We start from the raw sequence: 288,358 nt of genomic DNA, 5'->3' as shown, positions 1-288,358 counted from the left end.
ATTTGATAAGAGGAAGTCCTCGTACATGATCTTCGATTAACAACTTGTTGATGTCCTTAAAGTTGAGATGTGATAGCCTTTGATGCCATAGCCAACTTTCGTCAGAGTTCGCTTTTGTCAAAAGACATATGGTTGGCTTCCCTCGAATAGGGTTCAGATTTAAAGGATACAACTCTCCTTTTTCATTTGGATTTCAATAGTACAATCTTCATCTTCTTTTTGACAATCTTAGACCCTTCATCATTGAATGAAACTTTTAACCAAGTTCCCACGACTAGTTGAGAAACACCGATGAGATTTTGTTGTTGCCCTTCAACATATGCAACCTTCCTGATTGAGAATTATCTGTTTGTTATCATCCCATAGCCTTTGATCGTGGCATATGAATTATTCCCGTATTTGACACATCCACCATCCATAAGGGACTGAAACTCCCTTAGCTCTTCCTTCCTTCCTGTCATGTGACGTGAGCAGCCACTGTCAATATACCATTCGTCGTCAAACTGCTCGTCACTTATAACTTGCAAAAATTAAGCAGATTTAGGAACCCAAAGTTTCTTAGGTCCTCGTGAGCCTTTTACAGGACATGGAATAGCAACAGAAAGATCAACCATATATGTTCTCTTTATTAACGTGGTTTCATCTTTTCGTTTAATCGTAAAAAGTTTGATTTTGTTGTTTTCTTGATTTGGTTTGCCTAAAACTGACTTTTTGTTTTTGCTTAGATTTTCAATTGAGCCTGTTTTTAGATTCTGAGGGTTAGCTAATTTCTTCTTGACTTGAACTTCAGGATGCAAGACTAGATTTCCCTTTCCTTTGATATCCCTGAATGGATTTGGCTTCAGTTGTTGATTGACTTTAGGACCGAAGTTGGGTTTTCGGTTCATTTTCCTGTCTGATTCAGCACCGAAACTATCTCTTCGATTTGTTGGTTTGCAAGACTGACAGTGAGTGCATGGAGTGTTGTTCGTTTGAGGACTAGCTTTTGCCGATGGGTTTGATATTTTGTGAACATAGTTGGCATTTTGGGAATTCTAGAACTGCTTTCTCTCTTTGAGATTTTTCTGATACCTTATGTTCCTTTGACGTGCTTTCTCGGCAAGTTGCTTTTGAGATTTGTGAATATATGCTTTTGGTTTCGGGTTTTCTTCACAAGCTTCGCTTGGCGATGATTCTCCAGATGCTTTTTCCGTTTCTCCTGGAATATCTTTAGTGCCACTCGTACTTGGCTTATCAAAGCTTGACGACTTGTTGAGTGGTTCAGCCACATATATACTCTTGACTCTCCACGAGGTTTGCTCCGACAGACCTACTGTTTCATCTGCATTGTCAATGGGGGTTGACCAAAAGAATTTATAACAACCATTAGAATTATCTTCATCAACCAAGGAAGTCAATTCAGCTGTTTGCTTTCTGGTAACTCCTGTGGTGGTATAAACTTGATTAGGTACCGTTTGCACCTTTTTGAATACTACTACTTTTTCTTTAAGGACTTTGGACTTGTCCTTTGACATACGAGCGAAAGCAACTGAGTTTTCATATATGAGAGGTTTTGCTTGTTTGGGTTCGCTTTTGAGGAATTCAGAGCAGTCAGCCTCATCCTCTACATAGACTTCACTCATATCTATAACATCCCAAATTTCGAGTCCAAAAATTTCATTATTAATTAATTGATTATAAAACATTCATAAGAAAACTTCATGAAAATATATCATTTCGCAAATCAACATATCATGTCTGAAAACCCAAGTCATAAAGTAATAACATGTCAGAGTACAATCCCAGAATATCTCAAGTGCGAAAAACCAATGTGTGTATGATGTGCTGCTACCTCACTAGCTCCTTCCCTTCGCTGAAGAGGTACCTGAAACCAAAACTGTAAACTATAAGCACGAAGCTTAGTGAGTTCCTCCATCGTACCACATACCATACAATCACATAGCATACATATCCTGGCAGGCATATCTGGGTGCCCGACCTAACCCTTCGGTCCGGTTGATCGGGTACTACCTAGCATATCTGGGTGTTGGCCTCCCCTTCAGTCCTGCCGACCAGATAATGCCTAGCATATCTGGGTGCTGGCGTCCCCTTTGGTCCTGTCGACCGGATACTGCCTAGCATATCTGGGTGCTGGCCTCCTCTTCGGTCCTGTCGACCGGATACTGGGGACTTTATAAAGGACTCAATTTTGGACTTTATAAAGCACTCAATTTTGTCTAGACCTATCCTGTAACCATCTGAAACCTCATCTGATTATACGATTGACTCACAATTATAGCAATCTACTTCCACTTCATCCACCTTAAATTTAAGAAATGGCAAGATCATTTTGTGAACCTTTTTGCCAATATCACAATTTAAGTGCAACTGAGTAATATTAGAATAAAGACATTTAGCTATTAAAAAAATATTCCTTTGTTTTAAAAACTTTAAATTGTCTCGATTTAAATATATCAGCTCATCTCTCTCCCTAACTAACTCTAACTCCATCTTCTTGATCCACATTCTTCGCTCCTCACTTTTGGACATGGCCCTGTAAGTTGATCGGTTAAGTTAGCATTTGTGAGGCGAGTTTACATTAGGCTACCACTCAAACTAGAAAACTTAAATTTCAAATCGTTTAATTCCTTTTCATAGTTTGTTACAGGTATATTAAGTGATTCGAGAAAAGATTGTACCTTCTTGATCAACTGATCACAGTCATTGATCCTTTCGCTCATAGGCTTGGACGCGAAACACTTATCCTCCTTCTGATTCGCCTCGTCATGCTCACCTTCGGTTGTATATCCCCTCATCTGTGACACTCCAGCTGTCACCATCAAGCATCTTCCTGTGAACTTAATGCTATCCTCTTTTGCCACAAATGCCTTACCATGCGAGGGTTTACGTACCTCCTCGTCTTCTGAGTCTATAGACTAGACTTCCACGCCACCGAACTCATCATCCATGACATTATCCTTCACAATCAAAGCATTCATTGAATTGCTCGTAGCTTTCTTCTTCTTAATCTCTTCCAACTTTCGCATATAATATGCTTCATCATCTTCACCCTCCTTCTTCTCTGACAACTTTCTTAGCATGCAGTCTTTGGCAAAGTGCTTTTTTCCATGATAGAGGTTGCAGTCATATCCGGAGTCTCCTACCAGCTTGTTCTCCTTCTTCTCTTCTTCTTTTGGAGGACTACTTTTGTTATCCTCTTTCGCTTTCTCTGAGTTGTCGCTTCCTTGCCAGTTTCGGTTCTTGGCTATGGGGAACTTTTTGCGAGCAAATCTTTTTGGGTTAGAAACCCTCATGGCATATTCTTCATAACAATATTTACAAGCATATAAGTCAGTCCTGATTCGGGTGCTACCCGATTATACGTGTCTATTATAAACTGTATCCTAACAATATTTACACATGATATTGTATTTAAATCAAATAACTAATAATTTAAATATTCTGTTAAAGTGTTAAAAGACACTTAATTATTGTAAGAATACTTACAATAAACCTAAGAATAGTTTGTAGGTGTTCTTGGTGTTCTTTGAGTTCTTCGTGTTCTTGGTGAAACTAAGGAGATTTGGTGTGTTTTTGGAGTGAAACTAAGAAGATTGTATGGTGTTTTCGGTTGCTATTTGATAGAAGATGGGTTGATTTCGAATGATATTTAAGAATACTTGATGATTCTTGCAAGATCCTAAGAAGATTCAAGCGATTTTTGGTTGATACTTAAGAGAAAAGTGGTGATTTCGAATAAGATTCTTGGGAGCAAAAGGAATGACTTTCCATTGAAGGATGTAAGAATGAGGGGTATTATTCCGTTATATATATATATATATATATATATATATATATATATATATATATATATATATATATATATATATATATATATATATAAATATATATATATATATATATATATATATATATATATATATATATATATATATATGAAGCAAAAAGTGAGGCTGTGTAGTTGTTCTCAGTCAAGAACACAATCCGAGGAAAGGGGTTCTCGGTTAAGAACTCCACCCGAGAATAATAGTCTGCGGCCGAAAAGGGAAACCCACCGAGGAGGTTTTCTGCTAGAAATGGATTCAGTCTTGCACGTTTGTGGTCTGAAGTTCTCTATCATAAACCTGTTTGCGGTTCGGAAGGATAAGATCACGAGATTTTTTGGCCGAAAACGGTTTTCGGTGAGAGGCAAGGGGCCTATCCGAGGGTTTTCGGTGGGGAGGCTACTATGCGAGACTTCTAGTTTTGATTGTTTTTAAATTCTAATTTTTACAACACTTTTAATAAAAGGTTTATACATAGTAAAATTATTAATTTAACTTTAATAAATTAACAATTCAAAAAATTTTGACTTTTATTTGTCATTTTTGACATTTGTTGACCTTGGGTTGACTTATATTGACTTAAAAATAACGGGTTATTACATTATCCCCCCGTTAGAGGGAATTTCGTCCCGAAATTGTTTCTAAAGCGGTACTCATAAACTAGGGAAAAGATGTGGATACTTTTGTTTCATTTGATCTTACCGTTCCCAAGGGAATTCGGGTCCCCGCTTCGCATTCCAGCGAACCTTCACTATTGGTATACGACTTTGTTTTATTCTTTTGACTTCCCTATGCATGATTTCCACTGGTTCTTCTACGAAGTACAGACTCTAATTTCACTCAATTTTGTCAAAGTGGATTACAAGAGTCTCTTCAGACATACACTTCTTGAGATTAGAGACATGAAAAGTGGGATGCATGTTACTGAGTTCAAGCTGTAGTTTTAGTTTGTAAGCTACTTGATCAATTCTAGCAAGAATCTCAAATTGTCCGATGTACCTTGGATTTAGCTTTCCATGTTTTCCGAAACGTATTATTCCTTTCCAGGGTGAAACCTTTAACAAGACGCGGTCACCAACCTGGAATTCCAAGGGTTTTCGTCGTTTGTCCGCATAACTGTTCTGCCAATGTCTAGAAGCTTTCAATCATTCCCAGATTTGGACTATCTTTTCTGTGGTTTCTCGAATGATCTCAGGACCGGTTAGAGTACTATCAGGTATTTGGTTCTTCGCTAGTTGCGTATCACCTCTGTAATTGTACTATTTCTTTAATGTACGTCCTTTTTTAACTTCTCCATTTTATCCGTTTCTTTTATTGGTAGGAACTGTGAGGATATGGTTAATCTATTGACGATCACCCAAATGGTTTCATGACCACTCGTTGTCCTGGGTAACTTGGTTATAAAATCCATTGTACTTCGCTCACACTTCCACTCACGTATTTCAGGCCGTTGAAGTAAACCCAGGGCTTTTGATATTCTACCTTAACTTTGGCACAAGTTAGGCACTTGCTCACATACGTAGCAATTTCATATTTCATGTTGGCCACTAATAGAACTTCTCAAGGTCCCGATACATATTGTCTGAACCCGGATGAACGAAGTATCGAGTTTTATGGGCTTTGTTCATGACAACATCTATGTAACCACCAAACTTCAGTGTCCAGACCCGATTCATGAGATAACGAACTCCGTCACCCTTTATTTCCATGTTCTTTACATTCATCATAATGCTTCACTCATCACATTCTCAGGTTTCAAGGCTTCCAGTTGAGCCTCCTTGATCAGTATAGATAGGTGGGAATGAGTCATGGTCAGAGACTTTACTCGGTGGCCCGAGTATTCTTTCCGACTAAGGGCATCTGCTACCACATTGGCTTTGCCGGGTTGATAGTGAATCTCACATTCGTAATCATTGAGTAGCTCTACCCATCGTCGTTGTCTCATGCTAAGTTCCTTCTGATCAAATATATGTTGGAGGCTTTTATGATCATTAAAGATTGTGCATTTTGTACCGTACAGGTAATGCCTCCAGATCTTTAGAGCAAAAACCATTGCTCCCAGTTTGAGGTCGTGTGTGGTATAGTTGACTTCATGGTTTTTAAGCTGTCTCGGGGCATAGGATATGAAATTTCCTCGATTCATAAGAACGTAGCCTAGCCCTTGCTTAGACGGATCACAGTAAACTACAAAATCTTCCGTCCCATCTAGGAGGGACAAGATTGGTTCGCTGCAGAGGGCTTTCTTTAGTGTCTGGAAAGAAGTTTGTTATTTCTCCTCCCAGTTGAAGGTTACACCTTTTTGAGTCAAGGTGGTGAGTGGCTTTTCGATCTTTGAAATTTTTTGAATGAATCTCCTGTAGTAGCCAGCTAGACCTAGAAATTGATGAATCTTTGTTTGGGTTCGTAGGGTCGCCTAGTGTTCGGTTTTTTTGATCTTGGAGGGATCAACATATATCCCTTCCTTGCTGACTACATGACCTAGGAATTCCACCTTTCCAATCCAAAATTCACATTTTCAGAACTTCACATATAATTTCTCAGCCCTTAAGGTTTCCAAGACATGTCGTAAGTATTGGCTGTGTTCTGCCTTATTTTGGGAATAGACTAGTATATCGTCAATCAAAAACTATAACAAACTTGTCTAAGTAAGGTCGACACACACGATTCATCAGGTCCATGAATATCTATCTCCTACAGGTGCATTCGTTAGACCAAAGGGCGTCACTATGAATTCGCAGTGACCGTAGCGAGTTCTAAAAGCAGTATTTAGACTATCTATCTCTTGGACTCTTAGTTGACGGTATCCTGATCTTAGGTCTATCCTGGAGAAGAAACTTGCCCCTTGAAGTTGATTGAAGAGGTCATCTATCCGTGGTAGAGGGTATCGGTTCTTAACGTTAAGTTTGTTTAGTTTGCGATACTCTACGCACATTCGGAACGATCCATCCTTCTTTTTCACGAACAAGACCGGTGCTCCGCAGGGTGAGAAGCTTGGTCTAATGAATCCTTTACTGAGAACTTCATTCAATTGCCTGGATAGTTCCTACATCTCTGATGGTGCAAGACGATACGGGGATTTAGCTATGGGGTAGCTCCATTAATCAAGTCGATTCACAATTCGACTTGGTGTTTAGGAGGAACTCGTGAGAGATCTTTAGGGAATACATTAGGGAAATCATAGAATTCATGGATATCCTTGATGCTTTTTACTTCTTGTGTCTTATCTACCACATGGGCTTAGAAGGCAAGTAATCTTTGCGAAGATACTTCTAGGCCTTGAAGCAAAAAATGATTTTGAGATTTGCACCAGATTTGTTACCATAGATAACGAGAGATTTGTTACTTGGCAGATTAAAACAAATGGCTCTATCAAAACATAGGATATCAGCACAATGAAGACTTAACCAATCCAGCCGATTATAATGTCAAAGCTTTAATTGATATTGGCATAAGGTCAATTTCAAATGAATTGTTGTTTAGAGTAAGTGTGCATCCTATGTTTATGTCATTTGTGCTCTCGGTCTTTCCGTTTCCCATCTCTACTGTGAATGTATCTTTTAATGATTGAGGATTTTGTTTTAGTAGATGTTTGAATTTATGGCTCACAAAGCTTTTATCCGCACCACTATTGAAAAAAATGCATGCGTAAGAATTGTTAAGAAGGAATGTACCGTTAACCACGTTAGGGTCTGCCATCGCTTCTTCATGGCCAATTGCCAAAATTATCCCTACACCACCAACATTCTTTATCTTTGAGCAGTTTCTCTTAAAATGCCCAATCTCACCACACTAATGGCAAGCTTGACTTACCCCTGCAGTAAGGACTTGAGAGATACGTTGTGTTGGTGCTTTACAGAAGTGGCCAGTATGCCCCTTCTTGGTGTAGTTTCAGCAGTGCATTTCCTTGCAAACTCCCTTGTGATGGAAGTTACACTTATTTCACTTTGGCAAATTTCCAGCATAACGATTTGGGGTTGTTGGAGTAGCAGAAACAATAATAGGTGTAGGAGTAGGAACACGAACAGGAACAATAGCAGTGTGTACTGCCACAATTTGTTGTTTCTTGGAGGGATCCTGTGACGATTGCCCCTTTCTCTTATTCCATAACTTTTTTTGCTACCTCCTTTGAGATTTTCAGGAACAATTGGCATGGAGCTTTGACAAACTCCATGATCTACTAGTGTCTGAGCCAGATGCTTAGCACTGTCGAATGTAAGTGGATTGCCGGTAATAACGTTTCCTTGAGTCGGGGGAGTTAACCCCCAGATGTATCTTTCTACCTTCTTACTATCAGAGGTGACCATCCCAAGACACAATAGATTTAGGTCTCTGAATCTGGCAGTATATGCAGCAATATCGGAGTCCTTCATCGTCAGACTCCAGATTTCCTGCTCTAACTTTTGTATTTCACCCCTGGGATAGTATTATGCCAGCATCAGAACCTTTAGGTCTTCCTAGCTCATGGCGTTTGCGATCGGGAGAGATAACGATTTGACATAGTCGTTCCACCAGGAAAGGGCTTTGTCTAAGAAGGTGCATGCTGCAAACTTTACTTTGCTTGCTTGAGGGCAAGCATAGATTTCAAACACTGAGTCGGTTTTCTCGAACCAGAGTGTTAGAGCAATGACACCTCCAGTGCCATTGAAATATTTTGGTTTAGCATTTGATAAATCTTTATACGAACACTCCCTTGGGTGTCCAAGACTTTCCCCATTATTTGAATTATGAGCACCACTGCCAGCTCCACTAGTACCACTAGCATTTATTTGCGTCATGGCAGCAGCCACAGTGGCGGTTACTGCTGCTTGGAAGATAGCAGGATCATACTATGAAGGTGGGGGTAGTGGTGGAATAGGTGGATTATTGTTGAAATGCCTATTTGATTTACGTGGTGGCAACTTTTTCTAAAAAGTTTTCAAAGATGAACACGGTGGTAAGAATTTAATAGTGATTATAAATCATGAGACTTTGAACCAATACAAACTGGTTCAATACGTATTATGTAAAGAGTTTGAAATAGGGTCTACCATAAGTAATAACTTGTAAAATATCATCAAGAATTTTGACAGATATTTTCCCAAGAAAAGAGAATGCATGTCAATTTATCGGTATATTAGATGTATAGAGTTCGGAAAATTTGACCCTGAAGTAGGTCTACAACATACCAACTTAACGATAAAATATTGATAGCATACCGACCTATCGAAAGATGAATATTCGAGGTCTAACTATAAACATGAAAAATAACACTAGACTCTATAAGTAGACTTAATCTATATCCAAAAGCGTGAGTAGGGTATGCCCTACTCGCGAGGAGTGTTGTTCTGCTTTGTACTAGTTTCAGCCCTAGATGTGGCCAACTGGTATTCTATTTTCAACAAACACCTTTCTAATGCTGCTTGGCGCTGCTGAAGTTCTCTAATCTCGGCTCGGTTGGCAGTTAGTTCTCTCTCCAGAGCCTCAATGTGATTTATGGTTAACACTTGGTCTTCGCTCAAGTGGAGGAGGTGAACCGTGTTGACTACCGTGATGGCACCAACCTCCACAACTTGATGGATGACTTCTCTTACTTGCTCGTCGTTACGAGCAACTCAACGTACTAACACAGGGAAGGATCTGTCTTCTGAGCCTCCTTCATCAAGGTTGTAGAAGCTTTGGTCCCCATTATAGGGAAGGTGCTGACCCTGTTCATGACTCCACCCCTCTAAGTTTTTTTGCCCACCATGGTGTCAGACTTTGGAAGTTTTGTCGTGGATTAGGATATTAGGAAACTTGAGGTGGATCATAGACTTCTGGTTCCAAGTCAAAGTCGTCCTGAATATCCACTTCCTCGAAGTCTTCTTCTATTAGAGCCATAGGTTCGTCTTCTAGTTCCTCTTCGAGCCATCCTCTGTTCCCTGGATTTGGAAAGTACGGGTCCCCAGCAAATGAAATCCAACCATGTTATCTATGTGAGAATAGGGATGTAAGAGTTATTAATAAATTTAAAGAGAGTGTTATCATGTTATAAATACTCCTATAGTATTTTAATTTATGTTTAGTTCTAGATTTCTTTTCGTATATAGGTTTGGTAAGTTTTAGACTTTTTGCAACACCAAGATTACTCCCAAACACATGTTGGTCATATCTCAAATAGATATAGTTGATCAGACTATATTTATCCTAGATATGATTACATAAATGTCCAGTTTTAACTGTAGTATCCAACATCAAAATACTTTTATGTAGTTCTCACTTTGATATTGTTTCTTGTATGTATGCATGTTAGTATACTTCTTATAAAATACTTAGATTTTAAAAGTATACTTTTATTTAGAGCGCTTCAGCGCCATTGTATTTATAGTTGTATATCTGTTATGGTTTGAAATACTTAGTTCATTATAAACAATTCTTTGATACCAATCTATCACACCCCCAAACCGGAACGATGAAAACGTTTAGGGGCGGATGACGTCATTTACAGTATCACAACAATTGCATAATAGTAACCAAAGTAAGACAACCATTACATTGATAAAGTATAGTTTTACATTCGTGTTCAAATTAATGTATACTTAACACCAAAATGTATAGCAAAAGTTAAAAGACATGATTCTATGAAGCTCCGTCTTCTCAAAACATGTGGTTACCTGTTTATTGATTTCCTGAGAATACAAGTAGTTTTGAAAAGAGTGTCAAGAATTAAGTTGGTGAGTTCATAAGCACGTTTGTAATTGAAATCTGTCATTTGTTCCTTGAAAATGTAAGTATGTTTTCCAGAAAATGCTATATTTTCTATTATAAATGTGCTGTAGTCTTAATACCCTAAATCTGTCATTTTTTCCTTGAAAATGTAAGTATGTTTTCCAGAAAATCCTATATTTTTTGTTGTAAATGTGTTGTAGTCTTAATACCCTAAGACCAAAACGAGTAAATGTTATTGTACTCTGAGATAGTATAATGTAGTTTTAATTCACATAAAACCATGAAAAGTATGTTTTCTCTGTATTGGAATCATATTCTGTATTTGTACTTGTATAAAAACCGTGTAATTATAAGTGCCTGGATTCACCAGCTGTACTGTAAGATGCTGTATTATATTTCATTATTTAATAAAACTATGTGAAGTTGTTTACTTATTCATACACTACTTTCAATGTTCAATACCAAATTGTGATTTATCATAACCATGCTTGATGACCTAAGATGGCATGAACACGACATTCTTCAAGCGTCGCAATCGGTGCAACATTTGTCACCCCAGGCCTGTCAGCCTAACTATAGCAGACTGTTAAGGTGCAGGATTGTCAGTCCCGTATAGATCTATACACAAGTGTCACGCTCTCCCTCCAGGAGACTCCGATTATAATTTCAGGACTTGGTTGCTGCTTAGATAAGTACGTGAAGTGTGTCACACAAATGCTATATTGATGGTTACATGTAGAATAATGAAAAGTTTCTTTGTAATGGATAAACTACAAGTATATCTCATAAACTATATTTATTATAGTTTCTATGTTTGTTTTCCGTATTGTATTTTGAACTTTGAAAATTAATATGTAAGTTGCGTAAAATATACTTATTATAGTTTATATGTATGTGTTCTTCTAAAATGAAAACCTTTGTATTGTTAATAATTCAGCAAGTCTACATCGTAAAATTCGTGATAAAGTTATTCTGTGAAACTTAATATTTATGTCCAAATGGTATTAAAATAGATTGCAAAAATTATAATATTTTTGTTTTAACAAGTTCTAAAGGATTTTGTACTTATATAAATAAACTATTTGTATAATTATGATTAAAAAAGCAGTCGAATAAATAATTCTATCCTAAGACCACAACCAAACAAGGAACATGAATAGAGTAAAATCATCAATTGTAAGCCTATTGAAGACTAATTATATAATTTATATGCATATAAATACATGTTTTTTAAACGGCATCTATTGACAATATTTGAAATCATTTAGATATTAACACAAAATTTCTTGTGTTACATTTGTATTCCCCCTCCCCCCCCCCCCCCCCCCCAAAACAGTGAAAATTTATGAAAACGTAGGGGTATGAACTCACCTCGAGTGCCTGTTTTTGGTTGGGTATAAATTTGTCGTGATGATTCCCGAGATAGAATACATATAATTAACCGTATCCTAATTGTTTTAAACACAAAATAATGTGTATGTACCTGATTGTAATAATACTAGTTTATAAAGACTTACAATGATTTCTTAAGTAGAAGTGGTTGGAAGAATGAAACTCTTGGAAATGTTAGTCTTTAATTTAGGAAAGAAAAGAGGTTCGAAATTGAGAGAGAAATGAGGTGAAAATGTCTATGGGAAGTGTTTAAATGATCCATTTTGTTGCTTAAGTATAAAGGAAAAAGGTAGGCGGTTTGAAGCTAAATATCTAGATCTTTAAAGGAGTTTTCGGCCATAAAGTAGTCCAAAAAAATGATTTTGGTGCATATATGGGACCCCTCACAGACAGATTTTGGTGCTGACCAAAATCAGTTTTCGGTACTAAGTATAAGTGGCCCCGCACGTTTGTGGTCTTAACCGAAACTCGATTTCGGTCCGAGGAGAGTGGGGATCTGCGAAGCTTTTCGGTTCCAAAGAGAATTGTTTTTGGGTTTTCGGTCCTCTTACATGGATTTAGGCCCCACAAATCGAAAACTTCATACTTAAGAATTCTTCAAATCTAAGAAAACTTTACAATTTAATAAATTTTTACTTATTTAAGTTATTTTTGATCGTTGACTTTTCTTGATTCATAACATCTTATATAACATATATTAGCATGATTTTCAACATATAAGCATTTATAACTTATATAAGTATGGTTATCAAAGTATGCAAATAAAATAACTTATATAAACATGCCTTTAAGACATTTAAGTTCTTATTATATTAATGCTATGATATGGATTTACTTGTATATGATTGTAGTTTAGACTTTTATTCATATAAGTTTGACTTACATTGACTTGAAGTAACGGGTTGTTATAGAACGGATTATGAAGAGACTTTTGCTCCGGTTGCCAAAATGACAATTGTCCGCATTCTAATTATTGTTTCTTTATTTCAACAGTGTAAGATTTATCAAATGACTATTAAAAATGCGTTCTTTAATGGTGATCTTCATGAGGAGGTTTACATGTATCCTCCTCCAAGTATTACTCACCGGCCATGTAAACTTTTTTGTCTCTAGAAAGCATTGTATGGTCTGAAACAGTCCACCCATGTTTGGTTTAAGAAATTTTATATAGTAATTACTTCCCTTGGTTTTCAATCAAGTTTTCATGATTCTACTTTGCTTGTCACATGTATAAGTGCAGGTTGGATCCTTCTTTCCTTATATGTTGATGATATAATTATTATTGGTGATGATCATGATTGTATAGAATTGTTGAAACATGATATTTCAACTCATTTTTCAATGAAAGAATTTTGTTTCTGTGTTAGTTCTTAGGTTTTGATGTTGGTAAATCTACATAAACCAAACTATATCTCAAATTTTCTTCAACATGCTCGACTTCCGGATAACAGAACAATTGATACCCCTCTAGAGAGTAATTCCAACTACTCTCCAATTGATAGTGTTCCCTTGGCGGATCCAAGCCTTTATTGTACCATTATGGGGAAATTAGTCTATCTTACTGTCAATATACAAAATATTGCTCATGTAGTTCATGTGGTTAGCCAGTTTTTCACTGCTCCTTCCACGGTTCATTAGGGAGTTGTTCTTCGTATGTTGAGATATCTTTGTGGTACTCAGTTTGGCAGTCTGGTGTTTCCTTCTACTTCCTATATTGATTTGCGTACTTGTAGTGACACTGACTGGTAGTAACAATATTTTTTATCACAAGTCTACCATTGGGTATTGTATCTTTCTTAGAGATTCGCTGATTTCATGGAAGAGTAAGAAACAAAATGTTGTCTTTCGTAAATCTATAAAATCTGAGTGTCTATATTTCTCAGCCATGGGTGTTTATATTTTTGGCTTCTTGCAAACATGGGTGTTTATATTTCTCAACCTACCCGTTTGCATTTTGACAATGGGAGTACGATACTGATTGCCAAGAATTTGTTGTTTCATGAGCGGAAAAAAATATTGAGATTGATTGTCATTTCACTTGTCGCCACTTTCAACAGGGAACTATTTCTCTTCTTCATGTTTCATCAACAATGCAGATTGCTGATATACTTACAAAAATCTTAACTACTCCTCAGCTTCACTTTCTGTCTGACAAACTCTGAATGCTTATTCTTATGGTATTATGAGTTTGAGGGGAAATGTTAGCATAACAAAGTTATTAGACATTTTGTGGTTTGGCCCTAATTGGCCCTTTAGCGCTATAGCTAGTTTTAATCTTCCTATTTATATTGTCTTTTGTCTTTCTTTTGTAATTGTAATATATTTTATGACTCAATAATGAAACCCTAGCAGTACTTTATTCATTATTTTTCAACAAACAATTAGTTAAGTTCATAGATCTATTGTAAAAATCCATACTAGTCCCGATTTATCCTTAGTCGATACAGGTTCGACTAGGTGGCACCTAGTTATTAATCCACAAAAAGAAAGTTACTTAAGTTCTTAGATTTGTTGTATTTTTAATATCTTGAATATGTTCTATCCCAATATAAAATAGTATTTTACTAGTTATATTAACTTGATATGTTTAGATAATAGCCGTATTTTTGTTATTTTGCGAGTGTTTCATTGTTGATAAACATACACACAAATATATATATATATATATATATATATATATATATATATATATATATATATATATATATATATATATAACAATCAATGATTTTGTTTTTTGTAGGTTTGATGAATTAAAAGGAAAACATACTTTCGTGTTCATGGTTGGCTAACAATGTTTTTTTGTACAAGAATTGACCATTAAAACTTGTTTCAAATATTCAAAAAATGGTAATATTGTCAAATTTCTTAGATGATATTACATTTTTTTGAAATCAATGGTTTTGGTTTTTGTAGGGTAGATGAATTAAAAGGAAAACAAACTTTGTTTCTTGTTCATGGTTAGTTAAAAATGTTTTTTTTTTTTGTTTTTGTACAAGAATTGACCATTAAACTAGTTTCAAATGTTAAAAAATGGTAATATTGTCAATTTCTTAAGCGATATTACATTTTAATGGTCAAATATGTAAAAAAAAAAGTTATTGTATAAATATAAATCGGAAACAAAATATGTTACATTTCAAATTTATTAGCTCTTTAGAATATCATCATTCTTTATATTAATCATTGATTCTGATATAAAATTTTGCTTTAAATTTGAAATCTTTTGATGAAAAGTATAGTTCTGATAAGAATGAGACTCATGTACTATATGAGTTTATTTAAGAAAAAAAAACTAAATATAAAACTTTAAACATTTGATAAGTTTGAATTTATAAAAAAATATGAAAAATATTGAATTATAAAAATTAGAGTGTTTTTTTCTGTTAAATTTAAACAAATAATAAATAAATGTAGAAAATTAATGAAGCTTTAATTTAATAATTTTAAAATTAAAAGAAAAGTTTATTAAGAAAATTAATATGCATTTATTATTGCATTTAAATAGCATGTGACATTAATAAAATAGAAAAACCATAAAATGACATATAAAATAAAAATTTATTCAAAATAACTAAAAAATAATATTTGGCAAATTGAATGAGAGTGAAAATTGGTAAAAAAAAAAAAAACACTTTAATTTATTGGAGTACATTATTAAAAATAGAGTTGGATATGATTGGATTTGGATAGGTTTCAGGTAAACTCAAGCTCAATTCGGTTTTTGAAACCAATTTGATTTTGGGTTGTCTTTTTAGCCAATCTCTTTTTAATGGGTTTGGTTTTTGGTTTCGGTTTCTCAATTTCTTGTATCGGGTTTTCTTCTTTTTTTGTTTCAACCCATGCGTTTGATGTGTATTGATTTTTTAATTTCAACTCAGTAGGTTAACTTACTATACTATAATTATTAATAATACATTAGATTTTCTAACACATTCTTAATTAACAAAGGTTTTATATCATAACGGTAACGTGAATTGACAGAAATGTACCCTTAGCAAATGATTGAATGTTTAAGTCCCTTTGAAGATAAAAGGTATAGATTTAGGTGTAGGATACTGGGTTCATGTGCCGCCGTTCTAAAAAAACACATTCATCAACACTAACTTATGTTTTTAGTTATAACTGATACATTAACTGTTAATAATATATAAAATGTATTAAATAATAATATATAACATATATGGTCGGTTTATGGCTCGATTTATATTGGGTCAGTTTAAATTTTTTGGTTGGTTTCAAAGTTAGAATTGAACCCAAAACAAAATTTTCGGTTTTAAAAGCTTCAAACGTAAAATTGACGATCTGTTTAAATTTTTACAGTTTCAATTTATTAATTTTCTATTTCGGTTCCTATTAAAAAGATACAAATAAACAAAATATGTTTTAGTTTGTATGGTAAATTTGTATCGAAACACTTTGTCCAACAAGTTTGCAAATCTGAAATAGTACATGCATGTGCTCCAAAAACTTTGGAAAAAGCACATGCTCAACGCTTGTTTTTAAAAGTAAAACCACCAACAAGGAGATAAGATATTATTGTGGTTCAGAAAGGGAATACCCACTACATATAGATTCTCCAACACAAATGCTCTTATATGGTGAAAAGATTTTTCACTGAGACAACTCATCTTACATGGTAAAAGAACATGTCACTAAGGTTAATGTGACAACTAGATGTCGGATACGTACGATATAGTCATATTTTTAATCATCTACCATACAATATATATATATATATATATATATATATATATATATATATATATATATATATATATGTGTGTGACAACTAGATGTCGGATACGTACGATATAGTCATATTTTTAATCATCTACCATACAATATATATATATATATATATATATATATATATATATATATATATATATATATATATATATATATATATATATATATAACAATTCAAACATTATGGTACCAAATATAATGGGTATCAAATTGTCTGGCCACCAATAATTTCCATAGGTAAAAGTTGGTAATTTTATATAACAAAAATGTATGGTGTTTTGTGAATAAGGAGTTACATGTACTTTAAACATTTTGAAAAGTTAATGGGCGTTTGTGGAGTTTTGTAAGGGTTGTGATTGAAAATTCGATCCAACTAGGATTTACTAAGTTCTACCAAAAATTTTAAAATCAAATAAGTGAAGAAAATGGGACACAACATGAGTTTAAACTTTAAACTTTTTGAATATAGTAAATGCTAATAAATCTTTAAAAATCTTAAACACCAAACATAATATATATATATATATATATATATATATATATATATATATATATATATATATATATATATATATATATATATATATATATATAGATTATTTTGTTTTTACTAACTATTTTGAACCGGAATGCATAGATCTGGACCAACGGATATAATTAATCAATGGACATGATTTGAGGGTGTATGCTATTACAATGGGATAACATGCACCATATAATCATACAAATTTTAGCAAAAAATGTATTTTGGACAATTAACTATATTTATAAAATGAAATTTTCGGATTTTTACGGATGATTAATTCTCCTAGTTTTAAAAATCTGAATTTTTTTTAATTAATTCAATCTTAATTCTAACGTAATTTGTATACATAACCAATTTTATTCTGTCAAATATTTTTTTGTTAGAATGATGTTCTTTCAGAATTTTATTCTATTAGAATATTTTTGAAGAATAACAATATTCTTGAATCCGATGTTGAAAAATAACAATATTCTAATATATATTCTTATACATCCGAAATTAAAAACAAATTCATACATATTCTTACAGATTAAAAGTCTTATACATTTTAATATAATTATACATATTCTAAAATAATATCAACAAAAATGAATAAAATTCTTTAAAAATAACAACATTCTAAAATTGTAAGTATGATCAAACTTTATTCATTCATCAAGTTATTTCCTATTAGGTCTTCAACGTATTCTTCCAACATTCCTATAAAAAATACAACAAAAACTAATAATAGTTAAAAACATGTTACTTGCAATTAACTAGCACTTAATATATTCTGGTAGAATACATAGAATATGACAGAATACATAGAATACATTCTGACAAAATACATAGATTGTATTCTGTAAGAATACATGCTGACGGAATACATATGTGACAACCCAAAGTTTATTCCGTTATTATGTCCCGTTTCCGTTAATGGAATATTCTGTTTTATAAAAGTTCCGTCAATTTGGAGTCGGCAAATAAATAAATGTTTTATTTATTTATATTTCATACTATTATTGTCGTGATAAAATAAATAAAAACACGTAAAAATATCATTTCCATTTAATTGGAAAAAAGTTATTTTTATTACGACTATTTAACCGGGTAAAAAGTTTAAACCTTGTTAAACATAAGTATCGGGTAGTCGTATGCCGGGTACAACACCCAAGCCTTATATAAAGGAGGGTGGGCACTCCATAGGAACCTTTTACCACTCTAGACCTACTTTCTCTCTCTACTCTCTCTCCTCAAGCCCGATTTCATCCAAAAACCGCAAGTTTTCGCCTCCAAAACATAAGTTCTCTTACCCTAACTTGTTCTAGGCACCTTTGATTTGTGTTTTAGCTTGAAAATCATGTAAGAAGGCTGTAAAGGAGGAGTTTACGGCCTAAGAACCTTCTTAGGCCGTAAACACCTAAAATGTGGCCAAAAGTGTCAAATTTCTTCCCCTTAAGCCTAGAAACTAGCCTTATACTTAACGTAGAAGTGTTTGGACCTTGAATCATCAAATTTTGGGGCTTGAAAGAGGGTTTATGGTCCAAGCACATGCTTAGACCGTAAACACCCTCTAGTCTTGCAAACCAAGCCCAAAACACTTCCAAATCACATTTAGGCTGAAGATATGGCTTAGGGACTTGCTATTTCGGACTTGGAACACCCAAACATCAACATTTGAGGGGTAAACTAGAGTTTACGGCCTAAGCATATGCTTAGACCGTAAACTCCCCTAAAGAGCCTTATACCCTTACTAGAACTTGTTAAGAATGAGCCAAGGGCCTTGTAATCAAAGATTGAGGGTGTCCAAGAGTTTACTACCGTAAACCATGGGGTTTACGGCCGTAAACTCCCAAGGAGAGGTCCTTGGACTGTAAACTCCAAGGGAGTATACTTTTGGAACCTTAAACACCCCTATAGCCTTGTATGTTACCTTAGAATCACCCCTAGAACCACTTGAGGCTTGAAAACACTCAAAAACACTCCTCCCATGAGTTTACGGCCGTAAACTCATGGGGGATATGGTCTCCCAACCGTAAACTCACTCAAGGTGAGTTTTAGAAGAGTAAACTCCATGGTGAGGTCTTATACTCTTTCCTTGCAACCCATTAGCCTTCTAACACTCAACCATAAGACCTTTAATCACATTCGGATGCCTATATGTGTTTAATTAGAGTTTAAATCACTAATTACTTGTAAACATATGTATTCATATGTTACTAGGGTCATAAAGGGTGTACAAGTCTTTACTTGACAGCAAACGCTCATCCGACACTTCCACCCGATCTACTCATCTCAGGTGAGTTCATACCCCGTAATGAACCTTTTTAAATGTTTTTATACATTTTAGGGGGGATACAAGTATAAATTCTACAAGTTTTTATTATTAAATCATATGTGATTCACAAATTATCATTTAAAAAGGGATTTTTCCAACACTTTTAGCTGTTTTCCAATAAAACTGTTTTAGTTGATTATCAAATGCATTTTTAAGATTAAATTGTTATTAAACTGTGTTTAAATTACTTTTCTTTTAAAATATATCTACCCTAATATATTTATATAAGTAAGGCTTGAAGGACTTAGGACCGATAGTTCGCCTTATTTCCTGTTCTTGTTTGATGTGGTCTTAGGGTATCGGTTATCCGTCCGACTGTCGTTGATTTCTTAGTTATATATCATATATATTCGTGTTACATATGAAAGTCTTCATCTCACTCAATACCTTTGTTATTCAAAGGCAGGATATCATACACTCTAGATAGCTATAATAGGTATAGCTAAGACTACTACCCGTTATCTCTACTACTGCTATACTCAATATAACGGCTATTACTACAAGATAATACTTGTATAAGAGAACACTCTAAGAACTATACAAAATACTATGATACTAAAATACCGAAGAATACACGAATCCAGAGATAACACACTATCCCTCTATAAGACACTCTACTACGCTTACACCATGTGACCAGGGCTTTCCGGATGGAAGGCAACACTACACGTATAGATCTATATGGGGCAGACACTATTACATCCCGACTGGTAGCTACAGTCCGAGCCGACTAGGCTCAGGGGTGGCACTACATCACTAAATTACGCATGATCGGGAAGGTCATCGGGTTCTCTATTACAACTTCAGTCTGGTCACCTGAGGGGTTACACCTTTATCCAACATAATACACTAAGACTTAAGTCTAAACTAACATCCCGAAGTAAGTAAATATCTATTACTAATGGAAGTTTGCACCACTTCTACTGTTAACAAGCATAACTTTTCTTCACCTATGTTACTCACATGAGATTTATTACTATACTTTTACAACTGAAGGTTTTCAATGATAATGCTTACACACAACTCAAAGGATTTAACTTACAAAGTACTTTTCTGGAAAATATAGGATTTTCTAGGGATTTCTACTACTTATAAACATAAATTTCAGTTTTTATTCTATAAGTTAAAAACACTTTTATACAACAAAGACACTAAATTCTTATGAACTCACCAACTTTATGCTGATACTCGTTTTCAAAATAACTTGTATCCTCAGGTCAAAGATAGACAGGTACAGGTGCAACTTTTGGAGAAGATGGAGCACATACAAGACCCATCTTTTATTTTGTTAAACTTTTGGTGTCTATGAAACTATACAGAACACGTTTGTAATTAAATTTACCATATTTAGGTAATGGTTGTTGTCGCTTGCTTTTACTATTATGCAATTGTTATGATACTTTACATGACGTCCTCTACCCCAGAACGTATTCCGTTGTTATTGGTTTTGGGGTGTGACAACATAGAATTTACCTAAGGAATTGGCACGAAGTCCATTGCTGCCAAAATTTATCTATCGGGTACTATATCCATAGCTATCAGGTGCTAACTCCATAGTCACCAAGGTTCAATTAACAAGCGCTAACTCCATAGTCTCCAAGGCTTACTCAACAAGCGCTAACTCCATATTTGCCAAGGTTTACTCAACGTGCGCTAACTCCATAGTCACCAATGTTCATCAAATAGGCACGAAGTCACATCGTCACCAAGGTTTATACAATAGGCGCTAACTCCATAGTCACCAACTATCCCATCTACCCATATTCTACCCAATATTTTCGTAGATATAATACTTTCACAGTTTAAATCATTTAACACCTATATAAAACTTCAATTCCATGCCCATCTCAAATAGACAAATAATATATATACACATAGCACGTATTTCGTAGCAAATACTTTGTATTTATGTGTTAGAAGAAAGTAACTACACACTCACTTGACCAGAAGATGATCGGTCAGCACTACGGCTTGTAGAAGTAGTATTCTTCGGTAGATCTGGAAGATCTTCACAAAAATCGGCTTCCCGCGGGCAGATCTTCGACTCGGGAATCTCACTTCTCGGGATCCTCGGGGCTTTGGAACTTGTTTCGGGGCTCGGGAATGATATCGGGGCTTCGGGATATTTCTTGCACAAAAATCGAGGCTAAACAGGAGAGAGAGAGAGAGAGAGAGAGAGAAGAGAAAATGAGCAAAAAAATAAGGCAACCTCGCATTCTATTTATAGGGTGCTGAATCTGGGATTACGCTGGGCGTAAATCTAGGTATGTTGGGCGTACTAAGCCTTACGCTGGGCGTACGCGACGTCATTGCATGTTTATGTACTCGAGTGACATCATTGCATGCATAGCTGAGGCGGTTCTGAGTACGTTGGGCGTACTCCAAAATTACGCTGGGCGTATTCCAACATTACGCTGGGCGTACTCGATTAAGCAGACTTCAAACTTGCGTAACTTTCGCATACGAGCTCCATTTTTTACGTTCCTTATATCCACGCATAGGTGAGACTATACTTTACAACTTTCATTTAGGCTCCGTCGGCTTATTTTGACTTTATTTTTATTATATTATTTCAATAGGCCGGAACATGAAAACTCCGTTATAAATTTATAACTTCTTCATCCGACATCCTTTTTCGTCTGTGTTTTTACTGTTGCACTATTAATAACGAGATCTTCAATTCTTGTTTAGATTGTTTCTGCTAAAAACCGCTCGATCTCAAATCGAGTATTCGGGCTGCATACTGCTAAGTCGAAACTTCGGAAAATCATAACTTCCTCATACAAAGTTAGATTTGGGCGTTCTTTTTACGCACACTCTTGGTTTAATGTATTCTACGACTTTCATTTAGATCGCTAAGGCTATATATCGCTCTAACATAAATTCACAATTTACATCGCGCTGTGTCGTGCCGGTTCTGTCACGAAACTTCGACAGGTCATAACATCTTCGTTACAACTCGGATTTCAGCGTTCTTTATATGTACGGAATCCTTGTAACATATACTACAACTTAGTTAAGATTAATCCTTCTAGATAATCTTCCATCAAAAGTCATTTTTGATGTTTATCGTCTCTAAATTGACTAGCCCTGATCTACGGACGTTACATCAAACAAGCCAAAAATCATGTTTGATTTACTTGCAACAGTTTACCTACAAACATAATTTCCAGCAACATATTTGATTTAGAATGCATGCCACAAGGTTCAAAAGTATTGTATTTACTTGCAATAGTTTATCTATAATTATAATTTCCAGTAACATATTTGATTTAGAAGCAGAATTCCAACAAAAAGTAGGCGCATCAGGAAGACGTAGGCGTATCAGGAAGCAGTAGGTGCATCATGATAGATGAATATTAGTGCCAAAAACCATTCTCAATAACTAACATAATAGAAATAGAAGAGTAGAAGAGAAGCAGAAGTAAAAATTTGAAATTGTTTACTGTAAGTGTAAATCGATAGAAATAGGTAGAAATTGGAAAATTGATTACTGCAAGAATCGCACCTAGTATACAAGAATCGGAGCACCAAAAACATGAATCGAGAGAATCCAATTTGATGGAATTGAAGCACCACTGCTCTCGTCGGATGCCCACATGCCGCCATGCTTCACCACCAACAGAACAAATCAGCGACCAACGATACTCGAGGAGACGGAAAAGACGATCAACAATGCTTACCCATTTCAACCAAGATCAGTAAAAATCGCCAAACTTCAACCGCTGCCACCTTTGTAATTTAAAACATTCGATGGAGGGGATTAGGATTTTGAGATGAGATGATTTTGTCATCGACCAGGGATATGGTTTTGTAGGGTTTAACTAATTAAGGAGAGATTAATTGAATTATTTTTTTACCATAATTCGATATACTAAGTTTACCATTATACCATTTTTTAATTTATTTAAAAATTAATTATTTCCTGAATTCTCATTGGTACATACATGCACATAATATTTGATAGAAACATTTGAACCTAACTCTCTCTCTCTCTCTATATATATATATATATATATATATATATATATATATATATATATATATATATATATATGTGTATATATATATATATATATATATATATATATATATATATATGTATATATATAGGAAAAAGTGAATATGTGGTTGTTATGTATGTAGTATTAGGTATAGAACCATCTAAATTGACTTCATTTTGATTAAAAACTCTAATTTTCTTTCACTGTTACCTTCTCCTAATGCTTTTGAGCTCATATTAATTTTTATTTTGTAATTCATCTCCAACACCTATGTATTTTAAATGTGTTTTTATTATACCTCTAATAGAAGTCTCATAACTTCCTGTGACACCTACCTTACATATACTTGCATTGTATTTTGTTGAGGGATTATGAGAAAAGTTTTATTGGGTTTTTAATAAACACTTTCAATCTTTCACTATAGTTTTGTATAATAAATTTCAATATACTGAAGTACATGTAGCTGGTATGATATTCTTATACACGGTTTGTGGTGCAAAATCAAACTTATAAAACTCCATAAACTTCAATGATGTTTTACAATAAAAAGATATATAATTAATATTTTTCATTCCGTAATTTAACGCAATTCAATGGTATTCTATTATAAAAAACTTAAGAGAAAATGAAACTGTATTTGTTTTGTTTAATACTACGCCATTTAAAAGGTTCTATATCTAAGCTTAAATACATAATAACTACATATTCAATCATATATATGTGACTTGGGGAATATGTGGCACTTATATACCTAATATTAAGTATAGAACGATAAAAAAAAACTACATAATTTTAACAAAATTCAATTAGATATCTTTACCATATTTCTTGTATCTACTATTAGAGCTCATATTAGGCTTTGTATATAATTTTATATGGAGTTTTATAAGTTTAATTTAGCTCCACAAACCGTGTATAAGAATATTTTAGCAATTACACGTAATTTGGTATATTAAAACTTATTACAGAAAACTATAGTGAAATATTGAAATTGTTCATTAAAAACTCGATAAACCTCTTCCCATAATCCATAAAAAAAAAATCAAGTGTACATAAGGTAGGTATTTGAGAACGTTATGAAGCTTCTACTAGAGGTCTAATAGAAAACACATTCGAAATACATAGATGTTGGGGATGACTTCTAAAATAAAAAAGAATATGAGTTCAAAAGCAACAAGAAAAAGTTAACAATAAAAGAAAATTGTGTTTTTTTAATAAAAACGAAGTCAACTTATATGGTTCTATACCTAATATTATATACTTGAAAAACACATATTCACTTTTCCCATTTGTATATATATATATATATATATATATATATATATATATATATATATATATATATATATACACACACACACACACACACCAGGTTACAACCCGTGAAAACCACGTGTAAAAGATTTATAAAATTTTATTAAGTTAATTAGATTTAAGTTTTTTAGACTTTTGTATTGATTATTTTAAACAATATAGTGTTTTATATTTTTAAGTTGAAGATATTTTGTTTTGTGTTTATTATGTAAAATAAGATACCTGTGTTGGTTTGGGGTACAATACCCTTTTGTTGATGGTCATTCGAGCTTTTCCTTGGAATATGTATTTCAGTCTTTCTAAGAAGATATTTTAGGATGAATAGGAAAAAATATCACGTACTTCACTTAATATCAAATTACATGTTATAATAGAAAGATAAAGGTATATATTGACCCTCCAAACCTACAATAACTTTTGATTATGTTAATGTTAGTAAATTATAATCAAGTTTTTTTTGTCATTATGGTAATTTAATTTTTCTTTCAAACAATTCAAGTTTTATTTGTATTCCTCTTAAATACCTTAAAATTAAATTGTTTTATTTCTAATAAAAACCATTTTTTATCGGTGTTTACTAGCATGTAACAATGGAGATTAGGTTTCTCTTTTACTTAATATGTTTTGTACAGCTTGCAAGTTAAAATGACTGGTAATGGTTTTCCCATTGTGAAGGTGTGAATAATGATCGAAATTGGTGAGAAATGATGCATTTAAGAAGGTGACGTACGCAAATAGAAGGAGTGCCAATGGACCAACAACCCATCTAAGTTGTGTTACACTCCAATATAGAGATATAACTTTGTATCCTATTATTGTGGTTATTATATGTGCAAGAGCTATCCATACATTCCCTTCATCAACATTCAACAACAAAAATTGAGTGAACAACTAAAAACCCATCGATATAATTTTCCAAATCTACATTGGTATTTCTTGCATTTGGCAAAGAGCATTTTAACACAAAATAGGTAGAAAATGATCCAAAAATACATAATGTAACTTGGGGGAGGGGGTTTACCTGCCAATCAACTTTAATGCTATCTCATCTGGCTTAAGAACTTAACAGTTTCATGTACTTATGCACCTTTTAATCAATCTCAAATTAAACGGTTTTACAACTACAAAATATGAACTGATTCTCAGAGGAACCCAAGCGAAAAATTGAATCATTATAAAAACTTATCAAATTTCTAAAAAACAAGAAAAAATAACAAACACCCCGTGAATCTTATAAAGGATTATATCAAATGAATTTATCCTTCAAGTCTACTTTAGAGTTCAGACATTAAAAATTAAAAACTACATCGACTTAAGTTACTAAAAATGACAAAGACTCGATTGATCTATTGTTTAGACCTTAGAAGTTTAGAGTTTCCAAGTGAATGGCCTTGTTTTACAACTTCAAGCATTTGTATGCAACATTAAAGTAAGCTTCTTGGAACCGTATACATATTGCATATATTTAGGTAGTGTTTGGGAAATAATGACTTCACTTATGTAATCGTTGAATCTATTGATGGCATAAAAGAAACCTCTATAACTAGAAGCAAACTATACATTTTACATAACATATATAGACTTTATATTAATAAAATAAAGAAAATATAAACATTTAAAAGAAACCAACTTAAGTTTTAACTGCCCACCAAAAATTTCATTTACAGAACCACCCAACAAAGATTCTCCATTCCAATGTATGTAGAGATGGAGTTTGAATCAATAGAAGAGCAAATTAAAAACTTACATGAATGTATTAAAGATGAATATACAAGAAATGATTAGATACATATTATGTTCAAGCCTAAATGTGTATTTCAATTTAGCATTTCCACAAACAGTTGGTGTGCAGGTAACCTATGCCAATATGTATTAGATGTAGCCTTTTCAAAGAGCCAGAAATTAAATGCATTACTTGTCGATCTCCTTGTTGTTGGGCCATTATTTCGAGCAGGAGGATATGCAAAGTTTCTTTTCATCTCAGAAAGTTACCTTTTTGGAATTAGCAAACAAAAGAGAAGATGATTCGACATTAATCAATAATTAAAATCAAATCGATTAATTTACAGAAACATTAGAACACCATAAATATGTAATAAAGAACCGGCATAGAATTGAGTTACAGACCAAGAAAATAGGCGATTTGAGGAGGAAAGAAATCGTCAAATGAGGATGAAGGAGTGAGAGAGAGTGTGAGATTGTTGAAGAAAAAGAGACGATTTTAATGTTGAATTTTGAAAACTGATAAATCACTGTGCATTTTATGGGATTAGATCCCTAACTTCTTGAGCAACATTAATATGTATCTCTTAGATTGTCATGCGGGTTTCAAAAGGCTGAAAGGGCAAAATAGGTAATTCAGTTTGTAGAATTTTAGGGTAAAAACATGTCACGTGTAATAAAGGGATTCTTTTATTATATAGCAAGATTTTAGCTTTTTAAGTTGAAGATATTTTGTTTTGTGTTTATTATGTAAAATAAGATACCTGTGTCGGTTTGGGGTACGATACCATTTTGTTGAAGGTGATTCGAGCTTTTCCTTGGAGTATGTGTTTCAGTCTTTCTAAGTTGAAGATATTTTAGGATGAATAGGAAAAAAATCACATACTTCACTTAATTTCTCATTACATGTTCTAATAGAGAGAGTAATAGAAAGTTAATGTATATACTGACCCTCCAAACTGTGACAACCTGAAATTTCTATTCTGTACAACCTTTCAATTCAATAGAAGTCAGAAAAGTTGCTGCTAAGTTTCAAACTTTTTGGAACAAGTTTGAGTATTTTAGGATTTACACTTCGGGTGATATCAGGAGAGAGGATGCCCTAGGGTTTATTGTGCAACACTGTTATTCCAAAACTCCAAGAAATTAGAGTTTACTGCCTGAATAAAATATTTATAGCAAAAAACCCTAAATTTGGGAGTATATATATGACAATTAGTCATTATTTACACTTTTTCCAAATCTCAAGATCCAAATCCAATTCTCTCTCAAGTATCATCCAAAAGTTTTCAAGATCTTCAATCTAGTAAGTGTTTCTAGCCTTCTTAAGTTGTTATATGACTTAATCTAGTGTTTTAACACACTTCTAACCGTGAAATCATTCCAAAAGGGTCAATCTTCAAGTTTCACCAAGAACACACACTAGTGTTCCTGGACTTTTAGCACCTTTTCAAGCTTCTACCTTATAAGTGCTTCTATCCTAGAGTCTTATAAGCTTTGTTACACTTCTAAACACCAAGAAAGCACCCAAGAAACCAAGGATCAAGGGTGTTTACGGTCTAAGAACATCTTGGGCCGTAAACCCTAATTTTAGTGCCAAAGTGTGCCTTATCCTTTCATAAGCATTAGAAATTAACCTAGAACCTTACCTTGATGTGTTTAGCACATAAAAATCACCAAAATCTCTCATTTATATGTGTTTATGGTTTGGGGATCTCCCAAAACTGTAAACACCCCAAAATGTGTTATGATGACCCATGTTCCTTCCTTATGCCTAGAATCTAGCCTAGACTCTTACCTTGAAGTGTTTAGGACTTGAAAACATCAAAATACCATGGTTCATAGGAGTTTATGACATCAAACACATGGAGAATGGTCCATGGGCCATAAACTCCATTTAGGAGTGTATTGATGCCACAAGCACTTCCTAAGGCTTAAACATGAAGTAGGAATGATTGGAATGACTTAGAAGACTTCAAATCAACAAATGGTCAAAAGGTTATGAGCTTACGGCCGTAAACTCAAGGGTTTACGACCATAAACTCAATTGGTTATGGTCTTTAGGGAGTAAACTCATATTAGGTGTTCCCTTGAACCCTAAGCTCAATAGCTTTGTCCTACAACACTTAGATGCAATCCTTAGCACTTATAACACTTATATATAGTGTTTAACATGTCTTAGGATGTCTTAACTTTGTTATTTAATTGTTTAAAGGCTAACTGGTTACATATATGTAATATTATATGTTAACTAGGATCATAGAGTGTCTACAAGTGTTCACTTGACACCTAGCATCCTATACAGTCCGTTCAATCCCAACCACTTGCTACATGTGAGTTCATACCCCTTAATCAATGGTTTAAATGTTTTTAAATGCTTTTATGGGGGGATACAAGTTGAATCATGCTAGTTATTATATCAATCACATGTGATTAATAAGTAACATACAAAAGGATTTACTACTCTTTTAGTTGTTTTACTAGACAAAATACTTCAAATGGCTTTCCAAAATGTTTTTACTAGTTTAAAACTCTTTATCAAACTGTCTTACATACTGAAGGTTTCTTTTCAAACTCTATTACAATTGTGTTTCAAAACAAAGGTCTCCTTATACTTAAACTTTTCTCATCAAACAAACTATTTTCAAATCATTTTACACACTCAAGTCATCTTTTCCTAGTTATAAAACTTTTCAAATGTTTTACAAAACTTCTTTTATACTTTTATATTGTCAATTGCATGTCTATATAGTTCTATAAGTAATGTTTAAAGGACATAGGAAGACTAGCTCGCTTTACCTCCTTTTCCTCGTTGGGATGTGGCTTTAGGGCATCGGTTATCCGTCCGAAGGTCGTCTTAGTTGTATATTATGTATACATAAATAGACATAAAAGTTCTATTAGTTAATTCAATACCCTTGGGTAGCAGGGGTATACGTTCATGTTCATACGTACCAGTTATATTACTAGTAAGCTACATTAGGCGTAGTTTAGGAAGCTACTAATACTATTACTAGAACGCGGAATCAACCACGAGTCAGTTCATTCATGAGTCAATACTTGTTAGATAGAGAGAGAAAGAGCACACATTACAGCTAGTACACATAGTACATTACTATACATGCTAGATAGAGAGAGAACACACATTACATCTAGTACGCACAGTACATTACTATACATGCTAGATTGAGAGAGAACACACATTACAGCTAGTACACACAGTACATTATAATACTATACAGAGAGAACATACAGGCTAGACAAAGGGAGAACATACAATACAGCTGGCATTCATTGCATATACATTCATGCAGTTATGTGAGCCATTAAACGGGTCCTGGCACTTCCTTCCATGACCGTTTTTGTATCCAAAATCTCCTTAATTGGGGAGCGTATGAGTTTGCGTATAGATCTATACTGGATTGACTATCCTACACGTTGTTGCTCGCTACAGTGGGACTTGCAAGTCTGCGGGTGCCAAATGTCATTTCTTACGGCGTACGTCTTACATCATCGTTTTACTAGAGTCGGTAGCAGGATACAAGTCGATCACATGTTACTTTAAATTACAATAGATTTAAGGTAGTTAGTACGGTTGTAGTTATTTGATACTACACTATAGTACTACTTCATTTTCCCATTACATTCAGTTCGTGAATATTCACACGATGCACGGTAATGTAGAAACTATATTTTTGGTTAATGATAGTCAGAATTGGGAAAATACACACTTTTACAAGGGAAACAGTCAAATACTAGATGCCTTGGTAGAAGGCTACTTTCAGTAGGAAGCATAGGGTTTTCTAGGATATTCAAAACTTTTACATACTCATACTTACAATTACATTCTTACAAATACAGACACTAAAATACTTATGATCTCACAAGCTTTAAAGCTGATACTTTCTTTCAAAATAACTTGTATCCTCAGGTAGTCAGTAGACAGGTACCGATGCAAGGTTTAGAGAAGATGGAGCTCGTTCAAGACTCATCTTTCATTTTGGTTTATACTTTAGTGTCTATTATAATTTGACAGAACACACTTATAGTAAAATTATATTATTAATGCAATGGATGATATTGTTGCTTGTTTACTACTATTCATAGTTGTGATACTGTACATGACGTCCTCCGCCCCAGAACTTTTCCGCCACTCATGGTTTTGGGGTGTGATAGATTGGTATCAGAGCATTGTTTATAGTGAATTGAGTATATCAACCCATAAAAGATATACAGACTATAAATACAATGGGATTAAAAATACTCTGACCAAGAGTTTATACTTTAAATAATAAAATATTTAATTAAGTACATGTGCCTGCATTCATACTAAAATCAGTGTCACTAGGACAGTACAAAAGAATTACGATTGTTGGGCAGCACAAGTAGACTTAGAGACATATAGTCAAAACTAGGAAGATATAGCCTGATCAACTATATTATCTGAGGGTTGACTAGCATGTGCCTAAGTGTAGTCGTGAGGTTGCAACAAGTCTAAAATTTTACCAACAATACCACAATGAGAACAATAGAACATAAACCTAAAATACTATAGGGGTATTTGGTATTACTATAAGTACTTTATACTTGAGAACTAAAAAGGACCTTCATTACTAAGTTGATAGTTGGTAAGTAGATACAGTAAGGTTATATGTAACCAGGATGTTATAAACTTAGAGTCTGTGAAATTTTTGCTTTACCCCTATTCCTTGTGAATTTGGAGTTAAGGTCACTTATTCGAAGGCCTATCCTATTTTGATTACATATAACTGGTATGCACTTCACAAATAGTGATGTAACTAATGAAGATTTTCTAAATAATTATCTAGATAGTTCGTCTAATAATTATTTTCTTACCCCAATTCTCGCGTAGAGAACATGGCTGGACTCCATCCCCACAGCAACCCGTACCTTCCGAACGAGGTCATGGCTAGATGGTTTGGAGAAGAACCAAAGAATGATCATCCGATCCCTTTGAATGATCACCATGGTGAAGACCTTTCGGATGGTGCTAACTCCGAACCCGAGGTTGAGAACCTACCCCAGGCAGCTCCCTTTCCAAATCCTAACCCTCGTCCGACTTTTCATGGCCCGACGCCTCCATGGGTAGAATGCTTGGAAACATGGAGCCAAGGACAAGATCATCCCATGCCATTTAATGGTGACCGAAGCTTTTATGACCTGAGCAATGGGGGATCAGCAGACAAAATCTTGCCAATCCTGGTCTACAGAGTGGCTCGAAATGAGATTCAAGGCAGGACAGCCCTACATCAGATCACAGAAGTTGTCACCAATGCGAGAATACATACCCTTGGCACCATTCGCCTGGAGGATGCTCGTGAGAGATCTGAAAGAGACCATGAAGCCCTGCTTCAAGCACTAGCTGAATCACGAGCCGAAGTCATAGAGCTCCGAGTACGCTAGAGGGTGTAAGAAAGACACCTACTTGATGTGGAACGCCAATTGGATGAACTAAGAGTTCACCAGAGGGATGACCGTCACCAGTAGTAGATGCCTTACTTTCTTTCCCTGTTATAAGGAATCGTTTCCTATCTATGCCCTAAGTGGCATTTTTCTATGAAACTATCTTGTACTGTAAGTACTTTTAGTTAGGCCCTTATGCGGCCAGAACCTTTCTACTCTGCATATGATGTAAGACCTTCTACAAGGTCATTTTTTTTCCTAAACTTATGCGTCATGAATATCAAGGATATTGGCAGTCGGCTAACTTCTGTGTCATTCTTTATTCAAATACTTTCATTTTGCTATCATGGGAGTCTATCTGAAACCTAATCTAGTCGAGTTATTGAACTGGAGTATTCTAGCTCAGGGATAATTCCCAATTCTTCTTCAAGGGATGGATCATGTTATTTACCAACCAATGGTACCCTGTTTTAGACGTCAAGCGTCATAAGACCATACTACGAACTCACTTCTATTCTATTCTGGGACTGCATCATAGGGATGTAGGTCAAACCTTCGCGAACATACTTCTACTCTGTACTAGGACTGCATCATAGGGATGTAGGTTAAACCCCCGAGAACATACTACTACTCTTTACTCGATCAATCGAAATTTATCCTGGTTCAACCATACTAGCTCACGGACTCCTTTTCTTTTCGTGTAACAGAATCATGTCGGCATCCGGAAATAGTCAGCCGAACAACGAAACCCCTTCCTTTCCTATGGACGCCGCTACTTTCCAAGCCACAGTTACAGCTGCCGTGACAACTGTCCTTGCAAACCGCAACGCTGTCAATGCAAACAAGACTGATAAAGGAGTTGACAATCCCGATCGTGGTAACGATCCGAGAAATCAACAAATAGTAACAGTCACCACCACCCAAAACAACAACTCAGAGATCAAGAAACGAAAACGTCAAGCCCAAGTGGAATGCAAGCGATTTCAGAGGATTGCCATGCAACAGCAACTAGTGGCAACCCCGGCCATCACAACACCAGTCAAACGATATGAAGGAACACTCCCGAAGTGTGACCGGTTCAACTATCACCATAAGGGAATTTGCCGAGTACAACAATGCAACAATTGCAACAAGATGGGGCACATTGCTCGTTTATGTAGAACTATCTCCACCACTGGAGCTAGCCTAGTTTGCTATAGTTGTGGTGAGGCAGGGAACTATTATAGAAATTGTCCAAAAGAGAAGATCAACAAAACCAACCGTGTCCCCATAACTCCTACTCAACACTTCACTTCCACTACCGATGCTGGCACTAGCCAGATACGTCATTTATGTGGAGAGATGGGACATCTCAAGAAGGACTGTCCAATAGCAAAGAACTCGGGCGCAGACGGGAAGATTCTCAGGATCACAGCTGCAGGAGAAACTACGTCGGACCCTCGTTGGAGTATCTAAGGCGTTCGTTGTAACAGACTTATAAACTGTTTAAAACTAGTGCAACTAGAGTCTTATCTTTTGTGAGATCCCGACAGTAAAGGGACCCTCGTGCTGCGCATTCTTGTCTTTTGTAGTATGCCTTGTTCGCAGCAATAGTCTTGTGGTAAGTCTAAAGTACTGTAACTCTGTTAAAGATTGCACTATTGTGTTTTGTCTGTAATGCCTTATGTTCAATTCTAATGTCTTTAGTTTCCATATGATTCCGACATTATCATACAACTTAAGTCAAGTTGATCCGCACAATACCAGTTTCGTGCGCACATCTCTTTCTCCGAAATCGCCTTTCTAGCGAAGCCGTCATATCAGAACTCTAAAGTACTCATGCATGAAGTACCTCATGTTTCTTTTCCATCCGAAGAAATCCCCAAAGTACCACTCGTACAGTACGTGAAGTTCAATCCAAATATCCATACGGTTGATCTATCGTTGAAGAATGTATACATAGGGGTGGTATATAATCAAGGTTATATAGGTTTAGAATTGATGATTCCACTTTAACTTCTTTTCCTTATTGGGATGTGAGATTAAAGAAGAATCAGTTATTCGACTACCTTTTCAATCTTAATTACATACGACTCGTATACACAAGACTGCGATTGATGAACCATGTATGACTTCTAATATGAACTTCAGGATGGAGACTGCCCAAGACTACGAGTAATCACATCATCATGTGAACAAACTTAGAACCCAGTACGACTCCTGTAACCAGATCGCCCTACAGTCTAAACACCCATAGAAATACAAGAATAATCTGGACAACTTAGCGAACTACTCAACAATAGAATTGGAAGGCTAGGCTTCTCACCCTGGAGAGCTCCGGTCTTATTCTTCCAGAAGTTGACGGATTGTATCATATGTACCTCGACTATCGGGGAATCCATCAAGATTTCCATTCGAAATCGTTATCTCTGCCTCGCATAGATGAATTGGTGGAGCAAACGCAAGGAACGAATTAACTTTCAGAAATGGACATGAGATCCGAATATCACCAGTTTTAAGTGTTAGCAAAGGATGTCCCGAAGACTACCTTCCGAACTCGATGCGGACACTTCTAGTCCGTAGTGATACCCCTCAGATAGGACCAATACGCCCGCTGTATTCATGAGCTTAATGAATAGGGTACACCATTCTTGCTTAGATCAGCTCGTCATTGTCTTTGAAAATGATTTACTTATCCACTCTCGTAGTAAGAAGGAAACCATGGAAACATTACCCTCAGAGAAAATCTTTGCGAAGTTCTCTAAATACGAGTTGTAGATTTGAAGAGTTGAATTCCTAGGACACATTATTAGAAATGTGAGAATTTTTTAGGACCCTTCCAAAGGTCAAAACCGTTGAGAATTTTTCGGTACCGAATACGCTTACAAAATTCACCAAATTTTAGGTCTCGCCGACTTACTGTCAGGAGTCCATTCAGAACTCCTCGCGAATTACAGAAACCCTTACGACTTTGACCCAACAGGGGGTGGCCCTTGACTGGGAAGATAAGCAAGGAAAAGAAACCTTGGAATTCCAAGTGAGAGACCCAATTTATTTTGGAAGTCTCACTCTGGGAATGGCTTGATACGCTTCGGAAAACATGGAGAGCTAAAGCCAAGATAGTTAGGACCTCCGAGATTCTTACCAGAATCGGTCTTGTATCTCACAAACTAGACCTACTCAACGAGCTTAGTAACATACATTCTACCCTTCACGTCTCGAACTTGTAAAAAGTATCGATCCGACGAGACTCTTGAAATCCCACTCGAAGAGATCGAGTCCAACAAGAGCCTCACCTACGTGGAAGAATCGTAGTAACCATTGACCAAGAGGTCATGAGAACGATTCATAGTCATTTCCCTTTAGTGAAGGTCCGCTGGGATGCCAACCAAGGACCCGAATTCACTTGGGAGCGCGAGAATCAATCATTTAGGAAGTATCCCCACTTCTTGGCTCGATTGTTCATGCCTACTTCCTTACCTAAATCCTAATTTCGGGAAGAAATTCCTTCTAACGGGGGGATGATGTGACAACCCGAAATTTCTATTATGTACAACCTTTCAATTCAATAGAATTCAGAAAAGTTGCTGCTAAGTTTCAACATTTTGAAACAAGTTTTAGTATTTTAGGATTTACACTTCGGGTGATATCAGGAGAGAGGATGCCCTAGGGTTTATTGTGCAACATTGTTATTCCAAAACTCCAAGAAATTAGAGTTTACTTCCTGAATAAAATATTTACAACCAAAAACCCTAAATTTGGGAGTATATATATGACAATTAGTCATTATTTACACTTTTTCCAAATCTTAAGATCCAAATCCAATTCTCTCTCAAGTATCATCCAAAAGTTTTCAAGATCTTCAATCTAGTAAGTGTTTCTAGCCTTCTTAAGTTGTTATATGACTTAATCTAGTGTTTTAACACACTTGTAACCGTGAAATCATTCTCAAAGGGTCAATCTTCAAGTTTCACCAAGAACACATACTAGTGTTCCTAGACATTTAGCACCTTTTCAAGCTTCTACCTTGTAGGTGCTTCTATCCTAGAGTCTTATAAGCTTTTTTACACTTCTAAACACCAAGAAAGCACCCAAGAAACCAAGGATCAAGGGTGTTTACGGTCCAAGAACATCTTGGGCCGTAAACCCTAATTTTGGTGCCAAAGTGTGCCTTATCCTTTCATAAGCCTTAGAAATTAACCTAGAACCTTACCTTGATGTGTTTAGAACATAAAAAGCACCAAAATCTCTCATTTATATGTGTTTACGGTTTTGGGATCTCCGAAAACCGTAAACACCCTGAAATGTGTTATGATGACCCATGTTCCTTCCTTATGCCTAGAATCTAGCCTAGACTCTTACGTTGAAGTGTTTAGGACTAGAAAACATCAAAATACCATGGTTTTTACGACAGAAAACACATGGAGAAATGGTCCATGGGCCGTAAACTCCATTTAGGAGCGAATTGATGCCACAAACAATTCCTAAGGCTTAAACATGAAGTCGGAATGCTTGGAATGACTTAGAAGACTTCAAATCAACAAATGGTCAAAAGGTTATGAGCTTACGGCCATAAACTCAGGGGTTTACGACCGTAAACTCAATGGGTTATGGTCCTTAGGGAGTAAACTCATATTAGGGGTCCCTTGAACCCTAAGCTCAATAGCTTTGTCCTACAACACTTAGATGCAATACTTAGCACTTATAACACTTATATATAGTGTTTAACATGTCTTAGGATGTCTTGACTTTGTTATTTAATTGTCTAAAGGTTAATTGGTTACATATATGTGATATTATATGTTAACTAGGATCATAGAGTGTGTACAAGTCTTCACTTGAAACCTGGCATCCTATACAGTCCGTTCAATCCTAACCTCTTACTACAAGTGAGTTCATACCCCTTAATCAATGGTTTAAATGTTTTTAAATGCTTTTATGGGGGGGGGGATACCAGTTGAATCATGCTAGTTATTGTATCAATCACATGTGATTAATAAGTAGCATACAAAAGGATTTACTACTCTTTTAGCTGTTTTACTAGACAAAATACTTCAAATGGCTTTCCAAAACGATTTTACTTGTTTAAAACTCTTTATCAAACTATCTTACACACTGAAGGTTTCTTTTCAAACTCTATTACAATTGTGTTTCAAAACAAAGGTCTCCTTATACTTTAAATTGTTTTCATCAAACAAACTGTTTTCAAATCGTTTTACACACTGACATCAAGTCACCTTTTCCTAGTTATAAAACTTTTCAAAGGTTTTACAAAACTTCTTTTATACTTTTATATTTTCAATTGCATGTCTATATATGTATAGTTATATAAGTAATGTTTAAAGGACTTAGGAAGACTAGCTCGCTTTACCTCCTTTTCCTCGTTGGGATGTGGCTTTAGGGCATCGGTTATCCGTCCGAAGGTCGTCTAAATATTAGTTGTATATTATGTATACATATATAGACATAAAAGTTCTATTAGTTAATTCAATACCCTTGGGTAGTAGGGGTATACGTTCATGTTCATACGTACCACTTATACTACTAGTAAGCTACAATAGGCGTAGTTTAGGAATTTACTAATACTATTACTAGAACACGGAATCATACAACGAGTTAGTTCATTCATGAGTCAATACTTGTTAGATAGAAAGAGAGCACACATTACAGCTAGTACACACAGTACATTAATATACATGCTAGATAGAGAGAGAACACACATTACAACTAGTACACACATTACATTACTATACATGCTAGACAGAGAGAGAACACACATTACAGCTAGTACAAACAGTAAATTACAATACTATATAGAGAGAACATACAAGCTAGACAGAGGGAGAACATACAATACACCTAGCATTCATTACATATACATTCATGCAGTTATGTGAGCCACTAAACGGGTCCTGGCACTTCCTGCCATGACCGTTTTTGTATCCAGAATCTCCTTAATTGTGGTGCGTATGAGTTTGCGTATAGATCTATACTGGATTGACTATCCTACACCCTGCTGCTCGCTACAGTGGGACTTGCAAGTCTATGGGTGCCAAATGTCAATTCTTACGACGTCTTACATCATTATTTTACTAGAGTCGGTAACAGGATACAGGTCGATCACATGTTACTTTAAATTACAATAGATTTAAGGTAGTTAGTACGGTTGTAGTTATTTGATACTACACTATAGTACTACGTCATTTTCCCATTACATTCACTTCGTGAACATTCAAATGATGCACGGTAATGTAGAAACTATATTTTTGGTTAATGATAGTCAGATTTGGGAAAATACACACTTTTACAAGGGAAACAGTCAAATACTAGATGCCTTGGTAGAAGGCTACTTTCAATAGGAAGCATAGGGTTTTCTAGGATATTCAAAACTTTTACATACTCATACTTACAATTACATTCTTACAAATACAGACACTAAAATACTTATGATCTCACCAGCTTTAAAGCTGATACTCTCTTTCAAAATAACTTGTATCCTAAGGTAGTCAGTAGACAGGTATCGATGCTGTCACACCCCCAAACCGGAACGGCGGAAACGTTCGGGGGCAGATGACTTCATGTGGTAACGTAACAAATGAATACATAGTAAAGAAAGCAATACAACCATCATATATATAATTGAAAGTTTACATTGTTAAAAGGTACATGTTCAAAACCAATTACAATATGATGCCAAAATATGAATTTAAACTGGCGCCGCAACGTCCCTTCTTCAAAAGCTGTTTGTTACCTGTAATTATTGAATCCCTGGGACATACAAGTAGTTTTGAAAGAGTAGATCAGCATTTAAGCTGGTGAGTTTCATAAGTATTAAATGACAATGTTTGTATGAAATGAAATGTTTTGTTCTTGTTTGTTTGCTTCTAGAAAATCCTATATTTTCTACTAGTATAAATGTAGCCTTCTCTCAAGACCAATGTTTGTTTCTAAAAATGTATGTAAGTATAAAATTTCCAATACGTCTGAAAAACCCTATAAATCAATGTGTTTTCAATACTCCATGTGAGTTTTATAACCATGCTGTTGACTAGAAATGCCTATACACAACGTTCTTCAGGCGTTGGAATGTTCTGACGTTTGTCACCCCAAATGGTGGACTGTAGCTAACAGTCACGTCGCGGGTTGTCAAGCCCGTATAGATCTATACACAAACACCATGCTCCCCCTCCAAGGGATTCTGGTATATAATATAGGACTTGAAATGCGTACTCGAACGTACGTGAAGTTGATGTCTCACAAAACTTAGTATAAAACAGATTTACGTGAAAAAAATGTTCGTTTGTTCTTGTATATGAAAGTAAACTTCTTGAAATAGTGTTTCTAGTATGTAAAAGTTTGTAATGCTCTCGTAAAACTATACCTATTATAGTTTTCTAAAAATGTGTCTCGTTTGCATAGTAATCCCTAGTAAAATGTTCACTTGTTATGAAAAGTGTAATTTTTGATGTTGAAGACAAGTTTGTAAACAAAACATATATATGTATATTTTCGATGTAGAAGACAAGTTTGTAAACAAAACATATATATGTATATTTTCGATGTAGAAGACAAGTTTGTAAACAAAACATATATATGTATATGGTTATATATATATGTATAAATTTTAAAAGATGATTTGGTATGTTTCGTAATTGTTGTTCATATTCTTACGTTTTTATTAGAAACTTTGCATGAAATAATCCTTAAGTTTGATACTAAAGACCTTTTTGTACTTATCACTTTTGTAAAAATGGTAATTAAACATATTTAAATGATTGTGTTTTAACTTCCTTAATGTATAAACATTGCTCAAAAATGTTAGAAGGTGTTTATAAATCTATAAACCACTTTTGACAGTTTTACCCTTTACTGTCCCTGTTTTTAGAAAACTCATAGAAAAATCATCGTAAGTCAAAAACTGAATCTGTCACCTCTGAGAGTTTATAAAATGAGTCTACTTTGTTCCTAAGTTTTATTATGATTTTTAGTGGTCTCAAACTAGTGTGAAAATGAACATCTTTACAGACTGGTCCGAAATCACTTATGAAATGACAGGCAGTTTTATAAAAATCGCCATAAATTGTAGAAAAAGCATATGAACGCGTGCGAGTAGTCCTTAGAAAGGTATAAACTTGAACTATTTGCATATTGTACAGTTTTGAAATATATTAAGTTTAAGATGGTCAAACAGTCCGTGAACAGGACTCAACTTTTCTGTAGAAAGCTGTCATTTAAATTTAAGTTATGTTTAGTGTTCTAACTTGTATTCCCCCCCTTAAAACTTGAAGAAAACATGAAAATTTAGGGGTATGAACTCACCTTATGTGAATACTTGAAGAATGGACGGTTGAAGATGAACTTTTGGTTGTTGGTTTGATGCTCCAAAACAGCCACTCTTTTGGGTATGTTGCTGTCACGAAATTTCACAGCAAAAGAGCAAGAAAAAGGGTAGTTTACTCACTGTTTTGAATCAATAATTTTGAGTATCATAACAAGTAACTTCCAGGGGTATTTGTTGGTAAAAATATCAAGCAAAAGGAAGGTGTATATGGGTTAAATGGTGGCTGAAACACAAAAGGGACAGCAACCCTTTAGTTCATGGTTTTGATGGCTTTGGAAGGAAGTTTTTGTGCTTGAAAATGAGATGAAGGTTGAGAGTAATTCCCTGGTGTATTGGCTGGTCAAATGAGGGTAAAATGAAGATGAAATTTCATGATTATGATGGAGGAAAGAGTGGAAGAGGATAAGGGGACAAAACCTAGACTAGCTTGTGATGGGATGTGAGTTTAAGTGATGTGATCTTGTCTAGCCACTTGCTTGGTTGGTTGCTTAGAGATAGAGTTAGTTAACTAACTGACTACTAGTTATTTAGTTGGTTAGGAGTTCTAGTTAAGGAGAGGGAAGGTCTTAATCTCGAAAATTAAAAGAGGGATTAATAAGCATTCTTAGTAAAATGTCTCAAGTGATTAAGCACTTATTAGTTAAGTTGGCACTTATCTCCACCAATTCTCTTATCTTAATTGATTTAGACATCATAAAACTTACATGAAATCACTTTAAGTCATGACCCATAACTAGTCATGCACTAGATAATAATACATATATACAAATACATACATGTATACTTAGTATAAAATAACAATGTAGTTTTTGTGTATTTGAACTTTAATGTTTATGTTTTATTCTTTTTATTCAAAAACACTTAAATACATTTTAATTATACCTTATAATAATTCATTTTATATTTTAATTTATTTAAATATAAAATTTATTGAGCAATGTATAATTTCGTGACATTTAACCGGTTAACCATATCGTTAAACACGTTTTGTCACTTTGGTTCGTATATTTGTCAAATTTAGATCCTTCACATCTATTAAGCAAACGTTTTACATAGAACCTAACTTACTTATCAACTAGAGACATGTTGATACAAAAATTAAGTTTGTTGCGTTTAAATGATGTTATATGCTAATTTCACAAACCGGTGATGGTTCGTAGTCATACATCATAACGAAATTATCATTAGTTACTTGTTTTATATTTCACAAGAACTTATTTAAATAAAAGAGGTTGAATTCTTTCAACCATTCTTGATAAAATACTCATATTGTTTAATAATCAAAACATAGCATCGTACGATCGTTCCTATTTTTACCAATTGTTACATTCTCCCCCCGTTAAAAGAATTTCGCCCCGAAATTCAACTTGTAGACGAGATATCACTAAACAATTGGGGGTGTTTCTTTTTTTTTTCATTTGATTCTCGTGTTCCCTAGTGAATTAAGGTCCTCGCTTGGCGTTCCAACGGGCCTTCACTATGGGTATGCGACTTTGTTTCGTCCTTTTGACCTCCTGATCCATGATTTCCACCGGTTCTTCGATGAAGTTTAGACTCCCGTTGATTTTAATTTCATCCAGTGGAATAACAAGAGTCTCATCAGACAAGCTCTTCTTCCGATCCTGGGATGCCTTCAATCATTCACGGGTTTGAACAATCTTCTCTGTAGTTTCTCGTATGATCTGGGGGCTGGTGAGAGTGTTGTTAGGAACTTGTTTGTTAGCTATTTGTGTGTCACCTACCTCATCCCATCAAAGAGATGATCTACACTTGCTTCTGCAGAGAGCTTCGAATGACGCGACCTTGATGTTAATGTAATAGTTGATGTTGTATAAGGATTCGATGAATGGTTCTTCCTCTTTGTCTTTCAGTTTGAGGGTGATAAAAAGGACTTCTTTAACGACTATTAAAAACACGAGGCGAATCGCCTGTCCCTTATCCAAAATGATAGATAGTGGTATATTATGCAGTCTTTCATTTTTCTTGTGATATGCTCCTGTCAGCTTTTCTATTTTTCTTTGTATCCTTGGTCGGTAGAAAGTGTGTGGGTTTGGTTGATTTGTCTATGATCGCTCAAGTGGTAGCATGTCCATCCACTGTCCTGGGTAACTTGTCATGGAGTTCATGGTATGACTCATAACTGATTCATCTATCATCTCTTTGTGTTTATAAGTCGTATATAATTAAGATTGAAAAGACAGTCGAATCGGTGATTCTATTCTAAGCCCACATCCAAACAAGGAAAAGGATTTAAAGCGGAATTACCAACCCTAAGTCTGTAGAATCTTAATTATATAGGGCTCCAATATATACACTTAGTAATCATAGATTCACTAGTATGGGTCCATAGTCTCTACTTGAGTGGGGTGATTAACTTGGGTGAGACGGCATTTACAACAACCCTTTTCCACAACTACTGCACTTAGGTTGATTTTTAAACTCGGGTTGCCGTACGGATGGTATTCCCAGGAGATTTTCTGGGAATATATCGAGAAGGTTATGGGCTTTTTCAACATCCATGATGTTTTTCTCTTCTTGTTTCTTATCCACAGCACGGGCTAGGACGGCGTGGTACCTCCTGTGTAGGTACTTCTGAGTCTTGTTGTAAAAGGTGAGTCGGGGGATTGTGTCCGGTTTGTCGCCATAGACAACGAGGGTTCTATTACTCTATGGGTCTAGGCAAATGGCCTTTTCTTAATATATGATATCGGTATGGTGAGGAAACTAAATAATACGTTGTTAAAATGAAAATGTTGTAAATTTTTATTGTGACCGGTGTTAGGATGATTTGAACGAATTGGTTGATTTAGTGTTAGAGTGCACCCTATGTACACGTCTCTAGTGCTTTTGATTATTCCAATTCTACTGTAAATATTTCGATTAAGTTTTTGAGGTTTTTGGTTGAGAAATTGATTAAATCTACAACTCATAATACTCCTCTCCGCGTTGCTATTATATAGTATCCATGCATATGTGCTATCGGGAATGAACGTACCGGAATCTCAGCGGGGTCTATTACTGCTTTCCCACGCTCTATTGCTAAAACACTTCCGACGCTCCTGGAATCTTTGTTTTTAGTCTCCGGGAACTCCTTTATGAAATTCCCTACTTCTCCACATCTGTAGCAAGTCCGACTCATCCCAGCTTTTGTGTTCTGGTTGGTCTGTTGAGCCGGCACCCTACAGAAATTTGTGGTATGCCTCTTTTTCATTACAGTTCTTGCAGTGCATTTCCCTGCACTTTCCTTTGTGATGAAAGCTACACTTGGTGCATTTTGGCAGGTTTCCAACATATGGTCTTGTTGGCACTGAGGTAGTAGGGATGGTGGTGGTATGGAATGTCACTGTTTGTTGTCTTTTGGTAGATCCTTGATTTGGGGCGTCGTTGCAGGAACATACTCGGGGTGTCCCTGGTTGTTATTACGATTGGAACTTTCGGCGCCTTTCCCGCTTTTTTTGTCTTGTTAGCGCCGAGGTGTGCCATGACTGCTGTCACGACGGCTGTTACCGCAATTTGAAATGTTGTAGGGTCTATTTATAGAACTAGTGTTGCACCAGTATGCTGATTACCTTCATGTGTCGGCATGATTCTATTTCGCGAGTGGCCTCCTTTGTTCTCAGTTCTGTGATGACTGTCCAGGTTGTAGCTGTAAGGGTTCTTTGTCCTATAACGACTATCTCCTTTTCTAAGGAATGTAGGTGATCTGTATTGTTCTCTTGATCTGCTTGCCGGTCTATGGGTGCTATGGCCCTAAGTACGGTGCAGTGAGTTTATGTCGGTTGTGGATCATCGTTTGTCCTCTCCAGTCTATATGTGTGGCTAGGTAGTTAATTATGGGTTGCTTCCTGAAATGAGAGGTGGAGGTTCTCACACCCCTCTTGATAGGGTAAGGTTTATTGAAGGTATCTCCCGAACTTCTTTCTCCATCTGGTCCCTTCTCGGAAATCTTCTTCCTCGTATTTCATCTATTGGTACTCTTCGAAATCTTCTTCTGGATCCTTCTTGATCCATCTATTGGCTTCGGTGGCAGGATAGTAGGGGTCTATGTGGAGATGAAGTTTAGCTGATATGCTTATGCGAGAATAGGGGTAAGAAGCATATGAAGAATCTAAGTGTGTGGTTCTATTGTAACGCAAAATACTCCTATAGTATTTTAAATTCTTGTGTTTGATTCTAGTAACGGTTTGGTAAGTTTTGACTTGTTGCTTACTACGATCATTCCTCGATATACGTTGGTCTAATCTCGGGCAAATATAGTTGATCACGCTATATTTGTCTAAAATCTGATTACATATATAGAGTCTTAATCGTAGTGTCAACTTGTCTAAATACTTGTTGTATAGTTAGATATCATGAAAATAATTTGTTGTATGCATGTAGTTGTACTTAAATGAACTATCAATTTAAGTTAAGCGTAACGCTGTTTAAGCGTAAAAAGAAAAATGTTTTTTCAGAGAGTATTAGTCCCTTAAGCATTTATAGTTTGTATATCTTATGTGGTTCGATATACTTAGTCCACTATAAACATTGCTCTGATACCAATCTGTCACACCCCCAACCCGGAACGGCGGAAACGTTCGGGGGCAGATGACTTCATGTGGTAACGTAACAAATGAATACATAGTAAAGAAAGCAATACAACCAGCATATATATAATTGAAAGTTTACATTGTTAAAAGGTACATGTTCAAAACCAATTACAATATGATGCCAAAATATGAATTTAAACTGGCGCCACAGCGTCCCTTCTTTAAAAGCTGTTTGTTACCTGTAATTACTGAATCCCTGGGACATACAAGTAGTTTTGAAAGAGTAGATCAGCATTTAAGCTGGTGAGTTTCATAAGTATTAAATGACAATGTTTGTATGAAATGAAATGTTTTGTTCTTGTTTGTTTGCTTCTAGAAAATCCTATATTTTCTACTAGTATAAATGTAGCCTTCTCTCAAGACCAATGTTTGTTTCTAAAAATGTATGTAAGTATAAAATTTCCAATACGTCTGAAAAACCCTATAAATCAATGTGTTTTCAATACTCCATGTGAGTTTTATAACCATGCTGTTGACTAGAAATGCCTATACACAACGTTCTTCAGGCGTTGGAATGTTCTGACGTTTGTCACCCCAAATGGCGGACTGTAGCTAACAGTCAGGGCGCGGGTTGTCAAGCCCGTATAGATCTATACACAAACACCATGCTCCCCCTCCAAGGGATTCTGGTATATAATATAGGACTTGAAATGCGTACTCGAACGTACGTGAAGTTGATGTCTCACAAAACTTAGTATAAAACAGATTTACGTGAAAAAAATGTTCGTTTGTTCTTGTATATGAAAGTAAACTTCTTGAAATAGTGTTTCTAGTATGTAAAAGTTTGTAATGCTCTCGTAAAACTATACCTATTATAGTTTTCTAAAAATGTGTCTCGTTTGCATAGTAATCCCTAGTAAAATGTTCACTTGTTATGAAAAGTGTAATTTTTGATGTTGAAGACAAGTTTGTAAACAAAACATATATATGTATATTTTCGATGTAGAAGACAAGTTTGTAAACAAAACATATATATGTATATTTTCGATGTAGAAGACAAGTTTGTAAACAAAACATATATATGTATATGGTTATATATATGTATAAATTTTAAAAGATGATTTGGTATGTTTCGTAATTGTTGTTCATATTCTTACGTTTTTATTAGAAACTTTGCATGAAATAATCCTTAAGTTTGATACTAAAGACCTTTTTGTACTTATCACTTTTGTAAAAATGGTAATTAAACATATTTAAATGATTGTGTTTTAACTTCCTTAATGTATAAACATTGCTCAAAAATGTTAGATGGTGTTTATAAATCTATAAACCACTTTTGACAGTTTTACCCTTTACTGTCCCTGTTTTTAGAAAACTCATAGAAAAATCATCGTAAGTAAAAAACTGAATCCGTCACCTCTGAGAGTTTATAAAATGAGTCTACTTTGTTCCTAAGTTTTATTATGATTTTTAGTGGTCTCAAACTAGTGTGAAAATGAACATCTTTACAGACTGGTCCGAAATCACTTATGAAATGACAGGCAGTTTTATAAAAATCGCCATAAATTGTAGAAAAATCGTATGAACGCGTGCGAGTAGTCCTTAGAAAGGTATAAACTTGAACTATTTGAATATTGTACAGTTTTGAAATATATTAAGTTTAAGATGGTCAAACAGTCCGTGAACAGGACTCAACTTTTCTGTAGAAAGCTGTCATTTAAGTTTAAGTTATGTTTAGTGTTCTAACTTGTATTCCCCCCCCTTAAAACTTGAAGAAAACATGAAAATTTAGGGGTATGAACTCACCTTATGTGAATACTTGAAGAATGGACGGTTGAAGATGAACTTTTGGTTGTTGGTTTGATGCTCCAAAACAGCCACTCTTTTGGGTATGTTGCTGTCACGAAATTTCACAGCAAAAGAGCAAGAAAAAGGGTAGTTTACTCACTGTTTTGAATCAATAATTTTGAGTATCATAACAAGTAACTTCCAGGGGTATTTGTTGGTAAAAATATCAAGCAAAAGGAAGGTGTATATGGGTTAAATGGTGGCTGAAACACAAAAGGGACAGCAACCCTTTAGTTCATGGTTTTGATGGCTTTGGAAGGAAGTTTTTGTGCTTGAAAATGAGATGAAGGTTGAGAGTAATTCCCTGGTGTATTGGCTGGTCAAATGAGGGTAAAATGAAGATGAAATTTCATGATTATGATGGAGGAAAGAGTGGAAGAGGATAAGGGGACAAAACCTAGACTAGCTTGTGATGGGATGTGAGTTTAAGTGATGTGATCTTGTCTAGCCACTTGCTTGGTTGGTTGCTTAGAGATAGAGTTAGTTAACTAACTGACTACTAGTTATTTAGTTGGTTAGGAGTTCTAGTTAAGGAGAGGGAAGGTCTTAATCTCGAAAATTAAAAGAGGGATTAATAAGCATTCTTAGTAAAATGTCTCAAGTGATTAAGCACTTATTAGTTAAGTTGGCACTTATCTCCACCAATTCTCTTATCTTAATTGATTTAGACATCATAAAACTTACATGAAATCACTTTAAGTCATGACCCATAACTAGTCATGCACTAGATAATAATACATATATACAAATACATACATGTATACTTAGTATAAAATAACAATGTAGTTTTTGTGTATTTGAACTTTAATGTTTATGTTTTATTCTTTTTATTCAAAAACACTTAAATACATTTTAATTATACCTTATAATAATTCATTTTATATTTTAATTTATTTAAATATAAATTTTATTGAGCAATGTATAATTTCGTGACATTTAACCGGTTAACCATATCGTTAAACACGTTTTGTCACTTTGGTTCGTATATTTGTCAAATTTAGATCCTTCACATCTATTAAGCAAACGTTTTACATAGAACCTAACTTACTTATCAACTAGAGACATGTTGATACAAAAATTAAGTTTGTTGCGTTTAAATGATGTTATATGCTAATTTCACAAACCGGTGATGGTTCGTAGTCATACATCATAACGAAATTATCATTAGTTACTTGTTTTATATTTCACAAGAACTTATTTAAATAAAAGAGGTTGAATTCTTTCAACCATTCTTGATAAAATACTCATATTGTTTAATAATCAAAACATAGCATCGTACGATCGTTCCTATTTTTACCAATTGTTACATTCTCCCCCCGTTAAAAGAATTTCGCCCCGAAATTCAACTTGTAGACGAGATATCACTAAACAATTGGGGGTGTTTCTTTTTTTTTCATTTGATTCTCGTGTTCCCTAGTGAATTAAGGTCCTCGCTTGGCGTTCCAACGGGCCTTCACTATGGGTATGCGACTTTGTTTCGTCCTTTTGACCTCCTGATCCATGATTTCCACCGGTTCTTCGATGAAGTTTAGACTCCCGTTGATTTTAATTTCATCCAGTGGAATAACAAGAGTCTCATCAGACAAGCTCTTCTTCCGATCCTGGGATGCCTTCAATCATTCACGGGTTTGAACAATCTTCTCTGTAGTTTCTCGTATGATCTGGGGGCTGGTGAGAGTGTTGTTAGGAACTTGTTTGTTAGCTATTTGTGTGTCACCTACCTCATCCCATCAAAGAGATGATCTACACTTGCTTCTGCAGAGAGCTTCGAATGACGCGACCTTGATGTTAATGTAATAGTTGATGTTGTATAAGGATTCGATGAATGGTTCTTCCTCTTTGTCTTTCAGTTTGAGGGTGATAAAAAGGACTTCTTTAACGACTATTAAAAACACGAGGCGAATCGCCTGTCCCTTATCCAAAATGATAGATAGTGGTATATTATGCAGTCTTGCATTTTTCTTGTGATATGCTCCTGTCAGCTTTTCTATTTTTCTTTGTATCCTTGGTCGGTAGAAAGTGTGTGGGTTTGGTTGATTTGTCTATGATCGCTCAAGTGGTAGCATGTCCATCCACTGTCCTGGGTAACTTGTCATGGAGTTCATGGTATGACTCATAACTGATTCATCTATCATCTCTTTGTGTTTATAAGTCGTATATAATTAAGATTGAAAAGACAGTCGAATCGGTGATTCTATTCTAAGCCCACATCCAAACAAGGAAAAGGATTTAAAGCGGAATTACCAACCCTAAGTCTGTAGAATCTTAATTATATAGGGCTCCAATATATACACTTAGTAATCATAGATTCACTAGTATGGGTCCATAGTCTCTACTTGAGTGGGGTGATTAACTTGGGTGAGACGGCATTTACAACAACCCTTTTCCACAACTACTGCACTTAGGTTGATTTTTAAACTCGGGTTGCCGTACGGATGGTATTCCCAGGAGATTTTCTGGGAATATATCGAGAAGGTTATGGGCTTTTTCAACATCCATGATGTTTTTCTCTTCTTGTTTCTTATCCACAGCACGGGCTAGGACGGCGTGGTACCTCCTGTGTAGGTACTTCTGAGTCTTGTTGTAAAAGGTGAGTCGGGGGATTGTGTCCGGTTTGTCGCCATAGACAACGAGGGTTCTATTACTCTATGGGTCTAGGCAAATGGCCTTTTCTTAATATATGATATCGGTATGGTGAGGAAACTAAATAATACGTTGTTAAAATGAAAATGTTGTAAATTTTTATTGTGACCGGTGTTAGGATGATTTGAACGAATTGGTTGATTTAGTGTTAGAGTGCACCCTATGTACACGTCTCTAGTGCTTTTGATTATTCCAATTCTACTGTAAATATTTCGATTAAGTTTTTGAGGTTTTTGGTTGAGAAATTGATTAAATCTACAACTCATAATACTCCTCTCCGCGTTGCTATTATATAGTATCCATGCATATGTGCTATCGGGAATGAACGTACCGGAATCTCAGCGGGGTCTATTACTGCTTTCCCACGCTCTATTGCTAAAACACTTCCGACGCTCCTGGAATCTTTGTTTTTAGTCTCCGGGAACTCCTTTATGAAATTCCCTACTTCTCCACATCTGTAGCAAGTCCGACTCATCCCAGCTTTTGTGTTCTGGTTGGTCTGTTGAGCCGGCACCCTACAGAAATTTGTGGTATGCCTCTTTTTCATTACAGTTCTTGCAGTGCATTTCCCTGCACTTTCCTTTGTGATGAAAGCTACACTTGGTGCATTTTGGCAGGTTTCCAACATATGGTCTTGTTGGCACTGAGGTAGTAGGGATGGTGGTGGTATGGAATGTCACTGTTTGTTGTCTTTTGGTAGATCCTTGATTTGGGGCGTCGTTGCAGGAACATACTCGGGGTGTCCCTGGTTGTTATTACGATTGGAACTTTCGGCGCCGTTCCCGCTTTTGTTTGTGTTGTTAGCGCCGAGGTGTGCCATGACTGCTGATTACCTTCATGTGTCGGCATGATTCTATTTCGCGAGTGGCCTCCTTTGTTCTCAGTTCTGTGATGACTGTCCAGGTTGTAGCTGTAAGGGTTCTTTGTCCTATAACGACTATCTCCTTTTCTAAGGAATGTAGGTGATCTGTATTGTTCTCTTGATCTGCTTGCCAGTCTATGGGTGTTATGGCCCTAAGTACGGTGCAGTGAGTTTATGTCGGTTGTGGATCATCGTTTGTCCTCTCCAGTCTATATGTGTGGCTAGGTAGTTAATTATGGGTTGCTTCCTGAAATGAGAGGTGGAGGTTCTCACACCCCTCTTGATAGGGTAAGGTTTATTGAAGGTATCTCCCGAACTTCTTTCTCCATCTGGTCCCTTCTCGGAAATCTTCTTCCTCGTATTTCATCTATTGGTACTCTTCGAAATCTTCTTCTGGATCCTTCTTGATCCATCTATTGGCTTCGGTGGCAGGATAGTAGGGGTCTATGTGGAGATGAATTTTAGCTGATATGCCTATGCGAGAATAGGGGTAAGAAGCATATGAAGAATCTAAGTGTGTGGTTCTATTGTAACGCAAAATACTCCTATAGTATTTTAAATTCTTGTGTTTGATTCTAGTAACGGTTTGGTAAGTTTTGACTTGTTGCTTACTACGATCATTCCTCGATATACGTTGGTCCAATCTCGGGCAAATATAGTTGATCACGCTATATTTGTCCAAAATCTGATTACATATATAGAGTCTTAATCGTAGTGTCAACTTGTCTAAATACTTGTTGTATAGTTAGATATCATGAAAATAATTTGTTGTATGCATGTAGTTGTACTTAAATGAACTATCAATTTAAGTTAAGCGTAACGCTGTTTAAGCGTAAAAAGAAAAATGTTTTTTCAGAGAGTATTAGTCCCTTAAGCATTTATAGTTTGTATATCTTATGTGGTTCGATATACTTAGTTCACTATAAACATTGCTCTGATACCAATTTGTCACACCCCCAACCCGGAACGGCGGAAACGTTCGGGGGCAGATGACTTCATGTGGTAACGTAACAAATGAATACATAGTAAAGAAAGCAATACAACCATCATATATATAATTGAAAGTTTACATTGTTAAAAGGTACATGTTAAAAACCAATTACAATATGATGCCAAAATATGAATTTAAACTGGCGCCGCAGCGTCCCTTCTTTAAAAGCTGTTTGTTACCTGTAATTACTGAATCCCTGTGACATACAAGGAGTTTTGAAAGAGTAGATCAGCATTTAAGCTGGTGAGTTTCATAAGTATTAAATGACAATGTTTGTATGAAATGAAATGTTTTGTTCTTGTTTGTTTGCTTCTAGAAAATCCTATATTTTCTACTAGTATAAATGTAGCCTTCTCTCAAGACCAATGTTTGTTTCTAAAAATGTATGTAAGTATAAAATTTCCAATACGTCTGAAAAACCCTATAAATCAATGTGTTTTCAATACTCCATGTGAGTTTTATAACCATGCTGTTGACTAGAAATGCCTATACACAACGTTCTTCAGGCGTTGGAATGTTCTGACGTTTGTCACCCCAAATGGTGGACTGTAGCTAACAGTCACGGCGCGGGTTGTCAAGCCCGTATAGATCTATACACAAACACCATGCTCCCCCTCCAAGGGATTCTGGTATATAATATAGGACTTGAAATGCGTACTCGAACGTACGTGAAGTTGATGTCTCACAAAACTTAGTATAAAACAGATTTACGTGAAAAAAATGTTCGTTTGTTCTTGTATATGAAAGTAAACTTCTTGAAATAGTGTTTCTAGTATGTAAAAGTTTGTAATGCTCTCGTAAAACTATACCTATTATAGTTTTCTAAAAATGTGTCTCGTTTGCATAGTAATCCCTAGTAAAATGTTCACTTGTTATGAAAAGTGTAATTTTTGATGTTGAAGACAAGTTTGTAAACAAAACATATATATGTATATTTTCGATGTAGAAGACAAGTTTGTAAACAAAACATATATATGTATATTTTCGATGTAGAAGACAAGTTTGTAAACAAAACATATATATGTATATGGTTATATATATATGTATAAATTTTAAAAGATGATTTGGTATGTTTCGTAATTGTTGTTCATATTCTTACGTTTTTATTAGAAACTTTGCATGAAATAATCCTTAAGTTTGATACTAAAGACCTTTTTGTACTTATCACTTTTGTAAAAATGGTAATTAAACATATTTAAATGATTGTGTTTTAACTTCCTTAATGTATAAACATTGCTCAAAAATGTTAGAAGGTGTTTATAAATCTATAAACCACTTTTGACAGTTTTACCCTTTACTGTCCCTGTTTTTAGAAAACTCATAGAAAAATCATCGTAAGTCAAAAACTGAATCCGTCACCTCTGAGAGTTTATAAAATGAGTCTACTTTGTTCCTAAGTTTTATTATGATTTTTAGTGGTCTCAAACTAGTGTGAAAATGAACATCTTTACAGACTGGTCCAAAATCACTTATGAAATGACAGGCAGTTTTATAAAAATCGCCATAAATTGTAGAAAAAATCGTATGAACGCGTGCGAGTAGTCCTTAGAAAGGTATAAACTTGAACTATTTGCATATTTTACAGTTTTGAAATACATTAAGTTTAAGATGGTCAAACAGTCCGTGAACAGGACTCAACTTTTCTGTAGAAAGCTGTCATTTAAGTTTAAGTTATGTTTAGTGTTCTAACTTGTATTCCCCCCCTTAAAACTTGAAGAAAACATGAAAATTTAGGGGTATGAACTCACCTTATGTGAATACTTGAAGAATGGACGGTTGAAGATGAACTTTTGGTTGTTGGTTTGATGCTCCAAAACAACCACTATTTTGGCTATGTTGCTGTCACGAAATTTCACAGCAAAAGAGCAAGAAAAAGGGTAGTTTACTCACTGTTTTGAATCAATAATTTTGAGTATCATAACAAGTAACTTCCAGGGGTATTTGTTGGTAAAAATATCAAGCAAAAGGAAGGTGTATATGGGTTAAATGGTGGCTGAAACACAAAAGGGACAGCAACCCTTTAGTTCATGGTTTTGATGGCTTTGGAAGGAAGTTTTTGTGCTTGAAAATGAGATGAAGGTTGAGAGTAATTCCCTGGTGTATTGGCTGGTCAAATGAGGGTAAAATGAAGATGAAATTTCATGATTATGATGGAGGAAAGAGTGGAAGAGGATAAGGGGACAAAACCTAGACTAGCTTGTGATGGGATGTGAGTTTAAGTGATGTGATCTTGTCTAGCCACTTGCTTGGTTGGTTGCTTAGAGATAGAGTTAGTTAACTAACTGACTACTAGTTATTTAGTTGGTTAGGAGTTCTAGTTAAGGAGAGGGAAGGTCTTAATCTCGAAAATTAAAAGAGGGATTAATAAGCATTCTTAGTAAAATGTCTCAAGTGATTAAGCACTTATTAGTTAAGTTGGCACTTATCTCCACCAATTCTCTTGTCTTAATTGATGTAGACATCATAAAACTTACATCAAATCACTTTAAGTCATGACCCATAACTAGTCATGCACTAGATAATAATACATATATACAAATACATACATGTATACTTAGTATAAAATAACAATGTAGTTTTTGTGTATTTGAACTTTAATGTTTATGTTTTATTCTTTTTATTCAAAAACACTTAAATACATTTTAATTATACCTTATAATAATTCATTTTATATTTTAATTTATTTAAATATAAAATTTATTGAGCAATGTATAATTTCGTGACATTTAACCGGTTAACCATATCGTTAAACACGTTTTGTCACTTTGGTTCGTATATTTGTCAAATTTAGATCCTTCACATCTATTAAGCAAACGTTTTACATAGAACCTAACTTACTTATCAACTAGAGACATGTTGATACAAAAATTAAGTTTGTTGCGTTTAAATGATGTTATATGCTAATTTCACAAACCGGTGATGGTTCGTAGTCATACATCATAACGAAATTATCATTAGTTACTTGTTTTATATTTCACAAGAACTTATTTAAATAAAAGAGGTTGAATTCTTTCAACCATTCTTGATAAAATACTGATATTGTTTAATAATCAAAACATAGCATCGTACGATCGTTCCTATTTTTACCAATTGTTACATTCTCCCCCCGTTAAAAGAATTTCGCCCCGAAATTCAACTTGTAGACGAGATATCACTAAACAATTGGGGGTGTTTCTTTTTTTTTCATTTGATTCTCGTGTTCCCTAGTGAATTAAGGTCCTCGCTTGGCGTTCCAACGGGCCTTCACTATGGGTATGCGACTTTGTTTCGTCCTTTTGACCTCCTGATCCATGATTTCCACCGGTTCTTCGATGAAGTTTAGACTCCCGTTGATTTTAATTTCATCCAGCGGAATAACAAGAGTCTCATCAGACAAGCTCTTCTTCCGATCCTGGGATGCCTTCAATCATTCACGGGTTTGAACAATCTTCTCTGTAGTTTCTCGTATGATCTGGGGGCTGGTGAGAGTGTTGTTAGGAACTTGTTTGTTAGCTATTTGTGTGTCACCTACCTCATCCCATCAAAGAGATGATCTACACTTGCTTCTGCAGAGAGCTTCGAATGACGCGACCTTGATGTTAATGTAATAGTTGATGTTGTATAAGGATTCGATGAATGGTTCTTCCTCTTTGTCTTTCAGTTTGAGGGTGATAAAAAGGACTTCTTTAACGACTTTTAAAAACATGAGGCGAATCGCCTGTCCCTTATCCAAAATGATAGATAGTGGTATATTATGCAGTCTTGCATTTTTCTTGTGATATGCTCCTGTCAGCTTTTCTATTTTTCTTTGTATCCTTGGTCGGTAGAAAGTGTGTGGGTTTGGTTGATTTGTCTATGATCGCTCAAGTGGTAGCATGTCCATCCACTGTCCTGGGTAACTTGTCATGGAGTTCATGGTATGACTCATAACTGATTCATCTATCATCTCTTTGTGTTTATAAGTCGTATATAATTAAGATTGAAAAGACAGTCGAATCGGTGATTCTATTCTAAGCCCACATCCAAACAAGGAAAAGGATTTAAAGCGGAATTACCAACCCTAAGTCTGTAGAATCTTAATTATATAGGGCTCCAATATATACACTTAGTAATCATAGATTCACTAGTATGGGTCCATAGTCTCTACTTGAGTGGGGTGATTAACTTGGGTGAGACGATATTTACAACAACCCTTTTCCACAACTACTGCACTTAGGTTGATTTTTAAACTCGGGTTGCCGTACGGATGGTATTCCCAGGAGATTTTCTGGGAATATATCGAGAAGGTTATGGGCTTTTTCAACATCCATGATGTTTTTCTCTTCTTGTTTCTTATCCACAGCACGGGCTAGGACGGCGTGGTACCTTCTGTGTAGGTACTTCTGAGTCTTGTTGTAAAAGGTGAGTCGGGGGATTGTGTCCGGTTTGTCGCCATAGACAACGAGGGTTCTATTACTCTATGGGTCTAGGCAAATGGCCTTTTCTTAATATATGATATCGGTATGGTGAGGAAACTAAATAATACGTTGTTAAAATGAAAATGTTGTAAATTTTTATTGTGACCGGTGTTAGGATGATTTGAACGAATTGGTTGATTTAGTGTTAGAGTGCACCCTATGTACACGTCTCTAGTGCTTTTGATTATTCCAATTCTAATGTAAATATTTCGATTAAGTTTTTGAGGTTTTTGGTTGAGAAATTGATTAAATCTACAACTCATAATACTCCTCTCCGCGTTGCTATTATATAGTATCCATGCATATGTGCTATCGGGAATGAACGTACCGGAATCTCAGCGGGGTCTATTACTGCTTTCCCACGCTCTATTGCTAAAACACTTCCGACGCTCCTGAAATCTTTGTTTTTAGTCTCCGGGAACTCCTTTATGAAATTCCCTACTTCTCCACATCTGTAGCAAGTCCGACTCATCCCAGCTTTTGTGTTTTGGTTGGTTTGTTGAGCCGGCACCCTACAGAAATTTGTGGTATGCCTCTTTTTCATTACAGTTCTTGCAGTGCATTTCCCTGCACTTTCCTTTGTGATGAAAGCTACACTTGGTGCATTTTGGCAGGTTTCCAACATATGGTCTTGTTGGCACTGAGGTAGTAGGGATGGTGGTGGTATGGAATGTCACTGTTTGTTGTCTTTTGGTAGATCCTTGATTTGGGGCGTCGTTGCAGGAACATACTCGGGGTGTCCCTGGTTGTTATTACGATTGGAACTTTCGGCGCCGTTCCCGCTTTTGTTTGTGTTGTTAGCGCCGAGGTGTGCCATGACTGCTGTCACGACGGCTGTTACCGCAATTTGAAATGTTGTAGGGTCTATTTATAGAACTAGTGTTGCACCAGTATGCTGATTACCTTCATGTGTCGGCATGATTCTATTTCGCGAGTGGCCTCCTTTGTTCTCAGTTCTGTGATGACTGTCCAGGTTGTAGCTGTAAGGGTTCTTTGTCCTATAACGACTATCTCCTTTTCTAAGGAATGTAGGTGATCTGTATTGTTCTCTTGATCTGCTTGCCGGTCTATGGGTGCTATGGCCCTAAGTACGGTGCAGTGAGTTTATGTCGGTTGTGGATCATCGTTTGTCCTCTCCAGTCTATATGTGTGGCTAGGTAGTTAATTATGGGTTGCTTCCTGAAATGAGAGGTGGAGGTTCTCACACCCCTCTTGATAGGGTAAGGTTTATTGAAGGTATCTCCCGAACTTCTTTCTCCATCTGGTCCCTTCTCGGAAATCTTCTTCCTCGTATTTCATCTATTGGTACTCTTCGAAATCTTCTTCTGGATCCTTCTTGATCCATCTATTGGCTTCGGTGGCAGGATAGTAGGGGTCTATGTGGAGATGAAGTTTAGCTGATATGCCTATGCGAGAATAGGGGTAAGAAGCATATGAAGAATCTAAGTGTGTGGTTCTATTGTAACGCAAAATACTCCTATAGTATTTTAAATTCTTGTGTTTGATTCTAGTAACGGTTTGGTAAGTTTTGACTTGTTGCTTACTACGATCATTCCTCGATATACGTTGGTCCAATCTCGGGCAAATATAGTTGATCACGCTATATTTGTCCAAAATCTGATTACATATATAAAGTCTTAATCGTAGTGTCAACTTGTCTAAATACTTGTTGTATAGTTAGATATCATGAAAATAATTTGTTGTATGCATGTAGTTGTACTTAAATGAACTATCAATTTAAGTTAAGCGTAACGCTGTTTAAGCGTAAAAAGAAAAATGTTTTTTCAGAGAGTATTAGTCCCTTAAGCATTTATAGTTTGTATATCTTATGTGGTTCGATATACTTAGTTCACTATAAACATTGCTCTGATACAAATCTGTCACACCCCCAACCCGGAACGGCGGAAACGTTCGGGGGCAGATGACTTCATGTGGTAACGTAACAAATGAATGCATAGTAAAGAAAGCAATACAACCATCATATATATAATTGAAAGTTTACATTGTTAAAAGGTACATGTTCAAAACCAATTACAATATGATGCCAAAATATGAATTTAAACTGGCGCCGCAGCGTCCCTTCTTTAAAAGCTGTTTGTTACCTGTAATTACTGAATCCCTGGGACATACAAGTAGTTTTGAAAGAGTAGATCAGCATTTAAGCTGGTGAGTTTCATAAGTATTAAATGACAATGTTTGTATGAAATGAAATGTTTTGTTCTTGTTTGTTTGCTTCTAGAAAATCCTATATTTTCTACTAGTATAAATGTAGCCTTCTCTCAAGACCAATGTTTGTTTCTAAAAATGTATGTAAGTATAAAATTTCCAATACGTCTGAAAAACCCTATAAATCAATGTGTTTTTCAATACTCCATGTGAGTTTTATAACCATGCTGTTGACTAGAAATGCCTATACACAACGTTCTTCAGGCGTTGGAATGTTCTGACGTTTGTCACCCCAAATGGTGGACTGTAGCTAACAGTCAGGCCGCGGGTTGTCAAGCCCGTATAGATCTATACACAAACACCATGCTCCCCCTCCAAGGGATTCTGGTATATAATATAGGACTTGAAATGCGTACTCGAACGTACGTGAAGTTGATGTCTCACAAAACTTAGTATAAAACAGATTTACGTGAAAAAAATGTTCGTTTGTTCTTGTATATGAAAGTAAACTTCTTGAAATAGTGTTTCTAGTATGTAAAAGTTTGTAATGCTCTCGTAAAACTATACCTATTATAGTTTTCTAAAAATGTGTTTCGTTTGCATAGTAATCCCTAGTAAAATGTTCACTTGTTATGAAAAGTGTAATTTTTGATGTTGAAGACAAGTTTGTAAACAAAACATATATATGTATATTTTCGATGTAGAAGACAAGTTTGTAAACAAAACATATATATGTATATTTTCGATGTAGAAGACAAGTTTGTAAACAAAACATATATATGTATATGGTTATATATATGTATAAATTTTAAAAGATGATTTGGTATGTTTCGTAATTGTTGTTCATATTCTTACGTTTTTATTAGAAACTTTGCATGAAATAATCCTTAAGTTTGATACTAAAGATCTTTTTGTACTTATCACTTTTGTAAAAATGGTAATTAAACATATTTAAATGATTGTATTTTAACTTCCTTAATGTATAAACATTGCTCAAAAATGTTAGAAGGTGTTTATAAATCTATAAACCACTTTTGACAGTTTTACCCTTTACTGTCCCTGTTTTTAGAAAACTCATAGAAAAATCATCGTAAGTCAAAAACTGAATCCGTCACCTCTGAGAGTTTATAAAATGAGTCTACTTTGTTCCTAAGTTTTATTATGATTTTTAGTGGTCTCAAACTAGTGTGAAAATGAACATCTTTACAGAGTGGTCCGAAATCACTTATGAAATGACAGGCAGTTTTATAAAAATCGCCATAAATTGTAGAAAAATCGTATGAACGCGTGCGAGTAGTCCTTAGAAAGGTATAAACTTGAACTATTTGCATATTGTACAGTTTTGAAATATATTAAGTTTAAGATGGTCAAACAGTCCGTGAACAAGACTCAACTTTTCTGTAGAAAGCTGTCATTTATGTTTAAGTTATGTTTAGTGTTCTAACTTGTATTCCCCCCCTTAAAACTTGAAGAAAACATGAAAATTTAGGGGTATGAACTCACCTTATGTGAATACTTGAAGAATGGACGGTTGAAGATGAACTTTTGGTTGTTGGTTTGATGCTCCAAAACAGCCACTCTTTTGGCTATGTTGCTGTCACGAAATTTCACAGCAAAAGAGCAAGAAAAAGGGTAGTTTACTCACTGTTTTGAATCAATAATTTTGAGTATCATAACAAGTAACTTCCAGGGGTATTTTTTGGTAAAAATATCAAGCAAAAGGAAGGTGTATATGGGTTAAATGGTGGCTGAAACACAAAAGGGACAGCAACCCTTTAATTCATGGTTTTGATGGCTTTGGAAGGAAGTTTTTGTGCTTGAAAATGAGATGAAGGTTGAGAGTAATTCCCTGGTGTATTGGCTGGTCAAATGAGGGTAAAATGAAGATGAAATTTCGTGATTATGATGGAGGAAAGAGTGGAAGAGGATAAGGGGACAAAACCTAGACTAGCTTGTGATGGGATGTGAGTTTAAGTGATGTGATCTTGTCTAGCCACTTGCTTGGTTGGTTGCTTAGAGATAGAGTTAGTTAACTAACTGACTACTAGTTATTTAGTTGGTTAGGAGTTCTAGTTAAGGAGAGGGAAGGTCTTAATCTCGAAAATTAAAAGAGGGATTAATAAGCATTCTTAGTAAAATGTCTCAAGTGATTAAGCACTTATTAGTTAAGTTGGCACTTATCTCCACCAATTCTCTTATCTTAATTGATTTAGACATCATAAAACTTACATGAAATCACTTTAAGTCATGACCCATAACTAGTCATTCACTAGATAATAATACATATATACAAATACATACATGTATACTTAGTATAAAATAACAATGTAGTTTTTGTGTATTTGAACTTTAATGTTTATGTTTTATTCTTTTTATTCAAAAACACTTAAATATATTTTAATTATACCTTATAATAATTCATTTTATATTTTAATTTATTTAAATATAAAATTTATTGAGCAATGTATAATTTCGTGACATTTAACCGGTTAACCATATCGTTAAATGCGTTTTGTCACATTGGTTCGTATATTTGTCAAATTTAGATCCTTCACATCTATTAAGCAAACGTTTTACATAGAACCTAACTTACTTATCAACTAGAGACATGTTGATACAAAAATTAAGTTTGTTGCGTTTAAATGATGTTATATGCTAATTTCACAAACCGGTGATGGTTCGTAGTCATACATCATAACGAAATTATCATTAGTTACTTGTTTTATATTTCACAATAATTTATTTAAATAAAAGAGGTTAAATTCTTTCAACCATTCTTGATAAAATACTCATATTGTTTAATAATCAAAACATAGCATCGTACGATCGTTCCTATTTTTACCAATTGTTACAGATGCAAGGTTTAGAGAAGATGGAGCTCGTTCAAGACTCGTCTTTCATTTTGATTTATACTTTAGTGTCTATTATAATTTGACAGAACACACTTGTATTAAAATTATATTATTAATGCAATGGATGATGTTGTTGCTTGTTTACTACTATTCATTGTTGTGATACTGTACATGACGTCCTCCGCCCCAGAACGTTTCCGCCGCTCATGGTTTTGGGGTGTGACACAAACCTACAGTACCTTTTCAATATGTTAATGTTAGTAAATTATAATCAAGTTTTTTTTGTCATCATGGTAATTTAATTTTTCTTTCAAACGATTCAAGTTTTATTTGTAATCCTCTTAAATACCTTAAAATTAAATTGTTCTATTTCTAATAAAAACCATCTTTTTATCGGTGTTTACATAGCATGTAACAATGGAGATTAGGTTTCTCTTTTACTTAATATGTTTTGTACAGCTTGCAAGTTAAAATGACTGGTAATGGTTTTCCCATTGTAAGGGTGTGAATAATGATGGAAATTGGGGAGAAATGATGCATTTAGGAAGGTGACGTATGCAAATAGAAGGAGAGTCAATGGACCAACAACCCATATAAGTTGTGCTACACTCCAATATAGAGATATAACTTTGGATCCTGTTATTGTGGTTATTATATGTGCAAGAGCTATCCATACATTCCCTTCATGAGCATTCAACAACAAAAATTGAGTGAGCAACTAAAAACCCATCGATATAATTTTCCAAATCTACATTGACATTTCTTGCATTTGACAAAGAGCATTTTAACACAAAATAGGTAGAAAATGATCCAAAAATACATAATGTAACTTGGGGGAGGGGGTTTACCTACCAATCAACTTTAATGCTATCTCATCTGAAGGCTTAATCACTTAACAGTTTCATGTACATATGCACCTTTTAATCAATCTCAAATTAAACCGTTTTACAACTACAAATTATGATTTGATTCTCATAGAAACTAGAGCGAAAAATTGAATCATTATAAAAACTTAACAAATTTCTAAAAAAGAAGAAAAATAACAAACACCCCGTGAATCTTATAAAGGATTATATCTAATGAATTTATCCTTCAAATCTACTCTAGAATTTGGACATTAAAAATTAAAAACTAAAGCGACTTAAGTTACTAAAAACGACAAAGACTCGATTGATCTATTGTTTAGACCTTAGAAGTTTATAGTTTCCAGGTGAATGGCCTTGTTTTATAACTTCTAGCATTTGGATGCAACATAAAAATAAGCTTCTTGGAACCATATGCATATTGCGTATCTTTAGGTAGTGTTTGGCAAATAATGACTTCATTGATGTAATCCTTGAATCTATTGATGGCATAAAAGAAACCTCTACAATTAGAAACAAACTATACATTTTACATAACATATATAGACTTTATATTAATAAAATAAAGAAAATATAAACATTTAAAAGAACCCAACTTAAGTTTTGACTGCCCACCAAAAATTTCATTTCCAGAATTGCCCAACAAAGCCTCTCCATTCCAATGTATGCAGAGATGGCGTCTGAATCGATAGAAGAGCAAATTAAAAACTTACATGAACGTATTAAAGATGAATATACAAGAAATGATTAGATACATATTATGTTCTGGCCTAAATGTGTATTTGAATTTAGCATTTCCACAAACAGTTGGCGTGCATGTAACCCATGCCAATATGTATTAGATGTAGCCTTTTCAAAGAGCCATAAATTAAATGCATTACTTGTCGATCTGCTTGTTGTTGGGTCATTATTTCGAGCAGGAGGATATGCAAAGTTTATTTTCATCTAGGAAAGTTACCTTTTTGGAATTAGCAAACAAAAGAGAAGATGATTCGACATTAATCAAGAATTAAACTCAAATCGATTAATTTACAAAAACATTAGAACACCATAAATATGTAATCAAGAACCGGCATAGAATTGAGTTACAGACCAAGAAAATAGGCAATTTAAGGAGGAAAGAAATCGTCAAATGAGGATGAAAGAGTGAGAGAGAGAGTGAGATTGTTGAAGAAAAAGAGACGATTTTAATGTTGAATTTTGATAACCGATAAATCACTGCGGATTTTATGGGATTACATCCATGACTTCTTGAGCAACATAAATGCGTATCTCTTAGATTGTCATGCGGGTTTCAAAAGGCTGAAAGGGGAAAATAGGTAATACAGTTTGTAAAATTTTAGGGTAAAAACATGCCACATGTTATAAAGGGATTTTTTTTTATTTTATAGGAAGATATATATATATATATATATATATATATATATATATATATATATATATATATATATATATATATAGAGAGAGAGAGAGAGAGAGAGAGATTAAATTGCCTCCTACCTTTTATGCCTACAAATATTCTTACCCACTAAAATTATGACAAGTGTCACGTTCCATATTTTTTAACTATCTCATTAAGAAAATATTATGGATATCATTATCATTGTCATAGTATACTATAAAAGAAACATTTTTCCTTTCACCACATTCATTTGAAACTCTCTTGCATTTTTCCTTTCACCACATTCATTTTAAACTCCCATAACTTTTCATTTTCTTTTTAATAATGATTATAAGTTGGTTAATAACGTTAAATAAATATCAAACCTAATGTGTAATCATATATAAACTAAATTTCAATATTAAAAAATGTCTTCACTTCTACATATAAAGTTATGTTTTTTAACTTCATATTATACTATACTATAAGGAAGCATGTAAATCATTATCATTTTAAAGCTATAAATTTTGAACAATTTGTATAAGGTACTTCAATTATTAATTTAAATATCATATTACATGGTCAAGTTAAATATAAGTTTTAGTTTAACTTAAATAATCCAAAAAATATTTTGTAAATAACTAAAAGTGATAAATTGTAATGTTTTTCTGATAACGATTATAATTTAGTTAATAAGGTTAAATAAATTCAAACTTATAGTGTAACCATAAATAAACTAAATTTCAATGTTAAAATAATATATTTACTTCTACTTATAAAGTTATGACTTTAACTTTTAACATATTATACTTAATTTATTAAATTTAAGATGTTATTGTATGTAAACCATTATCAGTTTAAAGCTAAAACATTTGAACAATTTGGACAAAATACTTAAATAGTTAATTTAAATATAACATTATAGTGTTAACTTAAATTTAAATTCCAGTTACATTTAAAAAACCCAATGAATATTTTGTGAATAGTTAAAAATGATAAATTGTAGTGCAAAATACAAAAACTAAATTGTAATCTCAATTTAACTAAAATATTTCCTAAATATATTTTGTAATCGATAAAAGTTTTCAAACAAGTAGCTTAAAATAACTTATAATAACAATAGTTAAAAATAACTCTATATAAATGATTATATTGTTACATTTAAAATCAAAAAACAACATTTTTATGTTTTAAATAATTATCAGTGTTGCAGAAATCGACATTGGCGGCCGATTAATCGGCAATTAATCACTTGGCGGCCTTAAACCGATTACATTTAGGGTGCTTGGCGCAACGTGTGGGCATTCGCCTAATATACTTATAAAGAAAGCATTATTCCTTTCACCACATTCATTTGAAATTCTCATGCATTTTTTCTTTTACCACATTCATTTGAAACTCCATTTTCAGTTTCTTTCTAATAATAATTTTAATTTGGTTAATTAGGTTAAAAAATATCAAACCAAAAGTGTAATCATATATCAACTAAATTTTAATATTAAAATAATACCTTTACTTCTACTTATAAACTTATGTTTTTAACTTTTAACATATTATACTTAATTTATTAGTTTTAATATAATGTTGGATGTAAACCATTATCATTTTAAAGATACAATTTTGGAACAATTTGTATCAAATTCTTAAATTATTAATTTAAATATTACATTACAGGGTCAACTTAAATATAAATTTTAGTTTAACTTAAACAACCTGAAAAATGTTTTATAAATAGTTAAAAGTGATTATAAGTTGGTTAATAAGGTTAACTAAATATCAAGGTTGTAAAAATCGCTCGGCGGTCGACTGGCGATAAGCAATTAATCGGACTAGGCGGGGATTAATCGTAGATTAATCAGGGACACTTAATTATTAATAAAATTATTTAAAAATTTAATATTCCCTAAAAAACTAAGTATTTAAAATTTTAAAATTTTAAAATTTTTAAAATTTTAGTTTAATATTTTAAAATTTGAAAGCTCAAAAATTTGAAAATTTAAAATTTTGGTGTAATATTTGAAAATTAAATTTTTTTGAATTTTTTTAAAAATTCCCGCCTATGACCGCCGAGACTGCCAAGGCTGACCTTGACCGATTTTGACTAATTTCCGCCAAGCACCCTAATCGTAATCGGTTTAAGGCCGCCAAACGATTAATTGTCGATTAATCGGCCGCCAAGGCCGATTTCTGCAACACTGGTAAATATCAAATCTAAAGTATAATCATAAATAAACTAAATTTTAATTTTAAAATAATATATTTACTTATACTTATAAAGTTATGTCTTTAACTTTTAATATATTATACTTAATTTATTAAATTTAACATTTTATTATATGTAAACCATTATCAATTTAAAGCTATAACTTTTGAACAATTTGGACAAAATACTTAAATTGTTAACTTAAATATAACATTTTAATCTCAACTTAAATATAAATTTCAGTTCCTCTTAAAAACCAAAGAATAGTTTGTAAATAGTTAAAAATGATAAATTGTAGTGATAAATATAAAAACTAGATTGTAATCTCAATTAAACTAAAATATTTCCTGAAAATATTTTTATAATCGTTAAAAGTTTTCAAATAAGTAATTTAAAATAACTTACAATAACAATAGTTAAAAATAATCATATAAATGATTATATTATAACCTTTAAAATAAAAAACCAATGTTTGATGTTTTAAATAATTATAATGATAGAAATTAAAACACTAAGCAAATAAATTCTAAAAAATCAATTAACAATAACACAACCATAAAAAACATTAAACCATATATTATATTTAATTTTAATCATGTGCAACTAGCGGGTAGAAGTCATTCAAACGATTGAAATTATACAGTTATAATAAATGTATCTATTATCATATAATTCAAAATAATCAATATATTATATCAATTTAGTATAAGAATTATTAAATTAAATTTAACCACAACGTTATTGTTATATTTAAAGAAAACATATATTTGTAAAGACTTCAATTATATAGGTGTTTTTGCGTAACGCGCGGGCATTCTCCTAGTGTAATCATATATAAACTAAATTTCAATATTAAAACTCCAATGACTTTTCAATTTCTTTCTAATAATAATTAGAATTTGGTTAATTAGGTTAAATAAATATCAAACCTAAAGTGTAATCATGTATAAACTAAATTTCAATATTAAAATAATATATTTACTTCTACTTATAAAGTTATATTTTTGAACTTTTAACATATTATACTTAACTTATTAGTTTTAATATATTGTTAGATGTAAAACCATTATCATTTTAAGGATACAATTTCTGAATAATTTGTATAAAACACTTAAATGTTTGTAAGTGTTTGCAGTAAACGTTTGTATCTCCTAGAAAATCCTATATTTTCTACTAAAAAGTAGTCTTCAACCAAGATCCGAATGTTCTGCGTGTTGTTTGTTTGTAAAAGTGTGTATCTTTCCCAAGTATGACTATCATTACCAAAATATAGTTTACATTACCGTTTATGTGAGAAGATCACAATGTGAATGCAATGGGAAAATAACGATGTACTGTAGTATTGTATATAAGTAACTACCAATGTACTAATGACCTTAAACCAGCTTGTTAATTAAGGTAAAATATGATATGATTGTAACCATACTTGATCGACTAGTAAAACACGACGCTCGATGACGTCGAAATGGTATGACATTCATCATCCATAGACCTGCAGGTCCCACTGTAGCTAGCAGCAAGGTGTAGGACGGTCAGGCCCGTATAGATCTGTATACAAACTCATGCTCTCCCTCCAAGAGACTCTGGTTTACAAAACGTGACACAGCAGTAGGTTTCCATGCCATGAAATAGTGGCTCACATTAATGTTATAGTATTCTAGTGTTTGTATAGTATGTTCTGGTGTATTGTATGTTCTCTCTATTCTAGTGTATAGTATGTTCTCTTTGTATAGTGTAGTGTAAGTTCTCTTAGTTTCTCATCATAGTATGTTCTTTCTGTTTTCGTAATAGTAAATTTGTATTCACTCATGAATGAACTAACTCTTGTATGTTTCATTGTACTAGAAGTAGTGAGTAGTAAATCCCTAAACTATACCTATTATAGTTTACTAGTAATGTTGTTGAATGTCTAAATATGTTTGTACACCTTTGCTACCCAAAGGTGCTAAAGTGATGTAAGAACTTTTTTATCTATACATATATACATAATATATAACTAAGATTCAAACGACACTCGGACAAATAATCGGATACCCTAAGTCAACAACCAACTAAGGAACAGGAAATAAAGTGAGTTATCAGTCCTAAGTCCTTTCAATCTTACATATATAACTATATCTATATAGGCATGATTTTGACAATATAAATAAGTTTAAAAGAGTTTGAACCATTTGAATGGTAATAGATGACTTGATGTCAGTTTATAAAATGTTTTGAAGAGTTTGCTTGATAAAATAGTTTGATGTATAAGAAAATCCACTTGTTTGATAGTTATTAATCACATGTGATTGATATAATAAGTATAATGTTTGTACTTGTATCCACCCATAAAAGCATTTAAAATCATTTAAAAGATAAGTTATGGGGTATGAACTCATTTATAGTGACTGATACGAATGAAAGATCGGTTGTAGGATGCTAAGTGCTAAGTGAAATCTCGGGCACAAACGAATCCTATAAGGAATATAATGATACATATATGTATATAATTAGTGTTTATACAACTAATCAATTAAGTAAACACCTTAGGGACTAGGAAACACTTGAATGGAAGTGCTACAATCACATGTGATTGCACTTTAAGGAAGTTTACGGCCACACTTGGTGTTCACGGCCATGACATTCACGGCCCAAGGGGTTTACGGCCCTATGAGTTTACGGTCGTAAAATCATGAAGTCTTATGCTAAAGGGTGTTTTTAAGGTCTTTCAAGCAACAAGGAAGTGTTCTAGACCCAATCCTAGCCTTAAGAGGAGTTTATGGCCAAACTAGTTGCCTTAACAAGGGTTTACGACCAAGGGAGATGCTCCTGGCCGTAAACTCTCATTGTTCATGGGAATTGGTTGTTTTCAAGGATGTAAATCAAGAGCTTCTACTAGATAGCAAGTATAGGAAAAGGATACTCACAATATCGAAGCAAAAAGGGTTGATTTCGGCCCAAAGAACTAGTGTGTGCTCTTGGTGTTCTTGAAGATCTAACCCAAAAGATGAATTTCATGGATGAAATCAAAGGGTGATACTAGTTAAGGAGATGTATCAACTAAACAAAGGATGAAACACTTACATTTTTGAAGATAAAATGAAGATCCTTATGGTACTTGAGAGAGAATTCGAGTTTCTTGACTTGAAATGGTGAATAATGAGGAAAAGGGACGGAAAATCATACTTAAGGCCATGAGTTTATGGCCACCTTGAGTTTACGGCCGTAAAATCATGTGATGTGGAGTTTATGGCTTGTTTGATGGTTTTGAACTTCAACAGATACTTCCTAACACTCATTCCTTGGATGTACTAGGCTTAGAATGCTCAAACAGACCCTAGATAATGCTAAAAGATAGCATAAACAAGTCTGACTTTGATTGAGTTGAATGGTTGTACAAGATAGAAATTTCAGGTAGTCACATCATCCCCCGGTTAGAGAGAATTTCGTCCCAAAATTAGAGTTTTAAACAATTAAGCTATTACAAAAAAAAAAACTAAGCAAAAAGATGAGGATATTTCAGTTTCATTTGATCCTCGCGCTCCCAAGTGAATTTAGGTCCTCGCTTGGCATTCCAGCGAACCTTCACTAGCGCGATACGACTTTGCATGGTTTGATTGACCTCTCGGTCCATGGTCTCTACTGGTTCTTCCACGAAGTTGAGGCTCTCGTTGATCTCGATCTCTTCGAGTGGGATTACAAGAATCTCGTCGGACAGACACTTTTTCAAGTTTAAGACGTGGAAGGTAGAATGTACGTTACTAAGTTCACGAGGTAGATTGATTTTGTAAGCTACCGCGCCAATTCTAGCAAGAAACTCGAAAGGCCCTACGTATCTTGGATTTAGCTTTCCATGCTTTCCGAAGCATATCAAGCCCTTCCAGGGGGAGACCTTCAATAGAACACGGAAACCAACTTGGAATTCCAAAGGTTTCCTTCTCTTGTCTGTGTAGCTTTTATGTCGGTCTCTAGAGGCTTTCAATTGTTTACGGATTTGAACGATCTTCTCTGTCGTTTCCCGAATGATTTCCCGACCTGTGAGAGTGCTTTCAGAAACACGTCCTTTAGCTAACTGTGTGTCACCCACCTCACCCAACATAAAGGGGATCTGCACTTTTGGCCATAGAAGGCTTCAAATGGAGCAGCCTTTATGCTCGTGTGATAACTATTATTGTAGGAGAACTCGACAAGGGGTAGGTGAATATCCCATGCCTTTACAAAGCCAATCACACAGGCTCGCAACATATCTTCCAAAGTTTGAATAGTCCTCTCACTTTGTCCACCAGTTTGCGGATGGTAGGCCGTACTTATGTCCAACCTAGTTCCTAGGGAACTTTGTAGTGATTGCTAGAACCTTGAAGTGAATCTACTATCTCTATCAGAGATAATGGATATGGGAACACCATGCAGTCGTACGATCTTCCTAATGTAGGTTCTAGTGAGTTTCTCAATCTTGTCAGTCTCTTTGATGGGCAGGAAGTGTGCAGACTTGGTTAACATGTCTCCAATCACCCATATGATATTGAGACCACCCGTTGTCTTGGGAACTTGGTTATGAAGTCCATCGTGATCCACTCCCACATCCACTCAGTTATCTCCGGTTGTTGAAGTAAACCTGATGGTTTCTGGTATTCGACCTTAACCTTGGAGCAAGTAAGGCATTTACTCACGAAGGTAGCAATCTCTGCTTTCATGTTAGGCCACCAATGTAGCTTTTTAAGATCCAGATACATCTTATCTAAACCTGGGTGGACGAAATATCGAGTATTGTGTGCTTCCTCCATGACCAAGTTTCTGAACCCACCGTGTTTCGGTGTCCAGATCCGATCCATGAGATATAAGGCTCCGCCACCTTTGACTACCAAGTTCTTATCCATCCCTCTTAGGGATTCACCCGGCACAATTTAGGTTTGAAGGCTTCAAGCAGAGCCTCCTTAATTTGTGTGGACAGATGTGAATGGATAGTCATGGTCAACAATCTGACTCTACGACCAGAGTATTCTTTCCGACGTAGGGCATCAGCTACTACGTTGGGTTTACCTTGATGATAACGAATTACGCATTTGTAATCACTGAGTAGCTCGACCCACCGTCGTTGGCTCATGTTGAGCTCCTTCTGGTCGAATATATGTTGAAGGCTTTTATGATCTGTAAAGATAGTGCTTTTTGTACCATATAGGTAGTGTCTCCAGATCTTCAGAGCAAACATAACTGCTCCTAACTCAAGAGCATGTGTGGTGTAGTTGTCCTCGTGCGTCTTTAGTTGTCTTGAGGCATAGGCGATGACCTTACCTCGTTGCATGAGAACACAACCGAGTCCTTGATTTGATGCATCACCATAAACTTCGAAGTGTTCTATTCCTTCTGGGAGGGATAGTATTGGTGCAGTGCATAAGGCTCGTTTCAGCGTTTGAAATGCCTTCTCTTGATTCTCTTCCCAGTCAAAGGCCACACCTTTCTGGGTTAGTGTAGTAAGTGGTTTCGCAATCCTAGAGAACTTTTGAATGAACCTACGATAGTAGCCAGCGAGGACTAGAAATTGGCGAATTTATGTAGGTGTCTTCGGTGCTGACCAGTCCTCAATGGCCTTTATTTTGAAAGGGTCCACATGAATTCCCTCTTCACTAACCACGTGACCCAAGAATTCGACTCTTTGAATCCAAAACTCACATTTAGAGAACTTCGCGTAGAGCTTCTCTGATCATAATTTTTCCAAGATCTGACGTAGATGCTTACTATGCTCTTCCTTATTACGAGAGTAGATGAGTATGTCATCAATGAACATGATCACGAACTGATCCAAGTAAGGATGACATACCCTATTCATTAAGTTCATGAATATTGCGGGCGCATTAGTCAATCCGAATGGCATCACTACAAACTCGTAGTGTCCATAACGACTTCGGAAGGCTGTCTTGGGAACATCCTCCTCTAGCACTCGTAATTGGTGATACCCGGATCTCAGAACTATCTTTGAAAAGTATTTCACCCCTTGCAGTTGGTCGAACAAATCGTCTATGCGAGGCAAAGGGTAACAATTTTTAATGGTAAGCTTGTTTAGTTCTCTGTAGTCGATGCACATACGAAACGATCCGTCTTTCTTCTTCACGAACAAGACCGGTGCTCCCTAGGGTGGGAAGCTTGGTTTAATAAAGCCCCTGATGAGCAGCTCATTTAGTTGACCAGATAGCTCCTGCATCTCAACTGGTGCTAGACGTTAGGGCGATTTGGCTACGGGGGTAGCCCCTGGAACTAAGTCGATTCTGAACTCGACTTGACGTTTTGGAGGTACTCCTGGTAGTTCTTCTGGAAAGATGTCGGGAAAATCGTGTAACACTTGGATGTTCTTTATGCCCTTCGTCTCTTGGCTCACATCGACAACATGAGCATGGAATGCACGACATTCCTTTCGCAAGCACTTCTGGGCTTGAATACTCGAGATGATACGAAGGTTTGTGTCGGGTTTGTCGCCATAGACAACTAGAGTTTCGCCAGACGGTAGATTAAGGCGAACGGACTTTTCATAACACATGATGTCGGCACGATGTAGACTCAACCAATATGCCGATAATGACCTGGAAACTTTTAATTGAGACCGACATGAGGTCGATTGAAAATGAATGTCTATCTAGAGTTAGAGTACATCATATGTATATACTGCTAGTGCTCTCAGTCTTTCCGTTAGCCATTTCTATAGTGAACGATTCTTTAAGTGCACGTGATTTTTGCTTAAGTAAGTTAGCAAATTTTTGGTTCATGAAACTCCTCTCCGCTCCACTATCAAAAAGTATGCATGCATATGAGTTATCGAGGAGAAACGTACTAGTGACCACTATAGGGTTGGCAACCGCTTCCTCGTGGCCTATAACCAAAACTCTTCCCACTCCACCAGTGTTCCCTGCCTTTGGGCAGTTCCTCTTGTAGTGAACCACCTTGCCACATCCGTAGCAAGCCTGGCCCACACCAACGCCGGGGACTTGGTTGACCGGCCTTGCCGGAGCTTTGTAGAAAACAAGCTGTGTGCCCTTTCCTGTTGTAGTTAGCGCATTGCATTTCCCGACAGGGTCCATTGTGGTGGAAGCTACACTTGTTGCAGTTTGGAAAGCTCCCAACATACTGCTTCATCGGCGTAGTAGCAGTAGGGGTTATCGTAGCATGAACGACAATGACTTGCTGCTTTTTGGCAGCGTTTTGCGCCGCGTTCTTCTTCTATTGTCAGCGGCTTTGGAGGGTTCTGGGATGGCCAGGGTAGTTGTTGTAGTTAGGGGTGCGGACTCCATGGTCAATGAGCCGCTGTGCCAATCGCTTGGCACTATGAAAGGTAGTCGGGTTTGAAGTTAAAACATTCCCCTGAAATAGAGGCACCAACCCCCACATATACCTCTCTATCTTCTTTCCCTCAGTAGGGACCATTCCCGTACATAGTGCTACCAGATCGGTGAATCTGGCAGTATAGGACACTATGTCGGAGCCCTTCATGGTTAGGCTCCAGAGTTCTTGTTTAAGTTTATGAACTTCGCCCCTCGGGTAGTACTCTTCTTTCATGAGCTCTTTAAGAACTTCCCAGCCCATATCATTAGCCACTAATAGAGTTAGTGACTTGACATGGCTATTCCACCACGTCAGGGCTTTATCCGCGAAGGTGCAGGCAACAAATTTGACTTTGCTTCCTTCCAGACAGGAACATATCTCAAAGATCGATTCCGATTTCTCGAACCATTGTGAGAGGGAAATGATTCCGCCAGTCCCGTTGAAGGACCTGGGCTTGCGCATTGGAGCATCACCTTGAGTGGAATGCACAGTTGTTCCACTCCTGCTAGTTCGACTAGCATTAAACTGAGCTAGGGCTGTCGTAACAGCCGCATTTATCGTAGCTTGGATTGATCTCGGGTTGTATTGTGGAGGAGGTGGAGGTGGTTGTGTAGGAGTTATCGGAGGATTACGCCTCGTCACTCTTCGAGGAGGCATCGTTCAACTAAAAGTTTACATACATGAAGATGATAGTAAGAATCAATTGTAAGTATAATGGGAGTGATCCATGGACTAACTCTCCATAGTCCAACAAAACAGATGAGAGTATGATTGATATAGAGATCTAGCAGTAGAAGTCTGAAAACACTTGGATGTTGATTCCTCAAAAGGTTAGATAACTGTCAAAAATATTGGCATTACTGATGTAACAAGTTTGGAAAAAATGACCTAAAAGTAGGTCTTACATCAAACCACAACTAAGAGAATTCTTGACAGCATAGAGACCTAGCAAGAGTACTAGAAAGTTAGGAATATTTAAAGGGAAAAGTGCTACATAGAGCATAGATACGAAGGCTATTCCTTAACCCAAAAGAAAGGACAAGTAAAGCGTCTTCTACCGGCGACGGTAACCCCTGGGCGAACCCTCAAGTCAGCCAGCTGACGCTCCACATCCAGGAGGTGTCACTCATAAACCCTTCAGCGTACTCGGAGCTCTATGACTTCTGCCAGAGTTGCAGCCAATTCTTGTTGTAGAGCTTCATTGTCTCTCCCAGCTCTCTCACGAGCATCCTACAGATGAATGATGCAGACTGTATTAACTGCCTCATAACCTCCATGACTCGGTGGATGGTTGTCCTACCCTGCTCTTCATTACAAGCAACCCTGCGGACCAGAATGGGCAGGACCCTGTCTGCTGAGCCTCCCTCACTCAGGTTGTAGAAGCTTCAGTCGCCATTATATGGAATAGGCTGACCCTGCTCCTGACTCCATGCTCCCAAATATTCCGCCCACAGAGGCGTCGGGCCTTGAAAAGTCGGACGAGGGTTAAGATTTGGGATCGGAGCCACCAGAGGCACATCATTGACTTCTGGTTCGGAGTCAGAATCCTCCAGAAATTTCTCTGCGAAGTCATCATCCAAAGGGATTGGATGATTCTCTTCCGGCTCGTTATCGAGCCATCCATCATTGCCTTGGTTGGGGAAGTACGGGTCGCCGGGGAGATTGAATCCATCCATGATATCTACTCGAGAAAAGGGATGAAAGAGATAGTTAATAGACGTACTAATTAAGATAATTATAGGATGATCGTTATCATTTACTTCAATAATTGCATAGTGCATACAAGTTACATGAAATCAAAACAGGATAGACCTTCGAATAAGTGACCCTAACTCCAAATCCACAACCAAACAAGAAACATGAAATAAAGCAAAGATCACAGATTCTAAGTCTATGACACCTTAGTCACATATAACCTTAGCGTATCCACCAAGAAACTATTGACCTACTAATAAAGACCTTTAGTTCTCATATAAGTAATTATAATAATACAAAATACTCCTATAGTATTTTAAGTTTATGTTCTGTTCTATTGTAATGATAAAAAAATGAGCAGATGATATTTCCGTCCCTTATTCAATTTTATCTTCGGTATACCAACCACAAAATCTTTTGAGGGATCATTACTTTAATAACGGTTTGGTAAAATTATTTAATATTTTATATATTTATGAAATAGGAACAGAAACTTTGGATGGAACGATTCATTTTTGGCTTACTTATGTAACAACCCGTTACTTCTAATCAACGTAATAGTATAGATTAGTTTGTAGTTCTTTTTAAAATAATAAAGAGAAATTTTTGTATACTATGTGCATTTACATAATCAACCCTCAAAAATGAAATGTTAAACAAAACTTGTTTGGGATTAATATAGTGGTAGAAATCGAGTCAATGATTACAAAAATATAAAGAACCCCCAAATCCGAGTTATAACACAGAAGTAATGACCTATCGAAAATCCGCGACCAAACCGGGAAAACACTGTTTAATGTAAAAAGTGAAGTTTTTAGTAAAATGCTTTTTAGCCTTAACTATCTAAATGACAGTTATAGTATACCTTAAACCGAGAGTGTCCATAAAAAGAATGTCTAAATCTGACTTCGTATCAAGAAGTTGTGATTTTTCTAATTTCGACACAACAATACACAGCTCGAAACTCGAAATTCAGTTCGAACAACTTTTGGCCAAAACAACCTAAACGAGAATCGGAGATCTTATCAACAGAAATCCAATGGTGAAAACACAGACGGAGACGAATGTCGGATGAAGAAGTTATGAATTTGTAACGGACTTTTCCTGTCCCGGCCTGTTAAAAATATAACTTTAAAAATTAAGTCAAAATTAGCCGACGAAGTCTAAACGAAAGTTGTAGAGTATGGTGTCATCTACGTGTGGATATAAAGAATGTCAAAACGGAGTTCATATGTAAAAGATATGAAATTTTGAAGTTTGGAAAAAGAGAAGTATACCCTGCGTACAAGAGTATGCCCAGCGTACTCGGATGCAAGGCCTCGGATTGACCACATAGCCTCTTTTTTCGCAAGCGACACATATCTCGCTCAATCAACACGTCCGAACCCAGGTAGCCACTACGCCCAACATACGAAAAGATTACGCCCAACGTAATGGGACTAGCCTGGACGCATACCTCGTAGCCTCGCCACGTCTGAAGATCAGATAAGACCCAAACTAGTACGCCCCGCGTACAAGAATTACGCCTAGCGCACTGAGGTTTTCAGTAGTACGCCCAACGTACTGAGGACCAGACCCCTTCTATAAATAGGATGTGAGGCATCCAGGTTTTGTTTAGAATTTTCAAATCCTCTCTCCACTTTAACACTCCTTTAAGCCTTTCTAAACCCTCCGAAGTCCCGAGAACCTCCTTAACACTTGAAGCAAGCCCCGAAGCCCCAAAGTCCTCAATTTTAAGCAGAAACTCTACCCGCGTGAACCCGACTTTTCATCAAAAACTCTCAATTTCATCAAGAAAACTCCTTTCTAAGAAACGAAACGATGCCCGAATCACCACCTATCTAGTGAGTTTATACCCCTATATTTTCACTATTTTTATAATGTTTTAAGGAGGGAAATACAAGTAAAATACAAGGAAATCTTGTATAAATACCAAAATTTATTCAAATACTTTACGATTGTTATTTTTACTAAAATAAACATACTATTTCACCAGTTCAAGATTAAATGTAAAAACAAATATATAAACTATAATAGGTATTATGAGTCATGCATATTTATCAATACAGTTGATGGAACTTACATATTTCTTTTCATATTCAGGATAACTTACGAAAACAACCATATAAATTATATTAAATATAACTTATGAGATATTTACAAAATATCTATTACAAAGATATTTTTCATTATTCTACACGTAACTATCGATATAGCATTTGTGAGACACGCTTTAAGTACTTATTTAAGTATAAAACAAAAGTACTGAAAATTATAACCACAGTCTCCTTGAGGGAAAGCGTGACACTTGTGTATAAATCTATACGGGACTGACAATCCCGCACTAGAGTTTCTTGCAACAGCTAGGTCGGCAGACCTGTGGTGACAATTGTCGTATCATATTTCGACGCCTGAAGAACGCCGAGTTTCAGGCGAGGCTTAGGCCATCAAGCATGGTTATGATAACTCACAATCCAGTATTAAATAATACATTTAGTGTAAGAATAATTAACTTCACATAGTTTTATATAAATAAAACTATAAATGGTGAATCTAGATATTTACAATTTCATACAAGTATAAATACAAAATACTATTCTAATACAGAGAAAACTTACTTTTCATAGTTTTACGGGAATTTAAAACTATACCATGCTATTTCAGAAAACAAATACATATACAATAGAAAATATAGGATTTTCTTGGGAAAAGCATGTTTATGTTCTTCAAAGGACAAATTACAGATTTAAAATACAAATATGCTTTTGAACACACCAACTTAATTGTTGACACTCTTTTCAAAACTATTTGTATTTTCAGGAAATCGATAAATTGGTACCCACAACTTTTGAGGAAGACAAAATTTTAAATAATTGTGTCTTTTAATTATACTTTTTGGTGTCAAATATACAATGATTTGAACACATATGTAAAGTTAGATGTTATCAATGTAATGAATGTTGTACTTTGATTACTATTGTACATTGTTGTGATACTACATATGAAGTCATCCATCCCCGAATGTTTCCGCCGTTCAGGTTTAGGGGGTGTGATAGATTGGTATCAGAGCATTGTTTATAGTGAACTTAGTATATCAATTCATAAAAGATATACAATTATAAATACAATGGGGCCAAAGTACTCTGAATACAAGTATACTTTTAAAATATAAGTATTTTATAAAAAGTATACTAACACTCACACATACATAAATAGTATCACTGTAATAACTACATAAAGGTATTCGGATGTTGGACACTACAGTTAAACCTGGACAGTTATTTAATCATATATGGGATGAATATGGCCAGATCAACTATATTTATTTGAGATATGATCAACATGTGTTTGGGATTGATAGTAGTGTTGTGACAAGTCTAAAACTTACCAAACACTACTAATATAGAAGAACTCTTGAATAGAACACAAATTTAAAATACTATAGGAGTATTTTGTAAAACTACACCATTCTACGCATCTTATCTTTAATTCCTCGTATAGACTTTATGGCAGGATATCCTCTACCCAGAGATCCCTACTTCCCTAACCAAGGGAATAATGGTTGGATAGAAGATGATCCTAAAGAGGATCCTGAGGAGGATAGTGAAGAAGAAAATCCAGATGGCACACACTCGAAACTAGAGGTATATTATCCACTGCAAAGAGTACAACACCCAGTAGCCAGACAACATTTTCAAGGTCCGACCCCAACATGGGGTGAAGAACTACACACATGGAGCCACCAACAAGGACAACGCCCTCCATTTGGTATGAAGAGAGACTTTTATGACATCAGTAATGGAGGATCGGCCGACAGGGCACTCCCTGTTATAGTGCATCGTATTTCTCATCAGGTTGATCAATCTCGTATATCGACCAACCAAATCCTAGAAGTCACTACTGCCTCCAAAGAAAACATCGTAAATCTTCATTGTTTAGATGGAGATCACGATGAAACTAGACACCACATAGACATGCTTCATGTAGAAATGATTGCTGCTCAAATCGAAATGAGAGCACTCCAAGAGCGTTAGGCACCACTGGAGAGGAGTTTAAGGGAATCAGAACCCCATGTGGCAGAGCCCAGTACTAGGAGTGGTACTCGCCGCAAGTAGTGTTTACACTACTTTTATTTTCTATTTTAATGTAAATTAGGATGTCTAATGTATGCATATATATATATATATATATATATATATATATATATATATATATATATATATATATATATATATATATATTACTATATGTAAAACTCCATCCTACGATTAAGTGAATACACTACTCGTAGGTAGTAATGTTGTCTAATTTCACTTTTTGTTGATATAATATAGACCTATATCTAGGTCAAATTCTCCCAACTTCATGTATGAAACAATATATCAATCAAAATGATAAGTATTTTACTTCATGAGGATTTATTACAATTTTCATAAACATCTTACTTCATAAATTTTGGTTACAGACTTAAAGTAGACTCTTATGTTCAACTATACAAATTCATTACAAGTGTTACTATAACTGAGTTTAGCGATTGTTTACTTATATTAGTAAACTTTTATCGTTTAATAGAACACTATAACCGTCAGGAATTAATGCAATTGAAATTAAGATATGTCTTAATCGATTTCACTTGACCTATGATATTTCACTTATCATCATTTTCTTAAAACATTTTGGTTACAGACTTAAAGCAGACTCTTATGTTCAACTATACAAATTCATTACAAGTGTTACTATAACTGAGTTTAGCGATTGTTTACTTATATTAGTAAAGTTTTATCGTTTAATAGAACACTATAACTGTCAAGAATTAATGCAATTGAAATTAAGATATGTCTTAATCGATTTCACCTAACCTATGATATTTCACTTATCATCATTTTCTTAAAACATTATAAATAAAAGATTCCTCCAAGAAAGTCCAACAGAAAGAACAACAATCCACCAAATCCACCACCACCGTCACCTCCACAATATGATGTTATTGTCTTTCAAGCAGCAGTAGCTGCCGCCATGGCAACAACAATAGCACAGATCAATGCCAGTGGTAACAGTGGGGTAGGTAGTGGTGCCCATCATTCTAATCATGGGGATAGTAATGATCATCCGAAGGAATGTTCATACAAGGATTTCACCAATGCTAAACCTTGATTCTTTGATGGGACGGGATGTGTCATTACTTTAACTCGTTGGTTCGAGAAAATTGAATCAATATTCAAAATTTGTGCATGCCCTGAGGCTAGCAAAGTCAAATTTGCAGCATGCACAGTTACAGGTAGAGCTCTCATTTGGTGGAATAGCCAAGTCAAATACCTGACTCTTCCAATAGCCAACAATATGGGTTGGAATGATTTGAAAGAACTAATGCTAGCTGAATACTACCCGAGGGGCAAAATGCAAAAGCTGGAACAAGAACTCTAGGGTCTAAAGATGAAGGGGTCCGATATCATTTCTTACACTGCTAGGTTCAGTGACCTGGCTCTACTATGTTCCGGGATGGTCACCCCGGAGAGCAAGAAGGTGGAAAGGTATATATGTGGATTAACTCCCTCGACTCAAGGGAATGTTCTAGCTGCCAATCCCCATACCTTTGATTGTGCCAAACGCTTGGCACAGACATTAATAGATCATGGAGTTATTCAAGATTCCATACCAGTTGTTCCTAATAATCACAAAGAAGGAGGAGGTAAAAAGAAATTTTGGAATAAACGAAAGGGGAAGTCATCATAGGAACCATCTAAGAAGCAACAAACTGTGGCAGTACACACTACTACTGTTCCAACTACGGATGTTATTCGGGTCGGAACCGAATCGGACCGACACGAACTCGAATAAACTGAAAACCGAATAAGGGTAATTGTATGAACCGAAAACCAAACCAGATAAACAATACGGGTTCAATTCGGTTCGGGTATTATTCGGTTTGGTTCAGTTCTGGCCCGAATAATCCAAATAACATGTACAAGATGATTAAGGAGTCGAATAACCCGACTAACCCGAATAACCCAAATAACATTTACAATGTGATAATAAATATTGTATTTTGTATGACTTTTGTAGCTTATGATAAACACGAATAACATGGATTAAGTATTTTTGATATATAAAATGTAAAATCCAACCACCACAATCTTAAGATATAGTTATTAAGCAACATATTAAACACTAAACATTAAACATCCAAAACACCCAAAAATCTATTTATAAGTATATAAGTTAAATATTAAACATTACGTGGGTAATTTGGGTAACGATGGATAGAACACAAGACCGAATAAGCAATCGTGCAAGGGGAAAAATGTGACTTTTCATATTCGGTTCGGTCCTTATGGATCGAATAAGACCTTATTCGGGTAACCCGGACCGAATAACTCGAAAATCGAATAAGCCTTATAAAGATACCCGAAAACCGAATCGAATTGCTTATTTGGGTCTAATTCGGTTTGGTTCGGTTCAGTTTTCGGTTCGGTTCGGTTCGGGTTTTCGGGTCAAATTCTCATCCCTAGTTCCAACTGCCGTTTCTACTCCTACATCTACCACAATTTTGCTACTCCAGCAACCTTGAGTCAATATGTTGGAATTTGCCAAAGTGCGATAAGTGCACCTTCCATCACAAGAGAGTTTGCAAGGAAATGCACTGGAGAAACTACAACAAGAAGGGGCATACTGCCCGCTTCTATAAAGCAACAGCGCAACCTATGTCTCAAGTTCCTACCACTGGAGTTAGTCAAGCTTGTTATGAGTGTGACGAAATCGGGCATAACAAGAGAAACTGCCCAATGATGAAGAATACTAGGGGTATAGGGAGAGTTTTAGCAATTGGCCATGAAGAAGCGATGGTAGATCCTACCATGGCTACCGATACATTTCTTCTCAACAATTGTTATGCATGCATTCTTTTTGATAGTGGTGCGGAGAAAAGTTTCGTGAGCCATGAATTTAAACATCTACTAAAATAAAATCCCCAATCCCTAAAAGACATGTTCATTGTAGAGATGGCTAATGGCAAGACCAAGAGCACAAACCATATATACATAGGGTGTACACATACTTTAAATAGTTATTCTTTTCAAATAGACTTTATGCCAGTCTCTATAAAAACCTTTAACATCATCATCGGTGTGGACTAGTTAAGTCCTCATCATGCTGATATTCTATGTTAGAAAAAGGATGTTCGCCTCAATGTACCAAATGGTAAATCCCTTGTTATCTATGGCGACAAACCTAGTGCAAATCTCCAAATCAATTCTTGTGTCAAGGCCAAGAAGTATCTTCGCAAGGATTACTGTGACTTATTAGCTTACATGGTTGATAAAACACAAGAAGTGAAAAACATCAAGGATATTCCTGAAGTCTGTGATTTCCCTGATGTATTTCCTATAGATCTCTCAGGAGTTCCTCTAGTGAATTGAACAAACTTCTCAATATGAGCTTTATTAGACCAAGCTTCCCACCTTGGGGAGCACCAGTTATGTTCGCGAAAAAGAAGGATGGATTGTTTCGCATGTGTATAGACTATAGGGAATTAAGCAAACTTACCGTTAAAAACCGATACCCTCTACCACGGATAGATGACCTCTTCGATCAACTCTAAGCAGCTAGTTTCTTCTCCAAGATTGACCTGAGATATGGATACCATAAGCTACGAGTCCAGGAGACCGACATTCCAAATATTGCTTTTAGAACTCGCTATGGTCACTACGAATTTGTAGTAATGCCCTTTGGTCTAACGGATGCACCCACATTATTCATGGACTAGAAAGATCGATTATGTCGACCTTACTTAGACAAGTTCAGTATAGTCTTCATTGACGATATACTATTCTATTCTCAGAGTACGGAAGAACACAGCCAACTCTTGCAACAAGTCTTGGAAACCTTAAGGGCAGAGAAATTGTATGTGAATTTCTCAAAATGTGAATTCTGGATTCGAAAGGTAGAGTTCCTAGGTCGTGTATTCAGCAAGGATGGGATACATGTTGACCCCTCCAAGATCAAGGCTATCGAAAGTTGGGCGACCCCACGAACGCCAACATAAATTCGTCAGTTTCTAGGTCTCGCTGGCTACTATAGGAGATTCATTTAGAACTTTTTAAAGATCGCGAAGCCACTCACCACCTTGACCCACAAAGGTGTGATATTCAAATGGGAGGAGAAACAAGAAACTGCTTTCCAGACATTAAAAGAAGCCCTTTGCAACGCACCGATCTTGTCCCTCCCAGAATGGACAGAAGATTTTGTAGTATATTGCGATGCGTCCAAGCAAGGGCTAGGTTACGTTCTGATGCAACGAGGAAAGGTTATGTCCTATGCCTTGAGACAGCTTAAGAACCACGAAGTCAACTATACTACGTACGATCTCGAACTAGGAGCAATGGTTTTTTTTAAGATCCGGAGGCATTACCTATATGGTACAAAATGAAAAGTCTTTACTGATCACAAAAGCCTCCAACACATCTTTGATCAGAAAGAACTTAGCATGAGACAACGACGATGGGTAGAGCTACTAAATGATTACGAATGTGAGATTCGCTATCACCCCGGCAAGGCCAATGTGGTAGTAGATGCCCTTAGTCGGAAAGAGTGCTCGGGCCGTCGAGTAAAGTCTCTGACCATGACCATTCATTCCCACCTATTCCCAAAAATCAAGAAGGCTCAACTGGAAACCATGAAACCTGAGAACATGACAGGTGAAGCCTTAAGGGGAATGGAAAAGAACTTGGGAATCAAGGGTGATGGAGTACGTTATTTCATAAATCGAATCTATACACCGAAGTTTGGTGGCTATAGAGATGTTGTCATGAACGAATCTCATAAAACTTGATGCTCCATTCATCCGGGTTCAGACAAGATGTATCTGGACCTAAAGAAACTCTATTGGTGGCCAAACATGAAAGCTGGGATAACTACTTTTGTGGGCAAGTGTCTAACTTGCGCCAAAGTCAAAGTAGAATATCAAAAGCCCTCAGGTTTACTTCAATAGCCAGAAATACCTTAGTGGAAGTGGGAGCGGATTACAATGGATTTCATAACCAAGTTACCCAGGACAATGGGTGGTCATGACACCATTTGGGTTATTGTCGATAGATTAACCAAATTCGCACACTTCCTGCCAATATAAGAAACTGATAAAATAGAGAAGTTAACAAGGACGTACCTTAAAGAGATGGTACGATTGCATGGTGTGCCAATATTTATTATATCTGACCGAGATAGTAGATTTACCTCCCGGTTTTGGCAATCATTGCAAAAGTCCTTAGGAACCAATCTTGACATGAGTATAGCATACCATCCTTAGACCGATGGGCAAAGCGAGAGAACCATACAAACGCTAGAAGACATTTTAAGAGCTTGTCTGATAGATATTGGTAAAGCTTGGGAAACCCATTTACCACTAGTTGAATTCTCCTACAACAATAGCTATCACACTAGCATCAAAGTTACACCCTTTGAAGCTCTCTACGACCGTAAGTGCAGATCTCCTTCGTGCTGGGCTGAAGTGCGCGATACGCAACTAGCCAAGAACCAAGTAACCGATAGTACTTTAACCGGTCCCGAGATCATTCGAGAAACCACAAAAAAGATTATACAAATCCGGGAATGATTGAAAGCTTCTCGTGATAGACAGAAGAGTTATGCGGATAAACGACAAAAACCCTTGGAATTCCAGGTTGGTGACCGCGTTCTGTTAAAGGTCTCACCTTGGAAAGGAACGATACGTTTTGGCAAAAGTGGAAAACTAGGTCGAAGGTACATTAGACCATTTGAAATTCTTGCTAGAATTGGTCCGATTGCTTATAAACTCAAACTACCGCATGAACTCAGTAACATTCATCCCACTTTTCACGTATCAAATCTCAAGAAGTGTTTGTCTGATTAGACTCTTGTAATTCCACTCAATGAAATTGAACTAAAGGAAAGTCTACACTTCGTAGAAGAACAAGTGGAAGTCATGGATAGAGAAATCAAAGTAACAAAACAAAGTCGTATACCAATAGTGAAGGTTCGCTGGAATGCCAAACGAGGACCGGGATTCACATGGAAACGGGAAGATCATATGAAACAAAAATATCCACATCTTTTCCCTAGTCCATGTGGACCACTTTAGAAATAATTTCGGGATGAAATTCTCTCTAACGGGAGGATAATGTAACAACCCGTTATTTCGAATCAATGTAATAGTATATATCAATTTTAGTTCTTTTTAAAATAATAAAGAGAAAATTTTGTATACTATGTGCATTTACAGAATCACCCCTAAAAATGAAGTGTTAAATAAACTTGTTTGGGATGAATATATTGGTAGAAATTGTGTCAAGGATTCCAAAAATATAAAGAACGACCATATCCGAGTTATAACAAAGAAGTAATGACGTATCGAAAATCCATGACAAAACCGGCAAAACACTGTTTATGTAAAAAGTGAAATTTTTCAATAAAATGCGTTTTAGATTTAACTATCTAAATGAAAGTTATAGTATACGTTAAACTGAGAGTGTCCATAAAAAGAACGTCTAAATCTGACTTCGTATTAAGAGGTTATGATTTTTCTAAGTTTCGACATAGCAGTACACAACCGAAAACTCGAAATTTAGTTCGAACAACTTTTGGCCAAAACAACCAAAACAAGAATCGGAGATCTTATCAAAAGAAATACAACAGTAAAAAGACAGATAAAAACGGACGTCGGATGAAGAAGTTATGAACTTTGAACTTTTCCTGTCCCGACCTGTTAAAAATATAACATTAAAAATAAAGTTAAAATTAGCCGACAGAGTCAAAACGAAATTTATAGATCATGGTCTCGCCTACATATGGATATAAAGAACGTCGAAATGGAGTTCTTATGTAAAAGATATGAATTTTTGTAGTTTGGAAAAAGAGAAGTACGCCCCGCGTACTCGGAAGCAATGCCTTGGATTGACCACGTAGCTTTTATTTTCGCAAGCGACACGTATCTCGCTCAATCAACACGTCCGAAGCTAAGTAGCCACTACGCGCAGCGTACGAAAAGATTACGCCCAACGTAATGGGACTAGCCTCGACGCGTACCTCGTAGCCTCGCCACATCTGAATATCGGATAAGACACAAACTAGTACGCGCCGCATACAAGACCTACACCTAACGTAATGCGGTTTTCAGTCGTACGCCCATCGTACATGAATATTACGTCCAACGTATCGAGGACCAGACCCCTCCTATAAATAGGATGCGAGGCCTCAGGGTTTTGTTTAGAATTTTCAAAATCCTCTCTCCACTTAAACACTCCTTTAAGCCTTTCTAAACCATTCGAAATCCCGGGAACCTCCTTACCAACTGAAGCAAGCCCCGAAGTCCTCAATTTTAAGCTGAAACACTGCCCGCATGAAGCCGACTTTTCATCAAAAACTCTCAATTTCATCAAGAAAACTCCTTTCTAAGAAACGTAACGCTGCCCGAATCACCACCTATCAAGTGAGTTTATACCATGGTTGCAGAAATCGGGATTAATCGGCGATTAATCGTGGATTAATCGCTTGGCGTTCTCCAACCGTCGAGGATTAGCGCATTAATCGGAAATTTATGATTAATCGGGTTTGGCGGGATTAATCGGTCTTGGCGGGATTAATCGGCCAACAAAAGTCAAAAAAGTCAAAAAAAGGTCAAATTTTTTTTAATAATTTCAAAAAACCAACTTTCTTTTTTTACTCTAAAATTTTCAAAATTTCAAAATTTCAAATATTATACCAAAATGTTCATATTTTCGTATTTCCAAATTTCCAAATTACAATTTTTCTTATTTTCTGTACTTGTTTTTTCTTAAGATATATTAATATTTAATTAATTTTAATATTTTATTAATAATCTATGGTCTCCGATTAATCCCCGACTAGAATGATTAATCCTTTAACACCAGTCGACCGTCGAGCTACCGTCAAATGATTTTTACAACCTTGGTTTATACCCCTATATTTTCACTATTTTTATAATGTTTTGGGGGGGGGGGGGGGGGGGGGGGATACAAGTAAAATACAAGGAAATCTTGTATAAATAACAAAAAAAATTCAAATAGTTTACGATTGTTATTTTTACTAAAATAAACAAACTATTTTACCAGTTCAGGATTTAATGTAAAAACAAACATATAAACTATAATAGGTATAGTTTATGAGGCATGCATACTTATCAATACAGTTGATGAAACTTACATATTTCTTTTCATATTCAGGATAACTTACGAAACCAACCATATAAATTATAATAAATATAATTTATGAGATATTTACAAAATATCTATTACAAATATATTTTTCATTATTATACATGTAACTATCAATATAGAATTTGTGAGACACACTTGAAATACTTATTTAAGTATAAAACAAAAGTCCTGAAAAATATAACCACAGTCTCCTTGAAGGAGAGCATGACATTTGTGTATAGATTTATACGGGACTGACAATTCCGCACCAGAGCTGCTTGCAACAGCTAGGTCGGTAGACCTGTGGCGACAATTGTCATCTCATATTTCGACGTCCAAAGAACGTCGTGTTTCATGCGAGGCTTAGGTCATCAAGCATGGTTATGATAACTCATAATTTGGTATTGAATAATACATTTAGTGTAAGAATAAGTAAAAAAACTTCACATAGTTTTATATAAATAAAACTATAGATGGTGAATCTAGATATTTACAACTTCATACAAATATAAATACACAATATTATTCTAATATAGATAAAACTTACTTTTTATAGTTTTATATGAATTTAAAACTATACCATGCTATTTCAGAACACAAATATGGGGAAAAACATGTTTACATTCTTCAAAGGAAAAAATTACAGATTTAAATACAAATATGTTTATGAAGTCATCAACTAAATTGTTAACACTCTTTTCAAAACTATTTGTATTTTCAGGAAATCGATAATCAGGTACCCACAGCTTTTGAGGAAGACAGAGTTTTAAATAATTATGTCTTTTAATTATATTTTTTGTGTCAAATATACAATGATTTGAACTAGAATGTAAAGTTATGTTTTATCAACTTAACCTATTAATTTTTGTCACCTAGATGTAAGTAACAAAGTGATGTTGATCGTTCGTTTTGTGACATATTTTTAATATTTTGGGCCTTTTATTTTTAGTTTTAGCATTTTCTTAAATGTATATCGAATGATTGACAAAAAGTCCAACTCGTTTAAAATTTAGTAACGAAGAACTTATACAATTTTAAAGCGATTGAACATCTCGGGAACCATTCGTTATATGAATATATTATACATATATAATGTCAAAAAGGACTAAAAATATGTCACAAAACGAACGATCAGCATCGCTTCTACTGTGTTTATTCAAGCCTTTCTGAAATAGATTTGTAGTGTAGAGTAACAAAAGTTTGGGTAAAGTAAAAGTTGTTTTATTGTAGTCGATGAAAGACAAAGGACATTTGTGTGTATCTATTGATCTCATTTTCAACCGACCACCAATGCCCATTGTGGAATCCTCCTCATATCTTGTTCATCCTACATAAGAATATCCTTTATCAGCTAGGATATGAATATTCCTTTCTTTTTCTAAACTCCATATTCTTGTTATTTTCTTTTAAACATTTTTGTAATAACAACTACTTTTATAACCATATATCAAATTGGCAACTTTCTTGAACATAACGGGTAAACAAGCAAAAACTATACCACAACCAATTTTTGATAACAAAATTAAAATAAAAATGTTTAATAAATATCAGATAAATTTGTCCATAGGTGAAAAAGAAAATGTTTTTAAATACCGGTTTTTAGTTGAACCAATCTAATAATCCGTTCTCATTTCAATTGGTACGACCGTTGACTCAATTGATTCAATCGCCGGTCTACTTCAAATTGTGTACACTCCGAATAATATTATCCATCGAGCTATTCGATGTTTTATTGAAATATGTTGTTTTTTAATAGGCTAAGTGAAATCCAACTATGTAAACCCAATAAACCGCTTCAAACAATTTTTGACTAGTTTTATCTCATTGGTTCCACCTAGTATTTAAAGAAACCATTCACTTCAATCCATTTTATAACGTAGATTAAAATCGGTTGTTGTTGAACCGTTATCATCTCTAGTTTCTGGTTCAATCGGCCAGTTCAAAACGGTTTTTAAAACACTGGAAAAAGGTTCTTTTCAACTATGTTGCGTGTATATAAGCGAAAACATAGTTTTTTTTTTTTTTAATTATAAGTTTAATAGTCTTAAACTCCTAACACCACTTGTGTAACAAACGAAAACATGAACATTTGACCTCTAAGAATGATAACAACATCTGATACCGTTGGTCTAGATATAATGTAGTATGTACTTTTTAATAATCTCTTCGATTGTATGGATGATAGTCTTCTATTCATGTGAAGGTGGTGTTTAGCCTTTAATTTGGTTTAATTGTTTTAACGGTTGAATTTTATTTAATCTTTGAAGAAGCTAGAAAGTAAAATTGCAAAAAATAAGACAACTAAAACCAAATAAAAGCCAAGATTGGCTATCACAACTTTTTTTTTTTAAACGGCAAACATAACCAATCTTAAACTACACCTTAAATCCATTTATGTTTACGACGGGACTTGAGCCTTCAACCTCAAGGAAGGAGGGCAACACCGGATACTGCTGAGCCGCTTAAGATTAACGGTACCCAATCAAACGAATTCATGAAAATAATATAAGAAATCCAATAATTCAATTTCTTATGATGGTAAAAACAAACGTCGCTTCCTAAATAAACATATCATTTAACAAGTATTCAAGCACACCACTTCCAATATACTGTCATTTTTTATCTAACCACGATTCTTAATTGAACCAACGTCCTCGGCAATTAAAGAGAGCATGAAACTATCAATATCACCCATTCCACTCAAAAATTTCCTGTCAACCTTTGTTTCACCCTTTAATGTCATAGCTCATCATATTTCAAACCTCTATTTTCGGATTAAAATTTATATTAATCGATCCTCTATATATAGCAGTTATTTCAAAAACTTATATCGGTTACACATTTTAGATGATGACCCTGAAGACTGGAAAGAAGTTTTAGGTCTTGCCTTAGAATAATAGAATGTATCCATGAAAATGGATCTACCTTTGTTTCATAACTTTACCATAATCCCGGCGTGAACTCAAATCCTGCGGGATATTTTTTCATAGACTGTAAATTTTCTAGTCATTGTTGACAACAACATTGGCCACCATGGATACCTTAGCCTCAGACATAAACATCATACATTGAGGCTCTCAAATATATTATAATGGGAATATGAGCATGCTTATGCTGCAAAAGTACCACAACTGGTGGAATGTCATTTTTACTCTACACATTAGCATTATTCAAGACGTGGTTCAATATTTCAGTGACCTTATCTTTCTTAATTTTAGAAAAAAATATGTTTACTTGTTCCTGTTCATGTTGTTTTAAAGTATCTGAAATGTCATCTTAATAATCAACTTCATCTTCCAAATCATCTTTATGCTCACTATCTTCTTCCTTTTTCAGAACCATCATAGCTTTGATAAGCCCTTGTGTATCTTCATCCACTTACTTTCTTCTTTCATGGTAGTGGGGACCCAACGATAAATTTATCGTACACAAACATCAAAGTGAATTCCTTTATTTTAAACTTCTAGCTTTTTTGAAATAATCGAAGCAAAGCTAGTCTTGATGTAAATCCTTGTGTAGCTTGAATTCTCCTCAAGATCATCATGGATGAACATACCCATACCATCTTAGAAGTAAATTTCTGAAAAGCATAAGTACTCTAAGATGCTTTAAGAATAATATGTTTGAAGTATATGTAATTTTGTGTAAGAGGTGACAATCAAATGTATGGCCACTATTTATATCCATACGAGACAATGTAGACAACTACTAGACAAACGACTTAATCAAAACGTTCTCAACCTTTCTTGTTCTTCGTTGAGTTCGTCGACCTCCATTTCCTTACATCGATACACATAAGATTAGCACAATGGAATAAACAAACTAATCCCGACCTATGTGTATATGTACCCTAGGATCTAGGTTTTACTACTTATAGCAACCTACTTTAAAATCAAACTAAAGAATGATAAAAGACTAACCTTTTGTTTCATTGAATGAGACCTTGTAACTGCCAACTCTTGAAATGGTTGAAGGACCCTTTTGGAGATCAATTCAAAAATCCCTAACCCTATGATTTTTTATAATAGGAGAGCTATGAGGAGGGTGGATGGTTTTCAGACACGGAATCAACATCAAGGGTTTGATCCCCAGTAATCTATTTATATGCAGCAAATTAATCCTTAAACAATTCAAATACATAAGGATAACCCTTACATTATTCAAAACGTCCCTTATCCTTATCTAAAGATACTCAAAATTGTCCCTAGCTTTCTTCTAGGAGGCTTCTGGAATATTCAAATTAATTTCAAAATAATTTTCAATTAATTTATTAATAAATTAATAACTTATTCTTCTTCATTTCCTTATTGCTAATTGTGTTATGAGTCCAACCAATAAGACCCTATTATTATTAGAAATATTACCAAAAATTCAATGACCTTGGGCACTATTTTAAAAAGTCTCCCACTTGAACAAGTCATTAACTTTAAAGGTCTATACATCCATAAGACCAATAGGATTCATCCAATGCAACTGCCAAACTCTAATCGTATTCAAAATTTTGTCCTTACATAAGTGATAAGTTATTCATTTGTGCTAGATATATGTATGAAAATGAGGCATGGATAAGGGTCAATCCCAATGTTTAAAATTCTATTTCCTGATAACAATTTTTGAAGATCTCCTCTGACTTCTAAATTGAACACATCGATTTAGTTAGGGCTTGACCAAGAAATTAAGATATTAGCACCAAATTAGCGAAGGGACCATAGATATCACTTCGTATTTATGAAAATGCACTAATAAAATTTGACTACAGAATTTTTGTTTCTTGTCAGACAACACATGGACATACCTTTTATGACTACTAGTTACAAATATCGTTTAAGCACACCAATACATGGCAAATTTTGCAAACGAAACCCCATATGTATCTTTGCTTTAAGAATAAAAGATATTATCATCTTAGAATCACTTGTGATGTGATTTATGACTTAATATATATGTGGAGCTTGCTCCAATACTTAAATCTCTATTTTTAAATACTCATGAGTCTTAGCACAATCAGTATACAATGTCGAATCCATATTGACAAGATACTAATACTCATCACAGTCTTAAATCACTCATTCACTTCCTAGAGTGTGACCAACTACAGATAATTGGATATAATTAATTTTAATATTTTGGATGTGGATTCAACACGTGCAAAAGTGAAACAATAATAAATGATTAAAATTTGTAGCACCAGAATCACTTTATTAAGTCACCACGAAATTATTGGGTTTTGAGCACTATAACACTCCTATGGTGCACATGCAACCCTAAATGCTTTGGATCTATGTTTTCTCTAATTATACATGAATTTTTTTCCAAAGCATTCACCCTAACTACCATACAATTGAAGCTATATAATAAAAACTTAGTTTGGATGCTTACCTCTTGAGTAGGGTAGAGTTCTTGACATTTGAAAGCTTGAGCACCTCAAGTGTGATGCCTCTATTGGTTCACAAACACCAAAATGAAAGAGGAGGCTTGAGAGAATATGTTACTAGCACAAAATCAACTTCACCCTCTTCAAAAGTAAGTGGCAACTGATTTTGTCACTAGGAGGGGCTTATTTATAGTGTTACACATGCTAGAGTTACACTTTGTAAACCCTAATGACCCATGACTTTCCACATTCTCATGCTCCATGGATTTAACCTTCATGGACTATCCATGGATTAGTTTATCCCATCTACATAATCATGGATCATTGGCTCGTACTACAAGAATCATTGATTTACATAATCAATACCCATATATTTAATTATTCTCTTTTGACCACAAAATTAATTCTTGATCAATACTAATTAAATAATATGATTTCATATTGATATATTATACTTGTAATATGTTAATAAACCATAAATAACATTATTCTCATAATCCATTCTATCAAATTGCACTGGTGAAGGCAACCTAAAAATGACCATGCTACAATCAGGTCAAGTACATCTCAGTTATAATCCTCTAGGATCCGACTTAGCAATCGTAAGCTTTCAAAAGTTGCTGTCAACTCTGACCCAGTCAGTGACACATCCTTTAGATAAGGGATCATATAATCCTCTGTTCTCAAGATATCAGCTGGAAAAATACATGGAACAATGTCATACTTATTGTCTAGCTGTTTGTTTCCCGATTTCCGATTCGTCTGACATAGAACATATCTAAACACATCAATTTAGTTCTGACCGGGCCCGATACTTAACTCAAAACATAATCATCGAGTGGCCCATGATATTGCTTTTAGTCCTCTTAGGATAAAAGGGAAGAGATAAAGTTTGACATTATATTGTTGTACTAACTACTCATTAAATAATGCTCAACGATACGTTTTATAACATCAAGTTACTAATGCATTTTCATATCATCAATGCACAACTAATTCACAGTCAACAACTCTTATATCTAGGTTTGAAGACTTATATGATATTATCGTCTCACGATCACTCGTGATAAATTCCATGAAGTGATTCAAGTGAGCGCGGGTTGATCCAATACTCAAATCTTATTTGAGAAGTACTCATGAATGGTGAATCAAACTGTTGCTATGCCTAACGCCTTCGACAATCTACAAGCCACTTCATGACAGTCTTCTTTCATACTTACTTCCAATGTATGATCGACTGTGGATAGTTTGAATAATTCTTATTATTCGGGAAGTTAAAACATGCAAAGTGAAACACAAGAATAATACTATTCCTATATGGCCCCAAAACTTGTGAGCGTAAATAAAACACCTTTTATTTAATCACCATATTGATTACTCATTATTCATTGTATAATCTTTCGATTGATCAACTTAATAATTGAATTAAAACAATAGTTATCCCATCCTCCAAGCATGCACACTATGTTTACCTATGGTCCTTACTTTGTGAAATAAATCAATTTGATTTCCAATTAAACTCATTGCACAATTCCAAATCTTTAATTGTAAGAATACCAAATTCTTTCCACTATTAGAATGTGTTAGTTCTAAACTATTATGAAAAGATTCCTTTTGTGCATTCCTTTGGAGATTGTTACGAGACAATTCCATGGAGATGATGTCTCAAATTCAAAGGACATTCCTTTGAACATCCTTATTTGCATAAAAGTTTCTAACTTAGTCATATATTCTTGATATCCAACTCCACTTATGGAAACTTTTCCATAAATGCCATATGAATATCCATTCATAACAAAATCCTATCTATTCAAAATTATATCAATATGGTCCATTCATTACTACACTTCCAACTATCCATAAGCAACCAATTCTTAGTGAACCTTAGATTGTCCCTGACACTTGTTTAACCACTTTATTCATATTTAGTTCTAGTCCTTTTTCCCTCATAATGCCCTAGGCATTTGGAAAATTAGAACACATGAATATTATAGCATATGCAATCGGCCCAACATTCGATGTATATAGGACACGATTCATAATGTCTTACATAAAGACATGATACTTGATCAGTCTTTTGCTATAATATTTTTATTTGCTATGTTCTCACAATTGGAACTATGAAGAGGGATTCCGTAATCATAATCAAATTTCGAGAATGCAATTAACATTTCCATATATTAGAATATCCTTATGTCGAATCTTTTTAACAAAACATTATATATGTCTTTTGACTAAATTTGAAAAAATCTCAATCTAAGCTTTTAGAATTGAAAAATGAAGTATAACTTCCTCTCCCTTAATTATAGCAAAACAACTTTTCCAAACCCTGCAACTTTGCGAATTGAAACCTTTGTTTTCTATAATTAACATTGCTAACTTGCAACATTTATAATAATTATGCTCCCACTAACATAATAATTATTATCTTACTAGCATAACACTTATGCTCCCACTAGCTTTGAGATGTACCCAGAAATAAGCTGGACTTCTATAAATCAATACTTGTTGACTTTCTTACCAAAGTTCAGATTTATGATACAAGACACTTCGATAACTACTTTTATTGGCTTCTAAAACTCATACACCTTTCGTTAGATAGCTCACATGTGTGTCTAAACTATTTCAGAACTTACAACAATAAGTTATGAATCTTTAGACCTTTTTCCATTTCTCATAATTCGAACTATGAAGAGGGATGTAGTAGGCATAATCGAATTTGAGAATGCAAATATTACAAATGCTATCCCCATAAGATCTACTTAGTTAAAGCGTTTCCTCATAATCTTTTTCATGAATTGGAGAGAAACCTTATGACAATTAGATTTTTATGGTGTATGTGTTCGTATCCATGTGAATTTGTCAAAACCATAATCTTAAAACAAGGTTAGTGACAAATACAAACTCATATGGACTGAACCTATCCAATCTTAATTCTTTGCCATCTGGCAACACAAGAGCCTACCATGTCTTCCAAGTTATTATTCGTGAAATTGAGAACTCATAGAACTCAACTATATAGTCAACCTTTAACTGGCATGGGCACAGAAACAAGAATATGTCAACACTATAGGTTGTAAACCTGAAGTCGTGTGCTAGTGATTAACAATATGTTTACTCTTGATTAGTTCTTAAAACCTTTTAAGATATTTAAGACTCCCACTGACCTCTTGACATATAAGTTTCTCTCTGTCAACAAACATTACTTGACAAAAAATATTCAAGAGTTAGTGCGATTTTGTATCAGGATAAACACTATTGACAATCGGTCTTAGTAGATCTTTGTTTTATCCAAAACATTACAACTTACCAATTTCAAATGTACAAGAGTAGAAAACATTTTACTCTACATTTGTTGACATGTCACTCAATATACAATCTTGGAGGACGACTTTAAGATTTGATTTTGGAACGAAGTATGATTCATCTTAATTGATTTAACCATTTCAACAATTCCTTATTCCTTTCCTTAGCCAAAAAAATGCACTAAGATGTCCTTAGAGGATCAAATTGTGATATAGTTTTCATAATCTTCAAGAAGATTATAAAACACGACACTCAAGTACTCTCCCATCTTTTCAGATTGGAGAAACTTTTATCTTTCTGCCAACTTTGATTCTTCTTATTCGTTCTGCTATACATTGAGACTTTTTCAATGATTAAGAATTATACTTAATCTTGTAAACATAACCATATTTACTAAACTTTAGTAAATCATGACGAATAGTGTTATTGTTCTTTGTGGTGGACCTAACCATCATACAACCAAGTGTACCCGATCCTCTAGTCCTTCACTTGACTCACATAAACATGTGAATAAGGAATTAGTCTTAATTTCCCAAAGATGAAGGTTATCATTCATCATACAATACAAGTTGCAGGATTCCAAGTTTCTGTCCAACTGAAACTTAGGTTATGAGAATCATTCCTTATTTGGTAAATTTAGAAACTACCACAAACGAAAGATTCAAATCCAATTTGCTAAAAATACAAATATCATTTTTCACATATGCCATTGCAAGGAAATATAAAATAAGATAAAAAAATTTCTTTATTTATATAATTGCGGAAAATTTTTCCTTACGATGCAATTACAAATGAAAACTATGTTATTACAAACTTCTAAGCAATCTATCATAACTCTTAAGCAGCAGCTCAAAAATCCGATCATCAAACCATGCGATCGAAATCCATCTCTTCACGATCAGACTCTTCATGCCTTTACTTTAAGCTTCCTTTGATCCTACAAAACATCAAAACTTTTTTGACTTTAGCATTCTTATGATCCTTCAGGTAGACATGGTAGCTTCGCAACAAATGCCCCTTCTCTTGGCAATAGAAAGAAATGGACTCTTTGGGAATGGTACATGGGACAATTTCAGACTTAGCCTTTCCCTTTCCCTTGGAAAGATAAATCTTTTCTGGACTTCTAATGTTTCCATTGTCAATGTCCATGGAAGTTTGGGAAGTAGATCTTCTAATCAAATTTGCTTTACGAGTGCGCCAAATCATTGCAGATTCAACAGCAATTAGCAAATATGTAAGATCGATAAGGGACATGGCGTCGTCTGTCATATAGTAGTCTTTAACAAACTGACTATACGACTCAGGAAGTGACTGACGAACCAAGTCAACAGTCAAATTGCTCGACACAACGACTCTTAACATTCTCAGCCTATCAATGTGTGGCTTCATCTCCAAGACATGTGCACACACAAATCTTCCATCTAGTTGTTTGCGAGCCAATAGGGATTGAGTGACCTTGAACTTTTCAAGTCATTGAACTTGTGGGTTAGGGAGAATAAATGGAGGTGGTGGAGGAAGTGAAGTACTATATTTTGGAATATCATCTTCATGTAGAAATCCGTTTCCAACAGATTCAGGAAGACCATAGTTGTCTGACCTAGACATCTATAAAGGGAGAAATTCAAGTTAGTTGATTTAAATCCTTAATATAACACCCAAAACGAAATATTAAGGCTAGGACCCAACATAATATTTTACAATTGCGAAGAGGGATGTCGTAATCCAATTGTAAAATATTTGAAGGTAGGTAAATGATGATTTACCAATTTCCACCATGAAAAACGAAATAGATTATTAAGTTTTAATTGGTTTGAAATTCCTAGATCATTGAGATTCATTGAACTTTTCAATGGCATGTTTAAATCTCGATTGTGTCCTTCAAGTTTGTGACTATGACGTCGAGGATCACAAAAAAGGTGTGAATAACCATGCAAATTAGCTTGGTACACCCAATGTTATAGATCGCCTAATCAATGTGCCAGATAACCACACACGCTCCATTGATCTATGATTAACATCAAGTTACCCTTTTCCACACATTGTCTGTCCCTGATTAGTGTGCCGGTTAACCACACACGCTCCACAAACGACTTAACAAGGTGCAAAGTGCAATTTCATTGATTAGACCATTTTCACATTTTCCTAAAGTAACTAAGATTGGGGATTTAATAAAATTTTGGTTACTTTATATTTATCATTATACTTTTAATGAGGGAGAATTAATGTCCTATTAAATGGACGATTTATGATAAATTCTAAAACTACGGGCATTAAAGTGTAACTTTTAAATTGACAAAAGGGCATAATAGGAATTGCAAAATTACCTATTTCCTACAATTTCTCACCCTCTCTCCTCTTTCCTTTCATAATCCCGTATTTTATCTCCACCAATCTCTCTCTAGGGTTTCAAAATAAGCACCTCTCTTAATGAATTCGGGTCCTTTTTCTTTCCTCTCTTCCCGTCGATCGCTCCACTACCGTCTTACCCCAACTACAGGTTTGAATCCACGTATCAAATCAGTGACATTGGATTCCAGTTCCACGGCAATCATCGACGATCCGACATCGGCTTTCGCTTCAGAACAAGAAAGTCCAGCGAAGATCGGCGCTAGGGAGCCAAGTTGTGAAATTATATCCACCGAAGATCGATGATCCGCCAGGTATCCGAAACCCTATATCTGTTAATTTCGACGATTTCATGACATAGAAGTTATACCGAAGCTTTGCTGGATCTTCAATTACATTCTCAGGGAGCCAAGTTGTGAAATTATATCTACTTGGTCAACTGGGATGTTCATTTACTCGTCTATCTTTACTAATGTTGTAGCATGACCTAGGTTCAGTAATTATGGTATTTAATATCCTTAGATATTAGTTCAAAGGATTAAACCAAGTGGAAATAGTTACAGATTTACAGGGCAAAACAGTGTGCAGTGTTCTCCCTCTTGAGTATTTTATTCTTAGGGTTTTGTAATTCTTCTCAAGTGTAACTACTCTATTCTGCCCTGTATTGAATGCACTTTTTGACACTGTAATCCTTTTCCATGAATTGGGTTTAGAGCAATTGGTTATGTATAGAAGTTCCATGTTTTTCATGTTGAAGGATATGACTGCCTAATCAGCTTCTGTATACTCGATATATCTTCCCATTTGAGCAATAAGATCCCACATGCCTTCATCGATATGACATCGGCTTTCGGTTCACCCTCCCCAACTACTAAAATTGGGAAAAAAAACCCCTTTCCATTAAGCTCAAAGGTAACCTTACACTCCCTTCAACCTTTTCATCTAATTTTCGTTCTATTGATTTACATCATCAAAAGTGTATTCATTTATGAATATAATTACAATTATACAAATTCATATGTATATTGTATTTTGTTCAGTATCTTCATTTACTAAATTTGCTTCATTTAATTGATTGTTAATTGTATTTAATTCTGATTTTGGGGTTTTCTATCAAGAACACGAAATGATGAAGTATGAAATTGTTTCAGGAGCGAAGAAAGAACAATATGGAGCACCTCCACCGATTTGGTGGTTCATCGCAGTAGTGGAGTGGCAGGGGCTATTATGGCAACCTCTTCACCACTTCGTTTTCTTGTTCCAGTTACTGTCGATGAGAGGGGGAGGAAGCAGAAAGAAAACGACAACAGGGGATATTTGGGTTGCTAGGCGTGTCATAAAACAGTGGGAGAAAATGGAAGGGGTTGTTGCCCTTGGCTAGCCGGAAACCACTAGCAAACACCTCTAGTGGGGATGTTTTTGTTGCACCTCGAAGACAGGACATAAATAAAGGAGTGTGAGAGGAAATAGAAGAATGTAAATTTGTATTTATCTGTGAATAGCAGTGCATTCATGTGTGAATAATAGTGAATGAATAGCAGTGCATTCATGTGTGAATAGCAGTATATTCATTTGTGAATAACATTGAATGAATGTATTTATTTATGATTAGAGGTATTCATTTATTCAATTCTGAATAACAAGGTACTTATTTGTTAATAGCAGTGTATTCATTTGTGAATAACAGTGTGAGCATGTGTTAATGAGTATATTTATTTATGATTAGAGCTATTCTTTTTGTGGAGAAATGATAATTTTTGCAATCTTTTTTATTTTCAACTGATTAAAAAAAGAAATTGGATTACTTGTAAATTGACGTGTATTTATTTGTGATTGGAGTAGTATCAGGTTTTTTGAAAAAAAAATCATTTATGAATACAAATGTACTAATTTGGTGTTCAATTTCTATTCCTTTTTTTGAACACACACACAAAAAAAAAAAGAAAAAAAAAACGTGAAATAAGAGAAAAGAATTTATTTCTTTTTTGGTAACTGATCCTAAATTTAAGGGAATTTGATTGAATTTTATTTTATTTTAATTTAATTAAAATATACAATTACTAGTATACCCTTATATATTGATTGGTCTAAAATTGTTCTCGCGTTCTCAGCCTTTTAGGTGTTCTCATTTGATCCTCTCCCCATATATATATATATATATATATATATATATATATATATATATATATATATATATATATATATATATATATATATATTAATAAACTTATAATATTATAAAGTATATGAGTTGAATTTTAACTTTTAAAACTCTAAGGTTTGGAATTTAAATGTTTCAAAATGGAGGTTTCCCATTCAACAGGCATAATCACAACCCCAAATCCAACATAAATAATCACCAAAATAGATACAATTCATACTGATATATGTTTCTAAAAAATTAAACTAACAATTACAAAATTACATCATATCATTATCAAGTTTCATGCCAATAGTCATAACATAACCATCATCTTTGTCTTTTGATAATTGCTTCATGAAAGGATTAGTAGGATTGTCTTCTTTGTTTGGCCTCTACAAGAACAAATATATCACAACCCCAAACTTTTAAATTTTCAAGACTAGGAGGTTTCCCATTCAACATTTCGGATGGTGTCTTAGTGAATTTCTTAGTTGTTAGGAGGCTTAATATTACTTGTTATTTCTAAAGTGTAACATCTTAAACTTATTGGAATCATAACTCAAGTTATCATAGATTGCTCCATGTCCAATAGTAATTATTTTATTCTCTCAGAAACAACATTAAGTTGCAGTGTTCCTGGATGAGAAAATTCTGAGACAATTCCATAATCCTTCAAATGATCGATGAATTCAAGACGCAAGTATTCTCCACCCTATCAAATTGGAGCATCTTGATTGATTTTCCAAGTTTGCTTTCAACTTCCTTATGGAATTCTTTGAACAATCAAAAGGTTTTCTACTTATTCTTCATTAAATAGATATACCCATATCTACTAAAAGAATCAATAAAAGTCACAAAGTATCGTTCAACATGCCTTGTGGTGGATTTGAATGGTCCCCACACATCAATGAGGATTAGATCCAAAATATCCTTGTATCCTTCATTGTTTCCTATAAAAGGAGCCTTTGTCAGAGTAGCATAAGAGAAGCATATTGGGTTTGTAGCTTGCCTAAGAGTAGATGGTTCAGAAGGTGTTGGTTTGAAACCACACTTGTAAGAAAAAAGGATGAAAAAGATAATTATATAATTATGGTTATGCAAATCCGGTCAAAAACATGAAGGATGAAGCTAGGTATGCAATGTGATTGCATAAGAGTCATTAGAGTCGTAGATGGCTAATAACAAGCACTGTCAATAAATATATAGAGAGAGACTTGTAATGCATTGAACATGCAAAGAATTAGAAAGTATATTGCTATTTTGGGTTATGAGTTTTAAGGGGAGAATAACCTTAGAAAAAAAGTCATTTTGTGAGAAAATCGCTAAGGAAGTTTAGGAAAGATTTTTGTAACATATATTTTTCAGGAATGATTCTTTTGAGTTTAATTATTTAAATCTATGTTTTGAGTTTTTGTCTCGGTCACGAGATGGTAACGGAGGTACTACGGTATGGCATCCTTGATTCAAAGAACGTGCATTTGCAAGACACCACGACGTGGCAAGGAATTGACCACGATCTGGTGATGTTATTATGTTGATCCCTAGATTTCTGGGCCATGAACCCTATTTAAAGGATGTGATAGATAGGGTTTCTTCCACCTTCAGCTTCCATCACGTCGAAAGAGCCCTTCATAAACCCTAACCCATTTTTCATGCTTTTGGCTTATATGTGTTGATTTTGTGATCTTGGAATGAAGAAGAAGGAGCTCTTGTGCTTATCTTGCAGAAGCAACTCATATCTATTATTTTGGATGCTATTTAAGTCCTCAAGCTTTCATATGTTTGGTTATTTATTTATATATCTAGGATATTTTGCATGTTTTGGTTCAAAGAACATTCATTTGCAAGACACCATGACGTGGCAAAGCATTGGCCATGATGTGGTGATGGTATTATGTTAATCCCTTGAATTTTGACTTATCCTTCATTAATTAGACATACCAATATCTGCTAAAACAATCAATAAAAGTCACAAAGTATTGTTCACCATTATTTTTGGTGGATCTGAACGGTCTACACATATCAGTGAGGATTTGGTCCAACATATCCTTCTATCTTTCATTATTTCCTGTAAAAGGCACCTTTGTCAGAGTAGCATATGGGAAGCATACTGGATTGTAGCTGGCCTAAGAGTATATGGTTAAGAAGGTATTGATTTTAAACCAAACTTGTAAGAAAAAAGATGTAAAAGGTAATTATATAATTAAGTATATGGAAAGCGTGACAAAAACATAAAAGATGATGTCCAATAACAACGATTTTTAGTGTGTGTGTGTGTGTGTTTGTGTATATATATATATATATATATATATATATATATATATATATATATATATATATATATATATATAAAGAGAGAGAGAGAGTCTTGTGATGGAATTGAACATGCAAACAATTGGAAAGTAAATTGCTATTTTGGGTTATGAGGTTAAAGGGGGAATTATCTTAGAAAACAACCATTACATGAGAAAATCGCTAAGGAAGTTGAGAAATGATTTTTGTAACATCTCTTTTCCAAGAATGCTTCTTCCGAGTTTAATTATTTAAATCTATGTTTAGAGGTTTGGTCTTGGCCATGAGATGGTAACAGGGTGACCACGATGTGGTATCCTTGGTTCAAAGAACACACATTTCCAAGACACCATGACTTGGCAAGGAATTGCCCAAGATGTGGTGATGGTATTTTGTTTATCCCTAAATTTATGGGCCTTGAGACCTATTAATTAAAGGCTGTGATGGCTAAGGTTTCCTCCACCTTCAGCCTCCAACACTTCTAAAGATCCCTAGATAAACCCTAAACCATTTTTCATGGTTTTGGCTATTATTTGGGGATTTTCTGATCTTGGAATGAAGAAGAAGGAGCTTTTGTGGTTAGATTGTGTAAGAAACTCATCTCTACTATTTGTGTGTATCTTTAGCATTATTTTTTCTTCAAATAACGTGCATTTGCAAGACACAACGATAAGGCCTTGCATTGTCCACGATGTGGTGACGGTATTATGTTAATCCCTAGATTTTTGACTTATGTGTCATTAATTAGATATACCCATATCTACAAAAATAATCAGTAAAAGTCAAAAAGTATCATTCACCACGGCTTGTGGTGGATCTGAACAGTCCACACATATCGGTGAGGATTAGGTCTAGCAAATCCTTGCATCCTTCAGTGTTTCCTTCAAAAGTCGCCTTCATCACAGTAGCATAGAGAAAACGTATTTGATTTGTAGCTTGCCTGAGAGTATATCGTTAAGAAGGTGTTAGTTTGAATCCAAACTGGTGAGAAAAAGGATGAATAAGGTACAATATAATTATGGTTATGGAAAGTTGGGCAAAAACATGAAAGATGATGCCAGGTATGCAATCTAATTGCATACGAGTAGATAGAGTCATAGGTGTCTAATAATAACCATTTTTAGTAGATATATAAAGAGAAAATTGTCATGGAATTGAACATGAAAGGAACTAGCAAGTAAATTGGGATTTTAGGTTATGATATCAAAGGAGAGAATAACGTTAGAAAAGAGCCTTTACATGAGAAAATGGCTAAAGAAGTAGAAACAACATTTTTATAACATTTATTTTCCAGGAATGCTTATTCTGATTTCAATCATATAAATTTAATTTTTGAGGTTTTGTATTTGCCACGAGATGTTAATGGAGTGATCACGAGATGTCATCCTTGGTTCAAAGAACATGCATTTTTAAGACACTAGGACGTGGCAAAGAATTGGCCACGACGTGGTGACGGTATAATGTAACCTCGATTTTTGGGCCATGAGCCCTATTTAAAGGATATGATGGATAGAATGAAGAAGAAGGAGCTCTTGTGCTTAGATTGCGTAAGCAACTAATCTCTACTATCTATGTGCATCTTTTGGACTCTTTGTAAGTCCTCAAGTTTTCATATGTTTGGTTCCTTCTTCATATATGTAGGTTATATTGCATGTTTTTGTCAAAGAACGTGCATTTGCAAGACACCACGATGTGGCAAGGCATTAGCCACAATGTGGTGACGATTTTACATTTATCGCTTCATTTTTGACTTATGCTTCGCTAATTAGATATACACGTATCTATTAAAATAATCAGTAAAAGTCTCAAAGTATCCTTCACCATGCCCTATGGTGGATATGAAGGGTCTGCACACATCAGGGAGGATTACATCCAACATATCCTCGCATCCTTCATTGTTTCCTATAGCAGGTGGCTTTGCTAGAGTAACATAAGGGAAGCATGTTGGGTTTGTATCTTGCGTAAGAGTATAGGGTTAATAATACATATGTTTGAAACCAAAATTGTGAGAAAAAGGACAAAAAATTTAACTATATAATTATGGTTATGGAAAGAGGGTCAAAAACATGAAAGATGATGTTAGGTATGTAATGTTATTGCATAAGAGTAAATAGAGTCGTGTGGGTTTAATAAAAACCATTTTTAATAGAAATATAAAGAGAGTCTTGTGATGGCATTAAACATGCAAAGAATTTGAAAGTAAATGGGGTATTTGGGGTTATGGGGTTAAAGGAGAAAATAACATTTGGAAAAGAGGCTTTACATGAGAAAATGACTAAGGGAGTTGAGAAAAGATTTTGGTAACATCTATTTTCCAGGAATCCTTTTTCTAAGATTAATTATTTAAATCTAAGTTTTGAGGTTTTGTCTTGGCCACGAGATGGTAATGGAGTGACTAGGATGTGTCATCCTTGGTTCAAAGAATGTGCATTTTTCAAGACACCACGACGTGGCAAGGAATTGGCCTTGAGTTTCTTGAAGATGATATGTTTATCCCTAGATTTATGGGCCTTGAGCCCTATTTGAAGGATGTGATGGATATGGTTTCCGCGACCTTCAGCTTCCATTACCTCCAAAGAGCCCTTGATAAACCCTAACCCGTTTTGCATGGTTTTGGCTTATATTTTATGATTTTGTGAACTTGAAATGAAGAAGAAGGATCTCTTGTGCTTAGATTGTGTAAGCAACTCATCTCTACTATTTGTGTTCATCTTCTGGACACTTTGGAAGTCCTCAAGCTTTCATATGTTTGGTTCCTTCTGCATATATCCAGGTTATTTAGCATGTTTTGGTTCAAGTAATGCGCATTTGCAAGATACGACAATGTGGCAAGGAATTTACCGCGTTCTGGTGACAAGATTATGTTAATCTCAAGATTGTTGATCACTTATGCTTAATTAATTAGGTATACCTATATCTACTAAAATAATCAGTAAAATTCACAATGTATTGTTCACCATGCCTTATGGTGGATCTGAACGGTGCACACACATCAGTCAGGATTAGGTCCAACAGATCATTGCATCTTTCATGTTTCCTATAAAAGGCGACTTTGTCAAAGTAGCATAGGGCAAGCGTATCCGATTTATAGCTCGCCTTAGAGTATATGGTTAAGAAGGTATTTTTTTTTAAAAAAACACTTGTGTTAAAAGGATCAAAAAGGTAACTATATAATTATGGTTTTGAAAAGAAAGGCCAAAACATGAAAGTTGAAGCCATGTATGCAATGTGATTGCATAAGAGTAGATAGAATCGTAGATGTCTAATAATAACCAGTTTTAGTAGTTATATAATGTGATTATTGTGTTGGAATTAAACATTAAAAAAACTATAAAGTAAATTGGTATTTTGGGTTATGAGGTTAAAGGGAGAATAACCTTACCAAGGATCCTTTATGTAAGAAAACGGTTGAGAATGTCGTAAAAAGATTTTTGTAACATCTGTTTTCTAAGATTGCTTCTTCTGAGTTCAATTATTTAAATATAAGCTTTGAGGTTTTGTCTTGTCCACAAGATGGTAACGGAGTGACCATGATATGCCATCCTTGGTTCAAACGACATGCATTTTCAAGACACCACGACATAGCAAAGAATTGGCCACAATGTGGTGAAAAGATGGTATGGAGTGAGGTTTTTTTTTTTTTTTTGCCACAAGATCTTAAAAAGGATGATGATATCCCATCCTTTGTAACATCCTAGGAATTCTTCTTCTGAGTTTAATTATTTAAATCTAAGTTTTTAGGTTTGTTATGGCCATGAAATGGTAATGCAGTTACCACAATGCATTATCCTTGGTTCAAAGAACACGCATTTTCACGACACCACAACGTGGCAAGGAATTGGCCATGAGTTTTTTTACGGTGATATGTTTATCCCTAGATTTATGGGTCTTGATCCCTGTATAAAGGATGTGATGGGTAGGGTTTCCTCCACCTTCAACTTCCATCACCTCCAAAGAGCCCTTGATAAACCCTAACCCCTCTTTCATGCTTTTGGCTTATATTTTATGATTTTGTGATCTTGGAACGAAGAAGAAGGAGCTCTTGTGCTTAGATTGTGTAAGAAACTCATCTATACTATTTGTGTGCATCTTCGGGACTCTTTGGAAGTCTTCTAGCTTTCATATGTTTGGTTCCTTCTTCATGTATCTAGGTTATTTAGCATGTTCTGGATCAAATAATGCACATTTGCAAGACACCACGATGTGGCAAGACATTTTCCATGATGTGATGACGGTATTATGTTATTCTCTAGATTTTTGACTTATGCTTCGCTAATTAGACATACCCATATCTAATAAAATAATAAATAAAGTCACAAAGTATCGTACACCACGCCTTGTGGTGGATCTGAACAGTCTCCACACATCAGTTAGGATTAGGTCCAACAGATCATTGCATCTTTGTCAGAGTAACATAGGGGAAATGTATTCGATTTGTAACTTTCTTTAGAGTATATCGTGAAGAATGTGTTTGTTTGAAAAAAAACTTGTCACAAAAGGATAAAAAAAGGTAACTATATAATTATGGTTTTGGAAAGAAGGGCCAAAACATGAAAGATGAAGCCAGGTATGCAATGTGATTGCATAAGACTAGACAGAATCGTAGATGTCTAATAAAACACACTTTTAGTAGATATATAATGAGAGTATTGTGATGATATTTAAGATGAAATGAATTAGAAAGTAAATTGGTATTTTGGGTTATGAGGTTAAAGGGAGAATAACCTTACAAAGGAGCCTTTACGTGAGAAAATGATTGAGGAAGTTAAAAAAAAAGATTTTTGTAACATCTGTTTTCCAGAATTGCCTCTACCGAGTTCAATTTTTTAAATCTAATTATGGAGGTTTTATCTTGGCCACGAGATGGCGATGGAGTGACCACGATATGCCATCTTCGGTTCAAATGACATGCATTTTCAAGACACCACGATGTGGAAACGAATTGGCCAAAATATGGTGACGAGATGCTATGGAGTGAGGTTTTGTCTTGTCCACGAGATCTTATAAAGGATAATGATATGTCAACCTTTCTAACATCCTAGGAATGCTTCTCTTGAGTTTAATTATTTAAATCTAATTTTTGAGTTTTTGTCGTTGCCACGAGATGGTAATGTAATGACCACGATGTGTCATCCTTGGTTTAAATAACGACCATTTTCAAGACACCACGATGTGGCAAGGAACTGGCCACGATTTTGTGACGGTATTATGTTTATCCTTAGATTTATGGGCCTTGAGCCCAAATTAAAGGATGTGATGGATAGGGTTTCCTCCACCTTTAACCTCCATCCCCTACAAAGAGCCTTTGATAAACCCTAACCCTTTTTGCATGATTTTGGCTCATATTCGGTGATTTTTTTTATCTTGTAATAAAGAAGAAGGAACTCTTGTGCTTAGATTGTGTAAGAAACTCATCTCTACTATTTGTGTGCATCTTTTGGAATCTTTAAAAGTCCTCAAGATTTCATATTTTTTGTTCCTTCTTCATATATGTAGTTTATTTAGCTTGTTTTGGTTCTATAACTGTGCCTTTGCAAGACACCATGACGTTGCAAGGCACTTGCCACGATATGGTGATGATATTATGTTAATCTCTAGATTTTTGACTTATGATTAGTTAATTAGATATACACATATATACTAAAATAATCATTAAAAGTCACAAAGTATCATTCACCAAACCTTGTGGTGGATCTGAATGGTCCACACATATCAGTGTGGATTCGGTTCAACACATCCTTAAATCCTTCATTGTTTCAAGTAAAAGGTGCATTTCAGAGTAGCATAGGGGAAGCGTATTGGATTTGTAGCTTTCCTAAGAGTATATGGTTAGCAAGTTGGTTTGAAACCAAACTTGCGAGAAAAAGGATGAAAACGTAATTATATAATTATGTTTATGGAAAGTGGGGCGAGAACATGAAAGAAGAAGCTCTATTTGCAAGGTGATTGCATAAGAGTTGACAAAGTCGTAGATGTCGAATAAAACCATATTCAGTATATATATAAAGATAGTTTTATGATGACAATTAACAAGAAAAGAATTAGAAAGTGAATTCGTATTTTGGGTTATGAGGTTTAAGAGGAGAATAACCTTAGAAAATAGACATTTCTTGAGAAAATGAGAAAGGAAGTAAAGAAAAGTTTTTTTGTAAAATATGTTTTCCAGGAATGCTTCTTCCAAGTTTAATTATTTAAATCCTAGTTTTAAGGTTTTATCTTGGCCAAGAGATGGTAATGGAGTGACCAATTTGTGGCATACTTGGTTCAAAGAATGCAATTTTCAAGACACCACGACGTGGCAAGGATTTGGCTACGACGTGGGGTCGGTATTATGTTTATCCCTAGATTTTTGGGCCTTGAGTCAAATTAAAAGGTTGTGATGGCTAGGGTTTCCTCCAATGTCGGCCTCCGTCACATCTAAAGAGTGCTTCATAAATAGTAACCCCTTTTGCATGGTTTTGGCTCATATTAGGTGTTTTTTGATCTTGTAATGAAGAACAAGGAACTCTGGTGCTTGTATTGCATAAGCGGCTCAGCTTTACTATTTGTGTGCCTCATTTAGACTCTTTACAAGTCCTCAAGCTTTCATATTCTTGGTTCCTTCTTCATATATGAAGGTTATTTAGCATCTTTTGGTTCAAAGAACAAGCGCTTGCAAGACACCAAGACATGGAAAAGCATTAGCAATGATGTGGTGAAGGTATTATGTTAATACCATGAATTTTGCTTATTTTTCATTAATTAGATATACCCATATGTACTAAAATAATCAGAAAAAGTGACAAAGTATCGTTCACCATGCCTTGAGGTGGATCTAAATGGCCCGCACACATCAGTGAGGATTAGGTCCAACGGATCCTTGCATCCTTCATTGATTCTGGTAAAAGGCACCTTTATCAAAGTACCATAGGGGAATCATATTGGATTTTGACAAAAAGATGAAAAATATAACTATATAATTATGATTATGGAAACCGGGGCAAAAACATGAAAGATGATGTTAGGTATGCAATGTAATTGCATAAGAGTAGATAGAGTCGTAGACATCTTATAAAAACCGTTTTCAATAGACATATAAAGAGAGTCTTATGATGCAATTGAACATACAAGGAATTTTAAAGTAAATTTGTATTTTGGGTTATGAGGTTGAAGGGGAGAATAATCTTAGAAAAGAGCCTTTACATGAGAAAATGGATAAGGAAGTTGAGAAAAGATTTTTGTAACTTCTGTTTTCCAAGAATGCTTCTTACGAGTTTAGTTACTTAAATGTAAGTTTTGATATTTTGTCTTGGCCACACGATGGTAATGAAGAGACCACGATGTGTCATCCTTGGTTCAAACATATGCACACTTTCTAGACACCACGACGTGGCAAGGAATTGGCCACCATGTGGTGATGATATTATATTTATCCCTAGATTTTTGGGCCTTGAGCCCTATTTAAAGGATATGATGGCTAGGTTTTCCTCCACCTTCCACCACCATCATCTCCAAAGAGCGCTTGATAAACTCTAACCCTTTTTGCATGCTTTAGGCTCATATATGGTGATTTTGTCATCTTGGAATAAAGAAGAAGGAGCTCTTCTGCTTAGGTTGCTTAGGCAACTCATCTGTACTATTTGTGTGCATCTTTTGGACTCCTTGGAAGTCCTCAAGATTTCATATTTTTGGTTCTTTCTTCATATATCTAGGCGATTTAGCATGTTTTAGCTCAACGAATGCGCATTTGCAAGACACCACGATGTGGAAAGGCATTGCCCACAATGTGGTGACAATATTCGGTTAATCGCTATATTTTTTTACTTATGATTTGTTAACTAGATGCACCTGAATCTACTAAATTATTCCTCAACCATCATCCACCATCATCTCTAAAGAGGGCTTGATAAACTTTAACCCTCTTTTCATGCTTTTGGCTCATACTTTTTGATTTTGTGATCTTGGAATGAGGAAGAAGGACCTCTTCTGTTTAGGTTGCGTAAGCAACCCGTCTCAACAATTTGGGTGCATCTTTTGGACTCTTTGGAAGTCCTCAAGCTTTCATATTTTTGGTTGCTTCTTAATTTATCTAGGTGAATTAGCATGTTTTGGTTCAAAGAAGGAACATTTGCAAGACACCACGACGTGGCAAGGCATTGGGCACGATATGGTGATGGTATTATGTTAATCGCCAAATTTTTGACTTATGCTTCATTAATTAGATGTACCCGTATCTACTAAAATAATCAGTAAAAGTCACAAAGTATATTTCTCCATGCCTTGTGGTGGATCTGAACGGTCCACACACATCAGTGAGGATTAGGTCCAACAGATCCTTGTATTCTTCATCGTTTCCTGTAAAAAGCGCCTTTGTCAGAGTGACATAGGGGATGTGTAATGGATTTGTAGCTTTCCTAATAGTATATGGTTAAAAAGTTGTTGGTTTAAACCTAAACTTAGGAGAAAAAGGATGAAAGAGGTAACTATATAATTATGGTTAAGGATAGCAAGGTAAAAACACAAAATGATGATACGTATGTAATGTGATTGCATAAGAGAAAATAGAGTCGTAGATTAATAATAAAAACCATTTACAATAGATATATAAGGAGAGTCTTGTGATTGCATTGAACATGCATAGAATTTGAAAGTAAAATGTTTATTTGGGTTATCAAGTTAAAGGGGAGAATAACCTTAGAAAAGAGCCTTTACGTAAGAATATGGATAAGGAAGTTAGGAAAGATTTTTGTAACATCTCTTTTTTAGGAATGCTTCTTCTAAGTTTAATTACTTATGTCTAAGTTTATAGCTTTTTTCTTGACAATGAGATGGTAATGGAGTGACCGCAATGTGTCATCCTTGGTTCACAGACCGCACATTTTCAAGACACCACGACGTGGCAAGGAATTCGCCATGATTTGTTAACGGTTTAATGTTTATCCCTAGATTTATGGGACTTGATTCCTATTTAAAGCATGAGATGGCTAGGATTTACTCCACGTTCAACATCCATCACCTCCAAAGATCCCTTGATAAACCCTAACCCCTTTTGCATGTTTTTGGCTCATATTTGGTGATTTTGTGATCTTGGAATAAAGAAGAAGGATTTATGGTGCTTAGATTGATAAGCATCTTATCTCTACTATCTATGTTAGGTTCCTTCTCCATATATCTACGTTATTTAGCATGTTTTGGTTCAAACAACTCGCGTTTGCAAGACAACACAACATGTCAAGACACTGGCCACGATATGGTGATGGTATTATGTTTATCCCTAGATTTATGGGCCTTGAGCTATATTTAAAGGATGTGATGGATAGGGTTTCATCCACCTTCAGCCTTTATCACCTCCAAAGATCCCTTGATAAACCCTATCCACTTTTGCGTGTTTTTGTCTCATATTTGGTAATTTTCTGATCTTAGAATGAAGAAGAAGGAGCTCTTGTGCTTAGATTGCATTCGTAACTCATCTCTACTATTTATGTTCAACTTTTAGACTCCTTGAAAGTCCTCAAGCTTTCATATCTTTGGTTCCTTCTTCATATATCTAGGTTATTTAGCATGTTTGGGTTCAAAGACTACGAATTTCCAAGACACCATAATGTGGCAAGGCATTTGCCACGATGTGGTGACGGTATTATGCTAATACGTAGATTATTTACTTTTGCTTCATTAATTAGATATACCCATAAATACTAAAATAATCATTAAAACTCCAAAAGTATCATTCACCAGGCCTTGTGGTGGATTTGAATGGTCCAGACACATCATTGAAGATTAGGTCCAACAGATCCTTGCTTCCTTCATTGTTTCATGTAAAAGGCGCCTTTGTTAGTGTAACATAGGGGATGCGTATCATATTTGTATCTGGCCTAAGAGTATATGGTTAAGAAGGTGTTTCTTTGAAACCAAACTTTTGACAAAAGGATGAAAAAGGTAACTATATAATTATGGTTATGGACATCGGGGAAAAACATGAAAGATGATGATAAGTATGCAATGTGATTGCATAAGAATAGATAGAGTCATAAATGTCTAATAAAAAACATTTTCAATAGATATATAAAGAGAGTCATGTGATGGAATTGAACATCACAATATCTGGAAAGTAAATTGGTATTTTTGCTTATGAGTTTAAAAGGGAGAATAACCTTAGAAAAAAGATCCTTTATGTGGGAAAATGGCTAAGGAAGTTGAGAAAATAATTTTACAATATCTATTTTCCAAGAAAACTTCTTTTGAGTTTAATTACTTAAAACTAAGTTTTGATGTTTTGTCTTGGCCACAAGATGTTAATGGAGTGACCATGATGTTTCATCGTTGGTTCAAAGAATGCACATTTTCAAGACACCACGACATGGCAAGGAATTGGCCACGATTTGGTAACGATATAATGTTTATACCTAGATTTCTGGGATTTGAGCCCTATTTAAAGGATGTAATGGCCAGGTGTTCCTCCACATTCATCCTCCATCACCTCCAAACATCTCTTGATATACCCTAATCCCTTTTGCATGATTTTAGCTCATATTTGCAGATTCTGTGATCTTGGAATGAAGAAGAAAGAATTATTGTGCTTAGATTTCATAAGCAACTCATCTCTACTATATGTGTGCATTTTTTGGACTCTTTGGAAGTCCTCAGGCTTTCATATTTTTGGTTCCTTCACCATATATCTACGTTATTTAGCATGTTTTGGTTCAAATAACTAGCTTTTTCAAGACAATACGACTTGGTAAGCCATTAGCCACGACTTGGTGATGGTATTATGTTTATGCCTAGATTTTTGGGCCTTAAGCCCTATATAAAGGATGTGATGGATAGGTTTTCCTACATCTTCAGCCTCTATCACCACAAAAGAGCCCTTGATAAAGCCTATCTGCTTTTGCTTATTTTTGTCTCATATTTGGTTATTTTGTGATCCTGGAATGAAGAAGAATGAGCTCTTATGCTTAGATTGCGTTAGCAACTCATCTCTACTGTTTTGTTCATCTTTTGGACTCCTTGAAAGTACTCAATCTTTCATATCATTGTTTCCTTCTTCATATATCTAGGTTTTTTAGCATGTTTTTTTTTTCAAAAGACCGCGTATTTCCAAGACATTACAATGTGGCTAGCCATTGGCCACGATGCGGTGAATGGTATTATGTTTCATTAATTAGATATACCCATATCTAATTAATTAGATATACCCATATCTACTGAAATAAAAAATAAAAATCACAAAGTATCATTCACCATGCCTTGTGGTGGATTTGAACAGACCACACACATCAGCGAAGATTAGGTCCAACAGATCCTTATATCCTCATTATTTCCTGTAAAAGGCGCCTTTATCAGAATAGCATAGTGGAAGCATATCATATTTGTATCTTTCTTAATAGTATATGGTTAAGAAGGTGTTGGCTTGAAACCAGCCTTTTGACAAAAGGATGAAAAAGGTAACTATATAATTATGGTTATGGAAATCGGGGTAATAACATTAAAGATGATGATTGGTATGAAATGTGATTGCATAAGAATAGATCGAGTCGTAGATGACAAATAAAACCATTTTCAATAGATATATAAAGAGAGTATTGTGATGGAGTTTCACATGCCAATAATTGGAATGTAAATTAGTATTTTGGCTTATGTGTTTAAAGTGGAGAATAACCTTAGAAAATATCCTTTATGTGGTAAAATGGCTAAGGAGGTTGAGAAAAGAATTTTGTAATATCTATTTTCAGGAATGCTTCTTTCGAGTTTAATTACTTAAATTTTTATTTTGAGGTTTTGTCTTGGCCATGAGATGGTAATGGAGTAAGCACGATGTGTCATCCTTGGTTCAAAGAACTCACATTTTCAAGACACCATGACGTGCCAAGGAATTGGCCACGCTGTGATGATGGTATTATGCTAATCCCGAGATTTCTGGGCCTTGATACTTATTTAAAGGATGTGATGGCTAGGGCTTCCTCCACCTTCAACCACCATCTTCTCCAAAGAGCCCTTGATAAACATAACCCCTTTTCCATGCATGTGCCTCATATTTTGTGATTTTGTGGTCTTGCAATGTAGAAGAAGGAGCTCTTATGCTTAGGTTGCGTAAGCAACTCATCCCTACTATTTGTGTGCATGTTTTGGACTCTTTGGAAGTCCACAAGATTTCATATCCTAGTTGCTTCTTCGTATATCCAGGTTAATTAGCATGTTTTGGTTCAAAGAACGAGCATTTGCAAGATGCCACGATGTGGAAAGGGATTGGCAATAATGTGGTGATGGTATTATATTAATCACTATATTTTTGACTTATGCTTTGTTAATTAGGTATACAAATATCTACAAAAATAATCAGTAAAAGTGACAAAGTATCATTCACCAGGCCTTGTGGTGGATTTGAACAGTCCACAAACATCAGTGAGGATTAGGTCCAACAGATCCACGCATCCTTTATTGCTTCCTATAAAAGGTGCCTTTGTCAAAGTAACATAAAGGAAGCATAATGGATTTTAACTTGCCTAAGACTATATGGTTAAGAAAGTGAACTTGTGAGAAAAATAAAGGATGAAAAAGGTAACTATATGATTATAGTTATGAAAATCGGGGAAAAAACATGAAAGATGATGCTAGGTATGCAATGTGATTGCATAAAAGTGGATAGAGTCGTAGATGTCTAATAAAAACCATTTCAATTTGATATATAAGGAGAATCTTGTGATTGCATTGAACATGAAAAGAATTTGAAAGTAAAATGGAATTTTTGGTTATGAGGTTAAAGGGGAGAATAACCTTGGAAAAGGCCTTTATGTGAGAAAATGGCTAATTGGTTGAGAAAAGGTTTTTATAACATCTGTTTTCCAGGAATTTGACTTTTAAGTTTAATTATTTAAGTCTAATTTTTGAGGTTTTGTCTTGGCCGTGAGATGGTAATGCAGTGACCACGATGTGTCACTCAAAGAACACCTATTTTCAAGACACCGCAACATGGAAAGGAATGGCCACGATTTGCTGATGGTATTATCTTTATCCCCAGATTTTTGGGACTTAATCCATGTTTAAAGGATGTGATAGCTTGGATTTCCTTCACCTTCAGCCTCCATCACCTCCAAAGAGCCTTCGGAAAACTCTATCCCCTTTTGAATGCTTTTGGCTCGTATTTGGTGATTTTATAATCTTGGAATAAAGAAAAAGGAGCTCTTGTGCTTAGATTGAGTAAGGAACTTATCTCTACTATTTGTGTGCATCTTTTGGACTCTTTGGAAGTTCTGAAGCATTCATATGTTTGGTTCTTTCTTCATATATGTTGATCCCTAGATTTATAGGCCTTGGGCCCTATTTAAAGGATGTGACTTATAGAGTTTCCTCCACCTTCACCCTCTATCACCTCTGAATAGCCCTTAATAAACCCTATCCTCTTTTGCGTGTTTTTGGCTCATATTTGGTGATTTTGTGATCTTGGACCGAAGAAGAAGGTGCTCTTGTGCTTAGATTGCGTTAGCAACTTATCTCTACTATTTGTGTGCATCTTTTGGAATCCTTGTAAGTCCTCAAGCTTTCATACGGTGGGTTCCTTCTTCATATATATATATATATATATATATATATATATATATATATATATATATATATATATATATATATATATATATGTGTGTGTGTGTGTGTGTGTGTGTGTGTGTTATTTTGCATGTTTTGGTTCAAAGACTGTGCATTTCCAAGACACCACGATGTGGCAAAGCATTGGCCACGATGTGGTGACGGTATTATGTTAATCCGTAGAGTTTTTACTTAAGCTTAATTAATTAGATATACCCATATCTACTTAAATAGTCCGTAAAAGTCACAAAGTATTATTCACCATGCCTTGTAGTGGATTTGAACGGTCTGCACATCTTAGTGAGGAATAGGTCCAACAGATGCTTGCATCCTTCATTGTTTCCTGTAAAAGCCACGTTTTTCAGAGTAGCATAGGGGACGCGTATCGGATTTTTTGCATGCCTAAGAATATATGGTTAAGAAGGTGTTGGTTTGAAAGCAAACTTTTGACAAAAGGATGAAAAAAGTAACTATATAATTGTGGTTATGGAAAGCTGGGCAAAAACAAGAAAAATGAAGCTATGTATGCAATATGGTTGCATAAGAGTAGATTGAGCCGTAGATGTCTAATAAAAACAATTTTCAATAGATATATAAAGAGATTCTTGTGATTGCATTGAACATGAAAATAATTCTAAAGTAAATTGGTATTTTGGGTTATGTGGTTAAAGGAGAGAATAACCATAGAAAAGAGCCTTTACGTGTGAAAATGGATAAGGAAGTTGAGAAAAGATTTTTGTAATATCTGTTTTCTAGGAATGCTTCTTCCGAGTTTAAGTACATAAATCTAAGTTTTGAGGTTTTGTCTTGGAACGAAGATAGTAATGGAGTGACCACATTGTGTCATCCTTCGTTCAAAGAACAAACATTTTCAAGACACCACGACATTGCAAGGAATTAACCACAATGTGGTGACGGTATTGAGACCTATTTAAAGGATGTGATGGCTAGGATTTCCTCCACCTTCAGCCACCATCATCTCCAAAGAGCTCTTGATAAACCCTATCCCCTTTTGCATGATTTTGGCTCATAGATGGTAATTTTGTGATCTTGGAATGAAGAAAAAGGAGCTCTTCTTCTGAGGTTGCACAAGAAACTCATCTCTACTATTTTTGTGCATGTTTTGGACTCTTTGGAAGTCCTCAAGCTTTCATATGTTTGGTTCCTCCTTCCTTTATCTAGTTTTTTAGCATGTTTTTGTTCAAAGAACGCGTATTTGCATGATACGCAGACGTGGCAAGGCATTGGCCACAATGTAGTGACGATATTTTATTAGTAGCTAGATTTTTGACTTATGGATTGTTACTTAGATATACCCATATCTACGAAAATAATCAGTAAGAGTCACAAAGTATAGATCACCAGATCATTTCTTCCTTCATTGCTTCATTTGAAAGGCACCTTTGTAAGAGTAAGAAAGAGGAAGTGTAAAGGATTTGTATCTTGCCTAAGAGTATATGGTTAATAAGGTGGTTTTTTGAAACCAAACTTGTGAGAAAAAGGATGAAAATGGTAATTATATAATTATGGAAAGTGGGGCAAAAACTTGAAAGCTGATGCATGGTATGCAAGGGTATTGCATAAGAGTAGCTAGAGTCGTAGATGTCAAATAAAAACTATTTTTAGTAGATAAATAAAGAGAGTCTTGTAATGGAATTGAACATGTGAAGAATTTGAAAGTAAATTGGTACTTCGGGTTACGAGGTTAAACTGGAGAATAACCTTAGAAAGAGCCTTTATGTGAGAAAATGGCTAAGGGAGTTGTGGAAAGACTTTTGTAACATCTGTTTTCTAGGAATGCTTCTTCTGAGTTTAATTACTAAAATTTATCTTTTGAGGTTTTTTCTTGGCCACACGATGACAAATGGAGTGACCACGAGGTGTCATCCTTGGTTCAAAGAACAAGCGATTTCAAGACACCACGATGTGGCAAGATATTGGCCACAATGTGGTGATGGTACTATGTTTATCTCTAGATTTTTTGGCCTTGAACACTATTTAAAGGATGTGATGGCTAGGGTTTCGTCCACCTTCATCCTCCATCTCCTCCAAAGAGCCCTTGATAAACCTAACCCTTTTTATGCTTTTGGCTCAGATTTTGTGATTTTGTGATCTTGGAATGAAGATGAAGAAGCTCTCGTGCATAGATTGCTTAAGCAACTCATCTCTACTATTTGTGTGCATCTTTTCGACTCTTTTTTTAACTCCTCAAGCTATCATACGTTTGGTTCCTTGTTCATATATCTCGGTTATTTAGCATGTTTTGGTTCAACTAACACACCTTATCAAGACATCACGACGTGGAAAAGCATAGGCCATGATGTGGTGACGGTATTATATTAATCCCTAGATTTTTGACTTATGCTTCATTAATTAGATATACCCATATCTACGAAAATAATAAGTAAAATTCACAAAGTATCATTGACCATGCCTTGTGGTGGATCTGAACGGTCCACACACATCCGTGTGGAATAGGTCCAACAGATCGATCATTGCATCCTTCATTGTTTCTTGTAAAAGGAGCCTTTGTCAGAGTAACATAGGGGAAGCATGTTGGATTTGTATCTTGCCTAAGAGAATATGTTTAAGAATGTGTTGGTTTGAAACCAAACTTGTAAAAAAATGATGTTAAAGGTAACTATACAATTATCGTAATGGAAAGCGGGGCAAAAACATGAAAGATGATGCTAGGTATGCAATGTGATTGCATACGGGTAGATAGAGTCATAGATGTCTATTAAAAACCATTTCCAATAGATATATAAATAGATTCTTGTGATGGCATTAAACATGCAAAGAAGTTGAAAGTAAATTGGTATTTTGGGTTATGAGGTTAAAGGGGAGAACAACCTTAAAAAAGTGCCTTTACATGAGCAAATGGCTAAGGGAGTTGAGAAAAGATTTTTGTAACATTTATTTTCCAGCAATGCTTCCTTCACATTTAATTATTTCAATCTAAGTTTTGAGGTTTTGTCTTAGCCACGAAATGCTAATGGAGTGACCACGATGTGTCATGCTTGGTTCAAAGAACGTGCATTTTCAAGATACCACAACGTGCCAAGGAAATTGCCACTATTTGGTGACGGTATTATGTTTATCCTTAGATTTCTGGGACTTGATCCCTATTTAAAGGATGTAATGGCTATGATTTCCTCCACCTTCCGCATCCATCACCTCCAAAGAGCCCTTGATAAACTCTAACACATTTTCCATGATTTTGGCTCATATGTGTTGATTTTGAGATTTTGGAATAAAGAAGAAGGAGCTCTTGTCCATAGGTTGCGTAAGCAACTCATTTCTACTATTTGTGTGCATCTTTTGGCCTCTTTGGTAGTCATCAAGCTTTCATATGTTTGGTTCCTTCTTCATATATATATATATATATATATATATATATATATATATATATATATATATATATATATATATATATATGTTATTTCGCATGTTTTGGTTCAAAGAACTGGCATTTGCAAGACATCACGACATGGCAAGGCATTAGCTATGATGTGGAGACAGTATTACGTTAATCGCAAGATTTTTTACTTATGCTTCATTAATTACATATACCTATATCTACTAAAATAGTCAGTAAAAGTCACAAAGTATCGTTCACCATGCCTTGTGGAGGATCTAAACGGTCTACACATGTCAGTGAGGGTTAGGTCCAATAGATCCTCGCATCCTTCATTATGTCCTATGAAAGGCGCCTTTGTCAAAGTAACATAGGGGAAGCTGTTGAAAGGCGCCTTTGTCAAATCCTCACAGTCTACATCTCTCCACAGTCAAGCTCCTTCAGCGATCACAACCGAAGTCATCGAGCTACCGCAGTCGTCTTTCTGTACTTAGTTTATTATCTTTCTGTAATACTCTTTATTGTCTAGTATGCCTTGCATGGGTACTCTTAGAGAGTTAATCACTTGTATTTCCTGAGTCTCTATAAATAGAGCTCACTCTTTATCAATCAAAACAGATCTCTTCTTACTCATCTCTAGATCTTAATTATCTTCAAGTCATATCTTTCTTACTCTCTGAAATCCTCTCGAACACAACTGATTAATACTTCTCTTCGGAGCAAGTCACTTGTGACTCTATCACTAAGATTGATCTCACTCACTAACTTCGTTTGAATGCATTCCATGTTATGAATCTTCTTATGTTATTACTTGATATATCAACTGCTGTCATTTATGTTTCTTTATATTTCTACAACTAACTATCTAACCATCTAACATATTAACTTATTATTGTTGAGCTTTTAGATCCTTTGAGATTTACTAATTCTACAATCATACTTGTTCCAACGTTTGTTCAAGTGTGTCTCAATTTATTTCTCTCAACAATTGGTATCAGAGCCATAGTGGTTGCTTTTTGAAAAACGGAACTCTGATTTTTCAAAGGGCCTTCTATACCACTGAAGCTCAATTTTAAACAAAAAAAAAACAAAATGGCAGAAGCACTTTCTCTAAACGTCTCCAACAGTTTTGGTGGTTCAAATCGAGCTCCAATACTGGTTGCAAATAAATACCATCACTGGTCTCAAAGAATGGAAAGATACGTAAGGATACTTGGTAGAGATGTATGGCGATCTATTGAAGAAGGACAACATGTCCCTGTTCTTACACCTGTTCAAACCGATGGCACCACAGCCAGATTAGGAGGAGGACAACCTGACTTTAACCATCCCACCAAGGACGATCTTGATAAAATGGAAAATGATGTTGTTGCTTTTTATGAAATCTCTTGTAGAGTTGCTCATGACAACTTCGATATTATCATAAATTGTAATTCAGCAAAAGAGATCTGGGATGTTCTCAAGAACTTGTATGAAGGCTCAGAACAAGCTCAAGATAAGAAGCTCACAACTGCACTCGAAGAATTCAACAACTTCAAAGCTCATGCTGGTGAAAGTTTAGAGGACTCCTTCAAAAGGTTCAATCTGATTGTTACTAAGTTATCAAATGTCGTCACCATCCGCAGTAACCATGAAGCTAACCTTCAATTTCTCAATGGGTTAGGAAGATATTGGACTACTGCTAAGATGATATTTCAAGGAGATAGAAAGATGCATTCCATGTCTCTTTACAAGCTGTATGGGGAGTTGCAAGCACAAGAATCCACCATACTCAAAGATTGTGCTGACTTCGGAGGACCACTTGCTCTTGTAGCACAAGCTCCTCACAACCAGTCTTACTCACCCTCGTATGACACTACACCGCAGTCGGACGAAGCTGACTCAGAGTATGATGATGAAGAAGAATTTCCGAAGGCTATTGCTATAGTTAGTGAACAGTTCAACCGACTACCACCTCACTCTTTTCGCAAGAATCAACAATTCAATAAACCTCCTTTCAATCGTAAATTCAACCCAAAAAACAATCACTCTCATTATCCTAAAAGTTCACACCCACAACCGCAATCTCAAAACACTCAACCAAAGGAGACACCGCAGTCTATGCAAACCTCTGACTCTGGTACTCCTTCAGAAGACAAAAGTGATCTTGTAGTATGCCACAAATGCAACAAAGAGAATCATTTTGCAAAGGATTACAAAGCCAACGTTGTGAAAGACAGAGCATTCTACCTTAGAATGGCTCAAGAACTGGAAGAAAAGGAAAAGGCTAGGGCTTATGTGGCTCATGTTAAAAGAGACCATCAAGTTTGGTCATCTGGAGATGAAGAAGAAAGCATCACCAACATCAAAGGGAAAGGCAAGATCAGTATGCTACGAACTGCTGATGATGATGGCTCTACAAAGCTAGAAAGTAACTACTGCTACATGGCAAAGGATGGAACTCTAAGCATCGTCGACCAGGTAAAACTCATGACCCAAACTCTAAACTATAACATGCATGACTGTCAACCTTTCATAGACAATCTTAATGAAACATGTGTTTCCATCGTTTCAGACTACAACAAAGCCTTAGATGAGAAGAACATAGCGTCCCAAGAGATGTTTCATGTGAGAGGACGACTGGACAACAACAAACTCAAAATGGCTATCTTAGAAAAAGATTTAGAGTTAGAGAAAGATGCAAGAATGTTGAGTGAAACCCAACTAGAAACAGCTTTGAATCAAAGAGATTTAGCTCAGAGTGAGATTGTACGTTTAAATCTTTTAATAGAAAAATTGTTCAATGAAAGTGAAGCTATTGAAAATTTAGTTAATAATGGAACCGTGGACAATACATACAATTGGGGTTGGTCCAATGGATATCCTACCACAGAGGATTCCTCACCCCGGTTTAACAAAGATCGACATTATGTCCCTCCGGACCGAGAATTTCATTTCCCAGTCGATGACAAGACTTTTCCTGCAGATATCAGAACACACTTCGGTAGGCTTCATAATTTAAGTAATTATTGTGTCATTGTGGAAATTGTGCCTGAGGTGTCGGATTACACAAGTGATCAACCTCTTATCTGTGGCACAATCAGTTCAAATTCTCAGACCTCATCCATTGTTGTTGAAGAAATAGTCATAGAAAGTCTTGCAGTCTCACAGGACTTTCCACCATTGTCCTTAGACCGCATTGCCTCTCACTGCAGTCATGATTCTCAGAAAAATCCCATTCCAGCCACAACCCAGACTTATGCTATTGTAGTTAAGTCTTCTTTACCAAAGTCCTCAATCAAAAGTTCAGTGACTCTTCAACCAATTCACCATGAACTACCCACAGAAAATTTTGATGTAGGTCAATGTTCTCAAAATCCTGAATTTTCAAGTTCTTATGAGTCAAGCCCTCGGTGTCAAAAAATTTCAAAGACTTCCAGGAAACCGCAGTTAAACACCAATGACTGTGGATCTCCAAAAACTTTAGCACAAAAGGCTTTCAAAGAGGATATTCGATCTCAAGGCACAAATCGACAAAGTTTTTCTAAAAACAAAAGACATATCAGATTTCCAAAATCCAAAAGTCCAGAAAAGTTTGTTTTTGCTCATTATCTTTCAAAAAACTTTCCCATCAAGAAACCATGCAAAAAGGAATGTGCAGTTGCAACATCCATCCCTAATTCATCTGACAAAACCCAAAAGAAAGTAAGGTCTTTTGAAAACAATGGTTTTCAAATCTATTCCTCAGATGATCCAAAATGGAAGGGTATCTTACCCACTCCAACACTTTTAAAATCATCTCGAAGTTTCAACAAATGGAAAGGCATTTTACCAAATGCCAAGAATAGGTCCAAAGTGTCTACACATGCAACACCTTCTACATGACAAACGTTTTCTAAATCCAACAGCTCTCGTGTCAAATTTTACCAAACTCAGACCAGTCACAAATCAACCACACCTTTCAGACCGCTGACCAAACAAAGAGCCAAAACTAAAGACAAAATTTCAGCATGTTAGTGTCAATGTAGTTGTCAGAAAAAGTTTTCTCATGTCAAAACTGACCTTCTTCAGAAACCTCGTAACTTTTCAAAAGGGCACTATGCTCCAAAAACTCACAAACACCCAGGACTAGGATTAAAAGTTAACACGAAACCAGTCCCTGCAACCTCATTTCATGCATCAATCAGAAGCTCGTCTGTTTTCCCAAACTCCAAACTAGTTTGGATGCCTAAACTGACCGTTTAATTTTCAGGCCTTGTGCAATGAGGAACAAGAAGAAGAATGGTTAATCGATAGTGTCTTCTCCTTGCACATGATAGGAAGGTTAGAATACCTTCGAGATTTCAGGCCAATTTGCAATGGTGGAAATGTCACATTTGGGAACAATGCTAATGGGATAATCCGAGGTTACGGTGTTCTCACTACCGGAAACTTCTCTATTCAAAAGGTTGCTTATGTAGAAGGCATTAAACACAATCTCATTAGTTTTGGTCAACTATGTAAAGCAGGCCATCGTGTTGAATTTAATGACTAGTTTTGTTATGTAATGACAAGTAATAGAAGCACTTGTCTGATCAAGTCCAGATCCGAAGGTACTATGTACCATCTGGATGTATCTTTGATAATAGGCAAACCGCAGTTATGTTTTTTATCCAAAGCTGTATCCGAAGTCAGCTGGCTATGGCACCGCAAGCTCGCTCATCTTAACTTCAGATACATTAATATCTTGGTCACAGGAGAACTAGTCAGTGGTCTTCCAATCCTCAAGTTTAGAAATGATACCCTCTGTCCTGCATGTGAATGTGGAAAGCAATTCAAGGCAAGTCATCCCACGGTGATTGATTCCACAATCTCTGAACCATTGGAACTTTTACACATTGATCTCTACGGTCCATCTATCGTAGCCAGTCTTCACCACAAAAAATACATACTGGTTATTGTGGATGGCTTCACTCGTTTCACATGGGTCTTCTTTCTTCGACTCAAGTCAGAAACACCGCAGGTGTTGATCAACTTCATCAAGGAAATAGAACTTCAGATCAAGTTACTAGTCAGACGTATCCGAAGTGACAATGGAACCGAGTTTACTAATCATCTTCTAAATAGTTTTTTGGTCTCTAAAGGGATTACACATAACTTCTCATCTCCTTACACACCACAATAGAATGGCGTAGTAGAACAAAGGAATTGCACTCTAGTAGAAGCTGCCAGATCTATGCTCAATTTTGCAAATCTTCCTCTCTACTTCTGGGCCGAAGCAGTGGCCACAGCCTGTTTTGTTCAAAATCAAAGCATTGTATGCAAATGCCTCAACAAAACACCATATGAAGGACTCAGCAACCGCAAGCCAAATCTCCTATTCTTTCATATCTTTGGGTGTAGATGGTTCGTAATAAACAATAGAGATCACCTCAATAAATTCGCACCGAAGTTTGGTGAAGGCATCTTCCTTGGACACTCCACTAACAAGATTTCTTATCGAGTTCTCATTAGACGCACAAGGTTGATAATTGAAAGCTTCAATGTAAAGTTTGATGATTATCACATCCGCAACTCAGCTCCGTCAACTGAAATCACTGCAATTCTAGAAATTGATATTCCTACCTCTTCGGGTCCATTAAATCTATTTGAAATAAACTATGATGATCTCTTTGATCCTATTGATTCAGCCAAGCTATCCGAAGTTCTCGTGTCTCTAGAAGCTCAACAACAACATACAGATATATCTAGTCCTACAGCATCCGAAGAAGTATCACTAAATACTTCCACCTTGCCAGTTGAGGGGGAAAACTCCACTTCAAACGATACAACAACCATCGAGGTTCTAGTACCAGAAGATGATGCTCCAATCCACAGAGAGTTTCAACCATCAAAAGTTTCTTCGGATTCGGTTGATGAAAACATAGAAAACATTGACACAAGAATAGATTCAAGGATTATCACACTCCCATCCGCAATCCAGGGGGAACCTTCGCAAGTTCAAGGCGAACTCCCTACTACACTCCAGGGGGAACCTTCGCCATCTACCCAAGATAAATCTAATCCCGCCTTCCCAGTTCAACACACTTCAGCAGGATGTTCTCAAGTCCAGGGGGAATTGTCCTCTTAAACTGCAGAGTCTTCTGATATTGACGACATTCCCTCCACCACAGCTGCTAATCATCTGATACCTCGTCTACATGTATGGACGAGAGACCACCCACCAGTTCAAATTATTGGCAACCCATCCGCAGGAATCCAGACTCGGTCATCCAAGGACTTATCTGATCACTGCCACTACGCAGCGTTCATGTCCTCAGTTGAACCTCGATCGATCAAAGAAGCGTTACTCTAACCAAACTGGATTTCCTCAATGCAAGAAGAACTGGAAGAATTCAAAAGGAACAAGGTATGGCAACTCGTTCCAAAACCGCAAGGCCACACCGTTGTTGGCACAAGAAGGGTGTTCAAGAATAAGTTAGATGAATCTGGTGCGGTCGTCTGAAATAAGGCAAGGCTTGTTGCCACGGCATATAGTCAACTTGAAGGCATTGACTATCATGAAACGTATGCTCCGGTAGCATGAATGGAAGCCATCGAGATCTTCTTAGCATACATAGCACACAAAAACATCAAGGTTCATCAAATGGATGTGAAAAGTTCTTTTCTCAATGGGGAATTAAAAGAAGAGTTTTATCTTCAGCAACCTCCAGGTTTCGAAAGCGTTGAATTCCCAGACCACTACTATAAGCTTGAAAAGGCATTCTACGGTCTAAAACAAGCCCCTAGAGCTTGGTGTGAGACTCTATTTGAATTTCTTGTCTCTTCAGGTTACAAAAGAGGAGTGATTGATCCCACATTATTTCGAAAAGAAAATGGTGACCATCTAATGCTTGTACAAATATATGTGGATGATATCATTTTTGGCTCCACTGATCAAAAAATGGTGAGTGAATTTGCTAAGCTCATGACCAACAAGTTCCAAATAAGCATGAATAGAGAGAATAATTTCTTTCTAGGACTTCAAGTGAAACAAGTCCCTCAAGGGATATTCATTCATCAAGAAAAATACACCTCATAACTATTGAAGAAGTACTCAATGGATAATTGTTCTTCGGCTAAGATCCCCATTCCCTTCGGTTATAAGATTTCTGCTAATCCATCAGGTGAATTTGTTGATCACAAGTCTTATAGAGGTATCATTGGCTCTCTGATGTATTTCACTGCTAGCCGACCGGATATAGTTTTTGAAACGGGTGTATGTGCAAGGTACCAGGCTGACCCAAAAGTGTCTCATATGAATGCAACCAAACAAATCCTACGGTACTTAAAAGGAATCAAATCTCTTGGATTATGGTACCCAACAGGAAATGATTTCAGTCTTCAAGCATTTACCGATGCGGATCATGCCGGATGCAAACTTGATCATAAAAGTGCCTCAGGTGGATGTCAATTTTTGGGTGGAAGACTAGTCAGCTGGTCCTCAAGGAAACAAAATTGTGTATCATTGTCTACCGCAGAAGCTTAATATGTGGCCGCAGCCAACTGTTGCTCTCAAGTCTTATGGATGAAAACACAACTGCTAGACTACGGATACAGAATGTTGCGGATACCAATCTATTGTGACTCTGAAAGTGCCATAGCGATTTCTCACAATCCTATTCAGCACTCCAAGACTAAGCATATTGAACTACGGTATCATTTCATCAAAGACCACATTCTGAAAGGTAACATTGAACTAATTTTTGTTCATTCTCATGAAGAGATTGCTGATGTATTTACATAGGCACTTGACTCTACAAAACTCAACACTTTCTTACAAATGTTAGGAATGATGAATCCGGACCCACAATTCTTTTTGAATTGATAGGTACCGCAGACCATCCTTGGTCTCCATTGCGGTTCTAATTGAAATTGCTTATGTTAGATGGTTTTGGTATATTCTACGTACTGCAACCATATATCATAATTATACTTCAATGGTCCTTATTGTTTGTTATTACTAATCTTTGCTCCAAGTGTTCATCTCAGTTCATCTACCGCAGTCATCCATCCGACGTCATATGATCCATCCGCAATCATATGGTTATTATTGTTTGTTATTACTAATCAGTCCATCCGCAGTCACATTAATTGATTTTCAGACTGTTACATTCTTTTGAAAAAAATGGTGTACTATTTAATGATCGTTCATTAAATAGAGAAAACATTAAAGAAAAACATTCTTTGTGCATCTTTATCATTCTTTTGAATAAACCTCGTGTCAAACCTATTTTAGGTATGATGACAAAAAGAAAGATTTTCCAAATCAAATCCTTTTTAAATCTGTCTTTTCCTATTACCCTAAAACATCAAATCCGTTACAACTTCCCTTTACCCAACGGATTGATCTCACCCTCACCACACGTTCACCAGAGGTGATTACAAATCTGACATTTCGTTAAATGCAAACCTTTTTTGTGGTAAACCCCAAATTGAGATTTAATCCCTCTTTTCTTAATCTATGGCTGAAATTAGTGCTTTTAATTCAAAATAAACCCCCAAACATTTTTACCCAAATTCACTTAGGGCAAAAAACGTTTCGCACTCCCTAAAGCCACTATAAAACCCCTTTCTTCCCGACAAAGATAAGTTTACGCTCTCTAAACCATAAACCTTTCTCTTGCATTCTACCTTCCTTCTTCAAAGCTTCTTCAAAATCTCAACAATTGTGAAATCAGGTGTATCCAAGAAACCTTCAAAGGAATCTGCATCAGTGAATCTCGCTGGTTCAGGCTCTGCATCAAAACATCCCACACCAACAATTGCTTCAAGCAATTTCAGAGCCGTGTTTGAAGAACACTCTGTCTATAATGCCCCCACGAAGCTGATGATCAAGTTCTTGTCTAATCACCCACTGTTTGAACTCTTCGATATGTTCACTAACGTTGTTCCTCTCTCAACCCTCTTCAAGTGCGCTTTTTCAGCCTATCGACCTCTCAACAACCTTCAAGAAGTGCATCTCAATCTTGTCAATGATACTCTGGTCATCTTGAACAAGGAAAAATTTCTTACTGCAATAAACCTCCTTGTTCATCAATCCATCAAGGTTTTCACTCCATCAATGGCGGATATACTGTCTGCACTTTACCAAATGGGATACCAAAAGAAAATCAAGGGAATTGGGGGATACGACAAAAACCAATTGTCTGCGGTCTGGCAATTCGTCTGTCACTTTATTATTCGCAGTCTATTTGGCAGAACCGGAGGCACAGACAACATGGGACTAAAACTCCTGGAACTCGTATGGAGCATCTTCACAGGACATGATGTCAACTATGGACAGATCCTATGGGATGATTTTCTGCAGTACATCCCGAAAGAAAGCCCACGAGAGAACCCTACCAAACTCACCTTTGCAAGGTTTTGGTCTCTCTGCATCTCCGACCTCCATGCGGATGCAGGAATCAGCATGGGCAACGACATCAACTTCTTCATAACCAAGGATCTTAAAAGGTACAATCCCTTATCTTACCAAACTCTTTTTGGAACAATAAGAAGACTGCCCACCCACATTTTTACTACCCTTGGTCTTGAGACTGTTGATGTCTCAGATCACATTGAGGCTACAGAAGGTATTGCCCCCATACCTTCCTACCCCACCTCCTCCAATCCAATCCGCAATTCTTGATCACACTAGTATCGCAGTCCCATCCTCCACAACTCTCTCCAACATTTCTCTATCCCAAAGATGCAAGCATAAAGTCTCAGCTCATCATGGCCCCCGCAACACCAAGAAACAAGGAACTCCTAAAAAGGATGCTTCCAAGCCATCCAAGCCCTCCAAGAAAAGAAAAACTCCACCAGTGATCACTATAGTCGAACCAAGTAGACATATCTCTAGCAGTGACTCTGATGAGGATGATCAACCTATTGCAATCCTCAAGAAATGCAAAACCGATCCCACTAGCCATATGTGTGACCGGACTGATACCTCAACCTCTTAACAGGCTCCGGTAGTCCTTGGGATGGCCGCACATCCATTCAAAACAACCCTCCTATACCACTCAGGCATAAGAAGTGCGTCTGATTCACCGCAACATGGACACTCCCCCTAGGTCACTCCCAAGAGGATGGCTCAGGCTCCCGCCCTAAGGTCTCCAGGGATTCTTGTCTTCATTTTTCTTTACCCCTGAGGAGTTGCACTCCATTCTTTTGTCTATCACCCAAACACTCCAAACACCATCCCAACCGCAAGGCGATTCTTCAGCCTTTGCTAGAACTGAGCCGAGGCTAGATTTGACTTTAGGTCAAGGAGACCGAGGAAGCTCAGGAAATCCTACTCTGCTTACATCAGTAACAGGTGGTTTAGGCATGGTGAGCACAAATGTGCAAGGATCCGTGAACACGAGGGACACCTCGGTCCGCTTTCAAGGAATTGACGATGTTGATTTAAATGACTCATGGAGTAAATATCAACCATCCAATGAAGCCGAAGCCAAGAAATATGTCGCTTTCCGTAGGCCATTCTAAGCACGAAAAGAAAGACAAACCAAGCAGCTTCAGTAGAAACAACAAGAAATTCTCTTCGTGGCTAAGTATTGGGCAGACGCGATTAACAATGCCAATACTATAGCCAGCTTCTGCAAAGTTCATGCCATGATAGACAACATGGCTGATACCATGCGCAAGGCTAAAGAGTCAACTGCTGATCAGGCTCCATCAAAGCCTCCTCCATCTCCAACTGCCAAGACTCCCAAGATGCAAGCACCGAAATCGAAGTTAGTTTTACTCCTACCTTCGGTTTTGACGATGTTGATCTTCAAGAGGTCAATCAACCAAGCCCTTTGGATGATGACCTGATGATGTATGTTGAAGAAGTAGAATCGAGTGGTTCTCAGCACTCCACCTCTAAGCCAAAGGAGAAGAAAAAGAAGAAACAGATGGCCGTCTCTAGAAAAGAATTCTTCAATCTTCAATCCAAGGTTGATCAAATCCTAGCTGCAGTCAACTCTACTCAACCGCAGGCGGACGACAATCCTGTGCCACAGTCCTTGATTGAAAGGATTGAACGACTGAAAGTAAAGGAATGAATGGCTACTGAGAGAATCTCTCTCAAAGTTGAAATGGGGAAAAGGTCCCTTGACAACAATCGGCAAGCAGATCAAAAGGAGTTTATGGCTGTTGCAGAGCGCCTTATATTTGAGGTATCCGCAATAAAGGACAACCTGCAGGCAGCCATTGCGAATCAATATTCTCGGTCTCAGAAACCGATAGATGAGACTCACACTGCATATGAGTCCACTATTTCAGTTCTCCATGCAACTATCAACAAACTTCAATGCTCATTATCATCCAACTTCCATGGCCCCGAGATTCTCCAACTAACAAAGGAGATTCACTAACTGTTGTTCAACACCTCCATTCCTGATAACCAGCAACTGGCTGAAGTTCTTAAAGCTCACTTCGAGGAGGTTTGTGCTAAAGTCGATGGCCTTAAACAATGGCTTGAGGAGTCTCCCGGTATGAACTCCTCAAGAGGGGGAAGTGAAGAAGAAGACCATCGAGAAGAAGAATATGAAGAAGAACATCATTCCAACACCGCTTCTCTGAAAGTCCCTTCACCTCAACCCTCACCACAACCCCACTCTCCACCACCACAACACAAAATCATCCCTTCCCCTGAAAGACATGAAACTCCCCCAGACTTCAAGAATCTTGCGGAGCACATATCCTCTCCAAGTTCAAATGACTCTCCTGTAACGAAGCAGAAGAAAGCTGACTGGAAACCAGCTAAACTTGCAGAGCTCATTTGGAGAGAATGCGGTTTTGACACTGTGATGGATGAATCCTTGATAAATTCCTGGATCAATCCCCACCGCAGACTTCAAGATGACGAATACAAACCATACCTCACGTATGCTAAACCTCCTTCGCATGGATATTGGGATGTCCCTATCTCCCCAAACGCTAAATACTTCATTGTATTTGAGCAGTTTGACCGCAACCTTCCTGATCACAAGAGACTGCCAATGGAGTTCGAGAAGGCATGCGTCTCCCATTGAGAAGATCTGGTCCAACGACAGACCTTTAGCAGTCAAGAACTTCAAGCCGCGAAAATTTATGAAGACTGAGTTTGTGTAATACACACTCACAAGAAGGAATCATGACTACGTCCGCACCAAGCTGACTTCCCCTGCATGAACCCAAAAGAAGTCTTCCTGATAGCAAAGGTGTTCCAAAATAAGTGTGAAAAGCATCCGAAGATGACAATAGCATTTGAAAGAGCAAGTACTTATCTGAAAGAAATTATGTGTGATTTCGCTAAGATCCATGTGGAGATCCACCCAATCCTTGCCAAAAAGATTGATCTACCTCCTTTTGATCCCGCACCGATGCCAACTGAAGGCTATGAGGAAAGAACCCTTGGTGCTACAAACTTTCCTGAACTTGGATTCATCTTCAAAAGGAAGACTAATCAAGTCAAGTACTTCATCTCCGTGACCTCCATGAACCGCCTCACAAAGAAACAACTTGAAATCTGTCGAACCACAGTGGAAAAATCAAAGCATACAACTGCTGAAGTTAAGTTCGAGATTTTAAGAAGGATCACCTAGCTGGAGAATGTTAGGAAATTTTGGTGGATCCTGATCAAGTTCCTTAAACTTTATAAGTGAAGAAAATTAGAGGTCACATAGGGGGAAATTGTTGATACATGAAGTGACCCTCTTAATTTGTCTACCGTAGTCTACACCTCTCTGCAGTCATGCTCCTTCAACAATCACATCCTAAGTCATCAAGCTACCGCAGTCGTCTTTTTGTACTTAGTTTATTATCTTCCTGTAATACTCTCTACTGTCCAGTATGTCTTACATGGCTACTCTTAGAGAGTGAATCACTTGTATTTCCTGAGTCTCTATAAATAGAGCGCACTCTTTATCAATCAAAACAGATCTCTTCTTACTTATCTCTAGATCTTAATTATCTTCAAGTCATATCTTTCTTACTCTCTGAAATCCTCTCGAACACAACTGATTAATACATCTCTTCGGAGCAAGTCACTTGTGACTCTATCACTAAGATTGATCACACTCACTAACTTGGTTTGAATGCATTCCATGTTATAAATCATCTTATATGTTTACTTGATATATCAACTACTGTCATTTATGTTTCTTTATATTTCCGCAACTAACTATCTAACCATCTAACATATTAACTTTTTATTGTTGAGCTTTTAGATCCTTTGAGATTAACTAATTCTACAATCATACTTGTTCTAACGTTTGTTCAAGTGTGTCTCAAGTTATTTCGCTCAACAGAAGCATAATGGATTTGTAGCTTGCCTAACACTACATGGTCAAGAAGGCAGTTGTTTGAAACCAAACTTGTGAGAAAAAAGATGAAAATGGAAACTCTATAATTATTGAAAGTGGGGCAAAAATGTGAAAGCCGATGCAAGGTATGCAATTTGATGGCATAGGAGTAAATAGAGTCGTAGATGTCTAATAAAAAACCATTTTCAGTATATATATATATATATATATATATATATATATATATATATATGTGTGTGTGTGTGTGTGTGTGTATATATATACATACATACATATAAAGAGAGAGTCTTCTGATGGCATTGAACATGCGAAGAATTTGAAAGTAAATAGGTACTTTGGGTTACGAGGTTAAAGGGGAGAATAAGATTAGAAAAGAGTCTTTACGTGAGAAAATGGCTAAGTAAATTGAGAAAATATTTTTCTAATATCTGATTTCTAGGAATGCTTCTTCGGAGTTTATTTTTTAAATTTAAGTTTTGAGGTTTTGTCTTGGCCACAAGATGGTAATGGAGTTACCACAATGTGTCATCCTTGGTTCAAAGGACACGCATTTTCAATAGAACGCGCAATGGAAAGGAATTGGCCACAATGTGGTGATGGTATTTTCTTTATCCCTAGATTTCTGGGCCTTGAGCCCTATTTAAAGTATGTGATGGCTAGGGTTTTCTCCACCTTTATCCTCCATCTCCTCCAAATAGCCTTTGATAAACCCTAACCCATTTTCCATGCTTTTTTCTTGTGTTTGGAGATTTTGTGATCTTGGAATGATGAAGAAGGAGCTCTCATGCTTAGATTGCTTAAGTAACTCATCTCTACTATTTGTGTCGATCTTTTTGACTCTTTTTGTAACTCCTCGAGCTTTCATATGTTTCATTCCATTTGCATGTATCTACTTTATTAAACATGTTTTTGTTCAAAGAACATGCATTTTCAAGACAATACGCCATAGAAAGGCATTGACCACGATATGGTGACGCTATTATGTTAATCTCTACATTTTTGACTTATGCTTCAATAATTAAATATACCCATATCTACTAAAATTATAAGTAAAAGTCACAAAGTATCATTCACCATGCCTTGTGGTGGTTCTGAATGGTCCACACATTGTTGGGTTTTAGTTCGAAAATAATTTCATAAACTAGAAAAATATGGAAACGGAAGACTTAAAATTTTGAACATCACATAATATTTCATACGCACTAAGGATCTCCTTGCAAGTTGTGGAAAGAATTAAACACCAACCAAAGAATAGGTGAAGAAATGACAACCTTTGTAGTTCTTTGGGTCCTCGGAAGCTTGGAAGTTGAAGAATGTGGAAACTTTGAGACACCAACAATGACTCGACTTGATGTAGATGTTAGTCGATAAATTCTTAATCCCTTAAGCTTTTTGTTCATAACCAATATGAACTTAAAAAAGGCATAAAAATGCAAGTAATCTTCATGAAGAGATGAAGAAAAAAGATAGAGTAACCTCCTCTAAGGAGGTTACAGTTTTGGGAAGCAAGAATGAAGCACCCAATTCAAGAATGGAAGCGTCATATATTTTTTGTCTTAAAGTGAAGCCATTAACCATTAGGTACTTACACTTTAAAAAAGCATGTCCCTAAAGATTACATGTATCGCATGCTTCTTATTACTTTTGATTAAACAAACATGAAAGCCATACTATTGTCTTTTGACTCTTATGTTATAAAAATAATAAAAGGAAGAAGACAAAAGCTTTATACTTTATAAACCAAGTTTATAAAATATAAACTTTAACTTTTTGGTAAAAGACAAAAGAATTTATCTAGTCCAAAATGTTGTTCATCACTTATTAATTCATACCATATGAATTATATATAATGTAACTTGCTAATGAAAATTATTATTTCCTAGAAAAAATAATTTCCAATTTAATAATAAGAGTTTATTAAATATTTATTAAAACCAATTTCTAATAAATAATCAATTGTATCAAGTTCTTGTTGCTAGTGTGACCAATTAGTTTCATATGTTAATTAGCAATATCACTTTAATATGATTGTTGATAATACTAGACCTTTCAATCTCCTACTTACACAAGACTCATATTAGACTGATATAAACAGTCGCGAATGTCAAGCAACATTTCACTACCCCCAACAACATATAACTTTGTGCCATTATATCAACACCCAATTCCCAAAAAGCTCAAATATTATATTAACGTTTAAGTACCAACTACCTAAGTGCACTACAAGAAAAAGACCCTTTTACGACGCGCAAACCACGACACTCGGAGATTTATGTTACGAAAAAGAGATTGACATTAAAAAAGTGTCATCTCTTCAAAAAAATTGAATGAGTTACGTCGCGCATTATTACGTGCCCTTAAATTAATGTCTCATGTAAAAAAAAATTAAAAACACGAAGGGCACTTTATGTAAAATGGGCGTCCTCTCATTTAATGTCGCTTTATATTTTTACTCAAAACACACGTTCTAAAATTTTTAAATACCCGACTTCAAGACCTCCCTTCATTCTCTTCCCTTTCTCTCTAGAAACCCTAATCACTAGACCATCTCTGCTCGCGTTCATTCCTGAAGATCACGCGACCAGCAACTAGGGCTTTTATTTCCCACTTACATATAATCGTGATTTTCATCCTTCCATTTGTCTCAGATCGATGCTTCTCGGCTCTTCTCCACCGACTTATCTCCCTTCTCTGATACTATCTCTTTGTTTCTCTTTCTTTCTGGACGGTTCTACTGCTCCAGCTTCTCTATGGTACTATTCATCGGCTTCCTTAAGTCCACTAAGGTAACCGCCACTTTCGATCAGTCGGTGTCACCTCCTTCGGTTCCTTCAGTGATGGTGGGTTTTCTCAGTAAAATAAAATGCAACTGTGGTATAAATACAAATAACATAAATGAGGCTAATCGATTTAGGGTCTGATTTGTGCGTGGAGAAGATTGACGGGACTTCAAAGCACGAATCAAAGACAACGATGGAGGCAGAGTGAAAGCAACAAATAGAGACCTTCTTTTATACCCTCGATTCAAGGTTTGATTTACGTATCTTTAACCCACTTCCGATGGATCATCGTCATTGAAATTCTCCGTTTCTGGGAGTTTGAAACCAGATTTTTATATCCAAATTCATACGCTTCTCTCTCTCTCTCTCTCTCTCTCTCTCTCTCTCTCTTATTCATTTCTCTGTTTTTCTAGTAGTTTAAACTAGCCAAAAAAGATGGAGGGCGAATAGATCGTAATCGTGATGCTCAAAACCCGTGGGATTTCTATCAGCGCTACAAACGAGTACATAGAGTTGATGAAATCCAGATAGAGGAACAAAGAATGCTTGAATCTGGAACTTTCTGTTCTGATATGGGAGGGTAAGTACATTCTATCTTTTGGCCCTAAAAATACCACTTTTTGAGTTACGAAAAATACAATAATGTCACTTGTGAAAATTAAAGTCTCATTAGAACTATTTATATGAATTTCAGTTTGGGACTGAGATCTCAAGAAACTAAAAAGGTATTTACCACATTAAGAGCTCTTGTTGAGGTAATGGAAATCCTTAGCAAAGATGTTGCACATGATGGAGTTGGCAGATATATTACAAAAGAGGTATTTCTTCTCCCATCTTGCGTTTGAGTTAACAATATCCTTGTACCATCTAAAAGTTGGTTAACTGAATCTCAAAGTATTCTACAGTTGCCACTGAGAAATCATTATTCTTGTTGATTTGTCATCACATTGTTTTACTTTGCTCTTTAGATGAAGAATCTCTTTATAAACTTTAAAGGCATCTCCAATATTCATAGCTGATTAGTAGATTGACTTTAGTGTCAAGAGTTTCAATGCGATAGATACATATAGTTGGTGAGCAAGTAATGCATATAAGCACCTCTTAACATCTTTCACTTCTCCCTTTATAGCATCCAGGCAATATGACCACCCAATAAAGAAAAAAAGATATTATGATTGTCAGCTTGACAAATTTGTGTTTCCAGTTGTGTAATGGTTTACACTAGTTTAATCTGTAATATATATATATTCTCCACCATTCATTTGAAAATCAACAAAAAAGCTTCTCGTGCTTCACCTTCTTCCTTCAGTTCAATTCAGCTTTGTTTACTGATGGTGATATTATGTATGCAGAAAGACAATATCAGGAATCAACGTGAGAATATTGTTCTCTCTTTAGCAAATGCACAATCATGACTTGGCATACTATCTGAAGCTGATGTAGTAAGTCTATTTTTTTTGTATCTACAGTTTATACACTATTATTAATGGAAAGTTGCTGACGTGTCATTCAAAATTTTCTTAGAAACTAAATGAGAAAGCTATTACGGAAGTGTTCCTAAAGTTTCTTGATAATTACTTCAAATGGTGAAAATATTTGCGTATACGTCTTGTTTGGAACAGGTGACTTCCATCCCCTGTTATCACTTTTTATAAATAAAAATCATCGTTTGTCATGTTATGCTAATTGTGAAAGTTGTTTTCAATAGTATACAAGCCATTAACAAGGACAGGAAGCTTTTCTTGGTTTCATTATACTACTTAATCTGGGGTGAAGCTGCAAATGTCCGTTTTCTTCCAGAATGCATTTACTATAGATTCCACCATGTAAGTGTCTTACTCTTATCTATATTAGTTGATCAATGATTTAACCTGATTGTTTAAACTGATAAATACTTGTATTACCTAGATGGCCAGGGAATTCAATGCCATTTTGGATCATGGACAAGCTAGCCCTGCATAGAGTTTTATTTGTGAAGATAATTCAGTTTCCTTTTTGGCACATGTCATTCAACCAATTTACAACACACTCTCTAAGGTCAATAAATCTTTTCCCCTCTTTTGTTAATAAAAGTAATGAGTTTGTTATTAATTAAATTGTCACTCGCATATTTAAACAAATCTTACTTTTTCACAGGAAGCAGAACGAAACAATAATAGGAAAGCTGCCCATTCAGCATGGCGGAATTATGATGATTTCAATGAATATTTTTGGTAGGTCTTTCATCTTTGTTACAAATTACTCTTATTTTATATACTTTTCAGAAGCTTATACTTGAAATTATTCAGGTCACCTACTTTCATCTTTGTAGTATATGATATGAATTATCTGGAAATTGCAAGATATGCTTTTCTTTTTGTCTTGGGTGGAATCTTTACGGTTGGTTTATATATATATATATATATATATATATATATATATATATATATATATATATATATATGCAGCAGGATGAGGATACAAATGTTGGTGGAACAAATTCGGATCACAAGACAGACATAAAGCATTCAGCAGAAAACAGTGAGTCCTTTTTTATGAAATGAAGAATAATATTTAAGTAGATGAGAAAGATTTTTGGTTGTGATTTTTTTAGAGTCGGTCTTAGATGGTGAAGGAAATCCAATGCAGAAGCCAAACAAAAGGAATGATATGGAATCAGATAGCATCCAGAAGGAGAAGGAGGATGATGGTAAGAAGCATTGTATTGGATTTGGATTTTGGAGGAGATAAATGAAAAAAGAAATGTTCTTTGTTGACTTTTTAGCAATATGATTGATTGATGAGTTTTGGAAATTTAGGGGAAGAGGATAGAAACGAAAAGGAAAAGTAAAACGAGAGACAGGTGTCACCTGATAAGCTGTACAGGGCTGCACTTTTGAAAACCCATTTTGCGAACACAATTCCATATCATTCCTTTTGTTTAGTAATATAAAAGAGGACCCGCAACAACATGAAAACCAAAAAAGGAAAGGTTTGCCAATACTATAAATATTTTAAGTTTCTCTTTCTTTAGTAATATAAAAACATAAATGTTGTCGTTTTTGAAAAAGCACGACTGCAAGCAGAAGCTAAGGCATATGAAGATGCTTGGAGGCGAGTGAAGGCGGAAGGTGCTGCAGAAGAAAAATAGAAAAGAGACCTGGAGAGGAAAGCAGCCAGACAAGCATTATTGAAGGTATTCCGTATTTCTATTTTGTAACATATATTTTACTATAATATATATTTTATTGTACTTTTTTCAGATTGAAAAGACGGTTGAGATCGATGAGGTGTCTCGGTATCTGAAAGACTTGGACCCGACAAATAAATTTAATCTTAAATCTTAAATCTTAAATATTATCATGTTATGTATACATAAAGTAATAAACATAATTCTTGTTAATTTTTTATTTGAATATGTTTTTATATTTTTTAGGCAAAAGAACGAGTGTGCAGATTGATCCAAAGTGGAGTTGAAAGTGGAGCTAAACTACTGCTTGATGGAAGAGATATTGTAGTATTTTTTTTTCAACTTCATATAATTCTTTAAGATATAAGGGCAAAATGGTCATTTAATCCCATTCAGCAGACTTAAGTAAACAGCTATTGGGCCCACAATCTTGTCTGGTGTTACTGAAGATATGGAGTGTTACAAGGTATAAGCTTTCTAGTGCTATTTTCAGTTATGAGGATGAGGAAGGGCATTTACGTCTTTTGCACAAAGTATGTTACAAGATTTAAACTTTTATCTAAATGCAGGAAGAAATCTTTGGTCCAGTTCTTATTTGCATGCAATTCTATTAATACTTTCTATATATAATACTTATTTAACTGATCATGTTCATAATTCATTATCTTGAGGCCTAATTTTGTAATTTCACCTTTTTTTTCAGGCCAACAGCTTCGAAGAAGCCATAAATAATTCACAACATCCGGTGTGGCTGCTAGAAAGTTTCAAATTGATAATGAAGCAGGGCAGGTAAGTAATTTTACATATCCTATAAATATTATGACTTAAGAAAACATTTAAACTATTAAAATATCAAAATCTTTATTATTATTTTTTTGTGTAGGTGTTGAATTTACGAATATGCCCTTGTGATGTAGCTCAAAATGCGGTTTCTGTGAATGAATTTTTAGGAGATACTTGGGATAAGAAACCGGTTGAGATTGAAAAGTCAATAAAAACAAGTTTTTTTTTCATTTTGACTTTTTCTGATTATCTGTTGACCTTTTGACTTTTTTTGATTTGAAGATAAACAGAATGTGTATTTGAATGAGTACCATAATCCACATGGGAAGAGAACATTTCAAGAAAATGTAACAAAAACTTTACAAATTGTTAAAGCATGAAAATCCTCCTTTGCCAGGTGTTCCTTCTCTCCCTCTCTCTCACTAGTAGTTTTTGTCCCGTTATAGCATCCTACTTTCATTTCCTTCCTGCTTTATTGCTAGATATTTGCATTCGTTGTTTATGTATCCATAAAACTTCTAGATGACTTTTTGTGTGGTATCCTTAGATTTAATTTGATAAATTAAAGAAATTTTTATTTTTTTTAGGTAAATAGTTTTCTTGGAGTATATCCAGATATTGTGGAAGAATTCAATGAGTTTATAGATCGCAGTGAAAAGACAAGTAATCGTACACATAAGTTCTTATTTACATTTATATGCCTAATAAGAATCTATAAATCTTCATCTAATAATGTATATATATGCAGATAGCTCTTCCCCATGAGTAAGTTTACATATAATTACATATATCCTAAACCCAATGACGATTTTACCTAAATGCCCCTCCATGTTATTTCCTCAGTAATGTAGGTTGTTAAATTGTTGTTTTTTTTCATGACTCTATAGCATGACTTTGACTAGCTTTGGCATGATCCTTATGGAGTCATGGACATTTACCTAGAGTAATAAAGGATAATGACGAGGGTAAAGATGGAAATTCTGATGAAGATTAAATGGAAAAGAATAGTTTGGCTATCAAGGAGAAGTATCTAAAAAAATCAATTCACGAACTTGACCTTTCTGACTGTGAATGTTATTTCATATTTGACCATGTGCTCATTTTTAATCTGTCTTTCTCTCACTTTGTTGTAAACAGTTATTTTCTGCTTTTGGGTCTGTTTTAAAGATAGCAATGTTTGACAAAAATGGTGGAGTTCAAGCTCTAATTCAATACCCTGGTGAGAGTTAATTAATTTTTTGATAACAAGTGTTGAGAAGTTTATTATATATAATATAATTTTGTAAAATGTAAAAAAAATTAAATTTCAGATGTTCAGACAACTATTATAGCCAATGAAGCATTTGATGACAAGGGTTTTAATTTGAAAATTAGTAAATCTATAAATAATATTATTTTTAAACATTTAAAATTATGATACGCAAAAATGTGTGTCATCTTCATTATGACATGGCCTTTCTTGACAGGGGCTTCCATGATATGCATTGCGTGTCATTAACACGCGCGTCGTAAGGTTACGACGCACGAATGTGTGTCGTCTTCCTTTATGACAGGGCCTTCCTTGATACGCATTGCGTGTCGTAAACGCGCGTCGTAAATGCGCGTCGTAAATGAGCGTCGTAAAAGCGTGTCGTCTATAGACGACGCGCATAAGCGCGTCGTATCTCTTTATGACATGGCCTTCCTTGACGTGCATTTGCGCGTCGTCTGAGCCTTTTACGACGCGCAATGAGCGTCGTAAAAGGCTGTTTTTCTAGTAGTGGTGTTATATGAAAAGTATAAGTTCTATATAGTATATATTAGAAGTACTACTCTCTTCTAGACTTTCTTTCCAAATAAGAGGAGTAACTCCTCTTCCAGTGTCCAGTTTCTTCACAAAAGAAACAAGATCCATCTATGTGGGCTTTAGTAGATTTCATGGGCTTAAAGGTGTTCAGTCTATAAAACATGGGCCATTTAGATCACACTAGGTGACTCTTTTAGCCTTGTATTATTTTAATTTTTAAACTAGATTTAAATAAAATATAATTGTAGTTATTGGAATATTGCTTGACCTCTTATATCATCAGATATATGTTTAAATTATCCAAGACATCCTAGAAGTCATTAGTAACTATCCCTAGCTTGATGTTAAAAGCATCTTAAGCATCAAAGTCATATCTTTACTAGGAATCATGTTCAGGTTTAATTGCTCAAAGCAAATAGTTTAGGACTAGGACCTTTAAGTTTATACAATTTCATTGAAGTTGTGTCTATTGAATGTTATTGTTTCATTTAGTCATTAAAGAAAATAACAATTCAAGATAATGAGAATGGATTATTTAACTACAAAATTTTAACAAAATTCATTTAGTATTTTCAATATTTAATCTTTAATAATTAATACCCTTTTAGATTTCAAAAACAATAATTATGAAAGTCGGATTCAGGTTGCAAAAACAAATAAATGGTTAGGTATCATTTATCCCATCCATTTGAATTCAACCCGGTAGATATCGATTATCAATTATATTTTGCTATATACTTTCCAGATTTATGGGATCACTAATAATAAGTTTAATTAGACATGTTTGATCCCATCTATGCCTCAGAAATCTCTTTCTTAGGTATCCTGTATCACAAAAGATTTCTGATCTAATCATCCAACTTGAAAAACTTGTGTAATCGACATATAACTTGGTTATAGAAATCGCAAAGACACCCCAGCGATCAAAAGACAACACTAAGCGTTTAGGTATCGTTTATCCCACTAGTGCATACAAGAGATGTGCGGGTGTTTTTTGTCACACCCCCGTACCAGATGGCGGAAACGTACGGGGCTTGGGTGACTTCTTTTTTGTAATATCATCACAGTGTATATAATTGAAACAAAACATTATCATCATCATCACACATGCAATATTACAACTGTCATTGTTTACGTCAGGTATTGTATATCAATATTACATGCCAAAATATCTAGGTATTCCTGCTGACCAACCTGCTCAACGATTTTCTGAGAATACAAATTAATTTGAAAAGGTCAACATATATAATGTTGGTGAGTTCATAAGCAGGTTTGAGTAAATGTTTTTTATTACTTTGTAAACACCGGAAAATCTGATATTTTCTGAAAAAAAAAAGTTTTTAAATGTTTGTGTCCGATCTTGTATTAATGCATGTTTGTTAATGTTTGTGAGTGTATGAAGTGAATGATCCCAGACAACCCGATGTTGTCTGTTTATAAAACGTAGTAATCTCAACATCCTAAGATTGAGTAATAGTGCGTATAAGTTACCGTGTTATCAACAGATGTTGTATTTCGTAAATTTTATAATGGTGTTAATTCTTCTAAGTGAGTCGTTATAACCATACTTGCTAATGACTAATCCGCCTGTCATGACGTTTTTCGGACGTCGACGTGCTTAAGGTAAGGTTTGTCACCCTAGACTGGCCTAGTGAAACTGTAGCGAACAACTCAGGTGTGGGGTCTCACCCCCATATAGATCTATACGCAAACTCTCGCTCTCCCTTAGGGGACTCCGGTTATAACTACAGGCTACGGTTGTACACTGGATAGGTGCCAAACGAAGTGTCTTTCAAGATGCTTAACTAAATTTACGTGAATACGAAATGGCACAGTGTGTATTTTTTTCGTGTATGTATTTCGTTTTCAAATCCCAATGAGTATGTATGTGAATATGTGAAGTCAACAGGCATGTAAATGGACCACAAAAGCCCAATAAACATGTAAGGTATATTCCAGGCCCAATAAACATGTAAGGGGACAACTAAGGCCCACCAAACATGTAAATTATATTCAAGGCCCAATAAGAAGTGTAAATCACGTTATTGATCCGGTTGTTGTTACGTTGGTTGTTAAGCTTAGTTTTTTTACCAAAATGACATAATAGGCCCACTTTTTCTAAAAAGACATTTTTGGTCCTTAAAACCGAAAATTTACAATTAAGGCACATTTTTAGTAAAAATGGCACTTTAGATCCTTTAAAACCAAAAGTTTACATTTAAGGGCTTGATTCGTGTGAAATAACATTTTTAACCCCACTTTTGTTAAAAATAACACTTTTGGCCTCAATTTTATGAAAATTGACATTCTCGGCCCAATTATGAATAAATTTATCTTTTTGGCCCAAGATTTAACAAATTTACATTTTCAGCCCTTTTTAACCGAAAACTTACGTTTTTGGCTCAACTTAGTTTAAAATGACACTTAAGTCCACAAAAGCCCAAAAATTCACAAATTTAGCCCAAAACCGTGAAAGCCCAAAATGAGGCCCATTTGTGAAAGTTTACACTTTTAGCCCTTACAAAATCATAAATAATATAAGTATTAATATTTATTCAAATCAATCCTTTCAAAACCATGAGTTATGCATACTGACTTCACTTTTTGATTATTTTATCATTTTTGGCCCTCTTATGTAATTTTCTTACTTTTAAACAATCTTGTAATGTTTTTAACTTTTTCTTTGCATAATATGTGGTATCAAGTGTTATGTCCAAAATTTCATCATATTTATGTATATTTTCGAGTTCATGAAGTTTATAACACATAATCACACTTATATCATGAAAAACACACAAAATCATGCATATACACATAGATCTACACAAAACAACTTGTATTCACCCCTAAAACATAGTAAAAACTAAAAATAAGGGATATAAACTCAGATTGGTTTGATGATTTTGGTTGTGGTGAAGAAAATAGAGAGATCTCGGTGCTAGTAAGCTTTCTTGACTAGATCTCGAACTTATGAGGTTTCTAAGGAACATGGACCATGAAATGATGTGTTAAGAAAAGTAAGTTTAACATAAACATGAAGTTAAACCTTTCTTATGGAAGTAGGTTACCAAGATGAGTGGATTTTTGGATGAAATGTTATTGGATCAACACATACGAAAATCTTGTAGGAAAGGAGAGGTTTCTTGAGAGTTAGAGAGGATTTTTGTGTTTGAAAAATGAGATAGGTGTGGGCAGTGTTGGGATTCTTGGCCAAGGCTAGAATAAGAGGAAAAGAGTGATTTGATATTGCATGGAGATATGGGAATGCATGGTTGTATGGTGTGTAATGTGCTTAGATATCCATTAAACAATAATTAGGTGGAAAGACCCTAATTATCCTCTGATTATTTATTTATTTATCTTTACAAAACCGAGAAGGAGAGGGGAGGGAAAGAAATAAAAAGTATGTGGGGCTAATGTTGTATAGTCTCGAAATTACAAGGCCCAATGATGTTCAGGAGAGTTGTTCACGGCCCATAAAGGCACATGAGAATGAAGTGGGTCATTTGAGGTCCTATAAGGCCCATAAAAGTGAAGTGAGATATTTTAGACACAACATAGCCCAAAAGGTTATAGTTGTATGAAAGTGGGTCCAATTAGAGTCCAAATAACCAAGTTGTGAGTTTATTGGCCCATTAGGCCCAATAAATGATTTTTAGTCCATTAGGCTTTGAAGTAGGAATTTAGGGTTTCGAACCTACAGTTGAGTATATGAGATATATTGAATTGGGTTTTGAACTTCACACGTGAATTTTGATTCAAATGGTTGATTGATTTTGAATGAGCATAGTACATGACATCATCTTAGATTACAAGTTACACAAAAGTTGAGTATATGACGACATAATTTCCTAGTAAAAAATGCTAGTTGTGACATCATCCCCCCGTTAGACGGAATTTCGTCCCGAAGTTCTTTTGAAAAACAAAACTATGAATGAGAGAATAGGTGAGGGTACGTTAGCTTCATTTGGTCCTCACGTTCCCATGTGAATTCTGGTCCATGCTTAGCGTTCCATCGAACCTTCACAATTGGAATGTGACTCTGTTTTATACGCTTCATCTCCCTGTCCATTATTTCGACTGGCTCTTCGACAAACAGGATATTCTCGTTTACTTCGATCTCTTCTAGAGGAACAACAAGTGTTTCATCTGCTAAGCACTTTTTCAGATTCAAGACGTGGAACATAGGGTGTACGTTGCTGAGCTCCGCAGGTAGCTGCAGCCTATAAGCTACCAGACTAATCCGGGCAAGAATCTCGAATGGACCGATGTATCGTTGATTTAGTTTTCCCCGCTTCCCGAAAAAGATCATCCCTTTCCAAGGAGAGACCTTCAATAGAACCCGATCTCCGACTTGGAATTCCAGAGGCTTTCATCGTTTATGAGCATAGCTCTTTTGTCATTCACACGATGCTTAAAGTCGTGTATTGATTTGGATTATTTTCTCTGTCGTTTCCTGAATGATGTCGGGTTCTATATGAGTGCCAATTGGTGTTTGTCCTTTTTCCAGCTGGGTGTCACCCACCTCAGCCCAACAGAGAAGCGATCTGCATATGCGACCATACAAAGCCTCAAAGGAGCAACCTTTATGCTCGTGTGATAGTTGTTGTTGTATGAGAACTCAATTAAGGACAAATGGGTATCCCATGATTTTCCAAAATCGATCACACAGGCTCGGAGCATATCTTCAAGTGTTTGAATGGTTTGTTCACTTTGGTCGTCGGTTTGTGGGTGGTAAGCAGTGTTGATATCTACTTTTGTTCCCATTGGCTTCTGGAGCGACTGCCAGAATTGTGTAGTAAATCTATTATCCTGATCCGAGATAATAGATACTCGTACCCCCATGAAGTCTCATAATCTCTTTTATATAGATTCGTGTTAATTTTTCCATCGTATACGATTCCTTTATTGGCAGGAAATGGGCAGATTTGGTTAACCTATCGACAATCACCCATATAGCATCCAATCTGTCTATAGTCTTAGGTAATTTGGTTATGAAATCCATGGTGATCATTTCCCATTTCCACTCGGGTATCACTGGATGTTGTAATAACCCCGAGGGCTTCTGATACTCCACTTTCACTTTGGCACAAGTGAGACACTCGTCCACGTAAGTGGCGATCTCTGCCTTCATATTTGGCCACCAATAATGTTGTTTGATGTCCAGGTACATTTTATCTGAACCTGGATGGACGAAATATCGTGTTTTATGAGCCTCGTTCATGACTATCTCTCTAAATCCCCCAAATTTTGGGACCCAGATTCTATTCATCAAGTAGTAAGCTCCGTCATCTTTGGCTTCAAGGTTTTTATCCATTCCACACAGCTTTTCATTTGTGGCATTCTTCGACTTCAATTCCTCTTATTGGGATCCCTTGATATGTGAGGTTAGGTGGGAGTGGATGGTTATCGATAATGTCTTCACCCGGCGACTTGAGTATCCTTTCCTGCTCAGGGCATCGACTACCACGTTAGCCTTGCGTGCGAGGTACTTGATCTCGCATTCATAATCGTTTAGTAGCTCAACCCACCTTCGCTGCCTCATGTTCAACTCCTTTTGGTTTAGAATGTGTTGGAGGCTTTTGTGATCCGTGAAGATGGTGCACTTTGTACCATATAGGTAGTGCCTCCAATTTTTTATGGCGAAGACCGCAGCTCCCAGCTCGAGATCATGGGTGGTTTAATTCACTTCATGTGACTACCTCATGTTCAGCTCCTTTTGGTTTAGAATGTGCTGGAGGCTTTTGTGATCCGTGAAGATAGTGCACTTCGTACCATATAGGTAGTGCCTCCAATTTTTTAGGGCGAAGACCACAGCTCCCAACTTGAGATCATGGGTGGTGTAATTCACTTCATGTGTCTTCAATTGCCTGTACACGTAAGCTATCACCTTTCCACGCTGCATGAGGATACAGCCTAACGCTTGGTTCGAAGCATCGCAATATACTACGAAGTCTTCAGTTCCCTCTGGTAAGGATAGTACTGGAGCACTATAGAGGGCTCGCTTCAAGGTTTGGAAGGAAGCTTCTTGCTTGTCCATCCAGTTGAAGGGTACGCCTTTTTGTGTCAGAGTGGTAAGGGGCTTGGCCATCTTGGAGAAGTTCTGAATAAACCTTCGGTAGTAGCCTACGAGACCCAAGAATTGTCGTATTTCTATTGGCGTCTTCGGGATCGCCCAGCCTTCAATGGCCTTGATCTTGGAAGCATCCACATGAATTCCTTCCTCACTGACTACATAACCCAAGAATTTTACACAACGAATCCTGAACTTGCATTTGGAGAGTTTCGCATATAGCCTTTCAGCTCATAAAGTTTCCAAGATTTGACGGAGATGTTGACCGTGCTCCTCCTTACTTCGGGAGTATGTGAGAATATCATTAATGAAGATGATAACGAAATTATCGAGGAATGGACGATAGACTCGATTCACGAGGTCCATAAATGTTGCGGGGGCATTTTTTAGACCGAAGGGAATCATAACGAATTCGTAATGGCCGTATCAGGTTCGAAAAGCAGTTTTTGGAATGTCCTCTTGTCGGACTCAGAGCTGATGATAACTGGATCTTAGATCTATTTTGGAGAAGTAACAAGCTCCTTGAAGTTGGTCAAATAGATCGTCAATCCGAGGGAGTAGATATCGATTTTTTATAGTGAATTTGTTTCACTCCCGATAGTCGATGCACATTCTGAAGGATCCGTCTTTCTTCTTGACAAACAAGACCGGAGCTCCTCAGGGTGAGAAGCTTGGCCTAATGAATTCTTTGTTCAGAAGATCTCTTAATTGACTGGATAACTCCTGCATTTCGGTGGGAGCTAACCTGTAGTGTGATTTAGCAATTGATGTGGCTCCCGGTATTAGGTCGGTTCGAAATTCACCATGTATTTTTTGGGGTATTCTTGGAAGGTCTTCAGGAAATACATTTGGGAAGTTGCATGCCACTGGGATGCCTTTAATGTTTACTTCTTCTTTGGCTTTATCCACAACATAAGCGAGGAAGGCATAATTTTTCTTGTGCATGCACTTCTGTGCCTAGATGCACGAGATAAGACGAAGATTGGTGTCAAGTTTATCACCATAGATTATTAGGGTTTCGTGATTGGGGAGGTGAAGGCGAACGACCTTCTCGTGGCACATAATATGAACACGGCGAGGGCTTAACCATTCCATGCCGATTATCATATCAAAACTCCTAATATTTACTGGTATCAAATCTATTTGAAATTAATGGTTTTTTAGTGTTAATGTGCACCCTACATAAACATCTTTGGTTGTTTCAGTTTTCCCATTAGCCATCTCCACCGTGAAGGCTTCGTTTAGCTTCTGGGGTTGTTGATTTAGTAAGTGTTTGAATTTGTTACTAACGAAGCTCCGCTCAGCTCCACTATCGAATAAAATGCATGTGTAAGTGTTTTTAAGTGGGAACGTACCAGTAACAACCGTCGGGTCTTGAACTACCTCACCTTGACCCAAAGTCAGGACCCTCCCAGATCCTCCTACTCCTTGGTTGTTGGCTTTGAGGCAATTTCTTTTGAAATAACCAGTTCCTCCATATCCATAACAAGTATGACTATCCCTAACGTTATTTTTGTTGTTATTGTTGTTACGGTTGTTGTTGTTGTTGTTGTTGTTGTTGTTGTTTGGCTGTTGGTTCTGTTGGGGTTAGATCTGAAGTATCGAGCAGTATGGCCCTTACGGTTGCAATTAGTGTAGTGGATATCTCTGCATTCCCCATGATGGTGGAAGTTGCATTTGTTACACTTGGGTAAGGTTCCCGAGTATTGCCTGGTAGTGGTTTGTGTAGTTGAGACTAGAGCATGTGGTGTTGAGGCAACCTGAGCTGTTGCAGCATTGACTGCTACAATTTGTTGCTTTTTTGATGACTCTTGTTTTTTTCTCCCTTTTTGTTTGTTGTCCTTGCTTTTCTTGTTATCACCTTCCTTTTTGATCTCGGTCTCAGCAGTTTTGACACCCTTCTTGTTACCATGGTCGTAGAGCTTCTTGGCTAATCTTTTAGCACTGTTATACGTCTCTGGGTTTGTTGCTATTACATTTCCTTGGATTGGAGAGGCTAATCCCCAAATGAATATGTCAATCTTCTTTCCTTCAGAAGTGATCATGCCTAGACATAGGAGTGACAGTTCACTAAACCTCGAGATGTAAGCATCGATGTCAGAGTTCTGAACTGTGAGATTCCAAAGTTCCTGCTCCATTTTCTAGATCTCCCCTCTTGGATAGTACTCCACCATTAACATTTCCTTAAGCTCCTCCCATGGAATAACATTCACAACTAGGAGTGTCATGGCCTCCACATGACCATTCCACCAGGAAAACGCCTCATCGACAAATGTGCAAGCTGCAAACTTCACCTTGCACTCTTTAGGGCATCCGCAAATCTCAAATACCAATTCAACCTTTTCCATCCATTGCTTTAGAGTTATCACACCTCCCATTCCATTGAAGGTTCAAGGCTTGCTATTCGTTAATTCTATGTTGGTACAGACCTTTGTAGGTCCTTGGTTCATTCCCTAGTTTGAACTTCCAGCTCCTTGCTCGTTACCTCCACCATTATTCCCATTGTGAATGTGAGCCAGTGTTGCTTTAACGGCAGCTGAAACTGCTGCTTGAAATGCATCTGAGTCAACTTATGATGGAGGCGGAGGTGGTGGTGGTGTGTTGCGGTTTTTGCATATCGGTCTTTGAGGTATCTTCTGTCATGGAACTGAAAGATGGTGAGTATTCGGTGCATTTTGGTTTCAAGATTCCTTGTATATAGACCAGTTTTGGTGATTCGGTTGTGTGCGTAAATGAATGCATACAATCAACATAAATTAAAAATAATACAACACATATCAGATAACAACATCACGATAAAATATATAACTGCTTTCATTAGTAATAATCATTCTGATACATGAAAATTTGCCTTTATAAGGCATACAATACATGAAGGAAATAAAATCCGACAGCGTAATGACTCCATGAGTAGTGTAATAACTTAATCATGAAGTCGGTAGTACAATAAGGACATCATAACAGTAGTGGTAATGGATGAAACTGATCCTAGTCATGGCGAGAAGGGTCAGGTGGTGCTGCCGACAAGGTAGATACACCCTAGAGTCTGGCTAGGTGATGCTCGGTGGCCCGAAGTCGGGCCTCCAATGCTGCCTATCGCGCCTGGTAGTGCTTGACCATCTTATGATTCATCCTTTCCGCACGCTCAACCGCAGCTCTCATTGCAACCATTTGACCGGCGGTTGCCTATGCCTGCTCATCGATGTCACGCGTCCTCCTAACCATTACTGGCAGGGCTCGATCTGCAGGTCCACCGTGACTTAGTTCGTAATAGTCCTGGTTCATACCGAATGGGGGGCGCACCCCCTGTTGGCGACTCCTTATCCAGATCTCGTGTACCCATGGGGGCGTAGGACCATTGAGACCCATCCTGTACGGGGGAACCCTGGCCATGTATGGCGGATTAATGACTTCGGACTCTGCGTCCGATTCATCTGCATCGCTACCATCAGCCTCCTCCACATCTGAGTCCGCTACCGGTCCTATCGGTCCTTCTTCAGGGTCCTCTTCGGGTTCTTCTTTTGGTTCTTCCTCTGGCTCTTCCTCCGGTTCCGGCTATAACCATTCTCCATTCCCCTGGTTGGGGAAATAAAGGTCTCCTGGATGATGAAATTCGACCATAGGGTCTACATGAGGGGTGAGAAGTATGTAACGAGAGTGTATGTAGATAGCATTCCAAATACTCCTATAGTATTTTTAATTGTTTATGTTTAAGTTCCTTAAAAGCTTTTTGGATACAACGTTGATAAGTTTCTAGATTCATTTCCCAGCATGATCACTCTCAAACACATGTTGGTCGTATTTTGAATAAATATAGTTGATCAGGCTCTATTTATCCCCAATATGACAACATAAATGTCTCGGTTTAACCACGGTGTTCAATTTCCTCTAGAGACTTTTAGTATTATTGTATTAATGCACACCTACGTATATATTTTAATTATCTTGTTAAGAGTAGTTTAGTCCCATTGTATTTATAGTTGCATATCTTATATGATTAGATATGTCAGTTCACTATAAACAATGCTCTGATACCAATCTTTCACACACCCGAACCAGAAAGTGAAAACGTCCGGGGGGTTAGGTGACTTCATTTTTGTGGTGTCATCACAGTATGTATAATTGAAACAAAACATCATCATCATCAAACATGCAATATTACACCTGTCATTGCTTACATCAAGGATTGTATTTCAATATTACATGCCAAAATATCCAAAATATGGTGATTACAAGACATAACAAAATATCCAGGTATTGTTGCTGACCAACCTGCTGAACAATTTTCTGAGAATACCGGTTAATTTGAAAAGGTCAACATATATAATGTTAGTGAGTTCATAAGCAGGTTTGAGTAAAATGTTTTGTTTTACTTTGTAAACATCAAAAAATCCAATATTTTCTGAAAAACGGTTTGAAACGTTTGTGTCTGATCTTGTATTAATGCATGTGTGTTAATGTTTGTGAGTGTATGAAGTGAATGATCCCAGACAACCCGATGTTGTCTGTTTATAAAACGTTGTAATCTCAAAATCCTAAGACTAAGTACTAGTGCGTGTATGTTACCGTGTTATCAACAGATGTTGTATTCCATAAATTTTATAATGGTGTTAATTCCTGTAAGTGAGTCGTTATAACCATACTTGATAATGACTAATCCGCTTGTCATGACGTTTTTCGGACGCCGACGTGTTTAAGGTATGGTTTGTCACCCTAGACTGGCCTAGTCTAACTATAGCGAACAGCTCAGGTGTGGGGTGTCACCCCCGTATAGATCTATATACAAACTCCTGCTCTCCTTCCAGGAGACTTTGCTTATAACTACAGGCTACGGTTGTACACTCAATAGGTGCCAAACGAAGTGTCTCAAAAGATCCTTAACTAAATTTACGCGAATATGAAATGGCATAGTGTGTATTGTTTCCGTGTATATATTTAGTTTTCAAAGACCAACGAGTATGTATGTGAATGTGAGAAGTCAACAAGTATGTTGATGGACCACGAAGGCCCAATAAACATGTATGGTATATTTCAGGCTCAATAAACATGTAAGGGACAACTAAGGCCCACTAAACACGTAAATTATATTCCAGGCCCAATAAGAAGTGTAAATGACGTAATTGATCTGGTTGTCGTTACGTTGGTTGTTAAGCCTAGTTCTTTACCAAAATGACATAAAAGGCCCACTTTTTATAAAAAGACATTTTTGGTCCTTAAAACCGAAAATTGACAATTAAGGCACATTTTTTGTAAAAATCACACTTTAGGTCCTTTAAAACCAAAAGTTTACATTTAAGGGATTGATTCGCATGAAATAACATTTTTAACCCCACTTTTGTCTGAAATAACACTTTTGGAATCAATTTTATGAAAATTGACATTCTAGGCCCAATTATGAATAAATTTATCTTTATGGGCCAAGATTTACTAAATTTACATTTTCAGCTTTTTTTAACCGAAAATTTACGTTTTTGGCTCAACTTTGTTTAAAATGGCACTTCAGTCCACAAAAGCCCAAAAATTTACAAATTTAGCCCAAAACCGTGAAAGCCCAAAATGAGGCGCATTTGTGAAAGTTTACACTTTTAACCCTTACAAAATCATAAATAGTATAAGTATCCATATTTATTCAAATCAATCCTTTCAAAACCGTGAGTTATGCATACTAACTTCACTTTTTGATTATTTTATCATTTTTGGCCCCCTTATGTAATTTTCTTAGTTTTAAACAATCTTGTAATGTTTTTATCTTTTTCTTTGCATAATATATGGTATCAAGTGTTATGTCCACAATTTCATCATATTAATGTATATTTTCGAGTTCATGAAGTTCATAACACATAATCACACTTATATCATGAAAAACACACAAAATCATGCATATACACATAGATCTACACAACACAACTTGTATTCTCTCCCAAAACATAGTAAAAACCGAAAATAAGGGGTATGAACTCACATTGGTTTGATGATTTCGGTTGTGGTGAAGAAAATAGAGAGATCTCGGTGCTAGTAAGCTTTCTTGAGTAGATCTCGAACTTATGAGGTTTCTAAGGAACATGGATCATGAAATGATGTATTAAGAGAAGTAAGTTTAACATAAATATGAAGTTAAACCTTTTTTTATGGAAGTAGCTTACCAAGATGAGTGGATATTTGGATGAAATATTCTTGGATCAACACACACGAAAATCTTGGAGGAAAGGAGAGGTTTCTTGAGAGTTAGAGAGGATTTTTGTGTTTGAAAAATGAGAGAGGTGTGGTTGGTGTTGGGATTCTCGGCCAAGGCTAGAAGAAGGGGAAGAGAGTTATTTGATGTTACATGGAGATATGGGAATGCATGGTTATATGGTGTGTAACGTGCTTAGATATCCATTAAAAAATAATTAGCTGGCAACACCCTAATTATCCTCTTATTATTTGTTGTTTTTAAACGAGAAATAGAGGGGAGGGAAAGAAATAAAAAGTATGTTGGGCTAATGCTGTATATTCTTAAAATTACAAGGCCCAATGATGTTCATGAGAGTTGTTCACGGCCCATAAAGGCCCATGATAATGAAGTGGGTCATTTGAGGTCCAATAAGGCCCATAAAAGTGAAGTGAGATATTTTAGACCCAACATGGCCCAAAAGGTTATAGCTTCATGAATGTGGGTCCAATTAGAGCCCAAATAACCAAGTTGTGAGTTTTTTGGCCCAATAGGCCCAATAAATGATTTCTAGTCCAATAGGGTTTGAACTAGGAAATTTGGGTTTCGACCCCACAGTTGAGTATATGAGATGTATTGAATTAGGTTTTGAACTTCACGTGTAAGTTTTGATTCAAATGGTTGATTTTGAATGATCATAGTACATGACATCATCTTAGATTACAAGTTACACAAAAGTTGAATATAGGAGGACAGAATTTCCTAGTCAAAAATGCTAGTTGTGACATTTTTCAAAAAGATTGCATAGATTTGAGGTTTGTAAAATAAGGGTATTTATATGTTTTATAATTCTAGTTTAAAAACATATAATATCATGGTTATTACATTCATATAATAAACCATGGTATCAATTTTCAAAAGAAAATCACTTTTAAAGGTTCTATATAAAAAGCTAGTTTTTTATATAATTTGACGCAATTTAATTTTAATAACCGATATTATTTTTGAGTGCATTTGAACCTTATATATCATTAATATAAATTCATTTTATTACATATATATATATATATATATATATATATATATATATATATATATATATATATATATATATATATGGGGCTTGCATAAGTTATAAAAATCACCATTTTAAAACTTATAATGGAGTATTTTAATATTTGCTGTTATTAATGATTTTATAAAACTAGGTTTTATTTTTAAAATAATAACTTTTTACATCCTTTGTCCAATTTTGAAAACTCAAACTCCATGTAATGTTTATTTTTTCCAAAAAAAATTTATCATGTGAAAAACAAATATATCAACCACACATAATAATTGCATAAAATAAACAACACAAACATGCATAAAAAGATATGTGTATAAACATAACCAACTATTGACATGTTTTGTAACCCTACATAGAAAATGTCAAGTCCATTCCTAAAGGGATATTTAAGGGGACCAAAAAACTTCTTGTAATATTATTGTAGAAGCTCTCACTTGAGTAAACACTCATTGCTTGCAAAAAATTTGAAGAACTTCTTGAAGGCTAAAATTCAGCAACTGTCGCTAAAAATCCAACAGCCCTTTGTAAACAGCATTAGTGACACTTTTGAGAAAATGTCACTCAAAATCCTGCACAATTTTTAGACTCGGAAATTGTTCTTTTGTCTTCAAAATATGGTTTCAAATTCATCTCTTGTTACATTTTTGTACAAATAAATTAATTCTAAAAACTAATCTATTACTTACAAAAAAAAAATAAAGAAAACTAATCTATTTAATTTATTACATACCATATGAATAAATAAATTATTATAACTATTTTTATAAAACAACCAACACAACAAACACAATGGTCATTGGCTAGTTTATCCTCATCAATATACATATAAAACAACCTTTGTTTTTCTAAGACAACTTTTATGACAAAATATGCATGAAACTTTTGTCACATAAAATAACAAATATAAAGTTGTCAAATAAAATAGGTATGAACATATTTTTATACAAAAACAAGTTATCCATACTCTCCAAAAACTAAGATTTCCAAAAATCAAAAAAATCTAACCAAACTTGCTAGGTGATTCTCAAACCAATTGTTGGGTTTTAGTTAAAAAAAAATAGTTTCATAAACTAGAAAAATATGGCAACGAGAGACTTAAAATTTGGAACATAACATAACATTTTATACCCACCAAGGATATCCTTGCGAGTTGTAGAAAGATTTAAACACCAACCAAAGAAGAGGTGAAGAAATGACAACCTTTGTAGTTCTTTGGGTCCTCTTGGGAGGCTTGGAAGTTGATGAAGATGTAGAACCTTTGAGACACCAACAATTACTCAACTTGATGTAGATGCTAGTCCATAAACTCTTAAGCCCTTAAGCTTTAAGTTCATAACCAATATAAACTTAAACAAGGCTGGAAAATGCAAAAATTCTTCAAGAAGAAATGAACAAGAGAGAGAGAGAGAGAGAGAGAGAGAGAGAGAGAGACTCACCTCCTCTAAGGAGGTTATGGTTTTGGGAAGCAAGAATGAAGCACCCAATTCAAGAGTTGAAACCTCATACTTATATTATCTTAAAGTGAAGTCTTTTACCTTTAGGTCCTTCCACTTTAGACAAGCATGTCCCTAAAGCTTACATTTCTCCCATGCTTCTTATTACTTTTAATTAAACAAACATGAAAGCCATACTCTTGTATTCTGACTCTTATTTTATAAAAATAATAAAAGGAAGAAGACAAAAGCTTTACATTTTATAAACCAAGTTTACAAAATATAAAATTTAACTTTTTGGTAAAAGAAAAAAGAATTAATCTAGTCCAAAATGTTGTGCATGACTAATTAATTCATACCATATGAATTATATATAATGTTACTTGCTAAGTCCTCAATCTTTCATATGTCTCGTTCCTTCTTCATATATATATATATATATATATATATATATATATATATATATATATATATATATATATATATATATATATTCGTTATTTAGCATTTTTTGTTACAAAGACCGCACATTTCCAAGATACCACGATCTGGTAAGGCATTGGCCACGATGTGGTGACGGTATACCCATATCTACTAAAATAGCCAGTAAAAGTCACAAAGTATCATTCGTCATGCCTTGTGCTGGATTTGAATGGTCTACACACTTCAGTGAGGATTAGGTCCAACAGATCATTGCATCCTTTATTGTTTCCTGTAAAAGCCACCTTTGTCAGAGTAACATAGGGAAGTGTATTGGATTTGTTGCTTTCCTAAGGTTATATGGTTAAGAAGGTGTTGTGTAACACCCATAATTAGAAAGACCAAGAAAGGAAGGAAAACCCTAAGTCGAGGGGGTTAACTCGTCAAGTCCAAGGAGGAACACGACGAGTTAGAGCGTGATCCGTGCCACGACTTAAGTGACCGACTCGGCGAGTCGGGGAGACTGACTCGGCGAGTCTGGTCTGGGTTGGGAAAACCCTTGTTCCGGGACTTGTACCCTATTTAAGCATCTCATTCCTCTTCTATCAGCCTCATTTGTGTCCCCCATTGTCCAAAAGTTATCCCACGAAACCCTAGTGCTCTGTTTAAGTGTGTGAGCCACTATTGAAGGATTTTGAGTGTTCTTGAAGCCTAGAAGATTCATCTCTTTTGCTACTCATTTTGGTAATCAAGTTTCCTCCTTGTCTTGTTATTGTTAGATCTCTTTATGTCCCTCTTTATGAGATTTTGGACCAAGTATAATGCATTTCGGGATTTGGACATCCTCAAGATGGATCCCTTCAGCTCTAGGTGTGTCTTGGCCTAGAGACCCATAAAGTATCAGTTTTTGGTGTGTTGGTAAAGCAACTTTGACCCAATCCCTAGCCCTAGAGTGTTTTAAGCCCATATCTCTTTAGTTTCACGTAAAGTTTGCAACTTTACATGAGGAATAGGCTTGGGAAGACTGGATCTACAGTTTGGAGCCCCAGCATGGCTCGAAAATCCACTATATGGATTAAGAACTAAAGCGATTCGGCGAGTCCTTCGAGTGGACTCGGCGAGTAGTATGAAGATGGGGATGAACTCGACGAGTTGGATGAACAACTCGGTGAGTCTGTTGAAGATGGCCTTGGACTCGGCGAGTTTGTTCTTGGACTCGGCGATTCAAGTCGCGAAACCCCAAACCCTTCGAGTTACGACTCAGATCAGTGAGTTGAGTGGGGACTCAGTAAGTTGGACAGTGCAGGACTCGCAAATCGGTAGACTCGGCGAGTCAGGGGCTGACTTGGCGAGTTGAGTCACGAATGAAAGGTTTCTGAGCGTATGAACTCGGCGAGCCAGTAGGCAGACTCGGCAAGTAGGGTTGACCTGGAAGGTTGACTTTGACCAGGACTTTAACTTTGACCAGAGTTGACTTAGTTTGGATTCTAGGGTTCAGTTTGGAACTAAGTGTATGTTGATATTGGTAGCTGGTGGAGCTAGTGGAGCAGCGGCTAAGAGAGTTGTCGGTCAGCAGCCAGAGGATCATCAGCAAGGTTCAGCAGTGCGAGGTGAGTCTCCTCACTGTTTGTATGGGTCTAAGGCACCAATGTCGGCCCATTTAGTTTATGTATGCTAAGAAAATCCAGGGGTTAGCCCTAGGCATTTTGCATGAAAGACCAGGAGGTGGCTCCTGGCACACAATATGTTTTTTTATGTATGATAGGAAGACTCGGGGGTTAGCCCTAGGCAATATGTATGAAAGACCAGGAGGTGGCTCCTGGCACACTGTATGCCATTGTGTATGAAAGACCAGGAGGTGGCTCCTGGCACACAATATGCGGAGTAGCCTAGTAGAGTAGTATGTATAGTTCTCTTTGTGATACTTGCATGAAAGACCAGGGGGTGGCCCTTGGCACCTGTCTGTAATACCCAGGGAGTGGCTCCAGGCTTGACTAGGAAGACCACGTGCGGCCCATGGCATAACCACAAGACTATGCTTGGCACATAGCACCTTAGCAAGACTATGTTTGTCACATAGACCTTACTTGATTATGGATATGTTGGTTATGTATGGATCTTGGCTATGTATGGCATGTATGGATAAGTTGGGTTGTATGGTATGTGGTATCTGGGGAACTCACTAAGCTTCGTGCTTACGATTTTCAGTTTTAGTTTCAGGTATTTTGTTTTCAAGGAAAGGAGTCGGCTCGATCACAAAGCATCACACTATGTTTTCCGCACACGAGATCTTTGGGATTACACTCTGATATGGTTTTATGATAATATGTTTTGATTACCGACACTTTGGTTTGTCACGAGATATTATACTGAATGTTTTTATACCTATGGTTTATGTAATAACTTATTTAAAAATGAAATTTTTGGCCTGAAATTTTGGGATGTTACATGTTGGTTTAAAAACAAACTTTTAAAAAATGGATGAAAAAGGTAACTACATAATTATGGTTATGGAAAGCGGGGCAAAAACAAAAAAGATGATGATATGTATGCAATGTGATTGCATAAGAGTAGATAGAGTCGTAGACGTCTAATAAAAACCATTTTCAATATATATATATATATATATATATATATATATATATATATATATATATATATAAGAGAGTCTTGTGATGGCATTGAACATGCAAATAATTTGAAAATAAATTGGTTTTTGTGTTATTAGGTTAAACGAGAGAATAACCTTAGAAAAGAGCCTTTACGTGTGAAAATGACTAAGGAAGTTGAGAAAAGATTTTTGTAACATCTGTTTTCAAGTAATGCTTCTTCCGAGTTTAATTACTTAAATCTAAGTTTTAAGGTTTTGACAAGGCAACAAGATGGTAATGGAGTGACCACGTTGTGTCATCCTTGCTTCAAAGAACACACATTTTCAAGACACCACGATGTGGCAGGAATTGGCCATGATGTGGTGATGGTATTGAGACCTAATTAAAGGATATGATGGCTACGGTTTCCTCCACCTTCAGCCATCATCATCTCTAAAGAGCTCTTGATAAAACCTAAACCCTTTTGCATGATTTTGGCTCATATTTGGTAATTTTGTGATCTTGGAATGAATAAGAAAGAGCTCTTCTGCTTAGGTTGCATAAGCAAATCATCTTTACTATTTGTGTGCTTGTTTTGGATTGTTTGGAAGTCCTCAAGCGTTCATATATGTTGTTCCTTCTTCATTTATCTAGTGTTTTTAGCATGTTTTTGTTCAAAGAACGCACATTTGCATGACACCACGACGTGGCAAGGCATTGGCCACGATGTGGTGACAATAATATATTAATCGCTAGATTTTTGACTTATGCTTTGTTACTTAGATATACCTATATCTACGAAAATAATCATTAAAAGTCACAAAGTATCGTTCACCATGTCTTGTGGTGGATCTGAACGATCCACACACATCAGTGAGGATTAGGTCCAACAGATCCATGCATCCTTCACTGTTTTTTATAAAAGGAGCCTTTTTTCAGAGTAACATAGGGGAAGCGTAATGGATTTGTAGCTTTCCTAAGAGTATATGGTTAAGAAGGTGTTGGCTTGAAACCAAACTTGTGAGAAAAAGGATAAAGGAGGTAACTATATAATTATGGTTATGGAAAGCTGGGAAAAAACATGAAAGTTGATACAAGGTATGCAATGTGATTGCATAAGAGTAGATAGAGTAGTAAATGTCTAATAAAAACCATTTTCAATAAATATATAAAGAGACTCTTGTGATGGCAGTGAACATGCAAAGAATTTGAAAGTAAATTGGTACTTTGGGTTATGAGGTTAAAGGGATAATAAACTCAAAAAAGAGCCTTTACGTGAGAAAATGGCTAAGGGAGTTGAGAAAAGATTTTTCTAACATATGTTTTCCAAGAATACTTCTTCTGGGTTTAATTATTTAAATTTATATTTTGAGGTTTTTTCTTGGCCATGATACGGTAATGGAGTGACAACCAGGTGTCATCCATAGTTCAAAGAACATACATTTTCAAGACACCACGACGTGGCAACGAATTGGCCATGATGTGGTGACGGTATTATGTTTATCCCTAGATTTCTAGGCCTTGCACGCTATTTAAAGTATGTAATGGCTTGGGTTTCCTCCACCTTCATCCTCCATCTACTACAAAGAGCCCTTGTTAAACCCTAACCTCTTTTGCATGTTTTTCGTTTATATTTGGTGATTTTGTAATCCTGGAATGAAGAAGAATAAGCTCTTGTGCTTCAATTACTTAAGAAACCCAACGCTACTATTTGTGTGCATCTTATTGTAAGTCTTCAAACTTTCATATGTTTGGTTCCTTCTTCATATATCTAGGTTATTTAGCATGTTTTGGTTCAAAGAACGCGCTTTTTCAAGACACCACGATATGGCAAGGCATTCGCCATTATGTGGTGACGGTATTATGTTAATCCCTATATTTTTGACTTATGCTTCATGAATTAGATATACCCATATCTACTAAAATAGTAAGTAAATGTCACAAAGTATCGTTCATCATGCCTTGTGGTGGATCTGAACAGTCCACGCATGTCTATGAGGATTAGGTCGAATAGGTCCTTGCATCCGCCACTATTTCCTGTAACAAGCGCCTTTGTCAAAGTAACATTGGGGAAGCGTAACGGATTTGTATCTTGCCTAAGAGTATATGGTTAATAAGGTGTTGGTTTGAAACCAAACTTGTGAGAAAAAGGACGAAAATGGTAAGAATATAATTATGGAAATCAGGGCAGAAATATGAAAGTTGATGCAAGGTATGAAATGTGATTGCACAAGAGTAGATAGAGTCCTAGATGTCTAATAAAAACCATTTTCAGTAGATATATAAAGAGAGTCTTATGATAGCATTGAAGATGCAAAGAATATGAAAGTAAATTGTTACTTTGAGTTATGAGGTTAAAGGGGAGAATAACCTTAGAAAAGAGCCTTTACATGAGAAAATGGCTAAGGGAGTTGAGAAAAGATTTTTCTAACATTTGTTTTCAAGTAATGCTTCTTCCAGTTTAATTATTTATATTTAAGTTTTAACGTTTTGTCTTGGCCATGAGATGGTAATTGTGTGACCACGATGTGTCATCCTTAGTTCAAATAAAGCATATTTTCAACACACCACGACGTGGTAAGGAGTTGGCCACGATGAGGTGACAGTATTATTTTTATCCCTATAGTTTTCAGCCTTCAGCCCTATTTAAAGGATGTGATTGCTAGGGTTTCCTCCACCATCATCTCCAAATAGCCCTTAACAAACCCTAACCCATTTTACCTCATATTTGGTGAATTTATAATCTTGGTCTGAAGAAGGAGCTCTTGTGCTTAGGTTGCATAAGAAGGAGCTCTCCTACTAATGGTGTTCCATTGTCCGATCCGAACTTTATCGCATTGTTGTGGGAAGTTTGGTTTATCTCACAGTTACTCGTCTAGATGTGTCTCATGTTGTTCATGTTGTCTGGCAGTTTGTTACTGCTCCTACCTCTATTCATTGGGAGTTGTACTCTGTATTCTAAGATATCTTTGTGGCAATCACTTTCAGACCCTCTTGTTTCCCTCGACGTCATCTCTTGAGTTACGTGACTATAGTGATGTGGATTGGGATGGCGATCGTCATGGTCGTAAATCCACCACCAGATTTTGCGTATTTCTTGGAAAGTCTCTCATGGCATGGAAGAGCAACAAACAGGACGTTGTATTTAGATCTTCCACAGAGGTTGAATATCGTGTTATGGTTGTGACTACATGTGATATTATTTGGTTACGGTGGCTGCTTGCGAATATGGGAGTTCACATTTCTTCATCTACTCCCCTGCATTGTGATAATAAAAGTGTGATACAAATTGTGAATAATTTATGTTTTCCATGAGCGGACGAAGCACTTTGAGATTGATTTTCACTTTACCCATCATCAGCTACAGCTTGGGACCATATCGCTTTCGTTTGTTTCATCAACCTTGCAGCTTACGAATATTTTTACGAAGGCTCTATCGGCTTCTCGGTTTTGGTTCTTGTATGACAAACCCTCAATGATTATTGTTGTGGCATTGTGAGTTTGAGGGGGGGGGGGTGTTAGCCTATATATTATTATCCCACATGTTTATGGGCCCTTTAGTCTTTAGCCCATTAAGGTTTTGTCTAGCTAGCATTTATATCTGCTTTATTCTTTGTAGCTTTATGCTTTTCATTGAGAACCTTATAATTTCTCTCTATCATAATCATATGACAATGTTATCAATGTACATAACCCTTTTGTATATAATGTCGTATGCAAGTCTGCCTTATTTTCCAAGTTCCATCGTCCGGACATTTGCTTCGCCCCGAACAAAACCCTAAAATTACTTTCCGATGAAATCTTCAAGTTTCATTAAATTTCACAGAATGTTGATCGGTGTCCTAAAATTACAGTCATTGTATGTTATAATATTTTATCATCTGAAGTTTTCTGTACTCTCGATTCACAATTAGGTTTTATGTAGAAAAGCTTCATTATTTTTGTAAAATTTTTAATAAAGTCCTAAAAGTTTTTTTGAACAGAAAATTCTCAGTTATTTAACATTTTGCCCAAATTAACGAAAAAATAAATTTTCATATTTCAACAGGAAATGACAAATTATGTGGTTTTTTCAAAATACTTGGACTTTTCTGTTAAAAAAACTTTTAGAACTTTATCAAAAAAAATTCCAAAATAATGAAATTTTTCCGCATAAAACCCTTCACAATTTCCTTTTTATTATAGCTTGTTATGGAAGAATCTCAAAGAAAATTACGAATCTATAACTTTTATTTTATCTTTTTAAATTCCCCTTGTTTGCGAAAAAGGAAGCTCTCAGCCGGCTCGAAAGAGCTAGACACAAAAGTTGTTATCGAGTCAATTTAATTTATTTTTGTTGGTTTTGGATTAGTTCATGATTATTAATAGATTTATTTGGAGATTTCATCATTTTATGCAACATTTTCCGTGTTTTTTTAGATATATGAAATGAGGCGCTTTTTTTATGTGATTCTGGCCTTTTGACCCTTTTATTAATTTCATTGATGACATGATAGATGATCAATATATAATTCAAGATGCAATTTAATAGATTGTTTAGGAGGATGTAATTGTAATCTGAATTGAATCTTTTTCCTTAGCCTTTTATATTAGAAGACTTGTAAAGATTGCGCTACAGAACAATCCACCAATTAACTGCCATAGCCAAATACAATTTGATTCTTTAAATAGCTTCATTGGTTTACATATCATAATTGCACATCATTAATAATATAAATTTGAGTTCTAAAATGTTTTCTTGGATCCTGATGGAACCTTCTTTGTGTAGGCTGCTAAGATTATTGCAAATTTGATTGTAATGGGCTCTGGAATCTTGATTAGGGGACTGGTTCAAGCATATCGTCAGGCTCTCCAACGTAACTTCTAATTTCATGCCTTATTTAGTATTTACTAACATCTACTACAACATGTTGTAACTTTATTTCCCCTTTACTAAAACTAAAGCCTAAATACAAAAAAGGAAGTCAAAAAGATAAATAGTGATGGTGTTATGAAATTAAATGTCAATTTTAATGATGTGGCGTTTGGATCATATAATCCAATCCAGGATGTCTCTGCATTACTTTTTCATACCATATACTTTGTTTAGTGGATAATATACAATTGGTGGGTTATAATGTGAGAAAGTTACCTTTTCTTTATTTATGTGTATTTATTTATTTAACTTTTGGTGTCAAAATTGCAGATGCCCCAAAGTCAGGGGTTGCTCAAGAAACATTATTGTGCGTAGAGGAAGCAAAGCTATGACCAAACAAGAAGCCAGACCACATCATACATAAAACGACTTGCTTGTTTAATGGATTAATCATCTCAACACCATTGATTGATGCAGTAATTTCTCCAAAATCATACACTCCACAAGATTCTCCACAAAAACCAGTTCACCATATAATGTTACTTTAAAGCAAGAAAACTATATGTGTAATGACTAATTCTTTTCCAAGACATTCCAGTTTCAAATTGTACAACTTAACATATCGTCTTTTTCTGCCTCTATAAAGTAAAAGATTTTTAAGGGTTTAATCATTCCATGATGAAAATTCACACAGCAAATAGTATAAGCATGGTAGATACATCGAACATGTTCATCTTTTTGAAAGCTTGCAGCAACCATTGACATGGAGTCATCACCAATTCACCATTGTTGGTATACAGATCCATGAAAGGTTTTACACTAGATTTCCAAACCAAACCTTGTATCTCAACAAGTTTGTTTACTGGCCAGCTCTCACCTTTCCACTTAATACCCTGAAATTATATTAGAGTAATTGAGAGTTTTAAGTAGTCGATAAACTGAGAAAAGATCAATTCGACAGATGGTTGTAAGAATCAAAGTGTGCAATTGATAACTTTTTATGTTAAGGTATTTTGTCTATTATTCATTGGAAATGCTATATACAAAAATATGATTGTAGAGAAAAAAAAAAAGTGATTCCCAACAAGATTTTGCTTCATTGCAGTCAAACTAGCCAACTTCAAACCAAATACAGTTTGTGCCTTGTCATTTGAAATATCTCTATCTCTGTATACGACATGGACATTCCTGATGCTGACTTGAATGCCATCAATAATATGGAAATAAAAATAAATAAATGATTTCCCAGTTTGATTATCATTATCTGCAGAACAAGAAAATATATTAGGACCAAAAATATGAAAAATATTTGAGATGCTAAAGCGATCAAAAATGTTCATGGAGGGAGACCAAGTTACAAATAAAAAAGAATGACAAATCGGCATTAAAAAATATGAATCACGAATGGCATAGTGTCAAACATTAATGTGGTAACAATGGTATGAGTATTCTGCTTATGTTGTTATACCCTTCAAAGTTCAAACTACATAAATGTAAATGAATAGAAAGTAAATATATTGTGCTGATAATAGTGAAAGTAGCAAGCCATTAATAACAAACTAAGTCAAAAAAAAATCATGATAGACACCCGTGACTTACCATTCCATAGTATGATCTTGAGTTGTACTCTGTGTATATCATTAATATAGTGGCCAAGATAACCTAATATCAGCTGCCTTACTAAACCTTCAAACATTTCCTATACCAATTATCAACTCAGAACATAAATAGTCTGTAAAACTGCAATGTTAGTACAGTAAGCAGGGATAATTCCTAGGAGAAAAATGATAACCATAGACGAAAATATAAATTACATATGATTCGCAAATTGAATTTGTAGTTAAACCATTATGATGATAACTACGTCAATAAAAATCCAAAAATGCATCAACATCACCATAATGTATTACCTGAAGTCAGCAACCACCGCGCGTGCCAAGTTAGCATGTATTAGACAATATTTATATTAGTGATAGTTGAGGGATTTGAGTGTAATTGGTTATCGTGTATATATATATATATATATATATATATATATATATATATATATATATATATATATATATATATATATATATATATATATATATATATATATATATATATTACCCATTTTAATTTGGTATCAGAGCGTAGCAACCGCCAACCCTAAACAACCTTCTGACATTGTCGGCCTCCCCTTAACCTGACGATGTCTTCTTCTTTCCTCCTTCTTCAACAATGGCGCAACTCACTGCCTTCACAACTGCTGAGAAAACAATCCACAATTCACACAAGTTTGGCTTTACTCTAAACCCTAATAATTATGGATACAAGAAGACAATGATCCATCCGTTTTTACAAACAAACAATCTGCCTGGCTATGTTGATGGCACAATTCCATCACCTGCAACAACAATATCCAGCAAAGAAGGAGAGATCGTACCCAATCCTGCCCATGCCATCTGGATTTCGAATGATGTTCATGTTCGTATGTTACTCATCTCCACTATCTCTGAAGCATCCTTTCAACATGTAAAGGGCACTACATCTCGTGATTTGTGGCTTGCCTTGGAACGTGCTTATGCTCCTCACACTTCTTCACGTGAGTATACTTTAAAAACACAACTCCTAAAGATTGCCATGAAAACTAATGAGACAGACTCTACGTACCTGACTCGAGCACAGGAATATTTCGATGCTCTAGCTAACATCGGTGAAACGGTCAAATAAAAGGATCTCGTTATGCTCGCTATCTCCATCTTAAGGGACGAATACAATGGATTAAAATCAACACTTCTGACACAATTTCCTACTGCATTTGCTGAATTACATAGCTTACTCTTGGATAATGATTACATGATTCAAAAAACGTCCACTGATGTGGCACCGGCCCAGGCATTCACAACAGCCACCCGTTTGAACCCTTCATTGCCTGTCGGTTCGTCCATGTTACCCACTGACGCCATTCAGGAAGTTCAGTGTCTTGCACAACAACTTGGGTTACAACTTCAGCCAATATCCTCACAACTGGCACAAGCGTTCTACACGAAACGACCGGGAAACAATCGTGGACGTGGTAATTGGGGATGAGGCAACTACCACAACCGTCAACAAGGAGGAGGTAACCGTACCCAATTTAGTTAGCCATCTAACCAAAATATAGTTTATGGTATTTGTAACAGGTGCGGTATTGGATATGTTCCGTCTCAATGTCCAAACAGGGATCATGCGACTTTACGTACGCGACAGCAACCTTCGGCCAATTTTATTGACACTCGATCCCACACCTTCTAGTCACCATGTTGCTCCGGACCATGCTAGTTTCAATCACTCCAAATCATATCATGGATATGACAACCTTCATGTCGGTAATGGCAAAGGTCTTCCATTGGTCACTCTCATGTCCATTCGCCTAACAAAGTTTTTTCTTTCACCAATATTCTTCATGGTCCAGACATCCAAAGACACTTTCTTTATGTTTAGAAATTTTGTCAAGATAACCATGTTTACTTTGAATTTCATACATCTTTTTTTGTTGTGAAGGATGAGATTACTCATACTATCCTCCACATGGGTCCAAGTGATTGCAGCCTTTACTCTTTCACTCTTCCGCGAACACCATTCTCTACCAAAGTTGCTTTTTCGGTCACTCATGCCTCTCCTGATATTTGGCATCGGCGTTTGGGGCATCCTCATCCTCAATTGTTAAAAGCTATGTTACCTAGTTTTAATCTTCCCTTATTAAATAAATGTACTTTGTCTACTTGTGAGGCTTGTTCCATTGGCAAGTCCTCCAAACTTCATTTACATTCTTCTAATTATAAAAGTTTGTCTTTTTGGATCTTATTGATTGTGATGTTTGGGGCCCCACCCCTATATCTTCATTTGATGATTATCGTTATTTTTTATTATGTGTTTACAATTATTCTCAATACATGTGGATTTTTCCGTTAAAAACAAAAGTTGATGTCTTCCCCACCTTCAAATCTTTTCTTGTTTCAGTTGAACGTCAATTTCAAACCAAATTGAAATCTGTTCAAAGAGATTGAGGGAGAATTTCATAACCTTTCTTCCTTCTTTTCTTCTCTTAGCATTACTCACCGTCTCTCATGTCCTCACACAAGTGAGCAAAATGGACTTGTTGAGCGACGTCATCATCACGTTGTATAAACCGGCCTCGCCCACCTAGCTCAATCTCATGTTCCTCATCATTTTTGGCACTTTGCCTTCAACACCTCTGTCTATCTCATCAATCGAATGCCTTCTCGTACTAACTCTAAAGTCTCTCCTTTTGAACATGTGTTCTATCGCAAACCCGACCTTTCCTTTCTTCGTGTCTTTGGATGCAAATGCTTCCCACACCTTCGTACTTACAACAAACACAAGATGGAATTTCGTTCTCTTCCATGTGTCTTCCTTGGTTATAGCACATCCCATCATGGCTATCGTTGTCTTGACCTCATCTCCGATCGTATCTATATTTCCCGACATGTCAAATTTCATGAACTATCATTTCCCTTCCAACCTACTCCTCCTGTTGAACCTAGCCCACCCACTACTGATCCTTATACATCTTCATATCCCTTCATACCCACGCCTACACTGACTCCCTCACACTCGACAAACCCGCCTTCATCTACCCCAACTACATTACCTACACCTACTACCACTACTACACCACCCAACCCACCACCTCCAACACCAATTCCTACTTCAACTCCTTTGCGAACCTACCAACGTTGCCCCAAACCCACTTCTGAACAAACAGAAACCTCACGTACCCGACCAGTCTCTCCTCCAACTCAACCTCCACCTCGAACTTGTCCTCCAAATCTTTGACCTAACCCTAAACCAGTCAAACATTTCGATGCCTCGTGCCATCACACTCATCTTCCCTCACCCGAAACTGAACCCACCTCCTTTACCATTGCCAACACCCATCCTCAATGGCGTCAAGCCATGTTCGAGGAATTCTTGGCGCTTCAATGTAACGGCAGATGGTCTCTAGTTCCTAGTCCTCAGAACTCCAATGTTATTGACTACAAATGGGTATACAAGCTAAAACGAGATCAAATCGGGGCCATCAAGGGATACAAAGCCCGTTTAGTTGCCAAAGGTTTCCGAAAACAACATGGCATCGATTATGAAGAAACTTTCAGCCCGGTTGTTAAAGCAACTACTATTCATACAGTTTTATCCTTAACAGTCACTCAAAAATGGCCTATGCGCCAACTCGATGTTCAAAATGCATTTTTTCATGGAAATTTAACTGAGACTAGGGGTGAAAACGAGCCAAGCTACTCGCGAGCTACTCGATATTGGATTGTTAAAAGCTCGACTCGAAACCGATTTTAAACGAGCTCGAGCTCAAGCCTATTTCACAAAGCTCGATTAGGCTCGCGAGCCTAAACGAGCCTTTATATATTATTATTTATATATATTAAAATAAAAACATATTAGGGGAATTATGAATTTCAGGTATTAGTAAACGAGCTTTTTAACGAGCTTGAGCCAAGCTTAAGCTTATTTAGGCACGCCCGATAAAAACGAGTCGAGCCCGAGCCCGAGCCGAGCTTGTATAACTCTTTACGAGCTCGAGCTGAGCTCAGTAAAAGAAAGCTCGAATCGAGCTGAGCTCGAGCTCGAGCCTCATATAACTTAAACGAGCCCAAGCCGAGCCTGGCCAGGCTCGGGCTCAACTCGGCTCGTTTGCACCCCTAACTGAGACTGTCTACTTGCAACAACCGTCAGGATTTTTTGATCCCGAAAGACACAACTATGTTTTTCTTTTTCTTAAGTCGTTATACAGGTTAAAACAGGCGCCTCGCGCATGGTTTCATCGCTTGTCTACCTTCCTATATGAACTTGGTTTTCAAGGCTCCAAAACGGATCCCTCATTGTTTATCTACTCATCCAGAGGTGTTCTTTTATATATGCTTGTGTACATTGATGATATTATTTTGACAGGTAACAACCCTGTTGCTATTGACCAAGTTGTACGCAGCCTCAACAAAACCTTTGATGTTCAAGACCTTGGGCCCTTGTCCTACTTTTTGGGTATCGAAATCATCCATCAAGGTGCAAAAGTTAATCTCTCTCAACAAAAATACGTCTTCGAGTTGCTTGCTCGGGTAGGCCTGTCGCAAGCCAAGTTGGTTCCCTCTGCGATGACTACCACCGCCAATCTGGCTCTTGGTGACAGCCTAACATTCGATAACCCGGTAAAATATCGTCAGATTGTAGGAGCCCTCCAGTACGTTACTATATCTAGACCAGATCTCACATTTGCAGTCAACAAGGTTTGCCAGTTCATGCACTCCCCTACTTAGAATCATTGGTTTGCTGTCAATCGTATCTTATGCTATTTATAAGGAACGGCTAAACATCGTCTTCTACTTTAGCAAAACTCTGACACACTTCTCCATGCGTACATAGATGCAACTTTTAACTCCATCAGTGCCTACTCTGATTCCGAATGGGTTAGCTGCCCGGATGACCGCCGATCCACCAGGGGATATGCCATCTTTCTCGGTTCCAACCTTGTCTCATGGTCTTCTCGAAAACAAAAGACTGTCTCGTGGTCCTCAACGGGGTCTGAATACAAAGATTTATCCGATATCGTGGTTGAACTCACTTTGCTGCAAACACTTCTTCGAGAACTCCAGGTTCCTACTCGTTCAGTACCAACATTGTGGTGTGATAACCTTGGTGCCACATACTTATCGGCAAATCCAGTTTTTCATGCTCGCACCAAACATGTAGAAGTTGATTTTCACTTTGTACGAGAGAAGGTTGCCAGAAAACAACTATCGGTTCAGTTTATCTCCACAAATGATCAGATCGTAGACCTGTTCACTAAACCACTATCCTCACAAAGATTTCTCTTGTTACGCTCCAAGCTACAGGTCGCTTCCCGACCTTAGCTTGCGGGGGACTATTAGACGATATTTATATTAGTGATAGTTGAGGGATTAGAGTGTAATTATAACTATATATATATATATATATATATATATATATATATATATATATATATCCTTGTCAACCTATGTAATTCAGTTAACAATAATACAATGCTTATTACACATTTTAATTGCATGGGAGTCTGCCTTCGAGAAGACGATGAAGAATTAGAGGGTTTCTTTTTCAAATTCTACGAATACAGGAATGTGAAAATAGCACACGGGCAGTGAGCTTGTGATTATAGACGTGAACAAGAAGCATCAGAATTGTTGATGGCGAAACAGTTTGAAAAAGGGGGTTTAAAAGGGGGCGAATGGCGTTAGTACTTGTGCTTTGGTACCTCTCTTTCTCTATCTTTCTCAGATAGATTTTAGTTGAGATTTTTATCAAACTAATGGTGTTTAACAAAAATAATCCAAAAAAAACTATGCTTAAAAAATCTTACCATATGTATCACTTTGATAAATATATCCACCATATTATTATTATTATTATTATTATTATTATTATTATTATTATTACTACTACTACTACTATAAACAAAATCGCCACACATGAAACATAAAAGCAAACCAATCAAACCAAATCGACAGAAATGGGGGAGGCAGTGACCGGATGAGGAGGAAGTGAAGTGTGGAGAGTAAATAGTTGGAGGTATTCTTGAAGAAGGTGCAACGATGGAGTATATGCTGAAAAAATCGGAGCCCTAACCGAATAAAGAATGACGCAACACCATCCTTTCCCATATGTTACTCTTTCAATGGCAGCAGGTGGTAGGTAGAAACAACTCGACTCTAATACCAGGTGGTATCCAAGCCGGCTCAAAAATGGCATTGTGCATAAGCCGCACTTGAAATTTATTTTATATATATATATATATATATATATATATATATATATATATATATATATATATATATATATATATATATATATATATATAATAGATAGCCCCTTGTAAACAGTAAAAGGGGGTTGCTTTTCATTTTAGCCCCTAGACTTTTTATGTTTATGGATTTTTGTCAATTTTAGTCCCTAGTCCATTTATATTTACATCCATGGTCAATATATGGTCAATGACGGTAGTGGTACGCGTCCGCTTCTCCTTCTCCACCATTTTTTCTCCAATGAAATGCATATAATGCTCACGTCCCATTTAATTCTATTTACATTACCATGGATTGATCGGTGATAGCTACCACCATCATAATACACCATCACCCTCCAACTTCATTGCTCACCAACGCCCCTCCATCATTTTCTCCATATCTAGACCTTCCTTTGCATCTACTTTTTTCGTGTTTATTGTTTCTATATATCTTTATGGCCACAAGGTTAGTTTACACCACCTTTTGCTTTGAATTTTCGCCACATTACTTTGGCTCTTCTGGTACAACAAATCATCCACCGCCTTAAAATCCTTTCATCATTTTTTTCTCCATATGCTCCTAATTTCATTGGGACCTAGAACACCACCGACAACTGCAGTAGTGGTTGCACTCCCTTGTTGACCCTCATCTCCTTTGTCGTTTCAAAATTAATCGACACTAATTGGTTCTCTGTCACACCCTAAACCGAAACGGTGTAACCGTTAGGGAGCGGAGGACGTCATGCGTAGTATCACAACCATTGCATCATAGTAATCGTAGTAAACACAACCATTACATTGAATACATATATGAGAAGGTATTTACATCTGTTTTGATTCTTGTTTCTAAACATCAAAGTATAATCAAAAGGAAAGACGAGACTCTATACACTCCGTCTTCTCGAAACTCCAGAAGGTACCAGTCTACTGATTTCCTGAGAATGCAAGCAGTTTTGAAAGAGTATCAGCATAAAGCTAGTGAGTTCATAAGCATGTTTTGTAATGAAAATCTGTTAATGACTTTATAGAAATTGTTGTATGTTTCAAAGAAAATCCAATTTTTTCTTAAGTAATGAAAAGTAGTCTTAAACCCTAAGACCAATTATAAGTTTGTTATTAAATTATGTTCTTATGTCTGAAAATTCTTGTATGTCTGCCTGGTACCACCAGCTATATCTTATGGTTTTGTATGAAAATTCTTGAATAAAATCCCTGGCTACCACCAGTATTGTAAGTAGTGTATAGTATGAATGCCTTGGCTAACACCAGTATGCATAGTGTGAAAACCCTAACTAACCCCAGTATGTATAGTAGTTTTATTACTTAAAATAAAACCATTGAAGAATGAAATTCCGTATACAAATGATTAATTTATACTTATTGTGAGTCGTATAACCATGTTTGATATGACCTAGAGACCTTTACAACGTTCTTCAAGTGTTGGCAAAATGACATTTGTCACCTTAGGCATGCCTGCCTAACTGTAGCTAGCAGTTCAGGTGTGGGATTGTCAATCCCGAATAGATATATTCACAAATCTCACTCTCTCCCTCCAGTGGACTTTGGTTATACTAGGATAGGATTTAATTCAATAGCCTAAGGGTACAGTTTTGAAGTAGAGCCTCACAATGTTGTACAATCTAGTTTACATGTAATTTTAAAGTTTTTCTTGTATTAGAATCCGTTGGATGCAGTATACAGTAATAATTATACTTAAATAATTATTAAATGCCATGCCTTGTAGTAAAGAATAGCATAAACTAAATCTGCCATAGTTTAAATGTTTAATGGTCATTAACTCTGAATTCGTAAAAGTTATGATTTTAACCCCAAACTATACTTATTATAGTTTACATGTCTATAATGTGAATGTTGAATCTAAAAAACTATGCAATTTTGGTGGGAAGTTGAAAACGTCCCTTATGCTCAACATAGTAAAAAAAAGGGATAAGATATCTAAATATATGAAAATCGTCGTCTGAATCAATTGCATGAGTTTTATACTTGGTAAAAGTTCTTTTGTATTAGTTCACAAAATCATTTGTGTTCGGCTTGTATTCCCTCACCCCCCACCCCCAAAAAAAACGTTTAAAAATCATAAAAGTGTAGGGGTATGAACTCACCTCGAGTGAGTGGTTTGTATGAAGGATCGATAAGAGATGTTGAGTGTCAAATGAAGCCTCGAACACACTTGGATCCTAATTATCATGTAATAACACATATGATTCAAATTAGGGTATTTCACGACTTGACATGATAGAAAACCACCCTAAGGACTTGGAAACACTTGGACTAAGTGTTAAACTCACATATGATTGAGTGAGGGAGGTGTACGGCCACCCTAGGGGTGTGTACCGCCATGGGTGTGCGGCCCATGAGTGTACAGTCGTACACTCATAAAAAGGGTGCATGTTGAGGTGTTTCAAGGTCCTAAGAAACATCAAGGAAGTGTTATAGGTCCCGTACTTGGTTGTAGTGCAAGTTTGAGTCCTAAAATGTTCATCAAAGTGGGTGTATGGTCCTAAGGTATGTGTGCGGCCATACAAAGGGTTGTGTGGCCGTACACTCTTCATGTTTATGTCCATGTTGTCGACTTTAAGGTGTATCAAAGCTAAGATCATGTCTCACTTGAAGTTAGGGGGCCAAACTCTCACTTTGGAGAGCCTTTAGTCGGGTGTACGGTCGTATAAAGGGGTGTACGGCCATACTCCTTCAAAGGGGGTGAAGAACAAGATGGAATTTGATGAACTAAGGCTTGAATCAAGAGGTCTTTCAAGTTTAACAAGCTAGAGGATGGAATACTCATGTTTTTTAAGCCTTGGAGAGTTCACAGTTGAAGAAACTTGATAGAAAAGAAGTAGTGTGTAGCCAAGAGGAGAAAGGAATGATGGAAGGGGGTCTACTCCTATATATGGGGGTGAGTGTGCGGCCATGAGGGGGTGTACAGCCGTACACTCCTCCTAAAGGAGTGTATGGCCCGATTTGCTACTTTTACGACTTGATAACTCATCCCTAATCTCAACATTGGTTGTACTCAAGCTTAGCACACTTAAACGAACCCTTAAACGGAGCTAAAAGGTAACAAAATCGAGTTTGACATTGATAGAATTGATTAACTGTACAAGATAGAAGTTCTGGGTTGTCATATCATCCCCCCGTTAGAGAGAATTTCGTCCCGAAATTTAAGAATAGAGATAAAAAATCATGGACATTGAAAAAGATGAGGGTACTTCTGTTTCATTGAATCCTCACGCTCCCAAATGAATTCAGGTCCCCGCTTGGCATTCTAGCGAACCTTCACTATCGGGATGCGACTTTGTTTCGTTTGTTTGACTTCCCGGTCCATGATTTCAATTGGTTCCTCCACGAAGTGCAAACTCTTGTCTAGTTCGATCTCATCAAGGGGAATCACAAGTGTCTCATCAGATAGACAATTTTTTAGGTTCGACACGTGGAAAACGGGATGTATGTGGCTAAGTTCTCGAGGTAACTGGAGCTTGTATGCTACAGGACCAATCCTAGCAAGGATCTCCAATGGTCCGATGTATCTTGGATTTAGCTTCCCACGCTTTTTGAAGTGTATCATGCATTTCCAGGGTGAGACCTTCAAAAGGACATGGTCACCAATCTGGAATTCCAAGGGTTTTCATCTCTTATCGGCATAGCTCTTTTGTCTATCTCGTGATGCTCTTATTCGTTCTCGGATTTGTACGATCTTTTCGGTCGTCTCTCGGATGATTTAAGGACCCGTGAGAGTGATGTCGGGTACTTGACCCTTGACTAGCTGCGTTTCACCCACTTCAGCCCAGCACAGAGGGGATCTGCACTTACGGCCATAGAGGGCTTCATACGGCGCAACTTTAATGTTGGTATGGTAGTTGTTGCTATAGGAAAATTCGACCAAGGGTAGATGAGTGTCCTACGACATGCCGAAGTCGATGACGCAGGCTCTCAACATATCTTCTAATGTCTATATTGTTCTGTCTGTGGATGATAAGCCGTGCTCATATCCAAATTAGTTCCAAGAGCCTTCTGTAGTGATTTCCAGAATCTTCCAATGTCTGGATTGTTCTGTCTATGGATGATAAGCCGTGCTCACTCTGTCTCTCTGTCTGTTGATGATAAGCCGTGCTCATATCCAGCTTAGTTCTAAGAGCCTTCTTTAGTGATTGCTAGAATCTTGAGGTAAACCTGCTATCTCGATCGGAGATAATCGATACAGGTACCCCATGGAGGCGAACTATTTCTTGAAGGTATATTCGTGTGAGTCTTTCCATCCTGAAGTTTTCTTTGATCAATAGGAAGTGGGCGATTTAGTTAGTCGATCAACAATTACCCAGATGGCGTCGTGCCCACTTGGAGATCTGGGTAACTTAGTCATAAAATCCATTGTAATCCTTTCCCACTTCCACTCAGGTATTTCTGGTTGTTGAAGTAAACCTGAAGGCTTTTGGTATTCTACCTTCACCTTGGCGCAAGTCAAGCACCTTCCCACGAAGGTAGCAATTTCTGTATTCATGTTTGGCCACCAATAAAGTTGTTTGAGATCCAAATACATTTTATCTGAACCTGGATGAACGGAGTATCTTTTCTTGTGAGCTTCGTTCATGTCAACCTCCCTGTACCCGCCGTACTTAGGCGTCCAGATCCTATCATAAAATAATAAACTTCATCTCCCTTGACCTCTAAGTTCTTATCCATTCCCTGCAAGGCTTCATCCGACATGTTCTCTAGTTATAAGGCTTCTAGCTGAGCCTCTAGGATTTGTGTGGATAATCGGGAATGGATGGTCATAGTCACTACCTTCACCCTACGACCTGAATACTCCTTTTGGTTGAGGGCATCTGCTACCACATTGGCCTTGCTGGGATGGTAGCGTATTTCGCACTCATAATCACTGAGTAACTCTACCCATCGCCGATGTCTCATGTTTAACTCTTTCTGATCAAAGATATGATGTAGGATTTTATGGTCGGTGAATACAGTGCACTTGGTTCCATAGAGATAATGTCTCCAGATCTTTAACGCGAAGAGCACTGTTCCCAACTCTAGGTCGTGAGTTGTGTAATTGACTTCGTGTGTTTTCAACTGCCTCGAGGCATAGGCGATAACATTTCCTCGCTGCATGAGCACACAGCCTAGGCCCTGATGGATGCATCACAGAAAACAACGAAATCTTCCGTCCTTTCGAGAAGGGACAAGATAGGTGTGCTGCATAGGGCTTGCTTCAATGTTTGAAACACAATGTCTTGTTTATCTCCCCAACTAAAGGTTACACCCTTCTGCGTTAGGGTAGTTAAAGGCTTAGCAATTTTGGAGAAGTTTTGGATAAACCTGCGATAATAGCCAGCGAGACCCAAGAATTGGAGGATTTCTATGGGTGTCTTTGGTGCTGACCAATTCTCAATCGCTTTGATTTTAGAAGGGTCCACAAGTATGTCTTCCTTGCTAACCACGTGTCCAAGCAAAGTTACCTTCCTAATCCAGAACTCACACTTTGAGAATTTTGCATATAGCTTCTTCACCCTTAATGTTTCTAGCACTAGTCTCAAGTGGTTTTTCTGATCATCTTCGTTCCGCGAATAGACAAGTATATCGTCAATGAACACGGTCACGAACTTGTCTAGGAAAGGGAGGCACACCCAACTCATCAGGTCCATGAATATTGTCGGTGTGTTGGTTAGACCGAAGGGCATTACTACAAACTCATAGTGTCCATAACGAGTTCAGAATGCTATCTTGGGCACATCATTCTCGTGAACTCACAACTGATGGTACCCTGATCTAAGGTCTATATTTGAGAAATAACTAGCTCCCTGAAGTTGGTTGAAGAGGTCGTTGATTCTGGGTAGGAGATAACGTTTCTTGATGGTAAGCTTGTTCAGCTCTCGGTAGTCAATGCACATCCGAAAGGATCCATCTTTCTTCTTCACGAATAAGATCAGGGCTCCCCAGGGTGAGGAACTCGGTCTTATGAATCCTTTGTTGATCAGTTCATTGAGCTTGCTGGATAACTCTTGCATTTTTTTCGGCGCTAGACGGTAGGGAGATTTAGCTACAGGAGTAGCTCCGGGGATTAAGTCGATACGAAACTCAACTTGGCGCTCGGGAGGGATTCCTGGAAGATCTTTAGAAAGACATCAGGAAAGTTACAAACTTCGGGGATGCTCTCGAGGTCTTTAACTTTTTGCATTTCATCAACAACATGAGCTAGGAATGCATGGCACTCCTTCCACAGATACTTCTGATCTTTGATGCATGAAATGATACGAAGGTTTGAACTGAGTTTATCACCGAAAATAGTGAGGGCTTCGCCAGAGGGAAGTTTGAGACAGATGGCTTTCTCGTAGCAAAGGATATCATCATGATTGGGGCTCAACCAATCCATGTCGATTATGACATCGAAGCTTTTTATGGATACAAGCATAAGATCGATGGGAAAGGAATGATCGTCCAGGGTAAGAGTACAACCTATGAATATGTCATTAGTGATTTCTTTCTTACTGTTATCCATCTCGAAGGTAAACGTTTCCGCTAAAGGTTGGGATTTACATTTGAGAAGATGTTTGAATGCCTGACTAACAAAACTCCTCTACGCACAAGAATCGAAAAGAATGCATGCATAAGAGTTGTCAAGGAGGAACGTACCTGGAATAACGGTAGGATCAGCGACCGCTTCCTCCTAGCCCATAGCCAGTACCTCCCTGTGTTTCCAGTTGTTGTTGCTTTGGGGAAATCTCTTTTGAAGTGTCCAACCTCTCCACATCCATAGCAGGCTTGACCAGCACCTGCCCCAGGAGCCTGGTTGGTTGGTTGAATGGGTGTCTTGCAGTATCGAGTCGTGTGTCCCTTCTTTCCACAACTGTTGCATTTCAATTCACGGCAGGTTCAGTGATGATGAAAGCTACACTTGTTTCACAAAGATAGGTTTCCAGCATAACCACCAGTAGAAGCTTGAGTGATTGAAACAGCAGCTGGAGTAGCATCAGGAGTAGTAGCAGCATGACCTGCTATTGATTGTTGTTTCTTGGAGGGCTCCTGCGAAGACTACTCCTTGCGTTTATTCCATAACTTTTTCTTCTTCTTTCCAATCTCCTGTTGTGCTTTGGGAGTGGTTGTCACCTCATCAAGATCGACCCCATGATCTATCAGGGTCTGCACCAGGCACTTGGCACTATCAAATGTAGTGGGTCTAGTAGCCAAAACATTTCCTTTGGTTGGGGCCTTCAGTCCGCAGATGTACCTCTCAACCTTTTTTTTTCTAGGGTGACCATTCCCGAATAAAGGAGAGCCAGATCACAGAACCTAGCGGTGTAAGCAGGGATGACAGAACCCTTCATCTTCAGGGTCCAAAGCTCATGTTCCAACTTTTTCCTCTCACCCCTTGGGCAGTACTCAGCCAGCATGAGTTCTTTCAAGCTCTCCCAACCCATGGAATTGGCGATCGGCAGGGTTAGGGATTTGACTCGACCATTCCACTAGGTCAGTGCCCAGTCGGTGAAGGTGCAAGCGGCAAACTTAACCTTGTTTGCTTCGGAACAGGCGCATATTTCGAAGATGGATTCGATCTTCTCGAACCATCGAGTCAAGGAAATGAATCAACCATTGTCATCGAAGGACTTGGGTTTGGCATTCATGAAGTCTTTATAGGAACACTCCTTCTGGTGTCCCTAGCCTCCACCAAGATTTTGCGGGTCTGGTCCACCTCCTGATCCCCCAGAGCTTCCTTGATTGATTTGTGCCATTGTTGCTGTCACAGCAGCAGTAACTGCTGCCTGGAACATGGCTGGATCGAATTGTGGAGGCGGCGGTGGTGGGGTGTCGTTGTTCCTTCTAATGGGTCTTCTTCGGGGAGGCATCTTGTTCTAGAACAATTAGGAAGAAGAGGATGATAAGTCCCCTGAATTTAAGTCAAGATATATGAAACAAGATATATCTCATTCTGAAAGTTAAAGTGCTCTACGAAGCGATATATAGAGGAGAGTTACTACTGCAAGTAAATATCGCTAAGAAATAATATGTAGTAACACTTGAAATGAATATTTATGTTGTATTTGGCTCTAACTAAAATACTCCTATATTATTTTAAGTTGTATGCTTTGTTCTACCAATACCTAATGTATATATACTTGGTAAGTTTTAGGCTTGCTACAACACTACAGTCACTCCCAAGCACATGTTGGTCATGTCTGGAGTAAATATAGTTGATCAGGCTATATTAACCCTACACATGATTACATAACTGTCCAGGTTTACCCACAGTGTCCAACAATCAAATACTTTTGTTTTGTTCTACCTATGACTCTGGTTCTGTTAAGTATGTATATTTGTATATTTCTTATAAAATACTTATATTTTGAAAATATACTTTTAGTTTCAGAGTGCTTCAGCCCCTTAGTGTTTATAGTTGTATACCATGTAAGGTTTGGTAAACTTAGTTCACTATAAATAAGGGATCTGATACCAATCTGTCACACCCCTAAACTGGAACGGCGGAAACGTTCGAGGCGGAGGACGTCATGCATAGTATCACAACCATTGTATCATAGTAATCATAATAAACACAACCATTACATTGAATACATATATGAAAAGGTATTTACATTTGTTTTGATTCTTGTTTCTAAACATCAAAGTATAATCAAAAGGAAAGATGAGACTCTATACACTTCGTCTTCTCAAAACTCCAGAAGGTACCTGTCTACTGATTTCCTGAGAATGCAAGCAGTTTTGAAAGAGTATCAGCATAAAGTTGGTGAGTTCATAAGCATGTTTTTAATGGAAATCTGTTAATGACATTGTAGAAATGGTTGTATGTTTCCAAGAAAATCCAATATTTTCTTAAGTAATGAAAAGTAGTCTTAAACCCTAAGACCAATTATAAGTTTGTTATTAAATTCTGCTCTTATGTCTGAAAGTACTTGTATGGTTTTGTATGAAAATTCTTGTGTAAAATCCCTGGCTACCACCAGTATTGTAAGTAGTGTATAGTATGAATGCCTTGGTTAACACCAGTATGTATAGTGTGAAAACCTTGACTAACCCCCGTATGTATAGTAGTTTTATAACTTAAAATAAAACCATTGAAGAATGAAATTTCGTAAACAAATGATTAGTTTATACTTATTGTGAGTCGTATAACCATGCTTGTTATGACCTAGAGACCTTTACAACGTTCTTCAAGTGTTGGTTAAAAGAAATTTGTCACCTCAGGCATGCTTGTATACCTGTAGCTAGCAGTTCAGGTGTGGGATTGTCAATCCCAAATAGATCTATTCACAAATCGCATGCTCTCCCTCCAGGAGACTCTGGTTATACTAGGATAGGATTTAATTCAATACCCTAAGGGTATAGTTTTGAAGTAGAGCCTCACAATGTTGTACAATCTAGTTTACATGTAATTCTAAAGTTTTTCTTGTTTTAGAATTCGTTGGAAATAGTATACGGTAATAATTATACTTAAATAATTATTAAATGCCATGCCCTTGTATTAAAGAATATGTAACAACCCGAAATTCATATCCCTAAATGTAACCCTTCTCGCGACTCGTTCCGATCATCCAATCGTTGTTTCCGATTTCATTTCCGTTTCCGGCCTTTTATTAAGTCGTTAATGTGGGTTTTATTTTATGACTTAATATGTGTCTTAATACCCTTAGAACTCATTCTAACGTCTCATATTAATGATCGGAACATTTCTAGAATCAACCATATCGAGTTACAGCAAATTGGCCGGGTGCGACCAAAAGTCCCGTCTAACGCCAGTATCGGGTAGAATTCTACCGTGTCCCAAACTTGGACACTATTTAAAGTGATCCAAGTCTTCATTTTGAAGCTTTTTCTCCATTCTACAACTATCACTCCAACCTCTCTCCTCAAACTAGAATTAAAGGTCCAAATCTAGAGTTTAAGGTCTGAAATCTTCAAGGTACCTTCCTATACTCATTTTGCATCATATTGGACCTTCAAATTCGAGATTTATTCATAATTTAGAGCCTTGTATATGATTTTACGGCCCTAGAAGGTGCCTAGGCCGTAAACACATATTTAAAGGGTTTTTAAGCCCTTAAACCCTTCTAAGACACAAACAAGACTTAGATATAACTTTTAGATTATTGGTAATGGACCTAGAACACCTTAGACATGAATTTTGAGGGGTTTGTATGAGTTTACGGCCAAGGCATGTGCTTGGGCCGTAAACTCCTCAATCATGGGTGTAAACTCATTTTCAAGGTGTTAGAAAGCCATCCAACACCACCAAAAGCCTTGGAATAAATCATAGAACCAAACAAAATTAGTTTAAGGGCTTTAAACACAACAAAACTCTTCATTTGAGATTTTACGGCCATAGCATGTGCTCCAAGGCCGTAAACTCCTAAAAGCATGTCATTTTGTGCCCCAAATTCATTTCAAGGCTTGTAGGAATTTTTAGAATCACATGTGATTAACTTTGGGACCTTAAAAACACATATTCAAAGGAGTATGAGAGTTTACAGCCATAGGCTCCATGCCAAGGCTGTAAACTCCCTTAAGTGTGTTATTTGATGTTTTAAATTAATTCCAAGCCTTAGGAAAAATTGTTCCAAGCATTCCCAAGTGATATTGGCTATTTGTGACCCATTAAGCTCCATAACCCTTGCCAACATGAGTTCACGGCTGTGAACTCATGTGTGGGTAGTGTTTAGGCCATAAACTCATTAGGAAGTTTACTCTTGGGGAGTAAACTCAAATCCCAAGTCCCTCGCTTCAATTCACATCCGTAGATGTCACCCGGGTCACTCCAAACACCCGTTTTGAGGTGTTTTCGTTCGTTGGAGTGTAACTTCATATCTAATTAGAGTTTGTGAATCTAATTAGATATATGTGTATGCCATTTCCTGTTACATAGGAACCTTGCATGTTATCAGGCCTCGATTCGACGTTTAGCATCCGAAATCGACACACTTTCGCGTCCGGTGAGTTCATACCCCTACCCTTTTTCAATGGTTTTTCAATGTTTTCAGGGGGAATACAAGCAAAAGTACAAGAATATCTTGTACTCAATCACATGATTTCAGTTAAATGGTTTCATAATTGTACATTTTTAAGAATTGAAAACCTTTTAACAAACTGTTTTAACTTGCAGAGTTGTTTGTTTTAACTCGATTTTCAATTCTTATTATACACTGTTATATTGTATACTTTACATATGATTGTTCACACTTATATTGATAGAACACATAAAATATTATAATGTCTGTAATAAAACACTTAGGTTCGAGTGTAAAAGACAGACACCATTAGAAAACATAAAACATATGTATGTCCTTAACAATACACCTAGGCTCGAGTGTGAAAGATAAACACCATCATGACACACAAATCAATTGTAATGTCCTTAATAATACACCTAGGATCGAATGTAAAGGACAATCACCATAAGATAACACATATATATCATTTGTAACGTCCTTAATAATACACCTAGGATCGAGTGTAAAGGACAGTCATCATTAGATAACACCTAGGCTCGAGTGTAATGTCCTTAATAAAACACCTAGGCTCGAGTGTAAAGGACAGGTACGTAGAACATAGCTAGTCGTAAATACTACTTTCCTAGTCGAAAAGTAAAGAGTAATCTTAAAGATTGGAGACACCTCCTTGTAACACTTCCATGGCATGAGATAGTGGAGGACTAACCCTGTAACCAGAATCTCTGAACGTAGGAGAGCGTGGCTTGAGTGTATAGATCTATACGGGACTGACAATCCCATACCTGGCTGCTAGCTACAGCCGAACCGAAAGGTTCAAGGGTGACGAAAGTCATAAAAAGGATACTGGCCATTGTCCGAGTCATATCCAGTCTGAGTATGGTTAAGGACTCGCAATCAGGATTATTAACACTTTACGAGTATTTATTAGTTTTATGTACGTAATAAAACTAATGTACGTTCAAGGATGACAGGTACACATACACACACATTCAGGAAAACATGGGGTTTTCCTGGGGAGAACACTGAACATAACCAGAACCGGTAAAGATACACACACACAGTCAGGGAAACATGGGGTTTTCCTGGGAAGGACACCGAACATAATCAGAATTGGTAATAGTTCACACACACACACATAGTCAGGAGAACATGGGGTTCTTCCTGAGTGACAGTAGTACGTAACTAGAAAAGTGTAACAAGTTAAACAGCTGAACTATAATTCACAAGAACAATCATGTTTTCATTGTACATCGTTTACATTACTTTTCGGATTTGGAAACTAACTTTACATAAGAAAATATGGGATTTTCTTGGATAACCACTTTTTCAGGAAACCAAAAGAACTCGTACATTTTCAGAAAAAATTAACCGCTTATGAACTCACCAGCTTTATGCTAGTTTTCAAACCGCTTGTATTCTCAGGTCCGTGTTAGACAGGTACCCGAAGATCCTTTTGTGCGAAGACGGACTTCTCAGAAGACTCGTTTTGTGTTGTTCATATATACTATGTATCACATGTATAACTTTTGCTTTTGAAACGAATGTAAAACTTTCATATATGTAATGTAATGGTTGATTTACTTTACTTACTATGTACATTGGATTTGATACTCAACGTGGAGTCAACCCCGGAAATGTTTCCGCCTTCGGATTTTGGGGTGTGACAGAATACCATAAACTAAATCTGCCATAGTTTATATGTTTAGTGGTGATTAACTCTGAATTCGTAAAAGTTATGATTTGAACCCCAAACTATACCTATTATAGTTTACATGTATATAAGGTGAATGTTGAATCCAAAAAACTATGCAATTTTGGTGGTAGTTTGAAAACGTCCCTTATGCTCAACATAGTACAAAAGGGATAAGATATCTAAATATATGAAAATCGTTGTCTGAATCAATTGCATGAGTTTTATACTTGTAAAAAGTTCTTTTGTATTAGTTCACAAAAACATTTGTGTTTGGCTTGTATTCCCCTCCCCCCCCCCTCCCTTAAAAATGTTTAAACATCGTAAAAGCGTAGGGGTATTAACTCACCTCGAGTGAGTGGTTTGTATGAAGGATCGATAAGAGATGATGAGTGTCAAATGAAGCCTCGAACATAATTGGATCCTAATTATCATGTAATAACACATATAAGATTCAAATTAGGGTATTTCACGACTAGACATGATAGAAAACCACTCTAAGGATTTGGAAACACTTGGACTAAGTGCTAAACTCACATATGATTGAGTGAGGGAGATGTACGGCCATGGGTGTACGACCCATGAGTGTATAACCGTACACTCACAAAAAGGCTGCATGTTTAGGTGTTTCAAGGTCCTAAGAAGCATCAAGGAAGTCTTCTAGGTCTCGTACTTGGTTGTAGTGCAAGTTTGAGGCCTAAAATGTTCATCAAATTGGGTGTATGGTCCTAAGGTGTGTGTGCGGCCATAATAAGGGGCGTGCAGCCGTACACTCTTCATGTTTATGTCTAAGTTGTCGACTTTAAGGTGTATCAAAGCTAAGATCATGTCTCTTTTGAAGTTAGCGGCCAAACTCTCACCTTGGAGAGCCTTTAGGGGGTGTATGGCCATACAAAGGGGTGTGCGTCCGTACTCTTTCAAAGGGGGTGAAGAACATGATGGAATTTAATGAACTAAGGCTTGAATCAAGAGGACTTTCAAGTTTAACAAGCTAGAGGATGGAATACTCACGTTTTTTAAGCCTTGGAGAGTTCACGGTTGAAGAAACTTGAGATAGAAGAAGTAGTGTGCAGCCAAGAGGAGAAAGGAATGAAGGAAGGGGGTCTACTCCTATATATGGGGGTGAGTGTGCGGCTATCAGGGGGTGTACGGCCGTACACCCATGTGTACGGTCGTACACTCCTCCTAAAGGAGTGTACGGCCCGATTTGCTACTTTTACGACTTGATAACTCGTCCCTAATCTCAAATTTGGTTGTACTCAAGCATAGAACACTTAAACGAGCCCTTAAACAGAGCTAAAAGGTAACAAAATCGAGTTTGACATTGATAGAATTGATTAACTATACAAGATAAAAGTTCCGGGTTGTCACAAGTGTCAGCATTTAAAGTGGGGGAGTTCATAAGCATTTGTATTTGGAAAGTATGTTATTTGAAAACCTTGGTTTGTTCCTCCAGAAAATCATATATCTTCTGATGTAAAGAAATAAAAGTTTGTTGACTCACACATGTAAACGCGTTGACTTACAGTGATGTTTGTAGGCAAACCTTTTTGAATGTATGACCTGGTTAAATGTACTGATGGAGAAGCATGTTTTGTACTAAAAAGTAGTAAATTGTACTTGTATTTAGTGATCCCGGTTGTACTTGTACTTAGATTGTAAATTATATCGGTGTACATGGTACTAGAAAATTGTGAATTTTAGTAGTGCCAATAGTAGCGTTTATACTGTAGTAGTGTCTGTAGTATCCACAATGTCTACAATAGTTCCTGGAATCCACCAGATGTAGTGTAAAATAGTGTACTTGTAACGACCCAAAAATCACGACTAAAAATTTCTTTTAAAACATTACTAAAATCATATTTATAAAAAACGTATCATAAGTCATAACATAATTTCTCGACTATTAAATCAAAACATAACATCATTATCAGAGTCAAACGTTCCCAGGCTAACTGACTATGGTGTGTGCACTGCAATCTTCCCGAGCTCCTCTTTTAAAAACCGAGTACCTGAAACCAAAACTGAAAACCATAAGCACGAAGCTTAGTGAGCTCCCCCAATCTACCACATACCACACAATAACATATAAAGCACATACTGGGCCTTGCCCACTGCATCGGACCGAAGTCCGGGCTAACTGGGGCCTTGCCCCCTACATCGGACCGAAGTCCGAAGCTGAATGGGACCTTGTCCCCTACATCGGACCGAAGTCCGAAGCTGACTGGGACCTTGTCCCCTACATCGGACCGAAGTCCGAAGCTGACTGGGACCTTGTCCCCTACATCGGACCGAAGTCCGAAGCTGACTGAACATAGCATGAACATATCCACTAGCATGAACACACATATACTACATCGGGCCGTAGCCCGGCTCACATAACACATAAATCCTATCTAAGCCACGAAGGCATCAAACATGCTAACTACTGCATCGGATCAAATCTGGAAACTACTACTAGCTAAATGGGCCGGCATTGTGGCCTTAGACCCGTTTCTACTGGAAGGAAACTCACCTGAACTGCTGAACTCTGCTGATAAACCTCTGGCTGCTACTCGACAATCTCTTGAACCGCTGTTCCTCTAGCTCTCCGAGCTGTCAATATCCATATAACACTTAGTCCAACTGACCTCCAAAGGTCAACTAGGTCAACTCTGGTCAAGGTCAAAATCCTGGTCAAAGTCAACCTTCCAGGTCAACCCTACTCGCCGAGTCCTCCTAATGACTCGCTGAGTTCATATGCCCAGGGTCTTTCTATTCGCGACTCGACTCGCCGGGTCAGTCTATGACTCGCCGAGTCCAACTAGTTCCAAGTCCTGTCCTGACCAACTCGCTGAGTCACCACCCGACTCGCTGATTCGAGTCTCAACTCGAAGGGTTTGGGGTTTCGCGACCTGACTCGCCGAGTCCACTAACAGACTCACCGAGTCCAAGGCAATCTTCAACCAACTCGTCGAGTTGTTCTTCCAACTCGCCGAGTTCATGCTTAACTTCATCCGACTTGACGAGCTGTTCATCCCACTCGTCGAGTTCCTCCTCATCTTCAAGCTACTCGCCGAGTCCATTCGAAGGACTCGCCGAGTCTATTCAGATCTACATACATGTAGAGGACTTTTGAGTCATGCATGGACTCCAAACTGTAGATCCACTCTTCTAAAGCCTATTTCTTACGTAAAGTGGCAAACTTTACGTGTAGCTAACGAGATCTAGGCTCAAAACACTATAAACTAGAGTTTGAGACAAAGGGGCTCAACAATCAACCCATAGACTGATGCTTTATAATTCTCTAGGCCAAGATACACATAGATATGAAGTAGCAACTTCAGATCTGGGCTTCTAACTCGAATTGGTTCATGAACTTGTCCTAAAAGCCCCAAGTCCCATGATAAAGGTTGATCTATATGCAAAAGAGGGAAGGTCACGACTCATTACCTTCAAATGCTCTGGAAGACCTCACAAACTCTGGATCTACTGCCAAATCTTGAATCCCCAATGTGTGCCTTCTTCCTTCTTCCTTCAAATCACCCAAAATGGCAAGAAAGCTTGAATGAGCAACAATGGAGGCTTAGGGTTTCTGGTTCTGGACTATAGGGCTGCAACTAAGCCCTAGGAAAGAGAATAAGATGCTTAAATAGGGTACCAAGTCCCAAAATTAGGGTTTCCAAACCCAGACCTGACTCGCCGAGTCCACTCGCTGACTCGCCGAGTCGGTCACTTGCTTTACACCCGGATCCCGCTCCGACTCGCCGAGTTCCTCCCTGGACTCGACGAGTCAACCCTCTTCAACTTAGGGTTTTTCCTTTCCTTTCTTGACCTTTCTGATTTCGGGTGTTACAGTACTGTAGTTTGATTAATTATCAAAACGTTTGTATGAAATCTTTTTCCCAATACGTAAACGTATTGTACTAGTAGTGTAGAGAGATTTATTATTAATATAAAATCTTTGAAGTAGTTTTAATCCCGTAAACCTTGTTTATACTATTGTGAGTTTCATATAACCATACTAATATGACCTAGTAGCCTCTACGATGTTCTTCAGGCGTCAGTATTTATGACATTTGTCACACCCCCAGGCATGCCTGCCTAACAATAGCTAGCAGTTTGAATGTGGGATTGTCAGTCCCGTATAGATCTATACACAAATCTCACGTTCTCCATCCGGGATACTTTGCTTATAATTTATAGGACTTTGAACATGTACCCTGGTGGGTACCCGATGTAGTGCCTCACAACCCTGTATTAATTGGTTTTACATATAGTGTTATAATTTTCTCTTGTATTTGTAATCGTTTATATTATCCCGTAGTAGTGCACTTAGTAATATAAAATAATTATATTTAAATAATTATTTTAGTAATGTGTACTTGTAGTAGTGATCTAGAGTAGTATTCCATAAACTATACCTATTGTAGTTTAAATGTATGTTTTGTATGTATTGAAAGTTCTTGCAGTTGAACAGTTTGTATAACTCTATGAAACGATAAGAAAAGTACCCTTTTGCTCAACATGCTACCAAAGGGTTAAAGAGTTATGTAATGAAAGTTTTTATTTATATATGCTTGAGACATATGCATATAACCCTGTACTTTGAAATAAAAGTATAAAATGTTTGAAGTAGTTTGAAAACACTTCTTAAAATAATTTAAATTAGTTGAAACGACTTGATGTACTTTAAAATTGTTTGAAATCTTATGTATGTTATCAAAAAAAATTACTTTGTGTTTTATTTGTATCCCCCCTAAAAACGTTTAAAAATAGTGAAATTGTAGGGATACGAACTCACCTCTAGTGCGTATTCGTGTTTGGATAGCGTAGCGGTAATGAAATAGATGTGACGATCCTTGGGCTAGCGTACGTGGAAATAACGTTATCCTAAAATAATTATACACATAATGGTCTTTAAATTAGTGAAACCATTAGTTAAAGTGTTAGAAAACACTTGCTTTTGGGTTAGGGATGTTACCGAGACTTGTTTGAAGTGGAAAAAGAGGGTATGCGGCCGTGAACGGTGTTTGCGGTTGTAAACGGGTTTGCGACCTTTGAAGATATGAAGGCTATTCTTGGTGTTCTTGGTGAAAATATAAAGATTTGAAGATTTGTTCTGGAGGATATGAATGTTCTTGAGAGGTTCTTGGGAGCAACTTGAAAGAGTTTTCGAGTGAAAAAGGTGAGAAAATAAAAATCTCTCTGGGAAAAACCTTTATACCAGTTGGGTTTACGGCTGAGAATGGGTTCTCGATTGTAAACGGGTTTATGATCCAGGGGTTTACGGTTGTAAACGCATTTACGGCCCAAGAGGTTTATGGTTGTAAACGCATGGCTAGACGAGTTTGCTGATTTTTCGAGGGAAAACTTGATTTTTCGAGCGTTTTTGGTTTCAAAAACTTATATAAACTTTATTTATATATTTTAAAATCTTTTTTAACCCTCACGAGCTTAACGGAATAAAAAAAATTCGAAATTTTACTTAACCTAATTGACTTTTATTGACTAGAAAGTATCGGGTTGTCACATCATCCCCTGTTAGAGGGAAATTTGTCCTGAAATTCGAATCCTGAAAGGTTACTCATGAATTTATGGAGGAGGTAGGTACTTCTGTTACACATGATCTGCTCGTTCTCCAGTAAATTCTGATCCTCGCTGGTGTTCCAGCGGATCTTCACTACTGCGTCTGTTGTCTAGATCGGTAGGGAGAGTATGAGTTTAGTTTGCTTGTCTAGGTTCATCCGTATGGTAGAATGTTCACTCGTATTTCTGGGCAAGTTCTGTCCTGCAGTTCATGGTAGGACTCATACTTGTTCATTTATCACCGCCTTGTGTACACAAGTCTTATATAATTAAGATTAATAAGACGGTCAGATGGGTGACTCTGCTCCAAATCCATAATCAACAAGAAATAGGAGATAGGGCGGAAACACACATCCTAAGTCCGTATAATCTAGATTATATACCACCCTCGCGTAAGCACCTAACATTGATAGGTTAACCATATTTTTCCCGAGCCTCTGTGCTTGAACTTGACTTGCTGCATATGTGATATTCCCGAAAGGTTTGCTGGGAATACTTCAGGAAGGTTACAGAAGGATATAATACTCTTCTCATGAGCATTTCGGAGGTTTGAAGCGAGAGACAATTATGAGGTTCGTATTTAGTTTGTCGTTAAAAGTAACGAGAGTTTTGTTAATCGGTTGGTTAAAGCGAAGGGTCGTTTCGATAGAACAAGCGAGTGGTATGGTGAGGACCAAGCTAATCTAGGTCGGATGACATCGTTGGAACACGTGTTAAGTTGGTTCGGAAGGAGTGTTTGTTAGATTGATAGTGCATTTGTGTGTACATTTCTAGTGCTTTCTGTTTTAACCTGGTTATTACTATCGCAAATGATTTGCACCATTGTAAGCAGTGCTAGCAGTAAGAGTGTTTTGTTAGCTAGTGATGATACTTCATATTATGATCCGTATTAGGTCTCTTTATGATCACTTGGTGTATACAAGTCATGTATAATTAAGATTGATAAAGCCGTCAATTGAGTGACTCTACCCTAAATCCACAACCAGACAAGGAACAGGAATTAAGGCGAAATTACTTACTCTAAGTTTGCAAAATCTTAATTATAAGTAATCGTAATGTATACACTAATTCATCATAGCTCACCTGCAAGGATCCTAAGTATATATATTTTTATATGAGTGTTGTGATTTGATCGGACGAGAAATTATTTTAACTATTTTCTAATTAACAGAAGTTTTAGCAACATTCCACGTACCACACAACATACGATACTTAATTATCCTTGTTTTTGAAACACTCCCAAAAGTCCTAGTGAGATTCTTTGCTGCTTCTACTGGCTCTGTTGTCAAACTCCTCTTGCTCCTCAGTCATTCCTCTCTGTTGGACAGTCTCTCTTAAAGTGCCCCGTTTCACCGCATAGATGTCATACCGTGCTCACACTAGCATTGGTGAACGAGGTGTTATGTTGGGTCGGAGTCCTACAGAAACGGGTAGTGTGTCCTCTTATGAGGCAGTTCTTGCAATGCATCTTTTGACACACTCCGGTATGATGGAGGTTGCACTTACTACATTGCGGGAGGGTTCCAACATATCGACTGGTATAGACTGGAGTGACAGATGTCGTGGCAGATGTTGAGGCAGATGTCGTGACTGTTGTTGTGGCTGCAGGGGAATCCATCGGTTGTTGCCCCTTAGCAAGTCTCGAGATACATTGCATTCCTTTTTGTTCCAAAACTTTCATTTCTTGCTCTTAGGTTTGTGGTCTAAGGTGTCCTTGATTGTTATCACGATTAGTATTGTCGGCACCGCTTCCGCTAGCGTTTTTAGCATTGAGTTTTGCAATGACGGTTGTTACGGCTGATGTGACTGCAGCTTGAAAAGTAGCAGCGTCTATTTGTAGAATTGGGGTCTCGCCGGTTAGCTAGTTACCTCCTTGTAAAGACATGATTTTGTTGCATGGCGAGAAACGATCTCATGAGTAACTATGATCATTGTCAGTTGTATTCTTACAATTTATATATACATATATAAATTTCACATTTTGCTGAGTTATTCTCAATGTTTCTGCTAAACATTCCTAAGATGGAGTTATGGTAGTGGTAGAAGTAGGTTTCGTACGAGTGTTAAGTCTGTCCATCCTTGAACTATTCTCGCCCAAGCACGCTTAGCTGGGGAGTTCTGAAGGGATTCGGTGCATTAGTGTTGGTATGATCGCACCCTATAGGTTTACGAAAAAGGCATCTTTCAACCATAAGGTTTACAAGATGAGACAGTAATGAGTCGTTAGTAGTGGTTATAAGTCGAGAGTTATTTAAACTAAGCTATCTTAGTTCTGAGTGTATTATGTTCCTACTTTTATAGTATTCTGAAAATGATTTATAACAAAGGCCTATATAAAACAGACTTATGAATTAATAGTGGTTACCATCGAACGAATATCTGTGAATTGAATAATTGTTACTAGTTGTCACGAAAGACGAGATATACCTAACACATAGTATGAGTAGTGTAATCACTAACTCACTAGGTTATTATAGTTTATTATGTATTAGCGTGACGTATACAATGCTTGGCCTATTCGCGTGTCTAGTGAGTGGTTTCCTCTGTTTTCTGTCCTAGTTATGATTACCCTAGTTCCAGCTGTGGGGGTTTGTTGTTTTTATATCTTTCCTATGGGGTTCTTGTTCTCAATAAGTGTGTTGAATCCATGCTACATCCTGCTTCGGTTCTTAACACTGATCCCCATTACATCACAATGGAAAGTCAAACCTCAAATGTTCGAGCGAGTTCCCTATGTCTGTTCTCGCTAGGGTATGGTTCAGTAGTGATTATTCTGGTGCCTCTCTCTTCGGCTAATCCCTTCTCCGAATTCTCCTCATGAACCTCTTATGTTGATTGTCGTAGTGGAGTGGCTACATTTACCTGTCTATATCGCTCTTGTGAGAACGGGAGTGTCTAACGAATCTTTGGGATTTAAATAAAACGAATTTTATTTTATGGGGGTGATCCTTACCAAGTCTTTCTATAATCACGTAATGTATACAAGTTGTATGTAACTTGAGATTAAATAGACCTTCGAATAAGTGACCCTACTCTAAAAACCACAACCAAACAAAGAACAGGGAGTAGAGCATAGGTCACAAATTCTAAGTCTATAAGATCTCAATTACATTCAACCCTGGAAGTATACACTCCGCAATCATAGACCCACCAATAAGGGTCTTTTAAATTTTCACATAAGCTAATTGTAGTGCCTAAAATACTCTTATAGTATTTTAATTTATGTTAGGTTCTGGATATCCTTTGTATATGAGGTTGGTAAGTTTTACGCTTGTTGCAATATCACGACCATTCCTAGGCATATGCTTATCACCGATCAGTTTAATATAGTTGATCAGGCTATATTCTCCCAAGACTTGATTATATACCTCTAGACCTACCCATGTTGTTCAACTTCCTAAATACTTGTGTATTGTACTTCTTGTGATACTTGTTCTAGTATGTATGTATGTATGTATACTTCTCATAAAATACTTATATTTTTAAAGTATTCTTTTTAGTCAGAGCCTTCGGCACCATTGTATTTATAGTTGTATATCTTTTATGGGTTGATATACTTAGTTCACTATAAACAATGCTCTGATACCAATCTGTCACACCCCCAAACACAGGCGGCAGAAACGTTCGGGAATGGAGGACGTCATGTTCAATTATCACAACAGTTGTATAATAGTAATCAATGCAACAACAACCATTATATTAATAATATAGTATTTACATTGAATTTGAATCATACATGATTGACTCCAATAGTAAATAGCAAAATAAAGACTTGAAGCTACTATGCTCCGCCTTCTGGAAACCCTGTATGTGGAAAGTATTTGTATGCAAACATTTTTTAATGTATGCCCTGGTTAAACGTACTTATGGAAAAGTATGTTTTGTACTAAAAAGTAGTAAATTTTACTTGTATTTAGTGATCCTGGTTGAACTTGTACCTAGATTGTAGATTATATCGGTGTACATGGTACTAGAAAATAGTGAATTTTAGTAGTGACATAGTAGCGTTTATACTATAGTAGTGTCTGTAGTATCCACAGTGTCTACAATAGTGCCTGGAATCCACCAGATATAGTGTATAATAGTATACTATAGTTTGATTAATTATCAAAACGTTTGTATGAAATCTTTTTCCCAACACGTACACGTATTGTACTAGTAGTGTAGAGAGATTTATTATTAATATAAAATCTTTGAAGTATTTTTAATCCCGTAACCCTTGTTTATACTATTGTGAGTTTCATATAGCAATACTAATATGACCTAGTGGCATCTACGACATTCTTCAGGCGTCGGTATTTATGACATTTGTCACACCCCCAGGCATGCCTGCCTAACTGTAGCTTGTAGTTTGGATGTGGGATTGTTAGTCCCGTATAGATCTATACATAAATCTCACGCTCTCCATTCGAGAGACTCTGGTTATAATTTATAGGACTTTGAACTTGTACCCTGGTGGGTACCCGAAGTAGTGGCTCACAACCCTGTATTAACTGGTTTACGTATAGTGTTATAATGTTCTCTTCTATTTGTAATCATTTGTATTATCCCGTAGTAGTGCACTTAGTAATATAAAAAAATTATACTTAAATAATTATTTTAGTAGTGTGGATTTGTAGTAGTGATCCAGAGTAGTATTCCATAAACTATACCTATTATAGTTTAAATGTATGTTCTGTGTGTATTGAAAGTTCTTGCAACTTAACAGTTTGTATAACTCTATGAAGCGATAAGAAAAGTACCTTTTTGCTTAACATGCTACAAAAGGGTTAAAGAGTTGTGTAATTAAAGTTTGTATTTATATATGTATCAGACATATGCATATGACCCTGTACTTTGAAATAAAAGTATAAAATGTTTGAAGTAGTTTGAAAACACTTCTTAAAATAATTTAAATTAGTTGAAACGATTTGATGTACTTTAAAACTGCTTGAAATCTTTTGTATTTTATCACAAAAATTACTTTGTGTTTTACTTGTATTCCCCTCCTGAAAACATTTAAAAATAGTGAAAATATAGGGGTACGAACTCACCTCTAGTGCCTATTCGTGTTTGGATAGCATAGTGGTAATGAAACAGATTTGACGATCCTTGGGCTAGGGTACGTGTTAATAATGTTATCCTAAAATAAATAAACACGTAATGGTATTTAAATTAGTGAAACCATTAGTTAAACTGTTAGAAAAAACTTGTTTTTGGGTTAGGAATGTTACCGAGACTTGTTTGAAGTGGAAAAAGAGGGTTTGCGGCCGTGAACGGGGTTTGCGGTAGTAAACGGGTTTGCGGCCTTTGAAGATATGAAGGTTGTTCATGGTGTTCTTGGTGAAAATATGAAGATTTGAAGGTTTGTTCTTGAGGATATGAATGCTCTTGGGAGGTTCTTGGGAGCAACTTGAGAGAGTTTTCGAGTGAAAAATGTGAGAAATGAAAAATCTCTCTGGGAAAAACCTTTATATTGGTTGGGTTTACGGCCGAGACTGGGTTCTCGGTTGTAAACGGGTTTACGTTCCAGGGGTTTATGGTTGTAAACGTATTTACGGCCCAAGGGGTTTACGGTTGTAAACGCGTGGCTGGACGAATTTGCTGATTTTTCGAAGGAAAACTTGATTTTTTGAGCGTTTTTGGTTTCGAAAACTTATACAAACTTTATTTATATATTTTAAAATATTTTCTAACCTCACAAGCTTAACGGAATAAACAAAATTCGAAATTTTATTTAACGGAATTGACTTTTTTTAACTAGAAAGTATCAGGTTGTCACAAATCAATTACAAAATGGAATAGTACGCTTGTCTCCATAGTCGGTCATAGATGAAGACTAGCAAGGATGAAGATTGTGAGCCTCTTAAATCAGTGTTTTCTTTTATTGAATGTCTTTATTGGATGGATCAATAGAAAGAAATTTCATGTAATCGATTTATTTTACCAATTGCTTGATCATCGCTTTCCTTGGTTTTTTTAGATTTACTTTTACTTGGCTTTGTTGTGATTTACTTTTTCTTCTATGATTGGTTCTTTTGTTTGCTTACTATTTTAGTTATATGAAATAGTTATATGTTGAAGTCTTCATATAATTTACTTTTTCTCATATATTGTAATATGTGAAATGAGTTGTATGTGTTCTTTCAGTTTTCACCAAATCATAGACTTTATGTTATTTCCCAATTCTAAATTTCGTATAATGCTTGCTTTGTGCTCAAAAAGCTTCCATTCATTTGCTTCAAACTAGAATAATGAAAGCAGAACTTCTTGAAAGATTTTATATGAATCAAAAAGTCGGATATGCTTTTCTTTAATTGTAGTCTGGAAAGGAAATAATGACGATTAAACAAGGTAAAAGCGTTACAAGCTTCTTCCTTTCATTTTTCTGTTCTTAAACCGCAGTTCCATAAGATAAACTCACTTTTTTCCTTATTGTGCATCTAAACATCTACAGATAGTATAAAAATCTTAGATGTGAACCTATGTAAGGTATGAAGCATGGCATATTGGAAGTGTAACGCAGAACAATATTTAAATGAAGCTTACTGATTGAGATTTTTACCATTATGTCCCCTTTTCTATCTCTCTATATTAAACATAACACTTCTTTCCATCTTTATGCTTATTAGTTACATATTCATAGGATCTTGAGTTAAATATAAATAGTTATCTATAACTAATTTCCTTTGTAATACACATGGTTGTCTAGCGGTTACCTATTGAATTGCTTGTGGTAGGTTGGAACTAATTCTTTTATTCAAATTTTGTAGAAATATAAGATGATCAAATTGAAGCCAAATGTTGTGAAGGGCCTAGAAGCTCAGACCGCTATTGAATTATAAGTAGAGATTTCAAAGTCTACTAAGGAAGAATTTACTCCAAGAAAGGACCACCAATGGAGGCCGACAACCACCGGGGTAAATCGGATTCCTATATTTTTATATATAATATATTAATTCTCAAATTATATTTTAATTTAATATTATATTCTTTAAAAAATTGGTTAATTTTATAAAACTATGTATATCATGTAGTGAGTGGGTTGGGAATAGATATATCCTCACAAAATGGTAGTACCATTAAAGGAGCAATTCAAAATGATGCACCAATTAATTCAAGTAATAAATTCAAATCTAGATCAATAAATTTGACAAAAAATTGCAACAAATTACAATGGACTTTACTCCTTTTACAATATTTAAACAATAATATTATACCATTGGTTAAAAAGATAATAGTACATTGCTATAGTATGTGAAAGTTTTGGTTTATACTATGTGCAAGTTTTGATTTAAAGGATCTTTCTCATCAGGAACTTTCATACAAAACCCTTCTCTTCTCTCACAATTCCACCTTTACAAACTAGGATACACATTTCTTGTAGTTTTGTTTTAATTTTACTCGCCCCTCTTGGTTTCACTTTCTGGAATTGGCATTATCTATGAAATTTATATTCAAAGGAGTTATATGGTTTTCCTGTGGATGTTGGAGGAATTCAATTGTTATCTTGAAACTGCATTACTAAGTTGACCTTTTTTTCTAGGTTTAAACATGACCTTGATAAATATCAGCAGGTTGCAGGTTTTATTAACTTTGGATGATGCATTAGTAATAAAAAATTCATAATACGTAATGTTGATAAAGGAAGGAATCCAATTTTTGTTTGAAGTGAAGTTAGCTCTTCTATAATTCCGAACTTGGTTTATTTGATAAAAAAAAATTTGAATAAAAGAAATTTTTAAGTTAAAAATTATACATTACTACATAACTGCAAAAGTCATATTTCATTACTTTTGATTCTCATTATTTGTGGTTTTTTGTTGTTAAAAGGTATGCAGACCTGAAGAACAATAGATCGACCAATTACGAAGGAATGGAATCATCTAGTCCATTAGTGGGATGGAATCAAGGGACTACGACATGGATTGGACGATTCTTGAAGAACTATGATTCCTTACCTGTTATTAGTTTTCCTTCATTACGGAGGTGGTGTTTTGTTTTCATCTCTTCATGGAATATATATTGATTTGTTTATTATAGTAACCGTAATTAACAGAATAAGATATTACTCGGTCTCATTTCAATACCCTTCAACCCCCACAACATGGGGGAACCTTCTCTAGCTTATAAATAGAGAGATTAAATTGGTTCCTACCTTTTATGCCTACAAATATTCATGTGCACTAATATTATGAAAAGTGGCATCATTCCACTATTCGGTTGAATTGTTTTTTATATCCATAATATACCCCTAATGAATTAAGATAGTTTAAAAAAGTAAAATAAACATAATCGGATGAGTCTTTTTCATCAACTATTTTGTTCTGTTCTTCAGTATCACCTGATCGAAATTGCGTACAACAATCATGGTTTTATTGATAGCCCAAATGATTCAACAACTCCCCTTCCCCTCTAATTAAAAGTCCAAATTCCTCTTCCCCCAACAATCGACTGAGAGATGTATCCGTTGCCCCCACCGCCTTCTTCTACCAAACACGATTCTTAGAGATTTTGCACCAAAAATTGAATCAATTACTTTTCCCGATTCTCGTATTCAACCATCCCTTTGAAAGATAATTCACAGATATCCTACTTTTTATAAAACATCGATTTCTAAAACATACATGCTTCTTTCCTAATTCATACATACCATAACACAAAGGTTGTTTATCTAGTTGATTGATTTTTAGTGAGTAAAAGGGTGTTTGGCAAAGCTTATTTAAAATAGTTTTTAACTTTTTAACTTATAGCTTATTAACTTATAGCGATATCAAAATGGAATTTTGAAAAAAGTGTTTGGCTATGCTTATCTGGTTTCAAAACGCTATAATCTTACTTATCCGACGTATGTTTTGTGTGTCGATGTATAGTTTAGGTTAAGGGGTATATTTTTCAATTTCTTTGAATGCAGTAATAAGAAGTTCTTATAAGTAAGGGGTAGGTTACTTATCAAAAGTTGGCTTATTGGATGTTCCTAACAACTGTAATCTATATTTAAAAAACTTTTTCCCAAACACTCCTTTTGGCTTATACCGGTGTCAAACCGGTAATAAGTCAAAAAGCTCCTTTTTTAAGCTTTGTCAAACACCCTCTAAGTTTTTGTCGGATTGTGTCTAATAGACATGTGTAATCATAATTTGGAACCATAGGTTAGTTTAAGGATGATCAGGTCTTTACAAGGGGTATACATATACATTAGGAAGATGTCAAATATGTATCACTAAAAAAGCGTTTGATTATAGTCATAGTGTCTTTGATGAAATGTCCAGGAGAAGTTTCATTTTCTGAACTTCAATGGACCAAAGCCATGTTTGATGCAGTCATGGCTCCAAAAGGCAACTTATTCACTTGATGGTGTAGGTCTTGATAATAAAGAACAGTTGTAGAGTACTTGTTACATGTGTATCAATTCCATGTTATTTTTGGCTTTTTGTAGGGGAGTAAATGAAAATTTTAAAGATTTTGTTGTCTTAGTTTATGAGCAAGGAGCTACGAATACTAAAATTACTTAAATGGAAGCATTCCTTTGGATTTGACCAAGCTGAGCTACTTAGAATAGTTGTAAGTTTCAATGTTTACCTTTTTATGTTCAATGAATATGTGCAAGTTTCAACATTAGTTGATTGTTGTTTCCATTTTTGCAGTCTTGCATCTAAAGATGGAATAAGTTGCAACGGAACGCTAGGCCATGCAATTATTAAAAAAATGGAAAAGTATGGAAGGAAAGCCCAAAGCTAAATAGATAAAATACTCAGAGGGTTCAACCTTTTCCATGTCTAAAGACTTATGTGTATTTATTATGAATAGATAAAATAAGTTTTTTTGTCAACAGCTCATATATGACTAAATATTCTTAATATTTCATACTTTTATGATTTTATACTTCAAAAATTATTATAAATTTATAATTTATGGTTTTTTTATTTGGCTTATAGGAGTATCTTCTTCTAGAATGTTAATGTTGGCTAACCTTGATGACCCAACAAACTGTTGGCCAATTTCTAAAATTCAAAAAATGGAGTGTTGAATCCACAGCCAACATGTTGAAAATCAAAGTAGCAATAAAAATTGCCAACAAATAGGATTCCCAAAGCTTACATGATTTCATGAACAACTCTAATCAGAAGACAATAATCATGCAAAAACACATGGGATCATTTACAACCAGAGTTTTCATTTATATTCGGAACATGAGTTTTAGTACTGTGTGCTTGCGTATTTGCTTGGGAGTAGTTAGATATTAATAATTTTATTTGTATTGAAAAAGATTTTATTTATCTGCCAATTCATTTCATACCCATCGCTTTGTCATTAGCCTGGCAATACGCCTCCCAGAAACAATCGGCGTGGAAACTCCGTTGCCCCATACCAACCGTTTAGTGTTATAGTCGATGGTAGAGTTATTGTCTTAGGTTCGAAAACCAATATGAACTAGTATGTTGTCCTTATCCAACGCTTTGCTCCTCCAACTACTGTAACACCTCCACTTTTAGACCAAATTTTTTCATTATTGATTTACCAAAATCAGAGGTTCACAACCAAGTTATCATTTACATAATTATCCCAAAATAACCAGTATCATAATTATTAGAGTTGATAAACATGTCCTAGTAGTAAATCTCCCAGTGCGTGTGTATAATCAGACATTCGCCTTCATCCGATCCTCGGAAGTGCCTGCCACATATAAATCAACACTTGTAAGCAAGAAGCTTAGTGAGTCCCCAAGATACCACATATAACACAATATACATAAACAACTATGGGTTATCAATAACGTTGAGGACTATCAGCAGTCCCAATGAGCTAACAGCACGCCCAATGGGTTATTAGCAACCCTGGTTAGCTATCAGTAGCCTTACTCACATATAAATAGCATAACATAACCATAACAGGTAGACCCAACTGGTCATCATCCTACCACACAGGTATGAGTAAGTGAGGAGACTCACCTGATATTTACGACAAAAAAACCTAGCACCCGAACTGCCAGATATAGACTCCACATAGTTAACAAATAATTAACCTTAATTAATAATTAAGGTCCAAAACTCAATCGCAAGTCCAAATCCCACGGCTAAACCTTCTAAGGGAAAAAGGACCATTTTTCCCTTCCCATGCTCCAAAATCCATAAATCTTGACCAAGGGTCAAAGTCAACAAAAGTTAACGCTCAGTGAGTACACTGAGTTTACCAATCTTTATGCAGGGCATACAATGAGGCCAACCTTCATCAGGGAAGGATCAAGCTACGCTGCATGTAGCTAGGAGTATGTTCGGCGTACTCTGTCTGCCTCTATTTCCATAAAGCTAGTGTCTTAATCCTTTAAGACAACCAACCCCACCATATATCTGTCTAATCTAAGATGTCTTAATCCATAAATTCATTGGCTTTAAACCTTTGCATGGCTAGGAAGGACCCAATGCAACAATCTTTTGCTTCTAATTCACTCTAAGCTACTTTACACATGCATGAACCAAAGGGAATAATCAAGGAACCATTTTTATGAATCTATAGGTTCTAAAATGCATGAAAGGATAGCTACAATTCCCTGGAGTGCTCCAAACTCATAAAGGTCCAATCTTGGGGACAAAAGTGCATAAAACTTCAACCATGAAGATCTAAAGAAAGGCTTGCCAAGGTATAAACTTTATATCTGAAACTGATACATAAAGAGAGAAAATTCTTGGATCTACAAGCTTTCTAGCACCCACTCCTTCTTCTAAAGCTTCCTTCTTCCACTACAAGCACCAAGAACACTCAAAAACTTGCAAAAGCTCAAACAAGAAAAAGAAATCGGGATTAGGGTTTTAGAGAGGGTTTGAAGGCTGATAAAGGTGTTCAAAATGAAGACATAATGTTCTTTAAAAAGGGGCAACCCTTAAAACTAGGGTTTGACATATGGGCTAGTACGCCCGGTGTACCACTCATACGCCCAATGTACTAGATGGCCATCCATGATCATGTCCACTGCATGAGTACGTTGTACGTACTCATATGTACTCCCTGCGTACGACAACTTCTACGAGTCTTTTTCCTCAAGGGACCAATTGTGTCATTTTTGATAAAGATGCAAGAGATAATAAATATACCTGATTTTTTGGTATGTTGCAATTCTCCCCCACTAGAATCAAACTTCGCCCTCGAAGTCATCCTCGGGAAACAGCTCAGGATATTGCTCACGCATCTCGGACTCAGGTTCCAACATCCACTTCGAACCTCACTGGTGCTGCTATTGAACTTTGAACAGGTTTACAACCTTGTTCCTCAAGGTTTTCACTTTCCATTCTAGAATGGCCACTAGCTTCTCCACATAATATAGGCGATCATCAACCTGAATGCCATCCAAAGGGACCATATTTGTGTCGTCAGCTATACACTTCCTCAGCTGGGAAACATTAAAGGTATCATCAATCTGTCTCAGCTGCTCCGGTAGCTCCAATCGGTAGACCACCTTGCCCAGACAAGCCAAAAATCGGAAAGGGCCAATGAACTTGGGGCCCAGCTTGCTCCGCTTCCTGGAGCGGATAACACCCTTTTAGGGTGACACCTTCAGGAGCACTAAATCCCCCACCCGAAACTCCAGCTCAGAGCGTCGTTGATCTGCATAAGTCTTCTGTCATCTTTGCGTTGTCAGCAATCACTGTCAAACCTACTATATAACCTCAGTCTTCTTGAGCACTACCTTTGTGCTCCTCATGACCCTCTATCCCACCTCGCCCCAACAAATAGGAGTCCGACACATTCGTCCATAAAGGAGCTCGAATGAGGTCATACTGATGTTGGCATGTTGATTATGCATATATGCAAATTTTGAAAAAAAATAATATATATATATATATATATATATATATATATATATATATATATATATATATATATATATATATATATGGCATAGACTCACCGTTTTGAGAAGATTGGTGTTTATGGTGTTGAAAAATGATAAGTTAAGTATGAGTTCGCAAGTTCTCACGAATCTTTTGGTTCACACAATAACTCAGCCCTATATATATATATATATATATATATATATATATATATATATATATATATATATATATAGTTTACGTTAATGTGAGACCATCATATTTTGTGAGACATGAGGACGCAATCATAACCATTTATTTTGGAAATCACAAGAAAATATTTTTAAAATGCAAAGTAAATGAAAATTTTCGAATTTTTTTTAAATATTATTTTCGTCATTTATTTTATCCAAAAAAATTTTAAAAAATATAAATAAATAAATAAAAAGTTACTGTTTTTTTTTCAAAATATATGTAAAATATTCTAATATAATATTATACTGTAAATATTCAAATCGAACTTTTAAAATGTTAGAATATTCTACTAGAATATTAAACTATAAATATTCAGAAAATTCTAACATAATATTAGAATATTCTAACAAATCTAACAATTCAAGTAAAATATTATAATATTTTAACATATCTACCAATTTTAGTAGAATATTAGAATATTCGAACATTTTAAAAATTCGATTTGATTATTTACAGTGTAATATTCTATTAGAATACATCACTCATATTTCGAAAAAAAATGGTGATCTTTTTATTTTTTTTATTTAATTTTTTATAATGTTTTTTTGATAAATTAAATAACGAAAATAATATTTAAAAAATGTATTTTTAGATTTTTCCTTTTATTTTGCAATTTATAATTTTTTTTTACATTTTTGATCTCCAAGATAAGTGGCTATGATCACGTCCCATGTTTCACAAAATTAACATGGTATATATATATATATATATATATATATATATATATATATATATATATATATATATATATATATATATATATATATATATATATATATATATAACCAGAAACCTAATTACATCACCTAAAACAATGTGGCCCCTTCAATGTTTTTCATTGATTATTTTAAACCACTAGATCCATTTCGGTAGTGTCATCATAACAAAAGGGAACTACAAAGATGCATTTTGTTACCGTCTAAAACCATTTTTCCTCCAAAATACGGATTGTTCACTTCCTATTTCTCTCTTTGGTGAAGATAATATCAAGAGCCGATGATCTCTCCAATTTCTATCTATGTTCTTCCTCCTCAAAATCAATGATCATTAAGCCATCTTATTATATATAACGAGCCACTTATCTTCTCCGTCAATGAATCTCATGCGGCGTGTTTGTCACCAACAACTTGAAATTGAGATTGACTACCAAAGATTATTCCCAGTGCGCTTTTCTTATTCTCAAGGTACGCATTCTTTTTAATTTTTTTTATCTCAAGTCTGCTAATAAAAAATGTTATCGATCTTGCCTACTTTATCTTCTATTGATTTTGTTAATTCAAATGTCACTGATATTGCCTACTGTATCTTCTGTTGATTTTGCTAATAAATATTTCGATTCATATTGCCTAACGTATCCTTATCGATTGCCAGAAAATTAAACATCATACATGAATGAATCTGAATCTGAAGGTAACTTTTTGAAATTGCCTTTTGATATTCTGATTTATGGTTAGTTTTGCAATTATTCCGAGTTTTAAAGTTTTAGTTCTTATTAGGATTTTCTTATGAAATTAATTGCTTTGGGTTTTTGTAGCTTCCATTTGAACATTAATATAGATTTATTTAGGATGCATATTAGTTGTTTGATAAAATGTCTGAACAAAAAAAAACACTTTGGAAACTTCCATTGCCATCTGCAAATTTTTGACTAAAATACCCATGCTTCTTTTTTTCCCATTAAGGCATTGTTTCATTTGTATGGCTACATTACATAATATAATATGTCTTTTAAGTCTTGGTAGACAATCTGGAAGGTGGAAATTCTCTAAAGAAGATGAAATAAAGCTGCAAGAAACGAGAAAAAAAAAAAGGAAAGGCATGGAGACGACTGAAGTTGTTGTCCCCACTACTCCAGATGATAGAACACATTGAAAAAAATAAAGGAAAATATGTCTGATTACAAAAAGCATTACTCATTTTTGGATTAATGATCTTGATTTGTGGTGTGGCTTAAGTAATGCATGTGTGTTAAATTTTTATAGCAGGTTTACTATATTATTATTATTGTTATTCCACAAACAAGATTTTATAACAATAATTTTTTTATTGCTCGTAACAAACTATGTTGACCAAGTCTATTACTATAAATTTGTTTTAAGTTTAAATAACAAACTATGTTGACCAAGTCTATTATTGTCAATTGTTTTAAGTTTAAAGGTAATCTCCTTAATCTTTGGCTTAAGCAACTGAGATTGTTATTCCACGAACAAGATTTTATAAGAATATTTTTTTATTGTTCGTAATAAACTATGTTTACCAAGTCTATTATTGTCAATTTGTTTTAAGTGTAAATAACAAACTATGTTGACCAACTCTATTATTGTCAATTTGTTTTAAGTTTAAAGGTAATTTTTCTTATAACCAAAGGTATAATTGTCAACATGAGCACATACTTTACAAATTTTAATTTCTTTCATTGATCTTATATTCTTATTTATGCAAATTATCATTACATTTAAACCGTCGATCATAAACACTTTCCAAAATAATTATATGTATATTTATCATGTTTCAATATATAGAATCTAAATATTTATGATTAAATCGTTTAATAAGGAAATATTATCTTTAAATTTTTTTCGAAATCATGTACCCTTATCAATTTAGAAACCATCATTTAATATAATCTTATTAAAAAGGATTTAATTCATATATTTTTTATACATATTTTTATTTAATATAAAATCACGACATATGTTTTCCAATTATATCTCTATATTTGTTAACCAACTTTAATTCGTTATTATCTTTACCAATATCCTTTAATTTCATTTTTTGTATAACCATTATTTATAGTATGTTATGATATCCATTTACGCATTTACTCTTCTCTCCAACTTTATGTACTTCATCTTACATTTTACAGTATACAACATATATGAATACCAACAATGAAAGAACCAAATCAAAAACATCGTCATGCCCACCACTATCAAGCATCACAAATGGTAAACATTTAATTTAATATTATAATTAGATGTTCAATACATATAATTTATTGATTTTCTTTTTATGTAATATATATCCCCGTTAAATTTCATATTTAATGTCTAATATATTTTCATTTCATCCACCTTTATCATACTTTTTTTAAGAAAATAACTTCTACATCCCCACTAATTTTCGAGTTATTCGAAAATGCCTGGAATTACATTCAAACTCATCATCCCATAACGTCGAATTTGAAACCTACAACAATTTCATCAAGGTCGCCACTTTCACAAATAATCAATGAGAGTAAATTATTAATAATTACTTTCATATTATTCTCTCATTGCCAATCAAAACATATAAAGACTATAATTTTTTCCAAATTTAATAATTGTTATGATACTAATAAACAGTTATAAACAGTTCGTATACGTCGCCGACTTCAAATGTCCAAACAAACAAAAATGGAACAACTTTCAAGGATGTAAGGACGCATCACAACTCTGGTAATAGTTATCCTATTTTATATTACTACTTATTATATTTTTTCGTATTTAATTGATTATAAATTTAATTTCAATATATGTACATTAATATTACATATACATATTCATATTTTCATTGTCATTTACAATACAATTTGTTTTCCAGAAATCGTATCTTCATAACGCCTTTTTCTCAAGTTACTCGAGAAGTTACCCCATCACCTTCAACATTATCCTCTCATAACCGTATACAGCAAAATGTGCAACATTCATTTATTTCCTCAAGGTCGCCACTGTCACATATCACCGGTCAGGGTAAGTTTTTTATAATTATTTTTTTTGTTATGTTTACCTAAACAATTTAGATAATGTAAAAATTTTAATACATTCAATATTTACTAACATAAAAAATTACGAGTGAACAGTTGTAAACAGTTCAAGTACGTTGCCAATTTCAAATCACCTAACAATTCAAAATGCAACAACTTTCAATGCAGGCAAGACCTATCTGAACTATGTTCATATATTTCAAATTATGTCATTATTAATTAACACATAGTATTTTTTTATTTTATCATATAATTACATTCGTTATATTTCACTTTATACATTTTTTCACGTTTACAAGTTACTTCACAATTATTACCAACACAATCATTGATCTTATCTAATCATTATTTTTTTCAAAAAAATGTGCTATATTTCAAGAAAATAACACAACAAAAACGAAAATAGGGAAACAAAAACAGTTCGATACAAAAGATATTCCTTTTATTGATTTGAATGAAGATTTTGTGGAGAAGTCAAACAATATTACTATTCGTTCTCAACCTTCCCTCGGTTATACTGATAAGGTTGATTACCAATGTATGTTATTATCTATTTTGTTAATACATCCACTTATACATTTTTGCACTATTAATTTTGTAAATATTCATTGTCTTATTAATAATTTAAATTATGTTTATTTTGCAGCGTCAAGAAAATAGAAACAAACATTTGTGCCTTATAATTCAGTTGGTCAAAATGATGTAAAGATTGACACCCAGACTAAATGTATTAGCATAAGCAAAGGTATTGTTTCTTTCTATTTAAAATTTAAAATTTTGGTTATCCAATGAAAATTATCCTTTCAATATGTTATCACCCTTTTCATATTACGCTTATAGTATATATTATGTGATGAGTTTTTTTTTGTTTCTTTATAGATTATCTGGATTCTGGTAATGCGGTATATGTTTGCTCTGTACATAAAGCTAGGGTTCGGAAGGGAGAAGCAATAAGAGAAAATAAAGATTTAAGGAAAACCTTTTATTCCATATGTTGTTACAATGGAAAAGTAGAATTACCAAACTTGATTCACCCACCTCGGTTATTGCTTGATTTATATAGCGGAGTTACTGAAAATTCCATTTCATTTTCAATGTAGATTTTTCAACGAGACTACTTATATACCTCGCGTGAAGTTGACATCATCCAATAAAAAAAATTCAATTCCGTTTTCAACGTAGGCAATTCCTAATAGCAGTTTGTTTCGCTATAACCATTAACAAAAGTCAAGGACAGTCATTATCAAATGTTGGATTATACTTGCGTACATTTGTCTTCACCCATGGTCCGTTATATATAGTTGTTTCTCGTGTAACAAGCAAAAAAAGTTTGAAAGTACTTATATGTGACGAGGAACGTCGTTCAACTAATAAAACAAAAAACGTTGTCTACAAAGAGGTCCTACAAAGTTTTGTCATGGTCATTTGCTCCTTTTTGGAAATGGCTGGTGGAGACGTGGAGTAGTTAGGTATCTTCATGGATTAACTTTTTTTTTTGCATAAGTCTAATGGATATGGTTAATTCGAATACATTTAGCAAGCATGGTCGTAAAATGATTTTGTCCCTTGTTTACTTTATTTTATAGATGATTTGGAAGGCGTGTAATGAAATTGTGCTCAACAATGACAATCAATCAACTATACTTTTGGCGGATGATGTTAACGTTAACATTTTCTATTGAATTAAGATTAGTCCAAGTTTTTGTGTTGAACTTTAGCTACTCGTTTGAGTCCTTTTTTATGCTAATATACGTGATCGTCAATCCAAATTTTAAAAAAAAATAATAAAAAAATAATAAAATAATAAAAAAAAAACCGTACACTTCACAATACTACTTTTATGTATGGGGAAATTGCATAATAATATTAGTTTCACTTTTAGGAATTTTACTCTTAAAGTTAAAAATTTTGGATAATACAAGAATAATCTATTTAATTTTTAGTCTAATATGTAGGGAAAAAAAATCTTCCAACTAATATACAATAAATTTTGTTACAATATTTTTTTAACAGAAGCGGGTCCAGTTTGTTCTTATTTATAAGAAGTCGGATGCTAAAGGAATCTTCGTTTCTATTAAATGAAACTAATATATAGTGAACCACCTGAGTTCAGTGGGATTATGCCCAGGCCCAAATAAATACGGGTTATTGGTTTATTGCTACAATGGAGCCCAACAATTTATTTACTTTGGGGTAATATGAACGTATTAATTTACAAAAATAAAGTGTTTTTATTTGTTTGATTTTAAATAAATCTTTCTTAATCTTTCTTAATAAATGAAGGTTTTTTTTGCCATATATCAATCTCTCATGAATTTTGATACTTATCATTTTGTGGTATTTTTAAAAAATAAATATTATCCACTTGTCAATTTTTGGTTTGTTTCAATTTTTAAAATTAAAATCATATACTTATTTATGTAAAGTATTAAATATGATATATATATATATATATGTGATATTAAATTACAATAAATATGTATCTTTCTTATTTTAAAGTTGTACATTAAAAAATATTTTCTATTTACACTTTAATGTTTAATCTTTTTTTAAATCAACATGTGTAATACACGAGTTTCATACCTAGTAAATAAATAAATAAAAACTGAAGAGCCCGCAAACGAACAATAGTGATTGTTGTATATAATTGTAAACTAATAACAATCTAAAGAGAAAACAATTAAGTTTCGTTATTAAAAGAACAAAGAAAGAATAATACAACTATAAATAGGAAAACAATCTAAGGTTAACTTAGCTAAAGGGATAAGTAAAGGGACAAAATAAAATAAGTTCACTAAGTTCTTTAGGCTAACATCCTCCTTTAAACTCACAATGTGACAACAATAAAAATTGTAAGTTTGTCAAACAAAAAAAATGGAAAGGGGAGAAGCGGGCATGTAACACCCATTTTTAGGATTGTTCAGCCAAAGACTTAAGGATTTTTTAGAATAAGGTTTTGGGCAAAAATCTAAGTCGTGGCAAGAGAGAGAGAACGAACTACATCATGGCCATGCCACTTAAGTAGCAGCGCAGTCAAATGGGTGTCGCGACACGGTGGCGGTGGGGCACAAAACCCTAAGTCTTGAGCATTGGTCCCTATTTAAGGGCTCTAACTTCTAGCATTCACCTCATTTGGCAGCCCCAACCCTTTTTGATTGACCCTCTCTCAAACCTTAACCCATATTGTTGTATTTTGATCCTTTGACCTTGTTCTTGTGAAGCTTATGAAGAACGTGTTCTCTCATGGCGTAAGGAAGTGAAGATCTACCTTAGATCCAACATTCTTATTAGATTTCTAGTCCATTTGAGGTATTAAGCTCCAACCTCAGCCTTTACTTCTTTTAGATCTATGCTTTAAGACTTTTCTTGGGTGGGTTTGAGTCCCTTCCTTAAGGTTCTTGGAGTTTATACAACTTTAGAACCTTATAAGTGATCCAAATGGCTTCTGGAGTGGAGTGTTGTAGGAAAAATGAGCTTCCATGTTCCTCCTTGTAGCCATGCATGTGGTTTGTTTTATTTTAGAGTTATGTTTAGAGTTTGGGAGAGATTGAATCATTAGAATAGATAAAGTTGGAAACTTTATCCATTAAGACCCTTAGAAGAGTTAGATCTAAGATTTTGAGCACTAAAGGTTTAAGATTAAGAGCTTAATCCATTAAGTTGTTTTGGAGCGAGAGCACAACGTGGCAATTGGTTGATCGCGGCGAGGATCGCAATCCAATCACGATTATTTTGTCTTTTAGTGACCACGGAGCAACCAAGGAGTTGGTCACGTTGTGGTGGTTGTTAGTGGTTGATTATTGACTTTTTGAACAAGTTTGACCTTTGGTCAAACTATAAGTTTTGAGTCGTAGAATGAGGTTTGACCTCTATCAGGTTAAAGAGATTTGTGTAATTAACCTTATGAGACTGCGGGTGTTAGTCATTCAGCTTATTCATTCAGATGAGTTTTCTCACTATATTATATATTGCAATGTGTATCCTCTATAGGATAGGATGTGATTATGATGTGGTATGTTGTTAGGCATGTATACTAGCTAGTAATTTGCATGTGGTGTTGGAAATTACTTGGAATTAGTACCAAAGGGTATCAACGGTCATGTTATTAGAGACGTGTACGTTCAAAAATATCATAAATATACTTTGTCTCGGACAAACGATAACCCTTTGGAGATTGAGAATTTAAATACCTAAGAAATGATATTGTAATCCTAAGTCTTTCAGATCAAAGCGATAAACCAAATCATGCTTCAAAGACTCATATAAGGATAAAAAAATATAACATGCACTCATATATTTAACAAATAAAATAGACTCATGATTACTAGGAGTAAAACCAAGTAAAGTAATCACCATAGAGAATTTTTCCAACCAAGCATGAGGGGTTTGTTTGAGACCATATAAAGCTTTCGAAAGCTAAAAAAAAAACTTCACCTGGTTGGTGAGCAATACTTGGGGGAGACATGTACACTTGGAAAGTGAACAAACTGATGGGTTTTGATCATTCTAACACTTCCTAAGTGTACATGCAACCCTAATAACCTTGGATCTATGTTTGTCTAATTATCATGCAAAGTTGATTTCCAAGGCAATGATCCTATCTAGCATACATGGGAACAATTTTAACTTAAATAATAGATAAAACTACATACCTTGTTGTTGTAACTGTTCCTTGAAACCTTGTGAGCCTAGCACCCCAAGTGTGATGCCTCAAATGTTTCACACAACACCAAATGCTATGGAGTAAACTTGGAGAGAAAGTGTAACACTCTAAAATCGGCTCTAGCCCTCTTGTTTCTTGTCTCACCGATTTTGGGAGAACACATGAGCTTTATATAGTGTTGACACATCTAGGGTTACACCATGTAAACCCTAATGTGTCATGACTCTTCATTTCCGTAACCCATGGGTTTGTAACTCCCATGGAGCCTCCATGGAGCATCCAATGGATCCAACCCAACTTGATTATTCATGGAGCCTCTTAGCCCACTATATAAGTTATGGATGATTTACACAATCAACCCATATATTTAATTAGTTATCTTTTGATCACTTAATTAATTCTAAAATTAATTCTTGATCAAACTAATTAAATAATATTATTAATATATTAGAACTTATAATATATTAATAACCATAAGTGTTATTTCTCTCATTTAGTCTATCCAATTGCATGGTGCCATGCAACCCAAATGGACCATGTCGGGTCGGGTCAAGTACATACCATAAATAGTTATGGACTTAGACACCTTATCCAACAGTCTCCCACTTGGATAAGTCTAATAACTATAACTGCAAGTATGACTTCAGGAACCAAACGGCAATCGTAGCTCTTTTCAAGGTTTCTCGGAACTGAGAAGATGATGGTACGCCATTTCAAATAAGGGATCATATAATCCTTTGTTCTAGATATCAGCCGGACAAACACATGGAACATAGTCTTGCTTATTGTCCAGCAGTTTGTTTCCCGATTTCCGATTTGTTTGACAAAGAACTTAATTGAACACATCAACTTAGTTATGACCGGGCCCGGTACATAGGTCAAAACAAAATCATCGAGGGGCCCAGATATCAGCTTCTAATCCAAGAAGGAACAGATAAACTTCGACTCATATGCTTGTTCTACTATTTGTTAAATTACACACAAACACACGTTTTATAACATCGAGTTACCAATGCGGTTTCGTACGTTCAATGCATAACTAACTCATAGTTAACAAGTAATATCTCTAGGTTTGAAGACTTATATGATATTACCGTCTCACAATCACTCGAGATAAATTCCATGACGTGATACCAGCGAGCGTGGGTTGAATCCAATACTCAGAACTTATGAGCACTCATGAGTGTTGAGGCCATGTCCAACATCTTGGACCTCTACAACCAACTCATGACAGTTTTACTTCACATCTACTTCCAACATATGACTGACTGTGGATAATTTGAATAATATGTAAAACAACATAAATATTATGGAAGTCAAAACATGCAAAAGAAATAATTGTAAACGATTGACAAGAGATAGCAACACTTTACTCATAAATAAACACAGCTTTTATTCATCATCAAATGTCAATTACATTTTACAAATTGCAAAATTATCTAACTACTAAAACTAATATCATCCTTCAGCCCTATGCTCCTAGCATGCTGGAGATGCTTAACCCTACCCATGATCTGTCGGGTTCTCATCCGATAGTATCCTCTTTGCCACGAGGAGTCCTTCTCCTATACGATGTCTGATGAAATGATATTTTCTATCAATGTGTCTGGATCTCCCATGATCCCTTGGTTCCTTTGCTAAGGCAACTGCACTTTCACTATCATAGAAAATCTCTATAGGCTTCGATATAGCTGGTATAACTCCAAGGTCTCCAATTAAGTTCTTTAGCCGCATAGCCTCTTTTGCCGCCTCGCTTGCCACTATATACTCTGATTTGCAAATTGAATTAGCCACTGTCTCCTGCTTGGAACTTTTCCAAGAGATTGCTCCTCCATTTAAGGTAAAGACCCAGCCCGACTGAGAGCGGAAATTATCCCTATCAGTCTGGAAGCTAGCATCACTATACCCTACGACTCTCAAGTCATCACTCCCACCGAGGGTAAGGACCCAGTCCTTAGTCCTCTGCAGGTACTTGAGAATGTTCTTTACCGCTGTCCACTGAGCCTTACCAGGATTCCCCTGATACCTGCTAACCATGCTTAAAGCAAAGGCTACATCAGGGCGAGTACAGGTCATAGCATACATGATCGAGCCTACTACCGAAGCATAAGGTATCCGACTCATTTCTGCTATCTCATCCTCAGTACTCGGGCTCTGAGTCTTACTCAGTCTAGTGTTACTCTGGATGGGTAACTCTCCTTTCTTGGAATCTTGCAAGCTGAATCTCTTCAGCACCTTATCCAAGTAGGTACTTTGACTAAGTCCAATTAGACTTTTACTCCGGTTTCTCAAAATCCTTATCCCTAGAATATAGGCAGCTTCTCCTAGGTCCTTCATAGCAAAACACTTCCCAAGCCAGGACTTAACTTCCTGCAGAGTTGGAATGTCATTTCCTATGAGTAGTATGTCATCCACATACAGTACCAAAAAGCTAACTATACTCCCACTAGCCTTGACATATACACAAGATTCATCTTCACTCCTAGAAAAGCCAAATTCCTTGACTTTCTCATCCAAGCAAAGATTCCATCTGCAAGGTGCTTACTTTAATCCATAGATGGATTTCTCAAGCTTACACACTCTATTACGGTACTCTATGCTGACAAAACCCTCTGGCTGATTCATGTAAACATCCTCAGCCAACTTTCCGTTAAGGAAAGCGGTTTTGACATCCATTTGCCATATTTCATAGTCATGAAATGCAGCTATGGCTAGCAATACCCTAATGGACTTGATCTTGGCTACTGGAGAAAAGGTCTCATCATAATCCACTCCAGGAGTTTGAGAGAAACCCTTTGCTACCAGTCGAGCCTTATAAGTGTGTACATTACCATCCATGCCGGTCTTCTTCTTGAAGATCCATTTGCACCCTACAGTCTTACGACCTGGTACATTCTCAACCAAGTTCCAAACTTGATTGTCATACATGGATTGTATCTCGCTATCCATTGCCTCTTTCCATTTAGCAGACTCAGGGCCTGCCATGGCTTCCGCATAGCTGTTAGGTTCATCTAGACCTACTAGTGTCTCATCACTAATAAGTGTCTCACCTTCCGCAATAATATGGAAACCATAGTAATGCTCAGGTACATTCCTAACCCTTGTGGAACGCCTCAGAGGTACAACTGGAGGTATAATTGGATCAACAGGAGGTTCCTCCTCAAGTTGACTTCTAGGGTTTGAGGTTCCTTCACCACTTGACTCTTGAAGTTCTTCAAGTTCAATTTGCCTCCCACTGTCTCCTTGGTTTATAAATTCTCTCTCTCGAAAGACAGCCCTCCTTGCTACAAAGACCACATTCTCACTAGGTCTGTAGAAGAGGTAACCAAAGGATTTTCGTGGGTAGCCAATGAAAATACACCTTTCGCTTCGAGGTTCGAGCTTGTCATGAGTCTCGCGTCTCACAAAAGCCTCGCAACCCCAAACCTTGATGTGGGCTAGACTAGGAACTTTTCCAGTCCACATCTCGTGAGGTGTTTTGGAAACCTTCTTTGTAGGGACCAGATTAAGGATATGGGTGGCAGTCTCTAAGGCATACCCCCAAAATGAGATTGGTAGCGTAGCTCGACTCATCATGGAACGAACCATGTCCAACAAGGTTCGATTACGCCTCTCAGCTACACCATTCAACTGTGGTGTCCTGGGAGGTGTCAATTGTGAGACAATCCCACATTCCCTTAGATAATCGAGGAACTCAGTACTAAGATACTCACCACCACGATCGGATCGAAGCATCTTAATGTTCCTGCCCAATTGATTCTCGACTTCTTGTTTAAACTCTTTAAACCTTTCAAAAGTCTCTGACTAATGCTTGATTAAGTAGACATATCCATATCTACTATAATCATCCGTAAAAGTCACATAGTAACGATTAGCATCCCTTGTGGCATGTTTGAAGGGTCCACACACATCCGTGTGTACAAGATCCATCAAACCTTCACCCCTCTCACAAGAACCAGTGAAGGGTGACTTTGTTGTTTTTTCAAGTAAGCATGATTCGCAACTATCATCTGACTTTAGGTCAAATGGCTCCAAGACTCCATCCTTTTGGAGTTAGCCTATGCGTTTCTTGCTTATATGTCCAAGACGACAATGCCATAATGATGTTTTATCCAAGTTATTATCATTAGAAGAATCAATGTACAACACATTATTTCCTAAGTTATCTACAATAGACACAGCTTCATACACACCATCATAAGGTAATGCTTTAAAATAAAACACATTATTAAAGAAATCATTTATTCCACCAGTTTCATTATCAAAAGAAAAGGTAAAACCTTGTTTATACAAAGCATGAAAGGAAATAACATTTCTTGCCATTTCTGGCGAGTAACAACATTTATTCAAATCTAAAGTAAATCCACTACTAAGAAACAAATTATAAACTCCAATCTTGGTGACAGGTGAAACTTTCCTATTCGCCATGATCAAGTTTATCTTTCCATGCTCCACATTCTCACTTCTTCTTAGTCCCTACAATTCAGAACAAATATGAATACCGTAACCGGTATCAAGGACCCAGGAGTTAGAATAGAGTGAATTGTTAGATGAGATAATGTAAATACCTGCATGGTTGGGTTTAACTTTCCCATCCTTCAATTCTTGTTGGTACTTTGGGCAGTTACGCTTCCAGTGCGCCTTTTCGTGGCAGTAGAAGCATTCAGCCTCTTTGGGATCAGAAGAAGGTGTAATGAAACCTTTCTTGGTTCCGCTAGAAGAGGAGCGATCAAGGGTCTTACCCTTGGTACCCTTCGAAGGGTTCTTTCTCTTCTTCCCTCTACCTTTCCCGATTTCCAGGACAGGTGCTGAGTTTGGAGTAGTAGCAGGAGTGGTCACAACCAACTTACCTTTATGACCTGATTCTACGGTCTTTAGGAGTCCCTGAAGTTTGCTAAGTGTAACTTCCTCCTTATTCATGTGGTATGTCATGCGGAATTGATCATAACACGAAGGTAAGGAGTGCAAAATAATATCTATTGCTAACTCCTCAGGGAAGTTCACATTCAACTTCATCAATCTATCCACATACCTTTGCATTTTCTGCATGTGGCTGGTGATGGGTTCGCCATCGTTCATCCGGGTTGTGATCATAGAGGAGATGATTTCATATCACTCTTGACGAGCACTCTGATGGTAGCGGTCCATCAAATCCTGGTGCATCTCAAAAGGATAGTAGTCCTCATAGAACTTTTGGAGCTCGGCTGTCATGGTGGCCATCATGATGCATGCCACTTTGGTAGCATCTCTTTCATGTGCCTCATATTCAGCAAACTCCTCAGGAGTAGCAGTTGGTTTAGGCACCTTGAGCTCCTTTTCAAGAACATATTCCTTGTTCTCGTAACGTGTTACCATCCTGATGTTTCTGATCCAATTAGTAAAGTTGGATCCATCAAAGATGACTCTCCCACAAAGGTTCATGAGAGAGAAGGATCATATAGGGCTTGAGCCAGGAGTAGCATTGTTGGAAGACATCTGAAAAGAAGGAAAAAGGTTTAGTTTAAATATAGGGATAGTCCTTAATAAAACACCCAAATGTAATATTAAGGCTAGGATCCAATCACAATATATTATAACCTAGAAGAGGGATGCCGTAATCCAAGTTATAACATATTTGAAAGGTAGGTGAATGACGATTCACCAATTTCCACCATGAAAACGAAATACAAATTATTAGGTTTTATTTGTCTTTTAGAAATTCCTAGATTCTTTGAGATTCATTGAACTTTTCAATGGCATGTTTCAATCTCGAGTGTGCCCTTCATGTTTTGTGACTGGGATACCGAGGATCACAAAACAAGGTGTAAAGTAACCATGCAAATTACTTGGTACCCTTAATGTTTTTCACTTAATCGTTGTGCCGGTAAACCACACGCGCTCCTTCCGACCTCATGAAAAACCTTAAGTCACCCTTTGCATTCCTTGTTAAGTCCAAGTTAGTGTGCCGGTAAACCACACACGCTCCACCAACGACTTAAACAAGGTGCAAAGTGTAATTTCATGGATTAGCACCTTATTCACATTTTTCCTAAAGTAACTAAGATTGGGAATTTATAAAACATTTAGTTACGTTATAATAATCATTATACTTTTAATGAGAAATTATAAGTCCTTGTCTTACCCGTTCGGCTAACGACCCTCCACCAGTCAAGCAAGCGGTGAGTGAGAGTAGACACCCATTAAGTTGCCATTTTATAGGCAACAACCTTATACCCACCTTATAGACCGGCTTCGTGAATGAGGCGTACTAGTGGTAAGACGACTTTGATCTTATACATATATATATATATATATATATATATATATATATATATATATATATATATATTACTAATAACTTTATAATATTATAAGTATAAGGGTAGAATTTTAACTTTTAAAATCTAAGGGTTGGAACTAAAGTTTTAATCAAGACTTTACTTGTTCCAAAACTTGAGGGCAAGTTTTGTAAACTTTCAAAACTTTTCATTTCTTGTAACTTATGAGTTAATTAGAGTATTAAAAATGAAGACTCTTCATTTTTCTAACTCTTGTGTTTTTTTAATGGTTTTAAAGCAAAGTGACTTTTGGTTCTCCATAACTTGAGGACAAGTTATGGACTCCATTAAAACACATAATAATCATGAATTAATCTACCACATAGGTTACAAATAATTCAAGACCATATGAACACATATACTCATGAAAAATTGATATTTGCCATTATAAATGGTTTAGAACAAACATCACTCCATCTAAAACAAGTTTTATAACACCAAAACAGTTTAGCGTAATGTTTCTAGTCCATTTCCAGCAGCAAAAGTCGAAAATCTGCATTCTGTGGCTCCTACTCGCCGAGTAGGATGAAGATACACATGCACTCGGCGAGTCCCCCCATGGACTTGGCGAGTTCATCAGGCAGATAGCAAGTTTTTCGACTTTTTTCAACTTTTTAGCACAAATAACAAACAAACAAGCCTAGTCTTTGATACCACTGATGGGTTTTGAGCATTCTAACACTTCCTAAGTGTACATGCAACCCTAATAACCTTGGATCTATGTTTGTCTAATTATCATGCAAAGTTGATTTCCAAGGCTATGATCCTATCTAGCATACATGGGAACAATTTTAACTTAAATAATAAATAGAACTACATACCTTGTTGTTGTAACTGTTCCTTGAAACCTTATGAGCCTAGCACCCCAAGTGTGATGCCTCAAATGCTTCACACAAAACCAAATGTTATGGAGTAAACTTGGAGAGAAAGTGTAACACTCTAAAATCGGCTCTAGCCCTCTTGTTTCTTGTCTCACCGATTTTGGGAGAACACATGAGCTTTATATAGTGTTGACACATCTAGGGTTACACCATGTAAACCCTAATGTGTCATGACTCTTCATTTCCGTAACCCATGGGTTTGTAACTCCCATGGAGCCTCCATGGAGCATCCAATGGATCCAACCCAACTTGATTATTCATGGAGCCTCTTAGCCCACTATATAAGTTATGGATGATTTACACAATCAACCCATATATTTAATTAGTTATCTTTTGATCACTTAATTAATTCTAAAATTAATTCTTGATCAAACTAATTAAATAATATTATTAATATATTAGAACTTATAATATATTAATAACCATAAGTGTTATTTCTCTCATTTAGTCTATCCAATTGCATGGTGCCATGCAACCCAAATGGACCATGTCGGGTCGGGTCAAGTACATACCAGAAATAGTTATGGACTTAGACACCTTATTCAACACAAACTTCACATGAATTGTGACCAATACATAGGGGAGGAGATATATACACTTCCTTGTGAATATCACCATTCAAGAATGCATTCTTGAAATCTATTTGGAAAATCTTCTATTGTCAAATTGAAGAAATAACACTCAAAGTGTGAAGGATCTTCATTTTTGTAAATAGAGAAAAAGTTTCATCATAATCCATACCATACTTTTATAAGTATCCTTTTTGCAGCAAGTTTGGCATTATATTGTTCAATGGACCCATCGGACTTGGTATTGATCTTGTATACCTACCGAAAACCAATTGTGTGTCTTCCAAGTAGGAGTGAAATCAGATCCCATGTACGAGTATGATAAAGAGTTGTAAGCTCCTCAGCCGTAGCATTTTCCAAAGAGGATTTGATATTGCCTCTTTATAGGGTTGGGGTTCAAAGAGATGATGTATATAGGAAGTAATGGATGGAAATGTTGGTGAGTAAGAAGAATATGAAAATTTTGGGATCTTGGTAGAATTACAAGTTTAAGAAGACCTCCTTTGTGACGGAGGATTCATAGTCGTAGCAGTTGTAGGAGCAGTTGCAGAAGTGGGATGTGTAATATTTGCATAAGCATGATGAACCAACACATCAAATATAGTAGGATTGTTGTCTGTAGAAGCATCATGAACTGGGGCATCAGAGGGAGCGTCATCATCATTGATACCAAAAGGATGAATATCCCAAAGATCGGACTATTTTAAGTCATGAGACAGAGCATGAGTAGTGTACGATGGAATATGCTCCAAAATGATTACATGTCAAGAAACACACAAATTCTGAATCACTAAACCAACACACAGATATCCATTCAGATCAATATTGTATCCCAAAAATACACACAATGTAGATTTTGGAGATAATTTAGTATGCTCCAAATAAGGACATAACACAAAGCAAGTGCACCCAAAAACCTTCAAGGAAGAATAATCACAAAGTTGTCCATACATTTTTTTCATTTGAAAATATTCCAAATTTATGTATAGTGGGAATGAGAATAATAACATAGGAATCGATGAGAAGCGATATGTACATGATGCCCATTATGGTATGTACTATTTTGGGGAAGTCGTTAAGCTATGTTCTTAGGGTTTAAACTTTAAAAATTTCAAGTACTTCTAGCAGTAAAGGGAAGGGCGCGACATTGTTGTATCACATCCATTAGAGATTTCCACATCATATGATTTTATCTTTATTACTTTGATCTATTTTTATTGGAATTCCAAACTTGTACTTGATTATCTACTTATTTGGAATGGAATTTGGGATGATTTTTATTAGTATAAAAATGTATTCTATATTTTGGGACATTACAAACCTTAGAATATAGTAAGAAGGATCGTGTAGTTTCTACAAGAAGTCGATGTTTCCTTTTTGCAATACCATTTTATTGAGGGGTATTAGTATATGATGACATGCATAGTACCATCAAATTTAAGTGACTAAGTAAAGTCATTAGAGGTATATTCTCCACCTAAATCGTATAAGAAACATTTTATGATATCAACATGTTGGGTCTTGAATAGGGTTCTGGAATTCCTATATATGGTGAAAACATCTCACATGCGCTTCATAAGATAATCCCACACCACGTATAATGAGTATAAGCATCAACGAATGAAACATATAAGTGAATCATCTAATGGAGGATAAAAAGGATGGTCATGTTGAGTTTTTTATGCATCTATACACTAATTTTAGGCACCGGAAGCAATTAATAACCCTAAAGTTTACACGCACCCTAGATCTAGGTTTTACTATTATAACAAACTACTTTCAAAACTATGAATTTAACTAACAAGAGGGATAGAATTACTAACCTTTAAAGTAGAATCATATATACTTGTGATCCCTTTGAACTCTTGGTTGCTTCTGGAAGGATCTAGCACCTAAAGTAGGAAAGCCTCTAAAGGCTCTCACCTAAAAGTCTAAACCCCTTGAAAATTGAGGAGAGAGGAGAGAACACTTTCAAGAATCAAATTCGATCAGTGCAAGGGAGAAATGGAATGAAATTAACGAAGGCTCTAAGGGTCTATTTATAACTAAGGTAACTTGCAGATAAAGTATAGTTGAATTGATTAAATAATCAGATTTAATCCATATTCAAATTCTTTCCTTATCTGTTACATGGATTTATTCCAAAAGCTCCCATAGCCTTTCCAAAACCATCCATCCCATTAGGGTTTCCAGAATGTTCATCTTGCTCAACTATTAAACAATTAACATTTAGTCCCTACATATTTAAACAATTTCTAATTAATTCTAGTTAGTTCGAAATTAATTCAAATTCATTGTAAATTAACTTTTGCAAGTTTCTAATTAATTTATCAAGATATGATAAATTAATAAACTATATATCTCCCTCTCTATCACACCCCCACACTGAAACGGCGGAAACGTTCGAGGGTGGAGGACGTCATGTACAGTATCACAACAATTGCATCATAGCAATCAAAGTAAACACAACCATTACATTGAATAAGTAAAGTATTTACATCTGTTTGATACATAGTTTGTATACACCAAATTTATAACAAAATATAAAAGACATGACTCTATATGCTCCGTCTTCTCAAAAGTGGCGGGAGTACCTGTCTACTGATTTCCTGAGAGTACAAGCGGTTTTGAAAATAGTATCAGCATTAAAGTTGGTGAGTTCATAAGTATGTGTTTGAATGTAAACCTATCTTTGAATCTTGTACAAGAATGTTTCTATGTTCTCAAGAAAATCCAATATTTTCTTATTAGTGAAAAGTAGTCTTAAACCCTAAGACCAAAGTGTATGTTTGTTACTAAATTCTATGATTGTATATAAAAATCCATGGATACCACCAGTAATGTAAGGTAATGTAATGTATAAAAACCATGGCTAATACCAGTATGTATAGTATGTTCTATTATGACAACCCTGGTTGCCGCCAGTAATGTATAGTAGTTTTATTACTTTAAATAAAACCATGTGTTTGTATCCCTGGAATCCTCCAGTCGTAGTATGTAGTAGTTCTATTAAGGAAAATAAAACTAATGAAGAAATAAATCCCGTAAACAAAAGGTTAGTTTATACTATTGTGAGTCGTATAAACCTTTACGACATTCTTCAAGCATCGGACGATATGATATTTGTCACCCCAGGCATGTCTACCTAACTGTAACTAGTTGTTTGGGTGTGGGATTGTCAGTCCCGAATAGATCTATTCACAAATCTCACGCTCTCCCTCCAGGAGACTCTGGTTACACTAAAAGATAGGATTTAACCTGTACCCCGAAAGGTACAATTGAAGAGTTGTCTCACAATCCTGTATTAACTAGTTTACGTATAGTTATGTATTGTTCTATTGTATTTAAATCCGTTTGTATACTTTGTAGAGTAATAATTATACTTAAATAATTATTTAGTAATGTATTCTTGTTATCCGAGAAATATCATTTAATATCATAAACTAAGTCTGTCATAGTTTATATGTTTGTAAATATAAAACCGTGTATGGAAATCCCAAACTACACTTATTATAGTTTGCATGTATGTTATGTACTTGGTTTGTGTATTGATCTGAAAACTATGCAATTAAGCTTGTAAGTTGAAAACATCCCTTATGTTCAGCATGTTACAAACGGGATAAAATATCTAAATATTTTATAAAAATGTGGAAACTGTATGGTTATATCAATTGCATTAGTTTTAAGCGTGCTGAAATCCTTTTGTTTAAATTCACAAAATCATTTGTGTTTGGCTTGTATTCTCCCCCCACCCCCTTGAAAGCATTAAAATAGAAAAATCATAGGGGTATGAACTCACAGTTAGTTGCACGAAAGTGTCGGACCGTGAAACTGAATAAAGACCTTCAAGTTGTTTACATGTGGAATTAATGAAATCCTAATAATAATTAAACACATATATGCATAATATTAGCGAAACCATTAATTATATTATTGGACAACGCTTGCTTTTTGTATAGGAATGTTACCGAGACTCGATTGAATTAGAAAAAACGGGTTTTCAGCCAAGTTCACAACTTGGGAAGGTTTGCGGCCATGAACTGTTCTCGATCGTGAACAATTTACTACCTTTGAAGGGTTTACGGCCTTTGAACATTTGAAGGGTTCACGACATGTTCTTGGTGAATATGAAGATTTGAAGGGTTCATGGTCGTGAACTCAAGAACATCAATGCTTGATTTGATGAAAAATGGATGTTTTGATGCTCCAAAACGAGTTCCAAGGCGGATAAAGTGATAGATGAAGAGAAATATTGTGTTTCGGGTGATGATCTTTAGAGAGAGAAAGGGTGTTCGCGGCTAGAAAAGTATAAATGAGGGTAGGATTCACGTATACATAGGCAGCTGGGGGCATGGTTGGTGGTGGGGTCCACCAACCGTGAACGGTTTACGGCCGTGATCGGGTTCACGACCGTGAACACCAGTCAGGCCGGTTTTCGCAAATTTTTGAAGTAACTCGGGTTTTCGCACGATTTTGGATCCGACTCATATATAAAATTCAATTATATAACTTCAATTATTTTCCAAACCATAAGAATTTGACGGAAATAAATAAAAAATTCAAAATATATTTAACGGAATCGGCTAACGTTAACGGAAAAAAGGTTCGGGTTATCACACTCTCTTAAATCTTTTTCTAGCTATTTTAGCTCTTGAAGGAAATCCTAAAAGGACTTTGTTGTTATTCCCAAAGTTATACCAATTTAATTACGACATTGGACACCTATATCCAACAGTCTCCCATTTGGACAATTCGTTCACTACTATTGCTCAAATAATGTTTGAATAACCAAAAAAGTATGTCTTCTACAACAACTACTAAAATTTGATCATATCAAGAATCAACCCTTAGATAAGTTATCAATTATTGCTCAATTTCTACAGAAATCATTGTGAACCGAGTCGTGGATATTGAATTAACCTAACAGTTCAACAATATGTTTCTCGATTTTCGGTTTTTGATGATTAAATCAGACTACTAATTGAACACATTAATTTTGTTTGGCCTGGCTAGGAACTTTAGATATCCACACGAAATAATTGAGAGGCCTAAGGATATCACTTCTCTTCTTAAGGCAGAAGGAACAGATAAACTTTTACTACATAGTTTTTGTCTACTTGTCAAATCACGCATGGACTTACTCGTTATGACCACCAATTACAAATAACGTTAGAGAAATACCAATACACAATATACTTGTATGCAAAGAATTCAATGTATTTCCATTTAAGAATAAAATATACTATCATCTCATAATTACCCATGATAGAATCCAAGAAGTAATCTTGATGAGTTTGCATTGTTCCATATCTTTAGTCTCGATTTCAAGTACTCACAAGTGTCAGCAAAATCTCCAATATATGTCCAATCTCTATGAACAATCCATTAACCTCATGAAATTCTTAATTCCTATACTCACTCCCATGTGGAGTTTTGAATAAATTGATATTCAGGAAATGGGTTCTAAACATTCAAAAGGAGAACACAGTGATAACCGAATTAAAATGACTTATCTCTATCATATATTAAGATGTCTACCTAATAGTCACCAAATCAGATTAAAACTTTATATTGCTTAAGTTCTCAAAATTAAAACAAACTACTTCAAGTGGGTTATAGTCAAATATTTGCAAATCAAATGCCTCGTGACCAAGTCTAATTGTTACACTTGTTGACTTAGCGAATGGATCGACAAGTTTTTCTTTCAATATGATTCTACTGACTATGATGTCTTTACACTTGAAAAACTATCATATGTGATGATAGTTACTAAGTATTCACCATGTGAGCTTGTGTGACTTTGTGATCTATACTCGAGGTAATTTCACCCTTTAAATAACAAGAACCTTCAAAAGGATCATCAATGTATGAACAATGATGTCACTATTGAATCTCTTTTAGTCACATATCAATGAAGATCTTCAACAGGTTAATAGAAAACGACTAATCAAATAAAGCAAACACGAGTTGAATCAAAATAGTGCTGAATGATTCCAATATAGTCACACCTCAGCAGAGCTCGATTAAGAACTTCCACTGTAGAGATGAGCTAGGGTTTTACAATACAATAACTGATAATAATGAAATCGTTAATGATAAGATTGCATGCATGCAACCTATATATTAAACCCTAAAACAAAACACATGGTTGGACTGTAACGCTCTAAAAATTCAAGCCAATTTAAACTTTTCAAAAACCATCCAGTTTCATTAAGTTATTACAAAAAGGTTTTCAATACATTTATTATCAGAGTATTCCCAGAACCATATCATAAAACAAGAACATGAGGAGCGGTACAATCACGCCTTCGCCTTGCCACGGTCTCCTGAAGTACCTGAAAAACATTAAACCACAACTGTAAGCCCGAAAGCTTAGTGAGATACCCCCAAAATACCAACCATATATACCACGCATATCATATCATAACCGAACATAACAGCCATGCACTTCGGGTCTACTGTGTGACTGGTCCGCCGCACCGGGCCTTCAGTCCACCTAGTCCACCCTCCGAGTCTAGCCATATCCATCGAGTCTGCAGTGTGGTTGGTCCGCCCGCACCGGGCCTTCAACCCACCTAGTCCATTCTCTGAGTCTACAGTATGACTGGTCCGCCCGCATCGGGCCTTCAGTCGGCCTGTTCCTATCTCCAAGCCTCGGCACGTCTGGTCCGCGCTCGTGGGGCCTACAGCCTATCCGGACCGCTCGCTGGGCCTTTGGGATAACCGATCCACCCTGGGTATGTTGGCCTACAGCACAAAGCAGGACCCGCCTCAACCCAACCCCAGTCCAACAACCATGTGCACATAAACATACAATCATGTAACAATACGCATCCAATCAAACCGATCTAGCAGATCACATAACATAACATCATCCTAACCAAGATACCGACCTAATCGGTCACTAGCATAGCATCATCTTATATACCAGGATACTGACCTTAACCAGGTCTCTAACATATACCATCCTAACTACCAGGATGCAAACATAGCAAAACAATAACATAACAACAATACCCGAATTACAATCCGATAAAGGGCCGACCTTGGTGCCTTAAACCCTGGTGATATAGTGAGGATAACTCACCTCGCAACTGCTGACTGAAAAGATAAGCTCACGCTGCTCCAACCTCTGACACGAACTTCACCACTGATCAATAACCAAAACACTGAACTCAATAAATACCAAAATACCCCTAGAAGACAACTGGTCAACCCAAGACTATCTCTACTTGCCGAGTCACCCCGCTGACTCGTCGAGTCCTTATGCTCTGAAACTCCCATAGCACGACTCAACTCGCCGATTCGCCCCAAGACTCGCCGAGTCCCACAACTCTGAGTCTAATCGCACTCAACTCACTGAGTCATCCCTTGACTCACCGATTCACAGCTCAACCAAAAAGGTTAGGACTCCAAGACCAGACTCGCCGAGTCCAAGGCAACATTCAACATACTCGCCGAGTTGTTCTTCCAACTCATCGAGTTCCTGTCTATCTTCAACCTACTCGCCGAGTTGTTATTCCAACTCGTCGAGTTGCTGCCTATCTTCATGCAACTCGCCGAGTTCACCCATGTGACTCGCCGAGTACCACTAGCTCTTAACCCATACAGAGGCTTTCCAAGCCATGCAGGGTCTCCAATCCATAGATCTACTCTTCTACAAGCCATCCATCATGTAAAGTGGCAAACTTTACGTGAATCCAAGGAGATCTAAGCATAATACACTCTAGGGCTAGGGTTTGGGACTAAAAGGCTTCATCAACAACTCTTAAACAAGGACTTTATGCTCTTTTGGATCATCACTACACTAGATCTGAGGTAGCAACCTCAGATCCAACCTCCAAGCTCAAGATAGCACTAGATATACTCCCAAAAATCCCACAAATGATAGATCTAGGTGCACAGAAGCTCAAACAACAGATCATTACCTCAAATGAAAGCTCCAACTGAAGAGTAATCTAAATCTCTGCAAAGCCCCTTGCTCCAATCTTCTTGATCTTCAATTTCCCTCCAAGATTCCCTCCTCCAAGGCTCTAATCTCTCACAAAGGAAAGATCACACGAATCTAGGGTTTCTGGAACTCAAAGGGAAGGTAAAGAGGCTGGGGAAGAGGTATTATGTTCTTTATATAGGGCACAACCCCCGGGATTAGGGTTTTCTCTCTTCAGCACCAACTCGTCGAGTCCCAGCTACCGACTCGGCGAGTTGGCCACTTAATCCCGCGACCAATCCCGCTCCGACTCGGCGAGTCGGAAGACCTACTCGTCGAGTTCCCGCCTTAATTTACACTTTAGCCCTTCAACTATGCTTCTGAATTTCCGGGATGTTACAATTCTCCCCCACTTAAATTAGGCTTCGTCCTCGAAGCCTGCTGCAGCACACAATTCCGGATACCCCTCCCACAATGCACCTCCCGGTATCGACCGATCGAGCTTCCTCCAACCGCTGCTATCGAACCTCTTATAAAGTCCCACTCTTCTCTCCCAGAGTTTCGACAATTGATTCAAGCCGGCCACCGGCTTCTTTCTCTGATAACAACCTGTTGGGTTTTGAGCAATCTAACACTTCCTAAGTGTGCATGCAACCCTAATAAACCTTGGATCTATGTTTGTCTAAATACATGCAAAATAATAATTTTCCAAGGTTCATAACCTATCTAACATGGCATGGGGAACATTTAAACATAAAAGAGTTAGATGAGATTACATACCTTTTAATGAGATTGATTCCTTGGAGTTTGAGAGCCAAGCACCAATAGTGTGAATGCCTCAAATGGAAATCACAAATCACCACAAACACTTGGAAAACTCTAGAGAGTGTATACACACTTGCAATTTTCGGCCACACACAAGCACACACACTAGTGGCTATTCCATGCAACATAAGCATGCTTATATAGTGTACATGGTTAGGGTGAAACCCTAATAACCCATGACCTTTCCTTTTCCAAGGATCCATGGGTTAATAGCTCCATGGATCATCCATGGACTTCCATCCAAGCCTAGCCCATTAACAAATGAGTGTTAGCCCACACCATATAAACCAATAGCCCATAATCTAATTAGTCTTCCTTTTAATCTCTAAATTAATTCATAATTAATTTAAGACTAAGACTAATTAAATAACATAACTTCATATTAATATATTATAACTTATAATATATTAATAAACATATATGTATAACTCTCATAAAATTATCCATAAATAGTTCGGGTGAAGTGCAACCCAAATGGACCATGCCGGGTCGGGTCAAGTATATACCAAATAAGTTATGGACTTAGACACCTTATCCAACACAACCCTTATTAACCAATGATCGCCCGATGATACTTCCATCGCCCCAAATCACAATAATCACTTAACCCTTACACAGCTAGATATCACCCTGGACCACCGGGTCCTGACCCGGTACCAAACTGCTATCCCTTTCCTTGACTAGCATAACCTTTTATCGAATTTACTTCTAGGACTCGTCCCGCTTCCATTCTGAATCCAACTCTTTTCTTTACGCGCTGACAGGATGACACATCCTTCAACTCCTGAGCAACTCTCATGAGCTCTCCTCTGTAATCACATATACATGTTGAACCTGTTCTAACATCCTCGGGCTGGAAAACCCGACACACTGACGATACCTCCAAGCATCCCCAAGATAAATTATCAAACATGCATCACCTCCTGATCACACCCATTCAATAAATCCAAGGCTCCATCCTTGCATCCCCTCCGAACTCTTATGGTTCTACACTACCGGAAATCCTTCCGCAACCTCAACAGACACCCAACCCGGATGTGTTCCCATACCACTGGTACCATCCCAGTACTTACTACCAATAGCTGGAGTACTGCCGGTAATCCACTTACTCCACTTCCTCCTCTGCTGGAGTACCCACGCTCCTTCCGGAGCTACATGCCCTTCTTTTTCAGGAAATCCACTCAACAACCCTTACTGCACCTACACGTGCCACTGAGCTATACTTCACTCTACTTTATCCATGTAGAGTAACTGCTATCCTAGCACTTCCATATACTCTGAATCTGCTCACAAGGACTCTCGGGTCCATGCACTGCTTTCCACTAACACGATCAATACCTGGGGCCAGACCATATCAATCATCATTCCCTGGCGACGCATTTCCTCCTTCCCCTCATCCCGATCCACTAACACATACAGAGTCTTCAGCATGACTGGACTGCCCTTCCAGGCCTTCAGCCTATATGGACCACTCTTGGAACCTTCAGCATGTTTGGACCGCCCTCTTGGGCCTTCAGTCTGTCTGGACCGTCCTCCGAGCCTTCGGCCTGACTGGTACGCCCACCGGCCTTCAGTCTATCCGGACCGCTCAACTAGCATTCATCATCCCGAATTATCCCTCCTGGAAAACTCTCCCATGCATATTGTTCTATCCCTCTAGGGGTTCCGAACTCTAACTCCATCCTACATACTTAATCCTGGCCTAATCCTAGGCCTTCCACAATCAATCGCCCTCTTTACGAAACCCTTGGTCTGTATCCCGCCCCGACTGTCTGCCCCTTACTCATACCAGCCTACGCTCTTGGCTGACAGAACCGCTGCTGAATCCCAAACAGCTAATCAATCTCTCATTCTTGTCAATCTTCCGGAGAATCTTCCAATTCTCCCCACTTAGAGCACTGACTATCAACCACCGGTCGCTATAACCGACCTCCCTTAACAACCTTACACAAACACATTCCCATACACGCGAACTGATTCCCACTAGAACGAGCAACCTTCACCAAAATCACATATCAACACTGATCATATCGAACTTGAAAGAAGCCCGAACTTCAGCTAACCACTCCTCAAACTGCAGATGCTACCCGTCATTCAGACCAAAAGCCTGATTTCCCATTAATAATCCCCATGGATGATAACCAACGAAACTCCCAATACCAAAACCCTTAACCATACCATAACCCTCAATGAACAAACGAATACAATACCCAAAATTCACACAACGAGACCAACAGATATACAATACTCCATAATAATCACAAGATAACAAAATATCAAGAAGGAGACATACCCGCAGCCTCATTCGATACTGCCCTGACCTCCTCTGTTATAAGCTAAGAAGCACAACCCTGAGCCCTCGGGGGCTCCGCTCCACCCTGACCTCCACCCGTAATCCTCACAGTGGCCGGTGCTGGAGCCTGCACCGGTCCTGCAGCAAGCTGTGGACAGTTGACCCTCAAGTGTCCAACCTGATGGCAGTGATGGCAACTCCTCAAATCCTAAACCGGGGCTGTCTGTCGACAATCCCTCGCATAATGCCCCTCCTTTCCGCACTTGCGGCATGCACCACCGGACCTACAAACTCCGGTGTGACCCTTCCCACACTTCCCATAAGTGCAGCTGCTCTGATCTCCCAATCTAGAATCAACGGTCTTGGACCGTTTCGGTGCTGGCTGCGACTACACCGGAGCCTGCCTCTGCTCTCGCAACTGCAACTCATTCTCCAACTCACGCCGCTTGGCGGCCTCCTGCAACTCTAACAAGGTCTCGCACCTTTGCGTAGACACAAACTGCCTGATATCCCTCTTGAGCATACTCAAATATCAGGCCATCTGAGCCTGCTCCGAAGCAAACTCAAGACAAAACATCGCCCTCTCAGTGAACATCCTGGTGATCTCCGTCACCGACTCCGAATCTTGCTTCAGCTCCAGGAACTCCTGAGCTAATATCTCCCTCTCAACTCGTGGAACATAGCGAGTACTGAACATCTCTCTGAACTGATCACAGGAAACCGCAGCTCGCTGCGCATCAGAATACGATCTCGTGGTCAACCTCCATCAATCCTTCGCCCCGAGCCTCAAAAGGTTCAGAGCACACCTCACCCTCTGATCAGCAGGGCATGAACACGTGAAGTAACACCCCTCCACGTCTGACAACCATCTCATAGCAACAATCGGGTCCTGAACTCCATTGAAGGTAGGGGGCTTCGTATTATCGAAGTCCCGATACTGGAAACCTCTACCGACTCCTCCCCTTGCCGCTGCTACAGCCGTCGTAGCTGCCGCGGCAGCTGTCTCTATAAGAGCTGCATAACGCTCATCAAAATACTCAACCATAGCGGTCTTGATCGACCCAAACAGTTCCGGCAACTCAGCCCGGAACATCGCAGCAACCTCATCATGCAGGATCTCACGAATCCTAGCATCCAACTCGTCTGTGCTCATCTGACCAATAACCTCGGGCGGTACTGACCCACCCTGACCGCCCTCTCCTGCTCCCTCTCCTGATCCGGATCCACTCCCAGCATGCCTCGTAACCACCATACCGAAAATACTGCAAAACATCAGATACCTCCCACTAACCCGGGAACCGACTCTCAACCCATACCTAGGGGTTGTGACTTCCTTGATATGCGTATGGGTCCTGTGCTTTCAGTAGTATGGGCCCATACTACCTTCCACACCTACCCATATTTATATCAAGTATCACCACAACACCCTACTGAAGAACAGGCATAACAAGCACTTAACCCTCACTCCTAGAGGAACACTGGAAATCTCAAACAGAAAGAAACCCTAGGCTAGCAGGCATCATAAATCAGGCAACTCTATCATGCAATTCCTGAAGATCCCTAGCCTAGTACTAGCATGTTGTTCTATCATATCTCAAAACAATTATCTTGTATGGTATTTTGGGGTTACTTACTGGCTCCGGCTAATCATACCTTCGCGTCCTCTTTTACTCATTTTGAAAATCATTTTAAATTCTCTTTTGAAAACTCTCCTTGATTTGAGACTGGATTCACATGAATGTTCCTCCAATTCACTCAAACCAAGGCTCTGATACCAACTTGGAACGCTCTAAAAATCCAAGCCAATTTAAACTTTTCAAAAACCACCCAGTTTCATTAAGTTATTACAAAAAGGTTTTCAATACATTTATTATCAGAGTATTCCCAGAACCATATCATATAACAAGAACATGAGGAGCGGTACGATCACGCCTTCGCCTAACCACGGTCTCCTGAAGTACCTGAAAAACATTAAACCATAATTGTAAGCTCGAAAGCTTAGTGAGATACCCCCAAAATACCAACCACGTATACCACGCATATCATATCATAACCGAACAGAACAGCCATGCACTTCGGGTCTACTGTGTGACTGGTCCGCCGCACCGGGCCTTCAGTCCACCTGGTCCACCCTCCGAGTCTAGCCATATCCATCGAGTCTGCAGTGTGGTTGGTACGCCCGCACCGGGCCTTCAACCCACCTGGTCCACTCTCTGAGTCTACAGTATGACTGGTCCGCCCGCACCGGGTCTTCAGTCGGCCTGTTCCACTCTCCGAGCCTCGGCACGTCTGGTCCGCCCTCGTGGGGCCTACAGCCTATCTGGACCGCTCGCTGGGCCTTTGGGATAACCGGTCCGCCCTGGGTATGTTGGCCTACAACACAAAGCAGGACCCGCCTCAACCCAACCCCAGTCCAACAACCATGTGCACATAAATATACAATCATGTAACAATACGCATCCAATCAAACCGATCTAGCAGATCACATAACATAACATCATCCTAACCAGGATACCGACATAACCGGTCACTAGCATAGCATCATCCTATATACCAGGATACCGACATAACCGGTCACTAGCATAGCATCATCCTATATACCAGGATACCGACCTTAACCAGGTCTCTAACATATACCATCCTAATTACCAGGATGCGAACATAGCAAAACAATAAATATGAGACGGATGTAGTATCTTAAAAGATTTTATATATTAAGTTTTTTTCTAGATTAAACCTCACGCTACTTATTTATTAAAAACGACCTTGATTTTTATTTTTCAATTTAACCTTTTCATTAGGTTAATATTAATCTTTTGGTTTTAGACAAAAAAAAATCGTAAAAGCCTTCATTTTTTTACGAAAAAACTCTCATTTGACAAAAAAATTTAACAAACTTTTTCGATTTACCTCATAATTCCTATGTTTTTCTTATTCTTGTTGTTATGATATTTAAGATAGTTTTTAAAATTAAAATAAAAAAAAATTGATTTTTTTCATTACAAAGAGAAAGATCTTGCGTCCAATTATTTTGGCAAGTGAAATTGTTTATTCTGACCTTTAAGTGTTAATACTTAATACACTAAAACATGAAGGTTTAGATTAGATTGCAAACATAGATTGGTAATGAGAAGCTATTTTTTTTATTGATTCTTGAAACAATTTAGGATAAGAACCTAAATTCTATTGTTTTTTTTAGTTTTTCTTCACCTCTCACAATCTTTTGAGCATCATGCAAATATAGCAAATATATTTTGATATGTTTTTTTTCAATTAGAATTATAAATAATAGTATTTCTCTTTGTTTCGAACAAAGAAATGTTTCCAACAAATGCTAAAAACCATTAAAAACACTATAATGTTGTTGTTTTTGGTGTTATATTGTAATAAAATGGTATAAATATAAATAATCAAAGTTTGTCCGGTCCAAATGGCACATAAAATGAAAACGTATTTATTTTTACGAGTTGTACCGTATCAAACCCAAAAAAGTATTCATTTTAACGAGTTGTAATGTATTAAACCCAACAACATATACGTTTTAACGAGTTGTATCAAACCCAAAAATGCAATTTAACAAGTTGTATCGTATGTATATAAAGTTGTACCGGTCCAAACGGGTCGAAGAAGCAGAAAACCCGGACCTAGACACGGATATGGATCTGGACTCGGTAAGTCTCATCCGGTCCGGTCCACGGTCCATAATATTCACCGAAATCGGTATTGTCCAAGAGTCGGTCCGATCCGGTCCAAACGCTCACCCATATTACCAGGTCCTATTTGAGATAAATAAATAAATAAAGATGATGTTTAATCCGAAAAAAACACAACGAATAAGGTCTTTTATGATATTAACCCAATCGAAAAACAAAAAAATAAGGTTTTTATTAGGATAAAATAAGTCCATGTTTTATTGGAAAAACTAAATTTATACGGTTTTTATGATATATATATATATATATATATATATATATATATATATATATATATATATATATATATATATATATATATATATATATATAGGTTCAGGTTCATTTGAGACCATTCTAATTTTGTGAGACCGTGAGACCAAATCTAAAAATAATTTTAAAATCCAAAATAAATGGAAAAATCCAAAAATTCTTTTTTTAAATGTTATTTTCGGAACTTGAATTAACTAAAAAAAATATAAAAAAATAAAAAAAAAATCCGTTTTTTTTTTGAAAAATACGTGAAATATTCTAAATAGAATATTTCACTGACATATTCTAAAAAATAATTTTAAAATGTAAAATAAATGGAAAAATCTAAAAATTCTTTTTTTAAATATTATTTTCGGAACTTGAATTAACTAAAAAAAATAAAAAAAAAATAAAAAAAAGTAAAAAAAAAATTCTATTTTTTTTGAAAAATACGTGAAATATTCTAAATAGAATATTACACTGTACATATTCTAAAAATAATTTTAAAATGCAAAATAAATGGAAAAATCAAAAAATTCTTTTTTTAAATATTATTTTCGGAACATGAATTAACTAAAAAAAATTAAAAAAAATTAAAAAAAATAAACAAATGCGTCTCACGGTCTCACAAAATATAAGTGGTCTCAAATGAACCTAACACTATATATATATATATATATATATATATATATATATATATATATATATATATATATATATATATATATATAATCCCTTTTTTTTTATAGATTAAGGTGAAACCACTAAAAATATATGCAACAGTATATAGATAATATAGTGATTTTTTTTGGTGCCACCACCGTTGTAAATTACTATGTCATCCACAACAAACCACACACCAAAATGATGATTGTTTAGCATCAAAATAATGTTTGAATTCCAATCAAGCTTTGGAATGGTAGGTTTTAGGGCTTTCACATTTATAGATTTGGTGTTGAGAAATAAGCAACACATAAATGATATTCAATTTAACGGTGGGTTAGAATAACACATCTCATTTTTCATTTTTAATTGAGATATTAAATATCGTCTTACTTTTATTCCTATTTATCCTCGTATCTATGTGAAATAATGATAAATGTTTTAAAATATTATTAATTTTATTAAAATATGACAATTGTCATCATTTCTTATAGGTAAAAGGATAAGTAGGAAGAAAATATTGAAGGATATTTAATCTTTTTAATTATATAACAAATATCATCACTTAAGCAAAAAAAACTGAAAACATGTTGATCAAAATTATCAAATTAGAAAATTTGTTAAACTATTTTCTTTAAAAAAAATAAAAATACCCAAAAAATAACATTGTTTTTAAAAACTACAGTGTATTTATAAAAAAATACAAATATGTTTTTATTTTGGACAAATTAGAAAGCAAAATTATTAATTCGGGTGAGTTTAATAAAAAAAAAAACTTAGAAATACACTTGTTAAACCGAAAAAAAAATTTACTTTTTTTTTTTATGTAATTAGTCCGTTAGAAAATATGCAACTGGTTTTAGAGGGCGAAGTCATCCAAAATATATTTGAAGTTTTAGTTGTTGTATTCGACAAAACTATAATATTAATAAATATTATATTCAAAACATTAATTGCTCATAAAATTCAAAAACTCTCTAATCTATCCACCTATTAGTCGCCTATTCTGTCCCCCTGTGCTCATTCTGATTTTTTTAAGAACAACTGATATATTTGAATGCAATCGCAAATGGAAAGGAGAAACGGGTCACTTTCATGATCCGAATACCGAAATGCAACGCATCCAATTAGCAGCGTTTATGAATTCTTCCACTAATATATAGTTTCAGATAGATGCAAAAACAGACTGTCATTCCAGCTTAGACATTCTTTTAACATATTCATTTTAATATGGAATTTTATTATATAGAAGTTAATATATTTTAACAAATTTAAGTATAAACTAGAAATCATCAAAACCATATCTTTGTAGGACATTTAGAAAAATAACCATAAAGAATGAAACAAAAATCCAAAATAACGAATTGGGATATATACAGTAAAGTCTTAATATTTCATCGATTTGACAAAAAAATCCTAAACTTTATTTTTTTGACAGTAAGTCCAAATTACCGCCAGTTTTTGACACTTTTACCTTTTTTTCCCGGTTAGCCGGTAATTAGGCTTTTTTGTTAAAAAAATAAAGTTTATAACTTTCTTGTCAAATCGTCAATTAGGATTTTATTGTCAAAAAAATAAAGTTTATGACTTTTTTTGTCAAATCGTTGAAAATATTGGGACTGTAGTGTATATATAGTTTTTTTGGTTAGAAATTTAATGGTATGATACTCTTTAAGCATAAGAGTTATTGAAATATTCTCTAATCTGCTAGATCCCATTGAAATTTTTAACATTTGTTTCTTGCTAAATCGTTTTTTTTAATCTCAACAAACCGACATTGAAAAAAATTGATATAATCAATAAAGAAAGAAACAAAGAAAGAACTAAGGTTGTGTTGGCTTTTTGCAGCCCCAAAAATGGAGAAATAAGAAACCGAAAAAACGAAATTGCCCTTCTTTCCCTTCTCCACATTCACACCCTTTTGATTAGGCATGTGTTGTTTGTGTTATTATAAAACCAGGGCAATTTCGTTTTTTTAGGTTTCTAATTTCTCCATTTTTGAGACTGCAAAAAACCAACACAACCTTAGTTCTTTCTTTCTTTCTTGATTATCTCATTTTTTTTTCAATGTCGGTTTGTTGAGATTAAAAAAACGATTTAACAAGAAGCAAACATAAACGATTTCAATAGGATCTAGCTGATTAGAGAATGTTTGAATAACTCTTATGTTTAAAGGGTATCATACCATTAAATTTCTAACCAAAAAAAATTATATATACACTAAAGTCCCAATATTTTCAACGATTTGATAAAAAAAGTCATAAACTTTACTTTTTTGACAGTAAAATCTTAATTGACGGTTTGACAAGAAAGTCCTAAACTTTATTTTTTTGACAAAAAAGTCCTAATTACCGGCTAACCGGGAAAAAAGGGTAAAAGTGTCAAAAACTGTCGGTAATTTAGACTTTATTGTCAAAAAAATAAAGTTTAGGACTTTCTTGTTAAATCGATGAAAATATTGGGACTTTACTGTATATATCCCTAACGAATTTTTCAAGATTTGAAAAAAGGACGATAAAGAATTAAACAAAAATCCAAAATAACAATTTTTTCAAGATTTGGAAAAAGGGCCATTAACTTCGAAACAAATCATTTCGGAGTACTTAATATTTGTTCATTTGGGACATAAAGTGGTCCGAAATCAGACATCTCACAGAATAATGTTCATTTCAAAATAACAATTCGTACGTTCCGGTCGATCCTTTATTTCATATTGAAATCAAAGTTCACTCATCCCTTTTATGAATTGACTTAAAAGTTTTTATTACTTCCCATCCACCACCTTATTCAATTATTATATAAACTATTAACCTTAATGTTCCCTTATTCATAAATGTTAGACCTCATTTATGTATACATGTGTATTTCTAGTATATTGGTTAGTATAGTACCGCCCAATTTATAGCAGTCTACTTATCTATATTTAGCCATTTTCTATGTATTGTGTTGGTGATTTTAGTGTCACCATAATTTTATGCAACAGGAATTAACATGTGAGCTAAGAGGCTTCATAATTTGTATTCTAATATATGTCCGGGTTTTTGCGAATGCACACATATATATAAGATCAAATTAGACAAGTCGGGGGGACCGGGGGCAACGCCCCTGTGTCCGAGGTTTCCAAAGGGGCAACGCTCCTTTGGCGGGGTCTAAGGGCAGCGCCCCTAACGGGGTCCAAGGGGCAGAGCCCCTGGCTGGGGTCCAGCTAACGAAATTAGGATTCTTGAGGGTGGTTATGGTAAAACTAACGAAACTCGTTAGTTTTAGTAACCTTAAATCCTCATTAAAATCCGGATTACCATGACTTGCTTCCAAAGAAACTAATGACGGCCCAACCCTAATAAAACCCTAATCTTCTTTATTATATAAACGGTTCTTCCTTCTCAGAAGAAACACACGAAAATTAGCTCTCGTTTTCTTCAAACTTTCTCAAAATCTTTCTAGCAATTTGGCTTAGGACTTCTGTGCCTAGTATCGTAAGTGTCCACTTGGATTATCTTAGGCTGAATTTCTTGCAACCCAGTCACATGGTAGAATTATCAGTTTGGAAAGTGTTCTCACGATAAAAGTTGGTATCCAGATCTCCACCACAAACCCTAAATTTCTAACATACTGTATTCTATATATTCAGATAATGAGAAATGATTATTCATGGGAAATTAAAGAGTGTAACATGGTATCAGGCTACATCTTTTAACCCTAGTCGTTCCATCCATTGCCAACATTCTGATCGATCCCGCCTTTTTTGATCATTCTCTTCTAGCGATCTTCTTATTCAATTTCATCACTTCTCCACCATGACAGACAAAGAAACGTATAGCTCTTCAACTAACCCCACTGATAAAATCTATGGGATCGCCAACATTAAATCTTACATACCCCCACTTCTTGACCTCGACCGTCTTACTTACAATTCATGTAAAGAATTGTTCAAAACCTACTGTCGTGCTTACTCTGTCTATAATCATCTTGATGGTTTTTCCTGCAACCCAGGTGATCCGGTGTGGGATACGACTGATAATGTAGTCAAATAATTGCTATATGGGACTCTCACCCAACCCCTTCAAAAAACCATTATCAAAAACAATTCCAAATCGGTTGATGTGCTGAAATCGATTGAAACCTTTTCAATGAAAATAAAGAATCCACAAAAATGGACCTAGAAGATGAACTTTATAATCTGTCTATTGGGGACTCTATGGTTATGGCATATTGCACCAAAATAAAAGCCATTGTTGATATTCTCTCAAAGATTGGATATCCGGTTTCAGAAAGGAATTTGGTGATATATGTCATTAATGGTTTATCACGAAAATTTGCTCATGTGGTTACCACAATCAAACATCAAAAACCTATTCCTATGTTTCTTGAAATGAGGTCGATTTCTTACCTTGGAGGAACTTGTTATGCTGAAGGAACAAACCCATGTGGTGCAACCTGTTCACCAGGACCATTCTTCAGTTGTACCAATTCTCAACATCACTCATGAAAATCGCGCCTCAAATCAAAATTAAGGATCCTCTAATTCTGGAAGAGGCGGCGGTCAGACTTAGAGGGGTGGCGGCGGAGGTGGTCTCCGAGGAGGATGGGGTCGCCATAGTGGGAGCGTTGCTCCTAGTTCATTCTTTCTGTTGCAGAACCGTGGTTGGGGTGGAATATTCTACTCCTGGCCTGGTCGGTTTAGTCAGCAGTGACCCAACAACAATGATGTTGGGCTCCTTCCTTCACCTACTTTAATGTTGCCCAATAACCCACATAGTAGGACTCATCAGCAGCCGATCAGCTGTCCCAACATAGCTCCAGTCCAATAAGCCTTTTTGGTTGGGCCATAATCTCAACAACCCACGTCATGCCAACTTTTTCAATACCTACATAATCATGATACTGCACTACCACAAGCGTTCAACTTGTAGTGACAAAGAACATGGTTTAGCATGCGGAATTAAAGCTTGCACAATTGAACATGGTGATTTGGGTGTTTAAGAGATATATTGAATGTATATGGTGTTACAAAAAAGGACTAGATCTAGACTACATAATTAACACACACTTACACACTCACTTTTACATCTCTCAAGCACACCTCTACAAGTGGACAAACCCACCTTATATAGAGGTGTTTACATGTCTCTCTCTCACTCTCACTAACAAATGGGTCTAAAGGCTAAAGCACCACATGCAAGTGGGTTTTACAAAAGTCAAACATTTACAAAGTCATGAATGAATAACTTTGCAACCCCAACATTCTCCCCCTCAAAGTTAGGAATGAATGACCCACTTCAAATCTTCCAAAATCAAGCACTACGCGGTTCGAGCCTCAAAGGTGACACATGTCGAAACGAACTTCAATCTTCAATTCTTCCATGACTCTTCAATTTGGGCTCTAGGATGTGAGACCATACAAACCAAGCAGCAACGAATGATTAATTTCAAATAATCACCCCAAAGTTGCGCATAAAAACACACCCCAAAAATCTTCAATAATACCAAACCCATTTCGAATACATCACTTCCGAACTTCCAATCGCATCATCTCGTAATCTTCAAAACTTCAAGATCACTTCGGTCTTCAAATCCGCGTAATATGAAAAATTCAAGTTCGAATTTCCATATAAAACTTCTCCCCCTTTTTATAATCGAAATTTGATTATAAAACTCCATGGAAAAAGAACGTGCTCTATTCGGAATTTTTCATGCCAAAACTCCCCCTTAACATGTGGCATAAACATTTTGCATCAATCCGAAAAATCCAAAAAATATTGAATTTTTAGCTTCGTTCACGGATTGCCTTTGACAAAATTTCTCAAAAATGGGTAGAAATCGTCAATTTTAAAATTCTGCAGTGACCCGTTGCGCCAAAAACAGCCAAATATGCGAAACACACTCCCATTTGCGAAACGGGGTAGAATGTGTAAATTCGCACAAACTGTAGGGACCAAATTTGAAAATTCTGCAATTTCAGCATTTTATGACCCCATTTGCGAAGTTGGGTACAAACTGTCAAAAATGCGAAACTACAGGCATTCGTTTTGATAATTTCTGCATATTATTCAAACTTGCGAAGTTGGATTATTTTTGTCATTTCTTGAAAAGAGCAGGGACCAAATGCAAAACTTTTAGCTTTCTTTTTCATTGAACTGGTAATAACAGGCTTCACATTTTCATTCTTATACCCTTCGCATGTTTCAACCACCAAAATGCGAATCATAATGAGATAAATTCACATTTTGATTCCAATACAAAACTCCAAATGCGAAATGTACACTGCAATTACACAAATGCGAACTTGATTCCAAAATGCGAACCAAAATTTTGGTCTCTGTAACCAAATACAAACTGTCTTTGATCACAAATGCGAATTCACCATTTTATAACAAAATGTGAATCATCTTGTCTTACTTCCAAGTTCATTCCAAACTCTTTACAGTTCATTCCAAAATTATCACAGATCCATCTTTACTTCGCATTTTTCTTCACGAATCATCCCTCAACCATCCATTCAATAGCGAATCATCGACTCCAATCATAATGCGAACAATACTCAATCAAAATCGACTCCAATCACAGCAATGGTTCTTCATTCTTTTCATTTCAGGAACCCCAAAATCAACAATCATTCCAAATAATCAAAACCATCAATTCATCACAAATCGTCGATTATCCAAACCATTGAAATCAAAATTGATCTTTAACTTGATTCACCAAATGCGAATCCAATGAAGATGCGAACTCAAGATTTTTCATTTCTTCCTCAAATACCCAATCGATCCTCAAACCTCGACTCTGAATCTCAGAAATCGATCAGATCGATGACTTCAAGCATTACACATCGAATCCAATTCGTTTGACTCCAACTTAGAAGTTAATCGACACCAACAAATTCCAAGAAATTGATTTGGTACCAAAATCAGTCGATACAAAAATCATTTCGTTTTCCAGTTCATCCAAAAAAAACTTCAATCATAGTGTCTACATTCATCTATCATGATTATCGATTCCAAGTGAGGAGCATTCTAAGTCGAAATCAAAATTAATACCAATTGAACTTTCACATTCAATTTTCAGTAATCAAGCATTTGATGAAGGAAAATCGGAACTCAAGAACACAAAATTGGAAAACAATCGATGAAAGAACTTGTAACCTAATCAAAATTTGTCAAAGAGTGAAATCGAAAAGTGAAATCATCAATCTACTTCAAACATTATTCAATAATCGACCTATTGAATCAAGATCATAGGTTCGATTCACAGTGAGAATTCAAAATCGAGACACAAGAACTCGATCTAGAAGAAAGCCATGAAGGTACAACACCTTTATGCATATCGAGCATACTGAAGAATTGAGAGTAAGACAATCGATTTATGGACTCTTGTTTTAAAGATATTGGATCGAAAATCTGAAAAAAATTATTTCATGAACAGTATATGATCCACTTTTTGTTGGGCTAAATCACGATATGAACAGTATCCTTCGACATTTTGATTGGGCTTGGACATTTGAACAATGAATATTAAACAAATTTTGATTTTATTTTTGGTTTGGACTTGATCTAAACAAAAATTGATTGGATCAACAATGAGGTTTGAAACGAATTAGATCCAATGAATCAAAACGATCAAAAATAAAAAACGTTACGCACGATTTCAACGAAATTAAGAGAGATCATAGAGAGAGACTCACCAAAATTGCTCAAAATTGTGACAAAAATTGTCAAACCAAGAATCGTTCTTCAAAAGTCACGTTGATCGTGAAAACCAAGCTCTGATACCAATTGTAGTGACAAAGAACATGGTTTAGCATGCGGAATTAAAGCTTGCACAATTGAACATGGTGATTTGGGTGTTTAAGAGATATATTGAATGTATATGGTGTTACAAAAAAGGACTAGATCTAGACTACATAATTAACACACACTTACACACTCACTTTTACATCTCTCAAGCACACCTCTACAAGTGGACAAACCCACCTTATATAGAGGTGTTTACATGTCTCTCTCTCACTCTCACTAACAAATGGGTCTAAAGGCTAAAGCACCACATGCAAGTGGGTTTTACAAAAGTCAAACATTTACAAAGTCATGAATGAATAACTTTGCAACCCCAACACAACTCCATGACTCTTCAAGATCCCAGTAATGTTGATTGGTACATAGACACCGGGGCCACCCCACACCTTCTTGTTGACCCATGTATTCTCAAGTCTTTTAACGATAGGTGTAATAATTCTAATTTATTGGTATTAGTTGATGATGAATCTCATATTTCGGTTACTAAAATTGATCATTCAACTCTTGGTTCCAATCCGTTTTGCACCTTATACCTAAAAATCGTCCTTATAACCCCTGAAATAATTAAAATTTTCATTTTCATTTGTAAACTTACTCGAGATAATAAATGCTCTACTAAATTTGATGAATTTGGTTCTTCTGTGAAGGACTTCCTCACTAAGAAAATTATAATCAGATGTGATAGCACCGAAGATTTATAGCCTTTGACCATTCTGATTGCTCATGCCTTTATCACCCGCAGCTCATCTCTATGGCATAAAAGACTTGGTCATCCGGGACAACCCACTCTCAAGCATTTAATGGCCCTCCAATATCATGTAATAAAGAGGATTCTCTTTTACTTTGTCATGCTTGTCAACTTGGAAAGCATGTTTGTTTGTCTTTTGATTTGTCTAAAACTGATGCATTGTTTCCATTTCAAGTTATTCATTCCGATGTGTTGACTTCTACCTTGCAAAGGCATAGTCGAATAAAATATTATGTGATTTTCCTTGATTAATTTACTCATATTTTGGTTGTGTTCTCTTAGAAATAAATCCGATGTATTTTCCAAATTTCTTCACTTTCGGGCTTATATCAAAAATCAATTCAACACCGAAATTAAAACCTTTTAATATGAAAGAATATGACAACTCTCATTTTCATCATCTTTGTGACACTCACGGTATACACATTCATTTTTCTTGTCCCTACACCTCCCACCAAAATGGGAAATCCAAACGCATGCTTCATACGTTAGACAACGTGATACCTACACTTTTATTCCAACCTCACAGTCCACCTACCTACTGGGTAGAATCCCCTTAATACGGAAACCTACCTCCTATATATATTACCCTTTACCTCCCTAGATAACGATACAACGTTTCATCATTTATTCAACAAAGGCCCCTCCTATGCTCATCTTCGTGTGTTCGGTTGTCTTTGTTATCTACACCTAAACAAAACCAACAAACTACAACATCGATCTGTACCTTCCATTTTCCTTGGTTACCCTTCCAATCACAAAGGTTTCTGTTGTCTTAATCTCCATACTCAACAAATAATCATTTCCCTTCATGTCACGTTTGACGAATAGTTTTTCCGTTCGGTTCTATGATTCCCAAACATTCTACCGATTACCACTTCCTTTACATTGATGAGTTAAGAATTGCTTCAATAACCGAAGATGTTCCCCACAACCTCTTGGGTCCTCTATTTCCTCGACGTCACCTTCTACTGGTGACACATCTCACTCTGGCCCATCTTTCACCGACACGTGTGTGTCTTCTTCCATTCTTGTTCACACACTATCCGCCACGTCTAAAACCACTGAGAACATCCCTCGGCCTCCTCCTTCAGCTTCTCGGCCTCCCCCAGCTATTCTGGTTGCTAGTCATCCCCATCCACCTACCACTTCTATTCATATCCATTCGATGACCACTCGTGCTTCGCACGACATTTGTAATCCAGTTGATAAAATTAATCTACACACAAACATCATCTTCTCTCCCGCTACGCATAACTACTCACACGCTTTTCGAGATCCTAACTGGCTAAGTGTCATGAAAGATGAATATAATACACTTATTTCTAAGGGAACTTGGATACTTGTACCTCAAACCTCCACTACTAATATGGTTGCTTTTATTTGGTTGTTCAAAAAGAAACTTAATAATGATGGATCTATAGCTCGATATAAGGCGAGATTAGTTGTAAATGGTTGTAGTTATTGACCCATAATTGATTGTGAGGATACTTTTAGTCTGGTGGTCAAACCACCTATGATCATAACTATTCTCAGTATTTCCATCTCTCATCACTAGCATGTTTATCAGTTGGATGCAAAGAATGATTTTCTTTATGGTAATCTTCAAGAGATTATCTACATGTACTAGCCTCTGGAGTTTAGAAACCCGTCTACTCCCAATCATGTATGCTTACTTAAGAAGTCCTTATGTGGACTCAAGTAGGCACTCGGGCATGGTACCATAGGTTTGCACAACTTATTATAGAACACATTTTCTCTAACAACATATCATATTAATCCCTTTTCATATAAGATAGGGTAATCACATGGCGTACATGCTCCTTTATATGGATTATATTGTGTTTATTGCCTCCTCATTCGTTCTTCTTCATCATATCATCACCATATTATGTTCAGAGTTTTCCATAACAGACCTCAGCTCTTTGAGCTATTTTCTTTGCATTACTGTCACTAGAAACTGCCACGACATGTTTCTCTCTCAACAGAAATATTCCACAGTGACACTTGAACGAGCTAAAATGCTTAAATTCAGAGCATATCACACCTTATTAGATACATTTGCTAAGTTTGATGACACTGGTCCTCTTGTCACTAATCTAAATCTCTATCCCAGTCTTGTTGCTTCTCTACGGTACTTGGCGTTTACTAGGATCGATATCACATATGTTGCCAGTAGGTCTATTTATATACGCATGATCCTAAAGAGCCTCACTTCTTGGCTCTTAACTGTATTCTCTGTTACATTCGAGGCACTCTTTATCATGGATTACAGTTATATGCTTCTCGTTCTTGTTGTTTGAACGCTTAATTAGACGTAGATTGGGTTGGCTGCCCCTACTAGACGATGCACCTACAACTACAATGTATTTCTTGGACATGACCTTCTTACTTGTTCGTCCAAACAAAAGGGTACGATTTCCCGTTTCTAGTGTCGAAGCTGAATATCGAGGTGTTGCGAACGCCATTGGGGAGATGAGTTGTCTTTGCAACCTCTTACATGAGCTCTTATATCCTCCTCTCACCACGAATATGGTTTAAGCCCAGATACACTCGTTTGATCCACGACCTTTCTTAGTACTTCGTGTCAGACTTAACAGAATAACACTATGCACTCTTCCCAGAATATCCACCTTCCTTTCAGTTGCATGTCCTTTGGCAGGTTTGCTTCTCCATCCAGTGTTGTTGCACATCCTTATTGAACCAGAAGAGTCTTCATCTTCACCTTTCATAAAGTGAAATCATTCGAACCATTTAACTTCTCCAAATCAAATTTGTGAGATGTCATCTTTAATCAACATAACACCAACCGTAACTCTGATACCACTTGTTAAGAAGTAAAGTGGATAACTAGCAAAACCAAAAGCACACAAGACATAATAGTTATATGTTTCGGTCAAGGTGACCTACGTCTACGGGCTGGAAAAGAGTATTCTTTATTTTAGAGTTCTCAAACAGAGGTTACAAGTACAATTTCACAAAGATTCTCCTATCACTCTAGAATTACAAACTCTTCAAATGACTTAGTATGCATCCCTATTTATAGTAGATGAATCAGACTTAAAACCCTAATGGACCAAGCCCATTGGCCTATAATCCCATGAAAGGTGTCAACCAATCACAATCTGCCATGCAACATCTCTTGGAACATTCATCCATGTCATCCAACCCATGAGCATAAAAAACACACATGATGGAGCATCATGAGCCATAGTGGCGCATCATGATGCACATGTGGTTCATCATGAACACTAGTGGTGCTTCATCCATCATGGTGGTGCATCAAGATGTATTCCTTGAACATCTTCAACATCATGGCATCCTTGGACAATCTTGAGCATCATTGAGGACTTCATATCATACAACTCATCAAGGGATACTTCGACATATCAAGGAACCAAGTGGCCAATCCTTGCATCAAGATGGCGCATCAGCCATCAGGCATACGGATGGCACATCTTTATCAAAGGATGGAGCATCTTCTCCTAGGTTCGTGCATCCTCTTCCAATTTTGCACCCTCATTCTCAAATGATGCATATAGACTCCAAGTTGTCTTATCCTCTCCATAACTTGCCTTGCGATTCCATTCTACTCACGGATTGAGCAATTTGTGACACTTGTTGCTCCAAGCTTTTTATGATAGCCTTGGTTTCTTGTTGGAAACTTTGAGTGTTAGTGGAAAGGCTTTTAACAATATCCTCCAATAACATACTTGATGAACCCGCTTGTAGATGTGGTTGTTGTGGTGGCCTAGGTTGGAAATTTTGAGGTTGAAAGGGCGTCCTTTGTTGATGTTGAGGAAATTGTGGTCTTTGTTGATAACCTCCATGTTGATTTCCTCCCCAGCCTTGATTATTATTCCATTTTTGATCACCCCGTGGCTGCTCATATCCTCTTTGATTTGACCTGGAATACCCTCCCAATGCATTTGCTTCTTCATAATCCTTATCTTGAAGTTGAGGGCACATGTTGGTTGGATGCCCCACTTGAGTGTAAATACTGCAAGGGCGGGGTGTGGGTTGCACACCTTTATCTTTAGCTAGCATCATTAATACTTTTGTAATGTAGGACAATTAGGCTTCAATTTGAGGAGTTTGGACTTCCTTTACACATCGGGGTGCATCTGTGTACCATTTTTCATCATGACTAGAATGCTTAGAATCTTCATCCATGTTCTTGATTAAGTTGCAGATTTTGGTTGGAGTCTTATCCATTAAAGATCCACCATTGGAAGCATTAAGAAGCCTTCTCTCCATTGGATTCATGCCTTCAATGAAGTATTGGAGGAGCTGATACTCGGTAATTCCATGTTTAGGATATCGGGCACAAAGTTTCTTGAATTTTTCCCAATATGTGTGAAAAGCCTCTCTCTTATGCTACTTGATTCCAATGATTTCCCTCCGTATGGATGAATCTTTCATTTCAGGAAAATATTTGTCCAAAAAGAGGCATGCAAGATCTACCCAAGTAGTAACCATCCTCGGTGGGAGGTCATAAAGCCAGTCTTTTGTTGCATCTTGCATCGTGAAGGGAATGCCCTAAGTTTGATTTGATCCTCTGTGACATTGTGTGGCTTCATGCCCACACATACGACGTGGAATTCAGTTAGAAACTGTGAGGATATTCGTTTTCCATACCTCTAAAGGTAGGTAGTAAGTGGATGAGTCCGAATTTTAGTTCAAGATTGGTGGCTGTTGGATATGTGATGCAAAGAGGTTGTTGTGAAACCTCGTGCCTCGCCCATTAGCAAAGGGTTTGTTCGGGTGGTGGGTTTGTAGGTGGATTCCCTCCATGGTTGTCTCCCATGGTATGAGTAGTGGTTGAAGTTTCTGTAGGTGTATTGTTTGGAATGTTATAAGTAGGTGAAGAGGGTGGAGTGGTACTTTGGGTGAGGTTGGTTGAGATGTGAGTGATAGGCTTTCTGTTTCAGATGTGGATACACTTGAGAGGGGTATGTCCTCCCAAATGTTGATGATTGGAGGGTTAGATGATGAAGAATTCCCAGAGCCCGGTTGCTTCTTACGAAGCTTGGCTTGCTTCCTTAACTTCTTTGCATTCTTCTCTATCTCCTAATCAATTGGCAGTGGTGTATCTGTACGGAAAGATCTAGGCATAAACAATTAGTAACATCGTGTCCCCAAAAATGGCGCCAATTTGTTAGTCGTGTCAAACTCAACAAATAAAGGGGTACAAAATGACTCCAAGAACACTGTTACTTTGCACTAAAAATGTAATACAATGTAAGCAGGGTCAATCCACAGAGACACGGGACAAATGATTATACCATTTTGCGTAAGGTACAAATATGATGACAAAGAAGGGGATTTAAATGCAATGATTTAAACAAAGAACTGAAATAATAAGTAAGAAATTGATTAAGTGAAGTGAATTCAAGATTTGTAAATACTCCAACTCTATGCAAGACTAATTAGAAATGTGATTCAAAGTATGAAATGATATTTGTTTAATTCTATCTAAGTTGGTACTTAGAGATGCTAACAAGCTCTAGCAATTCTCATTCACCATTTTAATTAAACGAAATAAGCTCTTTGATTAATTCTAATCTAACCAATCTAATCTAAACAAGCTCTTAGAATTAGGTGGAAATATTGCATTATGCTTTGTGTGAATTTTTCCAACAACATTTAATACTCCTCATAAGCTCGGGAGTGTAAGACTGTGTGAATTTGATTTACACTAGAATCATTGTAAGTAGTTCGATTTAGTGCTTGTTACTTGTTCTATTTTACAAAACAATTACGGATTTTGCATAATAGATAACTTGAATGATTCAACCCCAACTCAATTGGCCAAAAAGAACTAGAATTGAAATCAAACTTTCAATTAAAACAAAATCAAATTCACTAGATAACATTTAAAAGCAAACATCAAGTTACATATTTAAATCACACACAATAGTCAATACAAGAAGTTGGAGAGTCTAGGTTTCTAGCCACACATGACTAGAACAAGACACAAATCTAGAAATTGAAATTAAAGTCTTACAAATTGAAATCCAAACGAAATCCAAGTGTTTCCAAGTATTAATTGCATTCCAAATCTTCCAGAAGATCGCTCCCAAAACTCCTAAAATCGATTTTTTTTCTAACGGAACTGGTTACACCTTTTTAGAAAGAAGAAAAACTGTTTTTAACTCACGACCACGTTTACACGGCCCGTGTAAATTAACACTACCATTTACACAGCCCATGTAAATACAACAGTACACTGCATAATTTGGTCTGGCCTTCAAAGTACAATGCTCAAGAGTCTTCGTTTACATGGCCCGTGTAAACACAAGGCTTCCATTTACATGACCGTGTAAATCTCTGAAAAGCCAAAGTCTTTAATTCTTTGATATCTTCTTCCTCGGTGCTCCGTGAGTCCAAAAATTTTGTCCGCAACTCTTATTTACCTCCTCAAACAAGATCCTACCTCCCAAAGGCCCTGAAATATCACAATAATGTGTGAATGAAATTGCCTCATGAAAAATCCCGAAAAACATGCAATATGCATGAGTTTAAGCCTATATGCAATGCACTTTTATGAAATAAAGCTACAAAATGGGTGCATAAAATGAACCTAACAAGAATGTTGCTATGTTCTAGTGATATGTTAAGACCTGCATGTTTATCTATTTGTTATTATATGTTTATCCGTTGCATATATCGACATAGTGTGGTTGGGTTGATGCAATACTACTTAATCCGGAATGCATAAGTTGTGGGCCAAAAAGGCAAGCCAAACTTATAATGTGGGCTCAGGAGCAATCCACACATAAGATGTGGGCCAGAAAGGAAAGTCAGACTCATGTTGAGGGCTCAGGGGTAATCCAGTCCGATGACTGTGGACCCAGTATGCATGTTGTTATATGTTGTGTGGTGGTATTTTATGGGAACTCACTAAGTGTTGATTTATAGTTTAAGTGTTATGTTTTAGGTACTTCAGATGATCGAGGCAAGGCAAATGCTTGATCGTGCACATCATCCTAGATTTTTATGAGATTATGATTTTGGGATACTCTGATTTATGTTTTTGACTTTTGGAACTATGTTTTGTAAATACTTATGGTTTTGGAATGGTTTCAAAAATGTAAACTTTAGCTTTATTTTTGGGATGTTAAAAGTTGGTATCAGAGCCAGGTTTGAGAGAACTGGATGAGCATTCGTGTGAATCCAGACTCATACTAAGGATATGTAAAGGTTTTCGAAATTGTTTTCAAAAGTAACCAAGGAAGGATGAGATGTATGCAATCAGCCGGAGGAAGAAAGTATACTTCAAGATACCCACATTGTTATTTGATTATGATAGAATTTCATGCTAGTTTGTTGGCTAGGGATCCTCATGAATTGCATGATAGAATTACCTGATGTGTGATGCCTGAGAGTGAGTAGGCTGAGGATCTTTAGGAGTTAAATGTGAGGATTGCTTGATATTTATGATGCCTTATTATATGTAGAGTTCCAGTGATCGAATGCAGCTTGATTGTCCTTTGTAGGACTCATATTGATGTGAGTTAACTATTAAATGAATACACTGAGTTACATTCTGGAAGGGTTAAATAATCTCAGAGTGATTGATTTGGCCCTACTATGCATCTCTTGTTTGAGTCTAACTGTTGTATGGATGGGCCTTTTAGTCGAAATATTATTTAAGTTTTGTTGCATGTAATTGTATTCATGTAATAGTTAGTCGACATTGGTAGGGGTCTTTCAACAGCTGATGGAAAGGTAAGGTGGGAGTCCTAAGATAGCCTAGGAAGTGCTTTGGTATGATGGTGCGTTGTTTAGCAGGTTTTGGAAATACCATTTAGAGGAGGTGACTTAGGACATTCGGGATGATTCTTGAGGAAAGTATGGATAGGTGTGGAAGGTAGTATTGGGCTCGTACTACTGAAAGCACATGTGTCACACCCCCGGACTAGACGCCAGAAATGTCCGGAGGCAGGTGACTTCATTGTGCAGTATAATAACAATTGAATATAAATGAAACAGAGCAATCCAAACATCATACATTGAGATAACAAACTTACATTGTTTACATATTGTATTTGTTCTTCGAGTTACACAAAAGATACATAAGTAGAAGAGAATCCAAACTACAGCTAAATGATCTTGCATCGGCGTCCCTTATTACCTGCTTACTAGATCCCTGAGAATACAAGTCGTTTTGAAAAGCGTCAACTAAAAAGTTGGTGAGTTCATAAGCATTTTTGTATAAAATTGTTTACACTTGTTTAGAATCGTTCTCGTTGTACTTTCAGAAAATCATATATTTTCTATGAAATCGTTTGAAGTCTTGCCTTGAAAATCATGGATATATGTGTGCATGTCATTACTTTTGTTGATCCTTATAAGGAGTGATTTTGAAAAGTAGTGTGATATGTAAAAGCGAGCTGTGTCCAAGAATAGTTCTTTTGAATAGTAACAATCAACCGTCTTAAAAAAATCCCTTATTTTCAAAAAGGAAATATGGTTGAAAATCATGTTCCTCTTATCGAGTAAAATTGAGTGTGTGCGTTCTAGTTTATCGTTATCGAAATCGTAAAAGAATCGTTTTCCCAGAAAATCCTATATTTTCTACTACAAAATAATCGTAAGTTCTGGTTTATCGTTGTCGAAATCGTAGAAAATCGTTTTCTCCAGAAAATCCTATATTTTCTGCTATAAAATATTAGTATGTTCTAGTTTATCGTTATCGAATTCGTAGAAAATCGTTTTCTATAGAGTTCTACGCTTTTTAACTTGTAAAATAGCAGTATTACGACTCTATACTTGTTAGGAGAAAGAATCCACATGGCTATTGTGGGCATTCTACGTGATGAAGAAGGATAGTCAACACAACAAATGCAGACCATCACCTATCACGTGTAGGACAGTCAACACAACGTACCAAAATTTATTTATGAGGTTTTCCTTACATAAATTTCTAGTTAATATAACATATTCTATTGAGTCGTTATAACCATACTAATCATGACAGAGTGCCTCTTTTGGTGTTTCTCAGGCGCCCTCGGTTTGGAAAAGACATTTGTTACCCTAGACCGGCCTGTCTAGCTGTAGCGAATAATGAAGGTGCGGGGTGTCGACCCCGTATAGATCTATACACAAATTCCCACTCTCCCTCCAGGAGACTCTGGCTATAACTCCTTACAGGACTTAAACATACACTAATATTTTTATATTTAGGTACTTTTGAGATTTGTCTGACTAGAATATTAACAACCTCTTGAGAAATCGTTAGAGATCCATTATTTCTTAGATAGATAATGAAACTCGTACTTATTGAATAGAAATATCATTCTTGTCCCATATCGTTGATTGTGCTCGTTAACTAGGTGCTCGTGTTCGTTTCTTTTCATTTATTGAAAAATGAGTCATTTTAGTCAATAGAAAAGGTGTCAAGTTATAATTTATATAAATTTATACCTGCCGGTTATGACACGCATTTTCTGTTTTATGACATATATAACATTACTTAAGTTCTTGGAAGTTTTATGACAGCAACTTATGACATGCAAAATTTTCTGTCATAAAGGCTCTATTTGTATATTTTCTTAACGCAAACTTTTATGTTGAATATTTATAAAATACTCCCTGATAGTTTGCAAAATAGTCACAAAGTTTCTATTTTCGAAAATCACTAGAAATGGTGTCCACTTAGTAAGGTTCCTTTTTATAAGTTTTATTTCTAGACATGAAAGCATAGGTAAATGGCTTAAGTTGGACACATCCAATAGTTGGGAGGCTCTTTTATACCAAAGTATCCTCTGTTCTTTATGGAATTGGGAATTCTTACGTTCGTGAGAATATTACTAAAATATCAATTTAATAATATTTCAAACACACATACAACCATACGTATATAAGCAATTATTCAAGTACTTAGGCAAGATTTGACTTGTACTCTCCCCCAAAAACATTAAAATATTGAAAAGGTGGGGTATGAAGCCCACCTTGAGTTGGTTGAGGAGTTGTTTGGAGTTATGGAGTGAAGATTTCAAGCTTAAACTCTTGCTGAGATGAGGAACTTCACTGGGAGGGATGCTTTCCTTAAAATTTCTCAGGAGAAGCTGAGAAACTTCCTTCCAGCAAGATCCCTTGTTCTTGCTTGAAGATGAGTTTTTGAGAGAAAATGGGGAAAAGTGAGAGAGAAAGTGGAGTCTAAACTCCCTCACTATCGTTGCTTTGGAGTATAAGGAAAAGGAAAGGAATCTTTGATGCATCGAGATCTGGTGGTCCATGCATGTATATTTGGTGGGTAAAGCATGAAGTATTGTGATTTGCATGGGAAATGGGGAATTTCATCAAATCACAAAGTCAATCCTTTTGTCCTTTTCTTGATTTAGGATAAGCTTTTCCTAAATCCCAACCATTTATTTTTATGAAGCGTATGCTTAAAATAATAAAGTTTAGCATAAAATAATGGTTTTAGAGGTCTCAGTTAGGAAAAACACGAGTTTGGTGGGATTTCCGACCTCAAAATACCTTAAAATGGTGAAAAAGTCTGAAATGACCAAAATCCAGGGCTAAAAGGTGAAATCCGGAGCTCTATGGTAATTTCCGAAGCTCTTCTTTAAATTCCAGAGTTATAACTTAAATTCCGGAGGGAAGGATGAAGGTTGCGAGGGTCCGAAGTGGCCAACATTTGTGTTCCGGAGCTGCTGTACAAGTTCCGAAGTCAAAGCCCACTTCCGGAGTCGGGTACGAGATCAGGTAAGTCCGGACCGAGGATGTGAGGCGGCTAGATGTCCGAAGCAAGTCATGCGAAGCCTTCCAGATTCAAACCTTCCGGAGTAGTAAGGAGATCTAAAGCAACGGAGTTCCGAAGGTGAGAGCCTTCCCGGTTCCTTAGAAAGTGTCCGGACTAAGAGGGTTCCGGACCAAGAGCGTCCTTTTGGGGTTTCCTCTTCCGGTTTTAAGTTGTTTTCGACTAAAGAAGGTATTTAGGGAGATTTGAGAGAGATTTGAGATCCATGGAGAGATTTGGGAGAGATTTCACATGCTTGGAGAGATTTAGGAGAGATTCACTATTCTTGGAGAGATTTCGCATACTTAGAGAGATTTGGGAGAGATTCACTATTCTTGGAGAGATTTGGGAGAGATTCACTATTCTTGGAGAGATTTTGTATACTTAGAGAGATTTGGGAGAGATTCACTATTCTTGGATAGATTTCGCATACTTAGAGAGAATTGGGAGAGATTCACTATACTTGGAGAGATTTAGGAGAGATTCAATATTCTTGGAGAGATTTCGCATACTTTGAGAGATTTGGGAGAGATTCACTATACTTGGAGAGATTTGGGAGAGATTTATTATTCTTGGAGAGATTTCGCACACTTAGAGAGATTTGGGAGAGATTAACTATACTTGGAGAGATCTGGGAGAGGTTCGATATACTTGAAGAGATTTTGCATACTTTGAGAGATTTGGGAGAGATTCACTATACTTGGAGAGATCTGGGAGAGGTTCGATATACTTGAAGAGATTTGCATTCTAACATTTTATGGCTCCTTTGGAACTCATATTGAACACTTAGATGTGTTAGCACAAGTCTCACAAGAGTCCTTACTTACCTGAGGATGAAATTTCCTAGCCAAAAGTGCTAGTTGTGACAACATGATCCAAACTCAAGCCAAGGAAAGTCACAAGGATTATATGAAGCCTATAGAATTAAGATTATCGGGTATGTTCTGATCATTGTATTGTTGCTTTTCAGTAGGGTGATGAGCACTCGTGGAGGAGATTCTGGTTCTGGTTTAGGTTTAGGTGTCGGTGCTGAGCCGATTGAAGAGAGGGTTCACAAGTTTGTTTTATCTGAAATCACTCGTGATATTTTGGATGTGACTCCTGTGATGTTTGGCACCATCAAGTAGGGGATCATGGAGCTACTGGATGAAAAAAAAATTAGGGCCCTTCATGCAAAGATTGCCTCTATTCAGATCGGGTCACAAACACTATCTTTTCAGAAGTTCAACACTTGTGGAGCCCCATGGTCCTTCAGGGAGAAGGACCCTATTGCTAGTAGGCGGTGGATTGCTGAAAAGGAGGATGCTCAGCGGACTATTTCTTCTCTGAAGGATCGAAGGCGGGATTTGCATCCTACCTTCAGAGGGATCGAGCCCGTGATTGGATTTATGCTGAGGTTTCGCATACTTTACAGGAAAAATTGCCTGTAAGTATTGGGTATATCACCGAAAAGATGGTCTCTAGGTTCGAGGAATAGTTTACAGTTGTTTAGACAGTGAATGGGATTGTCGAGGTGACTCAGGAGCGGGAGCTTGGTTTAGAGATGCAGCTGGGAAAGAGAAAGTAGACTCACGAACCGACTTTGCTAGAAACATCTATGAAGTTTGATGTTGCCATGCCTAGAACTGGAGGCTAGGAGGACCACAACATTTACGCTAAGGGTGGGGGAACCCACGATCTTGTGTGCTGCAAGTTCAAATACGGTAAGTGCAGACGGAAGAGACATGTTCACTAAGATTGCACCATGGAAGTAGAATTATGTCATCGTTGTCACCATCCTGATCACATTAGGGCAAATTGCCCGTCTTTGTTGAGTGGGGCGATTCAAACCCCATCATCTGCGGTTTTTCAAGAGGCGAAGTCAAGACCTCAAGACCTCACATGTATGTATTCCTTCATTTTTTTTATTTTGATCATGTGTGTGTATATGAGACATTATGATCGGTTCAGTAAAGTCTCCACCTAAGGATCATAGTTTCTTTATGGATGCTTGGTTATTATTATTATTTTATTATTCAAAGAATTGTCATATGCCATTTTACATACCAAGAGCCATGTTTAGAGAGAGGATGTAAGACCTGAGTAAGGGGAAGACTAGGTGTTCTGCTTGCAGGATCGACAACCAGATTGATGTTGATGGTTCCAGCTTGATGGGTTGGAGGAGGTTGCAGTGTAAGTTTGTTGAATTTCCAGTATTCAAGAATCGAGATTGTCGAGATCTTTTATGGTGGAGAGGATTAAGGGATTAGAAGCTAGTGCAGGGTGAGTTATTGTCAGATTTCTGTTTTAGGATTGTACACGTAGTCCTTGCGCCAAAATCTTCTAGACAAGATCTCATTGTAGTTGGTTGTCCCTTCTGGAACAACGAAATAGAGTTAAGAGTATTGTGTGTCACTCAAGATGTATATCAATTGAATAATTGGTTAGCTTGTTGAACCAACCGCTATAATAAATAAGGATAGAGCTATTATGGATTTTTCAACTTATTTAAGGGTGTGTAGGATGCACTTCCACACAGGTTTGGTTTAGTGGTTGAGATTGTTCGAAAATTTTCGGGTAGTATCAATTGACGGCGCTGTGGGTACTCCAATTATTCTTCAAATGTGGAGCAACGAATATTTTCTGGACCCATGATTAGAGTGTCGGAGCAACGTTGACCAGTTTCTAGAAGGACTTCGGGTCTATGTGAAATCCAATTTCGACGATTCGTGCCATTAAGGTTAGAAATGAGTCAATTTGATCTCGGTTCTGATAGCATTGAGGTTAATTACGAATTTTCCTTTAATTTGGAAGTTTGATTCAATCAATTGATCAAATGTTGGATCTGTTCCATTATTTACATTGGAAAAGTTTCTTTGAGATGGTTTTATGGTTTCAATGTTTATTGATATGGATGGTGATCACAACCGAAAATCTTAGGGCATGGACATTATGGATGGTGGGCGTATAGTGGGATTCTTGAAGTCGCTAAGGAGTGGCTGATTTCAATTGGGGGAGAACCGCTTGGGAGTAGCGGGAATAATTTCATGTGTGGTTTAACTCGGAGTTCGTATCTAAGGGAAAGAGGATAATTGGTTTTTGGTTGTAATTAGGGAATCAAAGATTAAGGAATTTGGGTTATCTCATTCGGGGATGTGAAGCAGAGGTAAGGACGCGTTTGGGATCCATGGCCAGGTTCAGAAAGAGGGTTGTGTTAGGATCTCTCTGCTTGTTATTTTCTGATGAAGGCTTTGGGGTTCGAGGCACAACCCGAACACCTGATAGGGTTCAGCAGGTCGGGGTTCGACTCATATTGATCTTTGATTAGGTTTTTTTGTAGGTGGCTGGCAAGACCATGGGTTGGGCCCATGGTAGTTGTGGATGTGTTGTAAGACTACGGGGAAGTCGTAACGTTCACTTGGTTGGTAGACAGGCGTGGAGTGTGATAAGTCTACAACTTGGATTGAGCATTCTATAAGATGAGTTGGGTTGTACCAAGAATGGTTGTGAGGTTGTAGAAGGATTGCATATTGTAGTATGGTATGGCTCTTGTGGTATTGGTAAGTGTTAAGCAAGACCTTGTTTGGATTCATGCAAGTCGGTGGGATGATAGTCGTATGTCTATAGGCCCACCATATGCTGTTCATGAATCTTCATGGCTGAGATTGGGGGAGGGCATGAACGGTGAGGAACCATGAGCTTCTCATCCCAAAGGTTGGTTGGTGTCCTCTTGGATTTCACTTATGTGATGTGTCGGTAGTTATGTCGTGGAGATCCGCATAGTGTAATTCGCTTGGTCTTTGACATAATTGGGTATTTGGAGCAGTATAGGAATACTGTTGATGGCCCAGTAGCCGTTGAGTATGGGTCGGTTTTTGGTAGGATTTTGACTTGTTGGAAAAGTCCATGTTGTTTTTCGGCAGTTCCTCGTGGAGTTCCTTAGTAGATCCTTATCCGTTGTTGCAAGATTGATTTCAAGTAACTTAAATTGCCAGTGGTAGAGTTAGTTGCAGGAACCTTGGATAAATTGTAGTTAAATTGTACCCCAAGAACAAGGTAATATGTATGCTGCCCCAGACTTTCTTTAGGATTGACCATTTATACGCTCGTGGAAGCGGTAGGATGGTGATGACTTGGTAGGGAGTCAAGTGTAAACCTAAGAACTTTTAGGCGGTTTAAAATGGATGATCATCAGCCACTATGTTTGATCCTAGGAATTCTAAGTTGATGGATTCCCGATTCGGTAAGGTATAAGTCAGTTCAGCTGTAATTTCGAGATTATCCCCATTTAAGTGGTTTTCACTAGAAGTTGGGTCACCGATTTATCAGACTGTTTCGAGTAGTGGCCATGGTAGGCAGGGTAGCCTATTGACTGGACTTTCCTGAGGAGCTTATTCAAATTCACAAGCAGTTTTTATGTGTCTCAGCTACGAAAGTGTATAGCTGATGATTCAGCAGTGGTTCCTTTGGACAACATACTGGCTGGTCAGCGCCTGAACTATGTTAAGAGGCCAGTAGCAATTTTAGATAAGAAGACGAAGGCCTTACGTAACAAGGTGGTACCATTGTTCAAGGTTCAGTGGTAGCATTGAAAGGATTCCAAATGGACTTGGGAACCCAAGACAGAGATGTGAGAGCACTACCCTGAGTTATTCGCAACATCGGACTTCGAGGATGAAGTCTGATTCAAGTGGGGGAGAATTGTAACATCCAAATTCTTGGAGGTATTTAATTTTAATGTAATTTGGATTTTGGGAGTAACCACGTCGTGGTGAAGGCATCCCACGTCGTGGCAATGCTGGAAGTTTCGCAGGTCATTTAATGATCCCCACGACAAGGTATCTTTTGGCCACGATATAGTAACCATCTGTCGTGAAAACCCTAATTTTTTAGGTATTTAAAGGAAAATGGGGAGGCTAGGGTTGCCCATCTTCATCCTCCATCACTCTCAAGCCCCAGAAACCTAACCCTAACCCCCCTTGAGGCCCTTGAGCTCATTTTCAAGCCTTTTTGGTGATTTTAAAGGAAGTAGAAGAAGATTGAGTGCAAGAAGCAAGCAAACAACACTCTCTAAGATTTAGAATCATTTTGCTAGATCATTTGTATGGATCTTTAATCTAGTTTTTCATCTTTTCTCTATGGATCTAGAGTTATATTGCATGATTTAACTCTTTGATGGATTTTGGGTGAAGCAAAGGGATAAAATTCTTTACGACCCTTAGGAGTCCTAAGAACACTATATTTTGTAGATCTGAGAAATGGTGGTGGTTTGGGATCCTTGCATGAGTTTTGGTCACCTTTTTGCTTATTTTGACCTAAAATGGAATATAGACCTGAAATATAGTACTAGAAACTCCTCTGGAGTTGGTTGGACTAGGGACTTTAAGGAAAAGTGCTTAATGGTTAATCTTATGTCATGATTTGCCTTTATGAGACCTTTGATTAGGGATCTTGTTTTATTGAAGTGTCTTAATGGATAAAGTTGGAAACTTTATCCATTAAGTCGTTGAGAAGGAGTAGATATGGGGTTTTTAGCCTTTGGTTTTGAGTTAAAAGCAGCTTAACTCGATTAAGCTAATTAGAATGTTCCCCACGCCATGACACTAGGCCGCCACGACGTGGCGAGTAGGGACCAGTCGACTATTTTGTCATTTTATACCCACGGCGTGGCCAACGAAAGGCCACACCATGGAGGATTTGCTAATGGGTTATTGATTTCTTTAACTTAGGGTTGGATTGGGTTTAGACCCATGGGCCACGACGTGGCTAAGGTGGTCACGACGTGGAGGTCAACTGAGTTTGACTTTGACTTTGACTTGAGTTGACTTTTGACCAACCCTTAGCTTTGGGAGTTAGACTAAGGTTTTACCTTGTATGACTATCTAGGTGTGAAGTAACACTTGTATTGTTGGCAGTGAGAGCAGCAACAATTGATTTTCGTCTGAGAGGTGAGTTTATCACTGTACTTGTGGGTCGAAGGCACCAATGTCGGCCCAAAAGATTATGTATCCTGGTTTAAGATGTTGTTATGTTGTAGTGATCTGTTAAGACCTGTATGCTTATCTCTTTGTTGTTATATGTTTATCGGTTACATATGTCGACACAGTGTGGTTGGGTTGATGCAGTACTACTCTGTGTAGAAGGCAACAAACCCGAGAGTAAGCCCGACATAAGTTGTGGATTCGAAAGGTAAGTCAGGCTTATGTTGTGGGCTCGAGAGCAATCCAGACATGAGATGTGGGCCAGAAAACGCAAGTCAGACTCATGTTATGGGCTCAGGGGTAATCCAGTCCGATGATTGTGGACCCAGTATGCATATTGTTATATGTTGTGTGGTGGTATTTTATGGGAACTCATTAAGTGTTGATTTACAGTTTAAGTGTTATGTTTTAGGTACTTCAGATGATCGGGGCAAGGCAAATGCTTGATCGTGCACATCATCCTGATTTTTTATGAAATTATGTTTTTGGGATACTCTGATTTTTGTTTATGACTTTCGGAAACTATGTTTTGTAAGCACTTACGGTTTTAGATTGGTTTCCAAAATAAAAATTTTTATCTTGGTTTTTGGGATGATACACATATACTAGATGCAACATTCATTTAATACCTATATTTTGAGAAACACCTATGCAAATTGATGCGGATGCACATTTAGACGAACTAGGAATATTTAGGACTAATATGGAAAATTGGGTTATACGAAAATTTCAATCACCTGTAGGCTAGAATTATATTGGTTATATTTTTGAAAATATTTAAACTTTTAAAATAATGGTTGTGAAATTTAAGTCACAAAAGATTATGAATTTAACATTTTAAGTTGTTCATAGGATATAACAAATGAATCAAAATAATAATTAATTCTAAAACTAAAATATCTTCTAAATATCCAAAAACTAACCATTCAATACCTTTTACTATCCTTCATCCTTCAACCTAAATATATGTTAATCTTTCATAAACAACTTATCACAAAAAGAAAAATTTGAAAACCAAGTTCTAAATTCAGATGGTCATTTAAAAAAAATGATTATTTGTCTATATTATTTTGTGATTTATTATTTTATAATTTATTTTAATTTTTATGAATAACCCCCAAATAAAACATTTATGCATAACATCTCGATTATCATAAGTCATAGCTTTGAGTCTTTACCTTTTTGGTCATTTTTGTGGTTAGCCCCTATCCTTTTACCTTTTTTCCACACTGTTCCTCTTACTGAAATTTCACTTTCACTACCATTCTATTAACGGAAACTACTTCTTAACCCTGCCATGCAGATATTTAATATATTTATATTTATTTATTTCAAACCAAAATTTAGAAATAGATTTTTAAAAGAAAAAATACAGAAAAAAAACAATCGTTTATTTATCAGAATTTAGAAAAACATTTATATTTTGTTTATATATAAGGAACATTTACATTTTCAGTTATCATTCAGATTTATCCAAATATTGATTTTTTTTTTAAAAGTTACCGAATGTTTTGTGACATGAAATTTATTTTAATCGTTTTTAGGTTGGCATGAAAAAAATATAAATAAAATCACTTATTTTGCTTGAGTAAATGATCTATTTTTTATGTTTTACCTTAGATAATAGTTAACTTCACTTATTTTTGTTTTGATATTAACCTAAAAATGAAAAAGATAAATGTTATGTCACAAAAAAAAAATGAGATTTCTTTAAAAAAAACAGACACTTAGGTTAGTGTGAAATGTAACTGAAAATATAAGAGTTTTTCTAGATATGAATATATAAGAGTTTTTCTATAGATAAATAGTTGTGTTTTTCTGATTTTGTCCATTTTTAAATAAAAAACTTTGTTGACATTTAGTTTAATAAAAAGTTCAGTTAACAAATATCCAAAATATTGTTTAGTAATATCAAATTACAAAATACTAAAGATAGTGATTTTAGTTCAAAATATTTTTTCATTTTTAGTATAATAAATATAATTTATGCAATTAGGTTTGTTTTTAGATCTGGGTACCCATCCTATAAAACCACTATATTTAGTTAAACAAATTGACAAAAAGGTATTTACTTTATAGACACCTATTTTCATTCATAATACAAGAAAATTATTTTCGAAGCCTAAAACCGTTGAAAGTTGTAGTCATTATAAATTATAATTGCGACATATGCTCGAGTCCACGCACATCCTTTTGCAAACTTCATATACAATAATACAATAATACAAATATACGTTGCAACTTTTGTCCCCAACTTTTGTCTAGCTACAACTCCCAAAGTATTTTGAAGGAACCTCAATCTTCATATTGTAATACAGTATTTTTTTACTAAAGAAATTGACATCCAATGAAAAATAAATGCCATTTAAGGACATATTGTTTTAAAAATAATCTTATTGTCATCTTGTGTTAAAATTCAAAGTGTCGAGTACAAAAAGACTCTGCTCGATGTGAGGTGCATGCAGTGCTTTGTTCTACTCGACTCATTTGTCATCTATATAATAATGCAAACAAATAATCAAATATTTTAAAAAATAAAGAAATTATTACCAAACCTAATACATATGGATTATACTAATTTTTAATTGCGAAAAATATTTTCCCTAAATTAATAAAGTGTGGTGAAATTTGTCTATAAGGTTCACGCCAATTATGCTCATTTTGATTATTTTTATGCCACAGTATTTTGTTTCATTACAAAAAATCAACTTCAATTATATATATATATATATATATATATATATATATATATATATATATATAGTTATGTACCTAATATTAGGTATAAAACCATCAAAAAATACATAGTTTTAACAAAATGCAATCAAATCTCTCTACCATCCTTCTTGTATCATCTATAAGACTAGATGATAGTCTTTGTACATATTATTATGGAGCTTTAAATATTTAATTTTGCACCACAAACCATGTACAAGAATACATTATCAATTACCTATAAATCTTCATATTCAAATTTAATATAGAAAACTATAGTGAAAGATTGAAATTATTCATTAAAAACACAATAAAATTCTTTCCATAACACATCAAAAAGAACCATACAAGTATACATATAATAGGTGTCAAAGAAAGTTATAAAGCTTACTAGAGGTCTAATATAAACAACACATTTGAAAATACATAAATTTTTGGGGATAAATTATGAAATCAGAAATAAAATGATCTCAAAAGCAATAGAAAGAAGCTAACAATGAAAAAAATTGTATTTTTTTTAATCAAAATGAAGTCAATTCTGATGGTTCTATACCTAATATTACATACATAACAGACAAATATTCATTTTTCTCATATATATATATATATATATATATATATATATATATATATATATATATATATATATATATATATATATATATATATAAGTAGGTTTCCTTGACATACCGAAAAAATAGAGATTTTGATATTCAATCTCAGCTACATATATCTCATTTACCGCTCAAGCGATTCAGTGTGCCAACGCACGAGAGAGTTATAATCATAAATGATTATACAATACCGTCCATTTCTTTTTCCCTTGCCACCTTTCCCACCACCATAATCACCACCATCACTACCACTACCACCAACTCTGCCACCAACCTTACCACTTCCACATCTATCACCTCTACCACCATCACCTTTGCCACCACCACCTCCTCTATCACCAACTATCATAATCATATATTATTAATGACTTTGTGAACATACATATATGTGTAATCATTTATTTTTAGGCATATAAGTATAAACATGTATAATCAGATATGATTGTACTTTTCTGCCATATAATCATTTATGATTAGGTATTATCCCATCGCACCGGTACATTGGAGCGTTAGAGTGACAAATAAGAAAAAGTTTGATAGAACGATGTCTCGTTAAAAGTATAACAAATAAAAGTAATAAAAACAAAATGCAGGTTCTTAGTTATTTTAGGAAAATGTGAATAGCTGTTAATCCATGAATAATACACATCTATTCCTTATTGTCTATTTATAGAGCGTGTATGGATAACCGACATATAAATGTGAGACATAAGTAAAAGATGATGTGACACTTGTGGTTGTGGTTTGTTGGTAAAGCGTGTGTGGTTAATTAACCGACACACCATTCACCAATGTGAGGAACATGGCATAATCAAGGATCACGCGTCATTACATGGTTGGTTCACCATCTTATTTGTGAGAACTCGACATCAAATGCATAAATAAAGGGTGCACAAATACGAATTTAACATGTCATTGAATAGTTTCAATGAATCTCATCATAGTGATTGAAATTGATAAAGTGTTTTACCTACCTAAAATAATTTTATGATATGATTACAACATCCATCTTCATAAATCGAATTAAAAATATGGATCCCGACCTTAAAATAAATTGGATAACTATTTAAGGAATAAAATCAACTAAGGTGCTCTTTGTTTTTTCTGGGGTAAAATATATGCAGTCTACGAACCACATCTGTAGACCTCTGCAGTAGAAGATGTGGACCAAACATCTGCATTTTGAAAAACGAAGACTGTTTATTTGTTTTTTTTTTTTTTAACATTTGCAGGCTACTAAAATAAACTAAAATCTAAATAAATTGATTTTTTTAAACTTCAAAGTGATTTTTTTAATATTTTTATGACTTTGTTATAAATAATAAACAAATCTAAATCAACTTTTATGTATTATTGTATAAAAAGTGTAAATTATGATACGAATTAATGTAGATATTTGATAAAACCAACAATTTTGGTCGTAAAGTTATATATAAACATTGTAATTAGAAATTAAAGAATTTAATACATAAATGGATAGAAATAAACTTCGAATTTTCAATTAAATCAATTAAAAACGTATCATAAATATTTTCCTAAGAAATTGATGATATTGTATTAAATAATGTTTTAAAACTTTTGACACAATATATATATATATATATATATATATATATATATATATATATATATATATATATATATAATATTTATATAAACAACTTCAACGACCATTATTATAATAAATATTTCTTTATAAATTTGTCAAAAATGTCATGTTTATGAGGTCAAGCCTTTTTCTTTTTAAGTAGTGTAACTTTTTTCTTCAAATTGTTTATCATGAATAAAATTGGGATAAATATAAATTAAAAAAACTAAAAAAATAAAAATATATGTGTTTTTTTAGGCTTGAAGATGTCTGAAGACTCTGGTCCACATCTGCGCCAAGAAGAGGGCGCGTAGACATTTGAAGGTCTGCAGTCTTTAAAACAACAAATAGTCTACGAAGACCAATGTCTACGCGTGGTCTGCGCGACGTAGACAGAAGAGCCCAAGAAGATCTGCAGTAAAAAAAACAAACAACACCTAACTAAACTTTGTTTCTCCTTTTAGATGTCGGGTGTGAATGATATTCCTCTCCCACATACTTCTCCACCATTACATTCAATCTCAATCACTAAACCTAATTCCGAATCACAACCCTCACTTCTTTCTATACTTATAATGCTAGAAAGTTTTAACAACATGAAAGCCTTGCTGACATGTAAACACCATGAAGGAACATTTGTATGTGCATATATAAGATGAAATGGTATATTGACAAATTGGATAATAGCAATGTTGGATTTCCGAAGGAGCAAGCCAATGATTTAGTTTTTTACTCACTTCCAAAGTCATATCGTGAGTTTCTAACGAGCTTCCATATAAGAAGTATGACGTGTCTGTATTAGAATTCTCTAACATGTTAGAAATTTTCGAAGCTAACAAAATTAAAAGTTCAACCCATAGTCATTCCGTAGATATTACAAAGAATGATAGTGAGCAGGAAAACTACCACATTTAAAATAGCATTTAAAAGAAATACAAATATGATGTTTAATCAAATATTTATTCATGTTTATGTTTATATATGTTTTCCTAGGGCTGTCAAAATTGTACCACAGAAAATCAACCAACATGGTACCAACCGAACCAATAAAGTTGTTAGCCGATATATTTGGTAGCCAATATGTTTGGTTGGTAGTACCGTACCAATTGAACAATCTTGGTACGGTAACGGTACAAAAGTTTGAATACCATAGTAATACCGTACCAACCAATTCATATTATATATATATATATATATATATATATATATATATATATATATATATATACAAAATCGTAAATTTCAGTTGTTAATTGTGTTTAGTGTTTACATTTTTAAAAACCTTATATAAGTTATTTGGTTGTATTACTCAATAGTCATTACCATGTTAAAGAAAAAAATTAAAGCAGTACTTTAACGTTACTTTTAATAGCATTCTTTTGTAAATTAAAAGAACTGCATAACTAATTTTCTTTCTAAATGTCTAAATTATTCGATGTATTTGCTTATTTTAAAATCTTACAATAGACTATTAAAAGAATTTGGTATATATTATTACCAATTTGTACCAACCAAACGTGTTGGTAGCCAAATAAGTTGGTACCAAGTATACTTGATACGATACCGGTAGAAATTTTTTTATACCAATTATAATTGGTACGGTACACGGTTTAAGGAAAAATAAATTGGTATCGTACCAATTCCACCCCTATGTTTTCCTACATAATAATTTGAAATTTTACGAATTTTATTTCATAATAATTTAGAATTTTATGTCAAAATTTTCCCTAATGAGAGAGAGAGAGAGAGAGAGAGAGAGAGAGAGAGAGAGAGAGAGAGAGAGAGAGAGAGAGAGAGAGAGAGATTGTCAACCTTATTTAAGAAAATTAAATAAAAAGCAACTTTTTGCTTTTTGGAAAAAGCACTTCTTTATTTTCTTTATTGCAATTCATTTGCAGGTAATTCCCAAAAAGTCCAAATTCACGGAAACCTTGTAAATAACATAAAATAAGCATTATGTATTTTGTTATGTTTTGAGTTCAATAAAATAATCATTTACTAATTGATGTGTTTTTCTTAATATTACATTGTATGACATTTTAAAATGCATAACCATGTGGATTGAATAGTTTAAATGGAAACAGGAAGGCCCAATTGTTTTGTGTAATCTTCATAAGTTAGAAGATTTATATGAGTGAGATACATATATGATTTATGTGAATGACATACATATAGTAGAACCAAAAAAAAAAAAAAAAAAATAGAACCAAAATATAGTAGAACTATGCAATCACAGCTTTCATAGAATCTGTTACGTGATGACTATCTAATAATTGTATTTATTTATTTATTTGTTTATTTTTTATTTTAAATTAATGTCTTTTTTTCAAATTTAAATTTATATAACAGTTGTTTGAATTCAAATCACTTGAAAATAAGTCAAAATCTAACAACTTTTGATTTATGAATCCAACAAAATCATCTAAAACCATGCAAATGACAACTTTTTTATGTGCATAAGTTTTATGATTCCATTTTTTTAAAGTTTCATAGTTTACAAGATTCCGAAAAATAAGTTTGTATCTTATATTTTTTTTTTAAGTTCGATAACGAAAAACAAACGAACTAACCCAACTATCAAAGTTAATTACTTGATGTAAACTATTTTTCTTTAATTAGGATAACAATAATTAACCAAAGTTAAATATGAAAACAGAGCTAAAAAATGAAGAACAAAACAGGGCCATTGAATCAAAGCCAGTCGGAAAAAAGAGTCTCCCAAATCTCAGTGAAAACTTCAAAGATAACCCTGTGATGTTCTTGCGCATTTAGTGAAAGAAAACACTCTAAAAGATTCTCAAGATCACGTGCTCCAAAGATTTGTCTTTCAACGATCATCTCCAACATCGAAACCCTAAAATCTTCATGTGGGTCGTTCGATTTCTTCACCACTGCAACACTATCTGTGATGAATTTGCCTTTACTCTTCAATGGGATTACATCAGTAGCTTTAAGATCCTTGCATCCACGACCACCGCGGCTTTTCTTGGGTTTTTTCTGCGTCAATCGTCGTTCTCTGTTTTTGCGAAAAGACACCGACGAGTCGGAGGAAAGTGATCGGGAGGAAAACATAGTGGTTTCGCCGTCGCTTTCACCTTCTTCATCGGTGCTGCAACAATCGTAGTAGTAATTATCTGTAACAGATGAAAAATCTTGGCTTTTGGTGGTTTTCCGGTAATGGGTTTTCTTTTTCTTGGTGCTTTTAGATTTCTTTTCGTAGAACAGAGGCGGCGGAATGGTAGCAGAGTGTGGTTTTCCGGCATCTGTAGCTTCCGGCAATAGAGTGTTTCTGTCGGAGACGTTTTGGTGTTTGGGTTTACGAAATGGTTGAGGTTTAGGGGAGAAGAGATCGATGAGTTGGCGGTGATGGCGGTTTTCCGGGAAGAAAAAGGGCTGATCAGCAACGTCGGAGGTGTGTTTTGTCCGGCAAGAGTTGAACGGCGATTGAAACATTCTTGTGATTCGAACTTTAAAGCCGTTCTCCATTTTCAGAGAGAACGCTGTGAAGATGAAAAAAAGTCTCTTGTATAATTTGTAAATGAAAAGCTTAAATACACAGGATAATTCCAAAAATAGAAATAATAAAAAATAAAAAAATAATAATAAAAAAAACAATTTGAATGTAGTGAGTAGTCATTGATCCAATTAATAATCAGTCGAGTTTTTTCTATATGCCCATCTGTCTCATTTTGTTTTAGAGAAGAAAAGTTAACATTAATATCCGAACGTATTATTTATTCCATTTTGAGAAATGAAATAATATGTAAAAACATATCATTTATGTATTGTACATTGTTTGTGTTTTATAATGATTATAAAAAGTTGTTTTGACTTTCCCAAATAACATTTGATGTCAATAAAGTTTTTTTTCTTTAAAACTGGATTCTTAAAATTACAATGCTCGAAGCCAAAATTGTGGGTCATTAGTGCTTTGATTTTAATGTAAAGAAATGATATAGGTATAAAAGTAATGAAAAAAAATAAAATTTTCGACTTTTAATGTTGTTTTTTATATTAATTAATTACTTCAAGTTTCTTTATAAGTATTACTTATAAATTTATTTTAATATTACTACTAATTAAAAGGTATTTCAATTGCGGGATTATATATTACATGAAACTTGGAATTAAATTATTAGAGATATTTACGACGCTAAATGTTAATAATATAAAAGGATTATTATTATTATTATTATTATTATTATTATTATTTGAATGGTTGGTTTGTAGTTAAAAATAATATAATCAAACTAACTTAATTCGTATACGTAGGGTAGGATTAACACTCGAGATCTCTAATTTAAGAGCAAAATCTCTACTAAATAGGTTAGTTTTACACTGCTATAAAATGAATATGTGCAAAAATAAATTTTAAAAAACATCAAATAAAAATTAAGGGTAAATTCCATATTATATATATATATATATATATATATATATATATATATATATATATATATATATATATAGAGAGAGAGAGAGAGAGAGAGAGAGAGAGAGAGAAAGAGAGGTTTAGGTATTCAAAGTAATTATTGTGATATTGTATATATAAATGTGGGACAATCAAAATTTAAAAGAAAAACAAATAATTAAATAAATAAATAATGGTAAATAGGTAATTTGATAATTAGTTTCCAAAAATAATATCTTATAATTATGGTAACCATTGACTTCAGCTACCTAGGTTTTCTCCATCCATCGCCGGCTTTTTAAAACCACTGAAAGTGAACAAGATCGAATACACGACCCGCTATCGTTTTCTGGTGGGATTATGCTATTCAGGCTCTCGATGATCGTTCGTTGACGTTTTCCTTCTGGGCTCGATGAGTGATCGCCTTTGTTCATTGTTATGATCATATGTAGCCCACCTCTGTTACCTGTTGCGACGCTATTGCTGTTACCAGTGCCTTCTTCGTCTGAACCAGATGAATCAGACAAGCCATTGAATCCACCATGTCAACACACGGTTATGATATCGATCTTCTTCTTTCCCTTCAAGACAGGGTGCTAGAAACCCTTCCTTCTCCTTTGCCCGATTCACCTGGTAATATTTGTATATTTTGTTATTGAACTCCAGCTTTAATTCGTAAAATCTATGTGGGTTTTGTCTCATTTCATTCGGAGCAAAAGCACACCGCATACTGCTATCATTTCTATATTCCATTTGCGTTTTATTGATTGTTCAAATTTACAAAAACAAATTACTCTAGCTAGTTAATAGATTTGATCAAATTCGGATGAGGAGACCTATCTAGTAAACCCTAATCTACGTGACTGGTTGTTTGGTTGTTTGATTGTTCGATTTGGGTCAGTGAACTTTTAACTGCACATAATCTATTGTTTCACCATCCTCATATTCAACTAGGGCAATGCAATTACTTTAACTTTTATCAGAATTGGAGTTTTATGTGAGAAGTGGGAAATAAGGACTAGTTCTACAGGGTTCCTGTAATTATTTATAGGTTGGAATTAGTCATTTGCCTCGCATTAGTTATGATGTGAACTGAGAGTTCCCTTATAAGTGAAATATTGAGGGTTACATAAAATTTCCCACCATGGTTTTAGTTGATTTGATGGTTTTGGGGCCATATCTACCCTCCCTTTTACACAATTCCTATGGTATTTAGGGTTTCGTTGTTTTTTTTTTTGTGGTATTCTCTGTAATGCAATAGTAGCTTTATTTATGTGTTCTTACTTTTAAATTGGATTTTACTTCTACAGGTGGTTGAGAGCCAAAATCAACTAATTTCTGAACTTGGAGAGTTAGATGTTGCTAATGAAAATGAACGAGTTTTTATCTTGGAATGTCAAACAGTATCGTTCTCATTAAATTGTTTTTTACTTTGGATATTTTCCCAACATAATGCATACCGTAATTGAATATTGAATTCCAATTCTATCATAATGGAATCACGAATTCCAATTCTGTTGGAATGGAATATGGATATTTTTCTCACTAATTTATGCATTGGATTTGTTTCCACAGAAGCAGCTGATGCTTGAAGAATGGACCACGAAATTGAAACTGATTCTTAGCGACATTATTCTTTTAGAATGTATTAGTGTCTTTGTTAGATTTTGATGTTTTTTTTTCCTGATTTGAAAGTTTTTTTAGTTTTATTCTTTAACAATAAATGTAATTCTTAGCAATTGTTACCTGTATTCTATAATAATTAATGTAATTTTTGTTTTTATTCTTCAATTGATGGTTTAAGAATTAGTTATTTTCCATGAAGTTTTTAAAGTTATGATCAAGAAATAGGCTCAAAAATATTTTTATTATTTTATGGTTCAAGAATAATTTTATTTTTGATAAATATATTCTGTCAGAATATCCGAGAATTATCATCACTACAATCAGATTTTTAAAATTAATAAAATCTATTATCCCTTAAAATATGCAATTTTCCTTTTTTAAATTTATGTTAATTGACTAAAATACCTTTAAAATGAAATTAGATGGTATTTCTAATTATCTTTAATTTAATAATATGTATTATTCATTTTCTTAAAATAAGTAAAATTGATTGGCCCACATTTATGCATACAATAACACAATAATTACTTCGAATAGAATAACCTAAGTCTATATATATATATATATATATATATATATATATATATATATATATATATATATATATATATATATATATATCCCTAATCTAATAAATAAGTATATTTTTGCCATGTGATATTCTATTAGGCTCCTCAAATCTATTTATCCCGCTCCTATCATCTATGATTTTCCAAAATTGCCCATGCTTCTTGTGAGTTGTATTACATACCGTATTAAGGTAGTTTCCATAATCATTCTTCCATTTCGCGTAAAATAATTCTCCACCTCTGATTTAGTCAAATCAAATCCCTACCAAATATAGCTCTAGAGCATTTTACCAAGATTTTGGTTTTCATACGGAAGATTATAGCAAATATGATTGCTAATCTATGCCAAAGTTAATGCTCAACATTCCAAACTGAAAGCGATAAATCAGGAACTTCAACAAATGAATTTGTGTATATTGATTTTGTCTCCTATTCATTTGATTCAAACTCTTCAATCAACTCCTTCTTCTGGTTCTCTATTTTAATTTCTACCTCTTGAGCTTCGTTGAATTGCAAACATTAATGATGTCTGGTATGTTGCTTGGTCTGGCTTTAAATCCTCTAGTTCTTATGCCATCGAGGTATTCCTCTATTCCACTCTTGTATATGTCAATTTTGTTTGGTTATAATCATTGTGTATGCTTTTCAGAATCAAGTTGTAGGTTTGAAGTTCACAACTTCAGTCTTTAAGTAAGTGATTCTGAATTAGATGCATACAAGGATCATCAGAACCCTAATAGTGTTTGTAAGATGAAATTCGAGAGTTTGAATTGGAATTAGATCAAAATTAGTTCAAGTAGCAAGTAACAAGGATCAAGGAATTAGTGTGTTATGTACGTGAGACTATATGTGTTATTGTGCTTGTATGTGTGTCATTGTGGCTGTTAGTGTGTTAGTGTTGTTGTTGTTCTTGTTGTTGTTGTTGGTGGTGGCGGTGTGTGTGTGTGTATGCCAAAGTTTATCTTTTCTCCTTATACATTGCACTCTAGGTGTCTGATCATGAGAGCCTTTTTTTTCTTATCGAACACTGTTATTTTAGGGGTTGGGTAAGAAACTGTAAAATTATGTTTTTCGATATTAGTTGTTTTGGTATTCTTCATTTTTAGATGTAAAATTGCATGTATTATATAACAGTGGTTCTTTTTTTAATGGTTGGTTTATAGTCACTAAATTTGATGTTCATTTTTTATTTAGCTCATGGAAATATTCTGTTTTGAATGTATTACTTAGTGTCAATTGCCAAGAGTTTCCAAGAGTGTTACGTAGGTAAATACTCTATTATATTGACTCATTTTTAAGAGTGTTAGGTAGGTAAATACTCTATTATATTGACTCATTTGAAAAAAAAAATCAAAGTTATGGTTATTATTTCACATTTGGTAAGAAATAATGATATGTTTTTTTTTTTGTTTTTTGTTTTTTGTTTTTGCTTTTGAGCTTTGATATAAGCATGGAAGCTATTGGTTTTGCAGCTTATAAGGGCATATCATGTCTGACACTACATCATAGGGCTTGTTAAAATGATTGATGATATTTATGTTTAGTTCAATAATTTTTTAGTTCGTACAGGGACATATAAACCACATATATCACTTCACGATGAAATTGATGGTGTAAGAACTATGTTAGTTTCTTTTAATTTGTTTATTGTTTATTTATATTTGGTACTTGGTAATTTAGTTTCATTTTATTTAATGTCAATTTCCACCCAACTAAATTATTGATTAAATTTTTATATTCATTAGTTTAATTCCTATATTTTTCATACTTGCATTATATATATATATATATATATATATATATATATATATATATATATATATATATATTAAGAACTTTCTAACTATAAATTTGTATGTTCTTTAATTTTAGATTTTGTTGTATTGTTGGTGACTTTCATAGTTTTTAGTATTTAGTTAAAAGGACATGGGCTTGGTATAATAGAAATACCAAATGATTTTTTTTGTTGACGCATGTAGATTTAGTATATTACATTGCAAGAAGTAATCCCATTCATTCACTTTATAACATCCTACTATTATTATGTTAATAGTATTTTTTTTATATTTAGTTAAAACAATGTTTTTTTTATGAATTTGAGTAACATTTATATCAAGGAGAAGCTACACCTTAAAGAAATGAGGTTAAGTGAGGAGGATGCACAATTAGCAATTTAAGTTGGTGATTGTACGATCATCTTTAAAGAGATTATTTCCAGCCAAATAATCATAATCAGATTGATGGGTTAATTATAGTTACAGATGGTTAGGTAGTTTTACATTTCATTTTAATAGTTAGTATTGGCCGCCTATTCCTAACCTGGTTCTTTATATCCAATTATAGCCGATTCATAACCTGTTGTTTCATATCCTATTCAACTGATCCTGATTACCTGAAAGTAATATTGAAGTTGACCTTTTTTAATTCATAGTTTGGACGTGGGGATGTTGGGAGATTGGGGATTTGGGGTATGGTAGAAATGTGACAGTTGGTATGATACATTCATTAGGTTTGGTTAAGTTTTGGTGTTTGTACCATTTTTCTTGTGTATCGTGCTCTATGTATGCATAGCTCCAAAGTTTAGCAAAGGAGATGTTACGTATGACACTCTAGTTGAATTTGATTTAGTATTTTCCACTGTTGTAAAAATCTCGACTAGGTCCCGATTAATCTCCGATTAATCCTTAGGCGCTACTCGACCGATTAGTGGGCGCCTAACGATTAATCATTGCATACATAATGAGTGAAACATTATAAAACGATGAAAATTTTAAGATTTTGAAGAAATTTTATCTCAATGGAAACTATTTGAGGCATAATTAGTGTTGTATTAATCAAATTAACATATTATGTTATCATATTAGTGGTATTTTTGAACTTTGATATGATATTGGTCATATTTAATTTTATAAAATTCAACAAATTAGCAATTAATGGTACCCGATTAATCTCCGTCTAGCCGATTAATCCCTTGACACCAGTCCGCCGACTAGCTAACTTCGAACGTTTTTTACAACCTTGGTATTTTCATCATGGTCTTAGATTTCAGAATTGCAATTTTCATCTTGCCTTCCATCCGGACGGACAATTTTGCTCTTTATGATGGTGTCATGTTTTTTGGAAAATGTTGATGGATTCCGGCGATCAAGCAATAAAAAATTTAGTTTATCTTAATTTGAAGTTACATACTATTTGTGGTCCCTTGGTACATGTCAAATACATGGGTGGTTATGGTGCAAACTAGATATGGTCAAGCTACAAGTTATTTGGTTGGAGACTGGTTATACTTGAGAATTGGAATTATAATTTCGTTTCTCCATTGATTTTGACAAATTTGTCTATGATGATGGGTCATTATTTAATGATGATTCTGGTGGATATTTGTGATAGTAAAACATTATACAGTGAATTTTAAGTAAACATAAGAATGCCAAGTGATTGGTTATTACAATTTGAAATTATCAATAGTATTTTTCTTTCTCCCTTACAGTGTCTACAATGTCTATATTTTTTTCTTCTTTTTCATACATTTACCTTAACAGGTGCAATTTAGGCATAATATTAGTATGTTAGTATGATGCTATTGAAGGTTAAATCTAATGCTACTTTAACATTTGTTTGCTATTATTTGTTTTAGTTACGATTTGCATTGCTCATTTCATTTATTAGTGTAAAAGTGCCAAAGGATTTAAAAGGGTATAGAAAATGGTACAATATGTCCAATTGAAGGGCATATATGAAATCAATGACAACTTTTAAGTCTTGCATCATTCTATCAAATTTAGACAACTGAATATGGTCCTTTTTGGTTAACAAATATTACCATATTGCAAGTCTTGCATATGTAATACATAGATACACATCCTTTTATCATTCTTTTATTAAAATTTTTAATTTTAATGTTTATTAAATTCATTTTGGTTATGTTTAGTATATGATAAATAACATCAAAACATATATAATGTTTGTCGAATATCAATATATATATATATATATATATATATATATATATATATATATATATATAATAAATAATGTTTGTTGAATATTTCTATAATTGTAATTAATATTTTATATTTAATTGATGATAATGTAAGAAATTAAGAAATGATCCATTTCTAATCAATTTTTAAATATATTTTTTGATATATGATCCACATTCTTTGTTCTCCAATATAATCTACAACAATTACCGTATAATATCAATGAAATATATACTTAACTTTCAATCTACTTTCAATTGTTTGCAGGAAATAAATATAGATAATAAAGTATACCTCAAAAACATTGAACAGATTGATGATAATTCACATATCAAAGTGTGGATGCTAAAGATGTGGAACTTTATAAAGAATAATATGGTTTTATCCATTGAAATGATCCTAATGGATGAGGAGGTTTGTTGTAGTATTTTTTTAATATCCCACTAAATATTACATATGTTTCAAGCAATTAAATTAATTGTTATTTATTTGATTTAACATGGTACAAAATACAATTCACCCATTTTCAATCAAAACTTTTCTAGATTTGGTGAACTTTTAAAGGAATGTCAAACTTATATCATTATAAAACCCGACATAGCGGCCGTGAATAATGGTTTTAGTGCTACGGGTCACAAATAGACCACGATTTTAAATCGGAAAAGTATTTTAAAAAAATGTGAGAAATTTTAAGGTCAGATGAATGGTTCTGTGTATGACTTAATCTTACTTATTAAACAAAAATACATTATGTATTCCATAATCAATTTTTTAATTCTATTTAAAATTAACACCCGTGGGCTCTACGAGTTTTAACCTAGTGTGTGTGTATGTGTGTATATATATATATATATATATATATATATATATATATATGTATATATATAAGTAGGTTTATGCGAAAACATAAATATTTTACGAAAATGCACAACAAATTTTATCTTTTAAAAATCAAACAAATGTACTTTAGGGTCTCTAGGATTTCTAGGGTTTATATATATATATATATATATATATATATATATATATATATATATATATATATATATATATTCTAATAAAGACACTAACTACTATCCAACTAATTTTTTGTACACTTCATTTATATCATTATTATGTGATGAATATATGTATAATCATATGTTATTATTCATACTAGAATTACTATAATAATACACATATACCTTAATCTAATATAAATAGTAACGTATGATTAGTTATATATTTATTGGTGAATAATTACATAAAAACAGTATATAAAAATTATGTGTGTATCCATTATTTTATATGTATTATTAATTTAAGATTATTTGTATAAATCTTTAAGTTATTATATAAATTGTGATTTTTTAAATTAGTATCTACAAAAGTATATATATATATATATATATATATATATATATATATATATATATATATATATATATATATATATATATATATATATATATATTAAAGGATTAGTTTTTTGGATACGTGTCATCTATTACAGATGTCTTAATTTTTTCCCTCCTAACAAACCATTAATTACTTTTACATATAAAAGCTCGGTTTTCCTTACAAGAAAAAAAACAATACATTACATTAAACTAAATGCCCTAAAACTGTCTTTTGCATTCCATTTATGCAAATCTTGTATATTAGGTAAATAATTCGTTCACATATAAAACAAAACTAAGTTATTACCTAGTTCAAATTCAAAAATTTTACAAAAATATGTAGTTTTTCAAACAATAATAACCAATTGAATGGATAATATATTGTTTTAGTTTTTTAAAAACTAAAATATAATATAAACAAATGTTATATATATATATATATATATATATATATATATATATATATATATATATATATATATATATATATATATATATATATATATATAGAGAGAGAGAGAGAGAGAGAGAGAGAGACAAAATTACATAAATGGTCATCGTGGTTGACAAAATCAACCAATTATGGTCCTTACGACATATTTTTTATATAGATGGTCCATGTGGTTTCAAAATCTTGCAGAGACGGTCCTTCGGACTAACGGTGTTAACTTTTTCAGTTAAGCTCTATTTGAAATGACATATCTGTCCTCCAGCATAGGGACCATTTATGTAATTTGTTCCTGCCACAGGGACCATTTATGTAATAATTTTTTCTAAATCTTTTACGTTTTTAATGGATTTTTAATGTTTTTATTAGGTTTTTTTTTTATATATTTTTTGAAGAATTTATAGTCACCGTAATTATAACTCGTAATTTAATTCAGTTACATTCATGTTTTCCTTTCTTTCTATTTTAATATAGATAAGATTATATAATTATTATTTTTTAATTCATATATTTAACTATATAAAGTATATAATTTTGTATGGGTATTATTTTTGTAAACTTTTTTTATAAAAAAAGTTTGTAAAAAAAAGTATAAAAGGGTTTGTTAAACTTGAATAAGATTAATATAGATAGGCTAATTCGAATACATATGATAATAGGAATTTGAAATGGGTGTTAGGTTATACATAGGCTAATCGAAATCTGTATATATTAATCCTATTTACGGTTAACAAACTTTGTACACTTTATTTATAAAAAAGTTTACACAAATAATAATTATACAACCTTATATATGTTATATAAAATATTTGAATTAAAAAATAATAATTATATAACCAAATAAAGAAAAATAAAAACATGATTGAAAGTGAATTAAGTTACGAAGTATAATTACAGTAGCCATGCAATCCTGTAACAAATATAAACATAGTAAACGTTAAAAAAATGTATTCGAGCATAACATAAAAAAAAAGGTTATGCCAACAAAAAGTAAAAAAAATATATTAATAAATATACCTGAAGAAAAAGACAAAATGATTAGAAAAAATAATTTGAGCAAAAGGTCAAAAAATGTTAGTGTTAAAAAATCTAAATCCTTAAATATGTTAGATAAACGGAATATAGATAATCTTTTATCAGTAAGAGTTGTGAGACACTTTCAGATTAAAGTATTTCGAAGGTACACTCAAAATCTCAAATCGGATGAAACTCACTATTTTTCTAGAATGAAGAATGAAGAAGATGTTATGAAATTTGTACCCGAAATTGATCATATAACAGAAACTAACTTCCTGTCCTAAAACTGCCATATGCTAGTTACAGGAAAACAACTTCCTGTCTAAAAAGCGGTCATATTACCTGTCAAAACTAACATAAAACCGGGTCTATAAATGGATCACAAAACCGGGTGTTTTACAATATTACGGGATTTCTAAGACCTCGCCAAGGGCTTCCACCCCTTGGACCCCGCCCCCAGGGGCGCTGCCCCTTGACCCCCGTTAGTTTAGGGGCTCCGCCCCTAAATAGCAGTATACTTTCAACAATGACAAAATCAAACAAATGTGCACTCCGCACCATACTAATTTGTTCGATAATTGTCAAAGTGACATTGATCAACAAATTAACCCCATTACATTTAATTAATATTCGTGATATAAAATCACCAACAAAATATATATAGTTATATTAAATAAAAATAATAATAAATAATAGAGAGAATTACATAAATAGTCTATGTGGCAGGAACAAATTACATAAATGGTCCCTTTGCAGGAAGGGCAAATATGTCATTTTATATAGGATTTAACTGAAAAGTTCACACCGTTAGTTAAAATGACCGTCTTTGCAAGATTTTAAAACCACGGGGACCATATATGTAAACAATTCATCATAAGGACCATAATTGGTCTATTTGGTCAACCACGAAGACCATTTATGGGTGCAGAAATCGGGATTAATCAGTGCTTAATCATGGATTAATCGTTTTGCGTTCTCCAACCGTCGATGATTAGGGTATTAATCGGAAATTTAGGATTAATCGGGTTTGGCAGGATTAATCGGTCATGGTGGGATTAATCGGTCAACAAAAGTCAAAAAATGTCAAAAAAAAAAATCAAAAATCAACTTTTTTTTTTCTCCAAAATTTTAAAATTTTCAAAATTTCAAATATTATACCAAAATGTTCATATTTTCGTATTTTCAAATTATAAATTTTCTTATTTTCTAATTTTGAAGTACTTGTTTTTTTAAGATGTATTAATATTTGATCAATCTTAATATTTTATTAATAATCTATGGTCCTTGATTAATCCCTGCCAAGTCCGATTAATCCCTTAACACCAGTCGACCGTTGAGCTACCGTCGAGCGATTTTTACAACCTTAATATATATATATATATATATATATATATATATATATATATATATATATATTAACATCTTGATTTATAATTATTCCATTTTGATAGTTGGCATTAAAATAGTTTGCAAAATTGGTCCCAAATGGCATTATTTGAAATTTTGGGGGTTGTGCATACGTTGGGCATACATTTATGTATGTTGGGCGTATGTGGTCAGGGGACAAACCCTAATTTTTGGGTTTGGACCCTATTTAAACAAGCTTATGCCCCTAGGTTCTCTAATTACCAGCCTCCATTACCCCTTTGAGCCTCATTTCAAAACCTTAACTCATTTAAAGAGATTTGATCCTTATGTATGTGTGCTTTGGTGGGTGTTTGGTGAATCTTGAAGAAGTCGAAGCTTGGTGAAGGAGTCTTGATCAAGTTTTGAGCTTGTAGATCCATATTTTACTCATACTTCTCAACTTCTTTGAGGTATAAAATCTTGACCTTGGTTATTATATGCTTAGATCTATATCTAGTGGAGTTTTAATCATATTTTGGTCCCATGAATGAGTTCTAGAGAGTAAATGTCACTCCAGAAGTTTTGAGTTGTTCTCTTGCTGTATCTGAGTTCCCTAATCCATAAAGTTTGCATCTTGATGGGTGAAGATTAACCGTGCATGGATTAATTTTCGTTTGGTGAAAGTAGAATGCTAAATCTAGGATTTGAGTGCCTTTGGGCCATGCAAAGGAATCAAGTTAGTAAATTTAGCTTTTAAGACATTCCCCAAGACCTAGATTTTCATTTTGTACGTTCGTAATTAAATCATTAAGTGCTTAATGACATTTTGGCTAACTGGGGCATATGCCAGGCATATGAAAGCGTACACTGAGCGTACGCGTCTGGGTTCTCGACTATTTTGACGTAACCTAGTACGCGAGGCATAAACGGGTGGTACGCAGGGCGTACTCACAAGAACCCTTGTTGGGCCATTTCTTGGACTTTAGGACTTTTGGGATTGGGCAATGGGTTGTTGGGCTTAGGGTAAGAAGGGAAAAGGGTCTTTTACCATTTATATGAAGATTTGGACTCTCATTCTTGGTTAATGGCCTAATTGCTAATTAGGGTTTTGTTATTTGTGATTTAATGGGAGGATGTTGCGGTTCAACAACCCAAGTGTTATTTGCTTATTAACTTATTGAAGTGAGTCTTCTCAAAGTGTATTGAGCGGGTCAAAGGCACCAATGTCGGCCCATAGCTAGAAGTCTGTGTGACTATTGCATGTATTGTATGTGTTTGTATGTATGTCGGGCAGGGCCTAATGAGTGTGTTGGGTGGGGCCCATTGTATGTTACTGACTGATCTGGATCGGGTGGAGCCCGATGGAGGTCGGGTGGGGCCTAATGTATGTTTGGTATGTGGTAAATTAGAGGAAACTCACTAAGATTTTTGCTTACGGTTTTCAGTTTATGTTTTAAGTACTTCTGGTTCGAATGGGAAGAGCTCGGGATGATCGCATTGCACAAACAATGATTTCCGCTTTATTGGATTCTGATGTATTTTTGGATGTTTAGTGATATACTCTGATTTCCTTATGGTTTTGATAAACATGTTTGGTTGATGGTCTATTTAAAATAAAAACAAAATTTTTGGTTATGAGTTTTTGGGACGTTACAAGTTGGTATCTGAGCCTTGGTTTGAGGGATGTGGGCGTACTCTCAGGTGTTTCTGAACTCAAACTGAGGGTTTGGTGTTTTTCATAAGAAGAAATATTTTGTTAAAGGATTTTCTAATAAAAGAAAGGGGTGCGGTGCATGTAATCGACCGATCTCAACTAAGTTTTCCCAAAATACCCATACATGTTCTATGTGATATGCTTTGAATTGTGAATTTGTGAATCACATGCTAGATTAGGGCTATGGATCTGCTCAGGATTGCATGATAGAATGCTAGGAGAGATGCCTTTATATTCATAGTGTATGAGCTTGTAGATTTGCATGTTAGTACTGGACCAGTCAGTTGTCACACCCCAAAACCGGAACGGCGGAAATGTTCTGGGGTGGATGACATCATGTCAAGTATCACAACATATGCAGTATAGTAATCAAAGTACAACAACCATTGCATTAATAGTAATAGTTTTACATAGGTTACATTTTATAGAGACATCAAAGTAATACAGAAACTAGTATAGATGCAGCTCTGTTCTAGGCTGGCTTCACAAAAGCTCCCGGTTGTAGCTGTCTAATGCTGACATAAGAATACAAGTTATTTTGAAAGCGAGTATCAGCATTTTTATAAATGCTGGTGAGTTCATAAGTATTTAGTGTCATTGGTGTAAGTAAGCATTTTATTCAAAATAACTTTATAAAAGTAGTAGTTTAGAATCTACGGTGTATTAGCGTCCTTTCTAGAAAATCTTATATTTTCTAATTAAAAGCAGTCTTCTACCAAGACTCGACAGTGTTATGTTTTTAAAGAGAAATTTTCCCTGAAATACTATCATTACCCAAAATACGGTATTTGACTTTAAAGAAAGTAGGAGAATATCACTGGTAAAAATACTAAGGGAAAATAACATATGCCTCAGCAGAAAAATACTGCTGACTAAGGCAAAAGAAATCATAGACTCCAGGAGAGTATCGAATGAATAATATGCCTGGCTCAGTCTAACAAAAGGAAATACAGACCCCAGACGGTATCAAATGTACGATACGGATAGCAAGGTCTAAAACAAAGAGACACAGACCCCAGACAGTATCAAATGAACGATACAACTAGCAAGGTCTAAAACAAAGAAACACAGACCCCAGCCAGTATCAAATGAACGATACAGCTAGCAAGGTGTAAAACAAAAAAACACAGACCCCAGACAGTATCAAATGAACGATACAACTAGCAAGGTTTAAAACAAAGAAACACAGACCCTAGACAATATCAAATGAACAATACAGCTAGCAAGGTCTAAAACAAAGAGTAATCCTAAGAGTGTTGTTTCAAGAATACAATGTTAAATTCTCGTTACCTTAAGGCCATGAATTATAAGGTAAACATGGAGATACTTGTAACCATACTGATTGACACTAGAGTACTTGACGCCCTGCAAGCGTCGAAATAAATGTGACATTTGTCACCCCTTGGCTTGGTAGGTCGTGGACTATAGCTAGCAGTCAGGGTGCGGGAGTGTTAGTCCCGTATATATCTATACACACATTGCCCGCTCTCCCTCCAGGAGACTCTGGTTACCAACTTGACGACGGGGAGATCCGTGTCCAGAGGATGCATCTCGTATTCTGAGTTCTATTAGAGGCGCTGGAGAAGTGATATAGACTCGATTATGAACTAACTCCATTGGAATTCTTGTACTAGAAAGAGTGAATAGAACCTCCTAACTATTCCTATAATAGTTACTAGTGTCTCTGATCTATGAGTGATGAATGGACGGATGCCCTTGCTACCCAAGGGAAATGAACTGGCCGATGGAAACCTTTATGTCTATACATGTATACATGATATATAATTAATGATTAAACGACCTTCAGACGGATATCCGATACCCACCAGACCACATCCAAACGAGGAAAAGGAAATAGGGCGAATTAGCCTTCCTAAGTCCTTTAAACATTATTTATATAACTATACAAGTATGGGCATGCATCTAACGAAATATAAGCATAGAGGAAAACTCTGATGAAAACTTTGGGAAAACCTTAACGCATAAAAATTTTACGGCTTGATATCAGTTTGTAGAACAAGTTTGAAAATATTTGGAATCCTTTGAACAAAAACCTTTCATAACAACTTTGAAAATGATTTTTATAATACAAATTAAGTGAAGAAAAACCTTTAACAAGAGTTGAAAGCGAGATTGAAAAGTCTTAAGCCGGATAAAACAATATTACATACAAAAATCCATTTTTGCTATACAGTTATCAATCACATGTGATTTATATAATAACTGTATAGGTCAAATTGTATTCCCCCCTATAAAAGTAGTTAAAATCATTAAAAGGTTCATTCATGGGGTATGAACTCACCTGTTGTAAATGGATCGGGCGAAGGTGCCGGTTGGGTGCTCGGTGTCAAGTAAAGACTTGAACATACTTAGTGACTTATTAACATATGATGACATATGTTTACATACAATTAGTAATTATAATACTAATTAAACACGTATACGCATCCTAATGTGTGGAAAACACTTTGGTCAAGTGCTAGGGGTGTCCTGGGTAGCATCTAAGGGAGTGTATGGCATAGTTAGGAAGTTTACTCTTCAAGAGTAAAATCTTTATAAAGTTTACGGCCCTAAGACCATATCCCCATGAGTTTATGGCCGTAAACTCATGGGTGGTGTATCTTTGGATGCTAAAAGGTCTTATATCACTTGTAGGGTTAGGCTAGGTCCAAATATAAGGTTTATGAAGGGGTTTAAGGCTCCAAATGGACCATTTAAGGAGTTTACGGCCCTAAACAAGGAGTTTACGGCCGTAAACTCTCACTTGGTCATTTCCTTCATGAATTTAGGCCTTAAATGATAGAGTATAAAGTTCTAAGCATTAATCCAAGTAAAATGGGGGGTGTTAGGGCATCATTTGGCCACTTTTTGGGAGTTTACGACCCATAGACCAATCCTTGGGGGGGGGGGGTTTACGGCCGTAAAATCCTAAGTCTATGGTTTAATTGAAGTTTAAAGCCCCTACTCCAGTTGTGGTTGATTATAGACATTTTCCAAAGCCATAGGGGGTGTTTGAGGGCAATTCTAACACCTTAAAAGGTGTTCACGACCCTTGAAGACGGGTTTACGGTCCAAGAGTGTTCTTGGGCCGTAAACTAATGTTTACTCTCCAAAATGCAAGGTTTTGGTTTCCTAAGCTCGTATGTGTAAGTCCACAAGTCATAATCTAAGCCCTAAGAGTGATTTGGAAGGGTTTTGGGGCTTCAAAACCCCACTTATGGGTGTTCACGGTCCAAGAGTGTTCTTGGGCCGTAAACACATGAATTGGCCCCTATTTGATGTCTTAAACACGAATTTGCATGTTAAATGAGCTAAACAACAAGTTAGGGTAGATTACTTACTAGTTTGGGGCTCGAAATGGGCATTTTTGGATCGAAAGCAAGTTATAGAGAGAGAGTGTAGAGAGAGAGTGAAAAGGGTGTGAATGGAGTCCACTCCCCCTTATATAGGGGTTGAGCTTGTGGCTCTGTGGAAATCTACCCGATATTGACGTTAAACGGGGCTTTTGGTTGCACCCGATTAAATGGTCGTATTTTGACTTGGTTGAAACTAATATTTTTCAAAGGGATATTGAGGGTGTTTCTAATGTGTTCCAACCCTTACAAAATCATTATAAAAGTCCCAAATTAATTAACCTCTTCCAAAAGGTTAACGAACAATTTATAAAACGGGTTTTATTAACGGAAGATGTGGTTAAAATGACGGGATAAATTTCGGGTTGTCACATCAGTTGATAGGATGACATGTTTAGGTGATGATTTGATTCAGATTACTCAATTTTTCGAATGATGCTTCCTTTGTACTTTTAGGAGTTCTCATTAATATTAGATAACTAGTAAGTGAATGCGTTAACTTACATATTATCGGGATTAGATAATTTTAGAAGGTTAGGTTGAACCCTATTGCACAAATCTTGTTTGAGTCCAACCGTTATAGTGTGAGACCTTTAATTTGAGGATTATTTGGTGTCGATAATGTGTGATTGTATTCATAAGCTAGTTAGAAGGTGTTAGAGGGGGTTCCTTCTACATCTGATAGTAGAGAGTGGTGCGGTGGTTGCCTTAGGAGAACCTAGGAGGTGATTTGGTGAAGTAGGCTTTGCTTTGCTAGATATCGTTTGGATTGATAGGGAAGTATCTTGGGGGATTCAGGAAGATCCTTCAGGAAAGCACATATGGATGCCAAAGTTAGTATTGGGCCCGTACTACTGGAAGCATAGGATTTGTGCTCGATTCAAGGAAAGTCATGATGAGGCCAGGGAGCTTGTAGAATATGGGATTCTTTGAGTATATTATGATGGTTTGTATGGTTTAATTTTCAGTATGATGGTCACTTGAGGAAATTCCGGTGGAGGTATGCATGTCGGTGATGGTTTTGGTGTTGGTGATTGTTTGGGTTTGGGCTCTGGGACCGGACATATGGATGATCAGATGGGGGAGTTCGTTTCATCAGAGATTACATGTAGTATTCTGGAGAAGACTCATGTGATCTTCAGTACGATTAAGGAGGGTATCATGGAGATTCTGGATGAGCGATTGGGCACTTTTTGTTCTGAGATAATGGTGATGGTGGGTGCTTACTCTTTGAATTTATGATAGTTTTAGGCATGTGGGGCTCTGGAGTTCTTCAGGAAGAAGGACCCTATTGTGAGTAAGCGTTGGTCAGCGGATGTCACATACGCCTTCCGTACTAGCTGCTGCCCTAAGGGGTCGAAGGTTAGACCTGCATCCTATCTTCTGAAAGACAGAACTCATGACTGGTGGGAGGAGGTTGGTCGTGCCTTAGGACGCAAAGAGGTTGAATTGATGACTTGGGAGGATTTCAGGACGAGATTTTGGGCTAACTTCATGCTTGTGATTGAGGTCTAACAGTTGGCGAGGGAGTTTTAGGACCTTCGCCAGGCTACTGAAATGGTGGCAGAGATCACCGCTATGTTTCACGAGAGGAATTTATTGGTTACGTAGTATGTGGTGGACGAAGATATGAAAAAGGTGAGATATCATGATATGTTGATGAGCGCTGTTAGACAGTTTGTGATCATTTCCAGTTGCAAGACACTTGATGATATTGTAGCGAGAGTTGGAGAGAGGGAGATTGATCTAGAAATGGAGAAGAAGATGAAGCCGGATCATGTTTAGAGTTTAGAGGATTCATGCAAGAGGCCCATGGTTTTTGATTCAAGATCACAGAGCTAGGGCCGCTATGGAAAATGCGGCAAGATGCACGACCGGGTTCGTAGGACGGGTGGTTCTAGCTGCTTCAAGTGCGACAGGGCGGGTCACTTCAGCAGGGGTTTAATTGCCACCACCACCGTCCAACTATTTGATATGATTTACTTTCATTACAATCAAAGGGGCTACAAGAAGGCTAGCTGCCCAAGTTTAGCAGCGGTGGGACCAATAGCAGCATATAAACCGATAACTATGAGGATCACTAATAGTCGCCAGGGCAAGGAGGATGCGCTAGTCGTTAGGAGCAGAGCATTTTAGCTGACAGCCGAGGAGGCTCGTGCAACACCTGATGTGGTTACGGGTATGTGTCTTTTCCTTATCTTTTTATTTATGTTGGTTATCATTCTTACATATATGTGTTTTGCTATTAGGATCGTTCCTTATGAACGGTATCTCCGTTTTGATTTTGTTTGATCCGGGGCTACTCGATCCTTTGTATTTCTTGGGCTCAGCAAGAGGTTTGTTGATGCTCCGAGGGAGCCAGATTATCCATTCGATGTTAAGATTGCCGAAGATCGTCCTATATGAGTATCAAGGGTTCATTGGGGATGCACCTTGGAGATTTTTAGTGAACGGTACATGATCGATCTGGTTCCCATTCCCTTGCTGAGAGCAAGGTTATTGTGGGGATGGATTGGTTGAGCCCCAATGGGGCAATGATTGATTGCGAGCATCAGTTGGTATGTATTCGGATCCTAAGTGGGGGAGAGTTGGTGATTCAAGGAAAGGGTGTTCAGTGTGGGCCGACTCTCTATTCGGCAGCAAGGTCCAGAGGTTATCTTCAATAGGGTTGTTCCGGATTTGTGGTTGATGTGATGGATACCTGGGAGGTGGGTATGGTGACTGTGGGCGATTTACCATTTGTTCTGGAATACCTGGATGTTTTCCCAGAGAATTTTCTTGGTGTGCCACCGGAGAGGCATGTGGATTTTCAGATTGACATGGTTCTAGGTATGGCTCCGATAGCCAAGGCACCTTATTGATTAGCACCTCCAGAGATACAGTAGTTGTCTACGTAGCTGTAGGAACTGTTGGACAAAGGGTTTATTCGACCGAGTAGTTCACCTTAGGGTACGCCGATTTTGTTTGTGAAGAATAAGGATGAGTTACATCGGATGTGTATCAACTATCGGGAGATGAATAAGATAACGGTGAAGAACCGTTATCTACTCTCAAGGATTGACAATTTGTTTGACCAAATTCAGGGCGCATCTTTGTTCTCCAAGATTAATCTACATTTAGGTTATCACCAGATGAGGCTCAGAGAGGAGGATATGCAGAAGATGGTCTTCCAAACTCGTTATGGTCATTACGAGTTCATGGTGATACCCTTCGGGATCACTAACTCTCCATCCGCATTCATAGATCTCATGAATCACGTATGCATTCCTATGTTGGACCGGTCATTGATTGAGTTTATTGATTGCATCCTAGACTATTCCAAGACTCAGGAAAACATGAGGAGCATCTGAGAGAGGTATTGGAGACTTTGAGAATGGATAATTTGAATGCGAAGTTCTCCAAGTGTGATTTTTGGTTGCACGAGGTGAAGTTTTTGGGACACCCTGTCAACTAGAACGATCTTCTGGTTGATTCGGCCAAAGTTGAGGCGGTGATGAGGTGGAAGGTTTCAAGGTCTCCATACGAGATTCAGAGTTTCGTTAGATTAGATGTTTACTATCGCATATTCATTCATCATTTCTCCAAGATAGCGGTTCCTTTGACTTGGTTGACGAAGAAGACCGTCACTTTTTGTTGGGGGCTTGAGCAACATGAAACTTTTAAGAATCTGCAACAAAGGTTGTGTGAGGCACCGATTCTGACCCTATTGGAGGGTGTTGAGGACTTCTTGGCATAATATGATGTTTCAATCACGGGTTTGGGTGCATTGTTGATACAAAGAGTTCATATGATTGCATACGCTTTGAGGCAGCTGAAGCCTCATGAGGCGAACTACCCTACGCATGATTTGGAGTTGGGGGTTGTGGTCTTTTTCCCTCAATATTTGGCGACATTACCTCTATGTGGAAGCATATCAGAAGAGTTTGGGGTATTTGATGGAAAGCTTAATCTAAACATGAGGCAGCGTAGGTGGTTGGATGTGGTGAATGATTAAGATTGTGAGATCCTTTACCACCTAGGGAAGGCCGATGTGGTGGGCGACGCTCTCAGCCGCAAGGTGGCTAACACTCCAATCAGGGATGTGTGTCTGAGGATGACCGTTATTACTCCTCTTGTGGACCAGATTCGGGAAGCACATGTTGAGGCTATGAAGGAGGAACACCAGAAGAGTGAGCATATAACGGGTCAGGTGGATTCTTTTGATTATGATATCCATGGATTACTGACTCTTCATCAGAGGGTGTGGGTTCCATATTGGGGTGGTGTGTGTAAGGTTTTGATGGAGGAGGCGCACAAGTTGTGGTTCTCTATTCATCCCGAAGCGATGAAAATGTATAGAGATCTCTGACCTGAAAATTAGTGGCACTGCATGAAGAGGGATTAGCCCGGTACGTGGAGAGGTGTTTGACTTGCAAGAAAGTCAAGTTGAGCACCAAAGACCTCACG

The 288,358-nt window shown here is 35.8% G+C and overlaps 2 protein-coding genes and 1 long non-coding RNA gene across 3 annotated transcripts; 2 read left to right on the top strand and 1 right to left on the bottom strand.

Annotated features, from left to right (window-relative positions):
- Positions 1–135,070: 135,070 nt before the first annotated feature.
- On the top strand, positions 135,071–136,095 carry LOC145051504 (callose synthase 10-like). The gene is made up of 3 exons (XM_078999453.1): positions 135,071–135,233; positions 135,348–135,471; positions 136,006–136,095. The coding sequence occupies exons 1-3, from the start codon at positions 135,196–135,198 to the stop codon at positions 136,066–136,068; spliced, it is 225 nt and encodes a 74-aa protein (XP_078855579.1). The 5' UTR covers positions 135,071–135,195; the 3' UTR covers positions 136,069–136,095.
- An 82-nt stretch (positions 136,096–136,177) lies between these two features.
- LOC145051503 (uncharacterized) lies at positions 136,178–136,829 on the top strand. Its single transcript, XR_013683662.1, has 3 exons — positions 136,178–136,275; positions 136,362–136,479; positions 136,562–136,829. It is a non-coding gene; the product is annotated as an uncharacterized LOC145051503 (long non-coding RNA).
- Positions 136,830–266,656: 129,827 nt separating this feature from the next.
- Positions 266,657–267,580, bottom strand: LOC145051502 (uncharacterized). Its single transcript, XM_078999452.1, has one exon. The coding sequence runs from the start codon at positions 267,549–267,551 to the stop codon at positions 266,757–266,759; it is 795 nt and encodes a 264-aa protein (XP_078855578.1). The 5' UTR covers positions 267,552–267,580; the 3' UTR covers positions 266,657–266,756.
- Positions 267,581–288,358: the final 20,778 nt, after the last annotated feature.

This window comes from Lactuca serriola, chromosome 5 (assembly GCF_051521515.1).
Source record: "Lactuca serriola cultivar US96UC23 chromosome 5, Lser_US96UC23_V15, whole genome shotgun sequence".
In the NCBI taxonomy this organism is placed as follows: Eukaryota; Viridiplantae; Streptophyta; class Magnoliopsida; order Asterales; family Asteraceae; genus Lactuca; species Lactuca serriola.
The sequence above is the reverse complement of the archived record's forward strand: the minus strand, read 5'-3'. Positions and strand labels throughout refer to the sequence as shown.

Bases quoted from the DNA above. Each gene is read 5' to 3' on its own strand.
- LOC145051502 (XM_078999452.1), bottom strand. From the start codon at position 267,551: ATGGAGAACGGCTTTAAAGTTCGAATCACAAGAATGTTTCAATCGCCG.
- LOC145051504 (XM_078999453.1), top strand. From the start codon at position 135,196: ATGCTTGAATCTGGAACTTTCTGTTCTGATATGGGAGG. The intron at 135,234-135,347 runs GTAAGTACATTC...TATGAATTTCAG, and splicing joins TTCTGTTCTGATATGGGAGG to TTTGGGACTGAGATCTCAAG. The intron at 135,472-136,005 runs GTATTTCTTCTC...TTATGTATGCAG, and splicing joins GCAGATATATTACAAAAGAG to AAAGACAATATCAGGAATCA.